The sequence below is a fragment of the Equus przewalskii genome, chromosome 4, assembly GCF_037783145.1.
Source record: "Equus przewalskii isolate Varuska chromosome 4, EquPr2, whole genome shotgun sequence".
NCBI lineage: Eukaryota > Metazoa > Chordata > Mammalia > Perissodactyla > Equidae > Equus > Equus przewalskii.
Genome location: NC_091834.1, coordinates 93,341,289 through 93,595,951, shown reverse-complemented (window position 1 = coordinate 93,595,951; position 254,663 = coordinate 93,341,289). Strand labels below are relative to the sequence as shown.

Here is a 254,663-nt window from a genome sequence, read left to right as displayed (position 1 = left end):
TTAGAGTTTTGGAGGTGGGAACAAACTTCAAGAGCAATAGAGGGGAACAAATTCTTCTAACCTACCAACCCTGTCTTCGTGGCCTTTTTCCTTAAGTACTCATTAAGGAAAGTTCAAAAGAAAGCATTTCTTTCTTAAAAAAAAACGTTAAGATAGAATCAGCAAAACAAACAACAATGCCTTCAAGACAGATAAACAGGGAAACAAACAGTAGAACCCTGGATGCTGAGATAACTGGGAAAACAGTTCAATGTTTATGCTGAACTTAAAACAATGAATGTTTTTTAATGACATAAAGGCAGTCAAACAGGAGATCATGAAACTAGTGGGAGGTCTGGCCAGAGAAGCTACCCAGAGGCAGTATCCTGACTTAACTGGGATCTGGCAACACGATATTCATATTAAAACAGAAGGTAGAGTTAAACCAGTGTAGATTCTAAGACCATTTTCATTCAACTCTTTAAAGAAACGGGAACACAGGAATGGGAAGACACATATTAAGATAATAACTGTTTACATTTAATTTATATAATTTCTATCAAAATGTCAATAGACATTTTGGAGTTTGATTAAATGATTCAAATTTTCAAAATCCACGTGGAAGAAAAAATAGGAGAGAACACAAAAGAAATTCTGAAAAGGAAGACTAATGTGGAGACCCATATCAGATTTTGACACATAATTTGTTTTTTAAAACACTGATACTGGTGCAAGAATTAATCATTGGGGGAAAAAAAGAGATAACCCAGGGGCCGACCTCGTGGCCTAGTGGTTAAGTTCAGTGCACTCCGCTTCAGCAGCCTGGGTTCAGTTCCCAGGTGTGGACCTACACCACTCAGCAGCAGCTATGCTGTGATGGTGAGCCACATACAAAATAGAGGAAGATTGGCAACAGATGTTAGCTCAGGGTGAATTTTCCTCAGCAAAAAAAAAACAAAAGAGATAACTCCAGAAATAGTTTCTATAATGTATAAGAATTAACATATAATCAAGGATGTGTCACAAATTAGTTAATAAATGGTGTTGGGACAATTGGCAATGGGGGGGGGAACAATTTAGGTCATCACTTCATACTATACTCCAAATAAATTCTGGATAGGTCAGTAATTAAACATCAAGGAATAAAAACATTTAAAATGGAAACTACAAGAGAATAGAACTGAATCATTAGCTGAACTTGTACAGGTTATTCTCTAACTTCAAGTGATAAAAGAAGCCCCAAGAAAAAGGCAAGCAGATTTAAAACACGTTCTTAAGAAAGCTTAAAAGAAAATGATACTTGAAAAATATTTATGGCAAACAAGACAAACAGGGTAATTTTTAAAGTTACATAAGGAGCTCATATAGTTTTGGAAGGAAAAAGTCAAGTTAACAATAGAAAAGGCAAACGATATAAATAGGCAAATGACACAAAAAGAGGAAGTACAATCAGGTAACACAAGGTGCCCTCTCCAGCCTCAGAACCTTTGTACCACTGCCCCCAAAAACACTCTCCCAGACCTGAGTTTTAAACTCACTTTTTTTTTTTATTGAGTTGTTGATAGGTTACAATCTTGTGAAATTTCAATTGTACATTAATGTTTGTCAGTCATGTTGTAGGTGCACCACTTCACCCTTTGTGCCCACCCCCCACCCCACCTTTCCCCTGGTATCCACTAAACTGTTCTTGGTCCATAGTTTTAAATTCCTCATATGAGTGGAGTCATACACAGATTATCTTTCTCTTGCTGGCTTATTTCACTTAACATAATTCTCTCAAGGTCCATCCATGTTATTGCAAATGGAATGATTTTGTTCTGTTTTGCAGCTGAGTAGTATTCCATTGTATATATGTACCACATCTTCTTTATCCATTCGTCTGTTGATGGGCACTTAGGTTGCTTCCACGTCTTGGCTATTGTAAACAGTGCTGCAATAAACATTGGGGTGCACAGGACTTTTGGGATTGCTGACTTCAGGCTCTTTGGATAAATACCCAGTAGTGGGATGGCTGGATCGTATGGTAGTTCTATTTTTAGTTTTTCGAGGAATCTCCATACTGTTTTCCATAGTGGCTGCACCAGTTTGCATTCCCACCAGCAGTGTATGAGGGTTCCTTTTTCTCCGCAACCTCTCCAACATTTGTTGCTATTAGTTTTAGATATTTTTGTCATTCTAACGGGTGTAAGGTGATATCTTAGTGTAGTTTTGATTTGCATTTCCCTGATGATCAGCGATGATGAGCATCTTTTCATGTGCCTATTGGCCATCAGTATATCTTCTTTGGAGAAATGTCTGTTCATGTCTCCAGCCCATTTTTTGATTGGGTTGTTTGATGTTTTGTGATTGAGTTGCGAGAGTTCTTTATATATTAAGGATATTAAGCCTTTGTCAGATATATGACTTGCAAATATTTTTTCCCAGTTAGGGGGTTGTTTTTTTGTTTCAATCCTGTTTTCATTTGCCTTGAAGAAGCTCTTTAATCTGATGAGGTCCCATTTGTTTATTCTTTCTATTGTTTCCCTTCTCTGAGAAGGCATGGTATCCGAAAAGATCCTTTTAATACTGATGTCAAAGAGTGTACTGCCTACGTTTTCTTCCAGAAGCCTTATGGTTTCAGGTCTCACCTTTAGGTCTTTGATCCATTTTGAGTTTATTTTGGTGAATGGTGAAAAAGAATGGTCAATTTTCATTCTTTTACATGTGGCTTTCCAGTTTTCCCAGCACCGTTTGTTGAAAAGACTTTCTTTTCTCCATTGTATGCCCTCAGCTCTTTTGTCAAAGATAAGCTGTCCATAGATGTGTGGTTTTATTTCTGGGCTTTCAATTTTGTTCCATTGATCTGTGCACCTGTTTTTGTACCAGTACCATGCTGTTTTGATTACTGTAGCTTTGTAGTATGTTTTGAAGTCAGGGATTGTGATGCCTCCCGTTTTGTTCTTTTTTCTCAGGATTGCTTTAGCAATTCGGGGTCTTTTGCCCCATATGAATTTTAGGATTCTTTGTTCTAATTCTGTAAAGAATGTCATTGGGATTCTGATTGGGATGGCGTTGAATCTGTAGATTGCTTTAGGTAGAATGGACATTTTAACTATGTTTATTCTTCCAATCCATGTACATGGAATGTCTCTCCATCTCCTTATGTCGTCATCCAATTCTCTCAGAAAGGCCTTGTAATTTTCATTATATAGGTCCTTCACTTCCTTAGTTAAATTTACCCCAAGGTATTTTATTCTTTTTGTTGCGATTGTGAATGGTATTGTATTCTTGAGTTCTTTTTCTGTTGGTTCATTACTGGAGTATAGAAATGCTACTGATTTATGCAAATTGATTTTATACCCTGCAACTTTGCTGTAGTTGTTGATTACTTCTAACAGTTTTCCAATGGATTCTTTGGGGTTTTCTATATATAAGATCATGTCATCTGCAAACAGCAAGAGTTGCACTTCTTCCCTCCCTATTTGGATTCCTTTTATTCCTTTTTCTTGCCTGATTGCTCTGGCCAGGACCTCCAGTACTATGTTAAATAAGAGTGGTGATAGAGGGCATCCTTGTCTTGTTCCTGTTTTCAGGGGGATGGGGTTCAGTTTTTGCCCATTGAGTATGATGTTGGCTATGGGTTTGTCTTAAACTCACTTTTTTAGGCCTTTGTTCAAATGTCACCTTAGGAAGGCTTTCTCTGACCGCCTATTGAAATCACAGATATTACCCACTAAGGTACCATCCCCTGCTTCTGCTTTACTTTTCTCTATAGCACTTTTCACTCCGTTTTTAATACTATTGAGTGTGATTATTTATTGCCTCTTCCCCCTGCTGGAAGCCAGCTCTGTGGGGACAGGAATTTTACTCACTGCTACATCCCCAGTGCCTAGAACAGTACCTGATTCCTAGTCAGCATCACTGCAGTTTTGCTGAATGAATGAAATACCCAAACTCACTTGTAATTGGAAAATAAAGTACATTTTTCTCACTATATTAGAAAAGAAAGAAAAAAGGAAAGGAGGGAAGAAGGAAGAGAAAAATGAATGATAATTCATCCGAATAGACAATCTGTTATAGTAAAACTGCAAAACAGTTGTTGGCACTGTAAGCTAATTTAACCTTATTGGAGAAAGAGTCTGTCAACGTGAATACTGAGCCATTAATAACAACTATATTCTTGGACCCAAAAATACAACTTAGCACCTAGGCTTTGATTTCTAAATACCGTTCTCTGACAAAAGGAATCATGGTTCCTTGGAGACACAGTGGATTCCAGGACTGGAACAGGTAAGATTCAAGTTATGCCAGAAGGGAAGGAAGGGCCCCTCCAAAAAAAGGATGGGGGACCTGTTGAAAGTGCATGGAAGTCAACCTGAAAGAGCTCCCAATGGCCAAGGCTTGAACAATTTGAGCAATAAAATAAGTAAGAATAGTACTGGATTAAAACCCAAAGGTTAAAATAAATATCCCCGAGTCCATACTGATATAAATAAACTGGGGAGAAGGGACAACTCTTCTTTACAGAAGAATTCCAGTTTAAAAATATAAGGAGTGAGGTAAATAGAAAATGACCATTAGAACACCATGGTAATAATTGCTGCAAGCAAGAGCCACTGATGGATGCTAAAATTAGCAGGCAAAAGTTTAAGGAGAAACATGACATTTGTATGCTCTCAAAGTATCTCCTCTAAATAAATATTATTTACAAAGAGAAAAGTAGTAACTTTAAGGTAGAGAAACCTAGCAGACACCACCTTAAGCAAATAATTCAGGTTAAAACCAATAAGAAGACATATTGACATGATGTGCCCCCCATAGGATGCACCGAGAGTGCCATGACCCCTGCGAGATTCTTCCCAGTAATGTAGAATCTCAACCTAATCACGAGAAAACATCAGAGACACCCAAATCGGGAGACAGTCTACAAAATAACTGTCTACCACTCTAAAAATCCCAAGGTCGTAAAAGATAAAGACTGAGGAACTGTCACATTCTTGGAGGCAAGTAAGGAGATGTGACAACTAAATACAATGTGGATTTGGGATTGATCCCAGAACACAAGAAGGACATTATTGGGAAAAAAACTGATGAAATCAGAACAAAGTCTGTAGTTTAATTAAAACAATTGCACCAAATGTTAGTTTTTTCGTTTCAATAATTGTACTATAGTTATTTAAGATGTTAACATTAGGGAGAAGCTAGGTGAAGGGTGAGCAGGAATTCTCTAGTACTTTTGAAACTCTTGTGTAAGTCTAAAATCTTAAAATAAAAATTTTAAAATTATATTTTCGAGAAGTTTTCAAAGAAATACGTTTATGAATACTTTAAAGAATTAATATAATGTCATCAAGTTAAAGACATTTTAGAATCATGAAAAAAGAATTACTGTAAAATAAACAATAGAATACATAAGATTCATGTACAAAATGTTCGTATAAAGAAAAATGGAAAGGTCTGAAAGATTGGAGGAACTATGCCCAAATACTAACATTCGTTGTTTATGAGACTATAGTTGATTTTCTTTTATGTACTTTCTGAATTTCACAAATGTTTACCATTTCATAATGAGGTGTAAAAAAAAAAAAAAAGGTGAAAAAGCTAGAGAAAAAAAGCAGGGAGGACAGAAATGAGAAGGGAGGACATTTCAGGCTGAGGAAATAATGTGAGCAAAGACCCAGATGAGGTATGCAGCATGGCATGTTCCTAAAAAGAATATGATGTTGGCAGTAAGCAGAGCATAAGTTGCATTGGGGGGAGATTTAAGAAAGAAAGAGAGAGATCCGGCTGGTAAGATAGGGCCTTGTAGGCTGACCTAAGAAGTTTAGATTTTACCCTAAAGATAATGGGGAGCTACTGAAGAAACAACCAGGACGATAATATGGTGAGACCCACAGGTCAGAAAGCGCCTGTAGGCAGCCATATGGAGGGTGGATTAAAAGGACCTAAGAAAGGTGGGAGGGAGATGATTTAGAAGGGCACTGGGTGGTCCATGTGAGAAACAAAGAGGGACTGATTTGAGGTAGGAGAGGTAGGAATAGTGGCAAAAGATTCTTTTAGTTCGGACCCAGGAACAGGACTACTGGCAGTGGCTATAATTCCTCCCACACCAGTCAGCTTCATTTATGCTTCCAGGGTAAATGGCCCACATATGACTCCTAGAGAGCTGGTGCTCTTGGGACTGTAGAGATCATTTAGCATAATTCCTTCCCTTGTTCAGATGAGGCCAGAAGAAGCCGCCTAGAACCCACAGGCACGGGGAAGCATCTGAGTAGCTACATAGGGTCAGTATCCAGAGATCCAGGAGCTTTGAGGTCTAGTCTCCTGTTCAAACAACTTGTGAGTTAGTAAAAGAGGACTAGTGGGCAAGTCTCCTGCTTCCTGGCCCCAAGGTCACCGACAGATCCAACTTTCTCAATACAAACATTCTCTAAGTTGGAGAGTGGAAATGGAAGAAATCCTGGAGCAGTGGGGAACCCACTAGGGTGTGGGGAGAAAATATTACACCCTCTATATATATTTATTTTTATGTCATTCTTTCTGTTTCCATTTTGAACATACATATTATACATAATACAAAAATAGAATGCATATAAATTATAAATAAATATAAATACATAAAATAAATACATAAAGTTAAATTTTATGCATGCTTAAAACTTTATTCTATTGCACAATCTAAAAAGTTTGCTCATCACTGTCTGAGAGAAGGAAGAGAATATAGAAGAGCAGGTTCGTGAAGCCTGTGGCCGCTGGGAGTTCTCAGATACCCTGGCAAGGTACACTTGGTTTGGGGTTGCTCAATCCTGTGGTTGGAGATGGTGTATTTGGAGAGCAAGCCCTCAGCCTGCGGGGATATGAGGGGATCAGGATGCTGTGACACACATGGCCCCTTCACCCGTGCCGGTGCTCCCAGGGGAAGGCTGTGTTCATAGGCAACTGCCAGTGTCCTGGAAGCAGCAGCAGAAGGCAGACCAGGAGGGCACGTGTTAGGCAGCTGGGGGGACACAAGTGAGCCTGGAGATAGGAATTAGAGAAAGAGGGGTGCAAAAGGTAAAATCAAGCTGAGAGTCTGGGAGCATAAGGACAAACCAGAGAGGATAGTAAAGAAGCAAAAGGAGCAGGTGAAGCCACATCCAAAGGAAGAATCTGGTCCAGAGATCACAGACTGGTAGCCTACAGCCCAGATTTGGCCCATGAACACAACTCGTCTGGCCCACATGATATTTTTAAAAACCCTGAATTAGATATCATTGCTCTTTAATTAAGAGATTTTACATAAAAACCCAGATATCTAGCTTCTCTTTAAAAAAAATATATCAAGGGACCAGCCCCGTGGTGTAGTGGTTAAGTTCACGCACTCTGCTTTGGGTGCCCAGGGTTTGCAGCTTTGGATCCCAGGCACAGACCTAGCACTGCTCATCAAGCCACACTGTGGCAGCGTCCCACATAAAATAGAGGAAGATTGGCACAGATGGTAGCTCAGCAACAATCTTCCTCACACACTCACACACACAAAGTATATATATATACATCTCAAGATATATATATATATATATCTCAAAAGTCGTGGGAACACTGCGTCTAGACGGCTGCCCCTTCAGGACATAGAAGTCAGTGGCAATCTCCACTTATTATTGGGCTGTTTCCCTGCAAGCTTCTCTCATTTCTGTCACCTGCCTGGCTTTCCTTAGACTTTTCAGTCTTTAGATGTGTCTCAGGATCTCGCTGAAGCAGCAAGTCCATGCGACAGCCCAGGTTGAGAGTGTCACTTGGCTTGGCACTGTCTGTCCCTGGCCTGGGTTTGAATCAGCCCCTTGGTGTCAGACAGCAGGGCTGGCAAGGTACTCCCTGCAAGCCCCTGGTACAGCCGGATACCCAAGGCCCAGCAGCAGCTCTAACACTCCTGCCGCCAGAACTGAGGAGACAGGAAAATGTGTTCTTCTGAGGAAGGGACCAGCGGTCTTGAACGGTTTCTGGTCCGTCAAGGCGATTCTTCTCTAAGCAGTAAGACATCTGGTTTATTCTTTGTTTCCCAGAATTTTGTGACAGACAAGTAAAAAAATAGGAGAATAGGATCCAGTGGGTTTTGCGTGGACAAGACAGACATATTTGTGGGGTTTGAGGGCAGAGAGGTAGGAGGAAGAAGAGATAGAGCATCTCAGGGGAGACCATTGTTGGGGGACAAAATCTTTTTGGTTGTCTGTCTTTCTTTGTGAGCGTGTATTTTACCCACTCTGGTAGCAAACACTGGTAGGAGTTGCTGGCTGCCAAGCATGCACATGAGCATGAGCTCCAACTGGGAATGGCTTCTGGGCCCTCTTGTCAGTAGATGGTACTGACCCAGAGTGGAGCCAGACAGGAGACCAGCCCAACCAGGGCAACTGGTCTGACAGGTGGTGTATCCTGAGGAATAGGCAAGGGCTAGGTCATTCTGGGTCTCCAGCCACAACTTCACAGGTCAGCCAGGGAACAGTCAGCGGGGGCAGAGCGCAGAGAGAGCCAGGGCCTTGGGCAGAACGCAAATCCCACACACAGATGCAGGAAACCCACAGCAGTGTGACCCCGAGAGAGATGAGACCCCAGCTGTCAGTGTGTGGGAGGGGGGCCCCCAGTGAGGAAGGGCTCTGCTGCCGGGAGGCAGATGGCCCTCCATGCTCTTGCTTATTCTCCTTAGTCCATTCACAGGTAGTTAAGTTCATGGTGGGGAGGCTACGTGGAGATGAAAAATAAAGTGAATGTGGCAGTCACTCCCACATGAAAATCAAAAGTGACTATAACATGTTGAGATTTAAGTGAAGGGAAAGTAAAGATTAACTCACAGAAATCTGATTTATATACAACCTTTCAGAAGTACATCCATATAAAACTGGGGGTTTGTCTATTCTGTGTTGTTTTTCTTTAGACCTGTTCCTTTTATTTAGTCTTTACTCATAGTTCTTGGTGAGAGATCAGTGGGAGAGAAAACACGACTTTCTTTCTGAGTGGCACAAGACCTGCACTTGTCAACCAGTGTGACGCCGTGATGGCAGTAACACGCAGACAATGGGCTCAGCCCACCTGCAGCAGCATCGTCTCCAGGAGCTTCTCAGGGTCAGCAGGCATCTACATTTCCAACAAGCACTTCCAGGAGATTAACATGCTCTCTAAAGCATAGGAATTGCCATTTTAGGAATTCTAGTGGAACCAAAATTGAAAGAGAAAAACTCTGGTTCCAAGATACTTACTTAGTGAGCCCCAAGATGCAGGCATCCAGATGACCTTGTGTTTGGGAATGTATCAAAGATGTCTTGAATGAACTTTGAATTGTGAGGTCCTCATCGCCAATCTCCTTCAGCCTCTGATTTTATAATTCTCTCCAGCAAATTCACGTGTCTGTCTGATTTTATTCTTAGTGAGTCCTTGGCATTAATATTTGCTTATCATTCAAGTATGATCTAATATGGTCTTGTCTCTACAGAGGTCTTTGTGGGGGCATGTTCAAGGACACAGAGCTAGTGAGGTTATCCCAGTCCCTGGGTGCTAAATTCCAGCTATGTGGTCTGCTCCAGTCCATCTGTGCAGGTTGTAAACTTCATCCTGGGAAGGAAGGCATGAGCAGAATTATTCTTCTTGTGAAAACTAATCACTTGATCTTTCCTCCTCCTTTATTAGTCTCATAAAGTCTCCCCATTGCATTTCGCAACCAGCATAATAGCAGGGAAGATGAAAGTGAAGAAAAGCCCAGTGATCTCATTTGGAGATCACAGTCTGTCTTGAGCACAACAGGTGGGCCCTCCAGGATTCTGTTTATCACATCGCCAAACCACTTGCCAGAGCCAGCTCCCCAAGGAAGGCAGGGCGACTGGGGGATGTAGGGAAAATAGGAACAAAAGAAAATTAGCCCAGATAGTCTATTTAACTATGACCACCCAAAAACATGATTTATTGTCAAATGTTCTGCAAAGAATAACTATTACTTCTATGATCAAAAACAGGTTTGTTTTTTTTTTTAAAGATTGGCACCTGAGCTAACAACTGTTGCCAATCTTTGTTTTTTTTCTTTCTGCTTTTATCTCCCCAAATCCCCCTGGTACCTAGTTGTATATCTTAGTTGTAGGTCCTTCTAGTTGTGGCATGTGGGACGCCGTCTCAATGTGGCCTGACAAGTGGTGCCATGTCTGCGCCGAGGATCCGAATCAGCAAAACCCTGGGCCACCACAGCAGAGCACACAAACTCGGCCATGGGGCTGGCCCAAAAAACATTATTTTTAAGAAAGGACATTGTCATGAATTCAAACCAGAGCATCTCAACTGATGCAGCTATTTCCTCACTGAAAAACACCTGAGAAAGCATCATCAAAATAACCCAAAATGGTCATTTGGGTTGCGGTTTTCTGATTGTTATCATTCTGCAGGAGCCCCAGTCAATTTAAAACTTGCGCAAGTCCCATGGGTCCTGCTTTCCTTTCCACCTCCCCCTACAGACCCCCAGACTCAGGAGTTCAGCACTGCCCGGCTGCCTACACCCACAGGAACTGTCCGGGCAGGTCTGAACTCTTCCCTCACCTTTCCTGCAGTGCCTGCTCCCACGTGACCTGTACCGTGACCTCCAAGATGAGTCACCCTCGCTTTACTGGCTAGTTCAGGTACAATGCAGAATCTGTTTCTGAAATGCCACAGTCTTAAAAAGAGAGGTTCCTGGTACTTTTTGTTAACTTGCTCACAGTAAAAGACAAATTTGTGCTCTCCATCTTGCTCTTAGGTTGCACCAACTAGCAGACCCAGCTGAAGTAGACAACAGTTTATGGTGTTAGAGCCTTTTTACTCAAAAGGTGGTGGTGCATGGCCCCCTGGGAGCTGGTTAGAAATGCAGAATTTCAGTCCCCCCTAGACCTTCTGAATCAGGATCTGCACGTTAACAAGATCCCCAGATGGTCTGTATGCACATGAAAGTGAAGCACGGACTCAGATTTGTATTAACCTTCAGAGTCCTTAGAGGTCATAGGTGTACCAAGGACCCAAATGCAGCCTTTCTGCCTCTACTCATGCAATTCATTATTCTCTCTGCCTAGCAATGCCTTCCATCACAGTTCATCAACCTGGCAAACTCCTACTCATCCTTCAAGGCCCTGCCCAAAGATCAGATCCCCATTGAAACCTTCCTGATATCCTGAGTCAAAATTAATCATTCTTTCTTCTGTGCTCCCTTGATACTTTACATCTGTATCCAGTATACACCAGTATTATAGAGTCTTCATACCACATAATAATTATATGCTCACATGTCTGTGTCCCCCACAAGAATGTGAGTTATTCAAGGGCAAAAAAAAATGCCTTATTCATCTGTGCTCCCCAGCACCTAGCCCAGGACTTGGAACAGAGGCTTAATAAATGTTACACGAAAGATACCTTTTGATCTTTCCTTCCATTGTTTTAGAATCATGTAATAGTAAACCTTATGCTGCTGAAGATTTTCACATTGTAACCTTCTATCTTTTAAAAACTATTCTTGGGGCTGGCCCTGTGGCCCAGTGGTAAGGTTCACGCATTCTGCTTCAGCAGCCCAGGGTTTCACCGGATCGGATCCTGGGCGCGGACATGGCACTGCTCATCACGCCATGCTGAGGCGGCATCCCTCATAGCTCAACCAGAGGTACTCACAACTAGAATATACAACTAGTTGTATGTAGTGGGGGGGATTTGGGGAGAAAGAGCAGAAAATAAAACTATTCTTATACCTTTAATATGCTAATTTACAGTAACAATTCAAAAACATTTCCATTGGCCTGGACACAATCTCGGAGCCTACATTCATTGGGATAACTATTTCTGCCCCCTTTCCCTTACACACATCCCTCTCCCACAACATAACATATCCATTGCTGATGAAAAACCAGCTTATATAGAACAGACATTTGGGGAGGGGGTGGTAGGTGGTAGGTGGTATAATAAAAGGAATTATTGTATTTATTGGTTTATATTGAGCATGTCTTGATACCTTTAATATTTTCCTACGGATATATAACTGATTTTACTGAATCAATTGTGAGTCAAAGACAAAAAAAAATAGTAAAGAGAAGAAAGTAAAGTATCCAAGAATCACAATAATTAATAGCTGTATCCTTAAGACAAACACACCAGAAAACACGCAGGTAATTATGGGGCACTTACAGAGTGGGCATAACCCCTCAGGTTAACAATGAACTCTTGAGAGACTGAATGTAGTCATGTGCCAGCCTGCGTGAGATAACGCACAGCCAGAGATGTTCACTGGTAACATACAAGAGGCAGTTATCACTGCTCTTGCTGGCCAGCGATACACAGCTATGAGCAGCTCATGGTCCATAAGATTCATCCAAAGGGCCCTCAAATTGGTCTTAGTCATTGTTTGCATTTATTCTGAACTTATGATTCTGGCAGTGCTAATTAAGAGACACTATGTAGGTGGACTTTTGCGTTCCTAAGTGACCCTTGCAATATTTACCAAAAAGTTAAACATGAATATCCTTTGACTCAGGAATTCCAATGTCTGTAGTATAGAAATACAGATACAAATGCACAAAAACATTCACTGCAGTTTTTATAGAAAAATAGGAAACAATCTACATGTTCATCAATAGGAAAGTTATTAAATAAGTTGTACTTCGTCCATACCCTGGATATTATACAACTAGTTTTTAAAAAGATATACATATATATATATATGTATAAAAATGTACTGACATGGAAAGATGTCAATGATATGGTACGGAAAAAATCAAGTAACAGAACATTCTATTATAGTATTGTAGTATGAATCTTCTTAAAAATTATGTGTAGGAACATATATACAGACATATACATACACATATATTTGTATATGCATAGCAAACGTTTGTGAGGCTATCCACCAAATTGTTCATTGTGAAATGTCTGAGGAAAAGAATTAAAAGAAGGATAAGGAATCACTTTCGCTTTTACAGCACACACATTTTTGTATTGTTTCAATTTTTTTAACTTTTAATTTTGACAAAATTTCAGATTTATAGTAAGTGGCAAAAATAGTGCAAAGAATTACTTTAAAACCTCTATCCAGATTCCCCAAATGTTAGCATTATTACATTTGTTTCATCCTTTTCCCTCTCCCTTCCCCTTGTGTGTGTGTGTGTGAGTGTGTATGTGTGTAAATTTTTAAAACTGAGAGTAAGTTGCAAACATAATTCCCTTTACCTCTAAATACTTTAGCATGTATTTCCTAAAACAAAGCATTCTGTCACATAACCACAGTACAATTACCAAAATCAGGATAATCAACAAATCAACACTGATAAAATGCTATTAGCTAATCTACAAACCGCATTTAAATTTCATCAATTGTCCCAATTCCCAATAATGACTTTTATTGGAAAAGAAAATCCAGATAATGAATTGCATTCAGTTGTCATGTTTCTTCAGTCTCCTTTGATTAGAAACAGTGCCTCAGTTTCTCCTTGTTTTTTATGACCTTGATGTTTCTGATGAATACAGTCCAGGTATTTTGAAGAATGTTCCTCAATTTGAGTTTGTCTGATGTTTCCTCACGATTCAAGTTAGGTTATCCTTTTGGGCAGCAACACCACAGAAGGAATGTCGTGTTCTTCTCCACACTCCACATTAGGAGGCACATGATGTCCCATTACAGTGATGTTAAAGTTTGAACACTTGGTGAAGGTGATGTCTGCCACACTTCTCTACTGTTCGTTTACTACTTTTTCCTGGGTAATGGTGATTTTCTAATTCCATCATTCCTTCTACTTAATTGCTGGGATTCTACCATCAGGGAAAACTTCCCTTGTTCCCCATTCATTCATTCTTTCATTCATATCAGTATGGACTCATGGATTCTTTACTATCATTATTTATCTTGATGCTCAAATTGCCCCAGATTTGGCCAGTGGGAGCCCCTTTGAGCTGACTCCTATGGCCTTTTGATATGTTGTCCTCTTTCTTTAAACACTTCCTTACTTTCTCACACAAAGATGCTCCATGCTTATCTTGCACTTTCCCAGCACCAGCCTGGGAATCAGCCATTTCTCCAAGGAGATGTGGTTCTTTTTAACGAACAATGGCACTTAGAAACCAAGATCTGGGTGCTAAGTGTGCTCATTGCTATTGGGTGTCATTGCTTCTGGGCACCTCAGCAGACAGAGCTAGTAAACATATACCTGTATGCACCTCTCCACCCCACACACCTATCTAAATCTATTTCTATATCCAGCTATCTAAATATGTAAAAACAATATCATAAATTCATACCCATACTTCCAATTCCAATCCAAAACCTCTGGTTCACTTTAGCCTTCCTCTTTCCCTATTTGTAACTCACATCTTCAACAGTGGGAAACGTAGCTCCCGTTAACTATAATGTATTCACTTTGTTGCTGAATCCGAGGATACACAAAAATTGCTTGAGAATTGTTGCTTGAATTTTTTTATAATAAGAATTTATGACTTTTCAGTTAAAAATTAATGAATAAAGTAGGCCTGTTCCTGGAAGTATTGATTAGTACACCCTTAACATACTCCTCTTTCTTTAAGCACTTCCTTGCTTTCTGACACAAAGCAGTTAGACAATGAACCTTGAAAAAATGTGGAGTTGGGCTGGCTTGGTGGCATAGTGGTTGGGTTCATGCACTCTGCTTCAGCAGCCCAGGATTTGTTGGTTCAGATCCTGGGCGTGGATCTAGCACTACTCATCAAGCCACTCTGTGGCAGCATCCCACATAAAATAGAGGGAGATTGGCACAGATGTTAGCTCAGGACCAATCTTCCTCACAAAAAAAATAGTTGAGTTCATTTGATCCTCATTTTACTTCTTGAAATTTAGCTTAAGAGTATAATGATATACGTTTGCAAAAATTTCGCTACAAGAATGACCATCACATCATTGTTTATAATAAAAATAACTTAGAAACTACCTAAATGTCCAACAATGGGTAAATTACTGAATAAAATATATCAATGTAACAGAATACAGAGAGGTGGTAGAGTATAGCAGAGTGGTTAAGAACAGATTCTAAATCCGAGCAAACTAGGTGTGAATCCCAGCTCTACCAATTACATGTGTGACATTGGGTGAGTTACTTATTTCCACTGTGCTTCAGTTTCCTGTGTGTAATAGGAAGATAATGCTAGTCCCTTCCTCACAGGACAGCCAGGAAGATTAAATTTAATATATGTAAAGCACTTGGAACCGTGCTTGATATAGCCAGTATAATGTAAGTCTTAGCTGTTATTATTATTATTATTCTACCATTAAAAATGATGTAAAAAAAGTATGATCTTGGAAATATGCCAAAAAGTTAACAGTTACACCTGAGTGAAAACTTTTATAATTTTCCTTTTTCTTTGAGTTTTATAATATTTCTGCGATCAACATCCATAACTTGTTTAATTAAAAATTTTTAAAGAATAATAAATAAACAAATGCTACTGGAGCAACTGAAAACAGTGGATTTTTCCTTCCCAAAGGCACAGATGCAAGAACTTAATAATCAATGTTGTATGACTTTAGGTTCAAAGGCACTAACCTGGTCACTACTAGATTATAATATCTTTATCCATAATATCATTGTCTCTGTGATTGCCTTATTAAATATACATTTCAGGCGCTTGTTTAAAACTATGACATTTGTTGCCACTTTTTAGTTTCACTCGCTCCAAAAGCTGACTTTTCTTTCTATACTTTTCCTGTAATTAGGCAATATGCCACCAGGTGTCACTAGTGCCTCAGTCACGGCTTAATTATTTGGCCAGTAAGAATTTTCACTACAGGAAGGTGTTCTAACATTGAGAGGTGTATGGTTTTAGTCTTTGCAATGTTTTAATTCTTTATTAAAATCTTTGAACTTAATTTAATATGATAGAACTTCTTATATACCAAGATTAAGAAAAAAAAGAAAAAAATTAAAAGATTTTTTTTAAAAGGAGAAATGACTCAGAAAAGTCAGAGTCAGCCTAATCACACTGCTTAGGCAATTAAAGTCTTTCCAGTATTCTTTATGAACTGGAAAGTTCCAGGCTGCTTCCTATGGCTCTCCTGAAATGTGTTTTTCATATGGCTGAAGAAGAACAACAAGTAAAGCTCTCCTTGTTAGGATTCTCCTAATTGCAGAATAAATAAATTTTGAAAATCCAAGTTTTAGAGTTGGAAGGGATCTTAGAGATTTACTCAAAACCCCCACATTACAGCTGAGGAAACTGGCATGTCATGAGCTAGGTGTTTTGAACTAGATCTCAGGTTACGTAGGGACTCTTGACAAACGTGCTCAAATAGGGCACAAATGCCAATTTGTGAAATCTGTGGTCACTTCACAAAGCTGGGTTTACCAAGCCAGTTCTTTACAAACCAAGTAGTTCCTCTTAGTCACTATGCTTGCAGTTCAGATAGGTTAAAGTATAAATTCTAGTTAGCAGCTGTCAGACCAGCCTCTAGGCTTTGTCCAAGTGGGAATAATTATGAGGACCTACATTATAATTTCAACTAAAAAGTAAATGTGCAAGGGGTGGGCGAATATGTGAAGGGAGTTGAAAGGTACAAACTTCCAGTCATAAAATAAGTGAGTCATGGGGATGGAATGTATAGCACGGTGACTATAGATAATAATACTGTATTGCATATTTGAAAGTTGCAAGGAGAGTAAAATTTCTTTTTTTTTTAAGATTGGCGCTTGAGCTAACAACTGTTGCCAATCTTCTTTTTTGTTTTTCTCTGCTTTTTCTCCCCAAATCCGCCCCCCGCCCACCCCAGTACATAGTTGTATACTTTAGTTGTGGGTCCTTCTAGTTGTGGCATGTGGGACACCACCTCAGCATGGCCTGATGAGCGGTGCCATGTCCGCACCCAGGATCTGAACCAGCAAAACCCTGGGCCGCTGAAGCGGAGCACACGAACTTAACCACTCGGCCATGGGGCCAGCCCCTAGGAGAGTAAATCTTAAAAGTTCTCATCACAAGAAAAAAAATTCTGTAACTATGTATGGTGATGAATGTTAACTAGACTTATTGTGGTGATCATTTCACAATATACGCAAATATCGAATCGTTACGTTGTATACCTGAAACCAATATAATGTTGCATGTCAAGTATATCTCAATAAAAAAATGTGCCAGCTGAAACGATAACCAATACGAATATTTAAATAATCCACAATGGTAAAACAAAAATAAGCAGGTCTATAGTGTGGGTAAAATTGTATGAAGTACAAAGATGCCTTTCTCGCACGGCATTTCAAATTGGGTGAATGCTTAATCTAATTCTGACATTCCTTACTTCACTTCAAAAGAGAACTCCCAACTTCCTCTCACTCCCGCTTCACATCTCCACACAGCTCACCCGTGCCCTGACTCCCAGATTTGACGCTTACCAACCTGCTTCTGTTTATTATGGGAGACGCGAAGAGACTCCTGGGTGCTCCCGGTCAGCTTTCTCCAGGTCTCTAACTCTTTCGTTTCTCTCAGTTCCTTCTGAAAATGAGGAACTGTGCATTCTGCAACCCAGAGCTATCTGTCAATCTTAGGAGAGGTCTTAAGTCATCATTCCTTGAATCCACGGTTGCTACAAATTTCTTCTAGAAACTTAGAAAAAAGAAGAGCATGGAGAACACGAAGAGGCCTCAAGATCAGTGGGGAAGTCCATCTTTCCAGTCAGGAGAAGGGTTCTCTAACAACTCCTCCCAGGCACCCCACTCTTCATGATCAGCAGCTCGTTGACAGTCACAGGTGTTCCTTTCAAATACTCTCATTGAGGTGCGCAGTCCAGCTGTTCCTAACAGAAGCCAGCTTTAACTTCTTAATGCAGCATTACTTTGCCTTTCTTTGAGCTGATGGGTATATCCCCAGACTTTGGGAGTGTGTGTTTTGCATTTAAAATAGTTTATATGATTAAAAAAACAAGAAGAAAAACTCTACTAAATCTCTGGACTGGCAACAACCTTCTAAGTTTAAAAATAAAAGAAAACAGGGGCTGGCCCTGTGGCCGAGTGGTTAAGTTCACACGCTCAGCTGCAGGCGGCCCAGTGTTTAGTTGGTTCGAATCCTGGGCTCGGACATGGCACTGCTCATCAAACCAAGCTGAGGCAGCGTCCCACATGCCACAACTAGAAGGACCCACAACAAAGAATATACAACTATGTTCTGGGGGGCTTTGGGGAAAAAAAGGAAAAAAATAAAATCTTTAAAAATAAAAGAAAACAAAATATTTGGACCAGCCCCAGTGGCCTAGTGGTTAAGTTCAGCACACTCCACTTTGGTGGCCCAGGTTTGGTTCCTGGGGTGGACCTACACCGCTCTGTTAGCAGCCATGCTGTGCTGGCGGCCCACATACTGAAAAAGAGAGGAAGACTGGCATGGATGTTAGCTCAAGGTGAATCTTCCTTAGCAAAAAAAATAGATTGAAAAGTTGAATTGCACCAAATATGTAAACTTCTATACATCAAAAAGATATAGGTAGATTTGAAATACAAGTGATCATTTGAGGGAAATACTAAAATAAACATTATGAACTAAGGATTAAATGAGCTCATACAAATGAGTAAAAATACTCTCTAAATTCTCGAGACAATGAACAAAGAATATGAATAGACAATGCACATGCAATTGGATGATAATTTGGTGAAATGATCAACTTCACTGAAGTCAAATAACCAAGAACTAAAACTGCAAATGTATGATATGTTGCCTACCTATCAATTTAGCAAAGATGTGTTAAAATGTGAATGCCCCAAACTGATGTAAGTGAGGCAAAATGAGTCCTTTCATATTTTGCTGGTGGTAGGAATAAAAATTAATGCAACTTTTATAAATAGCAATTTCACAATGTGCTTAAAGTGGCTTTAAAATGTGCTACTTTCTGACAATGTAATTATTTCACTTTTAGTAACCTATACTGAAGACGTAATCCAAAACACACCCAAATATTTTGATATTAAGATGATCAATGCAGCATTTTTTTTTTTAAGGAAGATTAGCCCTGAGCTAACATCTGCTGCCAATCCCCCTCTTTTTGCTGAGGAAGACTGGCCCTGAGCTCACATCCGTGTCCAACTTCCTCTACTTTATATGTGGGACGCCTACCACAGCATGGCTTGCCAAGCAGTGCCATGTCCACACCCGGGAATCGAACTGGCGAACACCAGGCCACTGAAGCGGAACGTGCGCACTTAACCTCTGCGCCACCGGGCCGGCCCCAATGCAGCATTTTTTATGCAAGTGAAAATTGACATTGACTTAACATCTAATAATACAGTTCTGCTTAGGCAGATGCCATAAATACAACACTAGGTAGCTATTTTACGTGATGGTTATAAATGATTTTTAAATAAGAAAAATGCCTGTCCTATAATGTTAAGTATAAAAAGCAAAGCCTAACTATTTTTTTTAATGTGTGAGTAAAAAGACTGGAAGAGAGTATTTCTAAAGTTTAACAGTGGTTGTAACCGGGAGGTGGAATTTCAATTAATTTTATTTCTGCTTCTTTATACTTTTATGCATTTTATAAACTTTCCACATTCAGTATGTATTACTTTCCTAATTCGAAAAAAGAGAGAAATACAAGAAGGAGAAAAGCCAAAGAACAAGATAAGAATTAACAAAATGACTGCTGTTTCCCCACCCTTCTGCAACAAAATTTCATGAGAAGACCCTACAAATCCACCCTCCAGGTAGTCCTCCTGGCCTGATGTTTACAGAGAGGAGTTGGTTTATTGCACTATTAATGTGGTAAATTGAGAAATGCCCCAGTTCCTGCCATATGACTTTATAGGGTGCTGAGTCCTCTGCAATAACATGCATAATAACCTTTTTAGCAATCCTTGCAATTAGGGGGTTGCCAAACTGGAATTGTTAGTTTATCTGAGCCAGGTACACACACATATGGATGCACACACAACACTAGATATTCAGAACCAACTATCCCCTTGAAGAAAAACAGTGTAATTAGCTCTCCTTTAGATGGGAAGATATTCTTCAAAATCTAAATATAAACAGATTTTTGTACCCGTTGTTTCCTTCAAAAAATACAGATCACCAACTTCCATCACAGACTGGTCAAAAGTCAGCTAGGTGATACCGTCTCTCAGTAGTATAATAGTGCTTTGGACCTTAGGACAACAAACTAAATCGGTGGCCAGTAGGATATAGAGACCCACTCAGCTCTAGAGTTGAATAAGCAATGAAAGCAGTTCTCAAGCTGCACCGTGAGAACCAATTTTCTCAAGCAGAACTTAATTACAACTGTATAATTATCACAACATTTATGGAGAGTGCTAACCTTACACCCACTGCTGGGTTTCTATTAAGCTGATTTCCCTTAACTGAAATGTTCCCATCAAGTGTGTGAGAGTGTGCGTGTGTGCGCGCATGTGTGTGTGACAAAGAGAGAGAGAGTTGCAATTTCCACTGTTGCTTTTCAGTATCAACAATATCAATAATGTGCCTCCCCTTGTCTTCCTTGAAGGCCACATATTTTCTCTCTGCTCGATAAAAAGCCAAGTGGGACAATATCTTAGAGGGCATCTAGTACTAGTCCAACTATTGTTTTAAACAGAAGAAAAACCACTTTTCCAAGGTTATACAGCTAATCAGTGGTTCTGGTTTTACTGGAACCCAGTTCTCTGGGCTTGTATTCCATCGTTATTGTTCCATTGCCTTTGCAGTATGGTAACTTTGGTTGCTTTTCCCAAAGAGAAAACTAAGACATGAATATCAAGATTGTGTCTTTGAATGCAAAGAAAAATGGAAAATTAAGACAATTAACCAAATAATTCCGTCAGGGGGTGGGGGTCACATTTGTGATATGGAGGAGTCTCACTGTTCTGGGACGACCACCTTGAGGCTGACTCAGAGATGGTCCCAGCGCCAAGTACTGCGGGCCATGCAAATAAGGAGGTTACATCCACTCAGGAGCAGAAAAGAAAAAGAGCCCTGGCTAGGTAGAGACTGAGCATCAGGAACAATCAAGTGACTGGGGGAGAAGGATGGGAATGGGGGCAAGGCAGAGAGCAGGCTGATGTAAAAAGCATCTTTCGGCCCAATGCATTATTGTGAAATAGGGTCGCAGGTCTTTAAAGGAACCCTGGGAGGGAAGTCAATGAGCACCAGTTGGCCTTTTCACCACAGCCTCACACACAAATAGACACACACACACATACACACACACACATACACCAAGACACCTCTCAGACTCTGACTTAGAGCAGTTCTGATACAAACACACACTTCGGCCTCTTTCCGTTTGAACGTGCAGTTGCTTCTCCTTTAGTGCTCTGATCTGGCCTTTACTTGTCCTTAAATACTCAATTCAAGCAACACGACTTCTAGGCGCTTTCTCTGGACCACACCCCCATGCCCTCACGCCCTCACCCGTCAAGGTTACATACTCCTCCCCTGTGTTCCCACACAACTTAGGCATACTCTACCAATGTGCTTTTCAAACTGCATGGCAATTGTCCGTCTCCCCTAAAGGAACCTCATCTTTCCTCTTTACATCCCACTACCAAACACTGGGCCTGTCACACGTTATTGAGTAAACAGATTCATTTATTGAATGGACGATTACAGAGCACCTACTTTGTGCCAGCACTGTGCTAGGTTCTGGGGACACAGAGGTGGGCAAGACACTGCAGGCCCTGCCCTCATGAATCTTGTATTCTGTTAAGGGACTCTGATACTCCCAAAGCTTCTCTGAAGAAATGATATTTAACATGATGGGTGAATATCAGATCGGTCTGACATAATGTAAATAATTTCCTATTCTGCAGGACTGTCCCTTAATTTACAAGAGACTCGAGGAGAAACACTAGGATTTGGGTTTTCTTAGATAAGCTAAATTTTATAAGGAGCATGACCAGAGAGAACACAGATAAACTGCCCTGAGGGGCTACCAATCTCCCACAGCAACACCTAAAAAGACTGGCTTTATGTTTTTTTGTTTTTAAAGATTTTTTTTTCCCCTTTTTCTCCCAAAGCCCTCTGGTACATAGTTGTGTGTTTTTAGTTGTGGGTCCTTCCAGCTGTGGCATGCTGGACGCCACCCCAGCACGACCCAACGAGCAGTGCCACGTTGTGCCCAGGACTCCAACCAGCGGAACCCTGGGCCACCAAAGCAGAACGCGCAAACTTAACCACTTGGCCATGGGGCCAGCCCAAGACTGGCTTTATATTCATATTGGAGAATAAAGACAGTCACAGTCAAACTTCATTTAATTGAATTCTACTAATCTTGAACCTGTGAATTACTCACTTAGAAACTTGGCTGACCTATACTTTGACATTGCATACACAGAATTAGATTTCCAGAGAATATTAATAATAACAAGACCCTTAAACAGCTCTTCAAAGTTTATAAGTCTTTCACATACAATATCTGATTTGATAATGAGACTGTAGCTACTTCCACCTTTGGGATCATCACCTGTGAGTTTTAGCCGTTCTCAGTAGGATGTATTAAAGAAACTGAAGTTCGATAAATCACTGTCCTACCTTAAACGAGTGACTTGCCCATGACTCAGGTAAGAATACTCCGTTCAGGTGATGTTCCAGGTATCGACTGCATCGTCAGACCATTTGCAACAGCTCTGTGGGTTCCAGTTTAAAATATTATGTTTTTTTAAAAATGCAGACTCCTGCCTTTTAGAGCTGAGGAATCTAAATTCACCACTTCTTTTCTCTTACCATGCCCAAATCTTTAGAGAAATGCCTCTTCATTATAAGAGTAGCAGAATGCTAAAATGGAATTTTCAGCGAGACCTTAAGGCTATAGATATCTAATACCAAAGATCATCCTAAAGGAATTTTTCAGCATATATCTGAAAACCAGTAGCAAGGCTCTTAAAAACTGTTTGCCAACGCTGAGAGTATAAAGGGAGCAAATTGTTGAAAAAGGAGAATTTGTGGCAAAATTTACTTGCAGAAAACTGTGCCGTGATTCTCTCTCCCATCCCCTCAGGAGTGTTGTGGGGGGTTCTTCTTCCCTTTATATCTAGAAGTGAGGAAAGAAGACACACCATGGACTGCTGACTGACTCCCACCTGAAAAAATCCCAAAGCCAGAGAAGTGCTGGCATCAGACCCAGAAGTGAGATAAGATAGCGGGAGTGAAGGGGAGGCGGCTGCTCTGGGCAGCCTGTGCTCTCGGTGTGTGTCAGAGCAAAGGATGCTTGAGCATTTTTAAAACCTCTATGGCCCACTCAGGAGAGAGTCAGAGGACCACAAGAAAGAATGAAGGACAGTAGACGACAAGAGTTTATGTGGAACAAACGAGAGAGAGAACAGGCCGACCTGTGGAAAACACTTCTCTCACATCAGGGGAAACGCAGCCAAATGTTCCCAGGGGCTGCCCCAAAGAACCTGACAAGAGTCCCAAGAGAGAAAAAGTCAGCTTTGAACACCCGCCAGACCCAGAGTCGTAAAGCCGTCTTCCAAGTGTACCAGAAAAATAAGAACTTTCCTGCAGTGCCAGGGCAAGTCATATTGGAGCCTGAGGCCACAGGGAAAATCTGGGCCTCAATATACGTACTTTTGAAAATATCCTCCTATATGTTGAACCAAGTGGAAAAGTTAATAAAGGCTCTCTAATCAAAAAACATGATTACAAATGTAGTCCTGAGTTCCCCAATCTGTTCTCACCCAGTTGTAAATCCTCATAAACACACCTATCGAGGGATGTGATGACCTGCTAGCCCTTGGACTACAGGCTGATTAGAAACACTGTCCCATTGCGCAATAGCTCAAGGTCATAAAACAAACAAAAAACAACGACAGCCGGTCTTTATTTACGTCTTTGGTATGTCGTTCACCCTGGATTTTTTGCCTTAGACTTTTAAAAATATTGCATTAATACTTATGCTGATTACTGAGCCCCTTCATATTTTGCACCTGAGGCAAGTGCCTTCCTGCCAGCCCTGCTTTCCAGCTCTGTTTTTCCTTCTTTTTTCACCACCTTTAACCTCAGACGACTGAGAAACTTTGGTTAGCAAGATGGAGGGGAGAGGTGGAAGCACAATGTGAAGAAGGCTTTCCGCCTACAGATGATCTCAGCTGGAGGAGTTGAGAATAGTGGGGGGCAAAAATAAAGATGTATTCTCTGAATACATTCCCAGGAGATTTGCTTGTTCAACACATTGGTCACAGGAAGTTACACACCAGCTTCCAAACAAAATCACACAAATGCCTGGCAGTTAGGACTTTAATTGGGGATAGAGAGAAAACCCTACAGAATGATATAGTGAAAGAACTTGAGATTAGAGCTCAAAGACCAGGGTTCTACTCCTGGCTCCTCTCCATGTGAGCTTGGGAAATATTCTTGTAGCCTCAGTATCTCATTTATAAATTCAGTGAATACTATCAACCACTTCCAATGTGCTAGGAAGACATGAGCAAATCTTTTGGGAAAGACACAGGCAAACAGCCAATTGTCTTATAGTCAATAAGCCTGATGGTAGCGGTAATAGCAGGGCATTACTGCAATGGAGCCCAGTGGGACAGCAACCATCCCAACTGGGGAGTTTAGGAAGGTGAGGGTGGGGCTAAAGTTGGGTAGAAATAACAGAGAGGGGTCATGTGAAGCTGCGGGAACAGAATGCCTCAATCAGAGGGAACTGCATATGTAAAAGCATAGAGGAAAATAGAATCTAAAAGACTCAAACTCAGAAGCAGAGAGTAGATGGCAGCTGCCAGGGGCTGGGGAGAGGGGGAGACGGGGAGCTGCTCTTCAAGGGTACAAAGTTCGTTATGCATAATGAGTAAGTTTTGAAGATCTAATGTACAGCGTGGTGACTATAGTCAACAATTCTGTATTGTATACTTGAAAGTTGCTAAGAGGAGAGATCTTAAGTATTCTCACCACACAAAAAAAGAACAAGAAAATGATAACTTTGTGATGGATATGTTAATCAGCTTGATTGGGGCGATTATTTCACAATGTATATATATATAATAACATCAAGTTGTATACTTTAAATATATATAATTTTTATTTGTCAATTTTACCTCAGTAAAGATTGGGGGAGAAAAGGCTGAAGGAGAGCCACGTAAGTTCACTGATTTAATATATAGGTTCAGACACTATGGTTAAGTCTTGAATATGCAGAAAAGTGCTCTAGAACGTCAACGATTATCCTCCTCATGGCCGCCGTCCTGCTGTTGTTATGTATCTGCTGGCTAAGACTCAGGTTGCTAAAGACGTTGGTGCTGGTTACACTTTGCACGCCAGGGTGTGCTTTGCATGTTGTAGTTTTTGTGAATGGCTGCCCCTGGAATTGTGCAACCAACTATAGTGGTTCTGACAAGATTTTATTTCACAGATAATCACTAAGTCTTAAAAGTCTCCAATGTCTTTAAGAACATGGTAAAATATGCAGGCTTTTGTGTCTTAGGAGAATAACCTTAGAGTCCTTTTTGATCCTTGATTTTCCTAGCAAAAAACTTATAAAAACCTTGCGTTAGATGGCAACAATCGTTCTTCCTCAGCTAATCACGGTAAGCTCACACAGTGAGATGTTATGCAAAAATTTTAAACAATAATTATTCAAACTATAGAAACAGAAAATTCTTGCAACATATAAAACCATCTTAAAGTGTACAAAATGTTAGGTATGCCATGATTATAACTGGATAAAAATGTGTAAGTACCTGGTTAAGGACTAAAAGGAATATCAAACTAAAAATGATTGTATCAGGCTGCTAATGGGCATGGGGCTTCCTTTTGGGGTGACAGAAACATCCTAAAGTTATATTGTGATGATGGTTGCATGACTCTGTGAATGAAAAAAAACCACTGAATAGTACATTTTTTTTTAAAGATTGGCACCTGAGCTAACAACTGTTACCAATCTTCTTTTTTTATATATTTTTATTTTTTCCTTCTTCTCCCCAAAGTCCCCCAGTATATAGTTGTATATTCTAGTTGTGAGTGCCTCTGGTTGTGCTATGTGGGATGCTGCCTCAACATGGCCTGATGAGTGGTGCCATGTCCGTGCCCAGGATCCGAACCAGCGAAATCCTGGGCCACCGAAGTGGAGCGCACGAACTTAACCACTCAGCCACAGGGCCAGCCTCTGAATTGTACATTTTTAACAGGCAAATTTTATGGTATATGGGTTATATCACAATAAGCTGTTGTTTTATTTTTTTCAAATAAAAACTTGCACACATGAAAAATTTTATCAGGGTAGTAAGACTATGGGTCTTAATCCACCAACCCTTCCCCCTTCAACTTCATCCCCTTGAAGGAAAAAAAGGAGTTTTTTGGGACCTCAGATGCAAAGGGATGAATGGGAATGTGGAAAGATGCTGGGGCAACACTAACAGGAGTGACAAGTAAATAAGAAGAAGCAAGTCACTTCTTTCTACAGGTTTCCAGTCTGCTTTCTAGTTCTAGTATCGCTTGCTGGCAAAGCCTAACAGGGAGCCAGCTGACAAAGGAAAAATGTGCTTTGCATCACAGACCAGAGAAGAGAAGGGTGGATTTAGAGTTAAAAGACCATAACTTAAAATCGACACAGATGCCCTTCAGCAAGAAGAAGGGGAAGTTTGGGGGAAAGTCAGGAAATCAATAAATAATGGGAAGTCCAGAAATTGATGAAAATTGATTTTTAAAACATCAGTAAATTTAAATAACAACTAACTATAACTTAAAAATAACTAATTTCTTTGTGTTTAAAAAAGATAACAAAGCTATTCAAAAATCAAAAGATGGAGGAGGATACTTTATGGTTAAAGCATGCAAGATCTGTACTATTTTGGAAGAAAGAAATACTGAAAAACTTTAGACATTTTTAAAATAATATATAATAAGTATGCACGTGTAACAATGTGATACTGGCATAAAGGGAGACATGTGGACCAATGGAATAGAATAGAGAACCCAGAAATAAACCCCTGTGTATACGGTCAAATGATTTTTGACAAGGGCACTAAGATGATTCAATGGGGAAATGATAGTCTTTTCAACAAATGGTGTTGGGAAAACTGGACATCCACATGCAAAAGAGTGAAGTTGGACCCTCACCTTAGGTCATATACAAAAATTAACTCAAAATGGATCAAAGACCTAAACATAAGAGCTAAAGCTATAAAACTCTTAGAAGAAAACATAGGAGAAAAGCTTCTTGACATTAGATTTGACAATATCTCCTGGGAAATAACACCAAAAGCACAGGCAACAAAGGGGAAAATAGATAAATTGGACTACATCAAGATTAAAAACTTCTGTGCATAAAAGCACACAATCAACAAGTGAAAAGTCAGTCCACAAAATGGGAGAAAATATTTGCAAACCATTTATTTGATAAGGGGTTAATATCTAAATATATAAAGAACTCCTACAACTCAACAACAAAAAAACCCAAACAGCATGATTAACAAAATGGGCAAAGGACTTAAACTGCTATTTCTCCAAAGAAGATATGCAAATGCCAACAAGCTCATGAAGATGCTCAACATCACTAAACATTAGGGAAATGCAAACCAAAATCACAATTGAGATACTATGTCATACACATTAGGATGACTACTATGAAAAAAACAGAATATAACAAGTGTTGGCAAGGATGTGGAACCATTGTGGACCATTGGTGGAAATGTAAAATGGTACAACCACTATGGAAAAGTATGGTGGTTCCTCAAAAATATAAAAATAGAATTACCATACGATTCAGAAATTCCACTTCTGAGTATTTATCCAAATAAAACAAAAACACCAATTCAAAAAGATATACTCACCCCCATGTTCATTACAGCATTATTTTCAATAGCCAAGATATGGAAACAACCTAAGTGTCCATCAATGGATAAATGGATAAAGAAGATGTGGTATATATACATATACAGTGGAATACTATTCATTGATGGATGAATAGATAAAGAAGCTGTGGTATACATATACAATGGAATACTATTCAGCCATAAAAAGAATGAAATCTTGCCATTTGTGACAACATGAATGGACCTTGAGGGCATTACACTAAGTGAAATAAGTCAGACAGAGAAAGACAAATACCATATTATCTCACTTATATGTGGAATTTAAAAAATAACAACAATAACAAAACAAGTTCATAGATACAGAGAACAGATTGGTGGTTGGAAGAGGCGGGCTGGGGAGAGGGGGAGAAATGTTGGTAAAGGGGGTCAAAAGGTGCAAGCTTCCAGTTATTAAATAATTAAGTCATGGGGATGGAATGTACAGCATGGTAACTATAGTTAATAATACTGTATTACATATTTGAAAGTTGCTAAGAGAGTAAATCATCACAAGAAAAAAACCTTTTTGTAATTATGTATGGAATAAATTGATGGTGCAAGTCTTGAAAATTCATTCATTTTAACATACAACATTAATAGACTGCAGAAGAAAAACTGAAAATAGAAGAAAACGTTTATTTTTATTTTCTTATTAAGTCTAGTTAACATCTGTCACCTTACATAGTTACAAAACAATTTTTTCTTGTGATGAGAACTTTTAAGATCTACTCTCTTAGCAACTTTCAAATATGCCAGAGAGTATTATTAACTATAGTCACCATCTGTAGTTACATCCTCATGACTCATTAATTTTATAATTGCAAGTTTATACCTTTTGACCCCCTTCACCCATTTCTCCCTCCCCCAACATCCTGCCTCTGGCAACTAACAATCTGCTCTCTGTATCTATGAATAAAGGGAACCTTTATTTTTGACAGATAATAGCAATCAATGAAAAATCCGCAGCAAACTTATTAATGTTGAATATTTAGAAGCATTCTCTTTAAAGTCAGGAACAACAAAAAGAGGACTGTTATCACCACTTCTCTTCGACATTGCATGGGAAGTCCTAACCAATGCAATAAGGCAAGGAAAAGAAATGAAGGGTATAAAAATCGGAAAGAAATTCATTCATTGCAAACAAATCATTGTTTGCATTAAAACCCAAGAGAATCAATAAATTATTAGAAATAAATGTGTAGGGGCTGGCCCCGTGGCCGAGTGGTTAAGCTTGCACATTCCGCTGCAGGTGGCCCAGTGTTTCATTGGTTCGAATCCTGGGCGTGGACATGGCACTGCTCATCAAACCATGCTGAGGCAGTGTCCCACATGCCACAACTAGAAGGACCCACAACGAAGAATATACAGCTATGTACTGGGGGGCTTTGGGGAGAAAAAGGAAAAAATAAAATCTTTAAAAAAAAAGAAAAGAAAGAAATGTGTAGCAAGATTGCTAGTTATAAGCTCAATGAGATAAATCAATAGCATTCCTAGCATCAATAGTAAACAATTTTATTAAAGGACATTAAAATTAACCTGAACAAATGGAGAAATACATGTTCCAGAATCTGAAGAGATGGATGAGAAGATCAATATTACACATGTTAATTGTTTGCAAATTAGTCTACAAATTTCAAAGCTATTCCAATCAAAATACCAAGAAGGTATTCCTTCATTTGTTTATTTAGATTAATGTGGAAAAGCAAAAGGACAGGAATAACTAAGAAACTTATGAAGAACAAAACAGACATGACTCATATTATCAGATACCAAGACTTATTATTACAGTAATAATTAAGATGATGTGAGACAAATTCAGAGACGGACCAATAAACTAATAGAACAGAATAGAAACAGAAAATAGAAAAATTTGACGTATCACAGATGGATGGGAAATCTCTAGGGAAAGTATAAACTATTCAATTTGATCTATATAGATAAAAGTAAAATTAGATATGTTCCTTATATGGAAAAATTTAAGCTGGATTAAAAAACTACGCATGCAAAACAAAATTTGAAAACTTTTAGAGGAGAATACAGTAGAATACCTGTATGATCTCAAAATATAAAAGGATATCTGGGGCCAGCCCAGTGCCATAGTGGTTAAAAGTTCATGTGCTCTGCTTTGGCAGCCCAGGGTTCAGGAGTTCAGATCCTGGGTGTGGACCTACACACACACTGCTCATCAAGCCATGCTGTGGTGGTGTTCCACATAGAAAAAAAATAGAGAAAGATTGGCACAGATGTTAGCTCAGGGCCAATCTTCCTCACTGAAAAATGAGTAAATAAATAAATTAATTAATTAAAAATATTTCTAATACAAGATTTCAAGATGCACAAGTCATAATGGAGAACACTTTTAAATTCAACTATATTAAAATTGGAAGCTTCTGTATCCACTTTTTTATCCCAGGTAGTCCTATCTAGTCCCATGCCTTTAAGTACACTCTAAACGTTGATGCCACCTAATGTTATTACTCCAATCTCAACCTCATTTACAGCTGATATTTCAATATCCTTTTGAATGTCTAATAGGCATCTTACACTTAAGTCCAAAACTGAACTATTGATTTTCCCAAAAAAATATGTTCTTTCCCAGTTAAAGTTAGGGTTGCCTGCATATCACAGAAAAACCCTAAATCACAGTGGTTCAAACAACACTGAGGTTTATTTTTCATTCATATAATAGTTCCACAGAGTCACTGGGGACGAGCTCCTTCTCTCTTGGTGTTTTGTCACTTTAATTCATGGCCCCTTGGTCCAAGGTGACTTCTTAAGCTTTAACAAGCAGGAAGAAGAAAGGACTAATGAGGATCATGTTCCTTTCCATTTAAAGAGCTGGAAATTCCACAAAATACTTTCACTTATCCTTTCATTGGCTTTAAGCACATGGCCTTAATTAGTTACAAAGAATCCCAGAAAACTGCAGTCTGTTATTCTGGACAGCAATATGCCTAGCAAAAATTCAGGATTCTGTTACTAAGGAGAAAGAGAATAGATCTTGGAATAGGCAACCAAGTGTCCTACACACTCTAAGCAAATGACACCACCAGAGGTTTCTTTTGAGGCCTCCTCAACTCTTTTTCACTCATGAACCCCACACCCAATCTATGTGGAAACAGATGTTATCATAAATTCCACCATTCTAGCTTCTTCCAGCTGTCAGCTGAGCTTGTAAGGTAGCTCTTGAACCGGTCTCTTTCCTTTTATTCTTGCCACCTGTGTTAGTCAGGATAGGCTATGCTATGCTGTTGGTAACAAACAACTTTCAAACTTCAGTGAATGAATATAATAATGAATGAATGAACAGAGAGTTATTGTTTCATAAGTACCAAGTCTCAGTTTTGCAAGATTATAAGATGAATGGAGATGAATGGTGGTGATAGTAGCACAACAATGCGAATGTACTTAACGCCACTAAACTGTACACTTAAAAATAGTTAAGATGGTAAATTTTACGTTATGTGTATTTTAACACAATTTTTTTAAGAAAGAAAGAATGAATGAATGGTAGAAATTACTTCTAATGCATAAAATCAATAAAGAACTAACATCCAAATTATACAGCGGCCCCTAAAAATTAATACGATGATAAATAACCCAACAGACAAAATAGACACAATGTATAAATAGCAATTCACAGAGGAGGAAAACACTAACTGACTTTTCAGCCATTCTTCTCCTCTTCCCTGTTAACTGACTCCAGATTTTGTTCTAGGTAGTATTGTTTCCAGTTAAAAATACTCACTTTCTCAGATTTCCCTGCATATGGAAGAGGCCATGTGACGTAGTTCTGGCCATGGAGACAAAAATGAAAATGCTGGGGATTTCTGGAAAAGTGTTTTATTAATGATACAGCTAATGCCCTTTCTTTGTTCCTCCTGCTTGTAATGCGGGTCCAAAGCATGGACAAGCAGCAGCCATGTTATGTCTAGTAGGCAACTAGCGTGGAGACACATGCCTAAACCCTAAGAAAAGCGTGGGAAGATGTAAGAATCCTGGACCCAGAGAATCCGCTCTACCAGACCTGGACTGCCTACCTATCCCCAAACTTCTGGTGGCTTAAGACAAATAATCCTCCATCTATTTACCAGCCACCTTGAAATTTTTGGTTACTTGCAGCTGAAAGTATTCCTAACTGATTGTGGATTTTATCAGAAATGAGAAGCTGCAAGAAAAAAGAAAGAAACTGTGGAATCAGCTAAGAGGAAGTAGGTCAGAGGGTACCAAGGAATCAATAATCACTTCAGGCTGAAAAGCTGGTGAAGTTTAACGTGGTGATGAAACATCTGGGCAAAATGTGACCTGTTGTACCTCAGAATATACACCACATGCTTACCACGGCTTTTGTTTGTTGGTGAATTATAAGGAAATTTTAGAATCTTGACAGAACGCAGGGTTTTTTAAATCAGTATTTGAGTTGACACCACATGCTATCACTACTATATGCCAGGCATTGTTCTAGAAACATGAGATACAGGAGTGAGTAAAACTGAAAAAAGTCCCTGCCCTAATGGAGTTTCTATTCTAGTGGGGAAAACAGATAATAAACAAATAAACATACAAGGTGTAATCGGTGAAAGGGTATGGAAAAAAAATTAGCAGAGTAAGGGAGACAGGGAATTCCGAGGATGGGTGTTCCTTTTATATGGGGCAGTCAGAAAGGCTACTCTGATAGGTAAAATAGGACTTGAAGACAGTAAGAGAGGCAGCCGTAGTCTGCTGGGATGACACTGTCCAAGCAGTGGGAACAGCAGAAGTATCGGTGGAGTGTTCATGGAAGAATAAGGAGACAAAAAAAGGAGGATAGTAAAAAGTGATGGAGAGGGGTGTGTGGTGGATGAGGGGAAGGAGAGCATGTAAGGCCCTTTGGGCCACTTGGCTTCTCCTCTGAGGGTGCTGGGAAGCCCTATGTCTTGCCACTTCAAGCAACGGTCTCCAAAAGAGGAGTGAACTGAGACACGACCTAGCCAGAGTGCATGCAGAAAAGGAATGTGGAAAACTGCAGAGGCCTCTCTCTGCACGAGCCTGCAGTCCTGGAGCTGGGAGACTCATGAGACTGAAGAAGTCAACCGCTTCCATACCTCACTCCGAGGCTCAAGCAAGTGGGCTGTGAAGGAATAGGCCTAGCGGAACAGAAGATTGGGAGTACAGAACTCTATCCAATACCTTCATTTTAAGAATTCTTTGGGGCCGGCCCAGTGGCGCAGTGGTTAAGTTCACATGTTCCACTTCGGCAGCCCTGGGTTTGCTGGTTCATATCCCAGGTGTGGACCTATGCACCCCTTGTCAAGCCATGCTGTGGCAGGTGCCCCACACATAAAGTAGAGGAAGATGGGCATGGATATTAGCTCAGGGCCAGTCTTCCTCAGCAAAAAGAGGAGGATTGGCAGCAGATGTTTGCTCAGGGCTAATCTTCCTCAGAAAAAAAAAAAAGAATTCTTTGCCTGACAAAGAAGGAATGCCAGAAGAAGAAGTGATTAAGGGTGCCGTCTTCCTGCCTATTCTTAAGAATGGCCTCAAGGTTGGGGCTATTAAATTCTGGGACTGGGGGATTGGCAGAGCACTATGGTGGCCTAACAGCCCAAAATTCTCAGGCTCAAAGACTATCGAGAAAAAATCCTGGCTATGGTTACTTGCACATAGAATTAATTGGAAATAGACAAACCAAAAAACTACTAGGTTTAAGAGAGAACTGTGTTGATTAAAAAACAAAAAACAAAGTGTGATAACAGCCTGTGGCTACTGAACCCTAAAGCAATCTCTGAGCCCCCAGATAGTACCAGCAGGAAGAGAAGGGCACAACCCCCAATGATGGAGGGATAATGGCTTATCCCAGGGAGAAGACTGGGGGCCACCAGATCGACTCATCAGGGAACTCACTTCTCTACCAGGGTAGTGAGTCCTCACGTTTCCTGTCTAGTAGGATTTAGTAATTGTCTAGTAGGATTTGGTCATTTCTAAAGATCAGTGACTCTATAATCTCCCATTCTCCCCTTTCTCTGAGTGGGACTTTTTGCTGTAGTTATCCTGGTCTTCCTCACCATGGTATATTAGGTGTCCTGGACACCAGCAATTTGTTTTTAAGCTTATTGGTTGCAGGACTATGAGAAGCCAAGTTCGTACATGATAGAGAGGGTGGTACTCCTCTAGAGATCTTGGAGGTCAAGCTGGACAAGGTCCATGGATTAGACCTTGTGGTTGTCTCTCTTAGAGGAGACACATGTGCTCCGTGTAAGGGAAAGAAGGGTGTGTACAGAAAGACCTAAAGTAGCAACTGGAGGTGGTCTGACCCAGCGTCAATCTCTAACCCCCCCCAACCAATCTCACTTGCTGTACTATAGAGGCTATAAAGCTATTTCTGGTCTTCCTTGATGCTAAGGGTGGCCATTGTAGGGGAGGAAAAATAATTTTCCCTTTACTCTTCTAGGTTCTCGGCTGAGGTGCCCCCCATCCCCACAAAGTAAAAAGATGAACAGGAGAAAAATAAGTTTAATTACGTACATATGTACGGGAGACCCACAAAGATGTGAGACTCAAAGAAGTGACCAGAACAGGAAGCTTTTCTACCTTTTAGACAAAGAAACAAACTTGTGAAGAATTGATGAGACAAACGGGTTTGGGTTAGGGGTAGTAAAATGGTGAAGAAGTAACAGGGGTTTTCTATACAGGCTTCTCGGCCCTAAAGTCGCTGTCTCTGATGGTAAGGATGCCTTCCACTCTCCTGGCACAGAGAGGGTACCGTACATGGGAGATTTGTCTCCTGCTTTCAGGGAGACAAAGGAAGGTCAGAGTGTCCTTCTCATACGGGCTGTTTCTCAAGTACCTTTAATTCAAAATAATATGCCAAAGTGCCATATTTTAGGGTAACATATTCTGAACGCCTATACCGTGTAACTAAGATTTGACTGAGGTGAAAGCAGAAATTTGCTGCAGACTTGAGAAAAGTTTTTGCCTTCTTGATACATGCTTGCTTCCACTCTAAAGTCCTGCCTTGAAGCTGTAGGCGGAGCAGCCATCTCCCGACCACATGCAACAAGATGAGGATAAAAGCCAGTAGGCTACAAATGGTGGGGAAGGAAGGGAAAGAAAGAAACAGAAGGAAAAAAAGAAGGAAAGAAAGAGCAAGCTAAGCCCGAGTCCTAAATGGATTAAGTAGCTGCACTGGCCCAGGACAACCTGCTTGTGAACTTGTATAAAAACACAACAACAATAAATCTACACGTTTAAACCTAGTAAATCTATATACTTAACACTAAGAATCAGGGAAATGTAATAGTGAGATATCCTTTTATGCTCATCAGATGGGCAGAAATCGTAACATCTGACCATAAGAAGTGTTGTCAAGGAAGTGGAGGAACAAGGATCTTCATACATTGGTGGTGAACGGTACAACCACTTTGGAGAGGAGCTTGGAAAAAGCTAGTATAGCTGAAGGTGGGCATAAAAATTCCGCTTCTCAATATAAACCCTAGACTCTTGCTATTTAAGGTACTATCCGTGGAGTCCAAGAATCCCTTGCCCTTGTGCACAAGGAGATGTACACAAGCATATTAATCGCAGCATTGTTTGCGATAGGAGAAAAAAGGGATAGAGGAGACTTAAAGGCCCATCAACAAAAGGATAAATAGATAAATACTGTTATACTCATATGACAATTAAAATGCATGAGACTAGAGCTTCATAAATCAAGATGTATAAATCTTAAAAACATAATTTTGATCTAAATAAGCAAGTTACAAAGTACAGTATGATATCATTTATATACATTTTTTAAAACTGCAAAATAATTCTATATCTTGTTTATGGATGTTTATATATATATGAAATACAAGTATAAAAATACATGAGAATAATAAACATGAAATTCAGGACAGTAGTTACCTCTGGAGAAGGAGGGAGGATAATGGCCCAGGGGGTTTGACCATACCTTTTTTTTTTTAATGCAAATTTGAAGTAATTAGGTAAAATGGTAATATTTGATAAAGCTTGGTCATGGGTGCCCTGGTGATTTGTTATCCTCTCTAGTTTTCTCTATGTTAGTAGTATTTCACAATTTTCAAAGAAAAAAAAAAACAAAGAGATTCAAGGCAAATACTAGGACAAGAGCAAGGTATCCCCAAAAAGATAGACACAGAGAGGCTGTCAGATGGAGAGAAATATACTGATTGGGAAAAGAACAATCATAGGCCTCAGATTCTGCCTAAGTGCTGCAAACCACACTGTCTGCCTTCGAGTGAGTTAACTAGTCTGTTCTGTGATTTGCTAGATCAGAGAGAAGAAGAAAGGCCTTTTGATGCTAACTTTGTCTGAGCCCCAAAGCAGTACCTTGAGGCATGAACACGCCCAGAGGAAGTTGTAGACGCAATTCTTTATTCCATAAACTTGATAATAACTAACATTTATTTTGTGCTCACTATGTTCCAGGCACTAGGCTAAGAACTTTGTAAGGATTATCTCATTCCACCTTCACAACACTCCTATGTGGTAAGTAATACTATTATTTCTTATATTACAAATGAGAAACAAAAGCTAGTCACAGGCTAGTACAAAGTGGGGCTGTGATTCAAACCTGAGCAGTTTGCCTCCAGAGGCTTCATTCTTAACCACCTTGCAACACACCAGGCACTGCTAGATGCTGAGGGTACAAGACTCCAAAGAATTGCGAGCAAAAAACAACTTTATTGATGTGTCCAGTTCTACTTCATGCAGTCCTGCTTATTCAATGGAGCAATTATATAAAGTTTAAAAATATGCAAAACAATGCCATAATATTTAACAATGCACGTGTACTAATAGAACAAATAAATGCATTGAAATGAACTTCATTTAAGTTAAAATTTCTCCTCTCCCCAACGTGGTAGACTGCAGTCGGAAAAGGTAATCCTGATTGGCTTCTGTTTCTCCACATTGTCCTTCTCTTTTTTGCTCCCTACTCAACTAGACATGGTTTCTGGGCCTTCCAAGTTTGGGGTAAGAGAGAGGAAGGAAAAAGTGGTAAAAGACAGGAGTTATCTTATCTAGTACCGTAACTAGCTTCTTAATTTATAACAATCTAGTTTGGATTAGTAACAACTTAATTTCAATAGAAAAGAAAACTTTGCTCCTATAAGCTCCATAGCCTCGCTGCTCTTTGTGCTGTTATCATTATACAATATACATTGTATGTGCATCAATACAGATTTACAACTGTTGCTTTATGCACCTGTTCTTTAAATCAGGTAGGAGAGACAAAGAGTTACAGAGAAAAAATACATTTATATTGTGTTTTATATTTACCTATGCAGTTACCTTTACCAGCGCACTTTATGTCTTCATGTGGATTCAAGTTACTGTCTAATGTCTTTTTATTTCAGCCTGAAGGACTCCCTTTAGTGTTTTTTATACGGCAGCTCTTCCAGCAACAAATTCTCTCTCTGTTTGTTTATTCAGGAATGTGCTATTTCTCCTTCATCTTTGAAAGATAGTTTTTTTCTTTCAGCATTTTGAATATGTGATTCCAATGCTTTCGGCCTCCATGGCTTCTAAGAAATCAGATGATAATCATTTTCAGGACCCCTTGTATGTAATGAGGGACTCCTCTTGCTGCTTTCAAGATTCTCTTTGTCTTTGTCTTTCGATAATTTGATTATGATGTGTCTAGGTCTGACTCTCTTTTAGTTTATCTTACTTGGAGTTTGTTGAGCTTCCTGGATGTAGATTAGTGTCTTTCATCAAATTTGGGAAGTTTTTGGCTATTATTTTTTTCCAATAATCTTTCTGCCCTTTTGCTGACTCTTCTCCTTCTAGGACTCCCATTACGCACATGTTGGTGCACTTGATGATGTCCTACAGGTCTCTGGTGCTCTTCTCATTATGCTTCATTCTTTTTTCTTTTTCCTTTTGTTCCTCACACTGGATAATCTCAATTGAGCTATCTTTAAAATTCATTGATTCTTTCTTCTATCTGCTCAAATCTGTTGCTGAGCTTTTCATGCTAAATTTTAATTTCCTTTAGTGAACTTTTCAACTCCAGCATTTCTACTTATTTTCTTTTTGTAATTTCTATGGCTTCACTGTTATTCTATATTTGATGAGACATTATTCTCATACTTTCTCTTAGGTATTTAGACATGGTTTCCTTTAGTTATTTGAACATATTTAAATTAGCTGATTTAAATTTCTTGTGAGGTAAGTCCAAAATCTGGGCTTCCTCAGAGAGTGTGTCCATTGAATGCTCTTTTTCCCATGTGTGGGCTACACTTTCCTATTTCTTTGTATGTCTCATTTTTTGTTGTTGCTGAAAACTGGACATTGAGCTAATAAAATGTGGCAACTCTGGAAATAAGATTCTCCTCACTTCCCAGGGCTTATTGTTATTGTTGTTGTTTGTTTGTGTTTTCGATGTTTAGTGACTTTTCTGAACTACTTCTGTAAAATCCATATGCTTTGTCATGCATGGCACTGAATTCAGTGCTTGGTTAATTCAGCAGTTAGCAGCTGATTGGATGCAGATTTCCTTAAACACCTGGAATGAGTAAGTCTTTCAGTCTTTGCTGAAGGGCTCTGTTTTGAGTCCTGGGGCATGCCTTCAACACTCAGCTATGCAGTTTACAATTCTCCCTTAGCATTCAGTTCATGCTTGCACAGAGCTTCATGGTTAGCCAGAGATGAGAGGTTAGGGCATTCTCAAGTCCTTACTGAGCATGTGCACAGTCCTATGCATGAGAGTGTCCTTCTAGACTGCAAGGAGTATGTCAGAGCTTTTTAAAGTGCCCTGTGGAAATCTCACTCTTCAGCTTTTTCTTTTAAGCTTTTTATTTAGCCTATTGTCTGTCCCAACTGTTATTCATTGCCACAGGTTGTTCACAGTGTTGAACAATTGCTTCTGATTGTTTTCAACAAATGCCCCTAGGGAAAAGGCTATTTGCATTAGCTGAGCTCAGAGTCAGGTCAAATAAAGATAGCCTTTTCACTGGGGTCTTCCAGAGAACCACCAGATAGGTCTAATAATGATGAGTGTCCAGGATTGGAGCTTTGAAGGAGCTCTAACCCTATTCTGCCCCTCCAGTAGATGCCAGGAAACTGGTTTTCACCACGATTGTGGGCTGTTTGTTTTTAAGGCTACCATAGAGCTGGGAAGTAAGAATGGGAATAGAGTAAATTAAAATGCCCCAAAGTTCACTGTGCTTACAACATTCAGCCATTTTTCTTGAGTAAGTGCCCCTAGTTGCTATAAGCCTTTGCCTAATTTCTATAATTCTGAAAAAGCTGATTGACAAACTTTGCCAATATTCTATTCGCTTTTATGGAGGATAGGATTTTTGGAGGTCCTTACTGCACCATTTAGGCTGATGTCACCTGTGATGGAAGATAAAAGCATTCTATGACTCTTTTATTGTCTAAGAGGATAGTAGTGCTATTGATTAAGTTTAGACTTTGTTAAACATATGTTAAAAAAATTTTAAATTTTAAGGTACATCTCTAAAAAAGAGAACTAGGGTATCTAAGTGTTGAAGTATTTGAATTAAAATTGGAGTTAAAAATTTAATTATTGGGGCTGGTCCCATGGCCGAGTGGTTAAGTTCGCGTGCTCTGCCGCAGGTGGCCCAGTGTTTCATTGGTTCGAACCCTGGGTGCGAACATGGTTCTGCTCATCTAAACCATGCTGAGGCAGCATCCCACATGCCACAACTAGAAAGACCCACAATGAAGAATATACAGCTATGTACCAGAGGGCTTTGGAGAGAAAAAGGAAAAAAAAAATCTTTAAAAAAACCCCCCAAAACTTAATTATTTCAAAAGAATATAAGAGAGAAAATATAACCCACATAATAAGATAGCATTGAAAAGGGAGTAAAAATAAACCACATAATAATATTATATCCAATACATAAGTAATCATAACAAATGTAAATGTATTAAAGTCATTAGATAAAAAGCAGACATTCTAAGTTTGCTTTTAAAAAAAGAAGCTATATGCCACTTAAGAGGTGTACCTAAAATATAAGTAAACAACATTATTGAAAAAAATGATAGAAAATAAATATTCCAGGCAAGTATTAGCCAGAAGAAACCTAAGCATAATATCAAACAAAATAGATATTAAGGAAAAAAGTTTAAAAACATTATTAAGAATAGACGTTTCACTATACTTTCTTCTTTTGGCATCCACAATAACTATACTCTTTTAGTTTTCTACTGCTTTATCACTTGCTCTTTCTCAGTGCTTTTTATGACTCCTCTTCATTTCCATGGTCTCTAAATGTTAGTGTTCGAGGTCTCAGAACTTGACTCTCTTCTCTAAATCTTTACTCTCTCCCTAAACAGTCACACCAGATCCAAGACTTTATAAGAAGCTGTCAGACCCTTTTCCAAAAGGGTTGTTCATATTACACTCCAATCAACATGTATGAGAATTCACGTTATTGTTGTTCACATCCTTGTCAACATTTGGTGCTGTTTTTGTTTTGACATTAGCTATTTTGGTGGGAGTATAGTAGTATCTCATTGCTGCCTTAAATTACATTATGTTTGTGATTAGTTATGCTGAAAGCTTTTTTGTTTGCTTATCACTTTCTTGTGAAGTATCTGTTCAAATATTTTGTCCATTTAAAAAATTGGATTGTTTGTCTTTTTATCATTCTTTTTTCTTTTTTTTTAAGGAAGACTAACCCTGAGCTAACATCTACCACCAATCCTCCTCTTTTTGCTGAGGAAGACTGGCCCTGAGCTAACATCCATGCCCATTTTCCTCTACTTCATATGTGGGACACCTACCACAGCATAGCTTGACAAGCAGTGTGTAGGTCCACACCCAGGATCCAAAGCGGCAAACCCTGGGCCACCAAAGCAGAACATGCAAACTTAATCGCAGCGCCACCAGGCCAGCCCATTTATCATTAAGTTGTAGGAGTTCTTTATTTTCTGGGTACCAGTCCTTTGTCCGAAAATAATTTTGTGACTATATTGTCCCGGTCTGTGGCTTGTTTATTCATTTTCTTAAATGTCTTTTTTGAAGAGCAGAAGTTTTAATTTTTTAATAACTCTAATTTACCAATGTATTTTTTCTTCTCCAGCTTCATTGAGGTACGATTGACAAATAAAAATCACAGATATTTAAGGTGTACAATGTAACATTTTCATGCATGCATACATTGAGAAATGACTACCACAACCAAGCTAATTAACATATCCATCACTTCACATAGTTACCTTTTGTGTGTGTGTGTGTGTGTATGGTGAGAACACAAGATCTACTCTCTTAGTAAATTTCAAGTATACAATACATTATTATTGACTATAGTCATCATGCTGTACATTAGGTCTCCAGAACTTATTCATCTTGTAACTAAAAGTTTGTGCCCTTCGATCACTATCTCCCCTTTTCCAATCTATTCTTTTATGGCTAGCCAGGTCCGTGTTCTAAGAACCTTTGCTTACCAACAAGTCACAAAGATACTCTTCCATCTTTTCTTTTAGATGCTTTGTAGATTTAGCTTTTATGTTTAGGTCTATGATCAATCCAGAATTAATTTTTGAATATGGTGTGAGATAGTTGTTAAGGTTCCTTTTTCTCCATATTGATATCCAGTTGTTCCAGCATCATTTTTGAAAAGATTTCCCTTTCCTCATTGGACTGCTTTGGCATCGTTGTTAAAAATCAAATGATTATATAAATGTGTGTTTGTGTCCGGGATTTCTCTCCAGTTCTATTCATCTATTTGTTGATCCTTGTACCAGTACCACACGGTCTTGATTATTTTAGATTTATAGTAAACATTGAAGTCAGGTAATGTTAGTCCTTCAACTTTGCTCTTCTTTTACAAGATTGCTTTGGATATTCTAGGCCCTTTTTGCTTCCATACAGATTTTTAAATAAGCGTTTCAATTGGAAAAAAAAAGCCTAGTGGGACTATAATTGAGACTATATTCGGGGGAGATGTATTTGGAGAATCGACATCTTAGCAATATTGAATCAGCCAATTCATGTGTTTAGGAAAAACTCCGTCCTCCTCCTGTGTATCTCTCCCTTATTCTCACATTACTACCACACTCACAACACTTCAGACACCAGATGCGTGGCAGGTTTTCCCACACTAAACAATTCTCTGTGACACCAGCTGGGTCTTCCACAATTTAACTCAATTCTGACACTATCTACCTGCAGATAGAGTCAGATCCCATAGGTTATGGGCTCAGTCCCACGAGACTGCCCCCCACTTCAGACACTAATCACAAGTAGGAGGTCCCCAAGTTACCTGCAACTTCTGTCTGATGGCTACACATCACAGGTTCTCTTCCCCTTTGGATTCGATTATTTGCTAGAATAGCTCAGAGAACTCAGGGAGACACTTACTTGCATTTACCTGTTTGTTGTATAATGAAGGATGTGATAAAGGATACAGATGAACAGCCAGATGAAGAGATAGATAAGGCGAGGTCTGGGAGGGTCCCAAACACAGGAGCTTGAAGTTGGGGCTGTGTCACCCTCCCAACACATGGAGGTGTTCACCAATCTGGAAGCTCTCTGAAGCCCATACTATTGGGATTTTTATGGAGGCTTCATCACGTAGGCATGATCAATTATTAACTCCATTTCCAGTCCCTCTTCTCTCTCTAGAGAATGGGGCCTGGGGCTAAAAATTCCAAGCTTTGGTCTTTCTGGTGACCAGTCCCCATCCAGGAGCCATCCACAAGCCCAGCCAGAGTTGTTTCATTAGAACAAAAGACACTCCTATCACCCAGGAAATTCCAAGGGATTTAGGAGCCCTGTGTCAGGAACTGGGGTCAAAGACCAAATATTAGAACAAAAGATATTCCTAAGTGCTTTTATCACTTAGGAAATTGCCAGAATTTTAGCAGCTCTGTGCTGGGAACTGGGGTCAAAGACTAAATGTTAGAGCAAGAGATTCTCCTAGCACCCCTATTTACAAGGGTTTCAGGATCCCTGTGTCAGGAATACAGGGTAGATATCAATGTATATATTTCCTATTATTTCACACCACAAATATGGTATATTTCTTCATCTATTTAGATCTTATTTAATTTCTCTCAGCAATGTTTTATAATTTTCAGTGTAGAGGTTTTACACAGCTTTTGTTAAATTTATTTCTAAGTATTTTATGTTTTCTAAAATTATTATAGTGTTTTTTAAAAATTCATTTTCCAGGGGCCGGCCCCGTGGCCAAGTGGTTAAGTTCGTGCGCTCCACTGCAGGTGGCCCAGAGTTTCATTGGTTCTAATCCTAGGCGAGGGCATGGCACTGCTCATCAAGCCATGCTGAGGTGGTGTCCCATGTGCCACAACTAGAAGGACCCACAACTAAGAATATACAACTATGTACCAGGGAGGGTTGGGGAGAAAAAGGGGAAAAAAATAAAATCTTTAAAAAAAACTTCATTTTCCAATTGTTTGCTATAGTATATAAATACACAACTGATTTTAGTATATCCTGGGACCTTGCTAAATTCACTTATCAGCTTTAGTGGTTGCTTGGTGGACGCATAGGATTTTCCTCACATTCAACCACATTATCTGCAAATAGAGACACATGCTCAACACTTTATATCCCATCAATATCCCAATCTCTCCTAATTTTACATCTCAGTGTGACCTCTTCCCTGGGCTCCAGACTTGTATACACAACAAATTCTTGACATTTTTCCTATGCTTTTTGATTTTGCAATGTCTTTAGACAAAATTTACATAATATAACATTCACCATTTTCAAGTGAACAATTGAGTGGTTCTTAGTATATTCACAAAGTTATGCAATCATTACCATTATCTAACTCCAGAACATTTGTGTCACCCAAAAAAGATATCCTGTACCCATGGCAGTCATTCCCCATTCTCTCCTCCCCTCAACCCCTGGCAACCACTAATCTACTTTCTCTCTCTGTGGATTTGCCTGTTCTGGACATTTTATATAAATGGAATCACTCAATATGCAGCCTTTTGTGTCTGACTTCTCTCGCTTAGCGTAATATTTTCTAGGTTCATTCATGTTGTACCACGTATCAGTTCTTTGTTCCCTTTAATGGCTGAATAATATTCCATTTTGTGGAAATATTACATTTTGTTTATCCATTCATCAGTTCATGGACATTTATGTGGGGTGTTTTGGCTATTATAATTAATACTTCTATGAACATAAAGGTAGAAGTTTTCATGTGAACATATATTTTCAATTCTCTTAGGTATGCAGTCCTTTTGCTTAACAATGGGGAAATGTTCTGAGAAATGCGTTGTTAGGTGACTTTGTTGTTGTGTGAACATCACAGTGTGTACTTACACAAACCTAGATGGTACAGCCTACTACACTCCTAGGGTATATGGTAATAATCTCTGGGACCACCATCATATATGCAGTCCCTCATCGATTGAACCATCACTATGCAGTGACTGACTGCATACCTAGGAGTGGAATTTCTGTGTTATATGGAAACTCTCTAGTTAACTTCTTTAGGAATGGCCAAATTGTTTTCCAAAGTGGCTGCACCATTTTACATTCCCACTAGCAATGTATGAGGGCTCCATTTCTTCCACATCCTTGCCAACACTTATTTATTTTATTTAATTATAGCCATCCTGGTGGCTGTGAGTTATATGTCATTGCTGTTTTAATTTGCATTTTCCTAATGGCTAATGATATTAAGCATCTTTTCACGTGTTTATTGGTCATTTGTTTATCTTCTCTGGAGAAATTATTCAAATCTCTTGCTCATTTTTTAATTGGGTTGTTTGTCTTTTTATTGTTGAATTCTAAGTTATTTATATATTCAGTATACTAGACTCTTACTAGATATATTGATTTGTGTATATATATATATACTATTTAGATTATACATATATGATATATGTATATACAATATATGTATCTATAAATATAGATATATACAATTTAGATATATAGATTTGTAGATATATATATCATATATACTAGATATATGATTTGAAAATATTTTCTCCCATTCAGTGAACTGTCCTTTCAGTTTCTTGGTAGTGTTCTTTGACACATAAAAGTTTTTTTTTTTGGAGAAAGATTAGCCCTGAGCTAACATTCACCACCAATTGTCCTCTTTTTGCTGAGGAAGATTGGCCCTGAGCTAACATCTGTGCCCATCTTCGTCTACTTTATTTGTGGGACGCCTGCCACAGCATGGCTTGAGAAGTGGTGCTAGGTCCATCCCTGGGATCTGAACCAATGAACCCTGGGCCGCCGAGGCGGAGCGCACAAACTCAACTGCTGTGCCACCGGGCCAGCCCCATAAAAAAATTTTTTTTTTTTTTGAGGAAGACTGGCCCTGAGCTAACATCTGTGCCCATCTTCCTCTACTTTATATGTGGGATGCCTGCCACAGCATGGGTTGATGAGCGGTGCTATGTCTGCACCTGGGATCCGAACTGGCGCACCCTGGGACACCAAAGTGGAACGTGTGAACTTAACCACTGCACCACCGGGCTGGCCCCCCATAAAAATTTTTAATTTTGAGGGAGTCCAATTATCTATTTTTTTTTTGTTTCTTATCCTTTTGATTTCATATTTAAGAAACTGTTGTGTAATACAATGTCGTGAAGATTCACTCCTATGTTTCCTTCTAAGAGATTTATAGTTTTGGCTCTTACATTTAGGTCTCTGATACATTTTGAGTTAGTTTTATTTTTTTCTTCCCAAAGCCCCCCAGTACATAGTTGTATATCCTACTTGTAGGTTCTTCTAGTTCCTCTATGCCAGATACCACCTCAGCATGGCTGGATGAGTGGTATGTAGGTCTGCACCCAGGATCTGAACCAGTGAACTCCGGGCCAGTGAAGCAGAGCACACAAACTTCACCACTCAGCCATAGGGCTGGCCCCTCGAGTTAATTTTTGTACATGGTATGAGGTACAGGTCCAAATTCATTCTTTTGCATGGTAGATATCCGGCTGTCTTAGCATCACTTCTTGAAAAGACTATTCTTTTCCTATTAAATGGTCTTCACACTTGTGTCCAAAATCAATTGACCATAGGTGCATATGTTTCCCCTAGGCTTTTAATAGGCCAACTGCCCAAAGAAGAACTCCCGGTATCCCCTTCTGTAACAGATATGTGCAGGTCTGGTTCGTTAGATCTGGTACGTAGATCATAAAACTCACACACAAATTAGCACAAGCAAGCAAGTGGAAAAAAAACTATGAAGAAAATACACCAGAGAATGGAGGGAAGATGAGAAGATTGGAGATAAAAACACTTTTTGCTCATTTAGGGCCTTGTAGGCTGTAATATGGATTTGGTTCTAAATGCAAAAGGAAGTCAAGGACAGTTTTGAGCAGGAAAATGGGATAAAATTATTTATATTTTGAAGATCACCTGGCTGCCAGGTGAACTCCAGAGCATAATGCGGCAAGAGTGGAAGCAGAGAGACCTTTGGAATGTTATTAGTATTTAAGTAAGAGATGATGATCATGTTAGACAAGTGTAGCAGAAGTTACAAAGGGGAGATGTACCTTCATGATCTGTTTTTGGGGTAAAGATTTGGAGGTAGAGGTAATGGTTGGGGTTGCTGTGGAGAGGGAAAAAGAGGAATTAAGGATGATTTCTAAGTTTATAGCTTGAATAACTGAGTGGATGATTGCCCAGTTACATCCCTACATTTGCTGAGATGTGTAAAAGTAGGAGAGGAGAGGAACCAGTTTGGGGGGCTGGGTGAGCTTACTGGGAATTCACATAGAGGACAGGCCTAGAGCCTGAACTCCACAGGAGCAGTCATCATAGTTGTAATTAAGTTGAATGTGCTCAGATGTGTCTTGTACATTGATAAACAAGATATACGACTCTCACACTGAGAAGGTAAACAACAGCTGACTTCAAGGATGGGAGAAAAGCTTCCGGGGTTGGGAGAAGAGGAGGTGGACAAGGAGGGGAGGGGCAGGAGCTGAGGGGCAAGAAGGATGTGTGGAAGGTAGAGGAGGTGATATGGGTATGTGTATATATGCAGACAGGATTATCCATTACGCATTAGAGATACTGAAAAAGCCCACGGGCGTATTGTATAATCAAGCTAGTCTTCAGGAACAAATGATATCTTTTGAATATTAATAGACACTTAATTTTTTCCACTAATCCACTGGGACCTGAGAAACATTATAGGTATTCTGATCAATGATATAAATAGATGCTGGGCAAGATGCTTATAATACATAGTTACAGTGCTGCTGGGAAGATTAACATTTATTTTAATGCCTGGCATATAAGAAAAAAATATTAGCAACTTATGGTGTTACTTATAATAAAACTGTAAATAGTTAAGTAAAATGGAAGTCTTTTAATTAATGATATTTTATTTATTTATTTATTTTGGTGAGGAAGGTTGGCCCTGAGCTAACATCTGTTGCAAATCTTCCTCTTTTTGCTCGAGGAAGACTGTCCTTGAGCTAACATCTGTGCCAATCATCCTCTATTTTGTATGTGGGACACCTCCACAGCCTGAGTGGTGTGTAGGTCTCCACCTGGGATCTGAACCTGTGAACCCCAGGCACCTAAAGCGGAACATGTGAACTTAACCAATATGCCACAGGGCCAGCCCCTAATTAATGATATTTTAAGTTTTAATATCCCAAACATGATTATTTTATGAACTGCCATGCAAAATACTTTTTAATATCCTTAAATTAACAAAGAGACTGAAAAAACAAAAAACAAAAAAACCCCAAAGACACCAAACAAGCATTACTTACATGTGAATTATTCCTGGTTTCCATGTTCTCCATATGCTTTCTTCTTTTTGGTCAAAATGTTTTCAGCCTTATTAGAAATTTTATAGATTTGCTATTTGGTTTAGAACAAAGGTGTTAACAAATGGAATCTACTTCTCTGCTGATGATAAGAATTTTAATTTAAAAACGTTCTCTGACAACAAAATAAGAAGAATCAAACACTACTCCCCACGACAGTCTGAGACAAAACATCTAACAACTGGGAAAACATTTTCTCTCTCAGTATAATTCCGACTGCACTTTTTCCCCAGAGCAAAGGGTACTCTCAGCAAGGCACATATGCTTAAGTGAACACATCAATTTGTTAAAGGCACAAGCATTTATTTTTAAAGTTTACTTTGAGTTCATAAACGACAATGAAGAGAATTACACTTAACTTATATTTATTTCTCACTTTTCTCCCCATTATTTTCTGTCTGCCATATAATTGCCTGCTTTACCTATTTTGTGGCTTTTAAAAAAAGTTTCTTTGATATTTCTTATGGGGAAATACACTGTCCCCCTTCATCATCAAAGACAATTGAGAAATGTATGATGTCTTATAACTTCAATTATTCTCTCTTAGTAACATAAAACACATGTTCTTTGTAAAGACTAATAATAGTAACAAACTTTTATGAGTCTAATTAGGGAGAAATAAAGAGAATAAAAATATATAGGATTAGGCATGAGAAAGGATTAGGAAAGGAGACATACCAGAGATAGAGTGATTAAAAGAATTCTAAAAGAATACCACATTAACTTTTATGTCAATACATTTGAAAACTGGGGATAAATAGATGATTCTCACATAAGCAAAACTAACTCAAGAAAGATGGTAAACATGAATAGAACATTACAGTTGATGGAAGTGGAATAGTGTTAACATCCAACATTACAAAATGCACCAGAACCAGATGGGTTCCTAGCTGATTTTTATCTATTCTTTAAAGAGCATAAGATTTCAATGTGATTTAAATTATTTAAGACTATTAATAAAAAGATAGAAAGCCCACTAATTCATTTAATGAAGTAAGCCAACTTTAAATCTAAACTTAAGAAAGACAATACAAAAAACAGGAAACTTGGGCCAGCCCAGTGGCATAGTGGTTAAGTTCATGTGCTCTGCTCTGGCAGCCCAGGGCTTATGGGTTCAGATTCCTGTCGTGGACCTACGCACTGCTCATCAAGCCATGCTGTGGTAGCATCACACATACAAACCAGAGGAAGATTTGCACAAACATTAGCTCAGGGACAATTTTCCTCAAGCAAAAAGAGGAAGATTGGCAATGGACATTAGCTCAGGGCCAATCTTCCTCACCAAAATAAAATAAATCTTATTATTAAAATAAAACAAACAGGAAACTGTAGACCAGTTTCATTTATGAGTATAGTTGCACATTTCCAAGTTCATGAACATAGATGCATGATTCCAAACAATTACACTTAATTCAGCAATGTAATCAAGTAGGTTTTTTCTTTGAGGTAATTCAATGATAAGAATTCTATCAATATAATCCACTATACCAACAAATTTAAAGAGAAAAACTATATGATCTTGTCAATAGGTGCTGAAAAGATTACTTTTTCTTTTCTTTCGTCTTTTTTTTGGTGAGGAGGATTGGCTCTGAGCTAACATCTGTTGCCATTCCTCCTCTCTGCTTGAGGAAGATTGTCACTGAGCTAACATATGTGCCAATCTTTCTCTATTTTGTGTGTGGGATGCCACCACAGCATGGTTTGATGAGTGGTGTGTAGGTCCATGCCCAGCATCTGAACCTGTGAACCCTGAACCACCAAAGCAGAGCATGTGAAATTAACAACTATGCCACTGGGCCAGCCCCCTAAAAAGATTTTTGATAAAATCCAGTAACCATTCCTAATAAAAATTCTCCATAAAATAGAAGTAAACTCCTAACATAATAGACTACTAAAACCCAACAGGAAATATCCTAAATAGCAAAACTCTGAAACCATTTCACTAAAATCAACAACTAGTCAGGGATGCCTATCAGCACTATTATTTAACACTGTCTTGGAGAGTCTAGTACATTCAGTAAGACAGAAAAATGGTGTAAATATTAGGGAAAAAGAAGATAAAACTTAAGAGATGCTGGTAAAAAAAAAAAAACCCTACTAGAATTAACAAGAGAATTAGGTAAGATGACTGAAAACAAGATAAATATATAAGAGTTAATGGCTTTTCTCTATTCTTTTAATAAGCATTTAGAAAAGGAAATGAGGTGAAATGCTCCATTTACAGGAGAAAAACATCTAAATTACTCAGAGATAAATTTGACAAGAAAAGCACAGAACTTAAATGAAGAAAATACTAACATCTTATTTCAGAACACAAAGGAAACTCCAAACAAAAGGAAAAGCATTCATGTTCTTGGATGAGAATATGAGTATTAAAAAGTCAATTTTCGGGGGGAGGGCACAAAGGGTGAAGTGGTGTACCCACAACATTACTAACAATAATGTACAACTGAAATCTCACAAGGTTGTAATCTATCATAATCTTAATTAAAAAAAAGGTCAATTTTCCCAGAACAATCATAAATTTAGTAAAATTCCAATTAATAATTTAATAGGGTATGGGTGCAGTTCAAATCAGATAAAAAATCTTCAAAGGTTATGTGGAAAAATAAATGACTGAATATAGCAAAATAAACAGTGAAGAGAGACTTAGCAGATATTAGAACACATTGAAAGTTGCTGTTATCAAATCCTTACAGAACTCTAGAAGATTAAAGAAACATATCAATGGAATGGAATAAGAATCCAGAAAGAGATCTCAGTATATACATGAAAAGTAATATGTGATAAAGGTGGTAGTTGAAATCGTTGTGGGAAAGATGAATTATTTAATAAAGCTATGTATTTAATATTTATAATTTAATTATTTAATAATTATTAATTATATCTATATAATTTATTATATAAATATAAATTAATTACTTAATAAAGCTATGTATTTAAAAGAAAATAAACTTAGATTTCTTGGGCCATATATTAAAAGAAATTACAAATGGATAAAATACTTAAAAGTCAATCAATCAAAGTCCTCGAGGGAAAAAAATCTAGGAAAATATATATTTAATCACCAAATAGAGGACATTGGAAAGCCAGAAGGTATTAAAAAAATAGAAATATATGACTCTATAAAAACTTAAAACTTTTGTATGAATATATGTGGAAGAGATCATAATTTAAATTAAAAGACAATAGATTCAGAGAAATATTTATAATACAGAGGAGAGAGATTCAATAACTATAATATATAACGAGCTCTTACAAACTGAGGTGAAAGAGAAAAAGTAGTAGAAAAGTGGGCAAAAGACAAGAACGGACAATTCATAAAAGAGAAAAATCTAATGGTCAATAAACACATGAAATACAGTAAGTTCACTGATATTCAGGGAAACGTAAATTAAAGTAACAATGAGATATCACTTTAAATCTATTTGCTAAAAATTTTAAAAAGCAAAGCAATAATGCCTATTGTTGGCAAGAATGTGGGGAGAAGCAGAGTCTCATTTATTATTGATGGAAATAGGAACTATTAGAGCCTTTTTGTAAAACAGTTGGCAATATCTATTCAAATTACATTTATTTGTACTTTTTTCAAGCAATGCCACGCCTGCTTTATATCCCAGAGGAGTAAAAACATCAAGAGGTAAGATTACACATAAAAGAATGTTCTCTTCAGCTTCGTTCTAGTAGAAAAAATAAAGTAGAGCTCTGCCAGTTGACTCTGAGGGATTACCAGGTATTTTGGGATTACTGGGTAAGAAAAGCAAGATGCCCAATGCAGTCAGTTTGCCACCACGTCACCAATTGGTCTCCTCAATAAATGGTGCCATATCAGGGAGTCAGTGTTGGTCTCTGTAGCTAGCAGGTGTGTAGCAGTAGCTGGAGCAGCCTTGACAAGTGGGAGGCCAGGCTGTTTGGCCCATGCATAACCTCAGTTCTGCCACCAGTCAATTCACTCATGTGTCCATTGTGACAGCACTGGAATATCCTATGACGTAGGCTGGCTGACATCAACTGGCCTAATCATTTTGTCTATTTGGTTGTGGATGCTCTCTGGTGGATGTTAACATTTGATATGAAGATCTGCACACTTCATGGCAACTCTCATATGCCCAGTCACAAGGCTCTCCCCTAGACTTCTGTATCCAATCTGTTAGCCTTTTCTTTCTAGGCCCCCGATCATTGACCACTGCCCAGGAATCTGCATATATTCTCATCTTGGCCCACTTTTCCTTCCATATAAAGTGGGTGAACAGTTGTACTACTCATAGCTCTGCCTATTGGGAAGGTTTCTCCTGCCTACCACTGTTCAAGGCCATCTCTAAACGTGGATATAATGCAGCCATACACATCCTGTTTTCACCCATGTACCTAGCTGACACATCTATGAATCAAGTTCATATGAACCAAGGAGGGCTTTTCCCTCCTCCTTTAGTTTTTATAGGACCTCCCCCCACTACACAACCACAGGTTATGACCTAGGGGAAGGGTTCCTGTGCACCTGTGGTGGGTGACATGGGGGTCTAGGCTACCTCTTCCTGCTCTCTGGTCCTGCTTAAGCCTGATCTCAAATATACCATTTCAGTCTTTTGCTGGACTGCTGCTTGGCCCCTCAGACTTTATAACTCTGCAGCTCTGACAAAATCCGTAACGGACATTTCTAGACCCATGGCCCCTGGATTCTCCATGGTCAAATATTCTGTCTCTACCTAAGCCCAGTAATGCGCCAGGAAATGTTTCTCAAAGGTGTATAATTCTTTTCTTCAAATGGCGTAGTCTCACTTCAGAATGGTCTGCACTGCATTTCTCACTGTAAACTTCCATACTGAACAGATTTAAATTAAATGTGATCTTTTTGCAGATTTACCTCAAAACTCAGGTATGAGTAAGAGCTGTGGGAATGGAGAATAATTTGAATTATAGATAATATATTATTATGAGAATCACTCGGTTCAACACTGGATTGTGGTCCTTGACCCACCTATAAGGCCCTCCAAAACCTCATATAAATGGGGTGCTGGCAGGCATGTCCCACCAGTCCTCCAAATACACTTGAATCTGGGACTCTGTTATAAGCTGGGCCCCTGCTATAGAGAACACAACAATATCTGACAAGAGTATATAAAATTAAGTAACCAGGACTCCCAGATGTTATCAGGCCAAATGAACAAAATGAGGATATATTAACTCAAAACTCAAAATCACAATGGCTTGAGTCCCTACCAGTTTGATAGTTTGAACCTCAGCAGCCCATGTAAAGCAGCCGTTAATTATTTCTGGGAGTCTCCAAAAGGGATGATTCCTAGGACCAGGTAGCCACATTACGCAATTCCAGGGGATGCAACTGACTTTGTATTCTGGGTGAATGTCACTACCTGGAGTACAACTGAGATTCACATCGAGTAAAATGTGAATGGTGTCCCAGGAATGGTATAACATTGACCCTGTGCCTTTCAGGTGTTCATAAACCAGTTCCCACTCAGGATTTATCACCTTGTACTTAGTTACCCCGGCCATTGTCCACTGCCCTTGACACTGCCTGAAGGAGACCCACTGATGCTAGTGTTGAAGGCACCCTTTGCATGCTCCCCACTACTCATGCCAAGGATGCAGCCCCCTGATAATCCCAGAGCCATTGTTTGTACATTGCCAGAACAGAGACAGGTTCGTGTAGATATAGGGGAAAAGGCCTGCTCCCTATATCCACGGCACTTTGCTTCCTGGGTGCTTAAACCCAAACTCACAGTCTCTCACCAAAGTGTCCCACCAGCTTCCCCTCACTACTCATTCTTCATCTCCTGCAAACAACTCTCAGCAGGATCCCCCACCAACAAGAGTTTGCCTCAGCCACAGAAATAAGCAACTGGTTTAGTGTAATCCGCCTCAAAGCATAATACACCAACATCTCCAATATGCCTTCTCTAACCTCCATCCAAAACGACAAAGGAGCATATATCTAAATCAGAACACTTACTATCTGTGGTTATTTTAATGATGACTTTATATAGGTATGTATGTATTTAGAGGAAAAAAGGATTGGGTACTTGCTTTATATCTAGACCCACTCTAGAAATAAAACTTTGTAACTTTTAATTTTTAAAAATCTTTAATTTACTGAGCATATTTAATATTCCAAACTATTTTCCTATGATCTATTTTCCCAGAGCGTAATTAAATAAATCACATCCAAAGACATGCAATTAACTGTATGCTGAAAACTTGACAATGAGGTAAGTCTTCAGGGACAGGGAAAGGGAAACCGGTTTTACGCCTCCCATAACATCAAGTTTTCAACATCCCGTAAGGTCAAATTACAAGGACAAGTGTCTTGAGGAAAATTATAATGGCCTCGAAGTAATTGTTCCAGTCCTACATTATCAAGGAAACTTTAATATTGTTTATTGCTCACAAACACCTTGTAACAGGCATGTCAATTCTCTCAACGAAGAGAATAAACAGATACCTTCAGACTTAGTAAAAAGAAGTAGTAAAAACAAGTTAAGAAGATGGATGATCTTCACCTTGGATTCTTCGATACTTAGCCAAGTCAGTTGTTGAAGGAAAAGGCTTTTAAATTTCTTTATTGTGTCAATTTTGCCTTTAACTTGTTCACTTCTGGCTAGAGACCTCCCTAAGCACTCTACCATACAGGGTTTGGAATTTCAACCTCGATCTGTATACTAAAAACTTCCAAAGGTAGAGTAATATTACGAAGCTGCTGTTTGTATTTATTGGTATCCTGTAAACCAGTAGCAGTACAATTGAGCTTCTGGTTGAGTCCAGCTGGGCTGTCTGCCACCACGGCCCTGATCCCACAGTCTCCTGCTCATGACTTTTAAATGGCAGTTTTAGCTACATCTTCTCTTCAGTGTTTCAAAAATCTTTGGGCCTAGTCACATCCAGAACAATCCACTGCACTTATGTTTGAAAGGCTTTAAACAACATGAAATGCAAAAATGATAAATGACTCAGGGGCCAGCCCCATGGCCTAGTGGTTACGTTTGGCATGCTCTGCTTCAGGGGCGTGGGTTCAGTTCCCGAGTGCAGACCTACACCATTCATCAGCGGCCATGCTGTGGCGGTGACCCACATACAAAAAGAAATAGATGAAGGTTGGTACAGATGTTAGCTCAGGGAGAATCTTCCTCAGCAAAAGAAAAAAAAAAACACAACAAAACATTCAATCTTCTCATTCAAGTAACAATGTTCTTGGCTCCTTAATTTCTTAAAATCTAATTTATTTCATTATTTTAGCAACTAATAACCTTCCTAGAGAGTGAATGACTGTCTTGTACAAAATCAGGGAAGGCATGTTTATATTCATGCAAGAGAAGTTCTTATATGAAAAGTGCCACCTACAAAACCACACTAATTCTGAAGAGTATGAGAGAAATGCTAATATATACGTACAAAATAAAGGGTCTGAATAATTAGGATATTTGCCTTCCAAAGCTATTATGTCACTTCAATATACAAAATATACAAAATATTGTAAAATATACAAACTGTAATCAACATATATACTACTAATCTAAATCATATATATTTATAAAAATGTCAAATTAACATTTGGCTCAAATTATCTAATATTAGTCACTAAAATAAAAGTACAGGGAAGTAATCATGGCAGATACTGAAACAAAAAACCAGAAGCAAAAAAAGACAGGTAAAAAAGTATCAAAGTAATTAATAAAAGAGTTTTAAAAGGAAAAAACCAGATTTTCCTTCAAAGGAGGACGCCTAATGGAAAAGACATGAAGGTGAAGAGATATACATTTACCAATCTATTGCTGAAAAACTTCAGAAGTAGCTGAATTCAGTTACTAAAATGATTACAGGAATTAACTCAAAGTTTTTTGTTATATCTGCAACAGAGAATAAAGCATGTAATTAGTATTTATCTTTAAATAAGAAAGTAAAAAGATGGTGCCATCAATTGAGATTAAAAAAACCAGGTGGAGCAGTGGCTGAAGCAGAAAGTGGGGACTGGAGAGCTCAGTGTGGAACCTGCAGAGTTCCCTTGCAGTGCCTGTAACATACTGAGGTGTGGACATCCAGCAGGTAGTTGGATACTGAAGGTTGAGGCCAGGGGGAGATATCTAGACTGTGATACAGATTTAGAAATCATCACTGTAAATCAAATCAGTAGAATGGGAAGAGGGTAGACAGTCCCATGAGAAAAGAAACAGGTAAAGGATGGAAGCCCAGATTATAGCTATAATTAAACTGAAAACGGTGAAAGCTGACCCCAAGAAGGAAACCAAGGAAGAATTGACATTTTATGAGGAGAACTAGGGGTGGGTGGAGTCATGAAATCTAAAGCAATAGAGATTTTCAAGAAAAAGGAAACAGCCAACAGTATCAAATGCATAAGGAGCAGCAACACTTCATAACGTGAGTGAGGGAAGGAGATAAGAATGAATAAAAATGCATAGACGTTTGTACTTGGAGAAGCTGTAAGCTAGAGAGTTCATGTCTTAAAGCCTCTATTTTCTCTGTGAAATAGGAAGCAAGATCTCACAGAGAGGTGTCTGTACATCAAAGACAAAAGCAAAGTACAGATTTGAAAACCAGCATTAGGGACATTAAACACGAAAAAGAGTAATAGAGGTTCTGATGTCTATAAGGTTAGGTACTACTAGAGATTCACTCTTTAATAGTTTACTGTATACAAGGTTCTCCCAGAGCAGTGGTAAGTGTTAAAACAAATAAAAATCTAAGACTCTTATTATTGTTCAGACTACATAAGTGCCTAGTGCAATATCTGGCACTCAGTAGGTATGCAATAAATATTTGTGGAATGAATGAAGAAATGAACTATGAAACATCATAAAAATATCTTAAGAACAAAAAGATACCAAGACAGGTTTTGCTGCAAATGTTTATAATAAAAAAATATGTATTCCAAATAAACACTCAGAATAATGTAACAACATTTAAGATATAACAAAATTCCTACTTGATAGGTAGAGATACATTACAGGGTCTTATTAAAGCCTGAGCAAGAGCCAGCCCTGATGGCCTAGTGGTTAAAGTTTGGTGTGCTCCACTTCGGTGGTCCAGTTTGGTTCCCCAGTGTGGAACCACACCACTCTTCTGTCAGTAGCCATGCTGTGGTGGCAGCTCACATAGAAGAACTAGGAGGACCTACAACTAGAATACACAACTATGTACTGGGGCTTTGGGGAGGGGGAAAAAAAAAGAGGAAGATTGGCAACAGATGTTAGCTCAGGGCCAATATTCCTCACCAAAAAAAAAAAAAAGATACACTCAGAGAAGTCTCACTTCCACCCTATCTCCTCCACCTTGTTCTTTTTTTTTGGAGTTTTTTTTTTTTTTGAAAGATTGGCACCTGAGCTAACATCTGTTGCCAATCTTCTTTTTCTTTTCCTCTTCTCCCAAGCCCCCACCCCCGCCCAGCACATAGTTGCATATTCTAGTTGTAGGTCCCTCCAGTTCTGCTATGTGGGATGCTTCCTCAGCATGGCTTGATGAGCAGTGCCAGGTCCACACCCAGGATCCGAACTGGTGAAACCCTGAGCCACCAAAGCAGAGCGCATGAACCTAACCACTCAGCCACAGGGCTGGCCCCTCCTCCACCCTGGTCTTACTCCTCCCTTATCAGGGAGGATATATACATATACAGTTTTATATATAGGTTCCTCTTGTTTCTTGCCAAAAGGTAGTATACTCTATATAGTCTAGTGTCCTTTGCAATAAAAGCAAACTTAAAAAATTTAACACGTTAGGGGCTGGCCCCGTGGCCGAGTGGTTAAGTTCGCGCGCTCCGCTGCAAGTGGCCCAGTGTTTCGTTGGTTCGAATCCTGGGCGCGGACAGGGCACTGCTCATCAAACCACGCTGAGGCAGCGTCCCACATGCCACAACTAGAAGGACTCACAACGAAGAATATACAACTATGTACTGGGGGGCTTTGGGAAGAAAAAGGAAAAAATAAAATCTTTAAAAAAAAAATTTAACACGTTAAATTACTAAATTCACAGACGATTTCAAGATGTTATAAGATGCAATAACAGACTGATATAAATATCCTTTGGTAAATGTTAGAAATATAATATCTAATAAACTTCATGAATCTAGAAATAAGGTCTTCCTTCAAAAATTAAAAGGTCTGGGAAACGTGGGTTTAGTAGAGGAGAGGACAACGCTGCTGAAAAGACTGAAAATCTAGACTTGATATAACAGTGTTATTAAAAATTTTTAAAAAGGGTTTTTTTGTTGACTATAAGCTTCATATGTACCAATAAAGGGGCAGAGTTGCTTATATGATTTTTAATTGTATCAACACAAGCATGATTCCTAGGTTATTGCAATCAGAGATTTTACTCTTTGTTGATTGGACCAAATCTGGAACAGCGTTCAACTCATGGGACGTTTTCAGAGGAACATTGAAAAGAGTACACAGAAAGGAGAGAAAATTCTTTGAGGAGAGAACTAAAGGAAAGAGACCTCCCTTCAAACATTTGAAAGCAGTTACATAGAGTAAGAAATAGACTTGTCTTGTGTTCCTCCAGAAGGCAAAACTCAGACCAGAATATAGATGTCATAAGAATATAGATGTCAACTTCAGAAAAAAAAATAGTTACAGTTGAATGTACTGCATTAGTGAGGTCCCCATCACTAAAATATTTGGGTAGGGTCTGGAATTCCACAAAGGAGTCTCTCAGCAGGAAAGTTGTGCTGAATCAACTCTAAGATTCTATTTTCTATGCACACCTAAATAGCTTCTGAGAGTAGCCTTCTATTAAACAATACAGGATGTGTTCTTCATAATAATGACCTTGATTCATACAGAAAATATTAAACTGTGATTAGCTGTACATCAGTGAACGTGGTTGGGGCTGTAGAGGCTTCCTAGAAGCTGCTTGTTTTCCAGTAGTTGACCATGTTAAAGTGAGATCAGACCTGGCTAGGCAGGTCTGGCTGATGGGTGGGACTATCCAGTGTCTACTAGAATGCAGCATTCAAGATAGAAACGCCAGGTGGAAATAAACTCATCTCCAGGGAAGAGAGGGTCAGACATATCAGCAAGGCTTCTTAACAGTGTCTCAGTCATCAACTGGAGCAACATTCTGATTAATGCTTCTCACCTAGATTTGTTTTCCAGCTTCCTGTGAATACATGAATACCTCAGGGGAAAAGTGGATTGTTAGCAAAACCCAAAAGAACCATGTTGACTAAAATGTCTGTAAGACTTCAGAATGCAAGATAATACTGCTTTGGTGCCATGACACACTACAACACAAAAGGGAGGTGTTCTCTCTGTTTCTGCTCAAACACAAACTGACTTGGCTCATTACACGCTCCAAGAACACAGTGCTGCTCTTTTGCGTAGAGTTTCAACACATCAAGACTGCTATGGAAGCACTGGGACTCGGGGGGAAGAGCCCAGGAAGAGACAGGCTGTGTCCAATGGCCAAGGATCTGCATTTATTTTTGTATGCAGCGGGGTAGAAGCTAAAGAAAGAAGGTAAGGGCTTCTTCACTAGCATACCAAGACATGTTTGATGATTCCCAGAAATAAAAGGGGTAGAATTTGAGCGTAGAATCCCTTCAAGAGAAAGTGAGGGTAAGTAGCCATTTCTACAGAGTAGCCAGTTCATTATTCTAAACACGACCCGTCTGTAAATGAAACATGTCTATAACTTCTTTGACACTTCTTCCATTGAAAGGTAGGATCTACATCCCCTCTCCTTGAATTTGAGCTGGACTTAGTGACTTGCCTGTATCCAATAAAATGCAGCAGAAGTGATGCTGTGTGACCTTGGAGGCTAGGTCATAAAATGCAATACTGATTCACCTTATTTACAGGCACACTAGCATTTGGAGCCCTCAGCCGCCTTGTAAGAAGTCTGACTACCTTGAGGCAGCCATGCTATGAGGAAACTCAGGCCTTATGAAAAGAGTACGTTTAGGTATCCTGGCTGACTGTCCCAGCTGAGGACCCAGTTTCAAGCACCCATTGGGACACTCCTAGGCATTGAGTTTTCCCAGACACCATTGAGCAGAGATAAGGCATCTCTGCTATGTCTTCTCTGAATTCTGATTGAGAGGTAACTTTATATTTTACAAAGTGCAAAACTATAATGTTTGATCCTCACAATGATACAGTTAAGTAGGTTGGACTGGCATTATTACCACTCTCATTTTATAGATTAAAACAACAATAAACAGCGATTTGAGCATGCTTCCCATCTGGATACTGTGGGACTTTAGAACGGCCTAGGGAAATCATATAAGATATGTACAGAATTTGAAGACGAGGTCAGAAAATATTGAATAAATGGAAGCTAACAAGAATCAATATTAAATGGATGCGATCAGCCATCCTGTAGAGAAATAACCATGTAAGATACAATCTATAGATTCTTGCTGATAAAGAAGCCTACAACTTCAAATTGAACCAATGGAAAAAACCCATGATTTTTAATGTTATGAGGAAGTGTTATAATAATATAATATTTTTTAAAAAATGAAATAGGACTGTTAGAGAATTTAAAACTCTGCCAGTTGTGTTTCTGATGAAATCAAGGAGAAAAGTTGCCATGACTGGCTGATGGTGCTATTTTAGTCTGCTTAGTAGTATGTCTTTATAGTAAAAAAGGGTGCTTAAGATTCGTATAGCTCTATGACATTATTCCTTACGATAATCTTAATTTACTCTACTTTTGCCAAGCCATCTTTTGATTTAAATTTAGTTCCTCAAGGAGACTTTCCTATTTGGAAGAGAAAGTACAATGAAGCTAACAAAGCATACTGTGCTCCCTTGATAGGTTGGATTTCATATTTTTCAACGTAGAGGAATATTAGTATTCTGATTAATCAAGCAGCCTCACACAACTCCTTACCTTGGGAGTAAAGATAAGCTCCCAGGCTTATGATGACTCTAAGAATATGTAGACATCCGCTTCAAAAGTCAGTAGGACAGCTTTCTATGTCTTGAATTATGGTGAATACAACAAGGAGGTTGCTGGTGACTTCCCCCTTCATGAGAAGTACAAAAATGCAGAGTCTACTCAAAGTTTCTTATGACTTGAAGTTTGGGTTACGTAGGTGATTAACTGCACACCATCGGGAGCCCACAGTACCTTCCACTATGTTTCTCACTCCTATTTCTCCCTTAATTTTTTCCCCCAAATATTCCCCTTTCGTTTTTAAATAAATGTATTTTTAATAATGAATTGGGTTTCTTTAACTCCATTTCATAATTGGGGCTTCCAAAGGGAATTCCTCTCTCCTCTCTCAATTGTTTTCATGCATATTTTGCACAGAGAATGCCTTGGAACATTCTGTTTACGAAAGGCACAAAAGTATTTAAAGTTATTTTCAATAATTTTTCTTGAAAATAAAAATGACTAAAGTTTTGATGTTTCACACGTCTAGAATGCTCTGTGCCTTGTGTAGGCCCTACACATGGAAAGCGAAAGATTGACATTTGTTGAATGAATCTGGAAAACGAAAAATACACTAAAAGAAAACATTTTATTCCTCAACGATAAAAACAAAAAGCTTTTAGATTTCCATTTAGACCCACGCTAACAGGCCAAATCCTTTAATGAAAAGGATACAAGCATCGTTCTGATAATTTAGCTCTGCCTAAATATATTTCTATCAACTTCTGCTTGGCTGTTTCAACCTTGAGAGTTTCAGATCTTATTTTTATGACACAGAGTCGTTCCTTGTAATGGAAATAACACAAGTGGTATGCGCTTCCCCGGCTTCCTCCCTCTAGGATTTCAACTTCTCCTCGAACAACCCCCATGCTCTTCTAGTAAATCCCACACTACAGAACAGGCTTAGGACATGGAGAAGAGAATAAAGGAGGAAACAGGAGCCATGGAAACAGCGGAACCGAGGACACCACCGAGTGCGAGAGCTGGCAGGAGGGGAAGGAACCCTCCTGTGGCGACGGCGCGAGGGCGCTCCTAGGATTACGTCACGTACACCGGGTGACGTCACGGCCGTGACACGCGGGTGACGCCGTTGCCGCGGCGACTTCTACTCGTCTCCGCCCCCTTCCCCCGCCCCCAGCTTAGCGTCCTTCCCCCAATCCCCTCAGGCTCGTCTGCGCCTGGGGCCGCGGGCCGGTTCCTGAGGTGGCCCAGGCGTCCTCCCGCCGCCGGCGCCGCCCGGGCTGTCCCTCCCGTCGCCCCCCGCCCTCCACCTCCGCCTCCCCCCGCCCTCCTCCTCCCTTCCCCCTCCCCGCCCAGCAGCGGTCGCTCCGGCCCCGGCTCTCGGTTATAAGATGGCGGCGCTGAGCGGCGGCGGCGGCGGCGCGGAGCAGGGCCAGGCTCTGTTCAACGGGGACATGGAGCCGGAGGCCGGCGCCGGCGCCGCGGCCTCGTCGGCCGCGGACCCTGCCATTCCCGAGGAGGTGAGTGCCGGCGCGCCCTGCACCCCTGCCGTCTCCGGGCTCGGTTGACTGGTGTTTATTTTGGCGAAAGGTGGCGGTGGGGGCTCTGGTGCCCTGAGCCACCTTCTACTTTGGGCTGTGCGGGGTGGGAGTGGGCATCCCCCCTTGCCCCTCTCCGTCATGCGGTTCCTCGCTACGTAAACACACACAATGGCCCAGGGGGGTTTCCCTGGCCTGCACCCCAGATTCGGGCAGCGGTGGTTGAGCAGGAGGCTATCAGTAGGGGGCGAGACTCAGCGTCGGTCCGAGAAGGTCACGGCTGGCTGAAGGTAGCCAACCTCGCATCTCTTAGACGTTTTCGTTATTTGGGGTAGGGGTTAGGGGAGGGGGGCAGCGGCATCCAGGTGGAAGATGTAGGTGAGTAGCCGCGGCCGGGACCCCAGCCCGAGTTACTGTTGTGTGTGATCACTACGTGGTCATGGGGATGATGGAGCGCATCGTTCCCTCTGTGCTCTCCCCGACTGGCCCCCTTTTCAGGCCGCTGCCCTTCCTTCCACTTTTCTACTGGTTTAGGGGATTTCTCTTCACCTTTTTTAACCAGCGGATGGTTTTGATTTACTCTTTGCTTTTTCAGCCCTAAATCCCACTGTTTCCGCTCTCTTTTCTATCCCAGTCTCAGGCCCCCGTTCCTAATGTTTGTCAGTGCTCTGTCGCTGACTGGTAAACCCCCCCCCCCCCCCAATCCTATTCCCGTCTGGCGCCCGGCTCACTTGCCAGTTGCCGGACCTGCCTGCCTTCTAACCTCAGGTCTACTTAAGACCATTTGTGCGCTTCTCTCGCGCTAGTCCTCTTGAGGCCCTCTACATCATTCCACCGCTCTCTATCATTGTTATCTGTTATCTTCACAAATCCTCCAGGACGCTTTGGAGCTACTTACTTTCTGAATCCTGAAGCTGTCAAGATTCCATCAGGTTTCACTTGTACTACTGGCACTTTTTGGTTATTCTTCCGTTGTGCATTCACACCTCTTTATTTATTCCTACCCATTTTTTAATAGGTTTGATTTCTTTCTCTTGCCCTCCTTTTTGTTCCAGTTTTTTTCTCCCGCTTTTTCCTCTTTAGTCTTTGCTTCTCTCCGCCTGTTTTTGCATTATTCAGCTTCTTACAGCCATGTCAGATTATTTACATTTCGTTTTTTATTACGTAAAAATTATTACATGTATTTCGTGTTTTATTACATAAAATAATACACGTTATCATACTTTACAAATAATGAGCATATATGGTATAATAATTGTACTTTACAATTAATGACTTGGTAACGTGACTTACTCTGTTGACTTTGCTCAAAGTTCTTTCTTCCTACTATTTACTTATATTTTGTTTCCTAATTCTCATCACGTCTCATTGTTTCTTCTGTCTGTGCAATTCTCTTTTTCCTGCTTCATCATCTTTACTTTGGAAATCCATCCAATATGCTTGTTCTACTCTGTATCAGTTTGTTCACAGTAATATTTGTTTTCCTCCGTCTGTGCCCGAGTCATATCTGTCCTGTACCATCATTTGATCTAATCTAAATTTCTTAGGTTTTTTCCTTCTTTAACAAAATCACACCACTTCTTACTTAGTTTCTAGTTTGCACTTCTGCTCAGATCAGTTTCCTCGAACATCTTCATTTCCCCCAACTTCTTGGATTCTAAGGATGGAGCTCTTTCCTTCTTCCATTTCCTAGTTTATTCTGTTTTCCTTGCCCCCAGTTACCATTCATTTGGCCTTGTTTCCTGGCTTTTGGTAGTTAACTTGCTGAAGCTTCCTCTTGTCTTCCCTACACCTCCACATTCCTTCTTATTTACAAACAGTTTTGTTCCGTTGACATGGAAATTTATTTTTAGGATACATTGTTTTTAATGGATACATACTAGGGGGTCACATCTGCTGTTTGTTCCATGAATCGGATATGCCTTTGTCTTACCAGGCACAGGTGCCTCTAGGCTTACTTTGCTCCGTAGTCCGTGTGGTTTTGTTGAATTCTGTCTTTGTTTCTCTGCTTATAACATTGTTTACATTGGGAACTTTATTTCAGAGTTGTTAGAACAGCTTGCAATGATGTAGAGAAAGCTTTTGTTAAGTACAGTCTCAGCTATCTTATTTGAAAGACCCAGATTGTCTGAGCTCTACCCTCTGAAGATTCTGATTCAGTAGGTGAGAGCTGGGGCCATGAGGTTCTGTATTTGGTACATTTCCTGGGCAGTTCTCTTGTATCAATGCTTGAGGACCTCTAGGCTAGATGAATTTATTTTAAATTGCTGATAATTGGAAAGTAGATTGGTATCTCCTGAAACTATAAGAATACTCTTAACTAATTTTAATTTAAGTGTTTCCCACTGCCGCCTCCACCCAAGTTTTACTGTTTAGTGATGAATAGTAGTTTTGTCTCTGTATTTCCTTATAGGATTGATAATAAATGTATTTGACTGGAGGGAAGGGGGGAATAATAAATTATTAAAAATGGGTCTCTTTTGAATATAGATATCATTGTTAGGGATGGTAGAAAAAATTCCTCCAAGAAATAATTTTAAATTTGAAATTGGTATTGTTAATTCAGGGGAAACTGAAATGTACTGTGATAGTTTAATTGATCTGTCTTCCTTATATGCACTTAAAATTATATAATTGCCAAGCACATGGAAAGAAATGAAAAATTGTGCTTGTGTAAAGTGACTTTTACACAATAAAAAATATTGTGTAAATATTTTTGACAATAAAAAAAAACAGATTTTTAAGAAGAGTTTCTCAGAAGGAAGTTTTAGCTGCCCTAAAAAATTCTAATTACAGAGGGAAAGCACATTCATTATTGAAAAATTTGAAAGCTATAAGTATAAAAAGTAAAAAGAATCATCTGTAATCTTGCCACTAAAATATAATTAGTATAGGGCCAGCCCCGTGGCCGAGTGGTTAAGTTTACACCCTCTGCTTCCTTGGCCCAGGGTTTTGCTGGTTCAGATCCTGGGCGCCGATATGGCACTGCTCATCAGGCCACGCTGAGGCGGCGTCCCACAGGCCACAACCAGAAGGACCCACAACTGAAGTATGCACCTATGTACTGGGGGGATTTGGGGAGAAAGAGCAGGAAAAAAAAAAAAAAAGATTGGCAATAGTTGTTAGCTCAGGTGCCAATATTAAAAAATATATATATATATAATTAGTATAGACATTTTAATGTATTTCCAATACTTTTTTGTGCTTGTATAATACAATGTATGTGATTTTGTAATATTTTTTAACTGAACATTATAGCAAAACTTTTTACATATCATTAGACATACTGTGATTGTTTTTAACTAATTATAGTTTTGAGATAGTAGGTTGTAGATTGTTTCTGATTTTTTTTTATTGTTTATTATCGAGTATCTTGAACATAGAATGTAGATTTAGTTTTTAAAATCATGTTGGCAAGTGACCAAATTTCATGTCCTGTATTTGTAAATGTTACTTTGTAGACGCTCAAAATAGAATATTCTGGTAAATGACAGGAGCTTATTAAATATTTATCAAATGAATGTACTTATACTTTTGGCATTAAACGTTTAGTTCTTGCCACTTATATTTCCCTGATGTTATTTTCTTTCTGTGACCATGTGGCTTATGTGGGATAATATGGCCATATGGTATAATAAATACATTTATTTAAAAAATATGCATTATACCAGGGTGTGATATTTATTAGCTATTCTTCTTGTGCTGTGTTTCTGTAGAAGGGAGCTTCTTATAATTGCATTACAATTAAAATTGTATTATTTTCAAGATCTCTCTCTTTTTTTTAAGATTGGCACCTGAGCTAACAACTGTTGCCAGTCTTTTTTTTTTTCTTTCCTGCTTTATCTCCCCAAACCCCCGCCCCGTACATAGTTGTGTATCTTAGTTGTGGGTCCTTCCAGTTGTGGCTCAAGATCTCTTATCACCAATCTTAGTTAAGCTGTGTAATTATAATAATACATTGACTAAGCGGTATTCTGGGATGGAATCTCCTTTATAATGAGGTCCACTGTATTAAAACGCATCCTTATGAACCATGCCAAATCAGGTTGGATTAAATCATACTCCTAAAAGTGGTAGTCCCACTAAGGTATGTGCTTGTGCCATTCTGGCTGTTGCTGTTAATACTTGTGTATAGATATTTGAAGGTGGACAAAACATGCCTGTTAGGCAAAACTATAAAATAGCTTTTTGTCTTTGGTATTTCTAGTGTTGCCTTTCTGAACTCTTTCTCTCTCCTAATTTAATGAACTTCCTCCTTTAGGCATTCACTCAGCTCTCCTTTTATTTAGAAAATTATCTGATATAAGTCACATATATTCTGGCTATTAAAGGAATCGATTGTCAGTAAACAGATAAGAAAGGAATGTTGCTACTGGGTGCTTGAATCCTTGAATGTAGTAAGCCTGAGAGCAAACTTGACTTAATCGTATTTGGATAGTAGGCCAGAAAAATTATATTAGGATAACAAGCTAGAGAAGTCTGACTTTTCTCAATTCCCTGTCCCTTAGTTTCCTGATAAGGATGAATAGGAAGTCGATCCTTTATAACAACTGGAAACCTGTGTTCTGTGAGTGGTGGGGAAGAGAGAGAAGGAGCAGGCTACATTGTTTTTTTTTAGCATTTTCTAAGACCTGATGTTTACCTTTTTGACGAATGAGGCAATTAAGTATTTTTTCCTTTTTCCAATCATGAAGTTATTTTCTTCTTTAGAATTGCAAAAGTGCATTTTGTTTTCTTTGACACCCTGATATTAGTTTAGCTGAGTACTTAGTGAACATTTTGTGTCATAATCTGCTTGTTTTAGGAAATCCAGTGTGTTCCTATGCTTCCTATATTACTGCCTCAGATTGTCGTTAAAATATGCCTCTTTTGTCAGTAACTTACTGGATTTTGTCTTCCTCGGATGTTGAATTAAGTCCTTTACTCATTCTCTTTGTCTGTTTCATTTGCATTGGTTATTCTTTAGTCAGAATCAGCAATAATTATAGAACTTCTGAATTCAGAATAGGATAGCCTGTTTAGGAGCTTTTCTGTTTTCTAAGGTTAAACAGTGCTTTCATAGTCATAATGTTACAGATAACTTAATGTAAGAGCCAAAAATATAGCCTCATTTGTTCCATTCCTTTTTAAAATATTTGGTGGAGGCATTGGCATGTTCTGGGAGGGAGTTTTTATTTTTGTTTCTTTTGGCTACGAACCTAATTTACTGTCATACATAATTAGCATGGTAGTCAGAAGAAACTCTTAATATGGCCTCCACCCTAACATTAAGCAATTATTTTTTTCTCCCCTCTACCCTCTGAGATTATTTTGGTTTCCATGTTTTCTCTTGGGCTTAAAAAGCTATTATTCTTATTCTTTCCCATATCAAGACTATGCATATAGAGGGAAATTCATGCTCAGTAACATTGCATTCCTTTCTTGGCCCTAGGAATGCCCTCGATACAGAATATAAAAATTGCTCTGAACTCAATTAACTTTATACCTTCTGGAAGCTCTGTAACATCAAATGAAACATAATTTTCATTCTTGTAATATAGCTGCAGTTACTGACAGCACTTTTGGGACAAATGTACCATAGGATAGTGGTTTTCAAATTACTCTAGAGCTCTAGGACAATTTTTTAAAAACACTTTGCCACTGTAAGAAATAAAAATTTTAAATTGCCGCCATACATACATACATAAAGCAGTTTTTGTCAGTTTTGTACATTTTTTATCCTCATCTTCTATAACAGTACCTGGGACATAGGTACTCAGATAATTTAGTGAAAAACTTAGTGAATGATGAAACCCTATTAGATATGATGCACTCTGATTTTCTCTACTACTCAATTCTCTTTTTTTGTGCTAGTCATAAATTGGTTTACTAGATAGACAATGCAGTTGGTTGCAACAGTGTTTGAAAAACACTTGGTTTGGGAGTTTCAAGATCTTCAGAGGTTACCTCAATGCTCTGTTTAGCCTTCCTACACTTTATTAGAATTATTCATTTATCTGCTCTACATGTTGGTTTCCTTGAAAAAGAGTTTTATGACTAAAAATTTTAGAACTGCTATGTATGGAAGAGGGATTTGTGCTGGCATGAATCTTACCGAGTGTAAGAATCTGTGTAGGAAATTTCAGCAACTTGTGTCTAAGGTAGGGACCAGCAAACTTTTTCTGTAAAAGGTCAAATGGTAAATGTTTTAGGCATTGTGGGCTAACTACTGTGTGTCCCACTTTCAACAATGGCATTGTAGCTAATAGACAATATTTAAACAAAGGAGTGTGCCTATGTTCCAATAAAACTTATTTATGGACACTGAAATTGAATTTCATATAATTTTCATGTGTCATAAAATACTCTTCTTTTGATTTTTTTTTAACCATTTAAAAATGTAAAAACCATTTTTACCTTGGGGGCTGTACAAAAACAGATGGTGGGTCAGATTTAGTTCAAGGGCCAAAGTTTTCAGACTTCTGGTCTAAGGGAGACTGATTACATCATATTTGAGGTACTGAAATTAAGGTGTGGTTTGGAGGTCTTTTTAAAAAAACCCAGGTATATTGTGATATAATTTACATATACTGTAATGTACCGTTTTAAATGTACAGTTTGATGAATTTTAACAAATGTGTATAGTCCTGTAACTGCTGCCACAATCAAAATATAGAACATTACCATTATCCCCAAAAGTTCCCTAGTTCCTTTTTGCATGCAGTCCCCTCCCCCCACCCTCAGTTCCTGGCAAACATTGGTCTGATCTCTAGTTTTGCCTTTGTGGAAAGTCACATAAATGAAGTTGTAGAGTATGTAGTCTTATGTATTTGGCTTCTTTCATTTAGTTTGATGTCTTTGAGATTCACCTATGTTGTTGTATGTATCAGTAATTAGTTTCTGTTATTGCTCATTCTATTGTATGAATGTACCACAATTTATACGTTTACCAATTGATGGATAGTAGGGTTGTTTCTAGTTTTCAGCAATTATACAGCTGCTAAGACATGTGGGTTTAAGTTTTTATGTGGACATTGGTTTTCATTTCTTTTGAGTAACGACCTAGAAGTGGGATTGATAGGTTGTATCATAGATATATATTTAACTTTAAAAGAAACTACCACCTTTTCTGCCACTTTAGGGTTAGGGTTAGGTTAGCATTTGCATTGGTGTTGCCACCTACAATGCATGAGAGTTCTAGTTATTCTTTATCATTGTCAGCATTTGGTATTGTCAGTCTTAGTTTTAGCCATTCTAGGAGGGATGTAGTATAAGCTCACTGTGGTTTTTAATTAGCATTTTCCTAATAAATAATGATGTTGGACATCTGTTTATGTACTTATTTACTATCTATATATTTTCTTTGGTGAAGTATCCATTTAAATCTCTTTATTCAGTGTTTATCTTATTATGGAATTGTAAGAGTGCTATATATATGTTACAAGTGTATATAATATATATATATATGATACAAGTCCTTTATATTAGATTTGTGTTTTGTACCTGCCTCGCAGTCTGTGGCTTGTCTTTTCATTTTCGTAAGTGTCTTTTGAAGAATAAAACTTTTGTTTTTGTCAGAGTCTAGTTTATCAGTTTTTCTTTTGTTTCATGCTTTTTCTGTCCTATCCAGTAAATCTTTGCCTAACTTATGATCATAAAATTTTCTCCTGTGTATTCTAGAAATTTTATAGTTTTAGCTTTTACATTTAGGTTTATGATCCATCTGGAGTGAATTTTTGTATATATTGTGAGATAGGGGTTAAGGTTTGTTCATTGTTTTTCATATGAATATCCAGTTGTTTCACATTTGTTGAAGAGACCAACCTTTTTCCATTGAATTACCTAGTACCTTGATTGACATCTATTGATTATGAGTGTGAGTTTTGTACTCTGTTTTATTGATCTATGTGTCTCTTCTTAGGCCACTACCACACTGTCCTAATTACTGTATTTTTATAGTTAAGTCTTAAAATTAGGTAGATCCAGATCATAGGATTTTTAGAACTTTAAAATTTGATTTTGTGTGTGTGTGTGTGTGTGTGTGTGTGAGGAAGATTGGACCTGAGCTAACATCCGTTGCCGGACCTCCTCTTTTTGCCTGAGGAAGATTGTCGCTTAGCCAACATCCATGCCACTCTTTCTCTGTTTTGTATGTGGGATGCTACCACAGTGTGGTTTGATGAGCGGTGCTAGGTCTGCGCCCAGGATCCGAACCTGCAGACTCTGGGCCACCAAAGTAAAGTGTGCAAACTTAACCACTATGCCACTGAGCTGGCCCCTAAAATTTGATTTTTTAACTTCCTTGTGTTACTACACTAATGAGAGAGAAGGTCCATAATTTTCTTTTAATTCTAAAAGTGTCTTCTACTCAAAAAAGGCTTAAGACTCACTGCAGTATATAGTTCATACACCCCATCTTGAATAATTGGGTTGTGAGGTTCGTGAAAAGTGGCAGATAAAACATGGTTTTTCCAAAATTAATTTCTTTATGAGAAATGAAAGAGATATCCTAATAGTTTGCACCAAAAAGTCAATAATGTCCTTTTTACCATGTTGGAAACATATTAACTGTACTTAAAATATTTATGGGGGAAAGTGACTATGGTATGTTTATTCACCAAAAGAGTTGCTGAAAATGTCAGTCAGGTGGTGGAAGATACTAGTTTATAATGCTAACTATGTTATTCTCCATCTTCATTGTAAGAGTTCTTCCATTTGAAGCCTTTGTCATGTCCTGTGATGTTCCAGAATTAGTACCTTTATTAATCTTAGAGACATCATTATATTGTTATGTTTTTACCAAGGATAAACATACAGTGGTTCTTGGTCATATTTCTACCTTTTTCGTTGGGGCCCATAGGACCCTTCACCTTGTTTTAAATTACACCAGTGATAGCTTTTTACTGCTTAGCCTGGGGGGCTTTCCTACAATATAAAATGATTTATTTTTGGTCATGATTTTCACTTGAGTTCAACAAAAAATCAGGAAACATGTTCACAGAGCATACGTCTTGAATACCTGGCCAGTCCAGGGCCATGTGACAACTGGGAGGGTAGGTACTGTCCAGGCTTTCATTTATGTTATAAGGTTTGTTATTCCAATGGCTGCCTTGCAGATTTTGAAACTGTGCTTTCAGGGAGAGAAAAACAACATTTTTGCAGCCTATTTTTAACTGTTTTTCCAAAATTAGTGTTAAAAAAAATAAAAGGTATGCATTCTCCTTATTGTAATGCATACTTTGTGTTTGAGAAATGTTCTATTTGTGTTTTGTATTGTTTTCTTGCACTAAATATATAACCTTTAAGTTAATAACACCAGAGAAATTTGACTTTCTATTTTTAGAACAGTTTAAATTAAATAAAATTTAAGGGTGATTTGAATTAGTCACTTACTTTTGGATATTTTGAAACAGTTTAAAATGCTGCTTATGGTGGGGCCGGCCTGGTGGCGTAGTGGTTAAGTTTTCGCCTTCCACTTCAGTGGCTCAGGGTTTGCAGGTGTGGATCCCAGGCACGGACCTACACACTGCTCATCGAGCCATGCTGTGACAGCATCCCACATACAAAAAACAGGAGAAGATTGGCACAGATGTTAGTGATAATCTTCCTCCCGGCCCCCCTCCCCTCGCCCCCCCCCCCCCCCCAAAATACTGCTTGGGGTTGTTCCTCTGTTGACCTGGGATTTTTAAACTGTATTTTCAACATTATAGCATTTTGCAAAATAAATTTCTGTTTGGGGTTGTAGATGTATTTTTAATATTAAAGAAGGATCACTAGCTGAAGCAGTAACATTGTAAATAGTTATTAGAACCTATATTTTTTGTGTTGTCAACTTGGGTCTAATCTTTTTTTCTCTGTTTGAAAATTTATAGTCTCTACTTAGGAATTTCTCTGTAGCTTAAAGGAAAAAAATAATTAATTTAAGAGTTGTAAATAGGTATGATTGTTTTTAAAGAGTTCTTATTAGCATAATTTCTGGTAATTTTGTATGAAGGTAATGTAATTCTCTCTCATTATAAAAACATCTTGTCTTTTCTGTTGATACCAAACAATCATTTCCTTTATAACTTTTTTACTAAAAAAGGTAAAGTAGTATTGTTATTTATTCCTAAATAACTAAAAATTGCTTTTTTACATATTTTGTTACTGTATTTCTATGGGAGTAGTGTCAGAGAATTTCAGATAGGGAAGAGGTTACAATTCAGTACAGTCCTTATGTTCCTATTGTACAACCACTGAAAGTGTTCATTGCCTTTTAGTTTTTATGTGATTGCTTCTACATTTGAAATATTCCACCCATATATTCTTCCTGTGTGTCTTCTCATAATAACAGTGAGTTACACAATCTCAAGTTAAGTTTCATTATACATGAGAATTTAGTTCAGTGTAATTTTTTTTTTTTTTAAAGATTTTATTTTTTTCCTTTTTCTCCCCAAAGCCCCCCGGTACATAGTTGTATATTCTTTGTTGTAAATCCTTCTAGTTGTGGCATGTGGGACGCTGCCTCAACGTGGTTTGATGGGCAGTGCCATGTCCGTGCCCAGGATTCGAACCAACAAAACACTGGGTCGCCTGCAGCCGAGCGCGCGAACTTAGCCACTTGGCCACGGGGCCAGCCCCTTCAGTGTAAGTTTTTGATAACTCTTCTATTGCAGATGATTTTTCTACTGCTGAGTTTGACACTTAATTTAAGTTTGTGTGTGTATTTGTGAAGCAAACTTTTGGTTATTGGTTATCATGGATGACTCTTTGAGAGGACAGTTTAATCATAGTCATAGAACTGTTCTGTGTCATACCCATTCATATGCTGCTTGCTTTTCACTGGCAGCTCTTGATCCTCCTCCCCTCCTCCTCATGCTATGTGCTGAACTTAGAAGTGGATCATAGGAGTGGTATGAGAATAAAATGAGATGGTGAATATGTAAAAGCCTTCACAAAATTATAGTAGTGCTATTTTTCAGCTGATCTTTCAAGACAAAAGATAAATATATTCAAAATTTTCCGTTCAGAAATCTTTATAGCATTTTGTTAGAATGCCTGTTGACATACTTAGCACAGGGCTCTAGTTGTTAAAAACTTCTAGCAGTTCTTAATGTGGGGCTGACGGTTGACTTAGTAGAACTATTTGAATGTTGACTACATTCCTTTAAAGTTATCTGTAAACTACCATCCAATTTAAAAAAAAAAAACAGCATGAAGTTGACATTTTGGGTAAGCATTTCATAGGAAAGAGGTAAAATTTTTAATATGATAGTAGAAAGAATGTGTCTCATGGCTTTATAGGAAAAATGGTAAGCATTAGGACTTGTGTTTTGGCATTTTTAAGGCTGTGGTCCACCATTTGCCTTGTCATCTATGCAAAACTATAGTGATGACTTTTATATTGAGTCATTGTGTAAGACAATAGGTATTCATGTATTCAATAAATATTTGAGTGTCTACTCTATGCTAGGTAGTAATCTAGGTGCTTACGAGTCCATTTGCAAAGAAAACAATACAAAGATCATACCAAAATCCAGCTTACATTCTGGTGGAAGTGTATGTGTGGGGCAGGGGGTGGAGGGGAGGTACGTGGGGAGAGACAGACAGACAGACAGACAGACACACACACACACACACACACACAAAATTATATAATATGTTTGAAGGTAATAAGTAATATGGAAAAATGAAAGTAGAACAGGGTAAGATTCGCGGGGTAGGTTGCAGTTTAAAACAGGGCAATCAGGGTAGGGCCTTAGTTGAGAAGGGTAACATTTGAGCAAAGATTTTTTTAGGAGGTCAGGGAAAAGCATTTCAAACGGAAGATCCAAATTCAAAGGTTCTGAGTCAGGAATGTACCTTGCCTATTCAAGGCACAGCAAGGAGGCCAAAGTTGCTGGAGTGGCTTGAAAAAGGGAAGTGAGTAGTAGGAGATGAAATCCAAGAGGTGTTGGGGTAAGTGTGGGAGCGTGACCAAAGGCCATTTGTAAGGACTTTGACTTTTGCTTTAAGTGAAATGGGTAGCCATACAGTTTGAGCAGCCAGAGTTGAGTGACATGAACAGGACTGCTCTGGTTGCTCTGTAGAAAGCAGACTGTAAAGGTGCAAGGGTAGATTCAGGGGACCAGGGAGGAGGCCCTTGCAGTCATCTAGGCAATGACTTAGACCAGATTGGTAGCAGTAGAGGTATTGAGAAGTGGTCAGATTTTGGATGTTTTGAAAGTAGAACTGGCAGGATTTGTTGATAGATTGAATATGAGGTGTGCAAGAAAGAGATGTCAGTGGGGAAGGAGAAGGCACAGATTAAGGAATTCAGTTTCGGGCATGTAAAATTTGAAATATCTATTAGCTGTTTATGATGTTGAATAAGCAGTTGGATATGAGTCGGATTTTGGGAGTGATGTCCAGTGGCATAGACTGTTCGCCATATCTGTGTCTTATTTTCTTCTTGAGTATACAGCTAGACATTTCTCCCTTGTAGTTCAGTGTGGTCATGTGATTAAGTTCTGGCTAATATATGAGCACAAGTGATGTGCACCAATTCCAGGTCTGGTCCACACAAACATCCTCTGTTCTGTTTTCCCCTCTGGCTGGCTGGAATAGAGATGATCCTTAGGGCAAGTTGGAAGCCATGTGATGTAAATGGTAGATTGTCCATCAGCCTGTGTTCCTGAATACTGCATGGATAAGGACCACGTTGCTAACTTGTTCAACCAGCTAATACTATTAAATAAGTAAGAAATGAGTTTACATTGTATTTGAGTCCTTATGCCTTTTGAGTGTATTTGTTCTAGTAGTTAGCCAAACCTAAATTTGGGCATTTAGCTGGTATTTAAAGCTGTGAGACTGATGTGGGCTTTAGGGGAATGATTATAGATAGGAAAAAGAGAGCCAAGGGTGGAGAAAAGAGGAGGAATCTGAGAAGGAGCAACCATGAGGTAGGAAATACAATGAAAAAAGTTAATGGAGAGAGTGGTCAGTTTTGTAAATGCTGCTAGGTCAAGTGAGATGAAAACTAAGAATTTATCCTTGGAGTTAAAGTGGAGGTATTGGTGATCTAGACAAGAACAGAGTGTTGAGGTGAGGTGCTGACACAGATACTCTTGAGTGATTTTAAGGGAGAATAGGAGAGGGGGTGAAGATGGTGAGGAATTTTCCTATAAAGGGGAACAGAAAAAAGGATGAGGGAGGTGGTGTCAAGGAATTTTTTTTTTAATGATAAAAAAAATTAAGAGTATATGGTGATAAGAATGAACCATTTTTAGAGAGTAAAATATCAATGATTTCAGGAGAGGGAGAATTGCTGGAGCAATTGTCTCCAGCAGTTGCCCCTAAAGAGGCAAGGGGGAAAGGGATTTAGTGTACAGGAGGAAGGACTGGCTCTCAATAGGAGCATGGACACATTGTCTATGGTAATAAGTGATAAGGCAGAGTATGTTGATACAGATGCTGAAGGTAGGTAGATTTGATGCTGGAAGTCTGTACATGTACTCTTCCAGTTGCTTTTTTTTTTTTCTTTTTTGGCGAAGTAAGATTCAAGGTTATCAGCTAAGAGTGAGTCTTGGGGATATGATGTTTTAAGGAAAGAAGTGAAGGTGTTAAAGTTGTTGAGGAGCATGTGAGAGTGAATGGATTAGGGACAAACAGTAAAATCGATAGGCAATATTAAGTTATTTTATCAGTCATCCAGGCAGCATGTGGGTCTCTTAACTTTTTGGTGCAGATCCTCAGATCAGAGTTTAATGTAATTTGCCAAGGCAATTTAACAATTTTTATGAGTCATTCTCATTTTGACTCACAGACGTGGAATCATTGGGAAATAGAACATGAATTACTACTTCTTCAAGGAGTATCTGCCATTATCCTGCTATGAATTTAGGCTAAATTTGGAGAGTTCTGGTTACTAATTTTCTTTTTTTTAAATATTCCTCCTTTCTGTATTGAAATTTTACTGAATATTTATTGTTTTGTTCATGTAAAGTAGCAACCCCATCATTGCAATCTAACATTTATACCGAACAGGGAAGCAATTGCTATCTTCTTACTTTCTTTCAAACACTCTCCAAATCTGACTTGTGTTTGCTTATGCTTTTCCTGTTGCCTGAAATATAGATTCTACCCACCCCTACCCTGTCCCACTCTTCGAAACTTTTCAGACTTAGCTCACATACTGTAGGAAGCTTTCTTTAACTTCTTTCCAAGGCCTAGTTAGGTGCCTCTGCTTTGTGCTTTTTATAGCATTCCAAAGTATACCTATATCATTTTACATACTATATTCTATTATAGTTTTTGTTGGTATCCATCTGTTCCTTCTCGACCATTGCTGTTCCGTCAAACTTGCTGTCATGATAAAAATATTCTGTGCTGTCCAGTATGTCCACATGTGGCTATTGCACATAGTAGGACCAAGGAACTGGATTTTAAATTTAATTTTAATTATGGTCATATGGTGCATAACAACGTTTCAGTCAACAACGTACCACATATGTAATGGTGGGTCCATAAGATTATTGCCATATAGTCTAGGCATGTAGTAGGCTATACCATCCAGATTTGTGTAAGTACACTCTATGATGTTCACACAGCAAGGAAACTGACACATTTCTCAGAACATATCCCTGTCGTTAATCGACGCATGACTGTGATTTAAATTTAAGTAGTCACATGTGGCTAGTGGCTACCTTGATCAGTGCAGCTCTAGACTCCTAAAGTTGAGGCTTGTGTGGGAATTCATATTTATTTTCTCACTGCTTAGCAATAATACTTACTGTTACTTAAATGACTGCATTCTTTTCCAGTACTCTTTGTCCAAATAGTTATCACTTACCTGGAATATGGCAGTTTTCTTCTCTAGACTTTTGTCCTTTTTTTTTTTTTTTTCAGATTGGCACCTAAGCTAACATCTGTTGCCAATCTTTTCTTTTCTTCTTCTTCTTCTTCCTGAAGCCCCCAATATGTAGTTGTATATTCTAGTTCTAGGTCCTTCTGGTTATGGCATGTGGGACGCCGCCTCAACATGGCCTGATGAGTGGTGCCGTGTCCGCGCCCAGGATCTGAACTGGCAAAACCCAGGGCCGCTGAAGTGGAGTGTGCAAACTTAACTGCTCGGCCACGGGGCCGGCCCCTAGACTTTCGTTCTTAACCATAGCTGTCCAGTTTGTTTTCAGAATTATATTGATTTATACAGCACTAAGTTCTTTAGTCTTGTAAAGCTAGAGGGTGTTTTCTTTTTTCCCTTGTAGGACTCAAAAGTTAGATACTGTAAGGTTACCTCAAGGACTTTCTGAGGGGTAGGGAATGGCAGGGAAGAAACTGACAGGTTCTGGCTTGTAGCAGATAGCGAGTCAAATTCTCCTTCAACCAAAGTAGTTCTACTTTGTAAGTTAATGTGTTGGAATTGTGCTTAAGATTTCATTTGGAGGCAAAAAAAAAAAAGGCTTCTAAAAGATAACACTCTCAACTGAGGAGACAAAGCATGCACATGGCAGTATGTGATGAAGTGCCAGAGTGGATGGTGGAGAGCAGTAAACACTGGAGAAGTTCAGATGTGAAAAGGTATTATAGGCTAATGAGGTTGATGGAAGTTAGCATTTATCCTAGGCAGGTAGAAGGAAGGAAAAAGAATGTAATAGGCAGTGGGAATAGAATTTACAAAGGATTGGAGTAGGAAATAAATACGGTAGTTTTGTTTAAGGAACAAAACATTCTGATTATATTTGAGTGAATTGTATGAAATAAAATTTGGCTAAATTGGATGGGACTGGATTGTGGAAAATAGTGATGGACAGAAAGAAATTTTTTTTTCTTTTTTAAAGTTTGGCACCTGAGCTAACAATTGTTGCCAATTTTTTTTTCTTTCTGCTTTATCTTCCCAAATCCCCCCTCCACCACCCTGGTACATAGTTGTATATCTTACTTGCAGGTCCTTCTAGTTGTAGCACTTGGGGTGCCACCTCAACGCGGCCTGACGAGTGGTGCCATGTCCGCACCCAGGATCTGAACCAGTGAAACCCTTGGCCACTGCAGTGGAGCCTGCAAACTTAACCACTCTGTCATGGGGCCGGCCCCCATTTTTTATTTTATTTTATTTTTTTTGAGGAAGATTAGCCCTGAGCTAACTACTGCCAGTCCTCCTCGTTTTTGCTGAGGAAGCCTGGCCCTGAGCTAACATCTGTGCCTATCTTCTTCTGCTTTATATGTGGGATGCCTACCACAGCATGGCATGCCAAGTGGTGCCATGTCCACACCCGGCATCCAAACCGCCGAACCCTGGGCCGCCAAGAAGCGGAACGTGTGAACTTAACGGCTGCGCCACTGGCCCAGCCCCAGAAAGAAATTTGAACTTTTCAGATTTCATTGTATGTATGTATTGTATGCAGTGGAATGAAAGTGGAGATTTAAAAGAAAAAATGATGAAAGCGATGTTTCAGGATGATTGAATTGGTAAGGATTTGTAGGTGCATTCAAGATGGGAAGAGGTCAAACAACAAAAAATGTTTAGAAATGTTTAGAGAAAAACTTGCTAGTAAGATATTGCACTAGGACACTGTTAGAAGTTGAAGAGCAGATACTGAGACGTTGTTTGCGGTGCAAGATGTTTGTTAGGAATCAACACCTGTCAAAGGAAGGGGCAAGATGCAGGATTTGGGAGAGGACAAAGTTGAATTGTGATGCAAGCCTCATAAAACCTTTGCCAATCACTGTGGCACTCTGAAGGGAGGGTTGCCTGTTAGTGTCCCACACTGCACCAAAATGACTGGGCCTTTGTACCCCTCCTTGCTCAGTCACTGGATGTGGCTGCAGTTGAGGTGGACCTTGAAGGAGGTGACATTTAGAGGCTGTCTGCTGACTGTATTCACAGCTGAGCAGCAATTCCTTCCATGAAGGGGAAACTCGATGGTGTATCTCTATATGTTCTGCAGCTGGTGGATCTGAGTGTGGGCAGTTCTTCTTCAGAGGGCAGTTTTGAAACACTGGTGGTGGTTTGGTTGTTAAAAAGATGGGGGAAGAGGGTGCTATTAGCATTTAATGAGCAAGGACCAAGGAAGTCAACTGTCCCACAGAGTTCAGGACGATCTGCACATTTAAGAATTGTTCAAATAACCTCATGACTTAGAATGACTTATTGTACTTTGATGTAGGTGAAAAAAGTGAACATAATGATCTGAGCTTAGAAACTTGTTTTATGTATGAGGCATTGTTTTAATATACACTGAAGGTTTCAGGAATTCAGTTATCATGTAAATTGGAGGAATATTAAAGTTTTCAATCAGAACTTTATCAAGAGTTTTTTTGCCATGTCAGAAAATCACATAATTGATGGCAGTGCCACTTGCACAGTATTGGTGGCTCAAATACTCTTCCCCTCAGTCTACAGTTGTAGCCACCATAGTCACAGTGCTTCTACATACAGATGCAATCATCTGATGCCCTCATTATGTTGTTTATGGTAGTAATTGCCTACATATTTTGAAATATTATTTTGTTATAAATTTATTTCTTTCATATGATTGAAAGTACAATTAGAGTATTGGCTTTTAAAATTGTACTTAGGCAAGTTATCTATGCATTTCATTTTAGACAGTGTTACAAAATAGTTGTTATGAAAAGAGGAAATTGATTTCTGTTTTCAGTAGTGGCAGACTGGGTTATTCAGACCAACCCTTTTGATGAAAGCAACTAAAAATCTTGGAAAAGTTATCTTTAAGAATCTTAAAGGAATTGAGCTGAAAAGGTGGTGGAGAGATGCCCAGCCAAATTCTAGGAAGAAGCAGGAATCTGAAGAAATAAGTAGAGGATGAAATAGGTTTTGCCCTAAGGGCAGTTGCCAATCTGTACAAATTTGGGCTTTGGTTTTGGTGGACTTTATGGGGTGAAGAGGACAGAAGTCAAGGCCTAGAGTTCATCTAGAGTGAGAGTCAAAAAGGAGAACAATTCTGTTTTATGATGGTACCCCAAGGATTCTATGATTAAGTTAAGGGTGAAACACAACTATCTGGGGTATTGTGGGCTTGAATGGAGTAGGGGAAGAAAAAGGAAATTAAGAAAAATAAATTGTTCAAGTTGTGACCATGGTTTCGGCCCCTCACACTGGTTGGCAGCTTAGGTTTTTCCTCCCTGGGTGGTCCAGGGACCCTCAAGCCATTTATCATGGTTCCTGATTTCAGACTGGTAGTACTCACAAGGCCTGGCAGAAGGAAAGGCAAATCATCTGTGGAGAAAGACCTTTCATTCTCAGGGAATTGCTGCCAATAATTTTTTAAGGGCAGTGAATAGTACACTTTCACAAGTATGTAGGCTTAGTTAAAACCAAACAAAATTAGGTGATATATGTATGTAGAATTCTTCAAGCAATATAATTAAATTTATGTAATTTTCTTTTTCTAATTGAGATATAATTGACATATGTCTGTGGTTTTCCTTATGTGTATATACCTCAAAGTTTTCTAAAAAGAAAGATATAACATGCATGCAAACGGCATGATGAATAAAAAACAATAGAGAGCAGAAATAGATCCAGAAAATTCTCAGATATTGCAAATATCAAATGGATTTAAAACAGTTGCTATTTGTTTAAAGAATTGAAGATGAATTTGAAGAAAATCAGGGATGAGAGACTGTAAAAGTGACTTAATAGATATATCTGTTTTTTTTTTTTTTTTTTTGGTGAGGAAGATTGGCCTTGAGCTAACATCTCTGCCAGTCTTCCTCTATCTTGTATGTGGGATGGCACCATAGCATGGCTTGATGAATGGTGTGTAGGTCCGTGCCTGGGATCTGAACCCGTGAACCCCTGGCCACTAAAGCATGCAAACTTGATGTCACTGGGCCAGCCCATAAAAAGTGACTTACTAGATTTGGAAAAAAACAAATAGAAACTCCAGAAATGAAACTGTGCCAAATACACCTAAAGGAGAGATTTGACAGATTATATGTAATTGAAGAAAGAATTAGCTACCTGGAAGATAAGGCAGAAGAAACTTTCCAGAATGCAGCACTGAGAGTCAAAACGATCAAAAATATTGAAGAGACGTTAAGTGACATGGAAGATAGAGTGACATCTAACATATTTAATCAGAGCTCCAGAAAGAGAGGAAAGAGAGAATGGTGCAGAAGTAATATTTGAAAAGATCTCTCTCACTGAAAATTTTCTAGATCTGTTGAGAAACCAGTTAATAGATTTAAGAAGCTCAATAAATTTCTAACAGTATAAATAAACAGAAATCTGCACCCGGACAAATTATAGTGAAACAGCATAAACCCAAATAAAAAGAGAAAAATCTTAAAAGCAGCCAGAGGAAAAAAAGATTTCTTTCAAAGGAGCAACTATGGACTGACAGCTGACTTCTCAACAGAATATCATGTATATTCTCAAAATATAAGCAGTTTATACTTAGAAATTATATACTTACCAAAAATATCCCTCAAGGATGGAAGTACAATAAAAATTTAGTTGAACAAACTCCTTCAGCCCTTTCTAAAGGAAATTATGAAGGATGCACTTTAGACTGAGAGATTCTCTATAAGGGTCTGAGGTGCAAGGTGGAATGGAGAGTAAAGAATGGCAAATATGTGGATGCGTTGAAGTATACATTGGTTGTATAAAATATTAATAAGGCCATAATCAAAATACATGGCAAGGGAAGGCAGTGTTCTGACATCTTGTATTTTCTGTGAGAAAAGTAAAAGGTATTAATTGACTTGACTTTGATAATTACATGTTTGAATTTCTAGGGTAACTACTAAAAATGTAGAAACTAGTCTTATAACATCTAAACTGAGAGAGGAGAAAAATGGAGTAAAGAATGATACTAAAGAAAGCAAGAAAGGAAAGGAAGAAAGAATAAGTAGGACAAATAGCACAAAATAAGAGGGGTAGATTTAAATCTAAACATATCACCAGGGGCCCACCAGGGGCCTGCCAGGTGGCATAGTGGTTAAATTCACGTGCTCCGCTTTGGCGGCCCAGCGTTCACAAGTTCCGATCCCCGGTGCAGACCTATGCACCACTTACCAAGCCATTCGGTGGCAGGTGTCCCACGTATAAAGTAGAGGAAGATGGGCACAGATGTTAGTTCAGGGGCCGTGTTCTTCAGCAAAATGAGGAGGATTGGCAGCAGATGTTAGCCTGGGGCTAATCTTCCTCAAAACAAAACAAAACGTCACCAATTGCATTAAGTACAAAATGGATTAAATGGTTCATTTAAAAGCCAAAGATTGTTAGACTGAATTAAAAAACAGTTAGTTGTGTGGGGGTTTATAAGAAATGCATCTGGAACCTAAGCATAGGGAAGAAAAAAAGTAAAAAGTATAGCATGCATATTCTAACAAAGAGAATATGGTACCATTATATTAATATCAGGCAAAGTAGACATTAAGGCAGGAAGCGTTATTGGCAATCAGGAGAGTCCCTTCAAAATGTAAAGTCATCAGTTCACTGTGAAGATTTAATAACCATAATAACCGTAATAATATAGCATAGCCTGATGTATAGCTTTAGAATATGTATAGCAGAAACCAACAAAACTACAAGAAGCGGACAAATCCACAGTCTAAATGGGATACTTTAAAACATCTCTCACAGGGGCTGGCCCCCTGGCCGAGTGGTTAAGTTCACGTGCTCGGCTGCAGGCGGCCCAGTGTTTAGTTGGTTCGAATCCTGGGTGCGGACATGGCACTGCTAGTCAAATCATGCTGAGGCAGCGTTCCACATGCCCCAACTAGAAGGACGTGCAACGAAGAATATACAACTATGTACCGGGGGGCTTTGGGGAGAAAAAGGAAAAAAATAAAATCTAAAAAAAAAAATCCCTCTCAGTAATTGATATAAGAAGCAGACAGGTTAGTTAGGATATAAAATATTTGAACAACACAATGAACAACCTTCCCAGTGGATGTACAGAACCCATTGCACCAAGTATTGGCACACTACACATCATTTTCAAGCATATATGGATTTTGGAGGGGGTGGAATTGACTGTATACCAGGTCATAAAACAAGTTTCAACAGATTTCAAAGGATTGAAATAAAAAGAGCATCTTTTTTATCAAAAATCATTATCAGTCATTATCAGTGGGGTAAAAATTAGGAAAAATTAAGATGTCATTGATTCTAAGATTCACCATTATTTATTTTTGTATTTCTTCAATAAAATATTGTCAGTTAACCATGATATGCTGTTGATTGTAAAATGCACCTCAATTTTCACATTTTTCTTTACTTTAACATTGTTCAAGTGATGAAATACAGTGCATTTCCTGAGCTCCCTTCTATCAAATGTTGATGCGGTTTATGTTCTATCAGTAAGGTGAATGGGGTAAACTGAATTTTAAGTATTTAAAATGTGTAAGACCTTTATGGAGAAGAACAATTAAACTTTATTTAGAAACATAAAAGAAGACCTACGTAAGTGAAGTTACATACCACATATAAGACTGGATTGGAAGGCTGAGTATGGTAAAAATGTTAGTTTTTCTCAAATTGATCGGTAGATTTATTGAAATCCAAATCCCTGTAGATTTTCCTGTGAAACTTGACAACTTGATTCAGCAATTTCTATGGAAGTAAAAGGAGGCAAGAATTGCCAAGATATTCTTAAAGAACAGTAAGTCGGGAAGACTTCTTTAATCCAATTTTTCAGTCAGCAAGTTTGAATACTTGTTATATGCTAGGCATTACTTGGCCCTGGTTATTACCTTGGTGAATATGAGACATGTCTCCCATCCATTTGAATTCACGTCTACTAATACCTAGGATTTTTAAAAGACTGCTTCCAAAGATCAGATGAGTGCCAGGACTACCAGTAAACTTATCACTCTAATTTTATTATCTGATGTTTATATTTAAAATTTTTCTGGTTGTATGAGTTTTTTCTTACATTTTCTTTAATTAGTTTTTGTTAATTTCTTTTAACAGGAGGAAGCCTAGAAGTGGACAGGTTTTCTTTAAGTAGATCTTTAAGAATGCCAACTGGATTACAGCCTTGTTAGAAAGGGACAGGGGGATCTGCTGCTGAGTGGTGTCAAGAGCAGTGACCACGCTCTTTAGGAGAGAGACGGGGTGACTTTGAGGGTCCCACAGGCATGGGTTTTGAGGCCCAGCCTGTCGGGTGTCTGAGGGGCCTGTAGAAAGAAAAGGGAAGATGAATAACAAAATAACAAGTGATACTGAATAGGTAGAGGTTGCTGATGAATTTTATGTACTTATATAGGGTTACGTGGATGGACATATGCTGCATGGCAAATTAGTTGGGAAAGGATACACTTGCTGGAATACTTGCTTACGGTATTAAATAAATGAAGTTGGACCCTCACCTCTTACTGTGCATAAAAATCAATTCCTAGGAGATTAAAGATTAAATACAAGAAGACAATCTCAGAAAGCTTTTTTGAAAAGGGAGCATAATGATATGTGCTCAAGGCAGGGAAGAATTTCTTAAACGAGGCTGGAAAGACCATAAAAAATAGATAAATTCTACTACATTAAAAATAGAAACTACTGGGGCCAGCCCCGTGGCCAAATGTTAAGTTTGCATGCTCCACTTTGGTGGCCCAGGGTTTCACCGGTTTAAATCCTGGGCGTGGACATGGCACCATTCATCAAGCCATGCTGAGGCGGCATCCCACATGCCACAACTAGAAGGACCCACACCTGAAAATACACAACTATGTACTGGGCGGCTTTGGGGAGAAAAAGGAAAAATAAAATCTTAAAAAAAAAAAAAAAAGAAACTACTGTTAAACTTCTGTTTATTAAGACCCCCTCCCGGGGCAGGCCCCGGGACCGAGTGGGTAAGTTCTTGTGTTCTGCTATGGTGGCCCAGGGTTTCGCTGGTTTGGATCCTGGGCACGGATGTGGCACCGCTCATCAGGCCACGTTGAGGTGGCGTCCCACGTACCACGACTAGGACCCACAACTAAAATATACAACTGTATACTGGGGGGATTTGGGGAGAAAACGCAGAAAGAAAAAAACAACAAACAGAAAACCATTATTTAAAAAAAAAGACCCTCTCCCTTAAGAGGCTGAAAAGACAAAGCACAGAATAGGAAAAGATATTTGCAATACACATGTATTAGTGATCTATTTCTGTGTAGTAAATTATCCAAAACTTAGCAGCTTGAAACAACAAACATTTGCCTCAGTTTCTGTGGGTCAGGAATCTGAGAGTAGCTTAGTGAGGTGGTTCTGGCTCAGGGGCCCCTCATGAGGCCGCAGTCAAGGTGTCAGCCAGGTCTACATTATCTCAAGGCTGCGCTGAAAGAGGACCTGCTTCCCTGCTCCCTCATGTGGGTGCGGCAGGCCTCAGAAGATCCACTTTCACATTCACTCACATGGGCCTCTTCACAGAGCCACCTCACAGCGTGGCAGCTGGCTTTCCCCAGAGTGAAAGGTGCAGAAGAGAGTGAGAGAGACTTTTCAAGAAGGAAGCCACAGTCTTTGTAACTTAATCTTAGAAGTGACATCCTATCGCTCTGCCATATTCTGTTTGGTAGAAACAAGTCAGTAAGTCCAGCCCACACCCAAGGGGAGAAGATTGTACAAAGGCATGTATACCAGGATGTGAGGATCATTGGGGGCCATTTTAGAGGCTACCTACCAAAACATATAATGAATAGACAACTGGTATGAAAAATATACAGTAAAGAACTATGAATCACTAAGATAACACCAAATAGAAAAAAACCCAAAAAACCTGAGCAGGCATTTGATAAGAAATTTAAATGACCAATAAACATACAAAAAAGGTCATTAATGGGATAGAAACTAAACCATGAGAGAGAATTTTATACCGACTAAATTGGCAGAAATGAAACTTGACAGTATAAACCTTTGGTGAGGATATGGAGCAGTGGGAACTCTTCTACTAGTGGTGGGAGTGTAAATTGGAGAACCACTTCGGAGATAATAGCATGTCCTACAATCAGCAATACCACTCCTAGACACTTACCCTAGACCAGTGGTTTTCAAACTTGACTGTGTGTCAGAATCACCCGGAGGGCTTGTTAAAACAGACTGCTAGGCCCCACCCCTAAAGTTTCTGATTCAGTAGGAATTCAGTGGAGCCTGATAGTTTATATTTCTAACAAGTTCCCAGGTGGTGCTGATGCTTGTGGTCCAGAAATCATACTTGAAGAAACAACCATTGCCCTAGAGAAATGTGTGAATATGTGGACTAGGAAGCATATACAGTCATGTGTTGCTTAACAACAGGGATACGTTCTAAGAAATGTGTTGTTAGGAAATTTTGTCATTGTGTGAACATCATAGAGTATACTTACACAAACCTAGATGGTATAGCCTACTACAAACCTAGGCTATATGGTACTAATCTTATGGGACCACCACTGCGTATGCAGTCTGTTGTTGACCAAAACGTCATTATGCAGTTCACAACCGTACTAGAATTACAGGGAACATCAAGAAAATAATTATCACAAAAATGATGAGTGCTAGTGACAGAAGGTGGATATGATTGGGAGGCTTTTAATATACTGGCAGTGCTCTGTTTCTTAACTTGGATTGTGGTTACATAGGGTTTGCTTTACAGTTATTCTTTAAACTATAGATGTGTTTTGTAAACTCTTCTGTACATAATATTATAATTAAAAAAATCTTAATTTACATCTCTGATTACTAGCGGGGTTATGTTTTCATATTTTTATTGGTCTTTGGATTTTTCTTGAATTGTGGACATCTTATGCCCATTTATATATTATGCTATTTGTTTTTAAATTTTATTTTTAGGTGTTCTATATTGTGGATATTATTCTTTATCCTTTATGTGTCAAAAATGTTTTCTTTCAGTCTTTTGTTATAAAGAAGTTTGTTATTGTTTATGTGGTTGAATTTATCCGTCTTTTCCTTTATGGTTTTTGTTTTGTGTTTGGAAACCTTTTTATACCAAAGATTAATAAAGATATTCTCTTATGTTGTCTTCTGATAAAGTTTATTAAAATTTTTGTTTAGGTTTTTAAGCAGTCTGGTATTTGTTACGTGAAGATAGGAAGATATTTGGGGGGATATAATTATCCTAACGTCATTGGTGCGCATGCAGTTTTTCTCTTTGGTTTGTGAAGCCTCCACTGTTGTATATCAGATTCCCGTGGGCCTGTTTCTGGGCTCTCTTGACCTGTTTGCCTATAATAGCGCCAGGTCCACGCTGCTACTTTATACTATATCTTGTTTTTTGGTAATACCAGTCGCTTCTCTTTGTTCATTTTGTGCAAACATATGCTTATTTATTTATTCATATGACTATTAGAATCAGATTGTCATGTTCCATAAAAAGTCCTATTGAGATTTTGCTAGTGATTGGATTAAATTTATATATTAATATAGGGACATATAAATTAGAGATATACAATACTGAATTGTCCAGTTCATGAACATGGTCTTTATCTTCATTTACTTAGGTTTTCTTTTATTTCCTTAAATAAATGTTTGTAGTTTCTACATAATGTTCTCATACTTTGGGGAATGGGAGGTTAGTTTTAACTTTCCTAGGAATCTTTTGTGCTACTGCAAATGAGATGTTTTTAAAAAAATACCATACTGTTGGTGGTATATAAGAAACCTATTGGTTCTTTTCTGTATTGATTTTTGTATCTGATTTGTATAGAACTCTTATTACGTCTCAAGTTCATCAGTGGATTGTCCTGAATTTTTAACATTCATATGTACAAATAATGATTATCGTTTCCCTTCTCGTCTTTTATGTCTTTTTCTTCTTGTTCTAACGCATTGCCTAGGGCCTTCCATACAGTGTTTGATAGTTGCAGTGACAGCAGGCATCTTTATTTCTCCTGTCTTTAATGGGAATACTTCTATTATGCTTTGTTATTTATTTTAAACTTCCTGTAGACACCCTATGTAAAATTTAAGAATGTTTCTTCCATTTCTTGTTTGCTAAGAGTTTTAAAAAAATTTCGTTTTCCAGGTTTATTGAGATGTAATTATCACATAGCAATGTGTAAGTTTAGGTCTACAATATGTTGATTTGATACATTTATAGATTGCAAAATGATGCCTCCATAGTATTAGCTACCACCTCCATCCAGTCACATAGTTACCATCTCTCTTTTCTTGTGGTGAGAACATTTAAGGTCTACTTTCTTAGCAACATTTAAGTATGTGATGCAGTATTATTAGCTGTAATCACCGTGCTGTACATTAGATCCCCAAACTTATTCATCTTATAGCTGGAAGTTTGTACCCTTGGACCATTCTCTCTCCATTTCCCCCACCCCTCAACCCCTGGTAACTGCCACTCTGCTCTCTGTTTCTCTGAGTTTGTCTTTTTTAGATTCCACGTGTAAGTGATATCATGCAGTGTTTGTCTTTCTCTGACTTACTTCACTTTTTAAATCATAAATGGGCATTGCATTTTTTCAGTTTTTTTTTTTTTACGTTTGTTGAGGTGATCATATGGTTATTTTCTCCTTTTGTCTGTTAATCTAAGTAATTAAATTAGAAACCTTAGTTTTGAGCACCTCTTATATTATGGAATGCATTTTATCACAACATGTATTCTTTTAATTCATTGTGGAATTTAATTTGCTAATACAGGTTTTTATTTAGAGTTTTTACGTTTGTGTTCATAAATGAGATTAGTCTGTAGCTCTGTTGTGCTATTCCACCTAGTTTTGGTATCAAGGTTATATTAGAAAAGTCAATTAGTTGTTCAGGTTTTTCTATGATCTTGAACAGTTTTTATACCAGACAAGAGGAAATGCTGCTTGAAAGTTGGTTGAATGAGCTTTAAGTAACTTCTGGGCCCATCCTTTAACTTTCAGCCTTTCTGAGTGAGTTTTAGATATAGATCTTAAATACTGCATTTGTTTGGGTTTTGGTTTTTTGAGCTCAGTGAGTTTATTCCATGTTTTTTAATAGATAAGTTTATCCTATTTTTATTTTATTGATATGGCAGTTCTCCTTGTTGTTATATTTTCTCTTTGGGGGCTTTGTTTTGTCTCTTATGGATTTGTGTGTGTATTTGTTTCCCATCTAGTAATTTTTGACGGTTTATAGTCTTATTAATTGTATGACTGACTACCTTCATAGATTTAATATCTGTAAAAACCTCTATTTTTTGATTTGTCAAGATAATCAAGATTATCTTAACCTCTTGCTATTAAAGATAAGGAAGTCAATGCACTTATATTCTCCCCTGCCCCCACAACTACCTTTCTTTCATTTCTTCATTTGGGATATAAACCTTGTCAATGAAAAAAGAATGTATTTATTTTCGTGATTTTATCTTTAGGTTCCAAAGTTATATGTTTGAATGGAATTAATATTTACCTTTAACTCTTTAAAATCATGGCTTCTCGATTTCTGAGTCCACTCTTCATCTTTTCATTGGTTGGATTTTGCTATCAGGTAGTTCTGTTTTTTTCTAAGAATGGTTTTCTGATTGACTTTCATCACTTTATACCTGAATAAAATTTGGGTGGCTATAAAGTCCTTGGGTGATGTTTTTTCCCTCCTCTGAACTCTGTAGTACATTCTCATTAGCCCTTTCTCTTCTAGCATTAAATATTGCTGGGGAAAGAAGTCTTAAGACCAACCTGATTGTTCTCCTGTTCCTTAGCCACCGCATATACTGACTTCTCCAGGATAAAACTTTTTCTGGTATATTTATGATGTTTTATTCCCAAGAGCATTATTTATGTATATGTCAGACTTTCTTTGTCTTTCATAATTAGCATTATTTCACATTTTAAACTCTTTGTTCTTTTTCGTTAAATCTTTTTCCTCTGGAGCTTATATTCCACGTCCCTGACAGCAGTGTTTATTTCACTTCTTGCTTCCAGTGTGACTTCCATTTCTGAAATGGTCACCTTATCATCTTCCGTTTATTTCTTAAACCCTGCCAGCTCAGTTTTCATCTCCTATTTCATCTGTTTTTCAGTTTATCTTTTCAGAGTCCTTTATGTTTTTAAAATGCATTTGATAGTGATAGATGGAGGTACATTAGACAATTCTTTTGTTTCTGTTTCTTTGACTGACTTTTCTAGTGTGTATTTTCACCTGACTTTTGCCTACTATGTTTCTTTTACCATCTCCCCCCACACCTTTTATTTATTGAGGTGGGGAGAGGATGTTACAGTTTGTAGGCCTGGGCCCCATGCTGAATCCTTCTGTTTTATTCTCATCTTTGTGTTTGAATGGAGCACTTGTATTTGAGCTTGCTCTTTACTCAAGAATGTTATGAGGAAGAGCAGGGAAAATGAGCCTAGGCAGTAGTAAAGAAACTTAACTTTTGATTAAATTAGAATTTTCCAAATTTTCTTGTCTATGGAACACTGCTTATGTGTAGTATGTGTTATACTATGAAACATTTAAGGAAATGCTGTTCTAATACCAATCAAACTCTTGTGTTTCCCAGGAATGCATCCTGTTGTTTCTGGCTCTTTGGCCTAGAATACTCTCTTCCTTTGTCTTCTCCCGTACACTTTCCCCCCGGTCTCTATTCAGCGGTTTCTAATGGGGAAACCTGTCCCACTGACTGGCCTCTCTAGGAGATATTTGAAAATGTTTTGGTTGTCACAATGACTGGGGGACGCTATTTGGCATTTAATACCCACAGGCCAAGGAACACAATGCACTAGAAGTCCTGCACAGTAAAGAATTGTCCCACCCAAAATACCACTTATATACCCCTTTGAGGACACTGCACTCATCAACGTGTACTTGTCCTTTAAAACTCAGTTCTGGTTATGTTTCCAAGAAGCTTTCTTTAGCCACTTTTCCTCTCCTTCCCTTGTCACTCCCCTTCTTGGTCTCCTGAACGAATCACATTGTAGTATAGTTACCATTGTGTACCTCTACCTTACTGTGAGCTCAAATCTTTGAGGGCAGAGACATTTTATATCCTTGGTACATAGCCTATAAGTCTTTTAAAAATGCATGATACATGAATATATTAATGAATGAATTGTACATTTAATATAAATCAGAAATATGGTATGACTCTTCAAAAGCTACTGCTTTCTTATACTGAGTCTAAACCTAAGAGTGAGAAGTTACTAAATCGTTGAGGAACAATGAAAGTAGAGACTTTTAGCTTAGAAAAAAATGAAAACTGAGCAGAACCTGTGAATTCTTTTGAGGACAAGGAACATGTCACTCTTGCTCACCAGTATATACTCTGCTCTCAGCAGAAGACTGAGCACGTAGTAGAAATTTGGTAAATTTTGGCTGAACAAAAGCATATCTAACATTAGGTATTTAAAAAATAGTTGCTATAGAACTATAGAGATCATTTATTGATCCATAAAAATGTTTTACAGTAATGATGTGCCACTTAATTTTATAATTAATCAAAATAAAGAACTGAATGTTTTAGTTCATTTATTATTTTGTTTAGTTAATTATGTACTTTATACCAGGCACTGAGGATCCTATTTGATTCTCAGATCAGCTCTATGAAGTTATTCAAATAATAGGGATATGTCAAGCTGGCTTTGTTTTATAGATGAAGAAACTGACAATTGGGGGTTAAGTAACTTGCCCAAGGTTACAGAGCTAATAAGTAACAGAGTTGGAAGTCTGATTTTAAAGCCTGTGTTTTTAACTACTATTCTGTACCATAAGTCTTCACAAGAGCCCTAAGAGTTAGATATTGTAATTCCCATTTTGTAGATGAAGTAGGTTTAGAAAAGTTATGCAGTTTGCTGAGGAACATACTGCTTTAAGTGGAAGATCTGGGATTTGAACCTAGGCGTTGTGACTCCAGAGGCCATGATCTTAACCATCATGTTATTGGATCCTCCCCACTTCTTGTATTATGTACAGCTATGGTTTTCATAAAGTTATTAACCACCGTTGATAGCTCATGTTGTTCTCTTTATACCTTTTGGCGCCTTCACTGGTTTTCTACTGATGGTTTTCAATCTGGATTATTATCTTGAATCTGTTTAATACCCTGAGCTGTGCTTGTCCTAGGGAAAAAACGTTTCTATACCAGGTTCTTTTCTTTTTAGGTAGGATTTTAAATTAGAATTTTGATAAACTCTACTTATATCAGTGTACGGATATCTCTCTTGGCTTTCATTGTTTGAATCTGTAGTGTCTAGACTTTGAAAAATTTTGTGCTCTATCAGTATAAGAATTTGAGTACATTACACCCCCACTATATGTGTGTTTTATTTTTAAATTATGTGTGTACCACTGTATAAAAATGAACTTTTTAAAACTAAGGTAGAAATGAAACAAGAATTTAAAAAATTGTGATGGCTTTGTTTGTCTTTAACTAATATCTCAGACCATAACACCCTTAGGGCAAGGTTCATCATTAACAGTAGTGGATACAAATCCATATTTTGAATAATCTGGATAGTTTTTAAAAATTGGCGAGCTTTTTGGTCAGATATGATTAGGTCAGTGTTTCTCAACCTGGGCACTGTTGACGTTTTAGCCTGGATAATTCTTGGTTATGGCTGTCCTGTGCTTTGTAGGGTGGTTAGCAGCATCTCTGGCCTCTGCCTGCTAGGTGCTAATAGTAGCTTTTATTACCTCAATTGTGACAATCAAAAATGTCTCCAGATGCTGCCAGATGTCTGGGGCTTTTAATCCTGTATCGTGGCTGATGAACAGACAGCTTGTACTAGGAGGCAAAGTGTCAGCTTTGACTTTTTCTGTAGCAGCAGTAGTGTTATCTTCAGAATGAGGTTTGAGATTTGTTTGTAGGAATTCTTTTCAAGCCACTTGTCTATTTTGTAAGATTTACTTTGATTAAAACTAGATAATCCTTACATTTACTTAACTCAGTAGTGTAAACTGTAGTATGTCACAATAAGATGAATGTGCAAGGGGAGAACCCCCACCATCAAGTGCCCTGCAGTGTGGAATGCCCAGTCTTCAGCATAACTCTTGACCATATGTAACATATCTATCTGATACTAACCCTAAATGAAGGTGCCTGTGTAAATATTAAATATGAAAAATCTCAATTTTTCTTAATTTTCTAGATGAATATAATAAATAAAGTAGTCTGCCTATGACCCCAGTGAAGAGTCTCATATATGCCCTCAGGTATGTGGGGACCTATCTTGTAAACCATGGGTTTGGCCATTGCATTGTAATCTACAGTTCAGTTTGTGTCATTGCAGCCAGAGTACTCCAAAGGGAAAATAATTTAAGTTCTCTTAACTGACTTCCACTTAACCAACTCATCAGGTTAACAGATGTTCCCCATTTAAGAAAATATCTGCTGTCAAATTAGGTATGGGTCATATTTAAAGGAAGTTCTCTGGCCCTACATCAAAGATTGGAGAACAAATGTTCATTTTACCGTTCTGAGTTAAAATGTTTAAGGTTTTACCATTGCTTATGATTCCCTGATTTAACTGATCTTTTTGGTTAACCTACCACCAGACTTTATTACATTGAATTCAAGGGGCCTCTTTTGCACCCACTTCAGTATTGCAATTGTGATGGTTTACCTTGTGAAGTTGGGGTTACAGTTTCTCTTAGCAGTCCACTTTTCTAGACTTCTAAACTCATAGCTAAATTATTACACAAAAAGTTTTCAAATTTCCTCTTTTGGAATGGCCGTTTACTCTTTCAGAACCTTAGCTTCCTCCTTGCTACCTTACAAGGGTTGTTGTCAGGGTATTAAATCTATCAGCAGTAGTTCAGACTCTCATTACTTCTTGTCTATAATTGTAGCATGCTTTTAATGGGACTCTGCCTCTAATACCTCTCTGGTTTATTAGTTAACCTAAACATTGTTGCCAGAATAAACATCCTAAAATACATGTCTAATCAGATCAAAAGCCATTTATAACAATAAGAACTGCAGTTTTTTTTATATATGCTGGTTTAGATGTGGTCTCTGCAATCAGGAGATGTCCACTAATTATAAAAAAAAATTACATATGTTTAGACACAAATTCTGAATTGTGATTATATACCCAAAGGAAAAATATATGGTGCTGAGGGAGTTTAACGATAATCCAGTACAGATTGGGAGGAGAGTGATCAGGAAAGGCCTCTCTGAGGAAGTGAGATCTAAAGCTGTCTTCTCTCTGAACAAGCTGCACTAGTTTGGAAAAGTGCTTGGCGAAGAGTTATCCAGGAAGAAGGACTAGCTAATAGCCTCTGTAAAGGCTTTGCTGCTGGAACACCATTGTGATTGCGTTATTGCGTAAGGAATGGAGAGAATAGTTCATGATGAGGCAGGAGGCAGGCAGGGGCAAAATCATTTAGGATCTCGTATTCTATACTGAGAAGTTTAGGTTATATTCTGAAGTCATTGGGAGCTATTAAAGGGAAGTAAGCAAGGAGAGTGATGTGATCAGTTTTGTATTTTAGGGATTTCACTCTGACTGTGGAGAATGGATGAGAAAAATGGGAATAGGGCAAAAGGAGTAGAGAAATCAGCTAGAATGCCTTTGTTAAGTAGTAGTTCAGGGAGAAGGGATAATAGTTTAGACTACAGTAATGACAGTAAACAGGTAACACATGAAATGATTATTTCATAAAACCATTACAGTAACCCTGTGAGGTATGAGCAGGATAAGATTTGGAATAAACTTACCCAAGCTCATCTAGTAAATGGCAGTGTAAGGAACTGAAACCATGGATGTTGACCATTTAGCCCTTGTCTCGAAAATAAAATCCAAACTCCGTTGAAGATTTTTCAGCCTACTTTTATTACCTTTATCTCCTCCTAAACTCATATTCACCTATGCTGTAGTCAAAGCAAACTATTGGAATAGTTATCATGAACATACCTTGTACCTTGAGAACACTGATAATTGTTTACTATGGCTAGAATACACTTATCCTCATATGCTTAACAAAATCCTAGCTATCCTTAAGGATCCAGGTCAAACATCAAGCCTTCTAAACTTGCCTGCAAACACGTATTGTCCATTTATCCCCTTTAAACAGAACAGTTTCTTTGTATTATAGCATGTTAATTAAAGAGACACTTATGTGATGACTGTGCTGGACACTGTGTAGACATTGTGGACAAATTATTCATGGACGAAAATAGGCACAGTCACAGTCACTATGGAACCTATAGTCTAGAGATATCACAGACTTTGAACAAAATCTCTGCACACAAATATGTAATTATAAATTTTGATAAGGTGCTTGTAGGTTCCTGGTATGAAGGAATGATAAAGGGTGCTTGTGGGTTCCTGAGACCCTTAGTGGGTCCTTGAGGTCAAGGATTCACAACTGGTGAGTGGTGAAGTAGGATTTAAATCCAAGTATTATGACCACAGAACCCATGCTCTTAGCCACTAGAAAGCTCTAGTGCTTCTCCCAATTTTAGGAGCAAGGTAGGAAATCCAGAAAGTATAAAGGAAAAGATTTTCACACTTGAATATATAAAAAATTAGAATTTTTGTAAGAAAATAGTATACAAGTAAAGGAGTCATGTCTTATTGAGGTTTTGATTGGCATGTCCCTAATGACTACTGATTTTGGACACTTTTTTAAGTGCTTGTTGGCCTTTTTGTATATCTTTGGAGAAATGTCTGTTCAAGTCCTTTCCCTATATTTTAGTTGAGAAGTCTTTGTTTTTGTGTTGTAAGTATTCCTTATATCTTCTGGATACTAGACCCTTATCAGATATATGATTTACAAATATTTCTTCCGTTCTGTAGGTTGTCTTTTTACTTTCTTGATCATGTCCTTTGCACAAATGTTTTTAATTTTGATGAAGTCTAATTTATATATGTTTTTTCTTTTGTTGCTGGTGCTTTTAGTGTCGTATCTAAGAATCTACTGTCAAATCCAAGGTCATTAAGATTTACCCCTTTGTTCAAAATGGTGGCTGTTCTGTCAACCTGAGTCCGTGAGTGATTGCAATAAACAAGGCTTCCTCCCTACCTAAAATGGACATACAGCATGAATGAGAAATAAACCTTTTTTGTTTTAAGTTGACTCTGACTGGGAATTTTTTTTTAAAGATTTTATTTTTCCTTTTTCTCCTCAAAGCACCGCCCCCGGTACATAGTTGTGTATTTTTAGTTGTGGGTCCTTTTAGTTGTGGCATGTGGGATGCCACCTCAGCATGACTTGATGAGCTGTGCCATGTCCGCACTCAGGATCCGAACCGGTGAAACCCTGGGCCGCCGAAGCGGAGCTCGCGAACTTCACCACTTAGCCCCAAGATTGGGAATTCTTAAACAGAGCATAATGTAGCCCATTCTGGCTGGTACACCTTCTCTGGAAACTGTCCCTTGATGGAACTATTGTCATAGACCTTTAAACATTTAATGATATCAGTAGCTAATGACTGTGTTTTTAATTAGTCTTAAGCAGTCTATCAAGTGCTTTGTAAATATTTCACTAAATTCTTGCAGTTCTCCTGTGAGAAAAGCACTGTAATGAGGTATGAACCTACCCTATGGTCTAGCTCTTCTTTTCTCTATTCTTTCACTTCCTTGGTGAGCTTATTCATTTTCATAATTTTAAATATCGTCTATCATTTTTCACTGAATCTTGGGTACTATTGATTGTAAGATACACTCTTGTTTTTTGTACCACCAAAAATACTCTTTCAGTACTTATTTTCACTTAAAATTTTTATTTCATATTTACTGAAATAACCTTTTTAGACTTATTTGCTTCACCAGTATCAAATTTATGCCCAGCATCTCTATTTCTGTGCCTTTCTGCATACATAACTTTTGTTTCAATGCAGAATCATATTGTACTCTTTCTGAAGGTATTTTAAAGAGGCACTTAATCTCAACACACGTAATGCAGCAATGCACATAACTTAGTTGACTGACAACAGTGGGAATAGTCTGATCAAGTTCCGCATGTACAGGCAGTGACAACTACATCATGCCCACCCCCTGGGCAACAGCAATTTTAAGATGTTCGTCAATTGTAAGATGCATTCTGATTTCAAAGATGTTATAATGTAAAGGAAAAAAGGTCTCAGAATGAGTGAAAAACATTTTATTTCTCAACTTCCAAATTTATATCTCCAGCCCGGACTTCTTATTTAATTCCAGATGTTTGTACCCAGCTCCTGTTTGACATCTCCACTCTTACTGTTTAATAGCCCTCTCAGGATATTTAAAATAAATTTTCTAATTCCATGTGCTGTGCCCCCCTTTGTTACTCCCAGTGTTCCTTAAGTGGTCTTTTCGATTTGGGGTTCTTAACATCCTTTGACTTACTCAGGTTAAAAACTGTAGAGTCAGGGGCCAGCTCGGTGGCTTAATGGTTAAGTTTGTGTGCTCCACTCAGCAGCACAAGGTTCATGGGTTCAGGTCCCAGGCACGGACCTACATACCACTCATCAAGCCATGCTGTGGCAGCATCACACATACAAAATAGAGGAAGATTGGGACAGATGTTAGCTCAGCATCAATCTTCCTCAAGCAAAAAGAGGAAGATTGACAAGAGATATTAGCAAATGACTCCCTTCTGTCATACCCTGCATTCAGTTCATCAGCAAATCCTATTGACTACACCTTTATAATATATCCAGGATCTGGCACATGTTACCGTGTCTGCCAGCATCAGTCTGGTAAAAGGCATCACTGTCTTTCATTTGGCAGTCGTTTCCCATCTGATTTCTTGGCATCAGCTCTTGCTCCCACTATGGTCCATTTTCAGTATAGCAGCCATTTAAAAAATCTAAGTGGTCAATGTTACTTTCTTTTTTTAGAAAAATATTTTTTTGTGTTATAGTTCATATACCATACACATCACCCATTTTAAAGTGTATGATTCAGTGGCTTTTTGTGTGTTCACAGAGTTGTGTGACAACTATCTCCAAAATCAATTTTAGCATATTTTTGTTGCTCCAAAAAATAAGAAACCCCACATCCTTTAGTCATCATCCCTCAATCACTTTATTCTCCCAAGTTCTAGGCAACTGGTAATCTAATTGATGTCTCTATAGATTTCCTTATTTTGGACATTTCATGTAAGTGGAGCCATACAATATGTGGTCCTTTGTGACTGGTTTCTTTCACTTAGTACAGTGTTTTCAAGGTTTGTTCATGTAGCATGTATCAGTATTTCATTTCTTTTTATTGCCAAATAATATTCCATTGAATGGATATACTACATTTTATTTATTCGTCACTTGATGAACAGTTGAGTTGTTTCCCCTTTTTGGCTATTATGCGTAATGATGCTGTGAAGATTCATGTACAAGTTCTTTTATGTTGCTGTTCTTCTAACACAGTGTATTATCTATTGTGTAACAAACCACCCAAAAGCTGAGTGCTTAAAACAACCACTCTGAGGCTATGAGCAGGCTGTACTGGGCTGAGCTAACCTTGGCTAGGCTCTCTTATGTGTCTATGACCAACTGGTGGTTCTAGGTAGGCCGGCTGGACTGGGATGACCTGGAATGGCACAGCTTGGTTCTAGTAGGCTAGCTCAAGCATATTCTTATAGCAAGGCAGAGGTGTAAGAGCAGGCAAGTTCAGTTGTGCAAGAAGTGCATATTTTTGTTTTAAGCCTCTGCTTGGGTCATGTTTGCTAATATTTTATTTCCCAAGGCAAGTTACTTAGAGAAGCCCAGGGTGAGAGTGGAAAGGACCACAAAGTTATGGGGCAGAAAGTGTGTCTACAGGGAAGCCATCACTTGGGGTCACGAGTGCAGTCAGTCTATCACATATACCAATTTTACTCCTACGTAATTCCTTTGCATTTGTTTCCCCTCTGATTTCCTCTTTATATACCTGCGTGGTGAGGTTGCTCCCTTACTCTCTCAGATCTCTGGTCATATATCATCTTATTAATGAGACCTTCAAGTTTGACCACTCTACAGTATTAATAGCCACCTACCTCCCTCCTACTTCCCAGCTCTATTTTTCTCTATAACTTTTTGTCACCATCTGACATATTCTGTTTGCAAGTTTGGCCACTCTGCGATATTAATAGCCACCCACCTCCCTCCTGCTTCCCAGCTCTGTTTTTCTCTGTAGCTTATCACCATCTGATGTATTGTGTATTGTTTGTTTAGTGCTTGTCTTCCCTCAACTAGGATGTATACTTCATGAGATCAGAGACTTTGGTTTAAACAGAATTGTAACAGGTTTAAATAGAATGGCACCATCTTTATTGCCTAGAACCCTAGCACATAGTAGGTACTCATTAAATATTTGTTGAATGAAGAAATGAATCTACATTGATCCACTTAAACTTAAATTCTCATTATCTCAAAGTTCTCACCTGCCTTACATTGTGGAATGTGTAAAGTATCAGCTGCTCTTGGTTAGAATACCAGATGATGTAATATTTCTTCTGCTTCTCATAGACACATAGACTGTGCAATATATAAGAGTAGTTCTGCCACTTACTGGCTGTCTGCCCTAGGCCAAGTTTTTTTTCACCTCTCTGTTTCCTCTTCTGTAAAATAAGGATAATAATAGTTCCAACGTCATTGAGTGGTTGGGAGGAGTTGCACAAGTTTAATATATACAAAGTTTTTAAACGGTGTCTGGTACAAAGTAAGCACTTTGTAAGATTGGGACAATTATTGCATAATTTTCCTATTACCTACTTGTTATTAGAGTACATGGCACAAGGAATTGAAAGCTTAAGAGATCTTATGTTGATGGAGAAATTATGAAATCTTTGAAAACTGACTATTTTTTTGGAAGGGAAAAGCACATAAAGCAAATGAAATAGCCAGATGATATTTTACAACATGTATAAGGTAACATTGTATCCTTAAAACATTCACATACCATGAAGTGCTCTTCACAAAATATTATTCATTATTTCAGGGTTACTGAAAAAATACCTAAAACTAGTGAGCATACATTTTAACTCTGTCTCTTGAGAAGTACCATCCTAGATCCTTGGAGAAGGAAATTCATTACTTACACTGAATACTTTGAGGCATTAGGACTTAATTCTCTCGTGGAATGCCAGTTGAGAAAGAAAATATGTTGACTAAGGTGGCTGCTACTTCTCTGACCTTATCTGTACCCTGTTAGTTCTCTGACCTCAGTTGAACTCTTTTGAATGTGCTTTCATCAGTCTGCTCTGAGGTTACCAAGAATAAAGAGTTTTTAATGTTGTCGTGCAGCCAGCACCTATAACCTACTGCTTCATGCTAGTGTGCTTAGGTGCTAGGAACAAAAACAGTCATCAGAATGGTGTACTTCTCTCTCAACTTCAACTGTGCTTACAGTCATAATAGGCCGTTATGCCCCGGTTATTTACTTGTGACAGTGTTTTCCCACAAATTTTTGGTCTTAGAATCATAATGTGGTGCTCTGGAATGGTGTCCCAAGGTTTTGGAGAACTGAGAGTGACTTGGGATAGGAGGTTACAATGAAAGGAAAAATATGACTGGGGGGATTGTACCAAAAGGCAGGACATATGATAGATATATTGTTAAGATGTGTAGAAGTATTTGCAATGGAAAATCCTGAATCTGTACTGTTTCTCTTGTTTCGCATGAAGTGCTTCTACATTTTCATTGTTTTATTCCTACTCCAAATACAGTTCCGTTCAATTCAGTTATATGTATGTCCAATATATAATGTATATTTTTTTAATAGTAGTGGTGAATAGTTGTTGAATTTTCAAAAGTTCAGTAAATTTAATAAATGATTTTATGGACAGTTTAAAATAGTTCATTTGTGATGCTGTTTTTTGTTTTGTTTTTTCCAGGATCCCTGAAACTTTAGGGTTTGCTTACTCTTAATTAGCTAGAAAAAAAATTTTGATCCTCTTATTCCATTTTAGATAATTTTAGACTAATTTCCAAGTTTAACTCAAAATCAAGGTATTTTCTGCTTATTGATTTCATGAATACCACTTCCTTATTTTTATTACTCACCCTCTACCTATCCAAAGTAATTGTAGAACTATGATCAACAAACTCTTAAATCCTCAACCTCCTCCTTTACCTTAAAAAGCTTCCAAATACCTGTCTGGCCCCTGATCATAGCACTTCTTAAGCCTACTCAAGTGAAACTGTTTCTTCACAGTCCACAGACTTCAGCACCAAGATATTAGTAAGAAACGACTATAAAAATTACTACTATCCTTGACTCTGCAGTCCCTCTTCTCTTTCATTTTATGGGCCTGACAAGATATTTACTGCCCACTGTCTCTCTGCCTGCTCTCAGGCAGTTGAATGTACTGCTTTTAATTTATGCCATAAACCTCAGCGGGGCTTCAACGATATCTGGGAGTGCTGCTATCTCTTCACTTTCCCTCTAAGACCGCATTTCCACTCATTGCAAACCTCTCACAGCTTCCACTTTCGTCTTTGGATTTCACTTCAAACTTTATTGAGAAATTAGGTGTAGCTGTCGTCATCTTCTCACCAACAAATCTACAAACCTGTCAGCATTGGTCTTCATAGTCTCTCTTCCTTTCACTTGTTATCAGAACCTTCTCTCACAGTCTGATTCCTCTTCTTGTGACTCAAGTTCCATCTCCTCTTACTGTCATTAGAATTTCTTTCCTGCAGTTAGCATCTCTCTTCCACATCCTCAATTTCTGCCTCTCTATTGGATTTTCCCTTCAGCCTACAAATATGCTCTATTATCTCCCAGCCTTAATACGGATGCAAATGCATGTACATATGATGACCAAATGTGTACAGATATGTAAATTCCATCCTTGCTATCTTCGAGCCACTGTTTCTTTTTGTTGTTTTTTTGAGTAAGATTATCCCTGAGCTAACTACTGCCAGTCCTCTTTTTTGCTGAGGAAGCCTGGCCCTGAGCTAACATCTGTGTCCATCTTCCTCTACTTTATATGGGGGATGCCTACCACAGCATGGTGTGCCAAGCGGTGCCATGTCCGCACCCGGGATCCGAACTGGCGAACCCCAGGCCATCGAGAAGGGGAACATGCAAACTTAGCTGCTGTGCCACCGGGCCGGCCCCCAAGCCACTATTTCTTATCCAGTAAATTTTCTGAATATTTTTTCTCCTACCTCACTGTCTGTTTCTTCTCAACCATTTTTATGGTCTCTATTCTTTACCAATCCTTTAAATATTGGCAGGCCCTGGTGTTGAGTCTTTTTTGCCTACACTCCCTCAGAGATCTGCTTATTAGTATGCTGAGGCATCTAAATGTATCTCCAACTTCATCTCTCCTCCTGAGTTCTAAAATGTGTAACCAGCTGCCTCCATGATCCTTTAATCGACCTGTCCTGTTCATGACATAATACTTGATTTCTCCCCCTCATGATTCTCCACTTCAGCAAATGGCATCACTGTCCACCCAAAATTCTGGAGCCAGCCTCAATTCTTATTTTTCTCTCTTACCCCTTCCCCATGTCTAATCCATTAGTGAGTCCTATTTTCTTTACCTCTAGAATAATATCCCAGATTCACCATTTTTCTCCATCTTCGCACCTGTCCACCTTAGTCAAAGCGATCGTCTGTTGCTTAGCTTATAACCATCGTCTCAGCTGATCTTTGCATCCACTCTTGCCCCCCTATAATCCATTCTTCACTAGAATGATATTTACAGTCACTGTAATATATACTGCTCTGGATTTACATTGTCTAAAATTGAATCCTGACTCCATCGTTTACCAGCGGTGTGGTTTTGAGCAAAATAGTTAACACTTGTGTGCCACAATATTCTCATCTGTAAAATGGGATAATTGTCAATAATAATAATAATAATAATAAAATATCAATCAGATTATGTCACACACACATGCACACCTCGCTTTTGAAATTTTAGATTCTCATTGCACTTAGAATAAAATCCAGACTACTTACCATGGCTTTCAGAACCGTTCATAACCTGGCCCCTTGCCTAATTTTTTTGACTCCTGCTTGTTACCAGTCTGCCCTTGCTTACTATACTGTAGCCACACTTGCTATCATTAACTCTCTGTTTTGAAACATTACATTTTTTCGGGATATGTTTTCCCTTTTTTGGACCAGCTTATTCACTTTCTGTTTTGTTTGTTCTGTATAAAGATAGTGCCCGTTTTTATTTTTTAATCAGTTGATGTTTTTTCACCTGGTGAATCATTTATCATTATAAATGCTAGGACCAGAGACCTGCTTTATTTTTCCAGTTTTGTGGAAGATTGGTAAAATTTCTAGAAATAGAATGCTAAGTCAAAAGATAGGAATGTTTTCAGACATGTGATTTCAATTAAGGTAAATTTTTGAGACCTTACAAAAAGATTTTCATGTACCCTCATGCTCGATTGGTAGTTTGCCTGTGTGTAAAATTCCAGGTTCAAAATCATTTTTGCTCAGGACAATAAATGCATTACTCCATTGTCTTTTCTTTTTAGCAGTTTTATTGAGATATAATTTACATATCATAGAATGCATCCATGTAAAGGGTATAGAATGCATCCATGTAAAGGGTACACTTCACTGGTTTTTAATTTGTTCACAGGTTCTGCAACCATCACCATAATCCATTGTAGAACTTTTTCATCACCCCTGAAAGAATCTCCCAGACGGCAGTCACTCCCCAGTCCCACCAACCCCAAACCTTAGGCAAAAAGTAATCTGCTTTCTGTCTCCATTCTCTTTTAATGTTGCTGATGAAGTTTGATGTCAAGTTAATTCTAGTTATTTTATAGAAATCTTTTAGGGCTTTCTTTTTTAATAGCAGATTTCTGAAATTTAATCCTGGACACTAGGATTTATTCGTATATTGATCTTCTTTACTCCTCCACCTTAGACCTCGCTGAGCCCTTTCAGTCAAAATCCTGATATTTTTCCTTAGGTCAAAATGTTTTTAATATTTCTTCTATTTCCTTCATTTAGAACTCCTATTAAATGAATTTTGAAACTCCTATATATGTTCTTAACATCTCAACTTTTTACTTAGTATTATCCACCTCTGTTTTTGTTTTTGCTCTGTTTTCTGGAAAGTTTCTTTAACTTTATGTTACAAATCACTACCATGGTCTTTACCAGTGCTCATTATGTTGTTTACCCCTTCTAAATTTTTTCCCAATAATGTTTCCATTTTCTCCCTGCCAAGTCATTCTGTTTATTCATTTTGTGATCTTTCTCTTTGCTCCTGTTGGATTTTCAGTGTCTTGTGATTCTTTTTATTATTATTATTGAGGTATAATTGACATATAATGTTATATTAGTTTCAGGTATAAAACATAATTCAGTATTTGCATATATTGTGAAATGAATACATCTTGTTAACATCCATTACCAGACAGAATTTTTTTTCTTGTGACAAAACTTTTAAGATCTACTCTCTTAGCAACTTTCAAATATATAGTCTTTTAACTGTAGTCACCATGCTGTACATATCTTGTGATTCTTGACTGTCTATTTGTATTCATGAATAAAGGAGTAAGTTGCTTACAGTAGAGAGCTTTGCAGTTATACATGTCCAGACTTCTTTTCTAAATGAGATGTCTGACTGTTGGTTCTGTATAAGTCTTGTGTGTTCATTGGCTGGCTTCCTTCTAGGGCACAGGGTTCAGAGTAGGCAGGTTTAGGGCCACCCCAATTGCAAAAGTAAGGGTAGTTTTAGTATGTTTTATTTCTGGAAGGAGCTAACCAACTGACCACCTCAATTTCCTTCTTCCTTCCTTCGTTTTTCAAGCATGTAGAAAAGTATAAGAATCATAGAATGACTTGTCATGTACCCATTGCTCAACTTGGTGGAATTGTGTCTTTTATCTTATTTGCTTCAGATTTTTAAAAAATTTTTATTGAGTTAATGATAGGTTGCAATCTTGTGAAATTTCAGTTGTACATTATTGTTTGTCAGTCGTGTTGTAGGTGCACCCCTTTACCCTTTGTGCCCACTCCCCACCCCACCTTTCCCCTGGTAGCCACTAATCTGTTCTCTTTGTCTACATTTTTAAATTCCTTATATGAGTGGAGTCATACGGAGATTGTGCTTCTCTATCTGGCTTATTTCACTTAACATATTCCCTCAAGGTCCATCCATGTTGTTGCAAATGGGACAATTTTGTTCTTTTTTACAGCTGAGTAGTATTCCATTGTGTGTGTGTGTGTGTGTGTGTGTGTGTGTGTGTGTGTGTGTGTGTGTGTATATACACACCACATCTTCTTTATCCAGTCATCTGGTGATGGGCACTTAGGTTGCTTCCACGTCTTGGCTATTGTAAGTGATGCTGCAATGAACATTCGGGTGCATGGGACTTTTGGAATTGCTGACTTCAAGCTCTTTGGATAGATACCCAGTAGTGGGATAGCTGGGTCATATGGTAGTTCTATTTTTAATTTTTGAGGAATCTCCATACTGTTTTCCATAGTGGCTGCACCAGTTTGCATTCCCACCAGCAGTGTATGAGGGTTCCTTTTTCTCCACAACCTCTCCAACGTTTGTTACTATTAGTTTTAGATATTTTTGTCATTCTCATGGGTGTAAGCTGATATCTTAATGTAGTTTTGATTTGCATTTCCCTGATGATCAGTGATGATGAACATCTTTTCATGTGCCTATTGGCCATCCGTATATGTTCTTTGGAGAAATGTCTGTTCGTGTCTCCTGCCCATGTTTTGATTGGGTTGTTTGATTTTTTTGTTGTTGAGCTGTGTGAGTTCTTTATATATTATGGATATTAAGCCTTTGTTGGATATATGACTTGCAAATGTTTTTTCCCAGTTAGTGGTTTGTTTTTTTGTTTCAATCCTGTTTTCCTTTGCCTTGAAGAAGCTCTTTAGTCTGATGAAGTCCTGTTTGTTTATTCTTTCTATTGTTTCCTTTGTCTGAGAAGTCCGAAAGGTACTTTTAATACTGATGTCAAAGAGTGTACTGCCTATGTTTTCTTCTAGAAGCCTTATGGTTTCAGGTCTCATCTTTAGGTCTTTCATTTTGAGTTTATTTTGGTGAATGGTGAGAAAGAATGGTCAATTTTCATTCTTTTGCATGTGGCTTTCCAGTTTTCCCAGCACCATTTGTTGAAAAGACTTTCTTTTCTCTATTGTATGCCCTCAGCTCCTTTGTCGAAGATAAGCTGTCCATAGATGTGTGGTTTTATTTCTAGGCTTTCAATTCTGTTCCATTGATCTGTGCACCTATTTTTGTACCAGTACCATGCTGTTTTGATTACTGTAGCTTTGTAGTATGTTTTGAAATCAGGAATTGTAATGCCTCCAGCGTTCTTTTTTCTTCTCAGGATTGCTTTAGCAATTCGGGATCTTTTGGAGCCCCATATGAATTTTAAGATTCTTTGTTCTAATTCTGTAAAGAATGTCATTGGGATAGCGTTGAATCTGTAGATTGCTTTAGGTAGAATGGACATTTTAACTATGTTTATTCTTCCAATCCATGTACATGGAAAGTCTTTCCATCTCTTTATGTCGTCATCCATTTCTTTCAGAAAAGCCTTGTAATTTTCGTTGTATAGGTCTTTCATTTCCTTAGTTAAATTCACTCCAAGGTATTTTATTCTTTTTGTTGTGATTGTGAATGGTATTGTGTTCTTGAGTTCTTTTTCTATTAGTTGGTTATTAGAGTATAGAAATGCTACTGATTTATGTAAATTGATTTTATACCCTGCAATTTTGCTGTAGTTGTTGATTGCTTCTGAAAGTTTTCCAATGGATTCTTTGGGGTTTTCTATATATAAGATCATGTCGTCTGCAAACAGCGAGAGTTTCACTTCTTCCCTCCCTATTTGGATTCCTTTTGCTTGCCTGATTGCTCTGGCCAAAACCTCCAGTACTATGTTAAATAAGAGTGGCAATAGAGGGCATTCTCGTCTCGTTCCTTTTTTCAGGGGGATGGCACTCAGTTTTTGCCCACTGAGTATGGTGTTAGCTGTGGGTTTGGCATATATGGTCTTTATTATGTTGAGGTAGTTCCCTTCTATCTCCATTTTGTTCAGAGTTTTTATCATAAGTGGCTGTTGGATCTTGTCAAATGCTTTCTCTGCATCTATTGAGATGATCATGTGGTTTTTATTCCTCAGTTTATTGATGTGGTGTATCACATTGATTGATTTGCGGATGTTGAACCATCCCTGTGTCCCTGGTACGAATCCCACTTGAACATGATGTATGATCCTTTTGATGAGTTGCTGAATTCGGGTTGCCAAAATTTTGTTGAGAATTTTTGCATCATCTTCATCAGCGATATTGGCCTGTAGTTCTCTTTTTTCGTGCTGTCCTTGTCAGGTTCTGGTATCAGGGTGATGTTGGCCTCGTAGAATGTGTTAGGAAGTGTTCCATCCTCCCTAATTTTTTGGAATAGCTTGAAAAGGATAGGTATTAAATCCTCTCTGAAAGTTTGGTAGAATTCCCCAGGAAAGCCATCTGGTCCTGGGGTTTTATTCTTTGGGATGCTTTTGATTGCTGTTTCAATCTCTTTCCTTGTGATTGGTCTGTTCAAATTGTCTGCTGCTTCTTGACTAAGCTTTGGGAGACTGTAGGAGTCCAACAATTTATCCGTTTTCTCTAGGTTATCCATTTTGTTGGCATATGGTTTTTTGTAGTATTCTCTTATAATCTGTTGTATTTCTGTGGAGTCTGTTGTTATTTCTCCTCTTTCATTTCTGATTTTGTTTATTTGAGCTTTCTCCCTTTTTTTCTTTGTAAGTCTGGCTGGGGATTTGTCAATTTTATTTATCTTCTCAAAGAACCAGCTCTTTGTTTCATTGATCCTTTCTACTGCCTTTTTTGTTTCAGTAGCATTTATTAATGCTCTGATTTTTATTATTTCTCTCCTTCTGCTGATTTTGGGCTTTGTTTGTTCTTTCTCTAATTCAGTTAGGGGTGGTTGAAGATTGCTTATTTGGGATTTTTCTTGTTTGTTAAGATGTATCTGTATTGCGATGAATTTTCCTCTTAATATAGCTTTTGCTATTTCCCTTGTGAGTTGATATGGCACGTTATCATTTTCATTTCTCTCCAGGTATTTTTGATTTCTTCTTTAATTTCTTCAGTGATTGTTTGTTCAGTAGCATATTGTTTAGTCTCCACATCCTTGTGCCTTTCTCAGCTTTTTTCTTCTAATTAATTTCTAGCTTTATAGCATTATGATTGGAGAAGATGCTTGTTATTATTTCAATTCTTTTAAAGTTTGTAGAGGCTTGCCTTATTTCCCAACATATGGTCTATCCTTGAAAATGTTCCATGCACACTTGAGAAGAATGTGTATTCTGCTGTTTTTGGATGAAGTGTTCTGTATACGTCTGTTAAGTCCAATTGTTTTAGCTTTTTGTTTAGGTCCATTGTTTCCTTGATTTTCTGTCTGGATGATCTGTCCATTGATATGAGTGAAGTGTTGAGGTCCCCTGCTATTACTGTGTTAGTTTTGATATCTTGTTTTAGGTTTGTTAATAGTTGCTTTATGAACTTTGGTGCTCCTGTGTTGGGTGCATAGATATTTAGAAGTGTTATTTCTTCTTGATGAAGTGTCCCTTTGATCATAATATATTGGCCCTCTGTGTCTCTCTTTACCTGCCTTATTTTGAAATCTGTTTAGTCTGATAGAAGTATTGTGACACCTGCTTTTTTTTGTTTGCTGTTAGCTTGGAGTACTGTCTTCCACCCCTTCACTCTGAGCCTGTGTTTGTCCTTGGGGCTGAGATGTGTTTCCTGGAGGCAACAGATTGTTGGATCTTGTTCTTTAATCCATTTTGCCACTCTGTCTTTTTATTGGAGAGTTCAGTCCGTTTACATTGAGGGTGATTATTGATGCATGAGGGCTTAATGCTCTCATTCTGTCACTCGTTATCTGGTTTTCCTGTGTTACCTTTATTTCTCGTCCTGTGTGTTTTAGCCTACCCATAGACTTCCGCAGTTTCTTATTCTGGGTTTCTTAGATTTTTCCTTATTTATGTTTTGTGCCTCTGTTCTGTTTTTTAGTTTGGTGGCTACCTGAAGTTTGTATTCAGAATCTCATGTATAACATAGTCCATTTTCTGGTGGTCTCTTACTTCCTTAGCCTAGACTGATTCAGTCCCTCTCCTCTTCCCCTCCTAAATTATTATTTTCATCTCTTCTTGCAACTCGTGTTGTGAGTTTGTCGTTAAAGTGATAAGATTGTCTTTGCTTTGGTGATTTCCGTCCCTTTATCCTAATGCTATAGTTGAATATTTTCTGTCCTATTCTGATTCTATCTGTTTGTCTCCCTACTCTGTGTTTTGTGACCCCTTTCTCCCTTTTTTTCTTTTTTCAGGTATGAGAACCTTCTTGAGGATTTCTTGTAGTGGAGGTCTTTTGGCTACAAAGTCCCTTAGCTTTTGTTTGTCTGGAAAAGATTTAATTTCTCCCTCATTTGTGAAGGATATTTTTGCTGGATAGAGTATTCTTGGGTGAAGATTTTATCCTTTAGTGTTTTGAATATGTCATTCCATTCTCCTAGCTCGTAAGGTTTCTGTAGAGAAATCCACTGAAAGTCTGATGGGGTTTCTTTGTAGGTTATTTTCTTCTGCCTTGCTGCCCTGAGTATTCTTTCTTTGTCATTCACTTTTGCCATTTTTACTACTATATGCCTTGCAGTAGGTCTTTTTACATTGACAAATCTAAGAGATCTGGAAGCTTCCTCCACACACACATTTCTCCCTCAATCCCTAGATTTGGGAAGTGCTCTTCTGTTATTTCTTTGAGCACACTTTTCTGCTCCATTTTCCTTTTCCACGCCCTCAGGGATTCCGATAATTCTTAAGTTGGATTTTCTCATTGAGTCTGCTATTTCTTGGAGATTTTCTTCAGTTTGTTTAATTCTTAGTTTTCTTTCTTCCTCTGGAGCCATTCAGCCTGTCTGTCTTCGATTATGCTAATTTGCTCCTCTCTGGTGTCTTACTGTGCATTCAGGGAATCCGTATTCTGTTTTATCTGATCCATTGTATTTTTCATCTCTAGTATTTCTGATTGATTCTTCTTTATAGTTTCAGTCTCTTTTATGAAGTAACTCCAGAACTCGTTGACTTGTTTCTTTATATTTCCCTTTACCTCATTGAGTTTTTTGATGATAGCTACTCTGAATTCATTGTCACTTAGTTTACCTATTTCCAAGTCCTCAGGACATAATTCTGTGTTTTTATTGTTTTCCCTTTGGTCTGGAGCTTTTATAAATTGCTGGATGGTAGAGGAGAGTTTTTGTGCATAATACTAATATTCGGTTGCAGTTACAGGCTGTCGCCACTAGATGGGGGTTGAGAGCAGTGCCTTCTGAGCCCTCCGCCTTCAGCAGCAATGGTGGCACACAGTGCGGGTTGGGGGAAGAGGGGCACTTTCTCTGGCACGCAGACCTGGATTCTGATCAGCTCTCACTCTCTGGTTTCCCGGGGCCCTGGCTTGATGGGGTTCCCCCAGCGAAAGCTTTCCCCCGTTAGAGGGTTTCCACTGCACAGGTCTGTGGGAGTCCTGGAAGATCCCGTGGATGCGTGGCCCCTCCCCAGCTCCTTCCCTCATCCGCTGCAGTGATCCCAGTCTGTAGGGGAGGGACCAAAGTTCTCTCTTACCCCATTCCAGCTCCTCCAAGGGCGGCTCCAGCCTCTGCGCCCTCCGTTGTTTGGCTGCTGTGGGTCTCTGATGATCTCTATGTTATTAGGATTTTTTGGTTGGAATTCAGTTGGTCCTTTCAGTTGTAGTTGGAGGGGAGAGAGTCCCGGGTGAGCTCACTCCGCCATGTTGCTGACGTCACCTCTCCAGATTTTTTAAACAAATAAAAATTGTAGACACAGAGTACCTTATAGATAATCAAAGCTTATTTTTGATTCCATTCTCTGCCCTCTTGCTTTTTCTTCAGAGGTAAACATTATCTGAAGTTTAGTATTTATCATCCCCATGCATAATTCTCTATTTTTGCCATGGGTATATATCCATAAACAATATCGATTGCATATTTTAAAGCTGTACATATCATGGAACTTACTTTTTTCGCTCAATATTGTGTTTTTGAGATGTATCCATATTAATGTATTTGCTCTGGTTCTTCATTTTGACTTACATGTGGTATTCCATTATACAAATACATCAGAATTTGCCCATGTTTCTCTTAGGGAATATTTGAATTCGTTCCAGTATTTTGCTGTTATAAAGACTGCTTCAGTAAATACGTCTTACATGTGTTAAAATATAATAGCTAGATGATAGGATAATGCCCATCTTCAGCTTTACTAGATAATGTCAGTTTACTTTCAAACATTTATACTATACATACCTGTAGAATAGAAGAGCACCTATTGCTGTACATGGTTGCCAACTCTTGGTATTATTAGACCTAAATTTTTTGCCAATCTCATGGGTGTGAAATGGTTTCTCATTTTAATTTGCATTTCTTTGATCACTAATGAGATTATTTATTTTATCTTGTGTTTATTGGATATTCTGAATTCTCTTTAGTAAACTACCTGTTCATAAATCCTTTGCCCATTTTTCTTTTGGATTTTTTGATCTTTTCCAAAAGGATAGTCAGTTACTCCGGCATTATTTATTGTATAGTTCATCCTGTCCCCCACTAAATTATAATGCCAATGCAAACCATATGCCATGTATATAAGTACCTGTTCCTCTGTTTCTGAGCTTTCTATTTAATCCCTTTGCTCTGTTTGTCTATCCCTGTACCATACTATTGCTTTATAAGTCTAGCTGTCTGGTAGTACTAGTCTTACTTTTTTTATTATTCCAAATAGTTAAAAGACTATTTTACAGTGCTTCCATAAGAATTTTAGAATCAGTTTTTCAAATTCTTTGGGAAACATCTCTCTTTGGATTTTGCTTATTGCACTGCATTGAGTTCATATGAGGAAAATTGAGATTATTACAATATTGAGTCTTCACATAAAAGAACATTTATGTAAGTCTTTGTCAAGTGAAGAGGGCTCATGCATACATGTATGTGTTGTATGGCGTAAATGTGAAATGAAATTTAGCGGCAAAAAATAAGTAAATACCAGAGCATAATAATCCCCTGAGCTCTGTTATCTCCATGTAGATTTGTTCTTAGGCTAGACATAACTAGAATTAATATACCGTGGAAAGGGCTCCTATGTAATAATTGGGGCTTTGAGGCTGATGAAATGGCCTTATTTGAAAGGGCAAGGGTCTTGAGCTCTGTGGCTGTCATCAGCCTTTTCTTGCATGGTGTGAACTTAGACCTGTTGAGTCAGCTTCTTGACAGGCTACCAAAAGAGGAGAGGAAATTAACCTCTAGAGTCATCTGAGTGTCTCTTCTCACTCTTCTTTTGTGCACTTGCATATTATTTTGTGTTTTCTCAAAGGTCTTGCAAATCTTTTGCTAGATTTATTCCTAGATTCTTTATAGTTTTTGTTTCTATTATGAAAGTCATCTTTTTTTAAAATGAATCTGGCTGATCCATTGGAACACCTATTAAAGTTTGTATTCCTGATCTTATATTCACCAATCTTGCTAAACTCTTAAATTAGTCTTTATAGTTAGTAGTTATTAGCTCTAATGGTTTATAGCTTTTCTTGGGTTTTTCTACAGATACCATGTTTCCTACAAATAAGTTTTTATCTCTACCATTCCAATTCTTATATCTCTTCCTATATCTTATCTCCATACTATTAATTATAACCTCCTGTATATCATAGCAATGTCTTATTCTTGACCTTTCACTGTAATATTTTGCTGCAGGTTTCTTGTAGATATACTTTATTAAGTTAAAAGATCCCTATTTATAACATTCTAACATTTTTTTCAATAAGTGAAAGTTGAATTTTTCAAAAATTTATTCAGATTTTGTTACTGATTTCTAAACTAATTGCATCATGGTAAAGGAATATGTCCTGTATGATAACAATTTTTTGTATTTATGAAACTTGCATTGTGACCTATAATGTGGCTGCTGTGTAGAGGTAAAAGTAAGAATAATAAAATTTGATCAATTCATAGAAGTCAGAAAAGCAAGAAAAGGCCTTGTAAATAGAAAGCATGTAGTAAGATGGTAGAAATAAATTAGTTGCAAAAATGTAAATGAATTGAATTCTCTGGTTAAAACACAGTGGAGTACATTTAAAACCAAACAAGCTAACAAAGCTATCTAATTCTTTTATAGGAGACACACAATGGTTGAAAATAAAAGGATGAGAAAGGACATGCCAGGCACATAATGGTAAAATGCTGATGTCGATGGGTTAGTATCAGATAAATTAGACTAAGAGAAAAAACATTGTTGAAGAGAAAGAGGGCCACTGCTTAACATTAAGGAAAAAGAAAGAAAAAGTTTAGGGAAAAATTCAAAGCTACAGAAAAGTTGAATAATAGTGCAGTGAACATTTATGTAAATACTACCTACACTGCCTAGGTTCAACAGCTGTTAACATTTTGCTTGATTTATATCACCTAAGAAAAGAAATTATTTCACCTGGCTGGAATCTCTTTATATCTAGCAAGACTAACAGTTCCATAATCTTATATCTAGTACATGTTCAAATTTCTGTAATTAAACCAGGAATGTTTTTTATAGCTATCTTCCGTCCCTGAACTAAGATCTACTTGTGCATGCATTGAATTAGTTGTTGTCTTGTAGTCTTGAACTGACCACCCACTGTTTCGTTTCCTATGGCATGATTTATTAAAAGGGACCAGGACACTTGTCCTGGAATGTCCCACATTTTGGATTTGTCTGATTGTTACGGCTTTGACTTTAAAAGAGAAGGTAAATGACTTATAGACTGTCTCACGTTCCATATTTGTTTATTTCATTGTGGTGCTTTCAGCATATTTCTGTATCTCCTGTTTGTTTTAAACTAGAAGCTGAGTATAAAGGTTTGATTAGATTCTATTTAAATATTTTGTAAGTATACTTTATGGATGATAGATAATGTATCATTTATGTCACATCACATTAAGAGTCACTTGTCAGGTTGTCCCACTACTAATGATTTTAAGCCTCATCTCTCCTTGAAAAGGTGTGTTTTTCCTTTTGTGTTTAATCTGTAGCGAAATACTTTGACACAATGTGAGTATCCTGTTTTCCATCAACTTTTTACCTAGTAGTTTTAGCGTCCTTTGATCCTTTCCTGAATCAGTTATTTCATATTAGCTGGTGTTCTTCTGTAAAGAAGAGCATCCCACTTCAAATGGAAATAACTATAGTTTTTCATAAAAAGGGAAGATAAGTGCATAATTCTCTTCCATGAATGTTTAATTTTTTAAAGATGTAACTGTAGGTGGCAAATGTCTCCCACCAAACACTTTTTGTTTTTATGAACTAGTGAATTTTTGGTTTTTTTATGTATGCATAATTAAAATCTTACTCTTTTTGCTGAAAATTTCCCAAATTTGACGAGTAGAAGTCCTTTCAAGCTGGCTCCTGTATTGTTTTGACATCTATTTGGCACAACAAGATGTTCCAGGATTCTGCTTCTTGAATAATAGATGGGTTTTAGAATGCTTTAGTGCTGCCAATGTCTTCCGTTAGTTTTAGTTATTGTTTTTATTGTTGTTATTTTGTATAGTCTTTGCTTATTTAGATTTACCCTCATGTTTATTAGTGTCTAGGTTCCCCATTTGTATTAGTTCCCTGTGGCTGCTATAACAAATTACCACAAACTTGGTGGTTTACATCATCACAGATTTATTCTCGTAACAGTTCTGAAAGTCTGAAATGGATTTCACTAGGCCAAAACCAAGGTGTCATAAAAGCTGTGCTGCCTCTAGAGCACATTTCCTTACCTTTCTAGCTTCTAGAGCTGCACTCCTTGCATTGCTTGACTCATGGTTCCTTCTTCCGACTTCAAGGCCAGCAATTTTAGCATCTTCCTGTTTCTCTGGTAGATCTTCACATTCCCTAATTCTCTGTAGTAAAATCTATCTCTAATTTCCATTTTATAAGGACACTTGTGATTTACATTTAGGACCTACCCAGGTAATTCAGGATCCCTAACTCAAGATACTTAATTATGTCTGCAAAATCCTTTTTTCATATTAGGTAATATTTACAGGTTCTCGGTTTTAGGATGTAGACATCTTGGGGGCTGTTATTTAGCCTACCTTGCCATTCTTTCTTTTGTATTGTGCTGGGTTCAGTTTCCTTTTTCTAGGTTGTCAACTATTTTCTTTTTGCACCTTGAAGTCATTTCATTATCTTCTTTTTATTATTTCTTTTTATTGTTGCTAAGGAGTATGCTATCAATCTAATTTGTCTTTCTTTTCTCTTTGGTTGACTTTAAGAATTTTTATGCACTTTCACTTCAGTCTGTATGGTTGTGGATTTAGTTTTAGCTATCATGGCCAGGGCTCATTGTACTACTCTGAGTATTTTTGATTTTCAACTGTTTTGGAAATGGGAGATACGGCAATATGGCCATCTTCTGTTCCGATCTCTCTCCCATTCTCTGTTTACCTTCTAGATGTGCTAATCCTGTTCTTCATGTCTTTCATGTTTTCCATTCATTTCTCTCTGCCTTTTGGCTAATTTTCTGTGAATCATCTTCTAGTTCTTTAATTCTCTTTTCAGCTCTAATCTGTTGACTTCAAGTGAGGTTTTATTTTAATGACTATATGATTCCAAATTCAGGTCTTTATAATTTCCTCATGCTTTCTTTTTATGTATGTTGTCTTTAAGATTGGAGATCTAGAGTTATCTCAGTGGAAACTTCCTTTTATGTTTTGGTCTGCGATTTATTGATTTTGATTTCTTTGTTAAGCTGTTTATATTTATTCTCTGTTTTACAGGAATTATTCAGAATTTTTTCCACTGAATTACTGATGCTTTGGCCTTCTTGCTTTCAGTACCATGATTCTTTTAACAATTTTCTTGAAATTGTAGGAGAGGAAATGTCTCTCTCTTTTTAAAATTTTTTACCTTTGGTAATGATCTTTTTTTTTTTTTGGCATTTATTAGACTAGTCTCATAATTTTCTCCTTTGACCTATTAATATTAAGTATTATGTTACTGGATTCCTAGTGAATGACTATCCTTGATTAAAAAAAAAAAATAGAGGGGCTGGTCTCGTGGCCAAGTGGTTAGTTTCACGTGCTCCGCTGCAGGCGGCCCAGTGTTTCGTTGGTTCACATCCTGGGCACGGACATGGCACTGCTCATGAAACCACGCTGAGGCAGCGTCCCACATGCCACAACTAGAAGGACCCACAACGAAGAATATACAACTATGTACCAGGGGGCTTTGGAGAGAAAAAGGAAAAAAATAAAAGCTTAAAACAAAAAAACATAGAGAGAGTACTGAAATATATTTAAGAGTTTTTAAGGTCTATTCTTACAGGGTGGATTATTTTGTGGTTTGGTTTTTTTGTATTTGTCAAGTTTTGACATCTAGATTTTGCCAGCTTCATAAAATGAATTTGGATGATTTTTTTTCTATACTATCACCTATTAGTAGTTGATATTACATTTTCTTTAAAGGTTTGGTAGAAACCAATCATATAATAATCTGAACCTCATACCTTTTTATTGGGTGGAGGGGAGCCAGTGGCTGTAGTTCTTTTGTGCTGTTGCTACCGTACAGTTCCTTCCATGGCAGTTTGTCTGCATTTATGTTTTCACATAGGCATCTTCTGAGCTAGGCTTTAAGAAAAAAAAAAAAACAACCTTTTTTTGGAGTGAGAATCTTGCAATTTGAAGATCAGAAATGATCAATTGTTTACTGAGATTGCCTAATTTTAATTGCTGTAGTCTACTAAAGAGATCAAAACAGGAAATATTCTAGTACCTTTCTTGAAGTTTTTTGTTTTTGTTTTTAATTCTTTCATTTTTCTTTTATGATTGCTGTAAGAGATTTTCTTGTTTTTCCAAGAAGGCATTGTAAGGCCAAAAGTATATATCTACTGTTAACTTTATAATATCTTAGTCTACTTTTTAATATATTTCTATTTTATAAGTATCATCAGTTTTCTTACTCTTCTGGGGAAATCTGAAAGAATTTTCCCTCCCAGATTAATTGTTTCTAATTCCAGCTACGACTAGTGATTTTTCTTCATTCTTTGGATATAAAATTACTTTTGTTTGGGAAGATAAGAAATCTGACTTCCAGACGTTCATGGTCTGATCCTGCCTTACCTAACCAATCTTAACATTTTCTATTGCCCTGTTGTTTTGTAGACTGTTGTAAGGACTTTGGTGATTTTTGCTTGGGAAGCTGTTGGAGGGTTTTGAGCAGAAGAATGCCATATGATCTGAAGTTATAGTTTTAAGAGATTACCCTAGCTACTGTGTCGTTCTAGAAGTGAAACAGGAGAGACCACCTCAGAGACTATTGGAATAAAGAGAGAAACGATGTGGCTTGGAACAGAGTGATAATGGTAGAGAAGGTGAATAATTGTCTGATTCTGCATATATTTTGATCTGGAGATGGATTGGATGTCAGGTGTGACAAAAAGAGAGTCAAGAATAACACTAAAGCTTTTGGTTTGAGCAACTTAAAGAATGGAGTTCGTCATTTTCTGAGATGAAGAGACTATAGGAAAAACACGTTTTTGGGGGATGCTGGCAAATGAGAAATTAGTCTTTGAACATGTTAAGTTTGAGGTGCCTATTATCTTAGTAGAGATGTTGAGTAGGCAGTTGGACAAAAAAAGTATAGAGTTGAGAGAGCTGGATTTAAAAATTGGGGCTTCATCAGTCCGTATTTGGCATATAAAGTCACAAGACTGGATAAGATCATCACCTAGGGAGTAAGTGAATCTAGGGAAAAGAAGACATCTGATAGTTTTTGGGGGGATATGAGATATTAGCAAGGGAGTCATAAAGGAAAATTTTGTAAGATCTGACTGTAGAAAAACTTTGGAACTTCTGTCATTGTTTCTTGAACCTTAATATGGATCATTTTGTTAAAGTTGAGTAGGTCTGAAATGGGGCCTGAGATTCTGCTGCTCTGACAAACTTATTGGAGATTATGCTGCTGTTGGTCTATGGACCACACTTTGAGTAGCAAGACTTTATATGACAAAAGAGACAAAGTGAAAAACAAGGAAAGATGCAACATTTGTAGGAGAATAAGAATTAATATCCAGAATTTTCAGGATGAAGGGTATCTATATAACAGCAAGAAAAACAAATAGAATAAAAGGGAGAAGGAATATGGATAGGGAATTTTCCAAAAAGAAACTTAAATGGCCAAATACATGAAAAATGCTCAACTTTCTGCGAAATACAAATTAAAACAACAAGATCATCTTTTCCCCTTAAGATTGGTAAAAATTTAGAAGTTTGATAATACCTGATGTTGGTGGGATTGTGGGAAAAGGGTAGACTCATACCCTGTGGATAGGGGTATGACTTGGTACATTTTTTCTTTTGGAAGGCCATTTGGCATATTTATTTTTTAAATGTGCATATCCTTCAATTCAGGAATCCTATGCCTCAATAATAAAAGGAAAACTTGCACCCTTCCCAGAAAGGCAGTTCAGACTATTCATTGAAGCCTTGTTTGAAGTGGAGAAAGCTACAATAATCTAAATATCCTCTTGTAAGGGAATTATGAAATAAACCAAAGGTCCTGAAACCCCTTTGCTCATTTATACCCATTGTGCATTTTTAAATTATCTCACATTTTTTAATTATAACTTTAAGTAGTTTAAAAGACCATAATTTCTAGTGTGTATTATATTTATGTTAAGTCCCCTTTTGGTCACACCTTGAAATTGCAGGTTTAGATCTTTCAATTTATAGAGAGTATATACTGTATAGTGTAATTTGTAAAGCAGGTTCTCAAACTGCTCAGATAAATTGGACTCATTTTTCATCAACAAAAAAAAAATTCTGACTTCTTACTTATCTTAAAATAAATATGTTAATATGTGCCTGTATTGTAACCACAAGACTTCTAAATTCTAGGCTGGCTGGATAAATGGATAAGACTTGGAGGCTTGCCAAGAATTTGTTTCATTGATTAAAAAAAGGTCTTCATTTTTTTCCACCTTTTCTCTCAAGGGATTTTCGCTCTTCTCTTATTTGTTGGATACTTTGGAGTTTATACGTCTCAGAACGGTGCACCTTAGTAGGATTTGAGATGGATAAGTACTTTGCCTTTCTTTTATAAAGTGGAGAATTATAAAATGGTGATTTTAAAAGGAGAGGAAGAAAGGAAAACTAATTTTAAAGCAGATCAATTAGGAAGAGTACAAATAGACACTAAGGATCTGGAAATTGATTCTCCTAAAGTTATCCATGTCCTCCTAACCTCAGGTTACTCTTGAAGCTTGAAGACCATTGAAATAAGCAGTGTCATAGCATTATTATGAAATGAATGTATCTATACTTAACGCAGCCATTTAAAAGGATGCCTATGCAGCCATTTAAAAGGAGTAAAATATGTGTATGTATTGACATGGAAAGAATTCTGAGGCACGTTCAGTGAAAAAGCAATTGTTAAAAATATTTTTATATGTAATATTTATATGATTTGTTTTTTATATATGTATGTATTTGTTTTTTACTTGAATAAAAAGGAGATGTGGAAGGATGCATACCAAACTGTAAACAATACTTTTGGCAGGGCGCCCAGGAATATGGGGAAGGTGAAAAGAGATTTTCATCATTTATTATGAATACTCATATGTTATTTGAATCTTTTATAGTTGAGAATATATTGTATTACTAGTATAGAAAAAAATTTGAAGATGTTTAATAATAAAAGGGGAAAACCACTATATTAAATGATCTCTAAGTTCTCTAAGCTCTAAATTTCAAGAAACACTGGCAGTTACTGCACTATTTTAATAGAAATATTAAAATATTTCTAATTCATATCCTAAATCATTTTTATGTAAATTCTTTTAAAATATTTTTTAGGTATGGAATATCAAACAAATGATTAAATTGACACAGGAACATATAGAGGCCCTATTGGACAAATTTGGTGGGGAGCATAATCCACCATCAATATATCTGGAGGTAAGCTTTTGATTATCATATCTGTAATTTTGAAAAGAAAAAATGAACTTATAAAAAGCATTTGTACTGATAATATTGGTTATCTTAGGAGGTGGTATTAGAAACAGACATGGGAAGAAAGAATTAGCTTTGTCTTTACTATACTTGTTAATCTTGTTTCACTGGTTAAAATAAATATGTGATATTTTGTAATTTGAAAAATGTCAAAACTCCCTTAAGGGAGAAGTTGTATATAAACTTCAAAATATTACTCTGGTAAAAAAAACTTCTTAAAAAAACAAGAGAGAGAAAGCTTTCTGTTGTGGTGGTCAGCAAACTAGTTACCATATTAGAAAATGGGGAGAATTTTGTAAGTTGTCTCTTTTCCTGAACGAATTCTCTCCCCAACTTGGTTTTTCCTTCCTTTTTCTTTTTCCCACATGTACATCAGTTGTTCCTTTGAAGACATCACGAGTCTCAGGTTTTTGCTTCCTTATAGATAAAATTTACAATATTTAGATAGGTCAAAATTGCTTAGCTTTACTGTTTAATAGTGCCTTGAGGCTTTTGTATCAAGCCTTGAGCATCATTGTAAATTTATAGAGTTAGTCATTATTTTCAATCCTATGAGGTACTAGTTACTATTATAATAGCAAATAAGCTTTCTTGGCATTAGTATCCTTATGTAAGTGTCTCAGGTTCCACAGCAAACAAGCTATTAGGGAATTATGCAGTCAGGCTCCACAGCCCATGCTGCTTAGCGCTGCGCATACATGCTGCCTGTCTCTATAAAAGCGGGCTCCAGCTGTAATCACTAGTCATACAGGGAGATAACCCTAAATTACAAATGATCAGGTTACCATTTATCTTCAAATGCCAGAGATTTTTATGCATAGATTGACAGACACGTAAACTAAACTTCTAATTTAGTAATCTAATTACTTTAAAAGGCAAGTTAAATCTTTAGAATTTCGTCAGACAGTAAGCTTGCATTTCTAAAATAAACTTGGAAGTTTGGAAATAACTGGTAATAAGCTGTTCTCTTCTTCAAATGGCTTATCCCAGAGCACACTGCCAGTTAGAACTAGAATTGATACCTCTAAATACTAGTCAGTGTACTTTCTAATATCCCATGCTATCTATTTTGTTTGTATGTCTGAGGAGGACAAGCAAAGGTGTCATAAGGAAGCAGGTATCTTGGTGAAAATAGTAATTCCTTGCTTAACCAGCAGTTTTTCTGCCAACCATTTCTGTGTCTTGGGAGACTTTCCCTTCCCCTCAGATGCAATAATTTGCATCAATAACCCTGTCTCATTACAGCAGGCATTGACTTCTTCCTCCATGCACACATTCTTCAGGCTTTTTACTATTTGCATTACGCCTAACTACGACAGTTTACAACAGACTATGCCTCATAGGTTATATCATTAACATGTAGATTCTTATTCTTGAAGACTAAATAGTAACCAGTTTCTCTGTAGAAGGCAGTATAATGTGGTGGTTAAGATGAACCATGGAATCACACAGACTGTATGTTTGAATTCCAGCTGTGCCTTAGTTTCTTCAGACAAGTTACCTAACCTCCCCATATCGCACCTCATTGGTAAAATGGGAACAGTATCACACATGTGTTAATTTAAGGATTGAGTTTATAATTATGAAATGGCATAGTTCCTGACACGTAAGTGCGCCATAAATTTTCAATTCATTAATTGAACAGATATTTATTGAGTACCTGCTAATATTTGTACTTTTCTAGGCTCTGGGATATAGCAGTTAAAAACAAAAAACAAAAATCTCTGCCTTCAAGCAGCTTATATTTTAATCAGGGGAGGTTATTACAGACAGTAAACATATACACGAGTTAAAACATTGAACACTGAACATTGAAAAATACTATACCATTTGATATAGTATGAAGAGGAGCCTTGCTGGAAATGACAGTATTCCTCCCTGGGGAAAGTTGACCAGCCCAGGGAAAAGACCTGTGGGTACTCATATTTGAAGGCCCTTCACTGAAAAATCAGGTCTACTGATTACGTGCTGAGACCCACCATTGTCCTTTCTGTCTCTATGAGTTTGATTATTCTAGGAATCTCATATTAGTGGAATTATACAATATTTGTCCTTTTGTGAATGGTTTACTTCACTTAGCATAATGTCTTCAAGGTTCATCCGTGTTGTAGCCTGTGTCAAAATTTCCTTCTTATTGAAGGCTGAATAACATTCCATTACATGTATATACCACGTTTTGTTTATCCACTCATCTTTCGATGGTTAGTTGTTTCCACCTTTTGGTTATTGTGAATAATGCTGCTATGAATCTGGGCGTACAAATGTTTGAATCCCTCATTTTACTTCTTTTGCGTATATACCCAGAAGTGGAATTACTGAGTCTTATGGTAATTCTATATTTAATTTTTTAAGGAATTGCCATACTGTTTTCCCTAGCAGCTGCATTTTACATTCTGCTAGCAGTACGTAAGACTTCCAGTTACTCCACCTCCTTGCCAACACTTACTTTCTGTTTTGCTTTGTTTTTATAATAGCCATCCTAATGAATGTGAAGTGGTATCTCGTGGTTTTGATTTGCATTTTCCTGATGACTAATGATGTTGAGCATCTTTATGTGCTTATTGGCCATTGTGTTTCTTCTGTGGAGAAATGTCTATTCAAGTCCTTTGCCCATATTTTAATTGGGTTGTTTGTTTTTGTTGTTGTTGAGTTGTAGGAGTTCTTTATATATTTGAATATCAATCCTAATCAGATACCTGATTTGCAAGTATTTTCTCCCATTCTCTTGGGTTCCCTTTTCACTCTCTTCATAGTGTCCTTTGATACACAAAAGTTCTTTATTTTTTTTTTTTTTAAAGATTTTATTTTTTCCTTTTTCTCCCCAAAGCCCCCGGGTACATAGTTGTGTATTCTTCGTTGTGGGTTCTTCTAGTTGTGGCATGTGGGACGCTGCCTCAGCGTGGTCTGACGAGCAGTGCCATGTCCGCGCCCAGGATTCGAACCAACGAAACACTGGGCCGCCTGCAGCGGAGCGCGCGAACTTAACCACTCGGCCACGGGGCCAGCCTCAAAAGTTCTTTATTTTGATGAAGTTTAACTTATCAATTTTTCCTCTTGTTGCCTGTACCTTTCATGTCATATCCAAGAAATCATTGCCAAATCCAATGTCCAGAGCTTTTCCCCTATGTTTTCTTCTAAGTCTTATAGTTTTATCTCTTATGTTTAGGTCTTTGATCCATTTTGAGTTAATTTTTGTATGTGGTGTAAGGTAAGGGTCCAAATTCATTCTTTTGCATCTGTATATCCAGTTTTCCCAGCACCATTTGTTGAAAAGACTGTCCTTTCCCACTGATTGGATATTTTGACAAGTGTCCTTGTCAAAAATCATTTGACCGTATATTCAAGAATTTATTTCTGGGCTCTTTATTCTATTCCATTGGTCTATATGTCTTAACTTTATATCAGTACCACACTGAGTTGATTACTGCAGCTTTGTAATAAGTTTTGAAATCAGGAAGTGTGAGACTTTGAACTTTGTTCTGCTTATTCAAGATTGTTTTGGCTCCTTGGGATCCCTTGAGATTCCATAAGAATTTAAGGATGGATTTTTATATTACTGTGAGCACATTGGGATTTTGATATGGATTGCATTGAGTCTATAGATTGCTTTGGGTAGCATTGACGTCTTACAAGTCCTTAACTCTTAAATATGAATGGACAACTAAGAATAACCAGATATTTAAAGAAGGCTTTTAACAGGAAAGATAATGGCAGAAATAGTCAAAAGGAACTCGGAAACAGTGCAGAGAGCAGAAGAAACTTGAAAATAACTATAATTGACATCAGAGAGATGATATGGTAATCTGTTCCTGTTTCGTGGCTGTACTAAAGAAGGAAAAGTAATAGGGAGCAAGAAAGAGCACTTGGAACTTAAAATAGTATAGCAGAAAATTTAAGTGTGTCTGTGTCTGTGTGTGCATATAAATAAACAAATGTTGTAAGATAGAAAGTTAAGGAAATCTTCCAGAAAGAATAAAAACAGAGATGGAAAATATTAGAGGAAAGATGAGAAAAATTAGAGAATAAATCTAGGAGACCTATAAAAATTACAAATGCTTTTAGCTGCAAGAAACAGAAACATCCAATAACAAGTTGCCCAAACAAATAGAGGTTTTATTTTTCCCTCCATAGCAGGAAGCATGGAGGTAAATTCTTCTAAGATTGGTTCTACAGCTCAAAGTTGTCAGATGCTGGAGTGGATCTCTACAGTCTTGGCTTTTCTGTCATGACTGCAGCAGATCTGAGAATCTTGCCCTCACACACAACTGCTCAAAGCAGGAACCAGGGATCACAGAGATGCTCTTGTGTATTGAGCTCTTTCAAGGAGGAAAGTCTTTCCCAAAAATTTTCTACAAGTCTTTTCTTTACATCTCACTGACCAGATTGGGGTCACATAAACCCCTAGACCAGAGACTATGCTTATGTTTCCTGAAATAAGTAAAATTTTTCCAGTGTTCACAATGAGCTTCAGATTAGTGTGTGCACTGGCAAATAGAAGTTGTGCTATAGTTATTCCATAGCATTTCATCAGAAACACCTTTGATGTTTCCATAGGAAGACAAATCTTTACCTATCTCTGCATCTCTTCCTTATAGCAAAACAGAGAAAAATCAATTATATCACCATCAGAAATTCTCGTTTCTTTTTTTCCATGTACTAATTTATTTAAAAACTAGCTTTTAAATTGTTCTAGATTTTCTCCTACTGACAGATGAGTAAAAATTAATATTCTGTTGATTCCCTTAATGATGACTACAGTGAAATGAGCTATAGTACTATAATTTAACATTTGTCTTTTCAGTCTTTCATTTCCTTTTTTCTACCATCATCCAAAGGAAGAAAAGATAAGTTTGCCCTGAAAAGTCATTTCCCAGAACTTTTTATTTTTCTCCCAGTTTTTCTGTATTCATTCATCTAACAGATTACTTGAATACCTACTAGCATATAATGCTACCTGCTTTTCTAGTAGTAGGTTCTTCTTTCTGGGCCTGATATATTGGAGCCTAGAGGAAAAGGATAGTGTTTCTGGAATCACCCTACATATCTAGTGTTAATACTGAGTCCTAGCTACCGCTGAATTTATATATATGCTAGAGTTCCCTGCAGATGGATGGATGATGACAATAATAGCTCCTAACATTTATTGAGTACTTACTATATACCAGGTACTGTTCCAAGCATACAATAGATGATGTAATCCTCAACCCACCATGTGAGTTATACTTACTGTTCTCATTTCCATTTTATAGATGGAGAAATTCAGGCACAAAGAGGTTTAATAATAACATGGCCAAGGTTACACAACTAGTAAATGGTGTGGCCAAAGTTTGAAGCCAGACATTCTGAATTCAGAGCCTGTTCTTTTATTTGCTGTATCATTATTGTGATGCTGACAGCTTTTCTGATCTTTAGTTTGTGTAGAACCCATAAAATGTGCAGAGATATTTTATCAAAACCAATACTGCACTGAACAGAATACTGGAAGCCAGGTGCTTCCTGTGGAATGCAGAGCAGTGCATTAAATATCAGTTGGGGACAGTTTTCAACATTTCGTTCTATCTTGTGAGATTAAGTTCAATAAGAATAAATTTAATGAACTGATGATAAAAAATAAAATTTTTATTTCACTGCTTTTTCCCATTATGTTTTTTTTTTTTTATTTTTTTTTAAAGATTTTATTTTTTTTTTTTCCTTTTTCTCCCCAAAGCCCCCCAGTACACAGTTGCATATGTCTCGTTGTGGGTTCTTCCAGTTGTGGCATGTGGGACGCTGCCTCAGCGTGGTCTGATGAGCAGTGCCATGTCCGCGCCCAGGATTCGAACCAACGAAACACTGGGCCGCCTGCAGCGGAGCGCGCGAACTTAACCACTCGGCCACGGGGCCAGCCCCCCCCGTTATGTTTTAATTAAGTAGATCCTTAGATAATTTTCCTCCCATTTTTAATTGAGAAATAATTCACATACTATAAGATTCACTTTTTTAAGGTATACAATTCAGTGTATAGTATATACACAAAGTTGTGCAATCATCACCACTGTCTAATTCCAAAATATGTTCAACACCCCAGGAAGAAACGCTTTTACCCATTAGCAGTCATTCCCTCAAGCCCCTGGCAACCACTAATGTACTTTCTATCTCTGTGAGTTGGCTTGTTTGGACATTTCATGTCAATGGAATCGTATAGGATGTGGCCTTTTGTGACAGGCTGCTTTTACTTAGCACAATGTTTTCAAAATCGTTCATGTTGTAGCATGTAATGGTATTTCATTTCTTTTTATGGCTTAATAGTAATCCGTCATGGATGTCTAACATTTTGTTTATCCATTTATCAATTGATAGAATTTGGGTTGTTTCCACTTTCTGGCTATCATGAATAAAGCTACTGTGAACATCCACGTACAAGTTTTTGTATAGACATGTTTTTGGTTCTCTTGGTTATATGCCTATTTCCTATGGTAACTCTTATGTTTTAACTTTTTGAGGAACTACCAGACTTTTTTCCAAAGTGGTTGCACCATTTTACATTCTTACCAGCAATGTATGAGGGTTTGTTTCTCCACATCATCACCAACGCTTGTTAATTTTTGTTTTTTTGGGTTTTTTTAATCCATCCTTGCAGGTGTGAATTGATGTCTCATTGTAGCTTTGGTTTGAAATTCCCTAGTGACTAGTGAGTTAAGCATCTTTTTCATGTGCTTATTTGTATATCTTCTTGGGAAGAATGTCTAATTCACATCCTTTGCCCATTTTTTTTTTTTTTAACTGGGTTATTTGTCTTTTTGTTATTGAGTTGTAATAGTTCTTTATATATTCTGGATAGTAGATCCTCATGAGATATGATTTGTAAATGTTTTTTCATTTTGTGTGATGTCTTTTTTCTCACTCTTTTGAGAGTGTCTTTTGAAGCATAAAACCTTTAATTTTGATGAAGTCCGTTTTATCTATTTTTTCTGCAGTTGCTGTGTTTTTAGTGTGTTGTATCTAAGAAACCATTGCTTAATCCAGGGTCATGATGGTTTATTCCTATGTTTTCTTCTAAGACTTTTGTGATTTTAGCTCTTACTTTTAGGTGTGTGATTCATTTTGAGTTAATTTTTTTTTTTTTAAACATTTTATTTTTTCCTTTTTCTCCCCAAAGCCCCCCGGTAAATAGTTGTGTATTCTTCGTTGTGGGTTCCTCTAGTTGTGGCATGTGGGACGCTGCCTCAGCGTGGTCTGACGAGCAGTGCCATGTCCGCACCCAGGATTCGAACCGACGAAACACTGGGCCGCCTGCAGCGGAGCGCGCAAACTTAACCACTCGGCCACGGGGCCAGCCCCCATTTTGAGTTAATTTTTGAATGTGATGTCAGGTATTAGTCCAACTTTATTCTTCTACGTGTAGATATTCATTTATACCAGCACCATTTGTTGAAAAGACTCTTCTTTACTTCTTGAATTATCTTGACACCGTTGTTGAAAATCAGTTGACCATAAATGTAAGGCTTTATTTGTGGGCTCTCAATTCTATTCTGTTGTTCTGTATGTGAATCCTTATTCCAATACCACCTGTTTCAATTACTGTAGCTTTGTAGTAACTTTTGAAATCTGGAAATGTAAATTCTTCAACTTTGTCTTTTTCAAGATTGTTTTAGTTATTCTGTGTCCTTTGCACTTCCGTATGAATTTTAAGATCACCTTGTGTATTTCTGCAAAAAACCAAATGGGAGGTTGCCCTGGTAGCATAGTGGTTAAGTTCGCATGCTCCACTTTCGTGGCCTGGGGTTTGCAGTTTCAGATTCTAGGCACAGACCTACATACCGCTCTTCAAGCCATGCTTTGGTGGTGTCCTACAGAGAAAATAGAGGAAGATTGGCACAGATATTAGCTCAGGGCCAATCTTCCTCAAGCAAAAAGAAGATTGGCAATAGGTGTTAGCACAGAGACAATCTTACACACACACACACACAAAAAAAAACCAACTGGGATTTTGATAAAGATTACATTGAATCTGCAGATCAATTTAGGGAGTATTGTCGTCTTAGTAATATTAAGTGTTCTTAGATTCTTTTTTTTTGAGTTAAAAAATAAATGACATGCTCTGTACCCTCAACTAGCTTATAGTTTAGTAGAGTCATGACAAGAACTCAGCTAAGTAGTAAGTAGTAACAGCAATAACTACAACGAAAATTACTAGTACAACTTATTACTATAATAAAAATATTTGTTGGTAGTCTCTGCAATACAATTTCTTTTATCTGTATTATCTCATTTAATCCTTACAAAATTGTTGCACAAATGAGGAAAAAATTGCCATATAAGGAAGAGAGTGATAATACTCTAAAGGAGGTGAAGAGAAAGAATACCTCTTTTGGATTTTATAAAGGTGAACTTTGAATTAGACTTTGAAAAATAGGTAGGCTTTTCATGAGAAGGTATGGGGTTTTGGAAAGCTGCCTTCTGGAAAAATATCTGCTATCTGCAACATCTTGAAAAACCTAAGGAATTTTGTTGTTGTTGGTGGTGGTGGTGGTTGAACTGTGCATTTATGTGAGAGGACTTGCTCATATTTGTAGGGTAAGAAAACAGAGGAAAAGGAAAGTTGGAAGATATAAGAGAAAATGGAGATATCAGTGTGCCAAGGCCACCGTGGAAGAGGCCCTAAACACCCAGTGCTGGTGCTAAATTGAGAGCAGAAGAGGGATGGGGAAAGAGGTGGAGAATTGCTTAGACAAAGAAGAGGAAGCTTTTATATGATGGCTTTGATCTTCAGAGTAAATTTGAAGGTAATGCCATTTTCTCAGTGAATTAAATTTTAGGGGATAAAGTTAGGAGCCAGAGAAGCATAGAAAGGGTTGGAATAAGTATTGTGAGGAATGTAATGTGATGTTAAAAATAGGTAAAATTTTCCACGCAGTAGTGTGAAAGACTAAATTCCATGAATTGATAGTGGAACTAATTGGCCTAGTTTTATTATTTTCTCCAGCAATGTGTGGTAACCTAAGAGAAAGAATCGAGTGGTAGGATTTACCCCAAATTGGTATTTGACAGGCAAATTAGTAAGAGAATAAGTATCAGCAGGGAAACTAAGATGTTACCAGTGGCATTGTTGAAATGGTGAGCCACAAAGTATGGGAAGTAAGACAACAAAGACCCAAATCTGAGAAACCTGAAGGGATGAATGTTGACCATGAACAGGTTAATATGTTAGTTAGATGGAAATTTAAGAAGGTGGGGTAAATGTGTGTGTAGTGGGGCATGGGAGGTTCCAAATTGAGATCTAGCCCTCCTTTGGAACTCTTTTGTAAAGAACTGTAGTGTTCTCTGGATCTGAAAGGTAAAGTGGAAATAAATGCCTTTAGAGATAAGAGGTTTAAAGAACTTTAAGGCAGGAGTGTTAAAAGAGTAGTCAGCATCCACACTGAATGCAGCCAGGATAATGGGGTGAAATGAGCCAAGCCACTTACAAAACAAGGTAGGCAAGTTCCTTGGTAGATTGCAACTGTGAGGATGGAGAGAGGTGGAATAAGCATGTAAATGTTTTGTATTTAAGGAAGAGCTATTGATAAATGCAATGAAGTAATAGTCCGTAATCTACAAGGGAGGGGATAGTATATTTTCAAAAATTAAGGCTAACATTTTCATAAAGAGATAACATTCAGAAAATTTATTACTTTTTCTAAGGCTAACCTTGTGCAGTAAATGTACTGCCAAGATGACAGTATAAGAAGATTTAATTTATGCAAAGAGGAACTTTTTTTTCCCAAACTGTGTCTGTATAATCTTGAAAGTGTAGAAATGGTGTCAGTCTATTTTTGCAGTGTGAGCCCCAAACAGTACCTGGCACATGTATGCTCAATATATATTTATTAAATGATTAAAGGTTCAGTAAGTGGATCATATTGAAAGAGATGCTCTTAAGTAATTAGCCCTTGGAAGTGAAAGCTAAATAGAAATACAGCTCAGAAAATTTTGAATTGGTGTGGTTATAATGCCCTGAAATGCTATGAAACAATTCAGGGTCAGTGTAGGACAACGAGTAGGTTGTAAAGAAGAAGAGGACATTTTTGTGTAGTTTAGGCTGTTTACCTGAGTAGCTCATTTTAGTATTTTCCCTTTTTTGTCAAAATTATATGGTAAGATCTAGCATACCAGGTACAGTGGCCCTTGTTGAACTGGAATTTCTCCTTCATTCTCTTCTACCTTTGATAATTCTCCTTGCTTGTAGAATGAAGTTCAGGTTTCATAGCATGGTATATATATCCTCTCTACAATTTGATCCCTTACTCATTTTTCCAGTCGTATTGTTTCCCTGTGTTCCTATTCTTCATTTGAATTCCACAGATATATGTTGATCCCTTACTATGTCCCAGACATTCAGCTATACTAGTCTATAGTTTTTCTTGTCTTAAAATGTCTTATCTCCTTACTTTTTCAAAGAATTTCTCCTGTGCACAGTACTCTCTTCTCCCCACTCACTCCATCCATCTAAATGCTAATCTTTTAAGGCCCCTTGCTTCCTCATCTCACCTTCTATCAAGAAGGTTCTTTATTTCTCATGTACAGCACTTACACAAATAAAAATACGTCTTTCTGCTTCTCTTCAGCCCAATAGTAAAATCCTTGAGAGATGAGAAATGCCATTTTAAAATCTATGATTCTCCGTTGTAACCTTCCATGAATGTTTGTAGTATTGCATCTCTTTGGGGTGATAGGGAGAAATGGTGGACTATGGTTGGGGGAAGGTGGTTACCACTACCTTAAACAACCATGGACGGGGCCAGCCCCGTGGCCGAGTGGTTAAGTTCACGTGCTCCACTTTGGCGGCCCAGGGTTTTGCCTGTTTGGATCCTGGGCGCGGACATGGCACCGCTCATCAGGCCATGTTGAGGTGGCGTCCCACATGCCACAACTAGAAGGACCCAGAACTAAAGTATACAGCTATGTACTGGGGGGATTTGGAGAGAAAAAGCAGGAAAAAAAAAAAAAAGAAGATTGGCAACAGTGGTTAGCTTAGGTGGCAATCTTTAAAAAGAAAAGAACCATAAACATATATATTCCAATTCATTCCATCTCTTTACTTTCAATTTCATTCTGTTTTCAAGAATCTTCTTTTAGAATATGGTATCTTATGTGGTCATTTGACTTTATAGCTTTAGTCAAATGAAACTTGTAGAAAGATACCATGATGGATAATGGCCCCAGAATTTCTTTACTGCAGTGTGTAAGCCACCTTTTCAAATAAATTTCCATTCTCTAAGAAGTATTTGATGGGGAAGGAGGTCATCAGATATTCATAGTGAGAAAAATAAATTATTTTACCTGATAGTTATTTCAGAAAGAAGGTGGCAGTTATATGTCTCCAAGCCCTATTGAGGAGGTTTTGATGGTAATGGTGAGATCTGGCACTGTGTACCTAAGTCCTCTTTTTTGACAAATCTATCACTTCATCTCCTTTTCAATTTTTCTTTCTTCTTTGAGAGAGAGAGAGAGGGAGGGAGAGTGTGTGTATATATGTGTGGTATGAAACTTTATATGCCTATAACTTTTATGGAAAAAAATTTTTTAATGGAGGGGCTACTTATCATTGAAGTAGTGTGATGTTTTATCTTATGTTAGGTCTGGTTTGGAAGGCAAATTGTGATTTGACCAGAAAATTGCAAATACTATGTATATTAATATTCATATATATTCTATTCATCACATATATATGTGTCAGTTTCTCCATGTAATGTAGTGTCTTATAACAAAAGATTTATCAATTTAAAGGTAAATGTATTTCTTTACAGTACTTCAGCACTTATTTGTAACTTGTAACTTAAAACCCTGTTAGCTAGATTATAAGGAGGTTATAATCAAAGACTTAAATTTCCTATTTCCTTTTATTACTGTAAGGAAAAAGTCCAGATTCAATGTAAGTCTACTTTATTTTATAGGCCTATGAAGAATACACCAGCAAGCTAGATGCCCTCCAACAAAGAGAACAACAGTTATTGGAATCCCTGGGGAATGGAACTGATTTTTCTGTTTCTAGTTCTGCATCAACGGACACCGTTACATCTTCTTCCTCTTCTAGCCTTTCAGTGCTACCTTCATCTCTTTCAGTTTTTCAAAATCCCACAGATGTGTCACGGAGCAACCCTAAGTCACCACAAAAACCTATCGTTAGAGTCTTCCTGCCCAACAAACAGAGGACAGTGGTGAGTCAACTTTTAATGTCATCATTGCTTTTTCTTTGTATTTTTCAGAAAGACCAGTTGTTCAAAATGAAATATATTATCACTTCATACTCAGTGGTCATAGAAATGGAAGCATCCATTTCAAATGAGAATGGAAAAGATGTAAATATTTGGTGCCAAAGTCTGTGTTCCTTAACTGTAACAAATTGTATTGTCCTCAGTGTCGGATTTGACGTTTAAACCTATTTACCAAACTTGAACCACACTCAAATCCAAGTACTAGTTCAGAATCAGTCAGAATTTCAAGACTTGAGCTTGTTTGTTGTCTAACATATATCAGGTAAAATTCATTCTTCACTCTTGAGAAATCTCTATTCAGATTGCTTATCAAATGTTGGATTTTCAGTGTGGTTGATATTTTTCCTCTTGTCTATATAACTTTTGATTATTAATTATTAGTATCACCATTGGAACAGGAGTCCTCTGTAAGTAACGTTCAAAGTAAGGGAATTAGCAGAAATATTATGGAGGGTTTATAATCAATCCTCAAGTGCGACAAGTACTATCAGTAGATTTAAAATAATGCACCTCTATACATCACTACTTTTTATAATGTATATGATTGCTTTTGATATGAATAAAAACCCATTTCATTTCCAAATACAACTGAAGTCAAAGTAGTTTTTAATTTTTTCCTCAGACAGCATTAGTAGTAATGGTGGTTCTTCATGGAAAAATTTTGCTCATCTGTGCTATAGTGGCCTCCAGTGGGGTCAGTTTGTTACTCTGCAACAGAAGCATGTGAGTGTCAGTGTGTGGGGACACAAGACTAGGCCTCTGGCAAGTGTCACAAAGATGGTTGGAACTCAGATCTTCACATAAGCTGAGCCTTTGAACAGTTTACCTTTAGTGAAAGTGTGAACTAAGAGAAAATCTATTCACCAACATACATAAATAACAAAGAAACTTGTCTGTCTTTGCCTGGGCTCCAGATACAGGTTAAAGTTTCCCCTGTGAACTCTTAACTATACACCTATTCTCATCATAGTTTAGGGTTCATATTTGTACTGCCTGCATTGCCCAGGAACCCTCAACCCAAGAAATTAACATAACTATTGGTCATGGAGTGCTAATAGCACCCAGGCACTGGGCAGAAGCACATGCAAACCCTCCCTTGGCTCATCTAGGTCTCATGGAATTCACAGAGTGTCCCACTGACAAGCTCAAAATCCCACGTTATAAGCTATACAAGGAAAGATATACAAGGAAACAGTCTACCATCAGTGAGTTAGAAGACTTAAAAACAGCAAGATTAGATTCCTAAAAGAGAACCAAGTAGAACTTCCATGTGGTCTTAAAATTTAAAACTTAGTAGATGACAATTATCATCTGTGAAGTATTCTTTTTTTTTTTTAAAGATTTTATTTTTTCCTTTTTCTCCCCAACGCCCCCCGGTACATAGTTGTGTATCCTTCGTTGTGGGTTCTTCTAGTTGTGGCATGTGGGACGCTGCCTCAGCGTGGTCTGATGAGCAGTGCCATGTCCACGCCCAGGATTCGAACCAACGAAACACTGGGCCGCCTGCAGCGGAGCGCGCGAACTTAACCACTCGGCCACGGGGCCAGCCCCATCTGTGAAGTATTCTTGCTAAAAATGATTGCAGTGAATATCAAGCTCCTGGACCTTCCATTTTATAAGAAATGACGAGGATAGAGGAAAAAGTTAAACACCATGAGGAAACAATTAGACAAATTCAAAATGTGGACATCTTACAAGACAAATGGCCTGGATTAGTATCATGGTAGATAAAAAAGGTTGAGGATTATTCTACACTAATCAAGACTAAAGAGATATAACAGCCAAATGCAGTATGTGATCCTGGTTTGGGACTAAGATGGGGAAGACCTATAAAAGACATTCTTGAGACTTGGAAAATTTGGAATGTTGATGAAATATTAGATGTTATGCAATTATTAATTTCCTTAAATATGAAAATAATCATGTAGGAGAATGTTTTTATTCTTAGGAAATACATGCTTAAGTATTTAGGGGTGAATTGTCATGATGCCTTTAACTTTTGCCCCTCTTTTTTGGAAATATAATGCATACAATAGTAAAATGTACAAATCTCAAGTGTACAGCTCAGTGACTTTCTGCAAATGTAACTGCCATGCAGATCAAGATATAAAACATTTCTAGTGTTTGAGAGGATTCTCCTGTGCCCTCTCCAATTCAGTACCCTCCCTCAAGAGTAACCACTATTCTGACTTTCATCTCAATCAATCAAGTTGTAAGTTATTTTCAAATGGTATGATGGAAAACAAAATGTAGAGAGAAAAAACAAATATGAAAAAATAATAATTTTAGAACCTAAGTAGAGAGAATTTGGATGTTAATTGTACCATTCCTCCAAATGTTCTGTATGTTTGAAATTTTTCATAATAGCTTTGGAAAAATTCAAACAACATAGAATAAAGATACAATAGAAAGTTCAGAAGAAGCAGTTGTCACTAGGGAAAAAAACTATTGAGCATATTGATGCTGATTTGAGAAAGTATCAAGGTAAAACTTTAAATAAAATCTCAATGTCAAGCTACTTACAGCCTATTACAGAGCCGTGTTAAAAAGCTGTATAAAAATTAAAATATTTTATTTACTTTGCAAAACTCGATGGATTATATAAAAAGTAGATTAAACCCAACTGAATAAAGGGAGCATTAGTGAACTCTGGAAAGCAAGGAAAGAGAGTTTCAGAAAATATAAGAGGTTAAGAGGTATGAAGGATGGAGTGAACAATTTTATTATATGTCTCAAAGAGTTCCAGAAAGTAAGACTAGAAATAAAGGAGTAGAGCAAAATTCAAAGAAATGATGGCTAACACTTATAAAAGACATATGAAACTAAAGATTTGGAAACACAAGCACTGAGTTAGATAAGTAAATTTGAATCCATACTATTAGACATAACAAATGAAAGAGTATTATTTCAAAAGAATTTAGGAAAAAAAAATATATAAAAGAATTACAGTTAGATTATCCAAAAAAGTTCTTCATAGCAGCTATGGAAGCCAGAAGCCAACAGAATATATATGCATAGTGCTGAGAGATGCCTGTAAGTCACCTTGGCTAAACTGAGTTTAGCTAGCTAGGTACACTGTGAGTGATGGCACAATAAAGGTGTTTCCTGATGAAGGAGTTTGCTTTTCCCAGACTGTGCTTAAAGGAACTACCCAAAAATTACTTTAAGAAAAACATTGAACACAGAGGAATGAATGAAAAGTAAGAATTAAACCTAAAACTATAAAATTTGTAGAAGAAAACAGGAGAAAATCTTTGTGACCTGGAATTTGGCAACAGTTTCTTAAATATGACACTAAAAGCACCATCCTTAATGAAGATATTGATAAATTGGACTTCATCAAAATTAAAACCTTCTACTCTTCAAAAGACAGTGCTAAGAGAATAAAAATACAAACCACAGACTGAAAGATTTGCAAAACATATATTCAGATCAAGAACATGTATCCAGAATATATAAAGAGCTCTTAGAACTCTATAACAAGAAAACAAACAACTCAATTGAAAAATAGGCAAAAGATTTGAACAGGTACCTCACCAAAGAAGATACATGGATGGCAAATAAACACATGAGAAAATGCTCAACATCATAAGTCATTAGGGAAATACAAATTAAAGGCACAAGATACCATTACACATCTACTAGAATGGCTAAAATGAAAGAGTGACTGTGCTAAGTATTGACAAGGATGTGGAATAACTGGAATTTTTGTACACTGCTGGTGGAATGTATAATGGTATAACCACTTTGGAAAACAATTTGGCGGTTTTATTTAATGCAATCCCTTCCAAATCCCAATAGTATTTTTTGCAGAAATAGAAAAATCCATTCATGTGGAATTTCAAGGAATCCTGAATAGTTAAACATTCTTGAAAAAGAACAAAGTTGGAAATCATTTCCTGATTTCAAAACTTATTACAGAGCTACGGTAATCAAATCATTGTGGTACTGGCATAGACAGATAGACATATAGACCTTTGAAATAGAGTCCAGAAATAAATTCTCACATTATGGTCAAAGCATCTTTGACAAGGGTTCCAACACCATTCAGTGGGGGAAAGGACAGTCTCTTCCACAAGTGGTGCTGGGAAAACTGGATATGCACATGCAAAAGAATAAAGTTGGACCTTTACCTTACACCATGTACAGAGTTCTCTCAAGTGGATCAAAGATGTAAATATAAAAGCTAAAACTGTAAGACTCATAGAATAAAACATAGAGGAAAACCTTCATGACATTGCATCTGGCAGTGGTTTCTTGGATACGACACCAAAAGCACAGGCAACAAGAGGAAAAATAGATAAGTTAAACTTCATCAAAATAAGAAACTTACATGTATCAAAGGACACAATTAACAGTGAAAAGGCACCCTGTGGAATGAGAGAAAATATTTGAAAATCACATATCTGATAAGGGGTTAATATCCAGAATACATTTAAGAAACTCCTACAACTCAACAACAAAAAACCCCAAACAACCCAATTGAAAAATGGGCAAAGGACTTGAGTAGACTTTTCTCCAAAGAAGATATGCAAATATACAAATGGTCAACAAACACGTGAAAAGATGCTCGACATCACTAATCATTAGGAACATGCAAATCAAAGCCACAATGAGATACTACCTCACACCCATTAGAATGGCTACTATCAAAAAAAGAAAAAAGAACATGTGTTGGCAAGGATGTGGAGAGATTCTAATCCTTGTGCATTGCTGGTGGGAATGTAAAATGGTGTGACCACTATGGAGAACAGTATGATGGTTCCTCAAGAAACTAAAAATAGAATTACATATGATCCAGCAATTGTACTTCTGGATATATACACAAGTGGATTGAAAGTGGGGTTTCGAAGAGATTATTTGTACACCCACATTCATAGCAGTATTATTCACAATCACTAAAATGTGGAATCAACCCAACCATGAACTGATGAATGGATAAACAAAATGTGGTATATATATACAATTGGAATATTATTCAGCCTTAAAAAGAAGCAAATTCTTACACATTCTACAGCATTGATAAACTTTGAGGATATATTGCTAAGTGAAATAAGCCAATCATAAAAAGACAAACTGTATGATCTCATTTGTATGAGGTACCTAGAAAAGTCAAATTCATAGAGACAGAAAACAAAATGGTGGTTGCCAGGGCCTGGAGAAAGGAGAGATGGGGAGTTATTTAATGGGTATAGAGTTTCAGTTTTGTAAGATGAAAAGAATTCTGGAGATTTTTTGCACAACAATGTGAATGTACTTAATACAAGTAACTATACACTTAAGAATGGTTAAGGTGGTAAATTTTATGTTATATGTATTTTACCACAATAAAGAAAAAAAACAGTTTGGCAATTTTGTAAAAAGTTAAACACTCACCTAGCATGTGATTCAGCCATTCTACTTCTAGGTATTTACCCAAGAGAAGAGAAGGCATATGTCCATACAAAGATTTCTACAAAAACATTTAGTTGTTTTATTTGTAACAGCACCAAACTAGGCATAACCCAAATGTCCATCAGCAGATGAATGGTTAAACAAGTTTTGCTATATCCATAGAATAGAATACTACTCCGTGGGAAGAAATGCACTACTGAAATACACAGCTGTAGTTGACCAGTATACTGTGGTATACCAAAAGTAGGCTTGCCTGGATCAAAGAGAAATTTGCATTTGTAATTTTGATAGATACTTTCAAATTTTGCTTCATAGGTGTTGCTTAATTTTGCACTGCTACCAGCAATGTAAGAGATGCCTTTTTACCGTAGACTCAGCAACAGAATATGTTGTCAAACGTTTGGATTTTTGCCAGTCTGGTAAATGAACAGCATCGTGGCTGGTTTGAGTTTGCTTTTCTCTCTCAGTGCGATTGAATACCTTTTCATATGTTTGAAGGCCATTTCTATTTCTATGAACTATCTTTTATGTCCTATATCCATTTTTCTTTTGGGTTGATGGTCTTGATCTCAATTGTTCAGCAGCTCTCTATCCGTCAGGAAGATTGTATGCCTGTTATATGAGTTGCAAATATTTTTTCCCGGTTCGAATTTGTCTTTTGACTTTGCTTACTCTGTGTTTATTAGTATTGCCATCTAAAAGGCTCTTAGTTTTATTTAGTGGAATTTAATATTTTTTCTTTTGTGGCTTCCAGATTTTGCATCATAGTTATAAAGGCCTTCTTCACTTCAGATTATAAAGGAGTTTACCATGGTTTTTTTCCAGTTCTTTTATGGTTTCTCTCTTCCTTCCTTCTTTCACCATTTAAACCTTTGATCCATTTGGAGTTTACCCTAGTGTACAATATGAAGTATAAATGAACCTTTTTTTCTAGATTAGTTCTAGTTGTCCCCACATCACTTACTAAAAAGTTCATCTTTGCCCTATTTCAGATGCTGTCTTCGTGTTATTGTAATTTCTTTTAGGTATTGGAGTCTGTTTTGATCTTTCAGTTCTGTTCCATTGGTCTGTCGGTTTGTTGAATAGGCACTATCATGAAGGAGCAAATAGTACAAAAAATCAGCCTACTGGAGTGGAATGAAGAAAGACTGATTGATAGATTTTCCCTTGGTGATAGAGTGGGAAACCGAATTTGTGCCTGCTGATGAAATATATACATGCCTTGGAATCAACCTGTGCTGAGAAGCATTAGGGAGCATAGCTGTATTTGAAGATGGCATTACTGGGGCACATGAGGGAAATTTCCAAAGGAACTGGCATAGATAGCCTCAGTTCACTGATGCCATATTATGGAATTTGAATTTTGCCCTCTAAATAATGGGAAAATTTTAAGCGGGCTCATAAAACGTAAGATTATATTTTAGGATGGGATTCTAAATCTGAGTTCATTGAGCTCCTCAGTAGTCCATATGTTGGTTTCAGGTTCAATGAACCCCCTGAAATTTTATGTTCCAGAGAGAACATCTGAGGCCTTCCTCAGATTCTCAGAAGTCTTTGACACACAGAAAAGTTAAGAATACCTTCTTTAGAAAGATATCTATGGTAACATGGGATAGGATAGGTTGGATGGGGTTTAAAACTAAAGATAGGGCTGCCAACCAAGAAGTTGTTGCATTAGAGTAGGTGGAATATGAGTAGCAGAGGGAAAGAGTGAGCTTTCCCTTCATTCTTTCTGGAATGTACAGCCAGTTCTCGCTGTTTGCAGTAGGTATGTTCTATAAATTTGCTGCAAACACTAAACCATTGCTCCTAGGGGAAATACAGGTTACTGTTATATAAATGAGCCAAGGTGGCCTCTGTATATTGGCTTCTAGGTTCTTTATTTCTTCACAGCTGGCTGGGGCTTGTTAGCTTAAAAGCCCACTGGCATAGGTCACTTGTTTAGAGTATGAGAGCTAGGACAAGAAGCTACTTTGTTACTTTGTTCAGCCTCAAGTGGGATGGCGTTTGTTGGGTAACTCAAATTTTTTGCCGTTCTGCGCATGTCTGCAAAAGCGCTGCAAGTATTGATTTGGAGGTTACAAATAAATTGTAGTGAGTGGACAAATTCCGCAAATACGGAGTACATGAATAAAGAGCATTAACCGTACTGGTCCCATCTCTTGAATACTTCCAATGATGAGCCTACTCCTTCATGATAAACTTGCCTTGCTAGGTAGTTTTAACGGTTATAATTGAGCTAAAATCTGCCTCCTGTTTTTTCTAATTGTATGTCCTAATTTGGCTTTCTGGGTTGTTCTCCGTTCAATATATTATTTAAATTCAGTTGTCTTATATTCACCTTTACTCCATTTTTTTCCCCTCTGACATAAAGATTCCCCAGTTTCTTTGGAAACCTGGTTTGCTAAGTACTTTCATGGTTTAAAAGAATGGAACCTTTAATTTTATTGTTATTAACTAACACATTGCCTCTGTTTCCACTCCCATCCCCCCCATAAAAAATAACCATCCTGAACTCCCACTCTCTCACTTTAGTCTACACTGTTTGTCAGTTCTCTTTCAGTTATAAATTATTCACATTCAGTGGGGTTGGGCTGGGGGTTGGGCACCTGCAGAAAAGGCCAGAGTAGGGATAACTTCAAATATGTAGAAAGGTTCTTCTTATCTCTTTCCAGGGCGCCCTCCTTCCCCACTCCCAGTGTCATCTCTACTTCTCCCTAGGTTAGCTTCATTCTGTAACCAGATTTTCTCAATGTAGTGGGAAAGATAGCCACTGGGGGCTCCAGATTTCTGTCGTCTTGGCACAATGTAACTACAGTAGAAATAGGGACTTCTCATAGCTAGTGTCCTTCTGTCAGTTTAGGGAAGAACTCCTGTGTTGTTTGGGTCTTGTGTCTAGTCCTGGATCAGTTGCTTTTGCCAGGGATATGAGAAACTGATTAGCCAGCTGTTTCATGTGTAGCTAGAAAAGTAGCAACCCTTGACTGATAGCCTCTCTAGTACCATGTGGATTTTTAGGGTTGGGCAGGTTCCCAGAGGAAATAGGAATGCTAGGCAACTAAACAACAAATATTAATTACGCGCATTAAGACAAGTAGTTTCTTCCTCTTATGTTTAGGATCAGTAAGATGTCTTTTAAGGACCATCAGTGTGGTTGAAGGGTTACAGTTTTCAGCTTTGAACAATGTTGGATCAAAATTGAATCTGCTTTAATTGTTAACATCTATTATTTCTCAGTGATGGGTACATAGATGTCTGTTATATTTTCTGTTCTCTTTTATATGTTTAAAATATTCCATAATTTTAATAAAAACCAAATCAATTTTGCTTTAAGTTGGTGAAAATAACAGATATTTGAGTTATAATTTCCCTTTAATATTGTTAGCTTTAGAAATGATGCTGTCTCTGGGGCCGGCCCGGTGGCGCAGTAGTTAGGTGTGCACGTTCCCCTTCCGCAGCCTGTGGTCCGCTGGTTCGGATCCCAGGTACAGACGTGGCACTGCTTGGCAAGCCATGCTGTGGTAGGCATCCCACATATAAAGCAGAGGAGAACAGGCACGGATGTTAGCTCAGGGCCAGTCTTCCTCAGCAAAAAGAGGAGGATTGGCGGCAGATGTTAGCTCAGGGCTAATCTTCCTCAAAAAAAAAGAAATGATGTTGTCTCTGACATAGTAATCCATATGACCTTTTAAAGATACTATGTTGTAAAGGTAAATTATTGAATTTTGAGAAAATGATGTGAAAAAATACCTAATTTATTCCCCTTACCTCATATCATGTATTTATGATACTATAGGTACCTGCAAGGTGTGGCGTTACAGTCCGGGACAGTCTAAAGAAAGCACTGATGATGAGAGGTCTAATCCCAGAGTGCTGTGCTGTTTACAGAATTCAGGATGGGTATGGTTTGTATGTGATGTGAAGTTTTGTTTAAAAAAAGGAAAAAAAACCCTCAGATAGTAAACTTTGGGGTTTTCTGTAGGATCTGTACCCAAGCCTAGGAAATTGAAAATCAACTTCAGAAAAAAATATTAAGTTCACCTAAAGAAATCTTGTAGGTCCTTTGAGGAGTTAACATTAAATAATTTTGTGTGATGATAGTGTTTATTACTCTAATTAAATGACTTTACTTGGAATTTGAGATTCTTACAACTTTTGAACCATTTAGAATGTGCTTTATTTGAATAGTGGACTCTTCCCAACTCCCCTGTTTTTAATACGAACTCTCAGTTTCATAAAAGGCTTATCAAAATTAACATTTTATATTGAACTATTTTTCTTTCAGAATGCATCTAAAATTGTGCCAAGACCCCCCCCAAATTTTGAATCCCAGTTTAAAAAAGTATTCTTTTTGGGGCATGTTGTCCCTTGAGTACTCTTTTTCTTTGAAAGGATAGATAAATATCCATACCTGTGATTTTTTTTTTTTCTTTTTTTTTTTTGGACGCCAGGAACAATCCATTTTCTGCTGTTGTAGGTCTTTTCTGGAGCTGACTTGAAGAAAAGAGTACATCTCTTTACCCTGCTGTTTGTCCAAGAGTGATACATTTATTTGGGGTAAACTTAAAAATTAATTTATTGCCATTTAAATTTCTAACGATGGAAGACCAGGGAGCCAAACCTCCCTCACCATTACTAGCCCCTCAATAACCAAATTTTCATATCTTCAGCATGAGGTATATGAAGATTTTTAGGTATAATAACCAAGAAAGATTTGTGTCTACACTTTGCAGAGAGAAGAAACCAATTGGCTGGGACACTGATATTTCCTGGCTCACTGGAGAGGAATTGCATGTAGAAGTGTTGGAGAATGTTCCACTTACAACACACAACTTTGTATGTACCTTTACATTTTTTTGAAATGTCAAAAATGTTTGGGTTCTTGTGAATGAATTTCTATTTAGGGAATATGAAATATGGATGAATAATTTGAGAATTGATATTTTACCTAAGTTGAAAATCAGTTTTGTTCTTTAATAAACTTGTATTTAAACTAAAGAGTTTTATTTTAATCATTGTGCTTTCTTTTTAATTTAAAACAGCAATGCATGTCCATTATTTAAAGAAAATAAAAAGAAAATTTGAATGGTACAAAAGTAAATCAAGTAAGAAAGTGAAAATACTATGCTAGATGTAAACATTTGTTAATAGTTTATTGTATAGTATTCCAGATTCTTTCTCTTCTTTCTGTGGATACAAACGTGTGCTTATACCTGTGAGCCCTGAGTTTTCTCTCTTATCTTTTTTCCTCCCTTCCCATCTCTTCCCTTCATTATTTTCCATTTCTTTACTTTTCTTAAACTAAAATTGGAATAATGTTTTGTGTAATATTCTTCACCTTTTTTTACAAAAATGCGTCATGGACATCTTTCCATGTCAGTACACCTCGCTTTATTTTTGTAATGATTGCATAGTAGTCCATAAGAATATAAATTAGGTATATTTAGCCATCCCTCTATTAATAGATATTTAAAGTGTTTTCAAAAAATTATATACAGGACTAAATAGAATCTTTACGCATATATCTTGACACACTAGTATAAATGTTTCTGAAGGATAGGTTAATGGAAGTAGAATAGCTCTCTTTGAGGACTTCTCCCTTTATCTGGTTTTGCTAGAAACTTGCCAAAGCTAAGTGTCACCAGCGTGAGGCCTGAAACATGGGACCTCTCCGCCTTAGAGAGGAGGATAGATTCCCAGAGCTTGAGAACCTATCCTCTAAAAGGGTAGGCAGAAGCCAGGATTAGAGTGATCTCTAAAGCAGGAATGCATTTCTGACTTTTCTGTATATATGGAATTTTAACTGTAGTTTGTTTATTCTAGATGGATAGTTATTGCTACCCTTTTGGCATCAAATGTTTTCCCATGTGCCTTGGTGGTTAGTACAGCTGGGCTCTTAAAACAGACGATTGATGAGATGGTTTGCTTGCGGGTTTGTGCTTTCGGGGCTCCATTACTGGTGAATAATTATATCAGGTTTGTGCTTCAATAAATAAGGCATCTTTTAGATGAGTGTAAGATACGCCTAATGTCAATCAAATTTACTGTGTAACAAGTAGTTTTATAATGATAAGCTAGAAAGTTCATTACTATTGATTTTTTTTAACTTGTGGAATTTGAGTGGATAAATCTTAAGATTTTTATTTAAATTTTTAGGAATCCAAAAACAGTTGAGCTTACATTTCATAGTGATTACTACTCTTTTTCTTAATTATTCTTCTTAGCTAGAAATTGGATATGAGGAGGTGAAAGAAGACCTAAGTTGCTAACCACAAAATAGTATTAAAATAGTGCCTCAGGAAGGTCCTCGCCACAAAAGGATAATGAAAGCCAACTGCAGGTTAGTTCCAGAGTATGGAAATCCTCACAACACAGTTGGAGACCGAGTAGCAAATATTTATTGAGAACTTTACATTTGCCAACACTGTGTCTGATCTGGGGATATAACAATGAATAAGAAAAACAGTATATTCCTGCCTTAGAGTAGAGAGACATGATTTAATAAGAAAATTTCATAAACACTCTTAATTACTGTGTATGTATAAAGTGCTAAAGATGCACAGAATAGAGACCCTTAACCTGGCCCTTGAGGGATCAGGAATGTTTCCCAGAGGAAGAAGTATCTAAGCTAAAGCCTCATGGATGAGAGAATAGCAGATGAAGATTGAAGGGAAGAGTACTCTAGACAGAGGGAACAGCAAGAAAACATGTTACCTTTTCAGTTTTGAGAAAGTTCAGAATGGATGGTACAAAGTCGGAGAGGGGGTGTGTTACAGTGTAACAAGAGTTGTGGTAGAGTAAGCAGAGTCCAACTCATGAGAGTCCCTGTAAGCCATGTTAAAGATTTGGACTTCCCTCTAAAATAATTGGAAAGTTAACAATTGTAAGGAGGGGAGAAGTGTGATTAAATTTGTGTTTTAGAGCAATTGCTTTGAGCGCCATATAGGGGCAAGAGTAAAAGCCTATGTTCTGCCTAGAAAGCAAAGAATTCCTCTCTTTGCTTCTCTAGTAATGGATTTTGCTGGCTACTCAAGGAATGCTTCTTATGCCTCCTGTTTTCATAGAATCTGTTATAAAAGCAGTTCCTTCGGTATTTACCTATATCCCAGGAGTTCTTGGGAACTGGTGGGGCGCAGGGTCGGGGAAGGTAGAGAAACAAGATTTGAAACAGATGCCATGTGTCCAGCCCTTCTCATTTTCTATAAGCACTGAGGTTAATGTCTTCCTTCAGACAGCCCACACCTTACAAATTAATGCATGCAAATTGCTAGGTCTGTGCCTTCCACTAGTTCGCCATCCATATCTGGATGTACTTGAATTCCAGAATAAGCCTGAGTTGTGACCCAAAAGAAAAGTTATACCTTCCTGTGTCCACCTTTACGGACAGACGTATGCTCAGAGATACATGTACATGTCACTTACAGTTTATAATCAAATGCATACCCACGTTTTCTCCCCCTCAGATGTTTTCTTCTCTCTGCTTCCCTCCTTCCTCCCCTCTCTCCTTACCTCTTTTTTCTTTTTTCCTCCTTTACATACACAGTTAGTTACACCTAGTTTTCAAGTACAAGTCAGTGATAGGAAGAATGACTGCAATTGAGTAGATTAATGAAGGAAGAGAAATTAGGGCTTCATGAAATTCAATAAATTATCAGGCAAGTGAGGGTGTGAGTGGTTAGCAAAGAGGATCAGATGACTATAAAATGCTGATTCCTGTGAAAATGTATTTTTCTGTGATCTATTTCCTGAGGTTCTGCTAACAATATAAAAGGTGCTTGCTTTGGTAAATAGTGGCCTCATAAATATTAAAGAAGATTTTCTAATTTCTCGTATATCCAGAGACAAAGGAAAAGGAACAAAGCTAATAAAAACAAGCAGTTGCCTTTTTAAATCCCCTAGAAAGTGATACATAACAAAAAAAGATGAAGAAAACTAGAACCACTCTTAAAACTACCTAAATGTTTTCAAAAAGCCAGAATGGATGGTGTGCCAAGATACCATTTTCTTGATGAAACATTATTTTTTAATAATTTTTTATCCCATTAAATATGTGTTTCTTGAAAAGAGTTTGGTAAACTGTGAGTGTTGAAATCAATGTAATGGATGATGAAAAGCATTTACGTGTAATGGATTAGAAAATTTTGATGTACATATTTGGTCAGGTAAGTATTGTTATATGAATACAGGTGTGTCCTGGGTCGTAATGTAAAAATATATTTCTTACTGTTGTTTGTGATTAAAACTGTCTGAAAAACTGAGATGAATTGAGAATATATAGGAAAGAAAAAGGGACAAAATAGAGTCACTCATGTTCTCACCACTCTGAAATAGCCATTGTTAACATTTTGGTATTTGTTTATCCTTTTTATGTTGTCTGCTTATTATATACACAAAGCAAATACTTTTTAAGCGATTTCTGGCTTCGGTAGTTATCAAGATAGAGCTTCCCAGCACAGTTCTGTTTGTGTGACCCATGTTGTAGAGCATTCGCCTTCTGACATGGAGTTCTTACATGTTGCCTTTCAAGTTTCACATAGAGGAATGTTCACAAATACATTTAGATGTTCTAATCCTCTAACAAACTGATGATTTGTTAAAAGTACTTGCTGCTGTCTTTTAGGTGATTTTCCTATCCCTTGTCCTAGTTACCAAGCTTAGGTAGGGTTCTGATTTTCATACAATTGCAAACTAGTTTTTTCTTTTATAAATAATTGTTTTTAACATTTTAGTCAAAGTATATTTACATTTTAATCAAATGTATATAGTTTTAAAAATAGTGCAGAGGAGCTTATATATAATGAAAAATAATGTCACCCCATCCCTTGGTAGCTTTTAATGCCACTCTCCAGAGGAAATTACTCTTAACTTTTAATGGTTTCTGTTTTAAGCTCTTTTGGTGATTATTTGCATATTACTAAGTAGTAACTTTACACCACACTTTCTTACTTTACCAACTTCAGACATCATTTACTGATTACTGATTCCATAGGGAATTAGCTCATTTGTAGTATTACAACCTTTCCACCTCCTCCAATGTGTTTTCTGGGTTTTTTTGGTTCCTCTGTTGGATACCTTTATAACTTTAAATAATATACCTTTGTTTCTTATTCTATCAACACCAGTAAGCATCTCTTAACTCCTTTCTTTGTATAGTTATTAAACTGTACCCTTATCCTTTCTTTCAGCTCTATTCTGTCTTTCTGCTTGTCATCTCTACTTTTACTTTTATGTAGTTAACCTTGAAATTAGTTTCCAGTCTTTTATTCATTTCCCACCTTCTTGACTTCTGAGTTTTTTAATTGGATGTTGAGTGGGAGATAAATACATATACTCCATCTGTTATCTTGAACCCACTGGTTTTGATTTTAGTATCTTAGTGTGTGAGGCAGTTCTCATGATATAAACATATTAAAGATTTGTTATTTTAAACAAAAGAGTAAATAAGTTGATTTCTAAAAAGATTCTTGCAAGCTTTTGAAATCCTCTATGATATTTTACTTTGCAGGTACGGAAAACTTTTTTCACCTTAGCATTTTGTGACTTTTGTCGAAAGCTGCTTTTCCAGGGTTTCCGCTGTCAAACATGTGGTTATAAATTTCACCAGCGTTGTAGTACAGAGGTTCCACTGATGTGTGTTAATTATGACCAACTTGAGTAAGTAATCAAAAAACAAAATCTCTTTTCTATCTACCATTTTAACTTAATCTGAAACTGGTATGTCTTAGAGTCTGTGGGGATTGTCTTTCCAGTAGAGTTGTTACAGGGAATTAAAAAAAAGTGTGGCTAGAGAGTAATAAATAGTATAGCCAGTACTTCTTTCCAAAATTGTAATATTGCTTTAGCTATACATTTCATCTATGTTTTATATTATTTTTTAATTAATGAAGGTCCCTTGCCCATGAAAATCACTTTCAGAGAGGTTTTGGGAGGAGAGCAGGTGTTGTTTCAATTAAGTTAACCCTTATATTTTTGGATCACAGATCAGGAGGTCTGATTCTCTCATCTGTTTTGTAAATTATGTTTTCTGTCTCTCTCAATCTCTTTTTTTCCCCCTCCTTCCTTCTATCCCCCACCCTCCTGGTTTATTTAAAAGTAAGATATGAAATCTTTGTACCCAGTGTGTCTCTTTCTAAAATTTCCGTTTGCTTTATGCCAATAGATTAGACTGAGTCTACTTTAATCATCTTTTATGTTATTGTTGTTGCTGCTTTTAAGGTCTTATTACTTTTCTTGATCACTTGAGCAAATAGACTTCAACTCTGTACTTTAAAGTATATTATAATGATGTAATCTAACTTAGTAGGGTATACATTTTCTTCTAATTCCTTAACCATAAAGCATGATTTTTCCCCTCTAATATGTAGGCATTTGCTGTATAGAAGGACTAGTTTTGGATTTTGAGCTTGCCTTTGAAAGTAAATATAATTTTTTTAAATAAGCCTTTAGACAGAAATACAACTAATTGAATTTAACAGTCGTTTCTGAAAATGGAATTTGATTTCAGATATTTAACTCAATGATGTATTCTGGTGTTATGAAGCTTCTGGGTTTTGCACAAGTTAGGTTTGTTTTGTTTTGTTTTTGTTTTTGCCTCACAGTTTGCTGTTTGTCTCCAAGTTCTTTGAACACCACCCAGTATCACAGGAGGAGGCCTCCTTAGCAGAGACTGCCCTTACATCTGGATCATCCCCTTCTGCACCCCCCTCCGATTCCATTGGGTATGATTTGACTCCTGCTGCTCTTCAGTGCCGTGCTATATGAGCTGGTTTCTTTTGAATCTTTTGGTTAATTATAAGCCTTTCCAACATTTGGATTGTTAAGAAATTTTTTTCGGATAACCTATTTTATCACACCAGTCATATATTTACATGCATTTGGAAGAGATATATGGGATTAAAGCTGACATAGACTGTTTCAGGACCAGTCTTGAAAAAATCAAGCAACAGATAATTTAGATTCCCTGCCTTGTGCTCATCACTTTGTTAGGTAATATCATATATAGATGTATATGACTTCCATTTAGAAGAGTAGCGTTAACATAAGAGACAATGGCAAACAATTTAAAAACAGTATATAATTATAATCTACAATTTATGACTTACTATTTTAAACTTTGGAAAGGGCATAAATAATCATGTTTACAGAAGAAAGAATAGTGAGAGTAGTCAAGAAAATTTAATAAAGTGGAATTTGAACTGCATCTTAAAGAATTCTAGAATCTGAATGAGCTTAGGTATAAAAGCATGATGATGAGGGAGGTTCGAGGGAAGCATAAATAAAGGGAGTAGGGATGGTGGATTTGGAAGATAGTGAAGAGAGGCTAATCTAAGTCAAGAAGGATCATGTGTAAACCAGATTATGGAGAGTCACTGAATTCAGGCTGGAATTTAGACTTGACACAAGAGTGGAAAAAATAATTAAAGGTTTTTGAGCAGTGGACTAACCTGATGAAAGTGGTTTTAAAGAAAGAATCACTTAGCAATGATATTTAGATAGACTGACGGAGAAATGTGTCAGGTGAAGAAGGCCGGCTAGCACACTGCTGACACTGAAGACTGAGAGTCGTTGAGGACTTGAACTGGAGCAGCAGCATGGAGAAGGGATGAGTATTCATAAAGTGTAAAAGAAAAGAATCATAGTGTTATAGTTGTGGAGGATAAAGGAGAGAACTGACTTTAAAGGTGATACAAAGTCATCGTATTCCAACTTCATAGTAAGAAAAAACAGACATGATGAGTTTAGTAGATATTAGTTTGCTTTGGAGCATTTCTTACACAGGTCTACTTACTCTTTCCCTATTGAACTTGAGGCAGCATAAATTACTCTATATCTGGAAGCATATGGTTAAAAAAGTACCCACACAGCATTCTGTTCTAGAATATTCTAGAGATATTATTTAAGATCAGAAATATTTATTGTCAGTTTTAACCCTACTTCCTTCCACTCTTTACAATGTAACACTATTTCGTCTACCTAGAGAGAGAATTAAGTTGACACTCCCAATAGACGTGTAATTTTTACAAAGCTAACCTTCCTAGAAGTCTCATAGGCTAGAAAATTTAGCAAAAGACTTTTATATTAAGGAGTAGAAGTGTTTATCTACTTTGGAACACTGGAAAATGAAACCACTATGTTCTTTGGTGAGGAAGTAACAGTTATCCTCTCTGGTGGAGTCATTTTATTCCCGCTGTCTCTATCATTTGTTGTATGCACCTGTGTATTTCTTAGAAGATCAAATCAAAGTGTTGTTACTGTTCATTTTGATTTTTTAATTAATCCTTTGGCTTATGACATTTACTCCTGACAGATTCTTTAGACCATGATGCCTTTCTAATGGCAGGTCCCAGTTCTGTGAGCAGAGTTACAGAACACCATAATGAAATTAGCTTGCCCTCTCCAAAGATTTATAATGGTGTAATGATCCAGGATGTTTGCTTCCAGTGAAGGAATGCTATCTTAACATTAAGAAACCATTTGCCGATGCCGTGAATATTTTATTCGTAACTAAACTGAAGTACATTCTGGTCTTGAGCAAATGATAAGATGTTCAAACTTTTGTTTTCCTGTTGCTTTTATGTCACAAGCGTATATGGGTGCCTGTGAAAAGAAAGAAGCCAGTCTTGTTTTATATCAATGTTCCTTTGCATTTTGTTAATAGTCCTGATAACAATTATAATGGTCATGAAACACGCGTAATAATAGACGTAACCAAGACATGCTGAAGAAGCGATACATTGCCCAGTTTTGAATAGAATGTTAGGGGTACTTCCTTTTCTACTTTTTAAAAATGCTGTGGAATCTATAAGTTTATGAAAAGTCAGCATTTTAAAATTTGCATATCACTGAACAGAAGTCATTGTGCTTCAAAACATTTAATATTCTAGATTAAAATGAGATCTAAACTAAGTGGTAATTTGCTGAAGGGTGTTAGAGGTAAAATTCTTTTTATTTTTAATTTGATACTGTTTTAAAGAGGTTTGCAGCTAGATAGGGAGAGGTATCATCAGGAGAAAGCCAGTTTGCTGACTCCCAGCATACTTCACAAGGTCTAAATTACCTTGGTCCAGGTAAAGACTTCACAGTGTGGAAATGCAATTTGGTTGATTCCCAGAAATGATGAAGGTCAGGGATGTATTGGTTGTCAGTAACCAAAATCAGAATGCCAGGTAATTCATTTCAGAGAGAAATATACCTGTTGGATGGATCAGTACTCACTCCGCTTTTGAAAGATAATTATGAGAAACCAAATTACAATCCGAAGATTGTTTTTGAAATTAGGACATGGTTCAGATGTTTAATGACATCAGGATGTAATAACTTGAAATATTCTTCAAAATTATAATATACTTGCCCTCAAGGCTAGATAAGTTGACTTTGTGGACCAATGCTTACCTTTCCCTGGGTTGTATTATATACCAAATGCCAAATATAGTCTTTCTGATTTTGTATAATAGGCAGATATCCTCATTTTCTAATATATTCATTCTTTTCTTTAGATATGATAACAAAATTTATCCAGGGTTTTGTTTTTCCTACTTCTGTACCAGTGTCCTTTGCATACATATTTCTGATTTGTTATGTACAACATGTTGCTGTTATAGTCTTAATTCAGTAAGTTTCAAGAATGGCTTGCTATCACTTATGCCTGTACCAGATCAGTTATATTAGACTATTCTATACAGTTGTAGTTAATTGAGGCTTTTTCTGCTTTTAAGTCCTAACTTAAAGTATACTATTGCCTTAAGACTTTAACTCGGCCTATAAATAGTTTTTAAGAAATAAGTGCACTTTCCAAAACTTTTTTAAAAACACTAATATTGTCATTTTTACATTCTTTGTGCTGCTCCCAAAATCCTTTAGCAAAGGGCATATACTGGCTACCTACAGCAAAAATAAAGACAGCTGTGTCACAAACTAAAAATTTCTCAATAATCAGAATAACAAGGGCCAGTGGAGCATGCTAATTTTTTTAAAAGCCAGTTCCATCAGTCTTACCTATAATTCTTAGTGATCTAATACTAATATTTTAAGGTATGTAACATTTTTAAATTTTTACTTCAATTCTGAGTGGATTCATTTAGTTAATATGAACAAAGTAAAAATTTCTTTCCCTGCCTTTAATAGTATGCTTTAAAGAAGTACAACTATAAACTAGTGTAGTTCAGATTCTATTAACATGCTTTATTCAGGAGCTTTTTCTCACTATTTGGCTTTGGCTCTTCAAACTTTATGTATTCCTTTTCTACTATATTTTCTTTCCATTCCTCTCTAAACCCTCTCCTTTCACAAAATGTCTTTTTATTCCCTCAACATTGTCTTTCTAGCTATGTCTTAATAACCACTAAATAATGCTGATTAGTTACAGAGTTTGCATAAGATGGGTGAAATGATAACCAGTCTCTGAAGAGAGGCTGTTAGCACTGTCATTCATTGGTCCAGATGGAGCTCACTAAGACAGCCATACCTCATCAAGTGCTTACTTCCCAGCTCCCTTGGATATCCTTTCTGATGGGGATAGATTCCTCACAGGTGTTTACAATCTGTTCTCAAAATTTGTGTGCTTTGTGAGTGCCAGATTCATTTTGGGGGCAGTGAGAGATCATAGACTTTGTTATTTATCTACAGTACCAAAATAGGTCATTCTGTTGCCTATTTTGATGGCTTCATCAGAAAACAATTTTTAAAAATGCTTGGTTTAATGCTTGATATATGATTCTTCTGTATCGTATCTGTTATTGGGCATGGTAAAAATGTTTAAATATGAGAGATTGACACTAGAAGGATCATCTTTTGATTTTTAAAATAGTCTTTTGCTGTTGTTCAGAAATTTAATTCAACTTTTGTGTAAAGCAACAGGGTACAACTTTCAGGTCCTGAAATAGGCGTGTGTATTCTCCAGATATTTCTAATTTCCTAATACGTTTCATAAAAATTTCATTTTAGTAACTTCAGCTATCAAGAAATGGCAAAGGTAAAAAAAAACAGGTTTTATTCAGTCAGTGTCTACTTAGAGCATTTTTGTCTAACTTTAAAGAACAAGAGTTTCTTCAGCAGATTAACTACAGGTAATATCTAGCCATTTGTAGATTTCCCTAGGATTTTCTGGATAAGAATCAATGTTCTTGTTATTGATAGTCCCTGGAGGGTCTGTTTGAGCAAAGCAGCTTTGTCAGTATTAGTTGTAGGCATATATTAGTTTTTTAAAGTAATACTTTTAAAAGCCATTAGCTAGGTTTTTAATGCTTTGTTTTAAAGATCTTATTTGAGACTATAAAAACAAATCTTTATATCATTCATTTTTTTATGTTATTATCTCTGTAAAGTTGCTCTGAATCTTATCTCCCAATGACTTGATTTTTCCAGGCCCCAAATTCTCACCAGTCCATCTCCTTCAAAATCCATTCCAATTCCACAGCCTTTCCGACCAGCAGATGAAGATCATCGAAATCAGTTTGGACAACGAGACCGGTCCTCATCAGCTCCAAATGTACATATAAACACAATAGAACCTGTCAATATTGATGTAAGTATCCAGCATTGTTAAAACTAAAAAAATTTAAGTATATTTCTTAATTTTTCTGCTAAATTATAATATAGATCAGAAATAAATGCCACCTTTCATTATCTCAGTTATTATAAGTGATAGACTTTTCATGAATTACAGATCAGAAAAACATTGTCATCTTCTCTAACATTAAATGCTTAACTGGTGCCAAATTATAGAGTTATCCTGATTCTTTTTCCTTATGGCACCATCTCTGTAAAAGTCTTATCTTCATTTATTTAACAGATAATCCTCTTGGCCATTTTATGGTACAGATAAAATAAGAATACAATTGCAGATTTCCTATTTAGATCAATTTGAAATCATGTCCTAAATTTATAAAAGTGGAACTTTGACTTAAATAACCCTTAAGGACTAGTCTTTATGTACTTGACATGTAAAGCTACCCTTTACCTTCTTTACTTTCTTGAGTGTACCATTCTATTCCATCTCTATACATATCTTGAATTTTGGCATATTCTTTTTGTGTAAAGTTTGTCATTCGGTTTTAGTGATTCATTTTTTAAAATGCATCTTCTCTGGTATCATCATCATATATTGTGATTTTACCTCTTCAGTTATTTTATCTACCTTCTGGCTGGTCACTCTTGACTTTTTTACTTTTCCAGTTTATCTTTCACACTGTAACTTAATTATATGCATTAGTGTGGCTTCTTCAATTAGATCTTAACTTCTAGACGACAGAAACCATTCCTAATACAGTTCCCTTGGCACTTGTCAGGATAAACACATAATAGGTCATCAAAAAAATACTTGTTTCAGTAAAAGGGTTAGAAGCTAAAGCAGAGGAAATTTCCCATAATACAGACCGGGGGTCAACAAACTTCTTCTTAAAGGGCCACGTAGTAAATATTTTAGGCTTGTGGGTCGTATGATCTCTAATAACAGCTGTTGAACTCTGCCATTGTAGTGTGAAAGCAGCCATAGATAATACATTATAAACCCGTGGGTGAGACTGTGTGGCAATAAAACTTTATTTACAAAATCAGGTGACCAGGCACAATATTTTGCCAGTCCCTGATATAGACAAAGAGAAGGAAGAGATGAGAAAAAAAGATGAGACACACAGGATCAATCCAAAAGGACTGGTTCATTTAACTGAGTCATCCGGATAACTGAGTTAAAGAAGAGAATAAAGTGCCCTTGCTATCCCATCTGTGGTGTGCTGGGGATCCTGATCTTAGAATTAGGTGTCACTTCTCACTGTACTTGTGCTTTAGAACAAAGAGTGTAGGTTATCCTTAATCTCTGTCTATAATAAGCAACAAAACTGAGAAAAATCCACTGAGTTTGTTCGCCTTGGAAAGTAATTATATTTAAAAAGGAAGTTGAAACTGTTTCCCCATATAAACAAGATTACTGGAGTTAGTGAGGTGGTTATGTGTATGTTAGGGGACGAGGGTTGTTCTCATTATATAGGCATTCCTTATGTGAGTCCTCATAGTTATAAGGTTGGGTAGAGAAGCAAAAATTGTCCTAACAGGAAAATATTCGCTCATTAACAAGACCACTTTAATATTAGTCCTCAGACATCCCTCCCCATTTAATACCAGCTTGCATTCCAACCCCTTTACATTAAAATCCAACATTTCATTGAAAACGTAATGCAAATTTAGTGCAAATCTGACAAAGAAAAGATTTCATGAAAACAATGAAAAGCGACTTTGGAGAACTACTTGAATCATATAAAGCCATTAAGAAACAGCAGAATTAAATTAGTCTGGTTAACAATAGAAGAGAGAAAATCCATAAGGATGACAATATATGTAATAGGTTCTTCAAACAAAAATTATTTAACTATCAAAGGATTGATAGAGACCCTTAACAGAATTGATGGAAGTCCTCTTAAAATTTTTATAAAAATGATTATAATTGCGATGTAAAAGATGAATAAGAAATTAAGAATTTCAGTAGTGCTATAAGTTTGGTATTGTGATCAACAAAAACTTGATTCTGTCTGTGTCTGTTCTAAGAATTAGCGTATTGTTGAAATTATAACTTAAATTTTGTTAAATGTAAAAAACCCTTTATTATAAATTTTAATTTCATATTTCAAGATAAGTTCCCAAATCAGATAATCTTCCAACTTTTTACTATGAAATTTTTTCTCTATTTTTATTGAATTCATTTTAAGTGGCCTTTTACTAATGTCAGTTTTCCTCAACTAATAAGGTCTTCCTCTATCTGGCTAGACCTGAATACAAAGGAAGAAAGAAATAGGAGAGTGAAGTACAGGAATAAGGAGATTGTGAAATAAGGAATCAAATCTTATTTCTCGGTTAAGTCTGTTCTCGATATGTTCAGAATTGTAACCTTCATCTTTACTTTTAAAACTAACATCCTTTGAACTATTTCCCTTTATCTTTTATTGTTACCACTGTTCTCTTCTCTTAGGCTTGAACATTTGGAGTGTTGTCTTTATATCTTGCCTTTTCATCCTCCCCTGTAACCAAATAGTCATAAGGTATCACCTTTTCCTTTTGATGTGCATCTAAAATTTGTTCTTATCGCCACCATCATCTGGGCCCATATTTCTTCACTGGAACTACTATTACATTAATCTCCTAAATGTATTTCCTGCCATTGGTTTCTGTCCATTTCCATCCTTTACGCTACTGTCAGAATAGTTTTTTTATGTCTCTATTATCTTCATCTGTTCCTTTGTTCTAAAACTTTCATTGACTTTAAGATAAAATATAAACTCTTTAGCATTTTCAGTCATTTCATTCAGTATCAACCACTACTCAACCTTTATTGTTCCAGTAGATAAGATTTAATATTGACTCTGGGATAGGCACTGTGTCAGAATTGGGAATTAAGGATGAATTAGTACATGTCTTTGCCTTCAAGGAGGTCACATTCCAATGGGTGTATTAGACATATAAATAAATAATCATAAAATATATAGTGATAGTTTATAGAAGGGGGTGATAAACTCTACCTGGTTGAATCTAGGAATATTTAGTAGAGAAGGGACAATGTTTAAGCCAGATTGTAAAGGATGAACGAGTAGCAGTGAAGAACTCCAGTTGAGGGTTTTAGGAAGGAAGGGCATTTGTTAAGGAAACAGTATGTGCAAAGGTGTGAAAGTACTTTTACATGGGGTGTAATTATCAGTTGATGTTGTAGGAGTTTAAGGTTCAGGAGAAGGATAGGGAATGGTAGAAGATGAAACTGCATAGGTGGAGTCCACACTGGAAGGCATTGTGTGTACTCTAACGTCTCTGTAGTAGCTGGTAGTAGGGAGGTCTGAAAAACTTGGAGTGAGAGGGAAAGTGATCAGCTCTATATTTTAGAAAAATCCTTTGAATTAATGAGAGATCTGTTAGGCATAATTGTTAGGAATGATATTGAAAATGGCTAATATTTATGAATGCTTACTATGTGCCAGGTACTATACTACGGGCTTTACATAAATTTTCTTATTCTGTCCTTATAAACACTCATGGGTTAAAGTACTATTATTATCCTTATTTTACTGTTAAGAAAATTAGATTTAGAGAGGTTAAGAAACTTACCCAAGATAACACAGCTGATAAATATTGAAATGGAATAAAACCAGCCTTTCTTCCTTATGCTTAACAACTGTTCTGTATAGTAGTAGAGGAGAGAGGTGAAAGAGAGGGGAGGTATAGGATAATGCCCAGATTTCTGGTTTGGGTGAATAGATAGTATCCGTTAAGCTAGGAAATACCAAAGGAAGGACAGGTTTTATAGAAACAAAAATGGTAACTTCTATTTTGGACATATTGACTTAAACATGTCTGTGGGATTTTACTGGTTTAGAAGTCCAATAGCAGTTGAATATAAGGACCTCAAGTGCAGATACAGGTTTAGGAATAATTAGTGTATTTGTGTCAGTTAAAACCACGGATGTAAATGTTATCACTCAAAGAGTGTATGTAAATTGAAAAGAGGGTAGAAAATGCAACCTTGGTGAACGCTAACATTTGAGGTACAAGCAGAGACAGTTGTTCTCTGTCTTCTTTGGGGCTCCTGTTCTTAAGTGTAGCTTCAGATAAGTAAAAGAAAGTAGTGTTGCAAAAGCCAAAGGGAGAAAAGCGATTTCAAGAAGGCTGAAGTAGTTGATGTCAGTTGCTATTGAGACTCAAATGAGATAAGGACTGAGAGTAACCATTGAAGTGGGCAATTAAAATGTCATTTTGACTTCATTGAGAGCTGTTTCAGAGGGCTTGTGGAGGAGAGAAAGGCAGATGAAGATGTGAGATGGTGTCAATTTTGAAAAGCTTGAAAGAGCCATAGGTTGAAGGAGGGTTGAGGGATAGTTTTTAATGTGAGAGACTTCAGCATTTTTGTAACTTGAGGGAAATAAGCCAGTGAAGGGAGAGGTTGAAAATAACAAGAGAGGGAATAATTTATGTAGTAAAGTTCCTTGAACTTGGAAACAGTATTCCTCAGAGGCTATGAGGAATAAAGATGGACATAGCTAGCTCTGCCACTCTTTATAGGCAGTATGACCTTGGGCAGATGACTTAACCTTGAGGCTAATAGTGTTCACCTCTTAATAGTGTTTGAAAATGCTTATTATGCCTGGTAAATAATAAGAATTCAGAAACTGTAGCTAATACTACTGTGCAAATATTTGTAGATATAGAGGAAGGACAGAAAGTTCTTTGATGGCTTCTGTTTTTTCTCTCCTGCTAAAGGGAAAGATAAAAGTAAAAAAGGAACTACAAAAGATTGGGAAAAAGTTTGAAGTAGCCGTTATTGGAATACTAGATGATCTGATTTAACCTGGAGTAAGTGGAAAAGATTGTCAAGAAGCTTTAAGAACATATTTGAGGTTGGAAAATATAAATTTGTAGTGGTACTAGTGGTAGGTCATAAGACTGGAGAGCAGACTGTGGCTGATCTGTGATTGTGGGGCCCTACGGGCTCCAAAGAGGAAAGGGATATGGCATTTCTGTCTGCAGCAAAGAGGAAAGGGATATGGCATTTCTGTCTGCAGCAAAGAGGAAAGGGATATGGCATTTCTGTCTTTGTCTTGTGGTTCTTTCTGTCCAGAAGGCCCTCTGCTTTTCTTTTCTACACTCCTATCTGTCCCTCAAACCCCAACTCATGGCCCGTCTCTTCAAATGCTTCACCAGTGACCAAGTCCTATAGTTAATTATTTATCCTTTGAACTTGTGTTAGCACTTAAGATCTTTTTACCCATAGCATTTATTTGGTAGTTAACAACTTAGGCGTCTTTTTAATCGTTCTCTTAAACTATTATTCTTATATCATTTAATTTCTATTTGTGTACATCTTACTTTCACTTAAATTATAAGCTCTCAAGAACACAGAAAGTTAGTGAGACCACCAGGATTTTATATTTGTTGGTAGCCACACAACCCCTAACACCTAGAACCTTGTTGGCAGGTATATGAGTATTCATTAATTATCTTGTAGAAAATGTTAAAGCCTTTATATAATACATTGAATTTGATAGAAAAGAATCAGTAAAGAATTTACTCTCTGTTTTAGCCTATAAACAAAAGCTGCCTATTTGCAAAGAGCCTACGAGCCTATTTAGAGACATTTGGGGCCATTCAATCCCTCATATTTAAGTTATACTGGGTAAACAAACTAACCTAACTTCTGCCTATCAAGATGCAAATTGCACTGCATTGCTAGTAGACTCCTCCCCTTACCCCAACATTGTTGTCAAAAACTGTGTTTTAGTAATAAAGACAAATTTTAACAAAATGCTTGTGGAGCCATTATGATCTTTTCCCTTTTAGTCTGTCCTTACATATCCATATTTTTGTGATTGTAATCAGTGTACATTTAAGATTGTATTTTTTAAATCATATTGTAAATGTTTCATGAGTCAAGCTTAATTGTTTTATTAGCTGCATAATACTTACTAAATTGATACACTATAGTTTACTTAGCCAATATGTCAATATACCTAGAATAGGGAAATAATTATTTGATTTTTTAGTATGATGGGTAATGCTGCACTAAACATCTTTGTGCATATCATTTTTTCTTCTGAATTATTTCCTTAGGAAAAATTCCCAGAAGTGGAATTACAGGATCAAAGGGTATGAACATTTTATGGCTCTTAATAGATGCCAGTAGAATTTTTTTTAAGAATTGATGCAGCCATTGGTTTTGAATGGCCTGAAATGGATTTCAGCATTTGCTCAGGACTAATAATCCCTTCGTTATAGGGTTAGGGTTGGCAAGTGTTTCAAAAGTTTGATTTTATCATCTTCACTGGCTAATTCCATATTCTTTCTGTTTTGTGAAATAGTTTTAAGACAGGTATTATTTTGGATTAACCTTTCTGTTAATGCTTAGTGGAAAATTCAGTGTTACTACTTTCTTATCATATGCTTTGAATAAATATACATTACTGTTTATTTGTAGGACTTGATTAGAGACCAAGGGTTTCGTAGTGATGGAGGTAAGTAGTGATTTCAATTAAAAAAAAAAAAAACCTCAAGGAAAAATGCAATTGCTTTGCTGCTTGTCGTCTTTATATTTGCTTCTTTCATGAAACACAGACACAGAGAAAAATGTGTAGAGAAAACCCAAAGTTTTTCTGTTTTTCTTTAGTGTTTATCATTTGGATCTAATAAAGTTTTAACTAATTTATAATATGAGTAAAGAAAAAGAGAAGACATACAAGGGAGTCTTAAATGTACTATCTTCAATTTTAAAATATTGTTATCAAGGAGAGATCCTTAGTTATTTTACCCACTTTATTAATTCCTGACTATCTGGAAAGCCGGAGTTGCTAAATTTCCTTTGGGAGCCCTCACTAATAGTTAAAGTCTGAACTTAGAATCGGTTAAAACTTAACTTTCCTAAATTGTTCTTGGGGAGAATCTCTTGAATTGCATGTCTCAACTTCTCAGTTTGTTAGACATTGTCAGCCACTTCCCTTCAGCCTTCCTAGGAGGGTTTGGAATGTACATTTTATAAAAAGGACCCCTAATAGAAAAGCCCAGTTACCCTCTTATTAGTCTGGGAAATAAAATAAACAAATGAGAAATTGAATTAAGATTTCTTACAGAATTTTCATCTGATAATCACTCTAACACCCAGTGAAAATTGGGGGCATAAGAAAACATTGCTTAAGCAAATACTTTTTAAGTGAGAATTTATCCCCATATGATGTTTTCTAAGAGGTAGTCTTTGAAACTATCTTGAAGTTTTCTTCCAGGTGGTCCAGCTGTCTTCTGTCTAATAAGGAAGACCTGTAGTACCTGCTTATCTTACTTAGACTTGGTCTTTTCACTGTGACCTGCTTTATCTTCAAAATATCTAAGCCTAGACTCAAAGATATTTTATATTGAATAAACATTGTATAAACCATATTTTGTTATGTTTCTATATAACTGTGAAACTACCAAATTAATAACCCTGCACTATATAGTCTGGACTTAGTATTTACCATATAGCACATATTATAAAAGTTTTTTTTTGTTTGTTATTCCATGAACCCACCAGTTAATGTTGCTGCCAGTTTGACTTTCATATGTCTTAATAGCTGTGGCTTTTGATAATTTTACTCAATACATCCAACATTTAAATGTTGCCATCATGTTAGCATCACAGACTTAACTTAGTCATAAAAAGTTAATGCTGCCTGCTTAACTACCTAAAATGAAGTGGCATTTTTTCGTCCTTTTTATGAGTCACTTTTTAAAAAATCATTGGGATTTTATGAAAATAAGCAGATTTTTTAAACATCCAGAATTATCTTATGAAGCAGGCTTTGACTCATCTTATTTATTCCCCATGACTTCTTTCATTTCTTCTGTGTGTCTGTCTTCCTGTGTTTGCCTGCCCCTCTCTTTCTCTTCTAACAGCCCCTTTGAACCAGCTGATGCGCTGTCTTCGGAAATACCAATCCCGGACTCCCAGTCCCCTCCTACATTCTGTCCCCAGTGAAATAGTGTTTGATTTTGAGCCTGGCCCAGTGTTCAGAGGTAGTTGGGCTCTTCTTTCTTGTTTTCACCCAAAGCAAACTAAATATAAACTACAGATACTGTTTGTGCCTCACCCTCACAGCGTGTGTTTGTAAGTGTGAGAGTTTTCAGTACTAAATTTCTGCTTGGCCTGGCTGGAATGCTCTGAATGTGCTTCTCACACATACTCGCTATCACAAGCTTTCTGTGTGCCGTCTGTCATAAATTTTTAAAAGCAAGAAAATTCTGAGCTGAGGTTTCCATCTCATTTTTTGTTATATTACTTTTTGGTCTTGATAACTTCTTAAACTCGGGGGGTGGCAATAAATAATGTGTGGCGGGGTTCCTTCGATCTGAATTCCACTTATTTTAGTCCATTTAAGTGATAACCTGGATGACTGCTGATGTTTGTTATCAGTTTTTATGGTTTTTAAGAAAATAAAAAATGGAAATTAAGTCCTTATTATGAGATTTTACTAGACTTTTAGCTATATTTTTCTGTGATATCAGCAGTGGGTCTTTATTTTGTGTAGGACATGTATCATTTATATTATATCAAAGGCAGAGTTTTTAAAAAGATTTGTAATATATTTTGGTATTTTAGGACACTTTAGGAAATTTGAGGATTTAACATTTTTCAGGGTTTATGCCCTAATATGAGGGAAAAAAACAGTATAAATTCACTCTCCCATTTCATCTTGCCATACTTTAATTAGTAAACGGATTTTTAATAATTTAAGTCAAAATTGAGACAGATGTCTTGCTATAAATATTTTTGAAGAATTATATTTACTGGCTCTTGCTAGTTAGTGTCTGTTACTTATTCTGAATGTAGTGATGGTGTTTAAGATTTTTGCTCTCTTAGCCCAACTGTTTCTCAGGAAATCTATAGAATGGGCTAGAAGTCATACAATACTGAGTAGTGTAATTAAAGTAAGTAATGCAATACAGTACTGAATAGATCAGAACTGCAAAGCCTGAGTTAGCAGTTAAGGTTTTATGATGCTGAAAATTATCAGTGGAAGGTAGAAAATGGATTGTGCTCTAGTTAGTAGGCATTTCATATGCCATTTTCTTTGAGAAAATTGCATACGAGATCATGGAAATTTCACATTGAGGTATATCATATAGTGATGATAAAATTTCTACACAGATTTAATTGTTGTCATTGGTATCTTTTTTCTTTGAAAGTTAGTATCTTTTTTTCCCCTGAGCGTAGTAATCTTTAAAAAAAAAAATCTAGTGAAGTCTTTTTGTTTTGTGTAAGCAAATATTACTTAATGTCTCAGTCCTGCTCGGCTGAACTCAGGCCCCACTAGGAGTCATTGCCCTGAACCCTTCTGAACCAGGCTCTACCAAACGTGAATTTAGGATTTTTGCTCAGTCAGCGTTTGGAAGAGTACCCATCAGAAAGGTATGCAACCTTGCCAAGTGAGTCCGCTTTCAAAGAGTGTACCCCTTTGGCTCACTTGGCTTATGGAATATTTTCGTTTGCAGTAACTTGACTGAGAGGTAGTAGCACTTACTTTGCACTCACTTGTAAAGGCTGAGATTTTTCAGAAAACCTTGAGAAACCTGCATGACTTTGTTTACATTAACTTTGTTATGCAGGTAACAAATAATCTTTGTTTAATAGAATAAGCCTCCAGGAGCTAGTGGAACTGACGGATATCTCTCACTCTTACATAGTACATTATGTAGTATGGGATTTTTAAAAGTTTTAGTGGCTAATGTGAAAGAGCCAGATATTTTCAATATTAAGGTCACCATTAGAGTATGTTTCCATTTGGGGGTCTCCATCTTTTTTTATATTGATTGGCTGTTGAGGTAACATAAAATAATTAAAAGTTTACTCATTACGTAAGCTTTTAAGTTAATTTTGCTTTTGGTTGTTTTTTTAAAAGATTTTTTTTATTTTTTTCCTTTTTCTCCCCAAAGCCCCCCAGTACATAGTTCGTTGTGGGTCCTTCTAGTTGTGGCATGTGGGACGCTGCCTCAGCGTGGTTTGATGAGCAGTGCCATGTCCAAGCCCAGGATTCGAACCAATGAAACACTGGGCCGCGTGCAGCAGAGCACGCGAACTTAACCACTCAGCCACGGGGCCAGCCCCGCTTTTGATTTTTTTTAATCAAAGAAACAGAAACTTGGGAGTATTTCTTAGTACATATTTATCTCTTATTTTAGAGACATTGTTTTTCTTTTAGACTCTGCACCAACCAAGCAAAGTATCTGTAATCACATGTTTTAAAGATCTTTAAATTGGCCAAAAACTAAAAGAAACTATAGTGCTAATCATCAAATGGGGCCCCCTTTTGGCTCTCCTTTCCAGGAGTTATATATTTGAACATGCACTGCATTTTTTGAATGTCTAAATCTCCCTTCACCCTCCGCCCCCAATAAATTAACATACTCCATTCTTCTTTAACGGATGCATTTTTCCTTTTACTACCTTAGGATCAACCACAGGTTTATCTGCCACCCCCCCTGCCTCATTACCTGGCTCACTCACTAATGTGAAGGCATTACAGAAATCTCCAGGACCTCAACGGGAAAGGAAATCATCTTCATCCTCAGAAGACAGGAATCGAATGGTGAGAGTATATGATATCTTTCCTCTAAGTTTTTTCTTTTTAGAAGTCATAGCCAAATGTAATGTCACCTTTTAGATATATTGGTATGTGACACAGAATTCCCATAATCAGATTTAAGAACTGATAGTTTTTTGCTTAAAGCATATTCTTGCAACACTGAATTTTGCTCTCAAGTCTAATGTACTGGAGTAAAAGGCAGTTTGGGAAGAGTAAGAATAGTGTTCTGTTTCTAAAATAAGAAAAATGAAAGTAAGCCAGTATTTTAGAAAGCATGATTAGCCATATATGTTCTAAAGTGCTGGTTGGAAATTAAATATCTACCAAATGACATTCTTCCCTATTTTAAAAATGAACTTTATGCTGCAAAATAAATCTATATTAAAAAGTAGTAATTTAATTTTAGCAATAGTATATTAATAGTCTATGTTACATAGGTGGATCCTTTACCCTACCAAAGTGATTATCTATGTTGATGATTTTTTTTGAGAGGCTGAATCAAATAAGGTTTATCAGGCAATTTAGGACTGACAGGAAGAGAGTAGTAGATAAATGATCAGCAGTTACCATAATATGTTAACTTAAATTTTGGCCTCTGGAACCAAAACTAGTCACAAATGTATAGTGCTTATCTTGCCCCTAGTAGTCCTCCAAATGATAAAAACCTGTTTTATTTCATTAATTTTAGTAATACACATTTCTGCTCATACCTAATAAATAATTTTTGTTTTTTAATAAATTGTTTTCATCCTGATACAGACTTAGGTCTTAAATTTAAATTACATGTTGTAAGAATCATACTTCTCACTATTATTCCTCCAGTGTATGGGTTTGTTTTTTTTTTTTTAAAGGACCTTATTCTCTTTCTAACTTATGTCCCTTTCAGGCATAGGGTAATGTACATAGTGTGAAACCTAAGATTTTCCTTTTTTGTTTGCTTTGGCCTGACTTTTGCACTGTTTTTATCAAGAAAACTCTTGGTAGACGGGATTCAAGTGACGATTGGGAGATTCCTGATGGGCAGATCACAGTGGGACAAAGAATTGGATCTGGGTCATTTGGGACAGTCTACAAGGGAAAGTGGCATGGTATGTATGTAATACAATGACCTTGTCACATGTCATAATAATAGGATATGTTTAACAACTTTTATAAAAAAAATCAAAGGGAGTATTCACTGTTTGCATCATTAAGCTTTTTTGATCAGATGCAAGAGTCCTCCAAAGGTTTCTGACAAAAATTATGGGAGATAAAAACTTGATTCACAGCAACCAGGACTCCTATCATTATATTGCAGTAATAATTTTTAAAGATGGTAATCCTCCAGATGAGCTAGTCCTAAGGTTTTTTTTTCTTTTAGAAGTCTTTCTGCTAATAATTTTATTTGTATTATAAACTACAAGTAAACATATTAATTGTGTACTTATTACCAAAGGAAGAAATGGCAGTAAACATATACAAAATGTTAGCCTCACAAGTTATCAAAGAATTGCAAATTCAAAAACTAGAAATCATTATTTGCCTCTCAAATAAAGATTTTTTTTATTATTATTATTAGGTTTTTTTGATGAGGAAGGTTAGCCCTGAGCTAACATCTGTTGCCAATCTTCCTCTTTTTGCTTGAGGAAAATTGCTGCTGAGCTAACATCTGTGCCAGTCTTCCTCTATTTTATGTGGGATGCCGCCACAGCATAGCTTGACAAGTGGTGCTAGGTCCACGCCTGGGACATGAACCTTTGAACCCCGGGTCGCCAAAGCAGAGCACCTGAACTTAACCACTACGCCACCAGGCCAGCCCCCAAAGAATTTTTTTTTAATTGATTATATTCAGAGGTGTGGTTGTATACTGCTGGTGGGAAAATAAATTGCTACAGATTTTCTGGAGGGCAATTTGGCAATATGTATATTGAACCAACAATTTCATTTGTAGATCTTTATAATAAGGAAGTAATTGGACAGGAACAAACAGATGTGTGTACAGGTATTTTCATTAGAGATTTAATATTAATGAAAGATGGCAATAAACTTTAAGTGCCCATTAATAGAGTATTGGATAAATAAATTGATAACCTCCATATATGGTTATATAGAAATTAGAATAGTATGATAGATCTGTATTTATTGATATGGAAAGGTGTCTGTGGTATATTAAATTTTACAAAGCAGCATATATAGTATCCCATGTTATGGTGCTACATAGAAATATATGTAACAATTTTTTTAGTGATCATCAGTATTTTAGTATATTTCTTTTTAGGTTATATTTTCATAAATATTCACACTACATACATATAAAAGCCTAGTAGGATATGTATCAGTATGTTAACATTGGTCATTTCTTAGTGACATGATTATGGGAGATTTTTATTTTTTCCTTTGTGCTTTCAAAATGTTTAATTTTTTACTATGAGCACTCTATTACTTTGATAATCAGGAAAATCAATGTGAATTATATTAAAGTATAATCTACATGCAAAAAATGTATATAAGTGTACAAGTAGCTGAAATATCACAATGTGAACACATCTGTGTTCAATAAACAGACCGTTACTCACCTCTGCTGAGGGTAACCACTATCCTGACTTTAACAGAAATCATGCAATATATACTCTTTTGTGTCTGACCTCTTTCACTCAACATTGTTTCTAAGATTCATCTATATTATGTGTGTAGTTGTAGATCATTCATTCTCTATATAGTATTTGTTGTGTGATTGTGACATTATTTATTTTTCTATCTACTATGTGATGAGCATTTGGAATAGTTTCCATTTTGGGGCTATTACAAATGCTGCTGCTGTGAATATTCTTAGTACGTATCGTTTGATGAACATATATGTTCATTTTTTCTGGGCATATACACGTGAGCAAGAATTGTGGAGCCACTGGATATGCGTATGTTCAGTTTTAGTAGATACGTATGGCCAACAGTGTTTCAAGTGGTTGTACCAATTTACACACCCACTGGCAATGTGTGAGAGTTCTACCTGTATTACATGAAGTTCTTTTTGTAATTTAATAATTTTCCCGAGCAAAAGCAACAAGTGATCCATGGATTTGAAAATAAATGTTAACTACTCTGATAAATAAGTATTGCAGTTTTCTGTTTCAGCCAAGGTTCATTGGACCTGTCATCTGTAGTTTTAGCATTCAATTACTAAATGCATCTAATTTAACATTGTTGAGTAACCAGGAAAACATACCATGGGCACTTAATTTCTTCAACTACATTTTCAGGGGAAAAGCAAAGTTGTTTTTTTTTTCTTTCTAGATTGGCACCTGAACTAACGACTGTTGCCAGTCTTCTTTCTTTTTTCTTCTTCCCAAGGCCCCCCAGTACATAGTTGTATATTCTAGTTGCGAGTGCCTGTGGTTGTGCTATGTGGGACGCTGCCTCAGCATGGCCTGATGAGTGATGCCATGTCTGCGCCTGGCATCTGAACCAGTAAAAACCCCGGGCCGCCAAAGCAGAACATGCAAATTTAACCACTTGGCCACAGGGCCTGCCCCTGGTTATCTTTTTAGATTAGAATGTTGAAATACTAATACAGGAGTATCATTGTTAGTTTAGTTTTTATCCTTGGAAAATTAATGCAGTTCAGGAAGTTACGATGTAATTTATTTACAATTTACTAATGGATTTAAAGCTGTGGTAATTGGTGAAAATACCCACGAGTTTTTTATATTTTTAAGTTTAAAAAATAGGAATGACATTTGGAATGACGATTACCTTTTAGGTGATGTGGCAGTGAAAATGTTGAATGTGACAGCACCCACACCTCAGCAGTTACAGGCCTTCAAAAATGAAGTAGGAGTACTCAGGTGAGCTTGTGTGAATTACTGTTTTCTGGAGAAGTTATCTTCATCAACTCCTATTTTCCAGTGGTACCCACTGTTAGCTTTACAGGTTTACTCAAAATTGATAAAAGAATTTGTCTGAATATATTGTCTTTAAATCATATTCTTTTAAGTGGTATGCAATATTATGTGGTATAGGTGTTAGAAGAATTAATCCTAGAGTGAATTAATGGAAATATAGTATTCTGATGATGAGAAATAATACTTCCACTTATGAAAATAATACTCTCAAAATTCTAATCTTATCAGAACACATTTAGAGATTATATCAAGCTCTGAGACTTGATGAACATTAATAAACTAGAGCGTGTCCAGGCAAGTACAACTTAGATGCAGAGGATTCTAGAACTAGAACTTAGCGGGGAAGTAGTCAACAGAACTGAGGATATTTAGGTCCATAGTAGGCTGTTAAAAACTTACTCTGTTATTACGGAGAGCAGAAGGGGAAGTAAGCCGGGGTGGAAGATGTAGGATATTGATTTTTTTCTCAACCCAAAAAAACCTCTCTAATACTAGAACCAGTTAACAAAAAAAAATAAAAGTGGTGGAATAGGCTACAGTCTCAGTGATAAACTTCTCATAATTGGAGGTATTTAAGCAACCTCTAGTTGCCTATCTGTGAGGTATATTTTAAAAGATATTTCTGAAAAGGGTAGGATATTAGATTAGACATTTTCTAAAGTCTCTTCTAAAGTTATCCTTCTGTAGCCTTTTTTAAAAACACCTTTTTCTGACAATATTTTACTGATAAGTAGACTGCTTTGGTCCTCTTTTTTAAGATTTGCAAAAGTTTATCAATATTTCCTATTTACCGTCACATTTCTTTTTACAGGAAAACTCGACATGTGAATATCCTACTCTTCATGGGCTATTCAACAAAGCCACAACTGGCTATTGTTACCCAGTGGTGTGAGGGCTCCAGCTTATATCACCATCTCCACATCATTGAGACCAAATTTGAGATGATCAAACTTATAGATATTGCTCGGCAAACTGCACAGGGCATGGAGTAAGTTCTGTTCTGTTAAATCTCTTTAAAGTTACTTTTGAAGGCCACTGAGTGTGTTTTAAAAGTTTTAGCTAATATTCTTTTGGATTACTTTTTAAATTGCTGTCCAGCAACATGGACAGTTGTGACTAATGACTAGCAGTATGAATTAAGATCTAAAATAGTCCCTGTCTAGTACAGTCTTCAAACATATGTCAAGTATTTGATAATAAATGTGACTGCAAATTTGTTTATTAGCATGCAACGATTTAGTTCAGAAAACAAAAATAGGCCAAAAAAACCCACCACTAAAAATTCACTAACAATTATTGAAGTATATAAAATGATTGCTAGTTATCCTTTCAAATTATTTTCTCCATGTGCCCATATATTCTATTGCAAAATGATCATCTGCATGAAATAAAGTAAAATGAAAATCTGCATTCTGATCCTACTTGAGCATTTCAGATTGAGTTGTTCGTATCCGTTGAATTTTGCTATTTAATTTAACAGATAAAAAGTTACTTTATGAAGTTTGTTATATGCCAAAATAGGGAACTGACTAGGAAGGGTAAATTTTGCATGCAACTCTTAAGTTGCAAATGAATAGGTAAATCAAAAGGTAAAATTAATTAATTTCGAAAGCCTTTAGATGAAAAATTTTAAGTAAGTAAAATATAAGTTTGAAAGCTCTATGGGTAGTTAAAAAATATGTATCTTAATTTAACATTTTATAGTACACAGATGGCTTTCACATGTGTACGTCATTATGTCATTTAATCTTTATAATGTTATGGAGTAGTTTTTTGTTTTGTTTTGTTTTGTTTAAAGATTTTATTTTTTCCTTTTTCTCCCCAAAGCCCCTCCGGTACATAGTTGTATATTCTTCGTTGTGGGTCCTTCTAGTTGTGGTATGTGGGACGTTGCCTCAGTGTGGTTTCATGAGCAGTGCCATGTCAGAGCCCAGGATTCGAACCAACAAAACACTGGGCCGCCTGCAGCGGAGCACACGAACTTAACCACTCGGCCATGGGGCCAGCCCCTGGAGTAGATATTTTCATTTTCTTTTTACAGATAAGGAAACTGAGGCTTTTAAATGACTTGTCTAAGGCCCCACATTTAATAAGTGTCAGCATACATGTTTAACTCAATTTCTGACTCCCATCCATTATTCTTTCCCCATAATCACTATGCTACTTTTACATTATAAAATTGAATAAAAGGGTATATATGTATCAAAACCTAGAAACCTAGAACTCTGACTCAAAATCACTTATAGCAAGTAGGCATAGAACCAAGACTCAAAACCAGATCTGGCTCTTAAGTCTTCCCACCATCTGTGTCGAAACTAAGAAATATATCTATACTTTAGATTGTTTACAAGCCTGTGTTCAGCCAAAATGCTTATTGCAGCTAGTTATTACCTTATTCAGTAACATTCCCACTTATCCACTAGACATGAAACAACCTTTCATATGAGTTAGAATCTAAAACTGTTCAGCTCTGAAAGGTTATATTAAAATCTTGTGAAAAGTAAACCATGGCAAAAATAGTAAACATTGAGGGAAACAAAGCTTATTCTGCTCCCACCCCACTGGTCTCTGCTGTTTCTTCAGCAGGCCAAGCATGTTCCGTCCTTGGGGACTTTGTACTTGTTATTTTCCCATTAGGATACTCATGCTGCAAATATCCATAGAGCTTCTTGCTTATGTCTCTGTTCAAATGTCACCTTTTACAAAATAAGCCAGATACCATATGATTTCACTCGTGGAAGATAAACAAATAACGTGGGTAAAAAGAACAGATTAGTGGTTACCAGAGGGGAAGGAGGTCCCGGTAGGGGGAGAGGAAAGGGGTGAAAGGGCACATATATATGGTGACGGATAAAAACTAGACTATTAGTGGTGGGCACAATGCAGTCTACACAGAAGCTGATATATAATAATGTACACCTAAAATTATACAATCTTATAAGCCAATATGACCTCAATAAAATAATTGTTTTTTTAAAAGTTGCCTTTTAAAAGAAGCCTTCTCTGATCACTTTGTATAAAGAACATGTTCCTACCCCACCCTATCACTCTCTATACCCCACCCTTGTTTTTTTTATTTTTTTAACACCAAACTCCATGTGACATTTTGTCACATCCACTAGAATACAAGCTATATGAGAGCAGAGGCTTTGTTCGTTGTTTTATCCCTCATGTCTAGAAGAGGGCCTGGCCTATGATAGGTATTCCATACATATCTGTTAAATGAAAAATTAAAGAATAGTTACACACAACTGCATAGTATTGATAGGTGTACCTTCCAGAAAAGAGAGAAGCCAAATCCTTCTCATATCAAAACCAAGAACTGTCAAGGAAAGGAAAAATAATCAAATAAATCATAAAAGGGAAGAGGCTTTTGCTGTAAAAAGGCAGCAAGGAATAGTTAAAAATAGTATAAAAATTGCTTTTAGAAACAGTGATGGGGTAGTGAAGTGCCAGTGTTGATTAAGACGAGAAGTGACAGTACAGAAGAAAACTATCAAGTTGGAATAGTTCTGTAGTCTGGGAGACAGTCAGTCAAGAGGCAGTATTTTCGCATTGCTTTACAGTTTTGGATCTGTAAGTGTAAACCTTTACAGTCTATTTCTCTACTCCAAAATACTTTGCTTACATTTTTAAGTAACTCTCACTACATAATGAATGCCTGGCTGTGAATGTAGATCATCCCATTGGTTCATCCTAGATTTTAACAGCTGAAACAGTATTAGTTACAAGTTTGAAGCCTTCTATCAGAGAATATTTTATTACCAGCTTAAAATTAACCAAAGAAGATACAGTTCTCTTTTTTCCTTTCTGTTCCTTATAAGATGATAACATGCAACTGGTTAAATGTACCAATACATTTTTAGTTTCTGAAGGCTTTGGCAGATTGAAAATCCTCTTATTGAAATAGCTATGTGGATTTTAGGTTAAGGTGACTGATTTTTGCTGTCTCTTGAAACTCCACTAAAATTATGATAAAGAAATTTTTTGAAGCACGAACATAGAAAAGATGGACATAACATAGAGGAAAGAAACAATAGCAACAACATTTTAAAAGCTAGAAGGTAGATGGAGAAGTGATAGTGGACTTAGTACACCCAGAAAAGCTAAATCATTATTAGTTGGCAATGGGGAAATGAAAACCAACCTGATTTATACCACAGAATCCTCAAAAGTCTCAGGCATTGGCAGTGCCAGGTATCTCCGGAGGAGGGAGGGTATTATGTAAATGAAAAGGCCTGTCTGAAGAGCTGCTCTGAATCCCATCTCCTGCTCTATGCCACTTGTGACTGCCCCATTCCTACCCTGGCAGTTGACTGAAAGTTTATTCTCTGGAGAGGGAAATAGAAATATCTCTGGGCTGGGGACACGGACATGGATACTGTACCAGAAATGGGTATTGAGTGACTGCTTTCTGAGTGATGAATGGAGAGTTCCCCAGCGCTCTCTTTGCATTTGGCTTTCAGAAGGCTAGCACGGAAACCTTCCCCTTCGGGCAGTCTTCTCTGAGGAATCTTACCAAGCAAAAGGAAAGACCCAAAGGTAGTGACATCAGGGATTCCACCTAGATCACTGTACAGGGAAGTTCAAAAACGAGAAGCCCATCTATATGCTCAAAGCTTTCAGATAGCTTTTTAGTCCCTTAGTCTGACTAAGACAGATTATCTCTGGATCACCAGACATTGAAGGGAAAGTCTCTGATGTCAATGACAGAGCCCAAAACAAATAGATGAGAGGGGGGCGGCAACTAGGAATAAACAAACACAATGCAAGGAGAGGAGAGACCCCTCCCTCCAAAAAAGTATCAATTTCTTCAGAGATAATAGGAGGTTTTCTATCCGTGAAACAAGAACAGATGCTTTATAAGGAACATTCCAGTAACAAAAAAAGTTAAATGTTAATATTTACAGTACACTGGAAATTATATCCTTTGCAGTTATTTAAACTTAACTTTGAAAAGTCTAGTTCTTCCTCCTCTGTCCTCCACCATCATTTCACAAAGGACAGAACAAGCTAGACCGAGCTGACCAATAAGTCAATAGACTATTTAAATAGCCATTTAATAATGTACTTTTGCAAAACCCTCATTTCAAAATAGTCTACCCCCTAAATATTTTCCAGATACTGTTACAAGTCACCTTTTCTGACTACTTCGCAAAATTTACTCTAAAGTCACAGGGTATAAGCAGAAGAAGCGCATACTAGCTCATTATATAAAGTCCTGGGGTTGCAGTCATTCATAAGATAAAACCTTTAGTAATTAGGAAAGTTGAATCATTCACATGTGTCACCTTTATTGGATTACAGAAGATAAGCAGATGGTGGATGGGTGACATTTTTCCTGTGTGGTTCTGCCTCCTTTCCTCAGTAGTAAATCATTTCCGATTTCTAGGTTTACCTGAAGAGAGCAGAGCTATTTTAATGGTAGCTAATTATAGACTTACTCTTTGGAATCGGAGTTTGTGTAGTATCTTCATCATCTTCTCACCTAACAGTCATTGATTCAGCCTACGGGCCAAGATATTTAAGAATGTTTTTACTAAAGAAATTTCATGAATGGTCAATCCATCATGCCATTTCTTTGTAGAACTTTTAATTTCAGTATAATATTTATGGTATAATTTTTAATTTAGCTTTATTAGAAAATTTCCTGGATGTTAAATCAAAGAGGCACGTAGAGAAAGTTGTCTGTTGTTAGGCTCACACAGAAGTGTTATATTCTGAATGTAGGATGCTTAAAAATGATTTGCAGATAAGTCCTCACAATTTACTTTTTTTTTAAAGGTGAGTATTCTTCCTTTACTCATAATTAAAGCTATTTAAAAGATAGATTAATTGAAGCTGAAAAGATGGTGAAAGTCTATTAACGATTGAAAATAATTCTCATTGATCAAAGGATAGGTATATGATTTTCTAGTAGATGAAGACAATAATAGTAAGGAGGATGCTGATAATCAGAAAAATGAAAACCAAAACAAAGAAATACTATTTTTCGCCCACTAGAATTGTCAAAATGCCTAAATTCTGACAGGATCAAGTGTTGGTAAAGATTAGGGGAATTGCTTACTAAGACACTCCTGATGCAACCAACCACCCTGGGGCATTTTAGAAGTATCTGTTCAAATGGAAAATGCCTGGCAGACTCCCCAAGAAACACCAGCTTTTGTTCCAAGAGATGTGTACAGGAAGAGATGTATTACAGGAAAAGATGTAAGAGTGAAAAATTGGAAACATAAATGTCTATCAGTAGGGAAGTGGATAAATAAAATATTGGCATGTGTTTGCCACGGAATAGTGTACAGCAGAAATGAAGTATATATGTATCAACATCAGCTTTAGAATATAATGTCAAGTAAGAAAAGCAAGCTGCAGCATGAGACCACTTAAAATTTAAAAACAAAACATTTTTTATATTTGCGTTTAAGTCATGTATATATGTATGTAAAAGTATTAAACTGTGGTTTAGAAGGCACCAAGCTCAGTAGCGTTGTCTCCAGGAATGGCTAAAAGTGGTCCGGATGGGGACAGCTATCAGGGAGATATGGGTTTTAACTAACCCTAGGACTTTGGCTCCAGAGTACATTCTCATTGTTTCTGTCTTTTAATAAAAAAGATTCTAGAGTTATATCTTACTTTCATATACTTTTTACAAGTATAAACTTTGAAAAAAGACAAGAGACAAATGTGTAAAAATTTTAGCAAGATTGATTATGGTGAGAATATGAGTGATTTCTACATTAGCCTTTGTTCTTTCAGTTTTTTCTAATTTCAGAACAAAAGTTATTATAGAAATACATAATCATTTTATAAAATTTAGAAAATGTAAACATAAGTAAGCACCAGTACTCCACCAGGAGACAATTACCATTAATATTTTAGGTAGGTCAAATAATTTGCCCTAGGACTTTGACTCCAAAATACATTCCCTTAACCTTTACACCATGCAACTTCCTCAACTTAACAATCCTTTCAGCACCTCAAGTGGGCCCTTAATGTCATAGAGCAATCATATGTTCAGTTCCCTAGTTCATTCATTCTTCCTCTCTCCTAGACTCTGTCATACCTCCACTATCCTCAAACCTCCAACACTCCTTCTCCAAGAACAGTCAAGTGATGACTTTGCTTGCTATTTCATTAAAAAAATAAGAAGCACCCGCCACAACATCTATCCACCTACTTACATTCGTGCTCAGTTTTTCTGCCTTATCACTAAGAGTAAAAGCTAACCCTTCCCTTTTAAGCACTAGATCCCATCCCCTTTCTCCTTATTCACTGACATCTTTTGAGTAAATCTCCCTTGTTCATCATCAGGTTTTCCTTTTCTGCTGGATTTTCTCCCGTTTTAAAACATCTTGCTTATAATGCACATTTGGCAAAATGTTGACAATTGCTGATTCTTGGTGGAGAGTGTGGGGAGTTTATTGTACTCTTCTTTTAACTTTTCTCTGTGCTTAAAAATGTTCATAATAACAAAGTTCTAGAGGTCCCTCCCTTATTCCCTCTTGGCTCGCAAGCTATCACATCATTCCCCTTCTTTCCTTTATAGTAAAACTTGTCAAAGAGTTGCTGGTACTCACTCTCTAATTTTCTCTCCTCTCCTTTTATTTTGGACCCCACTCCAATCAGGCTTTTGCCCCTGGAGACTCCACTGATGTCTCTCTTAATAAGATAGTTACCATGTTGCTAGATCCAGAGGTTAAATTCCCAGTTCTCAATCTATTTGACATATCAGAAGGCAGTTAATCTCAGCCTTCTTCGTGAAACCCGTTCTTAATCCCTTCCTATTCAGAATGTGGTCTGAGTAGCATCTGTACCATCTTGGAGTCTTTTAGAAATGCTGAATTTTAGGTACTACCCCAGATCTACTGAATTGGAGTCTACATTTTAACAAGATCCCTAAATGATTCCTATGCATATTAAAGTTCGAGAAGCGCTTCTTTAAAGCATATTCTCCTGATTTTCCTTCTACTTGCTATTTGCTCCTTCTCAGCTAGCTCTTCCTCCTTAACCTCTCTAATGTTGGAATACTCCTGGGATTTCCATTCCCTTGGCAATCTTATCCAGTGTCATGGCTTGAAATACCATTTAATTACCATTTCTATGCCAATCTCCAGCCAATTCATTTCTTCTGAATTCCAGGCTGTCATATCCAACTGTCTGTTCAACATCTCCATTTGACTGTCTAATGGATGTCTCAAATTCAATATGTCTAATACTGAGGTCCTGATCTTTTTCCTCAGACCTGTTCTTCCTACATTATTTTTGTCTCAGTAACTGGCAACTCTGTTCTTTCAGCTGCTTGTGTCTAACATTTTTTAGTTATCTTTGAGTCCTCTCTCTTTCTCACACCACACAACCAATCTTTATCAACTCCTGTTGGTTTTACAACTTCTCTTCACCTATTCTGACATCATACTGATTCAAGGTCCCATTATCTCTTACCTGGATTAGTGCCCTGCTTTTACCCTTACCTACCTTCAATTTATTCTCAACGCAGCAGCCAGAGTGGTCCTTTTAAGACTTAGGACAGATTATGATACTCCTCTGCTCCTCCAGTGTCTGCACATTTTCACTTAGAAAGAAAACGAAGTCCTTACAATAGGCCTTTCTCAACGTGACCACCATCACAACTCTCCTTCCCCCCACCGCCTTTTCTATTACCTCTCTCATTTACTCTCTCCTCCCTCTTGTTCCCTCTGTTCCAAGCCACAGTTTGCCTTCTTGCCATTCTTAGAACTTAGGAAACACATGCCTGCCTTAGGGCTTTGCCCTTGCTAGTCTCTCTGCCTGCTGTGTTCTCATCCTGTATCTGCATCACTCCTTCCCCTTTAAGTCTTTACTCAAAAGGTCCTTTGAAAAGAGGCCTTCTCTGGCCTAAAATTACAACCCCTGCAACTCAGCATTTCCTGTCCCCCACTTATAGAATACCATATATTCTACTGATATGTCATTTATTTTCTATCTTCTATACTAAAAGGGAAGCACCTTGTAGGTAGGAATTTTCTGCTTTATCTCCAAGACTTAGAACAGTTGTTGCTTAGCAAAAGGTGGGCTTTCAGTAAACATGTTAAATTAACGAAAGAAAAAACCTGTAAAGGTGAACATTATCATCTCCATTTTACAGGTTAGGAATCCAAAACTTAGAGAGATTATGCAATGTACCCAAGGTCATATGGCTAGTAAGTAACATAGTTGGAATTCAAACCCAGATCTGTGTGCTCAAAACACATGCCCTTTCCACTGTGCCTCTGCATGTCTTTTAAGTCCTTTGGGTTCTGCTTTTTGCATCAGCATAAGTGGAATTATTGCCTTTTTGCTTGCCTTATAAAGAATCATGAAGGTTATGAAAGTAAATGATGTAAAAATATCCTGAAAACTTTAAAATGCTATCCATGTACAAGAGAGTGATGGTAATTGTATGTTTTCTTATACAAGTTTTATAGTTTTTGCTTTAGTTTTTAAGTCTTCAATCCACTTTCACTTGATAAGAGTTGAAGATTTTTTCCCCCATGTGAATATCCAGTTATTCCAGCAGTATTTTTTGAAATGACTATCCTTCCCCAATTGAGTTACCTTGCTCTTATAAATAAACCAATATCACACTTCTGATTTTATGTGTTTGGGCTTGTGAACGTTTGAAATGAACTTAAAAGAATAGCATGGTTTTTTCTATCAATACCTTGATATTCCATGTTTATGATACATTCTCATTTATTCTCTTCAGGCCAGTGTTCTACTTACAAACTATGATGGAGTATTTTCCAGAGTGGGGTTATACCCTCTCTAATTCAGGTTCCAGCTAGGAAACAAAAAAGACATAGAAATACATTCATGGACTAGAAAACTCAATGTTGTTAAGATGTCACTTCTTCCCAAATTGATCTGTTGATTCAGTGCAATTCCAATCAAAATCTCAACAGGCTTTTTTGTAGAAATTGACAAGTTAATGCTAAAAAGTATATGGAAATGCAATAGGTAGAATAGCCAAGATAATTTTGAAAAAGAAGAACAAAGTTGAAGGACTTCTAGTGTGAGATTTCAGAACTTTCTATAAAGCCATAGCAGTTGAGACAGTGTGATATTGACATATGGATAGACATATAAATCAACAAAATAGAATAGAAAGCATGGGAATATATCCATATGTCTATATCATATATCCATGGTCACTTGGTTTTATTTTATTTTATTTTGTTTTTGACCAAGATGCCAAGGCAATTCATGGGGAAAGGACAGTTTTTTCATAAATGTTGCTGAAACAGCTGGATATCAAATAGAATAAATAAATAAACCATTAACCTTTACCTGACACAAGCCGTAAATATTAACTCAAAATGTATCAAAGACCTAAGACAAAAGCTGGAAATCTGAAACTTCTAGAAGAAATATAGGAGAAAATTTTTGTAGCCTAAAGATGGACAAAGATTTCTTAGGACACAAAAAGTAAGGACTACAAAATAAAAAATTTATAAATTGGACTTCATCAAAACGCAAAACTTTTGCTTTTTGAAAGACATTGTTAAGAAAATGAAAAGACAAGCCACAGACTTGAAGAAAATGTTTGCAGGATACATTATCTGATAACAGATCTGTATCCAAATCATATAAAGAACTCTTAAAACTCAGTAGTAAGACAAACTACCTAGTGAAAAAATGGGCAAAATATTAGAGTACTTTGTGAGCTGACCTGGTGACTTAGTGGTTAAGTTTGCGCACTGTGCTTCGGCAGCCCAGTGTTCACCCATTTGGATCCCAGGGGTGGACCTACACACCACTCATCAAGCCATGCTGTGGTGGCATCCCATATACAAAATAGAGGAAGCTTGGCACAGATGTTAACTCTGCAGTAATCTTCCTTAAGCAAAAAGAGGAAGATTGGCAACAGATGTTAGCTCAGGGTCAGTCTTCCTTACCAAGAAAAAAAATTAAAATACTTTGTTAAAGAAAATATAAGAATGGCAAATAAGCACATGCAAAGATGTCCAACATCATTAGACATTAGGGAAAGGCAAATTAAAACTACAAGACACCACTATACGTGTACTAGAATGCTGTTAATCAAAATCAGCAATACCAAGTATTGGCAAGGATGCAGAGCAACTAGAACTCTTAATACATTGCTGGTAAGGCTCTTCAATGATACAACCACTTTGGCAGTTTCTTTTAAAGTTAAAATTACCATATGAACAATTATAATCTTACCTCCTTACCCAAAAAGAAATGAAAGTGTAAATCAACAACAAAGACTTGTACATGAATGTTTATAGTATCTTTTTCATAATTGCCAAAAACCAGGAATAACCCAAATGTCCGACAGGTAAATGGGTAAGTTGTGATACATCCATGCGCTGTAATACTGCATGCAACCAGTGTGTGAATCTCAGAATTGGTATGCTGAGGAAAAGAAGCCACATGATTTTGTTTATATGAAATTCTAGAAAAGGCAAAACTAATGTCTAGTGACAGAAATCATTATCAATGATTGCTTGAGGGGGGCTGGCCCTGTGGCCAAGTGGTTAAGTTCGTGTGCTCCGATTCAGTGGCCCAGGGTTCACCAGTTTGGATCCTGGGCATGGACCTACGCACCGCTCATCAAGGCATGCTGTGGCAGTATCCCACACAGAAGAACTAGAATGGCTTACAACGAGGATATACAGCTATGTACTGGGGCTTTGGGGAGAAAAACAAAAGGAGGAAGATTGGCGATAGATGTTAGCTTAGGGCTGATAGTCCTCACCAAAAAACATACCTTAAAAAAAAAATGATTGCCTGAGCATGAGGAAGTGGGGTGTTATTAATTGCAGAAACGTATGAAGAAACTTTTGGGGGTGATAGATGTTCTTCACCTTGATTGTAGCTGGTCATTACACAAGCGTATATATTTGTCAAAACTTGTTAAAATGTACATAAAAATTGGGTGCATTTTGTGTTGTATACAAGTTCTACCTCAATAAACTTGAGTTTTTAAAAGTGAGAGAGACTGAAAAATTGAAGTAAAAATAGAATTTAAGCCACTATACAGAACTGAAAAATTTGTGAACTCCGCTTATTAGGGATTTTAATTATTTTAAAGTGATAAATGACTAGTGACTACACAGGAGTAGCGCAATGTCATTCCTTTCAATCTTGCTCACTTTCCACATTATGATTCTGAGGGGGAATGGAGGGCATCAAAGTGGAAGGGAGACTAATTTGAAACCATTTTGGATAAAATCACATCATGTCACCACCATCATACCAGTCCAGTCAACTGCTCAATTCTCTACAGGTGTGTGCTCTTTTGCTGCCTTTTTTATAGAGATGTTACAGAAAGAGAATTATTAAATGAGATAAAAGTTAGGAAAGAAGTTTGTAAACAGTAAAGATTTATAGAGGGATAAGGTGGTGTTATTTCAGGTTGCAGCTCTATGCACACAACTTTGGCCTATAACAGATTTATGCTATCCAACTTCTACTAGTGTTCTATCACTAGCTCAGCAATTATATTTATATCTTGTTAGTTATCTTATACTTTCCTGGTCAGAAATTTTCTCACCTCAACCCCCCAGTTACATTTCTATCTACCTTATTTTTGCTGTATTTCTTTGTATCTTATTTGTGAAAAGATTGACACCATCCTTCAAAAACATCTTTATCTACCCTTCTTGTAACTTCATCATGCCTCCATATTTTCATATGTACCACCATTTTGTTGTTGTTTTTAATTTCAAAGGAGACAGAACCTCTTTTCAAAGACCAGCGTCTCTTCTGTGCACTAAATATCAGATCCTGACTGAAGCACCGAGCTCCCCCACCACCATCACCGTTTATCCCCCTTCCTTTCTAATGGAGATAAGGTCTCCTCATTTTGGAAAAACTTTTGATTGAGACCCATTTTTCTCCATCTGTTTTTACCTATGTCACTGCAGAGCTTTTTAAGCAGAAAAGGCCTTAGAACTAACATCACATTTTCTTTCAATGGAAGAGTGACAACGTGATGTAGTAGAACAACAGTGGGCCTAGAAAGCCATGACAGCAAGGTAATTTTAGATTGTGGTGATGCTGTGAAGGAAACAAACAGTGTGACGTTAAGAGCGTAATTGGAGAAAGGGTTACTTTGTATGAACAGTAACTTGAAATCAGAGTTTTGTCTGAGAAAGGAAGTTTCCAAATCTTGATCTCTGCGAGAATGAGGAAGTTTAAATGAATATGAAAAAGCATCTTAAGTATTTGAAAATCTTCCATTTTCGACAGTGTTCATTACATAATTTTGATTATACCGTTTGGATTTTGAAATCTCATTTTAAGGCAAAATTTATTTCCTAATGGTCATTGCCAAATTTCAGAAGTCTCATATATTGCTTCTCTCCAGTATTAAGTGAAGAAAAGTAACCTTGACAAGGACATTATATGTATCTCATTGTGGTTGGTCTGTATTGAATACTTACCACATGCGAGGCACCATACTAGGCACTGGGACTAAACAGAAATAAACTAGACACAGCCCTTTCCCTCAATGAACTCAACTAACGCAGTCTTTAGGAATAACATAGGTGGTTTAAACTTATCATTGACTTTAAAATAGATTCACTCTGGCCATTATAGAGGAAGTTGGTTCCTCACTAGTTTTAAGAAGGTATTTTAAGACTATATACTACTACTTTCAAAAATGGCTTTATCAGTCAAACTTCCATATTCTACTGGAGTTTACATTCTAAATAGAAAGTGAACATAGGCGTATGAGAAAATATATGAAAAAAATACATGGACCAGCTGTACAATAATTGGTGAAAGATCACTTTCAGTTGAGTTAGTCATGGGAAAGCTTCACTCACAAGTTAGTCTTAAAGGATAGGTATGAATAGGTGGAGAATGGAATGAAAGCTAATTGGGGGGATAGGGGTAGGGGGGAGCATTGATTATAAAGGTGGAATTAAATATCAAGGTATATTTAAAGGACGTGGATAAATAGGCTTGACTGGAGTGAAAGGTTTGTATTGGTAAATAGTAAAAGATAAAGCAAAGTCTTTTAATAGAAAATAAGGTTTTGGCTGTATCACAATAATAATATGTTCCTGTAATTCTAAATTCATTTACAGTCTATTTGAATATTTCTTATGTAAACGGGTTATCACAATGTTATAGTTTACAGACGTATCGTGACTTTAAATGTCTTTATTTACACCCCTAAATATGTTCTATAGATTTTGAGGCCAGAGTCTTCAGTCCTACTCAGGTTAAAATGATGTTTTGTTTTTCAGTTACTTACACGCCAAGTCAATCATCCACAGAGACCTCAAGAGTAATAGTATCCTTCCTGAAATTTGTCCGCGAAGTTTGAAAACATCCTGACTTTTTCTTCATTTTTGTCTTCACTCTATGTAAAAACAGTTTTCATGCTAAGTTCAATATACTGTAAAGAGAATTAATAAATGGGTTTGCATGAGAGTGTACTAGAGCAAGGTGCTATGACCTGCCTTTGGTTTCTGAGTGATTGAGCATTACAAAAAAATCCATCAAGTCTTTATGATAGTAGGACTCTTTGATTGCTTGCTACATTCTATCAGCGCCATAAAATGGATAGTTTTGTAGCTATCTGCTGGTTTGTTTCAGTGCTCTGACCTTGCTCAGCAGTATTTGAGATATAACTGAAGGCTCTAAGTTACGTAAAAGTGAGATGAGAAAAGCATCATCTTTCCTCTTCCATAAATCCAGATTAAGGTCCTGTCTGCCAGCCGTCTTCATTCCAGTGAAGAGCCTTTAGGGCTTTCCCGGTAGTGCCAAAAGAATATTTGGGTCTGTATTACTCAAGTCTAAATAAACTTAACTTAGGAAAGCATCTCACCTCATCCTACCACATTTCAAGCCCCCAAAATCTTGTAAGCAAGTCATAGAGGCCAAAAAGAACTAGTTATTTTTTAAAGCATATTTGTTAACTTTAAGAGGAAATATGAAGCACTTTAAGAGGAAATGAGACGTACTATACTTTTTTAAAGAATGTGATATAGAATTATAGAAATTAGATCTCTTGTCTAAAATTTTCATAATGCTTGCTCTGATAAGAAAATGAGATCTATTGTTTTCCTTTACTTATTACACCTCAGATATTTTTCTTCATGAAGACCTCACAGTAAAAATAGGTGATTTTGGTCTAGCCACAGTGAAATCTCGATGGAGTGGGTCCCATCAGTTTGAACAGTTGTCTGGATCCATTTTGTGGATGGTAAGAATTGAGGCTGTTTCTCTATTAAGTGAATTTTTGGACCCTGAGATGCTGCTGAGTTACTAGAAAGTCACTAAAGGTTTCAACTATAGTATTTTCATAGTCCCCAATATTCACAAAAGTCAATGTTGGTCTTATCTTTTATGTAAATAGGTTTTAACTTCTTTCTTTATCTTTAAAAAGAATATTATGAGACCAGTTTCAGGATATTTCATAGAAAAAATATGTATTTTATAAACACTTTAAATTTTATTCAGGATTGTCTCTTTAAAATATTTTGCATTCAAAATGTTCTGTGTACCCTGTTTAAAAAAAAAGTATGCAATTTAAACAGGTGTGATCTGCAGCCATTGTTAAGGTCTTGCTTAGAGAACTACTCCTGTTAAAAGAAAGACTGTTTCACAATCTTATTTAAGCTCAAATTGGAAAGTTACTTCCTTTAGACTAGAAAGAACCATATAATTATGGGGCAGCTGGGAGAGGAAAGACCAAAAAAAACACCAGTAGATTTTTAACACTGTCAGCCTAGTGCTGTCCTGCATAGCTCACTCTTTCTCTTTCTTTATTCCTGTTTCTGCTTTGTGGAAAAGAAGAAAGAGAAGTTGGATGGAAGAAGGGAACTTCTTTGCAGTTACTTTCAGCAGACTGAAAAGGGCAGTCATAGGAATTGTTCTCTAAGCTAGCAGTTCTCAAAAGGGTCCCTGAGACCCTTTCACAGGCCCCCAAGGTCATCCCTGTGTGAGACCAGCATTTTCTTCATATTCTTCAACCAGAAGAACACATCACAACAGATTGAATGCAGAAGCAAATATGTGACTCCAGCTGGCTGCTGTTAAACCAGACAGTCAAAAAGAATTGCTTTACTGTTCTTACTAAACATTTTTTTTGTTTTGAAAATGTAGTTACTTTATATTAAAAATGGGTCATCTGTGTTAACATCTAATGGTTGTTTTCTTATTTAAATGAATTAATAAATATTTTAACAGTTTCTTAGTTAAGTTTTAATGTGATAAATATCCACAGATACAATCCACATAAACAAAAGCTCCTTGGGGTCCTCAGTAATTTCCAAGACTGGAGGAGTCATGAGACCAAAAAGTTTGAGAACCACTGTTTAGAAGTTGAATACAGGGTGACCCAGAACTGTTAGTGCAATTGTAAGCTATAGTTAACTGAACCTGCACTAGGACTTTGAAACAGCTTGCTGAAAGGAGAAAAGCTGCAAGGGCTTTCAAAGCCACGTTGGCCTAACTTCCCTGAACTCTGTAGCAGTCCCCAAGAGGGGAATTCCAGGAGCTAAGTTCACACACTCCACTTTGGCAGCCCCGGGGTTTGCAGGTTTGGATCCTGGGTGCAGACCTAACCCTGCTTGTCAAGCCATGCTGTGGCAGGCATCCCACATAAATTAGAGGAAGATTGGTATAGACATTAGCTCAACGATAATCTTCCTTGAGCAAAACGAGGAAGATTGGAAACAGATGTTAGCTCAGGGCCAATCTTCTTCACCAAAAAAAAGAAGAGATTCCAAGGTAGGATTCTGAATTGACCAAGATAAGCCTAGGGTTAGATTCAGCTATGATTTCTTGTAATAATAACTGGAATTAGGGCAAGTGGCAAGGTGGAGGGAGGGCATTGGACTTAGTGTAGGAGAGTTGTGCTCCAGTGCTATGTTTGACTCTTAACCTCCTCCAAGTCTCTCCATCTTTAACATTGGGTTGGATTAGTGGATTTCCACCACCTTTTCTATTTCTAAGAGTCAGTAATTAGAGTTAGCTAGATTTTTTTTCTTTAATATATGTTTAACTGTTTTAATAAATAATTATAAACAAGAGTCTAATTAATAATTATAATCTGGATCTTAAGCACCTTTAAGGCACACCTTTTAACAAAGATGACAGTGTATCCCAAGAAGAGGAGGAAAAGCAGATTTTAAGTAGTGAAATTACAACACCTAAAGTTATAAAGAAAACAATTAATACATGTTTCAAAGGTGTATTATTTTAAATAGTGTGGGACAGTTAGGCTCAGTCAGGTCTCCAGGTTTGTCCTTTTTCAAAAACTTTATACAGTTAGTCAATTATAATACCTGAAGTTTTATATTTTCTTCTAATTTCTTTTTTTTTTGATACCTGAGTAGATGAGTTCATCCTTTATTCCACCAAGCTGAGCTTTAAGGCAAGAGATTGGCAATAGTACGCTTAATTGTTGAATAAATCCTTGTGTGTTGATAGTGCCTTCAGAAACAAATATGGAACATCCAGAGACTAGGAGAGAAGAGTGTTGTCAGAACCAGGGTTATATAAGTCTCTGAATTATTTACAATAGTCTGCTCAACCTTGTTTTATTTATATCTTAGAGGAGAAAGAAACCTTTGTGAAAAGTTTTACAAGTTAAATCCCTAAGTTTATTGAGTATCAAGCATGCATTTCCTGTAAATAGATGACACACAGCTTTTTATCAAGCCATCTACCAACAAGAGTGAGGTAAAACTAAATTTTAAAAAGACAGTTCTTCAACTGATTTATTACTCTGTCCCTCACAAAAATTGTGTCCTGGCTTTGAAAATTATGTCTGTATAACCGGTCTCTCAATATTCTGGTTTGTTCATTACATCACAGTTCTGTGTGTGTTTTTTTGTCCTGTATTACTGAAAGCAGTTATCAATAAAATGTATGAAAAAGCAAGTAGATACACCCTTTTCCTTCATCTCCCATCCTTTGACTCTCATCAGGTTCTCCCACACATCTTCCCTCAGTGGTTCTTAACCTTGATTGGACATTAAAACCATCTGGGGAACTTTAAAAGCTAGCAATGCTTGGATCCCATCCCCAGATTCTGATGTTATATTATCGGGCTGGAATGTAGTCTGGACATTGAGGTTAAAGGCTGCACAGGTGATTCTGCCTGCCATGTGAGAGAGTCTCACCTGCCTTACCTTGCCAATAACAGAAATCTTGTTCCAGGTCTTTCAGCCATTTTTTATGAAGTTAGTCCTGATTTTGGTATCAAATTAGTGTTTTCACAACATTTTTATTAGTACCCTGCAATTCCTCTAATCCCTTGCAAATGGAACAATAGAGAAGATTCAAGGAAGGTCAAAGAACTGTTTTAAGCTAGTATTTAACCAACCATTTATTGCATTTCATGTAAACAGCCAATAAGAAATCTAGTGGTAGAATACAGTGACTGAAATGTGTAAAAATGTAGCAAATATGACCAGGTCTGTATCTTTGCTTAAGAAGCAGCAACCAAAAGATTCCTTATACCATCTTATAAATCTACCTGCTGCCTGTTGCTTTTGTTAATGGCATGATTATATTGCTTTTGGAGGTAAGAAAGGGATTTGCATTTATCAGTCTTGAAATTTTACCATTGTTGTCTAAGATGCCCTGAGATGAGGAGAATCATTTGTATCAATGGGAAAACTTAAATTCTAAGGCGCTTACATAGTGGTTGTGCTACTCCGAGACATCTTATAACCACAGGTCTGGTATTTCTTTGCTGAATCAGAAGTGGAAAGTGGGAACTGATTTCTTTATAGGGTAAGTCATGGGAAGAATTCAAATGACAATGAGAGCATTTTGTGCAGGAAGACGATGGCTGATAAAATTTATAAAATCTTAGTAAAGTATGTGGAATCTCAGCTAATTGCCTCTTTCAGAATTTATGGAGCGTCTTTTTTTCTTTATCTTTCTTAATCAGTTTTATTTCTTTGACCATTAATAAGAGAATTGATTACATATTAGATGGGTTATTAATGGATAAAAGCATTGTTCTGGGAATTATAATAGTTTCGTTTTCAGTCTTTATTCAGTTAAAGTGAAGAATAAACAAGAATATGTATTTTTTTATGTTCTCACAGGCACCAGAAGTAATCAGAATGCAAGATAAAAACCCGTATAGCTTTCAATCAGATGTATATGCCTTTGGGATTGTTCTGTATGAATTGATGACTGGACAGTTACCTTATTCAAACATCAACAACAGGGACCAGGTAAATATTTACCATCTCTTGGGATTTATTTTACTGTTTGTATAAAGGCTCCAATTCATTGTAGAAAAGAAGTTTTGAGTCCTAGGTAAGCATGAGGAATAGATCTCTTGATCTTTGTTACCAGTTTTAGAAACTTTTTGTATACTTTTGGCAGTAATAGCGGCATGTAAGGCCTTTCCTTGAGATAGCATTCTTAAATGTTGGAAAAGAGTGAAATTTCTGATCTTCTGACTAGAAACTAGAGGTACCACAATGGATATACCTCATGATTCTTGACCAGCACAGTTAGAAGAATGAGCTCTGCTACCACAGTATCTGGGCTTTATACCTCTTACTCTGTTACAGATTGTGCTTTCTGAGCAGTTACTCAGCTATGAACTTCTTTATATCAAATTCTTTTAAAATTATTAAAGTTGCTCCATATTTTTTTAATTTTTAAAACTAGATAGATGGAAGGACTGTTAGATCATGCTTTCATTTTTCTATAATGAGAACTCTAGTAAGAGGGAATTTTTTACTTCTCTCTTCCTAAGTTCCTGTTCTCTGTCCCTTACCTTCCAAAAAGTGCCAACGTAGCCTCGTGCAGCTCTTTTCCTTTTCTGTCCCTGCCACGTTAAATTCACCTAGACTTTTAACACTGGCCCAGAAAAATGAATTGTCCTTACTGAAATTACCTTGTGTCCCTCAACATTTAAAAAGAGTACAAGAGTGTGTGTGTGTGTCTGTGTGTGTCTGTGTGTGTGTGTGTGTCTGTGTGTGTGTGTCTGTGTGTCTGTGTGTGTGTGTCTGTGTGTGTCTGTGTGTGTGTGTCTGTGTGTGTCTGTGTGTGTGTGTCTGTGTGTGTGTGTGTCTGTGTGTGTGTGTGTGTGTATAGAGAGGGAGAGATTGCAGCAGTTCCTCTGTTAATATATTAGAAAACGATAGTTGACCATATAAACTGTGATTAAATAATACTTATCCTTTATACTGTGGTTTGTATCAGAATTGTCTGGGTAATTTGATAAAAAACAGAAATGCTGGAGCAGATTCTGATTCAGTGTGGGGGGAGTCCAAGTACCTAGATTTTTTGTAAGTTTCCCAGATGATTCTGATACATACCAAAGTTGCGAATCACCAATATAAAGAATAAAAAAAAGTGTGAGTGTGAATGTTTTATGTGTTTCATCATAACCTCCCAATCTAATGAAATGATAGTTTTGGGGTATAAATATGTTACTTAATTTATTATGTGTGTGCTTTGGTTAACAGTTCAAATCTCAATCTTTTTGGTGATAGCTCTGAGTAGCTTTCTCACTAAGAACTTCAACTAACGTGATATCAAAGACATAATCTAAGTTGCCATTCCTTTTTATGTACTTATTGAATCACTATATGGCCCCCACACAAACAGAGGTCTTGATTGTCTATTTCAAGAATTTTAAAAAATGACTGTTTCTACCCAAGTCAACACAAATTAGTTTTTTAGTTGCTATTTGGTCTTTTAACTACTTCACAGCTTTAGAATGTTGAATCTTAGCTTTGAGTGTTAAAAAAAAAATCTCTGGCTTGGCTTCTGATGATCTGATATTTTAAGCCTGCGTGAAACTTAGATTCAGGATGGACCAAAATGCTAGCTAAAGAACGTAATTGAAACATTGTACTTACTGTACTTGTGACACATTCTATCTAGATCAGTGAGATGATTGACTTGATGATGGCAGTTTAAGTAGCAAGATTGTGTCTCATTTGTAAGCTTCATGTGCTCTGCCTTTTATTAACTCAACCATACAGTGTAATACCCTGTGCCATGTTCACTTTTCATATTCATGTTATTTTTCTAGAGAAATTACAAGAGAATTTTAGTTTAGTTTTAGTTGATTTATCATAGAGATTACAAATAATAATTTATGAACCTAAGATCTGGATGAAATCCATTTGTCAGTGAATAAGTTTATTTTAATAAAATAATAAAATTATATTATGGAAACAAGTATTATCATCTCCAAAATATGGATAAAAGCATCCCAGAGTTCTACACTCATCCACTTCTTGGCATTTTAGGTGCTTTGTCCTCCATGGGAGTATAATAAATGATGTGGCAAGGGCTTACTCTCCATGAGAGAAGTAAGTGAGTGACCAACAGAAGGGTAAGGCCTTTACTAGTTAACACTTTCTGGTAGTATAGCTAGAGCCTTCTGGAATTTGCCAGTGTGAAACCAACTGAAATATTTGATGAAGAAAAAAGGAGATAAAAGAATGATATGCTCTTCACATTACCTTCATTCTACTTCATTATATTCTAGTCTGCTTTCTTCAAATAGCACTTTCCATGGAACTCCCTCTTTTGAATCGATAACGAGTTATCTGCAGTGAAGTAACCCCAAATATTGCTGCATCCATCCCCTTGATTTGATTTTTCTTACTCTCATACTTTCATCTCCATGGCTCTCAGATTGGACTTCTGCTTAAAAATCTGGGAATATTCTTCTTTTTCATGGGAGGTGGGACAACTCCTTTTTTACTGTGTAATACAGGAATCATTCGCCTGCTCTCTCGCCCCCATAGTCTGAGGTGGCAGGTTTTGCCTGTCAATTCAAAGCAAGACTCTGGTAAAGCAGTGTAATGGAATGGCAGACCTTGGACTCACGCCCTGCATGACCTGGTTGCTTTGCTTCTCTAGGGATCTTATTTTTCAATTATAAAACAAGAGATTGGACTAAAGAATTTCTTCTAATTATGAAGATCAGATTCTTTCCTAAAGCAAGTCTCTTTGCTCCTTGAGGGGTGACCATCCGTATGTTACTTTGCAGAGTAGCATGCCTTTTTACTTTGCTTCTCCTAGAGCTGAAAGTCTGAGAAGTTGATTTGTCATTTTTTCCCTTCTGTATCATTCCATTTTGCAGTCTAATCACCCTTTCCTTCCTTATTTCAGTGCAGCTTCTCTACTAAATTGGGATTAATAATGTGCTCATTTAAGCTAGGTATATTGACTCTCTACCCTCTTGGCTTTCTTTTCTTAGAGCAGAAGTGCTGTGTCATCTTAGAAGAAAATAATAGATAATGTTTGTCTGTTATTTCTATTCTAGTTATTATTGCTGTATAACAAACCACCCAAAACATAGTGGCTTAACCAAATTATGAATCTGCAATTTGGGCTATTCTTTGTGAGGAAGGTTTATCTCTATTTCACATGGTATTGGTTGGGGTAGATTCACTGGGTATTAAAGGATGTACTTCCAAAATGGCTCATTCACATACTTGACAAGGTGGTGCTGGCTGTCAGCTGGGAGCTCAGTCAGGACCACGGACCAGGAGCCTTAATTCTTCTCCATGTGGGCCTTTCTGTGAGGACTTCTTCACAGGAAGCTTGGACTTTCTCACAGCATGACGGCTGAGTTGTAAGCACAGATCTCAAGACAGGAAATGATGAGTACCAGTGTCTTATCAACACTCAAATTATTGTATTTCAATTAAAAAATTTTCAGTACCTATTATATGCAAAGCACTATGGGATATAGAGGGTACAAAGATGAATGAAACACCCGCTGTGCTGTCAGTGGAGTCTGCAGTTGTGCTGAGGCAGTGCAGAGGGTGATGTGGAAGATGAGCAGATGTTGGCTCCGGCAGTACACAGGAGTGAGTGAAGGGCTGGGGATGCCACAAGTGCTGAGTATAGACTGAGAATGCAAATCACCAGTCCCAGAATTTCAAACCAAGCTGCTGATTTTGTAGTATATATACCACTGGAGTCTTCTATCCATGAATTCCATCCAGGAAAGGCTTTCCCTTTAAGTTTAAGTAATTGCAAAGTGTAACTTCCAGTGTATTATATTAACATTTCAAAATAAAGCCATTATATCCTACTTTTAAATGTACCCAACAAAATCTAAAAGTCATACTGATTTGATACCTCCCATCACTTGTTTGAAAAATACAAAAGCTCTTCATTAATTTTTGAAAGTTTTTACATGGCTCTTTTTTCTGTTTAAACTATTTATGTTCTACTTCTCCCAGAGAATTTTTTCCCAATGTAACTGTTTTTATGCTTTAAAGCCTTTTGTTGATCATTCAAGTCACATCTCTGCAACAAAAAAATGTGTTCAGATTTAAAATTTGAAATAATTTTCCTGTGACTTTAGGCTCAATGTTAATTTTTTAAATTCTGAATTATGCTGTCGCTAATAATTATTAATATATAACTGATTAAAAAATAAGTTTTGATATATAGAAACATAGAAGGTAAAATTTTATTGGAAATGTCTATATCTTAATGAACGTGAGGCTTTTCTTTTTAATTCGTTCATATATTTGTGGATAAATATGACTTGCTAGAATGAGCTAGGACTTGGCATCAGTCCTTTTCCTTATTTTATTTTTAAAGAAGTAAGTGCTGAGAAATATTGTTCAAATAAATAAGAAAATGGGAAAGTCAGGAGTTTCGTTGTAACTGTATGCAGAGTTCAGTGGTCCCCAAGACCACCCTCAGGTTCAGTAATTCCTCACGTCTCACCGAACTCACTGAAAGTTGTTAATACTCACAGTTAAGGTTTATTGCAACAAAAGGATAGAAATTAACATCAGCCAAGGGAAGAGGCACATAGAGCAGATTCCAGGAGAGTTCCACGTGCAGAGGTTCCAGTTTTCCTCTCCCCATGGAATTCTGGACAGCACTGAATTCTCCTGGCAGCAGTGTGTGACCACATGCATGAAGCATTGCCAATCAGGGAAATTCACTTGAGCCTCAGAGTCCAGAGTTATTGCAGTGCAGTCATATAGATATGGTTGTTTACCTCTGTGGCTGACCTTAGTTTTCACCCCTCCAGAGGTCTGGCTGATACCACATGACTCAAAGCCCCCTCCATAAATCACATTGATAGCATAGACTATCTGGCGTGGCCCAAGGCCCCCAGGTAGACAAAGACACTGTTATCAGGCAGGACATTTCAAAAGTTTAAATTACCTCCCAGGAGCCAAAGGCAAAGGCCAGCCCTCTCTTTGGGCAAGATTAATTCTTTACCATATACTATATCACTTACTTATTTGAACTCATTTCTGTAACATACCAAAACTTACGTAATAACTTGTCATTAAAAATTATTTTAATAATGAACCAACAATTAATTAATTTTACTGAAAGTAAAGAATTGGAAACCAGCTATCTTGCAAAGGGATTTGTTACCTATTCATTAGAACCAAGTTGGACACCAATATTTGGAAGTGTCCCCTTGGTTTCCCAGCAGTTTTATACCCTAGAGTAGTGTGTACTATAGTTAAATCCCACGTGGGTAAAAGGTATGCCTTTTGTAAAGTGAGAGAAGGGCAGTTGTGACAGGGAGATGGGAAAAGAGGATAAGCTTTACATTTCTACTTCAGTCGTGCCTGGGCAAATCAGTTAAACAAGGGCTATTACAGCACCAAATGGGAAATAACTTACACTAAGATATCAAACTTGACTTTTTAAAATTCATCAGCTCTGCCCTCTAACCAGGGGATCTCTTAGTGGCTCTTTCCACTTGAGCCTCTTACCTGTTCCCTCTAAGATCAAAATCCCTCTCTCCTCTGTGAGTCCCAAGACGCTAACATCTGTCTCTGCTCACTCTCAAAAGAACCAAAAATTAGAAAATTAAGAAATTAGAAAAATTGTAAATCTTTCCACCCAAGGAAGACAAGCTTTTTTACTTCATTAAACAAAAGATTTTAGTTCCCAGTGGCTTCACCTTTTTTCTGGAGGAGGCTCTGATTCTCAGACTTAGATAACCAAGTGGTCCATTCGAGTCTCCTCGATGAAAGAGCTTAAAATGCAGATGCCAAAACAGCTGGTAAAAATGTTAACTGTTTTCGTTCCTTTTACATATATGTGAAGGACTTAGCACAATGCCCAATAACAAGGGCTTGATAAATTATTGTTTAAATAGAAAAGAGACACAATACAGTCTGTGATATAGAACGAGTACCCTATTAGTGAGAAAGTAGTCTGGATATGGAGAGACCAGAAGCATGGGGAGCAATTGGACTTTACAGTAGTCCAGGGGTCATGAAGATTTCCGCTTGCAGCCCATTAAGCATTGGTTCCTAGTCTATGATGTACAGGAATCAGAATACTAGCATTGTGTTTTTAAACTTTTTATTGAAGTGTAATGTATAATGTACTACAGAAAAGTACACATCATAGTGCACAGCTTGTTGAATTTTCATATTTATGTATTTTTCAACTTATCTACAAGGTTGTATGATTTGCCTTTTTTTTTCTCCCCAGATAATTTTTATGGTGGGAAGAGGATATCTATCTCCAGATCTCAGTAAGGTACGGAGTAACTGTCCAAAAGCCATGAAGAGATTAATGGCAGAGTGCCTAAAAAAGAAAAGAGACGAGAGACCACTCTTCCCCCAAGTAAGAAAAAGCTTTATGTTACCTAAAAGGATGGACTAATATTCAGATGCAGATTTTTAAACACTTTTTGTAGCACACAGTTGTATTTCATGGATTTGGATTCCATGTGGTTGTGTGCAGACTCCAGATAAGTAGACACATAAAGATGATTTTATAAAGACTGAGTAGTGGCACACCTAGAAACTTACAATCCCGGTACAAAATATTCAGAAAGACTTTTTTTTGTCTAACATTTCTCACACTTTTTGGCCTCAGAACCCTTGTACACATTTAGAAATTGTTGAAGACCCTCCCTCAAAGAGCTTTCGTTTCCGTAAGTAATAATAATTACCATTTTAGAAATTAAAACTGTTTTTAAAATATTTATTTATAAATTTATTTAGACATATAAAACCAGTACATGTTAAATAATGTTTTTGTGGAAAATAATTATATTTTCACAAACAAAAAAATCAGTGAGGGGGCCGGCCCCGTGGCCGAGTGGTTAAGTTGGTGTGCTCTGCTTCGGCGGCCCAGGGTTTCGCCAGTTGAGATCCTGGGCACGGACATGGCACCGCTCATCAAGCCATGCTGAGGCAGCATCCCACATGCCACAACTAGAAGGACTCACAACTAAAAATACACAACTATGTACTGGGGGGCTTTGGGGAGAAAAAGGAAAAATAAAATCTTTAAATTAAAAGAAGTGAGAAGAGAGGCATTGTTTTACATTTTTTGCAAATCTCTGCAAAAAGAAGACAGCTGGATTCTCTTCTCTTGCATTCATTATGTTGCAATACCTTATATCATGTAGCCTCTGAAAACTCCACTTAGACTTGTAAAATAATGACAAGTAAAAGGGAAATAATATCTTAGTGTTATGAAGATAGTTTTGATATTGTAGTATATATCATATCATGTAGATATGTAGATAAAATAGTAGATATTGCAATATAAATTCAGTGTTTTATGATGCTTAGGAAATTTCCTGAAAGCACTGTATAAATGTCTCAGTAAATCAATACCGTTTTCAAGTGGGAAATTCTGACTCCCATAGTTACTTAGCTATCGTAATTATGGGGTTGGTCCTTTGTGAACCCATATGCCTTTGAATACCCAGTCTTCCCCGGGTAACTTAGAAGTCACTGTTATAGGAATGAGTGAATCTTTTATTCCCATCTAAAGAATTAAAGACAGAATTGATGGTTTTAACAAGTCTCTCTGGGGCCGTCTCAGAGCCAGGAGGGGAGGCTAAATGGTTGGGTAGGTAGATGTTTTACATATTGGGATTCTAAGTTACTGTTCCTCTAAGGAAGAGTTTTGGTGGTTTTTTTTTTTTTAACCCAGAAAACCACTGGTTTAAGACTATTAAAGTAAAAGACCAGTATTGTTGACCACTATCAGCAGGTCCCTACACCATGTTCTCTTTTCACATCCCCGGGGCTAGAGTTTCCTATTTTACATGGTTGGTGTACGTTAATAATGCAAATTCTATCTTTGGGCCCACTTTTTAAATGATATTAAAAGGGACAAAATGGTCATACTTCTAAATATAGGTAACATTTCACTCATTGCATGGTGTCAGAAAATGAAGTGCATGTATGAATTTTCTAGGTTATTAAAGGCTACCTCTTTTAAGTATTATTTTTCAGTTTTCATTGTAGGATCTCTTTCACACAATGTACAAATTTCAGATGGCTAAAGATTCATATCTAAAAAAGAAAACTGTAAAATATGAAATCATTTTTATACCTTGAGGTAGGAAAGATTTTCCTAAGTAAGAGACAAAATCTAGAAGTGCTAGAGGTAAAGAATAGCAGACATGGCTACGTTAAAAGTTTTTAGGGCCTGGCCCCATGGCCGAGTGGTTGAGTTCAGGTGCTCCTCTTCAGTAGCGAGGGTTTCACTGGTTCAGATCCTGGGTGCAGACATGGCACCACTCATCAAGCCATGCTGAGGTGGCATCCCACATAGTGCAACCAGAAGGACCTACAACTAGAATATACAACTGTGTGCTGGGGGCTTTGGGGAGAAGAAGAAAAATAAATAAATAAATAAAAAAGAAGATTGGCAACAGATGTTAGCTCAGATGCCAATTTAAAAAAAAAGTTTTTAAACTTCTATATAGTAAAAATAATATTGAAAGATAAACAGAAAAATAATTGTGACGTGTATAACAAAGAGTAAATATGTGTTATACAAAGGACTCCTACAAATCAGTAAATAAGAGATAATCAATAGAAAATGAGCAAAGGATATGAACTGGTGACTCACAATGTAAACACAGATGGTGAATGAACTTAGGAAAGGATGTTAAGAATTCAGTGACATCAGTAGAATGCAAAGTTAACACACCAGTGAAATAACATTTTGGTTTTACCTCTCAGATTGGAAATATCTACCATTGGGAACAATGTTGGAAAGTGAGAAAGATCCTTCCTTGTAAATTTTTTAGCGGTATTGATGGGAAGTGAATTGGTTTGGCCTTTTGAAAGGGCTTGGTAGAATCCGTAAACTTAAAATACATAGACCCTTTGCTCTGGTAATTCCACTCCTAAAAATCTGTGCTATAGAACCTGCTTCCACAAGTATTCAGATATATACAGGAATGTTTATTGTAATTGGAAAAGATAAAGACATAAAGGTCAAGGTATAGAGGAATATAGAGGACGTGGATATCAGTGAGGGAAAACAATGCAAAAAAACGTGTATAGTATGATACTACTTTAAATGGTGGTGAGGGTGGGGAAGGGCTCTGTTTTCATGTCTGCATGTTTATGCATAGGAAAGATCCAGAAGAAAGTATAGACTTGGGACCAGCCAGGTGGCATAGTGGTTAAGTTCAGGTGCTCTGCTTCAGCGGCCCCAGGTTTGCCGCTTCAGATCGCCATTGGGGACCTATGCACTGCTCATCAGGCCATGCTGTGGCAGCATCCCACATATAAAGTAGAGGAAGATTGGCACAGATGTTAGCTCAGGACTAATCTTCCTCAAAAAAAGAAAGAAAGAAAGAAAGTATAGACTCTTTAACAGTGGTTACCCCTGCAAGGTAGGATTTGTACTTTTTGTATTACTTGCATTTTTATTTATATGTTATGCTTGTAATTTTAAAATTTTTGTAACGTTGCTTACTTCTTTGCCTTCTTATACTAATCATTATGCAGATTACAGTTTAACTTAAAAAAGAAATTTTGGTAGCTCAGAAAAATGATAGTAATGGCTGCTAAGCAGGTTTTATTGAGTACTTACTATATGCCAGGCAGTGTGCCAAGCCCTTTACACATATGTCTCATGCTTATGAACATGCTTTATCATACTGTATGCCTTCAAAGGTCATTATTTGTTTCTTTGTACCTTAAAATATGCTAAATTTCTGTGTTTTGTCTGTTGGTATCTATTTGGAGAGTTTTCCTGTCTTCTCCTTCACTCTTGGGTTGTCACTTGTCACTTCTCACTCCTGTGCCACTAGCAGCCTGGGTCACTGGGATCCTACTTTTAATTATGTGTGTGTAAGACATTTCCCATTACTAAGTTTTTTTAAAGAATGAGTTACTCTGATGGCTGTTATGACGTCTTAGAGTGCTTTACTTATTTATGCTCCATCTTCTTCCCAAAAGGGACTTGTTATCTGTGAGAAATGGGTGTATAATTGGTTTAAAATTTTTTATTTACTGTTCCAAGGCTGGCACATTATCTAAAAAAGCTAACTATGGGTTACTTTCCCCATTCAGTTTACAGAGATAAAAGCTGTAGCAGTTTGGTAATTTTCTTTTCTTTTTAAGGAAAAATATCTATTTTTTTAGTATTTTTCCAGGCATTCAGGATAATACTGAAAATAATGTAAGACTTCAGATGCTTTCTTGTAAAGTGTGATGGGATTCTTAAAGATTAACAGAACTTAGATTTTTATTCTTCTTTCTTTTTTCTTTCTTTTCCCTTTTTTCAGATTCTCGCCTCTATTGAGCTGCTGGCCCGCTCATTGCCAAAAATTCACCGCAGTGCATCAGAGCCCTCCTTGAATCGGGCTGGCTTCCAGACAGAGGATTTTAGTCTATATGCTTGTGCTTCTCCGAAAACACCCATCCAGGCAGGGGGATATGGTGCGTTTCCTGTCCACTGAAACAAATTCAGTGAGTGAGAGAGAGAGTATAGGAGGGTAGGGACAAAGGAAAATGAACATATATTTGCTTATATATTTGTTAAATTGAATAGGCTGTTCTTATTTTAAAAAGGTGAACCAAAGAACACGTATGTTTTTAAAGACTGGATATAATTTTTTCCCAAGCTAAAATTCATACTTAGCATTGGATTTTCAACATCCAGGGGTTTTTTTAAATGCACAGTCCTTGCTGAAAATTTTCCGTGCCTCTTCCAGAGGCTTTACTTCCTGTTCCAAGTTTGTTTTGTTTACTTGGTTATTCTACTTATTAAACTTCAATTAAACGTTTCTCACGCACCTTTTGTTATTAGTTACCACACATCCATTCAGGACTCCCCAGACCAGCGCCCCTCCTGAGCGGGTGTTTGTAGGTGGGAGGGTCACAGCAGGTTAGCCTGTGTTAGGTCAGGCATACCAACAGATCTAATTTAGGAAGTTGCTAGAATCGAGTAAGCCTATTTTTATTCTTAATATTTATTATGTAACTATTTATTTCAGTTTGGAAAATAGAGATTTCCTTTATTCCCTTAAAGCAATAGACTAAATTTCTTTTTATAAATTATGGATGCAGGTAACCAAAGATATTGCTGATCAGTGGCATGTTTGACAGGAGTAACATGGTTTAACTTTGGATTTTTATTGGGGAAATATTATAAACTGGAGTTCCTTTTAGATAATATTTCTTAGAATATCAAGGGTGTCTTAAACATACAGAAGTTGAATTTCCTTACAAATGCGTTGCCTCCTCTACCCCCAAAAAAGCATCACAGAATTCTGTGAGAACTTTTAGGTTTGTTTGTTTTTCTTTTAGATATCTCTGCTTGCCAAACAACCAGGTAATAGATTTTTTAAAAATTACTGTTACTTTAGATTGTGCTTAACTCTCGTGATACCTGTTTTAGCAATCACCTTATCAAACTGCCTCACAAAATTTCTGTGCTCTTTATATTCTTTGCCCAAGAAGATTCTAGTTATTATGAATGAATGCTGTTCTCTTTTTTGCATTCCACAGCATGAAGTATTTGTTGACAGTTTCTAATGCTTACGCTTTCATGTGTTGAAAATGGCTGTAATGTGGCAGTCAGCATATTCTTACTGTGAACCAGAATCGTATTGAGAATCAAAAGTGAAAAGAAGCAACATTGCTCTCATCTTATCTAAGAAATTGCCATCTCCACTTCAGAGTCAGCCTAGGGACCAAAGGCAGCCTCTTAAATAAATCTTCATTTACTCAATTTGGATTTGTGATGATTTTTAAATAGAGCTGGCAGTTCAGGGTTATTCTAGCACACAGATAACATCTGCTTAAATGCCATCCTTCTTTGAGGTCAGTCAAGAAGAAAATTGGGGGACTTTACACTAATGATAATTTAGTTTTTAAATACCAAAAATAAATTTTTGAAATACTTTCTTTATTTGAATAGATTAGATTTCATCCAGGGAAACCACTCAATGATAAGTATGGCATTCCTTTTGCTCCTCATTTGGGTAGCTTAAGATAAGTAATGCCACTTAGGCTTTTAGAAGTTGATCCATAACTTTCAATTTAAGCAAGAGTAGTGAAAAAGAACATTAACTCATATTTTAAAAAATGAGAAAAAGTTGTAAACGTCGCATGTTGGAAAACATCAAAGTGCATGATTTCTAAATCCTCCAGTGACACTAAAGATAGGATTATTAGTAATTATTATGGGGTTTTATTCACAAATTGAATAGCAAGCATGTAGCTAACAAAGTTTTTACAAAATTGACTTGGTCTGTGGAATGCTCAAAAGCTTTGAGCATTTTGAGGCATGGGAGTCAAAGGATCTTTTTATTGATAGAGCTCTTCCTATAATTCCCCAGTATACTTGCTTCACTTTTATCTTCCTTTCCTTGTTCACTCTCTTTTTTTCCCCCCACGCTACCCACACTATCCGCGGCCGGGTCCCCCACCATCTGCTTTTGACTTCTTTCTCTTCTTTCTTTAGAGGGCATTGCTAAGCTCTTAGAACTGCTTAGAAACTCATTATGCTATCCTGTAGACATTGACATGCCTCCAAAGGGTTGCATAGTATTCTCTGTTTTCCAAATTGGGCCCACTGGAAATGTTAGTAGAAGACCATTCAGAATACAGCAGGTGAGATGTTTCCATAACACGGATCTGGAGAAGTAGGAAGCGTTGGAATGATATGTGGTAGTCTCCCTTTCTGTTGTTCTCTGTTTTATATCGAGTTTTAGATATGTTCTCCAAATAAGGGGAAGCATTTTTCTAACCATATGTAGAGTTAATCTCTTTGACTAGGTAATTGAAACAGAAAGGCATTCATCCTCTTGTGACTGACTGCTTCTTTCCTAAAGCCTGAACCCTCAGATATTTTCATTAAGGTTGATTTCCTTTTTTTAGAAAGCAACCTCTTTATAAAATTTGCCTTTTAAAAGTTACTAGTCTATGATGAGGAATGAGATTTGTCTTATTAAGTTTCAGTTGTGTAGGGATCACAGTATTTAATCAGATGCTTCAGGTTTATTTTCAGATATTACAATACTGTACCAGCCATTTAAACACTAAACCAGCAGTTAAAATCATCCCATCTCTAAAATAGTAACTATGTTAACACCTCAGCTTCAAAGGCCTTGCTCTCAAGTGGGTCACTCTCAATTTAAGGAAATGATCTGCCCTTTTTTTCTTTAATATTATGAAATGGGTACTTCATGATTAAAGCATTTTGTCAGTTACAGTCTTATTTGAGTGAAAATTATTGAGCATTTCTGTAGCACTTTTTATTTTACTAAATATTTCATCTCTCCTGTGATCATTTCTCTGAGAATTTAAGAATTCCAGTGTGTCTATGCCAGAATATTCATTGTCCTTTTGAAACTACCTGAAAGGTCACCAAAAAGAAAGAATGGGACTTACTCTGGTTTCAAATGATGCCCCCTACCTCTGAGCGGTGATTGATTTATGTAGAAAATAACATACTAGATTTTTCATAGCATATTTTATCTTTAAGTAATTTTTATCAAATTATGTGTATGACAGCCACTGAAATACCTTCAGTTCTGGAATAAAGGGTAATTATTTTGTAGTATCTTAAAACTAGTTAATAAAGTCCTTAGCTTTAAAATAAACAAACCATGATATTTGAGGTGTCTGAAATCACAGGGTCTTCCCAAGTGTTCTCTGCCCTATTCCTAAACAAAGTCAAATGGAAAATAGAGCTTAGGTTTTTCTCAACCAGAAAGGAGGTAAAAAAAAAATGTTTCATTTTGGCCCCTGATTCTTCATAATATCATTATGAATATCATTAAATTTCATAATAATTTAAATTAATATACCAAGATTTTCAAAAAGTCATAGAATATCTGGATGTTTTACTTCAAGTAACTTCACACAGCAGAGTTGACTGTTCTCTTAAATAAGATAGGGTAGAATGTAGGATAATATAGATTTCCAGATAGCAAGAAGGAATAAGCAAGGAAAGATTTTTTCCCCCCAAAAACAGATTCATCTCCTGTGACCTCTGTTTTTTCCTTAAATTTCTCCATGATTTCAGGGACATATGTAGAGTTTTGTTTTATTGATGTCTAAACTGAGTTCTTTTTGTCTTTTTTTTCTTGGACCTGAAGTCCAGTTATGAACAGAACTGCATTCTGTTAGGGACGGTAGGCTCTGGTAGGACCGTCTTAGTGTTTGCTCTGCCGGTGTTTGATGTGGAGTTTGTTGGTAAGATTTTGTGCTTTCGGGGGTAGTTTTGTGTGTTTTTATTTTTAAGGCTAATATTTAAGTTTGTAGGGTAGAACACTTCAACAAAATGGAGTGTCTGATTGTAATAATGAATAGGAAACATCTGAAGATTTTTTGATGCAGTATATAAGATTTGGCATAGAGTTTATCATTTTCTGATATTCTGTCACTTAAAGGATGAATTCCAGCCCTTGTTTTTAACGATTTCTGTTAAGTAAATCCTATTTTTACACTGGCTTCCTTTAATTAGATTTAGATTCTGCTAGATACAGTGACTACTCATAAGAATGTTAAAAATTGCTTTAAAGAAATGTATTAAAAAAATAGCAGCCTTAAAACCATAATGTACTGAAACCATAAGCAAAGGTAGTGAGAATGTTTATATATTTCTAGAGTCTCTGTTAACATAATATTCTCCTGTGGTTATGCTCTAAATATTTTACTCTCCAAGGTCTTAGCAATTTGGTTATTTTTTTCATCAGTGCCTAACTCCCCAGTCCTTTTAACGTTCAATATGAGATAATAATTCTTTTATCCTTCCTTGATCTTTTGACTCACAATCCCTTGGTTAATTGCTTTGTTAAAAGGAATCTGTAGATGGGAAGAGACAGTATCAGTATCAGCAGTCCAATTAGTAGTTGTATTCAGAATGGGAAAACAAATTATTAATTATTGAAAACTGTTTAGGGGCTTATTAATTGTTAAGACCCTGGACTTTTGGAATCAGCACCTTACTTTGCCTTCCAACTCTGCCATTTTCTAGATGTGGGATCTCAGGCAAGTTACTTAACCACTCTAAATCCCAGCTTGCTCCTTTATGAAATAAAGAGGAATAATAACACCTGCCTCATAGAGTTATTGTGAGGATCAGATGCAAATGTGTATAAAATATTCAGTGAGGCACCTGGTATATAACAGGCACTCAAACAGTTGCTAATATTATCAGCATCCAATCTGAGGGTTCAGTTAGCCTGTCATTAACAATATGTTGTTTTGGGGACATGCCACTGTTCTCTAGTAACCAGTTGGCATCTAATAGCAATCAGAAAATGGATAGGTTATTTCTAAATTAAATAGTGTATTCATTTAAGTGATTACTTGGATTCTCATGAGAAGCTGCTATTACTGAAAAAGGATGTTAAGGCTGACTAAATTCTGCTAGTTGTCAGTTATTAACCAACCCCCAGAAATTAACTATAGTATATATTATAAGAGGAACCGACCTCTAGGTACAAGTAGAAGCTTTGGACAAAATGGTAGGTGAAAAATAATGGCATGAAGTCCCCCATATTCGGTAAGCTAAAGGAGTGTAGTACCTCAAAGGGACTTTGTGGTTTAAAGGATTTCTTATGCTGAGAATAATGTTCAGTGGCATGTGCCTATATGTAATTTTTGGTAGTTTAAAAGGTGAAATGAACTAGAAAATGGAGGGACTGGATTTTCTTTCCTTCTGTCAAATGTGTAATGTGGACAAATCATTTGACCATTTAATTTAATTCTTGGGGGCCAGCCCGGTGGCGTAGCAGTTAAGATCGCATGTTCCGAGTCGGTGGCCTGGGGTTCACTGGTTCGGATGTGGGGTGCAGACATGGCACTGCTTGGCAGGCCATGCTGTGGCAGGCATCCCACATATAAAGTAGAAGGAGATGGGCATGGATGTTAGCTCAGGGCCAGTCTTCCTCAGGAAAAAAGAGGAAGATTGGCAGCAGATGTTAGCTCAGGGCTAATCTTCCTCAAAAAACAAAAAAAAGGATAATTCTTGCTTCTTCCTTCCTAATAGTGGCATTATAGTAATGAAAATGAGTTGATAATTCAGGGGGTGGGGGAGTATTCTACAAATCAGCCTTACTATTTTACAATCTGTTTCTGAGAAATTTTGTTCATTGGAACTGTTTTCAGCTTGATTAGAACCATAGCATGTAAAACCCAAGTGGGAAGGTATCTGCACACTTGACAGTGAGGTTTCAATGAGGCTTTTCTGTGTCTCTAGGTTATTTGAGATAACTTTTTTAAAATTAGCTCTTGTCCTCCCTCTACAGGAGAATTTGCAGCCTTCAAGTAGCCACACCATCATGGCAGCATCTACTCTTATTTCTTAAGTCTTGTGTTCGTACAATTTGTTAACATCAAAACACAGTTCTGTTCCTCAAATCTTTTTTTAAAGATACAAAATTTTCACTGCATAAGCTGGTGTGGAACAGAATGGAATTTCCCATCCAACAAAAGAGGGAAGAATGTTTTAGGAACCAGAATTCTCTGCTGCCAGTGTTTCTTCTTCAACACAAATACCACGTGCATACAAGTCTGCCCACTCCCAGGAAGAGGAGAGACCCTGAGTTCTGACCTTTTGATGGTCAGGCATGATGGAAAGAAACTGCTGCTACAGCTTGGGAGATTTGCTATGGAAAGTCTGCCAGTCAACTTTGCCCTTCTAACCACCAGATCAATATGTGGCTGATCATCTGATGGGGCAGTTGCAATCACCAAGCATCGTTCTCTTTTCTGTTCTGGGATTTTGTTGTGGAGCTCTTTCCCCTAGCCACCACCGGTTAATTTCTGAGGGATGGAACAAAAATGCAGCATGCCCTTTCTGTGTGGTGTATGTTCAGTCCTTGACAAATTTTTATCAAAATGGAGCTGTTTTAATTAAATGGAGGATGAGAGGTGAGGAGGGAGGTACATTTTGATGTAGAGGAAAAGGGAATGCTGCATCTTTTTCCTGACCTACTGGGTTTCTGGCCTTCTGTTTCCTTGCTCACTGAGGGTGTCCGCCTAACCAAGCAGGCTGGAAAGTGCTGGCACACATTGCCTTCTTTTCTCATTGGGTCCAGCAATGAAGGCAAGTGTTTGGGATTTTTTTTATTTTTCCTCCACAATGTAGCAAGTTCTCAGGAAAATACAGTTGATATCTTCCTCCTAAGCTCTTCCAGTCACCAAGTACTTAGTGGCTACTTTGTCCAGGGCACAGAATGCCATGGCAGTATCTAGTTAAAAGCCTACAATACTGATAACAGTTTTGAATGTGAGACATTTATGTAATTTAAATGTAAGGTACAAGTTTTAATTTGAGTTTCTTCTATTTTTATTAAAAAAAATAATTTTCAGATTGAATTGAATTGGAATAAAATACTTCCCACCAGAATTATATATCCTGGAAAATTGTATTTTTGTTATATAAGCAACTTTTAAAGAAAGATGATTATCCTTTTCTTTACCTAAATATGGGGAGTCTTAGCATAATGACAAATATTTATAATTTTTAAATTAGTGGTACTTGCTGGATCCACACTAACGTCTTTGCTAATATTTCATTGTTTCTTCCAACTTACTCCTACACTGCATCCTACATCCTCTTTCTAGTCTTTTATCTAAAATATGCAACCTAAAATAAAAATGGTGGTGTCTCCATTCATTCTCCTTCTTCCTTTTTTCCCAAGCCTGGTCTTCAAAAGGTTAGGTAATTTGACAGATGAGTTCCCCAGGCAGAGAACAGGGCAATTTTAGGGGTATTGGGACTGAGGGAGGATGTGTGAAGCCTAATGTCAGTTGTTTTTATAGAAAGAGCTGCTGTGGTATTAAGAAGCTCCTTCTTTATCTTTGCATAAATGGAAAATATAACCGAGTCGTAGCTTCCTTTGGCCTTTACTGAAGGGCGGTATAAATCACCGTAGTAGCAACAAAAGTGACTCTAGATGTATTAATGGCAGATTGTAAATACCTCCCTTATCATGAGTCTAGAATCTCTTATCAGGATTTAAGAATGTAAATCAAATCAAATGTACGTAGTCCAACCAAGCTATGTAGCCAGGGACCTAAAAGAAATTAGACAGGACCTATAAAATAAATCAGGGAATTAGAAATTGTTATTTAAAATGTTCAAATTGTAACTTGCCCCACTACATCTTTCGGCCTACTAAAGCTCACTGCCGTTAGATGATTTTTGCTGAGATAACTGTATTCAGAGGAAGGCCTACTGAAAATTCCGCAGACCTGTAAAAGTGGCCCCACTAAAAGGGAAAATATCCTGAAGTTATGAATGAGTTTCAAAAGCAGTGTATTCTTAAGCCTTACACGAGCAGAGCAATATCTTAAAAAGTTCAAAAGTTACAAAGATGGAAATGATTTGTGGTGATTTGAAGAGCATCTTATATGCAGAATGCTGTCTCTCTTTGAAAAGCAGTATTTTTCTCTTTAAATATGTCCCTATAGATGCTTTCAAACATGATTGTGTTCCCTTTACCAAGATTTCAGGGAGCTGGGCTTGACAGTAGGCATGTCCTGCTGAGCAGGTGGAGCCTGCCAGAGGCCCAGGCACAGGGCCGCCTCAGGCAGCAGGAGCCCGCATGGGAGCTGGTTCTGGAGGAAGCTTAGCATTGGAATTTTCAAAACAAAATTCAAGGTGAAACACCTTTTTCTTCCCTTTCTTTTTAGTTTACTATCTCATTTGAAAAAGGGGAGCAGACGTGATCTCAAATGAAGCTATGCCCAGAAAGCAGGCTCAGGGTATTCTTGAGAGATTTTTGTAGAGCCCTTAAAACATAAAATTTTAAATTTCCCTTTGTTTTTTTCCATCAAATAGTTTTTTCTTTAGTTTACAAATGACATGAAAAAAGGGGTTTTCCTCTGAGTTTTACTTGCTTTATTTTTTGATGCTTAGACTACAGATAGACGTGTTGAGCTCCTAAGAAAATACAAGGAAGAACTCCTTGTTTGTGCAAAGCACTTTATAGGTAATTTGTGTGGATAGAACGCGGCTCCTTCACTGATTATTATCTGTCTTTTCCGTAAAGTGGCTGCAGTGCCTTCTGTAGTGTATTTTATTTTAGGTAAGGAGAGGTGAAGCCTTCTGAAAAATTTGAGAGAAACCATAAAAGATTGTTTTGAAATGTGTAGTATTTCTGATGAACTTTTTCATCCTCGAACTGCAGTCTAGGGTCCAGACTGTTGCCACTGAAATAATATTGACCAAAAAGTAGTTTATAAAAGAGATTTGTGAATAGGAAATCCAACGTGATCATTTGTATTTATGTGCACCTTAAAAGAAGATTCTTTCTAGCTGTCAAATTCTGGTTCCTGAACATCCAGTCCCTGATTGTATTTGAGATCTGGTGGGACATACTGGGGCATCCTAGGAGACAAAATCCCATATAAAGTATATGTGTTCTATTTATGTTGGTATTGGAGAAGAAAGAGCGTTACATAGTTAAAAAAGAAATAATTCAAGACTTCAACACTGTCAACCTGAAACTTTGTAAATATTTCCTAGATTCTCGTTTGGTGCAGTCACAGCTCTTTTATCACATAATGTTACCGTTTGTTCATCAGGCAATGTTTGAACTACCGCACGCCCCTCCTCAGATCTCACCCGCCCCTCCTGTACATCCACCTCTCCAGCCTCATGCAGACCTCATCTAGCTTTAGTTTGAAACACATTGCAGGGTTCAGGTGACTTCTTCAAAAAACTACCTCCTCAGAATGAGGTAATGAATAGTTATTTATTTTAAAATATGAAAAGTCAGGAGCTCTAGAACATGAAGATGATTTAGGATTTTATCTTTTATGTGTACTTGTATTTGAGCACTCTCATTTTGTCCTAAAGGGCATTATATATTTAAGCAGTAATACTGAAAAATGTAGCTCAGAGTATCTGAATGTTGTTGAAAGTGGTGCCAGAATCTATGTAGGGGTACGTTTCAGAATCTTAACCTTAAGTCAGTTGCATGAAATTAAATAGTTACGGTATCACTTCACTAACAGTGATATAATTTTAACTTTCAGTAGGCTTGGCAAGACAGTACATCTTCATAATGAGTTAGCCACAGCTTTGTCACATGCACAGATATTCCTAGAGAGAGACTGCCCAGCCAAGAGGGTAGAATGATTAGCCATTTAGCAAGATTCTCTACTTCCTCCAAGTTGGCATTGTTAGTGCTAGAATATCAGCACCTTGAGACTAGCAGATTCCAACCATTAGGCTATTAAAAAAAAGTGTGTATATATATATATATATATATATAGCCAGACATGGAAGGTTTACTGTGAGTTTGAACAGCAAATAGCTTACAGATCGTACGATGAAATGGTGTAGGTGGGGCTCTAGAAAAATACCTGGACAATTGCCAAATGATCTTACTGTGCCTTCATGATGCAATAACAAAGCTAAAATTTTAGCAGAAATCAGTGAATTGTGAAGAGAGCAGCCACTCTGGTCTAACTCAGCTGTGTTAATATTTTTTAGAGTGCAATTTAGACTGCAAAGATAAATGCACTAAAGAGTTTATAGCCAAAATCACATTTAAAAAAATGAGAAAACACAGGTAAATTTTCAGTGAACAAAATTATTTTTTTAAAGCACATAATCCCTAGTATAGTCAGATATATTTATCACGTAGAGCAAATAGGTTGAAATTATAGTTGTGACATTTCTAGAGAAACTTTTTCTACTCCCATAGGTTCTTCAAAGCATGGAACTTTTATATAACAGAAATGTTTGACATTTTAAGAAATTGCTGTAGTTTAGGGTTGAAGCAATGTATGCTGGGCAGCAATCGTATGTTAGTGAGAAGCGGGAAATTAAAATATAGGACAGAATTTGATTTATCAGTTTCCAGAGTACTGCTGCCAACCTAGACACTGATTTTTCAGTTTGAAAATGTAAACTTGCCTCCCAGGACTTGTTTGCAAATTAAGCGAGACTGTGTTGCTAATGCTGTTCTGGGTGCTATGGGGGCCAGGTGTGGTCTCTGGGGGCTTTTTCATGGGGCATTGGAATAGTTAGTGACCTGGCCAGTGGGTGTAAACTGGACACACTCCATGGTGTGTGCTTCTTGTATCTTGTTTCGTTCCTTGCCACCCCCAGGGAAGGCAATATACTGTCTTGAGCAAGTTCTCTACATGTTTTACTAAGGTGTGTGACGAATGCCGTACGTTGAGCACCCAAGGAGTGCAGTCGCATCTCTGCCTGATCTGTACATTAGCCACAGAAAAATGAAGTGGCCAGTGTATTCATATTCCATGTTGCTAGCTCTGATAGCATTGAAAATACTGGTAAGATTTTTGTTATATCCGTACACTAGACAGTAAGCTTTGTTTTGTTGTTTTCAGGTAACCTACTTTCACTTCCATTTGGGCAAAGACATTTAAATTGAAATTCAGTCTTAAGTTTTGTCAGGTGTGGGAAGAGTAACAGTTTCTATCAGGTATTTTTAAGGTAGAAGAGGACAGAAACTTAGGTCCTAAAATCTTAAATTAAGGTAACAGTGCTTTATTTAAAAATGCATAGGGACAGTTAGTCCCCACCTCAAACAAGTGATTAAGTACATCTTTTATTTCAACATCCACAACTTAGGCTGTTAATTTAGTAGTATTAATTACTAAATCAGTTTCATTAAAATGTTCAATTTTATTTAGCTGTTTGACTAATTACAATGATATAACCAGTTGTGCCTGAGGACACAGCTAGTGTTTCTGGATTTTTTTAAAGAATTCTACAGATTGAAGTACTCTTTGAAAACAAAGAAGTAAAATCTGTTTATTTGTGTTAGTATCAAAAAAATTTTTGTGCAAACCATCTGCTTCTCCTGGCAGGCTGAGTACATTGTCCAGCATCTATGAGTGGCTGGTTCTTATAATGGTATCTATGTAGGGAATCGGGCATAAAATTCACCTAAGAGATGCGGCAGAAGGGTTCTGTTTACAGGGGTGGAGACGGGGCGGGGGGGGGGGCGGTTATGAGTAAGTTGCTTAGTACCAGTTTTGTTTTGAAAATTATTGTGTTGCATTTGTGCGTTAAGCCTTTTTTAACTCACCGTGTGTTTTGGTGGAGTACGAGTTACATAGGAGGAAACTTCAGACTAACATAAGCAACAAAGCTCACAGACCAGGCACAAACGTAGAGAAAATGGACCAAATGGGCTGGGGGAGGGTGTGGGGCTAAGTCTGAGGGTAGGGAAAAATTGTTGTGAAGGTGGGAAATAAACTATAATTACCTGAAATAAAATGTAAGAGTGCAATAACTGTGCTTTTTATTCTAAGCTGTGAACGGTTTTTTAAAAAAAAAACATTCCTTCCTAATACATTTGTGTATGTTCTATAGCTGATTAAAACCAGCTTTGTAAACATATAATGCCTTTTTAGTCATGTTAATTACCAACATAAGTGGCTAACCTTTATGTCTTCTCTTCATGTTCTGTTAGTTTACATACAGGGCTGTGTGTGTGTGCTGTACCCTTTCCCCTCCTTCATTGGAAGATGCATTCATTGGGTCCTCTTGTGTTTCCTTTGGCCATGTCATAGGTTATAGTCTAGGTTTGGCCTTCAAGATATCGCCTGATTTGAAGGACTCTATCACAGTGATGTATTTTTGTGGTAATCTCATTTGTTGGTTGTACACTCTGACCTTTTCCTCACTCAGCAATTGCTTCTCCTAAAATATGAGTGTACAACCGATCAGGGGATTGAATTGGACCGTTCATCGACATGTCCTTTTGAATTCTGATAGTTATGATTGCTCTTTGGTTTAGACCAAGAAAAAGGAAATCAACACCCTTTTCATTTACTTCTTGGTTTGAGGACAATTCTTCTATAAGGGAGAGTAAAGGGAAATCCATCATGTTTTAACTGCAGTGAATTAATGGCCCCTAGTTTGCCACTCCAACCTTATGGCAATTCACATACACATTCCTCTCCTCTCTCGCTCTCGCTGCCAAAGGTTCGGGTTTAATTCACTTCAGTTCCACTCAAGCATTGAAAAGGTTCTCATGGAGTCTGGGGTTTGCCCAGTGAAAAGATGGGGACTTTTTAATTGTCCACAGACCTCTACTATACCTGCTTTGGTAAAATTACAATGGAGTAACTATTTTTAAAGCTTATTTTTCAATTCATAAAAAAAAGATTTATTTTCAGTCAAATGGAGGATGTTTCCCTCTTGTCCCTTAATCCTCAATGTTTGCTTGAATCTTTTTTTCTTAATTCTTCCCCATACCCACTTCTTGATACTTTGATTCTCTTTCCTGCTCAGGTCCCTTCATTTGTACTTTGGAGTTTTTCTCATGTAAATTTGTACAATGGAAAATATTGTTCAGTTTGGATAGAAAGCATGGAGAATTAAAAAGATAGCTGAAATTCAGATTGAAGAAATTTATTTCTGTGTAAAGTTATTTAAAAACTCTGTATTATATAAAAGGCAAAAAAGTTCTATGTACTTGATGTGAATATGCGAATACTGCTATAATAAAGATTGACTGCATGGAGAAGTCTTTATCAAGATTATTTTTGCAGCATTATCACATTGAGTAACGGAAGTCGTCAGGGTTTTAACAGTTCTTCCAGACAGTGGAGGGACTGAGAAGTGTATGTTTCGTTTCATGCATAATGTAGATTACTGCTTGGTGGGTGGAAGTTACATGAGAAATATTTTTAAAATAAGTTGTCAGGATGAATGCCTGGTACATTGTCCCAGCTACCCTGCCGTGTGCTGACACTCTTTTGTCTGGTGTTGGTGATGACCCTCGGGTATTTTATGATGCTGTGACCTGACTGCTCCCCTCCAATGGCTCAATTAAGTGTTTGCTGTAATCGAGTCATTTAAGGAGTTGTCTGTCTGGAGGAGTTCCCCTTAAAATTGTATCTTTCAATCTTTTTTGACACAACTTCCAATAATACACATTCTGTAGGAACTCAGAATGTACAACAAACATATATTTGAAACTATGCACTCACATTTTATGCTTCATTTTTGAAAAATGCTGGCTACCCCAATGAGTTCATTTTGTGCATTTAATTTCATGACCTAAAGTTTGAAAGACACCTAAACTATCTTTAGACTATGTCAAATTACTGGGCAAAATTCCCAAAAGAGAAATAAACCATTTTAAAACTTCACTTGGAAACCCTCTGTCTGAGAATATGAAGGAACAGAAAAGTCTTCAAGATGGTTCATAGATGAGGAATCTGGTTTCTGGTCTTCATGCCCCTCCAACTAATCATAAAATGCTGTCAAGATTTAAGTATTTTCTCTGAACTCAAGTTTTCTTATCTGAAAAATGTATAATTCTATAATATTTATGTTATAGAAATTCATTTTCTAAATAACCTTCATACATGATTACAACAGAGTAATTGTGGCCTTATTTTTTAAGAATGTATTCTTCTATAAAAAATTTTTCTTAAAATTTAGCCCAGAATTATGAATGCTTTCATAATAGAATGAAATTCTATTACAAAGAACCCTACCACACTAACTTTTCTGAAATTTTCTCAGGGGCTGTGATCATCGGCCCTACTGCCTGGGTTATTTAGTTCTCCTAGTCTCATAAAATGTTAGAGCAAAAAGTTCTTAAAGATCATCTGGTCCAACGCCCCTCATAATCAGTTACTGAATATAAAGCCCCAAGGATGACTTGCCTAGGTTCACGTAGCCAGGTCTCTGGTTTCCAAGATCAGTACTACACATTTCATATATATATATATAAAATTTTGTTGTGGTTGTGACGACTGTAATGAAACTTGGATAGAAATGGGTGTTGATTCCATCACAGTGAGTTTGTAGCTTGAAATGGATTGTGCCAGGCATACTCCACTTGCCCCTGCTGTCTTTGCCAATCAGGCAAGGCACTGCTCGTGTAGGTGACAAAAGGCAAAGGCCCAGCTGCTGAGGCAGGTCAGCACCAGCTCAGGCAGCTTCCATTTCCTCCACTGCACACTGTCCCCGTTGACACTCCTGATGAGATGGCGGCAGCAGGCAATTGGGTTGACCTCTTTTACAGAATAGTTCTAGGGGCAAGTGGAACCAAGATGACTTCTGTACCTTCCAGTAACATGCAGACAACAGGTGTTCCTTATACAGGACCTTCCCTGTCTCGTAACTTCACTAGATAATCAATTGTGTTATTTACACTCAAGGTTCCATAAGAAACTTACTAAAGTTACAAATTTGTGTGTTAAAATTTGACACTTGATCTTCTCTGTTGCCATCAATAATTCTTTCACCACCTACCTTTCCATTTATGAAGATACATCTCTCCATCTACCAGGCCACACCCTAAAACTTACTTTGAATGTACTTTTAGCTACTCATCAGGGACAAAGAGGCATCCTAAATGTCTATCTTGTTTTAGGCGGAGGGGACAGGTGGGCACTGCATCTGCTGGAATGTTGTTTACAGCTTAGTCTATCTCCATATGGAGGCTTTTCTATAAAAATCAAACTGGGATCGAAGGGTCACTAGAAATTTAGCTTAGACCCAGTGGTCTAGAAATAACAGTTGGTTCCATTTAGAGTATTTCCTTCACACCAGACATAGTTCTGAGGGCTTTCCATGCTGACCCATTTAATCTATTTAATCCATTGTATAAATGAGGAAATGGAGGCACAGATCAAAAAGGTACTCTGCCCAAACTTACAGCAAGTAAATGGGAGAGCTCTAAGTCAGCTCCAGCAAGTCTGACTCCAGAGCCTAAGTTCTTTAAGCACTGTGGCCGTTTTTCAAACGGCAGGTTGAGACCCATTAGTGGGTAGTAAAATCAGTCTCAACCAACCATTATTTTTTATGTAGAATAAAAGAGAAAATAGTGTGCATCACAGGTAAGTAGTTTCATAAAACTTGGACTATTTATATGTGTACACAAGCATATTTACATTCTAGGTCACAATGTAAAATTCTTAATAAGTCATGATCAAAAAGGTGTAGACCATGCTGTGCCGACTCAGATAATCTGGCCTGACCTAGAGCCAGCCAGCCAGGATCCGAACCTCAGCTCTCACCAGCTGTATGAGCTTGCACAAGTTACCTAACCTGTATATAGCTGAACTTCCTCATCTGTAAAATGGAAAGAATGTGAGAATTTAATAAATTAACACATATAAAGTGTTTACCACAGTGCCTGGCCCATAGTAAGTCTTTTTTTTTTTTTTTTGAGGATTAGCCCTGAGCTAACTGCTGCCAATCCTCCTCTTTTTGCTAAGGAAGGCTGGCCCTGAGCTAACATCCATGCCCATCTTCCTCTACTTTATATGTGGGACGCCTGCCACAGCATGGCTTGCCGTGTGGTGCCATGTGCGCACCCAGGATCGGAACTGGAGAACCCTGGGCCACCAAAGCAGAACATGCGCACTTAACTGCTGCACCACCAGGCCGGCCCCTCCCATAGTAAGTCTTAAGTTTTCACTATTTAACCATATATAGCCATCAATCAAATATACTTAACATCTCTTTGGCACCCTCTCCCACGTTAAGTATTTCTCCACGAGCTACATAGCAGAGAGGAAGCCCATTCCTTTGAGAGAAGGCTAGGGACAATTTCTGCATCAGCTCAAATTGGTTTCACAGCCCAAGTATGGAAAAGAAAGAGGATCCAGTATGTGGAAGTCACACTGGCTGAGCTTAGAAGACTGCTGTTTTTAAGGTTATCTTTTAATTCAAGTCAAGCAACTCTGATTGATTTCTAAGAAAAAGAGCTAACGGGATTGTCCTGTTTGAGTTCACTGTTATAGATAGTATTCTTTCCTTAAAAACTTTATGATATGGGGGGGCGAGGGTGGAGAGAACAACAAAACTGAGACCCAAGAAGTACAAAGAGATCTGACGGTCTTTTAAAACAAAGTGTTTATCAGCTGAGACAGATCATTCTTACACAAGGGAGTAAACACGAAACCAAGGGCAGTGTCTCCAGCACCCCCTGCAGGTCAGGACTGCTGGAGCTGGCTGTGGGGCAGGGTGAAACTCTTCCACCCGCTTCAGCTTTAGCTGCCATTTTGCTAGCTCTGACAACTGAGAACTAAAGGAGGGGAAACCTAAGGACTGGGAACTGGCATCAGAGAACCCCCTGCTTAGAGTCTGCCAGGGGCTTCTCAGTGCGTTTAACAGAAAATCTAAACCTGTAACCATGACCTATTAACCTCATAGGCCCACCCTCTCCTCACCTGCCAGAACCCCACTGGACTTTCTGTGACCTTGGTCCCACCCTAGACCTTGGTTCTCCGGTTCCTGGTCCCTGGAGCACTCTTCCCTCAGACCCTCCCACAGCTGCTTCCTCCTCCTGGTTCAGGTTTCAGCTCAAATGCCTTCCGCGCCCACTCAGAAGATCAGCACCCACCCATCATGTTATTTCCTTCACAGCACTTAGTAAACCTCATGTAGTTATTTACTTATTGCCTGTCTTCCCTTCCTAAAATCCAAGTTCTCTCTAAAGAGTCTTATCTGTCTTGTTTAGCATTGTATTCTCAAGGCTTAGGTGGTCAAAAGCCTATATTAAAATATGAATAGTTATGCTTCTGGGCAAGTCATTAAGCCACTCTATACTGCAGATTTTCATCTGTGGATAGAGGAAAATTCTGTTCTACCTATTCTCAGAATTGTGATGCTGCAAAAGTTGGAAAGTACTTTGAAACAAATTTTAGAAAAAGTGGAATATCCTATTTCACCCTTGTCTCCCATTCCTCTGGCCCTGAGAATTTCTAGTTAGAAGTGTGTTCTAAACGAGTTCCACGAATGGATGCTCAACACAATGCCCAGCCCACAAGAGATACGTAAACACAGTAAACGGACTGTGCTGACCTCTAACCTCTGTATACTCAGGGCAAGAAGATACCAGTAGAGAAATGGCAAGAGTTTTCACATTAACTGTCAACATATGTATGACTAAGACATTAGCTAAGGAGGCAGAGTGTATGACACTGTAGTAAGTGTGGGGTCAGACTTAATGTCACCACTCATCAGTGTGTGATGCTAAGCAAGTTACTGCATCTCCCTGAGCCTGGATGTCCTCACTGATGCATGGAGCTAACACCTATCTGTGCCATGGAGTACGCAAGAGGATCCACTGACAGGGCCTGTAAGCAATTATCACAGCAGCTGGCAGCACAGGAAATGAGGGGGGCTGTCATTATTAGAAAACATCCATAACTCAGTTCCTCATTCTTGACCAAAACACTTTAATTTACAACTTTAATGTACAATATGAAGTCTGTAATTTCTTGAAATTCTCACCTGGCCCCTGCAGAGAAACAAAAGTGGAAAGCTTTAAGTACTTTTATTTTCAATAATTCAAATCCACAATTCATGTTCATTCAATTATTCAGGCATTCGCTGAGCACCAATCATGTAAATAGCCTTGTGACAGAGGAGAGAAGCAATATTACCTTGCTCTCTCAAAGGGTTTACAGTCCAGTCACTAAAACAAGATGTTAATAATTGTGTGTGGGAATACTGGGAAATCTCTAAGACGACGGGAAGAGGTTAGTGCTAGCAGACAGGTCAACACAGAGAAGCAGGAGGCCTGGTAAAGACTGGGACCTCTCACTGTCCACAGCAAAGCTAGACACAAAAGCTGTAAAACAGCTTAACTGCCTGCCCTTTGCTGACACTTTTTCCCCATCCCCTCTTCCCTACATACTCAAAATCTACTGTAATTTTCATGACAATAAGCTGCTTCCAATTAAAATTATAATGGCAATATTAACAGCATGATTTAATGGGAACAACTATCATTTAAGGCTCCCTATCCTTTAAAACAATTTCCAAATGACAGCAATTATTAAATTGCAATGATTAATTTAAGAACATGTTCAATGAGAATGTCTTAACCCCTGTGGGGCCTGTGGGAAAGGGACTCCTCCTAGTACCTTCCTTTTGAAAGAAGAAAAACTCTGACTTCCTGATCTGGAAAATGAAAGGGCCATAACCCTTTACTGTTTAAAGAGTTAATTTCCTGCAACTTCATATCATAACATTCCCATATGCTGGAAGTTTCCATTTAAACGCTGAAGGTAGAACACCGTATTCTTACAACTATAAGCTCCACACCTGTCTAGTCCACCCCTGTGATCCCTGTGCAGAGTTTGGTCTTTGATCAATAGATGGATAAATGGGACCCTAAATTATAACATAACTTAGGAAAAAAGAATTTTTTAAAACATACAATGAAAAAGAAGATGAGACCAAAAGTGGAGGGGGAGGGAGAAAGACAGCAAATGTGAAAATACTCAAGGCAGAAATTAAGACACATCAGATATAGTTAATTGTTCTTCAGGCTGTTAGAAAATGCACTGTTTCTTAGAGACCATCATAGGTGCAAAGTCAAAACATGTTTATCGACAAAAGGTAAATGTAACTTTAAAAAATTAGGAATTGGGGCCAACCCACTTGGAAAGAGCTGAGTCTGCACTTTCAGTCTTCATCATCAGGAAGGATGCCTAATTCCTCATCCGTCCACTGAGAAGGATCTGGATATGGAAAGTGACCCTGGCGACAACCATTAAAAAAAGTCAAGATCTATACTCCATACAGCTAATTAAATTTAAAAAGAACTTGGAAGGAAAAAAATGTGATGAGGCTGTCACATACACGGCCCTTGACATACACAGAACAAATTCTACTACTTTAACTCTTTGATGGTCCAGCTGTTCTTCAATCTGTTAACATAGGCTGTGGCCTCAACGTGAAAAGCCTGCCCATTTTGGAGCTCCCAGCCTGAGCTGGCATTTGAGTACGTGTTTGTGATGGAGGGGAGGGGGAATGGAGGCAACAGATTTCAGATACCCCACATCTCAACAGTGTCGTGACACCCTGGCAAAGCATAACAAATGTCTCACTGTCCTGTCATTCCTGCTGGGAGATCTGGGAGCCTCAGGTGAACTCCCCCCTCTTCAATCCTGATCGAGGCCTCTCTGGCTGCATCATCGCCTCATGCCAAACAGCCGTATCTACTCCTGACAGCTGACCTCCAAGGAGATAGGGGTGTCCCTGTGCTCCCAGCTCAGACACTAAGCAGCTCCTCACTGCGCGACAAGGGCACAGAGAAGTTCCAAGAGAAAATGGGATCTTAATCAACCTGATGCTCCTAAAATTTGTACACTGTTTAAGGTTTTTTTCCTATCCTAAAAACAAAACCAAATTTACTAAACTTCAAAGTATTCTGGATCAACAAGCAGATTTTTAATGGCTTAAAGATGGAATCGCCTAGAGAAGAGGGCCAGTGCAAATGTGATAAAAGCTCCATTGAGGCTAATGACATGTTAGAAAGTCACCAGTAACTAACTTCCCTCCTCAAGACACACTAGCCCACCCCAACCTGGCTGCTTTGGGCCTCTGGACAGGCTAGAGGACATTCATCATTTAAAGGAATTTAAGTGTGAAATTTAACCCACCAATGAACCCCTAGTTCAGAACGTAAAAGAATTAGTTTCCAATCTCCCTTCCAAATATGGCAACCTAACAGAAACCATGAGACACGGACCACCTACATGTACACCTTGAGCAGAAAAGGCCAGCTACAATGCTTCATTAAATAACAGGATTCCTGCATCTATAGAAAGGACAGCGTGGTGAAGGGATGTATCCAGATAGGAAAAGGGTCCACAAACAGAAAAAAGACAAGCTAAGCTATTAACACATCTTCCCTCCCCCCACCCAAAAAAAGGATAAGAATCCCTCTCCTGCACTTACCAGTACAGCGTCTGAGTCGTGCCAAAAGCGCCAGAGAATCCAGAACCACATGGTTGCACTGAAGAACTCGGCCTGGATCACTTGGGATCTGGTCAGCTGGGGAAACTGCCTGTACCGGGGCTGGATGTGCACGTCGCCACCGGCACTACGAGACAAAACAGAGAGGTAAGCGGCTTGCTATATCTTCAGCGTATGAAGTCCTCCAAAACCGAGTAACATCCAGAAACTAAACCTGACATTTCTCATCTCCTCTACGAAATACAGAATGAGAGAGCTCCACAATACCTCAAAATACTCCGTTTTCATAAGCTTGCTTTAAACTTGTGTAGCAGCAAAAACTGGCCTGAATTGACAAAAGGTTAATTATGATTTTCATTTAGTGAATATTCATGTGTTTTACACCATAAATACCAATGTGTTGATGGGGCTTTGGTAAGGGATTGTGAACCTGTAGTAGCAGGTCACCAGCCGACCCAGAAAAACAAATCAGCGAATCAATTTTGTTCTGTTTAGCCTATTTCAAAGGCAAATTATGTCTTCGGTGCTATTACAGTATTTATTAAAAGACCACCAGATGGGAAAGAGGACCCAGCAAATCCTTTTTAATAAGCTAATAGCTCAGAACAAAGCAAAGAGCTTTAAACACTAAGTTTCCACAAGTTTTTCTGATTTTTGCTTTTTCATTTAGATACTGTTGACGAGCTGTTGCATACAATCCATAAAGGCTAGACTCAGTTTATTCAGCTGGATTAGAATTATTATGGGTTGAATCTAATTTAAATAATATAATTTGCACTTAATGGGACTACTTTCAAGTCCTATTCAGCAGCTATACATACACTACCACAAAGAAATGGACACAGAAATTTAAAGAGAATTCTTATATAAAATATGTTCACAAGTTTCAGTCCAGGTAAGAATCAGCTTATAAAACAATGTTCTCTTTTCTGCAATATGGGAATAAATACCTGTGCCAAAACTGCACTAAAATTTCTTCAAAATGTGTAGATTTGTGAACATTAATTATTTCTATGGTTCTTTATACATATTAGCTAGTACCCTGTTTATTATCCTCTCTCACCCTAAAAGATGAGTAAGTTATTATTTATTAAGTGTTTACCATGTGCCAGGCACCACACTAAGCATTTTATATGCATTATCATTTAATTTTCATAACAACCTTCTGAGACAGATCCTATGGTTATTAATGTTTACAAATGAGGACACTGGGGTATTGTTTGATGGCAAAGCCCGAGCTCTTAAATACTGCCCGCAAACAAACATTAATAATTTTCTCATTTTATGAATCAAAGACACAACTGTTAACTAGAATTCCCATCAGCTTGATAAAACCAGTGTTACCACGCTAAAGTGATAAAATTCCATTTTTATGTAAATATCCAATATATAACACTTTTATTTGGAAGGCTCTATATAAAAGATTACTAGTAATTAGCTATGGATGGTAGAAGAGGTGGTTTTTATTCTTTTTGCATACATGTGTGTATATACATATATGTGTACGTATCTATTTATTGTCAGTGACCACATATTACTTAAAAGGCTCCCTCAAGTATCACCACTTTACAGCCTGAAGAATATATTATCACATATTATCACACTGTTTCTGTAATGCCATCATATGCCAATTTTATTTGACACTGTTTATTCAGGACCTAACTGTGCATACAGATACTGTACATACATGATACATACAAACCATGAGGGGTAGTCAATATATTGCAACAGGCTTCCTCCTCGATAAGTTTTAGATACACTCTAGTTATTAGGGCCCATCAGTTAAACTCACTAAAATAAGATTTGAGAATTATAGTCGAAACCCACTCCCAGGAACTCTCCCCATTTCATTATTTCTAGAGTGACATGTTGTTTTTACTATGACTTGAAATAAGTGAGTCATTGACTGAAGGTGGAAATATTTTTGAACAAAGATTTGAAAGACTGAAATTACAGAAAAGGAACAGATGACATAGAATTGCCATACTGACATAGAATTACGGAATATAAAGATTCCACAAACGCCTAACCGACTGTGTTATGTTCCAAGCCGGGTTGTTAACTGCACTGTGACAAACGAGATACAGTGAACAACCCTCCAAACTGAAACTACGATGTCAGATGAAATTAAAAACATTTTTTTTTAGGAGGAGGAGGATTAGCCCTGAGCTAACATCTGCTGCCAATCCTCCTCTTTTTGCTGAGGAAGGCTGGCCCTGAGCTCACATCGGTGCCCATCATCCTCTAGTTTATATGTGGGACGCCTACCACAGCATGGCTTGCCTAGGGGTGCCATATCCACACCTGGGATCTGAACCAGCAAACCCCGGGCCGCCAAAGGGGAACGTGCGCACTTAACCACTGCGCCGCCGGGCTAGCCCCTAAAAACATATATATTTTAAATACATCACTGACCAGGCACACAAGGAAGGAATCTACCAGGGTAAAATCCAAGTAAAAACAAGGCCTGGAAACTCTGCAAGCACCGAAGCTGGCATTCACCCTGAGGGTTTCTGCCATGCCCTGGAGTCTTTAACCTCCATGTGGACAGCCACATGGGGTGTGGAGGACAGGAGAAGCCGCCTGGTGCCCACCCAAGATAAGGGGTCTAGTTAGTAGACCCTGAATAAAGTTGCAGACCCACCATATAAGGGTGAATGAGAAATAAACCTGCCAGGAAGGAGGGAACAGGAATTTGTTACCAGAAACCGGGGATCAGGTGGATCTGCACCCAAATTCACACCACCTGGGCTGGACCTGTGTGTTCCAAAACACTCCTAAGCCAACAGTTTAAAGTCATCTTGGATTCGTAACACCCTCAAGGAGCAACACCTCAAAGAATTCCAGCAGATACAAGTTCCAGGGAAAATGAGCAGCTCACAGTCAAAAATTACAAGGAAATAAGACACTATGAGTGAGAATCAGCAAAACAGCAGTACCAAATCCACGAGACTTCCACAGTGGAAAGCGACAATTTATAATACAGAAAACAAAATAAGTCATTTTTAAATAAAAAGAAGTGTGAGATTAAGAACAAACAAAAAGAAACTATAAAGAACAAATAAGTTTGAAAAAAAAACCACACAATTTCTAGAAATAAAAATGTAACCATTTGAAATAAAAAGCATTAAAGCCTGGTTTAGACACAACTAAGAAATATGAAAAGCAGGTGAGGAGGATGAGAAAACCCGACACGCCCAATTCTTGCCCCATAAGGAGAAAACAGAATGCAGAAGAAACAATATCTAAAGAAATAATGGCAGTTTCAACCCAGGATTTTTAAGTGTCAAGTTTGAAAACAAAAATGCATCATAACTCTCTGCAAAAGTTACATTTTAAAAACATAAACCAGATCATATTACTCTCCTGCTTAAAAGCCTCGAATGGCTTCCCTTCATCATCCTTAGAATAAAACCCCCGACGCTACAGGGTCCCCCTAATCTGGTCATGTGTCGTGTCGTCATCCCATCTCCCCACGTCTCGGACCTCACCTCCACCACCCTACCCTTTGCTCATCGCTCTCCAGCCTCACCGGCTTGCTTGCCCATCGTCAGCACTCAGAGCCTCTACACTTGCTGTCTTCATCATCTGAAAGGCCCCTCCTCGCATCTTTGTGCAGCTGGCTTCTCATCACTCAGGTCCCAGTTCAAATCAGACGCGCAGGCACGCATTCCCACATCATCCTAGGTACGGTAACCCATCCACCTCCACCCCAGGCTTTACTGTCTTCATGCCACTTAGAGTACCTCAACATGTTCTCTACTTCTTTGCGTTCTTTCCCCAGAACGTAAGCTCCATTATCTTTCGTGTGTTCTGCTCTATCCTCAGCACCTAGAAAGGATCCTGGCATCTAGATGATGCTCCATAAATACTTATTCATTTAATTATCACACACACTGTCAAATAAGTGTATGTTATAAAAAGTACCAAGACTTCATTGAAGGGGAGCACCTCCCAGTCTCCTTATGCAGGGTCAAGGGCTATTGCTAGTGGCTCTCCATCGCTGTCTTTGCTCAGGTCACACAGGCCTTTTCCTTCTTCCCACCCCACACCTATCCCAGCTCCATAACCTTGATTTACAGGTGACTTTAGGCAAGTCACTCCTTTAATTTTCCTGAGTCTCAGTTCCCTAATAAAAACAACAGTTAAATAAAATTTGCATGTTCCTTACTAGGCACAGGCAACTGTCTTAAAACACTTCAGAGAATTATAATTCATTTGGTTCCCTGGAAATCGACATTATTATCCCCATTATATGGATGAGAAAACTGAAGAATTAAGAGATCAGAAAACTTTTCCAAGGTCAGACAGCTAATATGTGACAGAGGTGGGATTTCACTCCAAGCAGTCTGGGGCCAGAACCCTGCTTTTAACCACCATCCTGCGCTGCCTCTTGGTAAAGTGCAGATGCCGGTCGAAGAGGCCTCGAACATCACCTGGGAAAATCCAATGTACTATTTTTAGTCCTGCTCTTACCAATCTCTCTGCATTACCCACTCGATTTTGGCAGGTGTGCCCTCCCCTTGGCTTCCCAGCACTACACTCTCCAGTCGGCTTCTTCAGCCGCCTCATGAGTGACTCTTCTTTGCTCACTCTCTTAAATTCTGGTATTGCAAGAGTGAACCCTAATGTAAACGATGGACTTTGGGTGACGATAATGTCAATGTAAGCTCATCAATTTTAATAAATGTACCACTCTAGGGGAGGATGTTGATAATGGAGAAGGCTATGCATGTGGGGGACAGGGAGATATGGGAAATCCCTGTACCTTCCGCTCAATTTTGGTGTGAACCTAAAACTGCTCTTAAAGTATGTTTTTTAAAGAGAAAAATTCCGATACTGCCCAAGCACCCACTTTCGGCGCTCTGTGTAGTTGCCTCCACTTCTATGCCTCAGAGAACTAATTCTCCAGCCTGCAGCCTGTGATATTACAGAATTAAAACCTCTCCACGACCGCTACCGCCCCGGTTCTAAATTCTTCAGCCAGGCATCAGGACCCTCTACCATTCCCTCCCAATGCCCCAAGGTCTCCAGCCTCATCTCTGCCACTCCCTGCCTCGCACCTTGAGCTTCATAACACACCACACAGGTGCTTTCTCTGCCGGGAACGCCCTCCCCTCCCCAACTCCTGCTCTCGCTTCCGATGAGCTCCGGCTCATCTCCACATTCAACCGTGAATTTCCCGAGGGCAGCTCCCCCTGGTGCAGGGATGGCCGGCACACAGTGTTTGATATGTGCCAAGCGAGCCGAGTCTCCCACGCCCGCACGGTCCCCCTCTTCTCCGGGGCCCGGCGCCGCGGAGCCGGAGGGAAGCACTGCCCCACGCGCCGTCGGACTACAAGCCCCAGCATGCCTCGGGGAGGAGGTTGCTACAGGCACTGATGCGCCCCAGGTGACCGGCGTCAAGGTGACCGTAACCCGGAGACTGGCTCTTTCCGTTAAAAGCAGGCGTGGCCCTCACCCCAAGCCAACACTCACTGACGGACTCCACCGCCTCCAGCCGCCCGTACGCGGCGGCCTAGGAAGAGGCGGCCTCCAAGGCGAACGAACGGCGCCACCCGCGTCAGAGAAGACATGGCAGCTCGCCTCCAGACAGGGGTCCCCAGCCGCGCCGCCGCCTTTACGTCACTTCCCCCCGACGCCCCGCCCCGTGACGCCAGGGGCGTCGCCCCGCCCATCTCCCCCGAGGGTGTCGTATGGGAGGGAGGGAAGCAGCTGTTGTGTCTCAAGTTTGCGTTTCAGTCCTCGTTGGGGAGGGCCTCCAGGGCCGCTGTCCGAGAGCGCTGTCTGCACAGAGGGACCCGGCGAGTCCTGGCTCAGATGGTGGGAGGCGCACTCTGAATGGTGCTGGCGGGCTTAGGCGTTGCTAAGAGCCGGTCTTGCAGAGCTCCGCTGGGCGGAGCCACACCCTTCGCCCTGGGATGGGCGTGCCTCCTGGAGGGCGATGGGGACGCCCCGGGGCCCGGGCTCCGCGCTCCGCTTGAGAGGACCGGCTCTGTTACGTGTGCTAAGAAACTCACACCGAGTCTGAACTCGTTCCGTCCTGCCTGTGCTGATCTAGACGGTATTTTTCCACCTGGACCGGCCACTGTCTGCTCCTCCTGAATTAACTGCCTTCCCGACCCTCTTAGGCTGCCAAATCCATTCTGAACCAGTGGTCCCTCCCAAAGCCAGTCCTTTGTACTCTTCTCTCCTGCAAGAGGGTCAGAACGGTATCTTTAAAGTCTTCATTGTTTTATTGTTGTTCTGCAAACTGGCAGCCAGTGGTTCCCAAATAGTACATGGACTGGTGGTGGAATCACCTGTGGATTCCGACCACAGATTCTCTTAAATCTGGAGTGGAGCCAAGGAATGTGCATTTTAGCACAGCCTCCAGTTTATTCAGTGCTCCTAATTCCTTGATCTCGAGCCAGCCCTGGATTCTCGGCTTTTGTCTCTTAATATTACCTTCTATTAAATCCTGAGTGGACTCCGACTTTCTCTAAACCACTCTCCCAGAATTCTTAGGGTCTCCACTTATGGGTTCTAATTTTCCTAAGAACCTCCAGGTTGATTAAATTATAAGCTCAGCCTGCCAGCCTCACACCTTGGAGATTTCGATTTGAAATGGGTCACTTGTTAAGCACTGAAGACCTCACAAACAGAGTCACAAGTGTGAAAAATAGGATATTTATGGAGAGAAATGCAGCCCTGAATTTAGGGATTTGAGTGCATTGAATATAACTGATAAGGCTTACTCCTGTGCCAAGATATGGGCAGCCACATGCTCTGTAACGGGAACCCTCTCTCCCTGGTGAGAGGCCCGCGGAAGGTTGTGATTGCCTAACTACCTCGTGCCCTTGTGAACAGCCTCTTGATTGACCCTCTGGCCTTGTAGGACTCTCTCCCCCTCTTCTCTTGCCCTCCTAACTTCTAAGTATATAAGTTAGAGGAAAGAATCTACTGTTTTCTGGATGAAAGCTGACTTTCCAGTTGATATGCACCAGCGTGGCTTTCTCGAGGCTACCCTTCACCACTTACCCCTTCTGGTGACATGTACCAAACACTATGATAGGAAGTTCATGAAGTGAGAGGAGAGGGCTTTCTGTCCTTCTTTGGGAGCTCACTGCCCAATCTCCACAGCTGCCTTACTCCTAACAAAAAACAATGCTATGATCCAAGCATTGTTCCAAGCATTTTTCTGTGCATACATACAAAAAGCACAGCTTAAACCAAGAAGGGCATAGCACTTGGGAGTCTGAAGATCTGGAGTTCAGACCTCAGCTCTGCTCTGTGAATTTGCACAAATCACTTTACTTCTCTGGGCATCAATGCCCCTCATCAGAGGTGTCATTTAAGAGAGTACCTGGCCCACAGCATGTACTCAGGAAATTTTTATTCCTTTGTTAAACTTTCCTTTCCTGGGAGCAAAAGCTATTTGGGTGAACTAAAATTCACTCATCCTAATCTTTCTTGCTGAATTACAAAATGAAAAAGGTTTAACTGCAATGCTTGCCTGCATTTAAAGCAATAATCATCTTAGGTTATTTGTAAGGTCCTTAGCTCTTTTGTTTTGCATCACAAATTCTGACTTTTTACTATAAAAAGTTCATGGTCCCAATCAGTAAACTCTTTTAACTTTGTGACAAGGATGCATATTTCTTTTGCCAACAGGTTCTAAGAACTCCGAGGGCAGAAATCCCTCACTGCCTTTACGGGTTGCCTCATGGCCCTCTTTGGTGCTCCTGCAAGCACCCTGTGTGATGGATGCAGTTTAGAAGGTGAGGGAAAGGATGCCCAGCCCTAACAAGGCAAGAGAATGAGGGAAAACACCACTTTTATCCACTCAACTTGGTATTTATTTAATTTCCTACTTTTAAAGGCTTGCTGGATCTCCCTTTCCCCATGAGTCTTAGAAAGAAAGGAACTCTTCTTTCCAGTGGTTTTAGTAACACAGAAACCAACCTTGTACTTTCCACATTAGAGGGGATTGAGCTGTGATCTCTCCTCGGGGGAAATGCTGTCCCGCCATTTCATCCACTTATACCCAAGGAGGTAGCCTTTTCTCCTTAAGAAAATTATAAAACAAATTCAGCATTTTAAGATAACTTATTTTAAAAATCAACAAGTTACCTATATTAAAGCACACCCATTAACCATTTTTTCCTCTTCAATGCAGCCTCTTTGTTTTCTGTTGATGCTGTAACAGCTCCTAAGGAACTGAGGCCCTCGGTCCAACGGCCCACGGGGAACTGAATCATGAGTGAGCTTGGGATCAGACCCACCACAGTGGAGCCTCAGGATGTCTGCAGCCTGTGCAAGACCCTGAGCGGCGGGCCCAGCTAAGCTGCACCCAGATCTCTCACCTGCAGACACTGTGTAGTAAATGTTGTTCTAAGCCACTAAGTTTTGCAGTAGTTTGTATGCACTAATAGATGACTAATACGTGCCACAAATGGCTTGATGAAATCCATTGGCTTTAAGGAAGGGCTCTGTGGCGCTGGTGTAAGCTCAGGGAAGCGCCTGCTCTGTGTTTGTGCCCCTCTCTCACCCCACAGGGTAAGTGTATGTGCACTTGGCACGAGGAGCCATGTGTCTGGCTGTGTGCCCATGACGAGGGAGCTAAGCAGTGCCACTGCCCACTCCCAGCCACCTTGGAGCCACTGCGCCCTTTCACTACCTGACTAGAATGCTCTTCCCTCAAGACCTGGGAAGTAGAAATAACATCTCCACCCCTCTGAAAAAGTCTGTCCCGAAGGAATCTCTGTCCACCTAAACCTCAATTGCTCCCTGTAGGACAGAAATGAGGAACTTTATTCTTGAGATGGAAAGAATGGAGGAATCTAGCCCTGTGGCCAGAGCAGGACTTTCAGAGAGCAGAAAGGCTTGACTGTCCACTCACTGTCTAGAGTCGTTGGTCTCCAAAATGAGCAAGAGAATCCTCTGGGATATGGGAGAAAATACTATTTTTATCCAGAAAAATAAGAAACTAATCTTTACCAATATCCACTCTACAATGTGACCCGGAAGCCTCTCAGTCCATGTGGGCCGGCCACACATCAGGTCAGCTTTGAGAGAACAGTCCAGGGGTGGGCCCAGCACAGAGCGGCAGGCCGCGGCTGCCACCCCTTAATACACTGCTGGAGCGTCACTGGGTGCTGCTGTAGGGTTCAAGCCCCAGCTAACAGGACTGATTATATTACGTATATATTAATATTAACCAAAATTGACCCTGGATAAACAGACAAGGGCCTGAGCATTGCTCAGAGAAACTGCAATCTGAACGACAATGTGCAAGCACAGAACTTTAAGAAAATGGCGGAGCTGATTCTGCTCCTGTCCCTAGTTTGTCGACCAATTAATCATTGTTGGGGTTTTTTTACCTTGTAATAAAATTTAGCAAGAGGTTGACAAAAAATATTAAAAATTATCAAGAAGATAATGTGAAGTACAGTGGAATTTGCTCTAAGTGTATATTGTGCCTCCAGAGATTTGCTAGTGGTGTACCAACTGTATAAAACTTATAGACAAATTATATATGTGCACGTATATATAAATATATTCAACTATTTTACTTTTTTTTTTTTGAGGAAGATTAGCCTTGAGCTAATATCTGCCATCAGTCCTTCTCTTTTTTTGCTGAGGAAGACTGGCCCTGAGCTAACATCCATGCCCATCTTCCTCTATTTTGTATGTGGGACACCTGCTATAGCATGGCTTGATAAGTGGTATGTAGGTCCGTGCCCAGGATCCAAACCAGTGAACCCAGGGCCGCTGAAGCAGAGCATGTGAACTTAACCACTGCACCGCCCGGCCAGCCCCTATGTTCAACTATTTACCAATAGGGTAGATAATCAAAAACATTTGGAAGCCATGGGTCTACAGGATTCTGTGACATTTTCTAACCTAGATATCAGAGTCTGGGAATGACCAGCCTGACCCACCTGATCAGGGAGTGGAGAGGGTTAGGAAGAGAAGAGAAAAAACAAGAAAACAAAATAACGAAGTTTATTCGTCCTCCTCCACAGAACATTATCCCTGAATTACAGTCTCCCTGACACCAGGAGCAGCTCTGATGACTGAATGGATAGGACCCTTCCCTCGCTTTACTTCCTCAAATAACCCAAAGCTTTAAAAACAGATGCCTCAACCCGAACCAGAGTGAAAGGCACTGGTATGCCCTCCACGCATCCCAATTTTAACACATTCCAGCTGCCACAGTAGAGGCCACTGGGAGCGGCCTCCAGTCCTGAGACAGAGGCCCACGCCACCCATGCCGCTGCCATCAGCGGGAGGACGCTGGTCCTTTCAGAAGGAAGGGCTTTGCTGCCTCCAGGATGTCCAGTTTGGGGTCCAGCGAGCGGCCAAGCCCCTCCAACACCATGATGGCAAACACAATTGAGGCAAAGTTGCTCTCAAGCTTTACCTGAAACAGAAAAACAGTGGTTCTTTCCGCAGCCCAATGATACAGAGAGTATCCTGGGTACCCACGTCACTGTCCCCTCGGCCTCTTGTACCTGCCCATGTGCTTTTTACTGTCTACCTGACATTCTTTTCCCTACCTCATCATTTCCCTGCATCTCATCGACTCACCAACCTCCTTCTACTAGAAATATGAAGGGAAAACCTGGGGGATGCGGTGTGTACTTTTCTAGGAGTGTATGTGTGTGTATGAATGACTTAAAAATAATTAAAATATTTTCACAGATATATCAGAAACTATAAATCTAAATAAGGGTCATTCTTCAAAATCTACTGTAGCCTTTTCTAATAGACCCCACACAACTGGCTTTGCTCTTACATGGCAGCGCTTCTCCCCTTTGGAGCTGGGTTAAGAGTAATAGCACTTTACATTGATTACTCAGTTAATCCTCAAAAGTACTATCATTTTCCTTATTCTATAGATAAGGAAGCTGAGGCTCAGGGTGGTTAAGTCATTTGCTCAAGGCCGCTGGGTGAGGATGAGTAGAGCCAGGATTTGAACCTAGAAGAACAAGAATCTGTTCCCAAGGGGACAGAAGGTCAGGAAATGGAAGGTTGACTCACGGGGTAATAATCATTGTTAAAATGAAAGAGTATCTGTCTCTGTTAAGGCCTGGAGAGTCATCTGGAGGGTCAGACGGGCTGATCAGGAGAAAGCAGCAGGCTCCTGGGAGCAGCTCGGGCACTTGGAGCTGGGACTTGAGGGGGTGGACAGAGGACCCTGAGGCACCATGCTCTGTTCAGGGGTTAGGGTGGGGTCGGGGGTGGGGACCTAGGCTTCGATGTTATTGGGAACGCTTTCATTCTTAAGCTGAGTGGTGAGTTCTTCAGGTTTGTTGTATTCTTTCTACTTCTATTTTTCTGTCGAATGTTTTATTAAAAAATTAAGTGCCACCTGAATAGACATTTCTCCAAAGAAGATACACAAATGGCCAACAAGCATATGAAAAGATGCTGAACATCACTAATCCTTAGAGAAATGCAATCAAAATCACAATGAGATATCACCTCACACTCATTAAGATGACCATTATAAAAAAAGTAGAAAATACCAAGTGTTGGGGAGGATGTAGAGAATAGGAACCCTTGTATACAGCTGACACGAATGTAAAATGGCACGGCTGCTAAGGAAAACAGGATGGTGGTTCCTCAAGAACTTAAAAAAACACCCGAAGATCCAGCAATCCCACTTCTGGGTATATATATATTCCAGAAGAAGTCAAAGCGGGACCTTGAAGAGAGATTTGCACACCTATTTTCACTGCAGCATGATTCACAATAGCCAAGAGATAGAAGGGGCCCAAATGGCCATGGATGGATGCGTATAGTGGAATATTATTCAGTCTTCAAAAAGAAGGAAATCCTGTCATAGGCTACAACATGGATGAACCTTGAGGACATTACATTGAGTGAAATAAGCCAGTCACAAAAGGACAAATACTGTATGATTCTACTTATACAGGATATCTGGATAGTCAAAATGATGGAAGCAGAAAGAAGAATGGGGGTTGCCAGGGACGGGGCAGAGGGAGAATTTGGGAGTTAACTTCAATGGGTTTAGAGTTTCAGTTTTGCAAGATGAGAAAGTTCTAGAAATCTGTGACACAACAATGTGAATATAGTTGACACTGCTGAACTATGCACTTAGAGATGGTTGGGGGTAAATTTTATGTAACTTTTTGCCACAATTAAAGTTTTTTAAACATTTTTTTAATCCTGGGCACGGACATGGCACCACTCGTCAAGCGGTGCTGAGGCAGCATCCCACATGCCACAACTAGAAGGACCCACAACTAAAAATAAAACATCTATGTACCAGGGGGCTTTGGGAGAAAAAGGAAAAATAAAATCTTTAAAAAAAAAAAATTAAGTGCCTGGTGAAGTGCTTAGAATACAACAGCTGTCCTAGGCCAGCTCTTCCATCCTGGGAATAACAATGACAACAGAAACTTCAAGGAGCTCTTAACCGTGTGTCCCACGCTGTGTGTAAGGAAGGCTGTGTGCACAGGAAGAACACAGGAGGCAGGAGAACAGACGGTGAGGAGTGGGGGCTGCGTGGTCAGCCCACTGGCACGGGGTCCTGGCACTGCCACGGGGACCATGTGGCCAAGGGCAAGTTGCTTGGTCTTCTGGCATTGGTGCTTGCCTTGAGGAATGCTGGGATTAAAGTGGATAGTGATAGATGTTATGTAGCTAAATTAGGTACCACTGAGCACATAGAGAGCTCATGGCGCTTTGCTGTGATTACTATCGTCATGGCCTCAGGTGGCCCTCATAGTGGCCCTGTGGGCTTGGAGAGGCTCGCGCAGGTCACAGTGGGTGGGCAAAGGAGCTGGATGTGAGCCTCAGCCCCCTGCTCCACATCCTGTAAACTGAACTCCCAGGAGTGTCTGTTCATTCCAAGTTCTCCCCAAGCCAACTTCCTAGCGATGACTAAAGCTTTCCCCAATCCTAAGGTGGTATTTAAATTGTTTTTAAAATAGAACTTGTCAAAAGTTTTTCACCAAAAACTAAAAACAAACAAAAATTCCAACAAATCTAACCCTAGGTCAGAGAGACAGACCTTGGCTCCACCGGGCACTGTGGGTGGGACCTGGGGAGTTACTTAACCTCTCTGTGCCCCCGTCTCCAGGTGAGGATAATACAATGGGGATCATACCGCCCATGGGACTGTCCTGAGATTTCAGTGAGAAACGGATGGAAAGCCCCCAGCACAGCAGCTCCCGGGGGAGTTGGCTTCCCAGGCATGCTAGCTGTCTCTGTGGTCAACACGTGTCCGCAGCATACTCAGTGAGTCCCTTAGTCTGTGTGTCTGTTTGTCCCAAGCACATGGCTACCATGGAGTGGTTTTGGAGCAGCAGAAGGAGCAGTGGACTGAGTGACCTGGGTCACATGTCAACTCCTGGCTCTGCCTCTGAAGCCTGACCCCACCCGATGAGCTGACTGCCGTGCCTCCACTGCACCTTCTGTAAGATGAAGGCACTGGACTAGACAGCTGTCTAACTCTTAATTCTATGTTATGATCCTTGCCAAATGGCTGCCTTCTCCGTGGGTGTCTCATTATCAGATTGCAGGACCTCAAGAGAAAAGACAGGGAAGGCCTTCGGACGAGAATCTTCCCTTCCCCACCGTCAATACAGTACCCCCCGGCTGGCAGCTGTACTTTGAAGAGTGGCCCAAGACCACACTCCATCACCAGGAGACAAAGCTGGGGCCACGGCCAAGGTGATACACTATGAGGCCACCTCCTTCCAAAGGACAGGGGGCAGGAGGCAGAGGCTAGGACAGCCCCACAGGGGCCTCTGAATGCACCGGGACAAGAGGCACCTCCCTTTGGGGCCCCCCAACCCCAGGACTTTACGCCATGCAGGAGAGAGCTGCCTGAGTCTGACACGTTAATACCAGGTGCCATTAATGTGAGCTGGGGAAGGAAAAGGCGGGAGTCAGACCTTTTCTACATTTGTTAATCCATTTTTCCATAGTTAAGAGTTCTGGTGGAGAATTCTGCACCAGCCGGCCAGAGGGTTTGTTCTTGTCACCCCTGATGTATCACTTTAAGTGGAGTCACAGATCCTTAGACAGCATAAAATGACAGAGACTAACAGTGTGACGAAGGAAAGACTCTGCTATTCCCATGTCAGGAGACAGAAACAGCACTCTTCATGCAAATGGAGTGGTGCGAAAATGAGATCTCCTGAAGGGGAGTACCTCTCACCACCCTGTGCCCACCACTGGCTCCCTGGAGACCCCACCTCCAGCCTCACCGGGCAGGAGGCTCAGCTCCACCTGGGGCCTCACCTTGTGAGTCATCAGTAACTTAAAGACATTGGAGAGAAGGCTGGAAACTTGAAGCTAGAAAACAGAAGAAAGCCAACTGCAGGGTCTGCAGAGAGACCGCTTCTCTCCCTCCCAGGCCCGTCCCGCCCCCCTGTCCCACCACCCACACCCACACTCACCCCTCTCTCACACACACACCCACACCAGCCAGCCAGCCAGCCAGGAGGAAAGGGATTTCCAATGAGCTCCAGAAAGGACTACGCTCACACAAGCCCGACTCGCCCCTTGAGACTGAGTTCCAAGACCCCTTCAGGAGGACAGGCCTAGAGGCCCGTCACCCCCCTCACTCCCAGCACACAGCCCACATCTGGACAAGTAAGGTCAGCAGAGCTGTGTGCCAGCTGCCTCTCCTCACTGCCAGTGGGCGCCTCCTTGTTCTGACTCACTCCTGCGAGTGTAGAACATGAACTTGGGGAAAAAACCAGTCAAGTTTGTTAGAACTGTGTGTAAAATACAAAGTGGACACTGGTTCAGGCCTCAGTAAAGGTCATGAACATTAGGTATGTCCTTTGGCTGCTCAGGGGCCTCAGTCCTCCCTCCCTCCATGCTCGGCTGAGCTCCAGATGAAGGAGCAGAACAGCTACACCCCAGACAGGGAGGGGTTGTGGCATAGAAATGTCACTGCCCCAGCAGCCGCCCTGCAGAACCTGGTCAAGGAGCCACTGTTGAGAGCCAGGATTCAATGGGCCTCCTTGTACCTAGAAGATGTGGACAGAGGAAGAGGTTTATTCTTTATCTGCCTTAAAACTCAAACCCTCGAGACCTCTCCCCATAAGGAAGTCTCCCTCAGACCTGGGGTTTGCTCTGTCCGAGGCGAGGGCAGTGCACACCCCAAGGCCCCTGCCCCTCAAGTGGCTTGCTCACCTTTTCCAGGGTGATGGTGTCCTTCCTGGCCTGGGTCACTAGCGTGGCCATCTCAGCCTTGAATCCCTCCACATCCCTGCACTCGCTGGCCCGCGCGTGATGCAGGATGAGCTCAGCCACTCTTTGGCCCTGGAAGATGCAAAAGAAAAGCAACTTGGGAGAGCTGGGAGGGTATAAAACTAGATGCTCTGCCCAAACTTCTTCATATCCTTGTTGCTTCCACCGTAATTTTTCTACCATCCTGCTTTTGGCCACCCATCCTTTTGTGATTCTCCCCCTCCAGAATACCTGGTAACCCACCACAGTCTTTCCAGGTCTCTCTTGGTCGGCGGACCCCCACCTGTGCTTAGCAAAGTCAGGGTGAGGAGCTGTGCTCATCTCCTTCACCCCCGGGACCACACAGGGCACAGCGGCAGAGCCAGCGTCCTGCTGCTCGTGCTCCACGCGGCATACTGACCAACTGGCCTGGCCCTAGAGCCACCAGGACCTGCTCTCCTCGTGGGCTCTCCTCCTGCCCAAGCAGAAGTCCCTCCTCACAGCTGACCGAGCCTCTGCGCTCCAGCCTTCTTGCTCCTCCTCTGCCCAGAAGGCCCTCTGACCAAGGCCACCGTGGTCTCCCCGAGCACCACCCCACCCTGTGGTCACTGCTGCTGCCTGTCACCTCCTGCAGCACCGCCCCAGGAGCCAGGCTCTTCCTTGGTGATTAACCTTCACCCAGGAGACACTTTCAAACTGGCTCAGGCTCAAGATTTTGGATTGCCCCCTCGGAAGCCTCTGAAGCAGGGACTCCCCTAAATTGCCTTTTTTTTTTTTTAAGCAGTTTGCTCTTTCCCAGAGTCTTTCTTGCTGGAGAATTCTGCACCAGCCGGCCAGAGGGTTTGTTCCTTGTCACCCCTGATGTATCACTTTAGATGGACTCAGCAGAGGCTTTACTGAATCTGTTTCTCTAAAAACTAATCCCCAACCACTGGAGCCCCTCGGAGTCTCGGGATGTGGGGTTAACAACCACTCACGCTCCCCGACACCAGAGATGCTAACGTGTCTTCCTGCACTTGAAGAACGAGTTATCTCAACCCTCTGTCTCCCAGCAAAGGGCACAGACCGGGGACAGCTGCTATTCAGTCAAGAAGCCAGCCTTCCTAGTACCTGTAACTCTTGCTGAAGAAGAGAAACTACCAGCACCCCACAGCATTTGGGAAGGAGGCATTTCTTGCCCTCGTCACAAGCCGCTCAGACCTGACCTCAGACATGGGCACCAGCACTCTTACTAGAGACCCCTCAGGCGGCTTCATTTCCTCTCCTTCCCCTCACCCACCTCCCTCGCTCTGCTCTGCCCGTTCCCATCAGGAGCACCCTTGGCAAATGCAGACATCGGCAAGAACGAGGAAAGCTGAGGAGCCCTGCAGTTCCCAAGAGCCTGAAAAATTTGGGCCCAGCTCCCGAGAGCCCAGCAGGTCTCACCTGCCCCAATGCCACGGCCATGAAAACCGCCCGGAAGTTCCTCAGGTCGGCAGCCTGCAGCTCAGCCACAATCCCAGCGTCCAGCAGCACCAGACGCAGCGGGCACGGCGCAGGCGTCATGGCCACCACCAGCGTGTCGCAGACATCCACCTGCTGCAGCCCTGCCTCTTGGCTCTTGGAAAGACCGTCGGCACCCTGGACCAGGATGTTCCCAGGGTGAAGGTCGGCGTGGACGAAGTTGTCCACAAATATCTGGAAAGAGATCAGTGATCTTCAAGGCCAAGTCAGCCCTCACCACCCCATCACCACCAAGCCACACGCGGAAAAAGCTTCCAGAGTGATGGTAAGTTCCCAGCGATTGATTACAATGGCAGAGAGGGGTGCATTTTACAAAGCCACATTGCTTGATGTCATCAATTCAGAATTTGTACAGGGTCAGGCCAGGTTGACATTTTCAAGAGAAAAGTAATTTTCAAGGTAAAGAGCATTAAAAAAAATTATAAGGGGGGCAGGCCTGGTGGCACAGTGGTTAAGTTCGCACACTAAACTTCAGCACCCTGGGGTTCATGGGCCCAGATCCTGGGCGTGGACCTACACACCTCTCATCAATCCATGCTATGGTGGTGTCCCACATACAAAATAGAGGAAGATTGGCACAGATGTTAGCTCAAGACTAATCTCCCTCACCAAAAAAAAAAAAAAAAAAAAACCAGGGAACATAAAAAATCAAAGACCAAACTGTGTTTCAAAAGACTTATTTTTACTCTATGATTTGAGCAATTAATATTACTTACTGTTTAAAGATTTTTCCCAAACCTCTCTGTTCTTAAAGTTCATGGAACTACCTTTCTTTAGAAACTTTCCATAAATCAGACTTCCCCTCCATTACCTCCGTCGGTCCACATAGTGAAATCTAACAGTGATACTGACAACCGTGTACTGGCACACAGAATCGGGGGGGGGGGGGGGGGGGGCGGGGTGCAGAGAGAAATGCCTTTGAACCTGCTAAGCAGGAAAGAAAGCCCCAGGGACTGTGAGGGACGGGAAGTCAGGTGTGACTTTGTGGAACAGGAATCTGCCTGCTGTGAAGGGTCATTTCCATGGTCAGAGAAGCCACCAGCCATCCTTCTGTAAGGGGAAGGAGAGACCCGGAGGTAAGTGCAGACCAGCTGCAGGTGGAGCGGCTCTCAGGGCACTCCTCTGGCCAACATAGAACCCCTCCTCCTCCTGGATGCAGGCCACACACCCAGGCCACAGAGAGACCCTCCCAGTCCAGATTCTGGCTTTGCTGGAGGTTAAGGGAGGCTGCTACCCCGATGAAAGTCCCGGGAACTGGGGAAGCCAGGGCCTGTGCACCTGCAGGATGTGGTCACCAAAGGCTGGCTGATCCCTGACCCTGGGACCAAACCTCCTGGCCCCTTGCTGCCGGTTCAGCCCCTGGGCCTACACCCCCATCCTTGATCCCACGAGCTGGAAGCCCCTCCTGATCTCCCCACTGCTGGGTGCTTAATGCTGCTTCTCCCCTGGCCACTCTCCACTGTGCCCTCCCCTCCAGCACATGGTGCCCCCAGAGCCCTGTTACTGGGGACAAAGTCCTCTCCCCACTGAGCTTCCACCACACTGACTTAGTGGGAACCTGGCTCTCCCAAGACAACCCACTTCTCAGGGAGCCCCTCAGGTGGGGACTGCTGACTGTCACACCCACGGACCCTGGGGCTAGAGGTGGAGTCGGGGCCGCTCAACCACTGTCACCTCTGTCGCCCTGAGCCCTCTCCACAAGAGCATCTGGCTCACAGCCACCCCCATACGTGGTGTCAGCTTGCACCACACCACCATCCTGCTCTGAGCTCCTGTTCTCATCTCTGTCCCACTTTTGCCACCTGCCTCAGCCCTCACAGCCCACCTCGGTCACATCAGTTCTTTCCTCCCACTCTGACCACACAGCCAGTTCCCTCTTACCCCGATTCTTCACCCTCCAGACCTGGGCACTCATCCTCTCTTTCCAGCCTGGACCCGACAAGCCATCCCGCAACCACTCTCTTCCGTGCCAACCACCAGGAAGACCTCAGACCCTAGAAAATCTCTTTGCAATCCCTAGACAATCTCAATCAATTTTGAAGGTGACACCTAGACTTCCTTCACATCCCAATTGAGAGGCAGCCGCTTCCTAAATAGATCCCCGGGCTAGGATGGGCCCCTTCTGAGTGACACTTTGGTGTCTGTACTTACCCTCTATCTCCTTTACTTATTGTGGCCTGTCTTCCCACTGAATGGTAGCTCTGTGAACATTGTAATCGTGTCTGTTTTGCTCACTACTCTAAAGCCAGCTCTTAATTCAGTGCCTGGCACACAGCAGGTGCTCAGTAAGGACTTGCTGAACAAATGAATGAAGGGGCATTTCCCATGGCTGTTGTCTTTGGCTGTTTGTCTAAGCTGTAGGTAGCTTGGGCCGGGCCTGGGTCTTGCTCACCACTCTGCCCACAGCACCAGGCGCGTGACAAAGTGCATGCCACTGAGAAAGCATTTAACAGAAGCTCAGAAATGAATGGGCGTTTTGGTGGGCTCAGCTATTTCTAGAGCTCAACATGGCTGCCTGCTTGCTGCCTTCGACAGCCAAGCAGTGTCCCCACCATCTCCCCACATGCAATTCGACCACATGCTGGGCTTGAGCACCCTCTCTGAGCCCATGAGCTCACCATCTTCAGGAGCATGTTGATCCCCAGCCGTGCAATCTTCTTCTTCAAGTCACCAGGAATCCCTGCCTGCTGGTAACTGGACACAGGCACGCTCTCCTTTAAGAGGATCAGGAAGGACACAACCTTACCGGGACAGCCCTGCTCCTCATCCCCAAGTGACACATCAGCATTGCCTTCCCATCAATTGGGAATTGACCCAAAGAGTTCTTCCTTTCTTAGAACTCTGTGAATCTGTCACCTACATGTTGATTTTAACCTTCTTACATTTCCCGTCAACACTTCTCAAAGGAAACAAGTCCTTTGGTTTATTAGGGAGGACACCTGTTGGCTCTACCACCCACAGGTAAGGGATGTTGTAATGTAATTGGAAAGGATGGGATCAGGCCCTGGGAGAGCTAGTTTCTGGTCAAGAATCAGCCAATAGGATGGTACTGGTACAAAAACAGGTGCACAGATCAACGGAACAGAATTGAAAGCCCAGAAATAAAACCACACATCTATGGACAGCTTATCTTTGACAAAGGAGCTGAGGGCATACAATGGAGAAAAGAAAGTCTTTTCAACAAATGGTGCTGGGAAAACTGGAAAGCCACATGTAGAAGAATGAAAATTGACCATTCTTTTTCACCATTCACCAAAATAAACTCAAAACGGATCAAAGACCTAAAGGTGAGACCTGAAACCATAAGGCTTCTGGAAGAAAACGTAGGCAGTACACTCTTTGACATCAGTATTAAAAGGATATTTTTGGACACCATGCCTTCTCAGAGAAGGGAAACAATAGAAAGAATAAACAAATGGGACTTCATCAGACTAAAGAGCTTCTTCAAGGCAAATGAAAACAGGATTGAAACAAAAAAACAACCCACTAACTGGGAAAAAATATTTGCAAGTCATATATCTGACAAAGGCTTAATATCCATAATATATAAAGAACTCTCACAACTCAACAACAAAAAATCAAACAACCCAATCAAAAACTGGGCTGGAGACATGAACAGACATTTCTCCAAAGAAGATATACTGATGGCCAATAGGCACATGAAAAGATGCTCATCATCGCTGATCATCAGGGAAATGCAAATCAAAACTACACTAAGATATCACCTTACACCCGTTAGAATGACAAAAATATCTAAAACTAATAGTAACAAATGTTGGAGAGGTTGTGGAGAAAAAGGAACCCTCATACACTGCTGGTGGGAATGCAAACTGGTGCAGCCACTATGGAAAACAGTATGGAGATTCCTCAAAAATTAAAAATAGAACTACCATACGATCCAGCCATCCCACTACTGGGTATTTATCCAAAGAGCTTGAAGTCAGCAATCCCAAAAGTCCTATGCACCCCAATGTTCATTGCAGCATTATTTACAATAGCCAAGACATGGAAGCAACCTAAGTGCCCATCAACAGACGAATGGATAAAGAAGATGTGGTACATATATACAATGGAATACTACTCAGCTGCAAAACAGAACAAAATCATTCCATTTACAATAACATGGATGAACCTTGAGGGAATTATGTTAAGTGAAATAAACCAGCTAGAGAAGGATAATCTGTGCATGACTCCACTCATATGAGGAATTGAAAATTATGGACTAAGAACAGTTTAGTGGATACCAGGGGAAAGGTGGGGTGGGGGGTGGGCACAAAGGGTGAAGTGGTGCACCTACAACACGAATGACAAACATTAATGTACAACTGAAATTTCACAAGATTGTAACCTATCATTAACTCAATTTAAAAAAAAAAAAAAAGAATCAGCCAATAGGGACATGAATGAGCTCTGTGACCTTGAGCAGGAAAATGGAAAAGAAAAAGAAAGGGAAGAGAGAAGAAAGGGGAGCTAGTAAAAAAGCATTTCATATAAGTTAGTTAGTTAATTGTCATAGCAGCCCTTTGAGATAGATCTTGTTATCCCAAATTAACAAATACAACAACTAAAGCCCAGAGAGTTTAAGTAACTTGTTCAAGGTCACACAGCTAGTAACATCAAGTCATTCACATCACTTTCCTGTATCTCATACTACCATCTTTTTATGAAGGAAGCAGGACCAGGAGACAGCTAGGCAATGACATGACACAAATACTTGTTGAGCACTTTCTCTGTGCAAACTGGGTGCTGAGGGCATTTTGCATTCAATGTGTCATTGACTCCTGGGACAACCCTATGAAGCAGGAATGGTTGCCCACAGTTACACTTGAGGAAACTGAAGTCACCCAGCTAATAAAGTGGCAGAGCAGATTTTCAAATCCAGAAAGTCTGAAGCCATGTCCAGGGTCTCAGCCACCTGGTGATGCTCCCTCCCACCCTTGTGCCATATGCCAGTGAAGTCCTCTCCGTTTACACACAGTGATCACATGCTCTCTTGGCTTTTGTCTTTTCAGACTAAAGCTTTTGGATGGAGCATGTGGAGTGAGACGGTCTAGCTATGAGTGAAAGGCACAGCAGGGGAAGCTCTCTTACTTCATATGTTTCCACCAAGACATCCCTGGTGACAAAGGGACGCAGAGGGGTGGGGAATCTGACAGAATTCACATTCAGGAAGTTGCACTGGAAGTGTTCTAGATTCCGAGCTTCATAACGTAGGTCGATCTACAGGGAAATGGAGAGAAAGGATGAGGGGGTAATCTGGGCACAGGGGGAGCAACATCTGAACCGCCAGACGGCTAGCAAGTCAGGGGGTTCACCTGCCCTCCCCACCTGCTCCTCCTGCATCACTCCCCAGGAAGCCCGGGCGCAGGCATCCTGGGACTAGTGGCCTCCCCGGAAGTCCCGAACCTCCACGTGAACTCCTCTGGGCTACAGACAGCAGACACCCTTGCAGGACTTGGCCTTCGCTGCTTCTCTGCTTTTCCTTCTCGGCCCACCCCCTTCACCCCAGCCAAGGGAGCCCTTCCCCATCTCCGGGGGTTCAGCTTTGTTGCCTCTCCGGCAGCCCACTGCCCTCCGCTAGGCCGCCCTCCAGCCTGTCCTTCTATTAAGGTCCACCTCCCTCACAGGGCTGACTCTGCCCACCGCCCCACCACACTGACACCGGCCTCCCTAAACTCGGCAGGCCTTTCACTGCCAGACTCAAAGGCCCAATCCCATTTTTATCCTAATTAACTCTCTGCGCACCGGGTCCTGGTGCCCTTGATGACCGCGTTCCTCCAGAACAGCTCTTCACTCGGCACCTGCCTTCCCTGCCCAGTTCTCCCCCTGCCTGTCCCACCGTTCCTCCTTGGTCTGGTCTCCGGGCCACTCCTCCTCAGTGTGCCCCACAGATGCTGATGCTCTCGCAGCTCCTGACCTTTGCCAGCTTTCGCGCTCCCTCTCCAGCCCCTCATGTCCTCAGCTAGCACCTCCTGATCACAGAACCTAGATCTCCCGTCCAGACACCTCTATCAGACTCCAGGCTTACATTCAAGTACATCTGGACGTTGCCTCATGAAAGCCCAGAGACTCTTGAACTCAATGTCTAAACAGTATTTACTTTCACCCCCCATACGCCCAGTCACCTGAGTGTCACTGCAGGTTACTCCTTCTCTCTTACTCTCCACACCCATCAGTGACTCAGTGACATCAACTCTGCAGCCCTAACCACTCTCAGATGCATTCTGCTGCCACCCTAGTGCTAGTCCCAAGGTGACTTGCAACCAGTCACCTGAACCCAGAAAGAGGCATCTTAGGGGGGCTCCCTGACCCCCCATCTTCCCTCTCTCCAATCTGTTAGTGTCCCCCTTCTACCTGCAGGATGAAGTCTAAATTCTTTAGGATGACACCCAAGGTGGGTCATGATTTGGCCCCTATTTCTCTCTCCAGGTTCATCAAGTGTGCCTCCACTTCCTGTACGGCCCCAACCTGTAGCTTCACCCCATCTGTATGGTGCTGAACATCCCAGCCCGCCTGACGCCTCCCCCTCTCCTTTGCCTTCCTTATTCTCTCGGATCGGAACGTTCTTTCCCCATCTGGTCCAACTGTAAACACCACCCACCTTTCGAGCCTCAGCTCAAGCCCAGGGAGCCTTGACCCTTCCCCTCTTGAGCCCCAACTGAAGCTGTAGACTAACTCTAATCACACTCTATTTGCAAGGGGTTTCGGGTCAGCCCCCCCTGCCTACTGTGTATTCCTTATGGACAGGAGAATCTCACTGTTTTCTTAGTTCACCAGCTTCTAACAGAGTTCTTAATAAATGGTACATGAATCCATAATTGAATGAGGAGAGAAAGGCTCCCACACATGCACCCAGACTCTAAGGTTTCAAGCACGGGAAGGTGACAGGACTACTGACAGACTGACTGGGACACGAGAGACAGAGCTAGCAGGAAGAACTGATTTTTGAGGCAAAATGGGGTGAGATATAGAGATTTGAGCTTCATGTGACGGGACCCCATGATGTCTACCAGACTTCCATAAGGGGAACTGAAGCTCAGCTGGGTAGAGAACTGACAGTAATTAATGCCGAGATGGTTGTTGGAATAGAAGATGCTTTCTCTGTTCTAATTTTCTTTTATTCCCGAAACTACACTACTCCATAGCACAAAGCAAAGCTTTCTAAACGTTAAAACACAATGGGACTTAAAACCTTAAACCCGAGGACACAAATGAAGACTTGGCACTCTGCTTCTGAGAGAGCGCCAGTGTCTGCACCATCAACAGGGAGCCAGTGCAGATGCAGATTTGGAGCCCCGACTGCCCCCAGAGTGTGTCTACCAAGTCTGGCTACTTAAACGAGTGTCCCTTAAACAGGGGTCCTGGACAGGGACGAGGTCCTTGTCTACTCACTAAGCCCTGGAAACAAAGCAGGACAAAGGCACAGTGTGTGACCTCGCTGATTACTCTCCTCACCCTGGAGTTCAGCGCCTGATTGTGGCGCAGATAATGCCCTAAGTCCCACCAGAATCATCTCCCTTTCCTCCCAGGCGCTAAGGAAGACCGTAGTTCCCAGGCATTCCTGCAGTTCTGCCAGGCCCGTGTGATTAAAGCTCTGACCTGGGGAGCAGGAAGAAGTGAGGTTCCTCACTTCCAGACCTGGCCACAAAATCTCTTACACGATCCTCCATTGTCTCTCTCCCCATTCCACACTGACCCTAGTTGACGCATGTGGAAGATGGCAGTGCCAAACTTGGGAGGAAACTGGGTCCCTGAAGGACTGTGGAGTAGAGCTCCCTCTCTCTCCACAGTTCACCTGCATGCAACTTTGATGTAGGCAAGAAATAACCTTGTTGCATTAAGCCGCTGAGATTTGAGTGTTCTTTGTTCTATCAGCTAGCATTACCTCCCTAATACACTATACTAGCCATGACATACTGGGAAGTTACTCATTCATTCAGCATTTACTAAACAGCTGCTAACAGCAAGACCTATGTTAGATGCTATTTACAACTAAGGGAAGGAGAAGTCACCTGTTGGACCATGAGCTTCTCAAATTCCTCCACAATCTCAGGCAAGCTAAGCCACTTGATGCCTGGCAAAAGTGCAAGGGCTCGGCTGCCCATCTTCATCAGCAGCAGGTCCATCTGCACCTGCGAGAGTAAGCCAGGGTGCAACACCTGCCAGAAAGAGGAACAATGAGACAGAGAAAAGCCCAGGAAGGCAGGTTCACCCAGCCGTAGCTAGGTCCCACCATCAGAGAAGAGCCAGGCCGGCTTCTCATCAGAGCAAAGGGAAGTGGTCCCAGCCCTCAGGATGCTGCTGCCTCCCTCACTCCCATGTGCCTTCCCTGAGGAGATGCTGAGGGCAGCTCCTCTGCATTGCACTTAGCTTTGCTGCGAAGAATAGCTGGGCTTCTCCTTCCATATACATTAAGTTTAGATCAGTGGCTTGCAGACATTAGCGTGCATAAATGAAACTGTGGACTGCCGGGCCTCCTCAAGACCTACTCTGGGAGTGGAGCTGGGAATCTGCATTTCACTGAGCAGGTAACTCTGAGTCAGGCAGCCCAAAGCCTGATAAATAAGAGTCACAGAACTCCAGCAGGGATGCACTGAAGTGGGATGGAAAGAGCTCTGGTTTCCAATTCCAGCCAGGCAACTCATTCCCTGTATGAAACTGGGCAAGCTAGTCAACCTCTCTCCACCTCATGTTCCACCTTTTAAAACATGCAGATAATAGGCCCGACCTCCACCTCAAATCCCTTTATGAATAGAGTGGGGCATAAATAAATAGAGATAAGGGAAACAAATGCCTACCTGAACTGTCTACTAAAGATTAAATAATGCATCTGACATGACTGGCATGTTTCCTGGTACACAGCAGGTCTCTACTCCTTTTGTCTTCCACAGAGTGGAGGAAACCGTCAGGGTATTTTGGTCCAGAGTTTCCCAAATGTGCCTGATCATGAGAATCACTTGCAGCATTGATGAAAAGTCAGGCCCAGCCTCCTCCCTTGGTAAGTATGATTCAGTAGGTCTGCAGTGAGGCGCCCTTAGGAGGTTTTTTTTCAGAGCGGGTAAATGCGAGGGTTGGGCTACCTGCTACTTGTGTCTGCCAGACCCCCTGGGGACATCCTGAATGGGGATGGAAGAGTGTGGAGACGAGAAATAATAAAGCCCAGGCAGGGGTGACTGGAAATGAAGAGAGAAAGAAGCCACTTTCTGTAAGAATGAATGCCACCGTCTTGGGCTCACCACAGCATGTCTAACCCAGTCTGGCTCTGATCACCCCTGACTCCGGCGTAGCAGGTCAGCTGGATGGTGATTCCTCCACCCACAAAGGCAGCAAATCCCAAACCCTCCTCATTTTCTTTTATCAGACTACTCATGCCACCACTCCCTCAAGCCAAGAAATAAAACAGCTCACACATCATAGGCACTCAGACAATGGTCAAGCTAATGGAAATCAATGAAAGGCAATGTGGAGTGATTTGCAAAGGGGGGGTTCCTGATCTGGGACAGCTCCATGGGGTCAGTAGGATTTTAAAAATGAGAAGGGCCCAGCTGAAGACAACAGAGCACTTACTTTCACTGCCACCGGGATGATGTGATCCGGCTCAAGCGGGTGGGCAGGCCCCGAAGACTGAGACACGACTGCCTTTGATCCAACCAGGTCAGATTTAGGCAGGAGCAGCCTTTCTAGAAACGACTGGTCAGCAAGACTTCCTTGAGGCCTCCACCCCTTCCCCAGGTGTCCAAAGAGCTCTCTCAGCCCCCCGACTTCTCCAGCCTCCGAAGAAGGCTGCAGACTAGAGGCCGTGCCAAGTCTCTGGATGCTGTTAGTCTCCAAGAAGGCAGGATTGGCACGCGCTTTGTACACTTGGGCCACACAGCCTGAACCCACAGGTTCCTGATTCTCGAAGCAGAGGACCCGCCCCCAGTCCTCCCCAAACGCCTGCCGCAAGAAGTGTTCAGTGTGAGTCCAAGGGTGAGGGGTCACCCGGACATGCAGCTTGGAGAACTGGGCACAGAAAGCCTCCGAGAAGAGATCTCGCCGGGTGCTGGCCCACTGGCCCAGTTTGATGTATGTTGGGCCTGAGGTCTCCGTGGCTTTCAGAAGCAGGCGGAGCCAGAGGCTGGAGACACTAGGAGCCAGGTAGGTGAGGGGGTAGAGTAGAAGGAGGGGGAAGAATTTCACCAGGAGAGCCCCTGCCCGAAGCCAGATGCGGAGGTGCAGAAGGAGGCCTCCCAGCCGCCCCTCCTGGGAGACTCTCTCCAGTGGCCCATTTTCAGCCAGGTCACTCCAGCTGGCCCTTCGCTGACAGAAGCTCTCAGGGCCCCCCTCACCAGTGTCCCCATAGGCTGAGATGAGCTTGGGCAAAGTGCCAAGCAGAAGCCAACAGAGTCTGGCATTGCGAGAGCACCCAGGGGGTCTTAGAAGGCAGAGTTCCTTTCTGAGCTCAAAACCCCTTAGGTGGGACAAGCAGACCCTGACAGACAAGCGCCAGGGGGTCACCATCCTCTCCCAGAGGTCCACGGCCTAGGCTGCCTGCTCTCAACTTGGCGCGCTCTGCTTTGGTGACCTGGGTTCTCCGGTTCGGATCCCCGGAGCGGACCTATGCACCGGTTTATCAAGCCATGCGGAGGCAGGCGTCCCACATTTAAAGTGGAAGAGGATTGGCTGCGGACGTTAGCTCAGGGCTAATCTTCCTCAAAAAAACAGTAGGGTGGCTGGGAGATGCGGCGACGCTCAGCCCCCGCCTGCGGCGTGCAGCCTAAGCCCAGTGCGGCACCCAGTCCGGCCCTTGCAGGGCCGCTCCACCCGCCAGGCCGCAGGAGAGGCCGGCCCATCCGCCCCGGCTCCACACCCCGCTCCCTCCGGGGGCCCGAGCCCGAACCCGGCTGCCCTGGGGGAGCTTTCAGAACCGAGCTGACTGTGAGAGCGCGAGCGGCCAAGCCAGACGCGACGCCAGGCCCGGGCCGAGGACGCGACCTGCGCGAGGTGGCCGCGCGGGCGGAGACAGAGCCGGGCGGCCGCAGGGTCACCGCACAGCCGGGCAGGCGCAAGATCCCCCAGGGGCCGGGCCCTGTCCAGGGCCGAGCGCGGAGGGGCTGGGCTGGGGCGGGGGTCGGGGTGCCGAGGGACTGGGGAGCGCAGGAGAGGGAGGAAGGACCAGGGGGGCAAGGGGTTGAGAGCTGGGGCGGGGGATGGGGACAGTGCGGACGGCCGAGGTCCCGGGCACCGAGTCCTTGGGTGGGGAGGAGTTGGGGCGGGAAGGGGGGGGGGGGTGCGTGCAGAGGGCCCGGCTACGGAGAACCGAGACCCGGGGTGCGGAGAGCCTGGGACGGGGTCGGAGGGCCGAGGATTGGGGTGCGGAGGGCCGAGGAGGGGGCGCGGAAAGCCGGGGAGGGGGTGTGGAGGGCCGAGGATCGGGGTGCGGAGAGCCGAGGAGGGGGTGTGGAGGGCCGAGGATCGGGGTGCGGAGAGCCGGGGAGAGGGTGCGGAGGGCAGGGGTTCTAGCGGCCGAAGATCCGGGCGCCGAGAGCGCGCGGCCCGCGTCTTCCGGGAGCGCCGCGCCCGAGTGCGCGGGGCCGGCCCCTTAAAGCGGACGCAGCGCGGACGGCGCCGAGGCTCACCGGTCTCTCGGGTCCTGGGCCCCGAAAGTAGGTTTAGCACAAAACGCAAGCGCGCCCTCCACGCCGCCTTCCTCTGTCTCTCCACGGACGTCTTTGGCTTTCCTTACAAAGATGCAGAAACGCGCCGTGAGCTGGAAGGCGGTCTGAACACAGGTCGGGTTTTCAGCTGAGCGAGTTGGGGGGGGAGGGGGTGGCGGGGAGGCGGGGTGTCCGTGGATGGACGGGCCGGAAACCCAGGCTGCAGTGATTTGGGGAACGTGTTTGGACTTTGGGGACTGGCTCCTGAAATGCTATGTTCATTCATTCAGCTAACACTTACTGAGCGCAACAAGTATTTCTTAAGCCGAATCTAAGATTTATCGAGGCTCAGTAATAAGTATTGAGGTGGGTATCATGCTGGGCCCTGGGGACGTGGAGACACACATCCTGCCCTTACAGGCTGATCACTTGTGAGGGAGAGACATGGAACACAACGTGTAATTTCAAAGTGTAGCAAGAACCATGAAAGAAATGGAGTCGGGAGAAGCGACGGGGTGGCGGGAGGCCTTGTGGGCGGGAGGGCGTGGAAGGAGTTTGGTGTGAGGTTTTTTGGGGGCGGAGGGACGGGGGGTTGTTTGCTTGTTTTAACCGTGAAGAACTAATGGAAGGTCAGATGGCTCTAGGGAGCAAGGAGGGGAGAAATGGAACTTGGAAATCAGCCAACGCAACCAGGGAAGGCCCAGTGGCCTTCTGCTCTGCTCTTTGGGGTTTATGAGGCTGCCTGCCCTGGGGAACCACAGCCACCTCTACATACGCAACCGCATGTCTCCATGTGGGTGAGAGGCTTCCATGGAAGTCTGCCCAGGGATGGGTCTGTGGGCCTCACAAGTGGAAGGGGCCCTGGGGAGAGAGAAACAGGGACACAATCCATGCCTCTGGTTCCTGCTACCGGAATTGTGACAGCCACTCAGCAGCCCTAAGGAGTGCCTGAAAATGTGGGGACCTGGGCTGCAGATACAGAAAAGGAATGGGGAGTGGCCAACAGCTAGTCCTACTTGTTAACTAATAATCCATTTCCACAAAATGCTATAGACCCCTTTGCGGTTCCCAAGACAGAAGTCATACCTACCACTCAAATATGGCCCACCGTTAATTAACTCCTTCCCAACTTCCTCCTGATTTATTTACCCACTTTGTCCCAAAGTGGGTAGAATATTCTTGTATACCTCTGATTCACCAAAGAGCTTATTAAACACTTAATTTGAAACCAGAGGCCCTGGGTTCTAACCATCTAGTTAGAAGGTAACAACGTGACCTCAGGCAAATCTCTCTGGGCCTGTTTCTCCTTATGTGAAGAGAGTCCGACTAAAGCTGTACAAATCCTCTCCACTTACATTTATGATTCTGGCAATTAGTATCTCTAACAGTAGTTAAGAGCAGTGTTGCAGAGCTAAATAAGCCTGGCTTCAACTCCCGGCTCTGTGTAACCTCTATAACCTTGGGGACAAGTTACCTCACCTCTCGGAGCCTCCATTCCTCGCTTGTCAAGTGGAGGTAAGAATAGTACCTGCCTCTCAAGGCTGTTGAAAGCAGTAAGCCAGAAACTGTATGTGAAAGTTTAGCAAATATTGTCATTGATGTTATCTAAATAAATAAAAGATGTTCTGTTTCTCTTTACTACTTCATATGACAGACATATTTTCACAGATTTGGAGGATACGTTGTGGAAGGTCTGACTTCAAATAGGTCTTTGTGGCGTTCTGGAAATTCACCTGAACTGTGGCTCTCAAACTTTCGCATGCATCAGAATCACTCCATCCCCGGTCTCTGATTCTGGAGGTCTGGGGTGGGGCCTGAGAATTGGCATTTCTAACACGTTCCCACATGCTGCTGATGCTGCTGGTCCTGGGAATACAGTTTGAGAACCATTGACCTTGTGGTGGTGGTAGTGGTGGTCATGGTGATGGTGTTGGAGGTGGTGGTGGTGCTGAAGGTGATGGTATTGGTGGTGGTGGTAGAGGTGGTGGTGGTGATGGAGGTGGAGTTGGTGGTGAAGGTACAGCACCTCAGGGAGTTATAGTCACCCAAGCAGATGAAGTTGAGGGTTTCTTGGGGCCCATGTGAATGTCAATTAGGAAAATGACATCATAAATATTAAGGCTCCATGGACAGCAAAATCAAACATATATCAAATACAAACCCTATATCAAAATTTGTAAGGGCAACCTTTAAAACTTAGAGATGTTGATTTGCAGTCAAGCTGCTTCTCACGTGGGTAACTTTATGTAATGTTTTAGGATTAGTCACAGCAGGAATGTATTTGGAATGATTAATGAATAAAGAGACTGAATATGCAAAGAGACACTGGCCAGACCACGTATGACAGTCGAACTCTGACCCACAGCCTCTGCAGCAAGCGGCCCAGAACAGTCAGGACTTGGTCAATGACTGCCGGCTAGTCTAATTTTCACCCCCGCTTCCAACTCAGGACCAACCAGAGAAAGCCAAATATCCCCTCCAAACCAATCACACAAGATGCCCCAGCCTCCAGCTGCCCGGTGCCAGCAACTTCCAATTAGGGCACACCTGAAGCCTTTTCTTTTTCCTCTATAAACCTTTCCCACTGGCATTTGAGTCTCCAGTTGTATTTGGGTCCCTGCCAAATGCAAGTGATGGTGGCTGAATTCCTTGCTATAGAAAGCTCTGCATAAATAGCCTTAGTTCTCATTTGGGTGGTCTTCGTTTTTTTCCAGAGAATCTTCTCCGCAGCATAAGCCAGCTATCTATTAATAGTTTCCAGTTCTTGGAAGTATTCCTGCTGGTGCTGTTAACTCTAGTACCACTAGGTGGCACTGTTCACTTGTGAAGTACAACGAAGGTGTCTTCTGGGTTCCCAGACCCTCTGGGAGGGAATGGGTGGGCAGGAAAGAGAGATGCAAAGGCCCACCTGGCTGTGCTTATCTTTTCACAAGATCCAAAGGACTGAGGTCGGCATCTCCAGTCTAACATTGTTACATAGCAGATAGGATGCAGGGCAAGTATGTGTTCAAGACCCTGGGGAGGGCGGTGGGAATGGGGATTGACTGGGTCCAGGGTTCTCACCCTCTACTCTTTGGACATTTGGGGCAGGATAATTCTTTGCTGCCTGTGAGGGGGGTGGGCTAGGGGAGAGGAAGCTGTCCTGTGCATTGTAGGATGTTTAGCAGCATCTCTGGCCTCTGTCTGCTCAATGTCAGAAACACCCCCTTTCCCAATTGTGACTTTAAAATATGTCTTCAGACATGGCCATATGTCTCCTGAGGGGCAAAGTTGTCCCTAAGTGAGAACCACAGGGCTCAGCTCCTTTTGGAGGACAGTTGTCTGCTGAGACCCTTTCAGCAGCCCTCTCCCCACCCCCACACTCATTTTCTTCAGAGCAGAATACAGGGGAAGGGAAACCCCTGCACATGCCTGCCCCACCTCCCCTTCTTCGTCCCCTTGAGCAGGCTCTGCACCAGCGTCTCTCCAGCGGGGACCTGAGCCGCCTCCACCAAAGACACCTGGGTGCTCGCACACATGACCGCAGATTCCTGGGCCGCAGCCCAGCCCCCCGCCTTAGGGTCCCTGTGGGGAAGATTAGAATCTACTCCCCTCCCCCGCCCCAAGCCAAGGGGATTATCAGACAAAAAGTTCAAGAAGTCCTGACCGGGGCGGCCCCGTGGTCGAGTGGTTAAGTTCATACACTCCGCTTCAGTGGCCCAGGGTTTCACTGTTCAGATCCTGGGCACGGACATGGCACCGCTCATCAGGCCGTGCTGAGGCGGCATCCCACATAGCACAACCAGAGGGACCTACAACTAGAATATGCAACTAGGTACAGGGGGCTTTGGGGAGAAGAAGAAGAAGAAAAGAAGATTGGCAACAGATGTTAGCTCAGGTGCCAAACTTTAAAAAGCAAAACAAAACTGAGTATACTAATGTAAGTGCCCACGTAACTTATACAGTGGATGTGTGACTGGTAGATGGCATCATAATACATCTTTTAAAAAAAAAAAATAAGTCATGACCCCACCCCCAGTGTACTTGGTACACCTGGCCTGCAGTTAGCTCCTAAAAGAGATGGACCCTGGCATGAAAATTCTGGCTTTGGGTCACCCACGTACATCTACTCCCCAAGCCTGTAGAGCAGAAAATATCAGAAATAATACTGGAGGGGCTGGCCCCATGGCTGAGTGGTCAAGTTCACACACTCTGCTTTGGTGGCCCAGGGTTCACTAGTTCGGATCCTGGGTGCAGACTTACACACCACTCATCAAACCATGCTGTGGCGGCATCCACATAGAAGAACCAGAATGACCTACAACTAGGATATACAACTGTGTACTGGGGCTGTGGGGAGAAAATAAAAAAAGAGGAAGATCGGCCACAGATGTTAGCTCAGGGCCAATCTTCCTTACCAAAAAGTAAAGAAAGAAAGAATACTGGAAAAAGACACTAAGGGAGGAGGCTGTCATGGGCATGCCTGCCTCTGTCCCCGTTTGCTGCAATGATTTCCACATCCCTTTCTTGTGTAGGCCTGCTCGCTGCCTTCTCTTTCTCTTTTTTTCTCTTTAGTTGAGTTGTCTCCATTACTTCTTCTCGTGCAAATTTCTCCTCCTTTGTTCCCACCTTCTGGTTTTCTAGACAGGTTGCTCGGCACAACCCAGGTGGCCTGGGCAGGGCCCCTCCCTCCTTCTGCCGAGGGGCTTGGCTATGCCCATCTGTAAGGCCCCTTCTGGTTCTGCTCTGCTCTGCCCCACATGCTGTGTGCACCTCTGCTGCTGCGGGTCCTTTAACCTCTCTGTTCTAAAGCTGGGCAGATGAGAACAGCAGCTCCTGACCTGGTCCTGGCAGCAAAGCAGTGAAGGGGTTGGCCTGGGGTCAGGCTGCTGGGCTCATCCCAGCTCTGCCACTCACCCACAAGAGGTGGTGGCCTCGGGCAAGGCACCCACCTCTTTTGGGTTGTTTCTTCTGTGGTAAAAGAAGCTAAAATTAGCACTATGTCCTAGGTAGTCTCTGCAAAAGCCTCGACACTCCCTGGCGCACACAGGGAGAGGCAGAATGAACATGAGGACGGGCAGCTGCTTTGGTGCTTTTTCTGCCGACCTGAGGAGGCTGGGAGCTGGGAGGGAGCTGAGAGCCATCTGGCCCATCTCCCCAGGGACCTGAGACCCACGAAGGGGAGTTTCCCTGCCCAAGGTCACACTGCTCTCTAGGGCAGTCAGAAATCACCTGCTTGCGTTTGGCCAATATTTGGATTTTTATTGGATTTGATCTGGGCGATATAGGAAGTGGATCAGATATTAAAGCCTTTCAGAAAAATGTCCCCCAACCAAGGTGTGGCCTCTGAGGGGCAGCGCAGGGATTGACAGCCGTTCGGAGGTCTAAAGGCCAGGATAGGGTGGGGGGTGGCTTTTAGCAGGAGACGGGCACAAGCTGGCAGGCCTTACGTCCCTGGGTGCAGTGCCCAGCCCATAACATGTGACAAAAATGTTTGATGAGGATGCTTACCTCCACACTCAGGTGTGAGGAGATTGTCTAGCTGGCCAGAAAATAGGCAGGGAAGACTCGGAGAAACGAGGGGCGGGGGCCTTGCGTCCTCGGCACGGTTCAGAGCTGGTCCGACTGTCCTGTTGTGTCTGGAATCACAGTGAACGAGAAGAGCTAGAACTGCTAAACACAGAAATTCACACCCCAAAAAAGCATCTCAATCATCACACTCTTGTTCCCTTCCTTAGTGTCCAGCTGGGTCTCCCAGAAGGAGCAGAAAAGAATATAAGGGTAGGGGGTGTTTGGCATTGCAGGCTTAATGCTTGAGACTTGGCCTAACGGTGAAACATGCGGAATATCCGTGACTTTGTTCCCTGCTGCTTACTGTGTCATAAACACTCCAATCGTTGTAAAGTCGTGAACACTTTAATTCTTTCTGAAAAAAAATGACCCTCCAAAGTAAGCTAGGTGCATAGAAGTGAAACAGATGGTTCTTAGGCAAAGATTGTATGTTATTGTGGTATTTGCCAATTCAGTGATTCTTTGAGATTTCCAGTAGTCCCCTGACAAATTTCAGTGGTTTGTGGTGATAAACAAATGCCACTTACTCCACAGCAGCCCCTAGTGGCCCCCTACGGCTGCCCGTCTTCCAGTCCCAGCACAGGAGAAGGCAGGACAGCTCCCGGAGAGTCCCAGCAGGAGAGAGAGAGAGAGAGAACAAAGCCATCTCAGCTACAGTCAGGCCTTCACAGCCAGGGGAGGATGAAGGAGCCCCCGGGCCCCCAGTCCGGGCTCTGCTCACCCCTTGCCCAGGTGGCCTCGGCTCCCCCACTTCCCCTCCTATCCCACACCTCCTGGCTGACATTTGACTGGGACCAAGGACAAACCAAGCCTGAGGGTGAGGTTTGGGTGGGATGCTTGGCTTGGTTTTGTTTCCTCAGAGGGGGACAGCAGGGGCTTGTGGCGGGACAGGAAGGAACTCGCATCCAGCTGTCTCCAGGCAGGGGAAAATGGGCCAAGGATGGGGTAGCGATGGAGGGAGCCGGCGGGAGGGAGTCGGCCTCCTGAGGAGGACAGGAGTGGGATGCCTGCTGAAGACTGCTCGAGCCCGTGGCTAGCCCAGATGGCAATGCGGGCTCAGCTCCCGGTCAAGGGATGAGGAGGGTCTTCGCCAAGGGCATGTCAAGGTGAGGCTGTGGACTTTACCCTGCCCCTAAAATAAGTTCCTGCCTTGCTCTGCCTCATCCAAATGTCACAGACATTGGGCATATGATTCCTCTCCCCATGCCAGCTTTCTAGATAAAATAACAAAAATAACCAAACCTCTCATCTATCACCTTCTGTGTGTATACCTTCCAACTATGCCCTGGCAGGCAGGTGGCAATGAGATAAAGGTGAGTTCCTGCCAGTCGGGGGGGGGGGGGGGGCCCGAGGACGAGCGGATCCCAGCGACCCAAGCGGGAGTACTCCATCTATAGGGATGGTGTCCGAGATGCAACTGCACTGCTGGTAACGTCCAGAGAGGGGCGCACAACCAGAACATGGATGGACCGCTGATCCCTCCAGCCCGGAGGGCGTTGGGCAGGACTGGTGTAAGAGAAAGAAAACGGCTTGAGTCAGACGCGCCTGGGCCCTTGTGACCTCAAATAAGGCACGTAACCTCTTGGAACTTGGTTTTCTCACCCATAAAATGGTAGGGATGATATTTAATCGCTCAGGCATGTGGGGGGGATTCCGTGACATGACATGTTGGAAGTGCTTGGAACCGAAAAGATGCTCAGTAAATGGTTAGCATCCAAAAGGAATTTAAGTGGAAATTAAACCATCCTGGGGACAGGAGATGTTCAAAGGCTCTTTCTCAGGCTCTCTCCCCGTTGTAATCCCGCTGCCTTCTCCTGTGCCTCAGCCTCCTTCACTTGGCTTATGGCTGAGATGAAGCGAGTTCTGTGCTGCCCGTGTGCTCTGGCAGATGGCCCTGGACTTAAAAGGGGTGGGGGGAGGGGAAAAACTCAATCTCATGGGGGAAAAGAAACACTGTTTGCTCTCTCCTCTTGAACCCTGAGCGCCCTTGTGCTTGTGCAAAGAAAGAGATTAGGAGAATAGCAAACAGGCGCCAGCCGAGAGCGCCCTCCATGGGCCAGGCGCAGTACTACACGCTTTACTTGAACTGCTTTAATCCCGCAGCAGCGCGATGAGGTCGGTGTAACCGTTGCCATTTCCACATTACGGATGAAGACACCGAGGGATAGAGGCGGAGCAACCTGCTCCAGAGCCGCTTTTGGCTTTCTGACCCAGAGCCCTTGCTCCTCAACCGGATGCTGAAGGAAGAGGAGGGAGGAAGGTAACAGACGTTCTGTAGTCTCCATGGCTGCTCTGGGATTCAAGACCAAGAAAAAATGAACTCTGTCGTCTCCCACCCCACCCCCGCCTCCTCCCCCCGCACCTTTTCCGACTCGAGGCCGGCCCTGGCCTTCACTTTCCAACATGGAGAGAAGCTGAGGACAGACAGAGGGGTGCACTGTTGGAGCGGTCAGTGTCTGGACCTGGGAGAAGAAGGGACCAGTGGGAGAGTCTTCCAGGCTCCAGCGCATAGCCTCCACCTTGGAGGGCTACCCTGGGCCTACCCTGTTTTCTGGAACTGGAGAACCAGGGCTTGGGAGAGACCAGGGGTAACACCAGCTGGGAAAACTCCAGGGAGCCAGTAGGGGCAGGGCCACACAGGGACTGAGGGAAGGGAGCTGTGTGTGGGATCCCTGCCATGGCCACATGGCCATAGGATGACCCAGGGACAGGAGCAGCCAGCCCTGAAGAGCAGTGGGGCTGGGGGCTGTGACAGGCAGGCAGGGGTGGAAACTTGCAAAGCACAGGCCCCAGCATCAGAGTCTGACCTGATGAACTGACGCGGGGATATTTTTCTAAAACAAGTTAGTGTCCAGAACTCGAAGATGAAGGTGCAGATGAAGGAGCGGCAGCCTGCCATTTAGGAGTTGCCACTAAGGGGCCCCTCAGCTTCCCCTCTGGCAAGTCCACCTGAGATGTGATGGGCAATTTGGAAGCCACATAATTGAAGGCTTCTGGGATGTTTTGTGCATTGGGTTGGGGGAGGCAGCCAGCTGGGCTCTCTTCTCGATTGTTGTCCATTTGCCCTTTTCTCCACTTTGCCAGTTGGCCTCATGATATCCCAGGACCCTGGGAACAATTAACCCCCAAGAAGCCAAGTCTCTGATCTTTATTTAAAGTGAAAACTTAATGAATGATGCTTCAGCAAACAAAACAATAATTTAAATGCTTACACTTTTTAAAAATGCTTGCACCTTGCACATTTGCATTGTAAAAGTTTACCGTGCTTATTTGAAATGGGTATGGCATGAAGGAGTTTAGGAGGCTTTAACAAGCCCTGGAAAAGCTTCAGCGACCTCACAGAATGAGCAAACCCCTCAGCTAAGCAGGGGACAGAGCTGCTTCCTGTGACTCGGTAGCTGAATAAGCGCCTCAAATCCTGGGCCCCCATCTGTAGGGGCTGCCTAGGCAGTGGGTAACCTCCCCTTTGTTCTGCAATCTTTCATTTTTCTCTTGCTTTTTTTCTATCTCCTGCACACCCCTCTCGTGGCTTTGTAAGGCTAAACCTCTCTCTCCGTTTCTCCCTCTTGCCTAAGCTGCAGGCCCTCCTTTTAGGGGGCCCAGAGCTATAGACAAGAATGAATTTTCTCAGGGTATAGAGATGGGCCTGGAGCCTCCCCCCAACATCCATAAATCACCACTACTAGATCCGTCTCCTTTT

At 39.2% G+C, this 254,663-nt stretch overlaps 3 protein-coding genes and 1 long non-coding RNA gene across 16 annotated transcripts; 2 read left to right on the top strand and 2 right to left on the bottom strand.

The window, feature by feature from the left end:
- The first annotated feature begins 61,454 nt into the window (after nucleotides 1–61,454).
- On the top strand, nucleotides 61,455–209,868 carry BRAF (B-Raf proto-oncogene, serine/threonine kinase). 10 transcript variants are annotated; one of them, XM_070617982.1, is made up of 21 exons: nucleotides 61,483–61,846; nucleotides 119,442–119,543; nucleotides 131,513–131,776; nucleotides 141,024–141,127; nucleotides 141,961–142,063; nucleotides 146,733–146,881; nucleotides 147,826–147,945; nucleotides 152,591–152,750; nucleotides 158,807–158,842; nucleotides 159,171–159,207; nucleotides 160,619–160,738; nucleotides 163,172–163,308; nucleotides 164,276–164,393; nucleotides 167,042–167,126; nucleotides 167,995–168,171; nucleotides 181,424–181,470; nucleotides 182,267–182,385; nucleotides 186,248–186,379; nucleotides 192,615–192,749; nucleotides 196,675–196,828; nucleotides 202,654–204,022. In XM_070617982.1, the coding sequence occupies exons 1-21, from the start codon at nucleotides 61,718–61,720 to the stop codon at nucleotides 202,674–202,676; spliced, it is 2,451 nt and encodes an 816-aa protein (XP_070474083.1). In that variant the 5' UTR covers nucleotides 61,483–61,717; the 3' UTR covers nucleotides 202,677–204,022. The 10 variants fall into 10 exon arrangements, with proteins under 10 accessions (XP_070474075.1, XP_070474074.1, XP_070474076.1 ...); XM_070617973.1 differs by lacking the exons at nucleotides 158,807–158,842; nucleotides 160,619–160,738 and adding an exon at nucleotides 197,699–197,723 and having other exon boundaries at nucleotides 61,466–61,846; XM_070617981.1 differs by lacking the exon at nucleotides 158,807–158,842.
- Nucleotides 209,869–214,526: 4,658 nt separating this feature from the next.
- NDUFB2 (NADH:ubiquinone oxidoreductase subunit B2) lies at nucleotides 214,527–223,049 on the bottom strand. The gene is made up of 4 exons (XM_008526803.2): nucleotides 222,555–223,049; nucleotides 217,059–217,203; nucleotides 215,757–215,855; nucleotides 214,527–214,608 (listed from the first exon to the last, which is right to left on the bottom strand). Exons 1-3 carry the CDS (start codon nucleotides 222,752–222,754, stop codon nucleotides 215,781–215,783), a joined length of 420 nt encoding a protein of 139 aa, XP_008525025.1. The 5' UTR covers nucleotides 222,755–223,049; the 3' UTR covers nucleotides 214,527–214,608; nucleotides 215,757–215,780.
- On the top strand, nucleotides 222,977–226,609 carry LOC103555334 (uncharacterized). The gene is made up of 3 exons (XR_545987.2): nucleotides 222,977–223,140; nucleotides 224,730–224,836; nucleotides 225,235–226,609. It is a non-coding gene; the product is annotated as an uncharacterized lncRNA (long non-coding RNA).
- ADCK2 (aarF domain containing kinase 2) lies at nucleotides 224,892–245,572 on the bottom strand. Of its 4 annotated transcripts, none has more exons than XM_008526802.2 (8): nucleotides 243,345–245,567; nucleotides 241,790–241,936; nucleotides 238,869–238,997; nucleotides 236,396–236,491; nucleotides 233,700–233,951; nucleotides 232,239–232,367; nucleotides 231,336–231,389; nucleotides 224,892–225,123 (listed from the first exon to the last, which is right to left on the bottom strand). In XM_008526802.2, the coding sequence occupies exons 1-8, from the start codon at nucleotides 244,275–244,277 to the stop codon at nucleotides 225,097–225,099; spliced, it is 1,767 nt and encodes a 588-aa protein (XP_008525024.1). In that variant the 5' UTR covers nucleotides 244,278–245,567; the 3' UTR covers nucleotides 224,892–225,096. The 4 variants fall into 4 exon arrangements, with proteins under 4 accessions (XP_008525024.1, XP_070474084.1, XP_008525022.1 ...); XM_008526800.2 differs by lacking the exon at nucleotides 224,892–225,123 and adding an exon at nucleotides 227,049–227,481 and having other exon boundaries at nucleotides 243,345–245,572; XM_070617983.1 differs by lacking the exon at nucleotides 236,396–236,491 and having other exon boundaries at nucleotides 243,345–245,317.
- Between the last annotated feature and the right edge of the window lie 9,091 nt (nucleotides 245,573–254,663).

Excerpts from the sequence above, each read along its gene's own strand:
- BRAF (XM_070617982.1), top strand. The coding sequence starts at position 61,718 with ATGGCGGCGCTGAGCGGCGGCGGCGGCGGCGCGGAGCAGGGCCAGGCT. Across the intron at positions 141,128-141,960 it reads GTTTACAGAATTCAGGATGG|AGAGAAGAAACCAATTGGCT; the intron begins GTATGGTTTGTA and ends TACACTTTGCAG. Across the intron at positions 192,750-196,674 it reads AGAGACCACTCTTCCCCCAA|ATTCTCGCCTCTATTGAGCT; the intron begins GTAAGAAAAAGC and ends CCCTTTTTTCAG.
- NDUFB2 (XM_008526803.2), bottom strand. The coding sequence starts at position 222,754 with ATGGGCGGGGCGACGCCCCTGGCGTCACGGGGCGGGGCGTCGGGGGGA. Across the intron at positions 217,204-222,554 it reads GGAGGCGGTGGAGTCCGTCA|TGCCGGTGGCGACGTGCACA; the intron begins GTGAGTGTTGGC and ends TTTGTCTCGTAG. Across the intron at positions 215,856-217,058 it reads ACGACTCAGACGCTGTACTG|GGTCACTTTCCATATCCAGA; the intron begins GTAAGTGCAGGA and ends GGTTGTCGCCAG.
- ADCK2 (XM_008526800.2), bottom strand. The coding sequence starts at position 244,277 with ATGGTGACCCCCTGGCGCTTGTCTGTCAGGGTCTGCTTGTCCCACCTA. Across the intron at positions 241,937-243,344 it reads TCATCCCGGTGGCAGTGAAA|GTGTTGCACCCTGGCTTACT; the intron begins GTAAGTGCTCTG and ends TCTTTCTGGCAG. Across the intron at positions 231,390-232,238 it reads ACACCATCACCCTGGAAAAG|CTTCAAGTTTCCAGCCTTCT; the intron begins GTGAGCAAGCCA and ends TCTGTTTTCTAG.